This window comes from Muntiacus reevesi, chromosome 3 (genome assembly GCF_963930625.1).
Source record: "Muntiacus reevesi chromosome 3, mMunRee1.1, whole genome shotgun sequence".
In the NCBI taxonomy this organism is placed as follows: domain Eukaryota; kingdom Metazoa; phylum Chordata; class Mammalia; order Artiodactyla; family Cervidae; genus Muntiacus; species Muntiacus reevesi.
In genome coordinates, this window is record NC_089251.1 from 126010275 (window position 1) to 126298632 (window position 288358).

The 288358-nt window shown below is 41.8% G+C and overlaps 3 protein-coding genes across 4 annotated transcripts; 1 reads left to right on the top strand and 2 right to left on the bottom strand.

The window, feature by feature from the left end:
- The first annotated feature begins 3014 nt into the window (after positions 1–3014).
- FARSB (phenylalanyl-tRNA synthetase subunit beta) lies at positions 3015–72506 on the top strand. The gene is made up of 17 exons (XM_065930469.1): positions 3015–3112; positions 9311–9366; positions 12461–12615; positions 14987–15056; positions 15602–15717; positions 20404–20554; positions 21566–21674; positions 22733–22803; positions 24589–24650; positions 25574–25625; positions 28248–28309; positions 28586–28793; positions 29281–29361; positions 33448–33540; positions 37390–37507; positions 49844–49999; positions 72181–72506. The coding sequence occupies exons 1-17, from the start codon at positions 3055–3057 to the stop codon at positions 72330–72332; spliced, it is 1770 nt and encodes a 589-aa protein (XP_065786541.1). The 5' UTR covers positions 3015–3054; the 3' UTR covers positions 72333–72506.
- An 8488-nt stretch (positions 72507–80994) lies between these two features.
- Positions 80995–228329, bottom strand: SGPP2 (sphingosine-1-phosphate phosphatase 2). Of its 2 annotated transcripts, XM_065927633.1 has the most exons (5): positions 228060–228329; positions 170647–170805; positions 121259–121438; positions 118247–118336; positions 80998–83845 (listed from the first exon to the last, which is right to left on the bottom strand). In XM_065927633.1, exons 1-5 carry the CDS (start codon positions 228276–228278, stop codon positions 83294–83296), a joined length of 1200 nt encoding a protein of 399 aa, XP_065783705.1. In that variant the 5' UTR covers positions 228279–228329; the 3' UTR covers positions 80998–83293. The 2 variants fall into 2 exon arrangements, with proteins under 2 accessions (XP_065783706.1, XP_065783705.1); XM_065927634.1 differs by lacking the exon at positions 121259–121438 and having other exon boundaries at positions 80995–83845.
- A 50605-nt stretch (positions 228330–278934) lies between these two features.
- On the bottom strand, positions 278935–279423 carry LOC136163196 (small ribosomal subunit protein eS17-like). The gene has a single exon (XM_065927635.1). The coding sequence runs from the start codon at positions 279402–279404 to the stop codon at positions 278997–278999; it is 408 nt and encodes a 135-aa protein (XP_065783707.1). The 5' UTR covers positions 279405–279423; the 3' UTR covers positions 278935–278996.
- Between the last annotated feature and the right edge of the window lie 8935 nt (positions 279424–288358).

The following is a 288358-nucleotide window of genomic DNA, read 5'->3' on the forward strand; positions in this document are numbered from 1 at the left end:
AGAACAAAAAACAGGTTCCCTTGCTTACTCACTCCTTGAGTGGAGAGGGGAAGAAGGCAGAGGGAGAGAGCTTGTTCGTTACATGGGGTGAGGGTAGGAGTGTGTCCACAGGTGGGCAGACGGGTGGAGAGTACCTGTTAGGCGGTACTATGTGCAGGGGTGTATTCACAGGACCCTTACTTTGCTCCCAGCACTCCATTTTTGCTCTGGGCTCTTTAAAAGTGGCAATTGAGTTTTCTTTTTTTTGTTTGGTCTCTTTGTATCTTTTGTTCAGAATCTGTCCCACTGTGCCTGCACACAGCTATTTTTAGTCCCATACAATTCCTTTGTATTTTGTTGCATGAAGAGAGGTGTGTCCCAGTACAGACACTGCATCACAGCAACAAAAGGTCCCAGGTGGCAGGCCTGTCTCAATTCTAGCTAGTCATGGAGAAGGTGGTTGTTCAGTCGCTCAGTCGTGTCCGACTCTTTGCGACTCCGTGAACTGTAGCAGGGCCAGGCTTCCCTGTCCATCACCATCTCCCTGAGTTTGCTCAGATTCATGTCCACTGAGTTCGTGATGCCATCCAACCATCTCATCCTTTGAAGCCCCCTTCTCCTCTTGACCTCAGCCTTTCCCAGGAGAAGGTACAGGGTATCTATGCCTGTGCAAGGACAAAAAGCAGGATGGATGAGGTGTGGCATGTAGAAGCTGGGAACAGAACGCCTCTGAGAATAGTCTGAAACTGAGGATAATAATAATGACAATGCCCAAATTCCAGGACTCAGGACACAAGAATTATGCTACTTAATACTCTGAGTATTATTACTTTGTGACCCTATGGACCGCAACCCACTGCAGCGACTGAACTGAACTGGTAGATCTGAGGGGCAGAAGTCCAAAAGTCCAGAATTCCAGGTTCACTGGGCCCAAATTAAAGTGTCTAGAGACACTCCAGGGCTGCTCCTGAAGGCTACAGGTGAAGCCTTACTCATCTTTTCCATTTCTGGTGGTTCCTGGCATTCCCTGGATTGTGGCTATATCCCTCTGATCTCATCCCCCATGGTTATGATGCCTCCTCTCTTCTGCTTTTTATTAAATCTTCCTCTAACTTCTTCATGGAGTCCTGACTCAAGGCCACAGGTGCCAGGCCTTTCATCAAGGCCATTGAAGTGGAGCCCAGAATCAAGGTCACCTCCGGAACTGACTAAGTCCCTTTGTGGGGCTTCCCAGGTGGTGCTAGTGGTAAAGAACCCGCCTGCCAACTCAGGAAACATAGAAGACTTGGGTTCACTCCCTGGGTTAGAAAGATCCCCTGGAGGAGGGCATAGCAACCCACTGCAGTATTCTTGCCTGGAGAATCGGATGGACAGAGGAACCTGGAGGGCTACAGTCTATATGGTTGCACAGGGTTGGACATGACTGAAGTGACTTAGCACACAAGCCCCTTTGTAACCCTTACCTCCTCCCCCCGCCACCAATCACCACCATCAAGCTTCCTGATCCCATTTTAGGCAAAAATGCCCACCCCCAGTGCTCACCCTATAGCACCCTGACCAATCACCTAATGCCACCCTTCCAGCAGGAATTCTGTCTTGAGGCTATAAAAATAGGCCACTAACCCAGGAAAAGCATCCGCTCTCCCTCGAGCAGGGATGCTGTGGCTGTTCTAACAGCCCCCAGTCCACTGTGCCAGCAGCGCCCTCATCTCCGCTCCTATTCTCAAGAAACTCCCTTCTGAAATACTGTTTCTGGAAATTCTTTTCCAACCAGCACTCAGACTGCCTAGACATTCCTCTTATAACGATACATGTGATCGCATTTAGGGCCTATTCTGATAATCCAGGATAGGCTCTCCCTCTCGAAAATCTTAACTATCTAAAAGGACTGTTTCCATTTCGGTAACATTTACAGGTTCCAGACATTAAGGCCTGGAACATTCGATGGCTGTTATGCTGCCGATTACACTGAGTGTTGTTAGAAGATCTGCCAAGTCCAGCAAAGGATTGAGCACAGCATCTGCCAATAGAAACCGAGTACATGTCAAGTCTGTTTCCGCTTTTAAAAAATGGTTTCTAAGGAAGCCTCCCTAATACGGCTGAGATAAGGTCCAGAGCACAGCTGGAACACGTAGTAGGGTGTAACAGACTTAAGTTTTTTAGTTTTAGTTCCGTCGCTCAGTCGTGTCTGACTCTTTGCGACCCCATGGACCGCAGCACGCCAGGCCTCCCTGTCCATCACCAACTCCCGGAGTTTACTCAAACTCATGCCCATTGGGTCGGTGATGCCATCCAACCATCTCATCCTCTGTCATCCCCTTCTCCTCCCGCCTTCAATCTTTCCCAGCATCAGGGTCTAAAGAATGAGATAAAAGCAGAAGTGCTAACAGTTTGGCTCCCCCTACTTGGGTTTGCACATCATATAGTCCCGGCTGCCTGCTAATAAGCCTCAGTCGTGTCTGACTCTGCGACCCGACGGACTGTAGCCCGCCAGCCTCCTCTGTCCCGGGGATTCTCCAGACAAGAATACTGGAGTGGGCTTCCGCGCCCTCGTCCAGAGGATCTTCCCCACCCAGGGATGGAACCCAAGTCTCTTAGCCCTCCTGCACTGGCAGGATGGCCCTTTATCCCTAGCGCCACCTGGAACGGCCTCAGACCTCGCCTTCTCCTAGTCTCCCTCCCTCCCTGGAGGCGTCTCCATCTCTAGGTCCCGCCTCCTCTACGCACTCGCCCCTCCTTCGCCCCGCCCACCTAGCCGGCCGCCCGCCTTCCGTAAAGTGTCGGAGGCGTAAGGACCTTCGCGGGCTGTTCTTCTCAACTGCCTATCAAACCCTCGCCCATTCTCTCCAAATATGTCACCTTTTTCGGCCTCCAGTTTATTCTACCAACGAATTAGATTTAATGAGCTTCATGGTGGCAACTCAAATGCTTTCAAATGAAAATCGAGAGGCGGAACTGTGAGAATCAGGCTGGCAATATTCAAGACAGCCCGCACGGAAGGGTCGGGTCCTACACACAGCCCGGTCGCCGAGCCCGGGCCCGCGCTCCGCGCAGGCGCAGTGGGCCGGACTCGCCATGCCGACTGTCAGCGTGAAACGAGATCTGCTCTTCCGAGCCCTGGGCCGGACCTACAGTGAGTGCGCGCTCGGTAGCCTGTGCTCTGCGCCCCTCCTCGGAGGCTGGGACCCTCTTGCAAAAAGGCATCGTGGCCTCGTTTATGCTTCGCGCAGGTTTTGGCCTCGGGCGTTCGGGGTCCAGCTAGAGTAGGCCGACCGCGGCTGTAGTCTTTGGGAAGAGAGTTTGCCGCGGGTGTCAGGGTAGCACCCGTACGTGCTGGGCTCGCAGTGTCATTCATTCAGGGATCTCTTACGGAGCGCCTCCGGCGTACCTGATGCCAGGGGGTAGAACAGGAATGAAGCTCCGGATGGTATCCCAAGTGTAGCCAGTGGAGTGCAAGAAGAGCGCTCTGGGAACTCCATTTGTGAGCAGGAGCAGGGGGAGACAGCTTTTCTTCCTAGTTTTATTTTTATTCACGTTAATCTAACGCCGGTTATGTGCCAGGCACTGTTCTTGGCCTTTTGGGAATACAGCGGAGCACAGGGCGCCTAAGGTTTACCACGTTCACATTCTGACGAAAGGGGCAGATGATAAAACCAGCTAAGTAATTGATGTCGGTTCGGATAATGTTAAATGCTAGCAGGGAAACAAAAAAGATAATGTGTTTTGGAAAACGTTAATTAGGTAGTAACATGTGGGCTGAGCCCTGACTGACGAGGAGTTGACTCGGTGGCTGCCCTTCATCTCTTCAGTTTTAAAAAACACTGCCACTGAAAAAAATGGGGGGGGGGGGAAATATGAAGTACACTTACCAATTAACCTATGCATGTAGCAGTTGAAGTGACATCTGCCGTGTCCAGTGTTATCAGCTTGTGTATCGAGTGTGATGATTGGTTTGTGAGAGCTGCTTTTAGTTCAAGGGCTGAATATAGCAACCCCCTCAGGTACTGCTCCCTACAATAAGATACTACTGTGGAAATAAAGTTAACTTTTAAAAACGAAAAGCTCTTCAGGTGTACTTTTAGATACTGTGTGCAGGTAGCGGGTTCACTTGTAGAAGGTTTTATTTTCGGCGGTAAATACTGAGGTTCTCCATAATTTGTGGTTGTTGAATCCTCCCGTGCAGAACGCAGGCGGGCCAACTGTAAGTTATACAGAGATTTCAGACCTGGTGGAGGGATCCGAACCCCATCCCTGCTTCCTTCAAGAGTCACCTGTATTCTTAACGTGTTATTCTCCCTAGTCTTTTGTCCTGCTTGTTGTTTAGTCGCTAAGTCGTATCTTACTCTTCTGCCTCCCCATGGACTGTAGCCCTCCAGACTCCTCTGTCCATAGGATTTCCTCAGCAAGAATGCTGAAGTGGTTTGCGATTTCCTTCTCCAGGGGATCTTCCCCACCCAAAGATAAAACCTGAGTCTCCTGCATTGGCAGCTGGATTCTTTACCACTGAGCCACCTGCGAAGCCCAGTGTTTTGCCCCACATCCCTAAAAATAGATGTAATGCTCTTGTCCTCTAAAAGGGGCTCTTATTCTCTACACTTTACTTTTTACTTCATGCTGTGCTTTTTCATATTTCTTGCCCACCCATCTTTCTAAACCATATTCTCAGTTATTGTTTACCATATATCTGAATTACACAAGGTGGTATGTAGCAAGATTTGTTCAGGACAACTGTGGTAAATTCCCGCTTGGATATCCGTTTCTGGGAAAGTAAGAAATAATCTAGGTTTTAAAAAATGGTAAGATTTATAGCCTATTTACCATCATCTGATGTTTTATTCTCTAGCTGCTCTTTCCCTTTTTTTCATACTGAGAGACATCAGGTAAACTTGATTATTCATAAATATCTGTCAACTGCTGGCTTATTAAATTTTCACTAGGAAGATTAATGTTGGTGTACTTCAGACAGGTCAGAAATAATGCTCATCATTATTTTGTATTTCACGTGTTCTCAATCTTTTAAATGTTAATTAGGTGAAGGTCGGATTCTGTACTGCTGAGCCATCAGGGAAGCCCTCAAGCTGCTTTTATTCTGTTTGTTTTGCTCTTCTGTGGCAGTTTTGTCTCCTTAGTCCCATCTTTTTTTATCGCCTTTCTGTTCAGATGTTTTCCTCTTGCCACTCGTTTTCTTGTTAACTGATTTGTTTTCACTGCTCTTCAATTCTGGTCCTGTCCTGCCTTGGTGTAATTGCTGGCAATGCTGCTAGAGCCACTTCTGTATATCATATGAACCCCAAAGATGTAGCTACTTAGGGGTGTCATTTTGTTAGAGGGACTCATTAATCATGATTTTATTGTTGGTTCTTCCTTGCGTTTAAGCAGTGAAATACAGCTGAAAGGAATAAAACAAATTGTATGATAATTAGGACTCAATAAAGGATTCAATATATTTTAATGATTCCATACAATTTGGTCAGTAACCATTTAGTTTTCTATAGATAATCCTCAAATTTAGCACCTTAAAACAGTAGTCATTTGGTATATGTTTCTGAGGCTCAAGGATTGGGGAGTGACTTAGCTGACTGGCTCTGACTTTCACCTGGTTGTAGGAAAGGTGTCAGATCTATACTCATCTCAAGGTCTAGTGGGCTGGAGAGTCTTAATTGCAAGTTCACTCCAGTGCTTGTTGGCAGACAGCAGTTCCTTGCTGAGTTTTGGTCAGAGATTTCAGTGCTTCCCACCTTGACCTCTCCATAGGACTGCTTGCAACATGGTGACTCTGTCCCAGAGTGAGAGGTCCAGGAGAGCAGATAGTCAAGAGAGAGCTCACAATAGAAGCCAGAGTTTTCCTAACATATCAGAAGTGATATACCATCCCTGGCCATATACTCTGGGTCACAGAGACCAGTTCTGGCACTGTGCAGGTGGAGACTGCAAAGGATGTTGGTACCAGAAGACCAGAGGCAAGGGTTCTTAGAGGCCAACTTGAGAACGGACTAGAACCGTCTGTCTGTGGCCCCCAGTGATTCATGTTCCTCCCACATGCAACATACACTGCCTCCCAGAGCCCCAAGAAGTATCATCACTTTACAGCAGCAGCTCAGAATCCAGTCTCTTCATCTAAATCAGGTCCAGTTGCAGGCAAGGCTCTTCAGTGTAGTACCCTAAGTACAGCTCCTCGAGTATAATTACTTTTGATCCGAGAAACTAAAGAGACAGGTTATCTGCTCCACCTGAACCTAACATAAAGTGGTAAGACAGGCCTGGGACATTGTTCTTCAAAAGAGAAAGATGGGAGACATAAAGGAGTTACTGGTCCCTGGTAGTTCTGAAATTGAGCTGGTAAATCTTGGAGATTCTTAATTAGAACTTCAGGCCTAGGATCTTTGTCCTTGGTTCTGCCCTACCCTCTCGTCTCTTGGTTCTACCCTCTGAGTGATGCTCGTTACTTTATTTTTTTGGTGAAAAGAAAGCACTCTTTACAGCTGATTGGTTTTCTCAGTCTTCTTCCCACTAACAGATTTTTGGGTATTTATTTCTTCCCATCTCTTTCCCTTTTAGCTCCAGCTTGCAATGTTTGTGCATATGTATTTCTTTAAAAAAAAACAAAAACAAAAAAACCTGGATCTTCAGTCAATTTTGTTGGTTTCCACTTCCTTGGTCAAAAGCCACACCACCCACAGATCTTTGAAATAAGCTGTTTGGTACCTTGGGCTTCTGCTGACACAGTGCTCTTATTTAAACTCAGTTGGGCGACTGAATAAATTTGTGAGGCACATCCTTCATTTCTTGATCCATAGTGCCTTTTGTCTGAGTGAACAGTGTTTTTGATTTTGCTGAGTCTCAAGCGTTTACAGTCACACTCTTGATTTCATCTTTAGCCCATGTCTCCCTGGCAGTGCTCTGGATTTACTCTTTGCTCAGAAGTCATTTTTTAATCTTAGCATTTGTTACATCTGGGGAGAGTGAGCATTTCTAAAACCATCCAGTCCTGGCTCCTTTTTGTTTCCTAGTCTTCATTTCTTCTCCCACATTATAAACCACTGTGTCAGCACTGGATGGAAAACTTGGTTAACATCACCCTGTTGAGCCGGTACATTTTCTTCAGCAACAGTGTTGCTAAGCTTTGCCTCTACATAAAAAGGGTGCCAGTCTGTCAGTTTCTCCTAACACTCCCTCACTTTCCTTCTATCCTCACCTGCCTCCTTGTCAGAGACTGAGGCTTCAAATAACAGCTTTGCCAGGCACTTGAGGTTTTGTTTACGCTGTCAAAGCCCACCTCCTGACTCCAGAGCCTTTCCCGCATTTTGTCCACTTCCAAGGACCGAAGTCATTATTTCGCAGAGTTTCTGAGAGAGGAATCGAGGGAGGAGCAGAGAGAGCTGGCCGTGGGTCTCCCATCAGGTCGCAGGCATGCTGTCAGCTGGGTGTGCAGTCATCTCAAAGCTTGGCTGGGCTGGACAGTGTGCTTCCAGGTTCATTCATATGGTCCTCTGAGACCTCAGTTCACAGGGTGTGAGCACCAGGAAGAGGGCTTGTTGGTGGCTTCTGTTACCTCCTGCCCTAGTTAATGATACCCCCCACCTACACGTTCACCCCCAGCAGGGACCTGGGAGCCATCCTAGGCGCCTCCTGCTCACTCTCTCTTCCCACCTCCCAGTCAGCCTTTGAGCCTTACAGGTTCTACCTTCCACATTTCTCACATTCTTCCTTCTCCCTCACACTCACTGCTGCTGCTTTAATGAATTCCTCACTGTCTCACTTGTTTGCAGTAGATTCTCTGCTCTAGTTCGTCTGCTACCCTGCCACCATTTTTTTTATTTTTGGCTGCACCATGCAGCACATGGGGTCTTAGTTCCTTGACCAGGGATCGAACCTGCGTCCCCTGCATTGGGCTTGCAGTCTTAACCACTGGGGATGCCAAGGAAGTCCCCTGCCACCATTCTTTAAAGCAGGGGTCCCCAACCTCTGGGATCTAATGTCTGATTTTCTGAGGCGGCGCTGATGTAATAAAAAGAGAAATAAAGTGCACAATAAACGTCATGTGCTTGAATCTTCCCTCTAGGTCTGTGGAAAAATTGTCTTCTACAAAACCAGTCCCTGGTGCCAGAACGTTTGGGCACCGCTTCTCTAAAGTGCAGATGTGGTCATGCTGTTGCCCAGCTGGACGTCCTGGAGTGTAACTCCCCATCGCCTCAGGCAGGACGGAGGGCAAATCCCTTGGCCTCAGGAGCTGACTTCTCTCTACTTCTTCTATCATATCTCTTCCTGACATGAGCCTCAGGCAGCATTCATGTGGAACTTGCCAGATTTCTCATGCTGCTGTCTCACTCCCCACGGTCCCTGCCTAATGGACTCCTTTCTGTGAAGTCTTTACTGACCCTCAGTTGATGACTTCCCTTGTGCCAACTCTGTACCTTGCACTTAACATATCTGTATTTACATATCTGGCTTGTTTACTAGAGTAGGGAGTAGCTATGGCAGGAATTGTGTTTTATTTATCTTTATAGCCCTGGCACCTAGTATAGTGCCAACTCATAGGAGATGCTCAATAAATGTTAACTTGAATTGAAGTTCAATGTCAGGATCAGAAATCTTAAGACCAGCTTAACACCAGAATATACTGGTAATGATGGTTTGTGTTCCACTCTTCGTAACATGAAAACCCTGACAGTGCTGTGTATCAGGTAGCAAAACAAAGTAAAATATAATTTAAAAGTAAGGAAGAGAACTATGAATTATTGCAGACCTACTGTGTTTCAGGACACTAGGAGAAGCCCATTATCTGCATGAACTCATTTAAATCTTTCCAACAGTTGCATGCATGGCTGTAAAATACTACTTTATGAGGCATAGGAATCAGAAAGTTTCCATAAGGTGCAAAGCTCTCAGGACTAGTGGAACAGTCAGAAATTGAACTCGGATTGAGCTGGCTCCAAAGCCAGCTGTCAGGCCACCTCAGAGAATTTGAAATGATAGGGTTTATATGACATGATTCCGTTGTGTTGGATCTGTGATTTGGACCCACTTTATATTAGATCCCTGCTTGCAAGTTGTTTTTCTTCCAAGTAAATGTAAGCTCCCCAGTGCTTATAATCAGGTAATCTGATTCTATAGCTGATATTAATTAGGTGAATCAGCCCTTTATTTACTAGTTTTTTTTTTCTTTCTTTAAAAATTGTTTTTGGTCAAGCTTTTTTTGTTTTTAAATGGTGATATCTGATGCCTGATATCTAGTATGCTCGGTGTAAGACAGTCAAAAAGATGTAGTATTTATGTGCTATTTGCATTTGTACTGAATAGATTAAAATTTGTAATCTTTTTTTTTTCCTAGCTGACGAAGAATTTGATGAACTGTGTTTTGAATTTGGACTGGAACTTGATGAAATTGTATGTATTAGATATTTCTTTAATATTCTCTGTCTAAGTTCATTACATTTTATCTTTGTTTCCTTACAGTTAGACTAAGAGGAAACATTTCTGTGTTCTCTATGTTACGAGGCTAAGCTCTGATTCTAAGAGTGTTGCTTTAAGTAAAATCTCCAAAGGGGTTCATGCCTTTATTCGGATCCTGTCCCCTCAAGTCATCAGGAAGGGATCTGGGAGCAGTGGAAACTGAGGTTCAGCCAAAGTTGCTCTCTCCTTGGCCTCTGGCTCCTCCTCCTCCGTTTCCTCTGAGCCCCATCTGACCTTCCTCCTGTGCCTGTTCCAGTGTTAATTCATTCTTCATTTATTACTCTATACATTGATCTTGTAAAATGATCTCCTGCCTTTTGAAGAATTGCTTGTAAAAATGATTTTGAAACATTTTCCTGGTCTTTTCATTGTACAATGATTAAAACATTAAAAAAATAGCTTTATTTACCAAATAGATAACTAATATTGATTATGTATTAGAGACACTACACTTGTAACTAAAAAGACAGCTTAATATTTCTCTGGTAATTAGTGTTATTCCCCCCTCCCCAAGCCTTCTTAATCTGTTCAGTGTATAATAACACTATAAAGTTAAAAAAAGCCTTCAGACCAACAAAAACCTGTATTGTCTTGCCTTATTTTTCCTGCTGCTTCTTCACTAATGTTACAAAAAGAACTGTTTTGATGTTAATGAGCATCTGTGTGCTTGAGAAGTCAGCTGAGATTTCTATAGTATATATTAAATTATTATTAATTTTATTAGAACTCAAAATTATGTTTGAGACTTTATAAGATCTAAGCATTGGACTGAAGATCAGAATATTAGCTGTGGAATCATGGACATTACATTGCCTCTCTGGGCCTATTTTTCATCTGTGAAATAAGGAGTTTACATGTATGATCCTTTCAGGGATCCCTGTAGATCCCTCTGGGCTTCTCTGGTGGCCCAGATAGTAAAGAGTCTGCCTGCAATGCAGGAGACCCAGGTTCAATCCCTGGGTCAGGAAGATCCCCTGACCTGGAGAAGGAAATGGCAACCCACTCCTGTATCCTTGCCTGGAGAATCCTATGGACAGAGGAGACTGGCAGGCTACAGTCCACGGGGTCTCAAAGAGGTAGACATGTCTGAGGGACTAACACTTTAGCTTTTCATAGATCCCTCTGGCTCTGAAATTTCTGTGGTTATTGATTTCCATAACATTTTTGTAGCATTGATAAACCCAGTCATCACCTGTGATCTTTGTATGAACCGAGATACTGAAAATGGGAGAAGGCTTAGGCAGCTGTGTCTTTTTTGCAAAGGATCTCTAGTTACATTTTCTCTCCTTCTTTTTATGGGTCCTTCCTGAAATCCAGCACCATCTTTCTTCACTAAAACATTAGCAATTTTGTTGACCCCTTTGATGGAACTCAGTTTAAATTCTAATTTCTCCTGTCTCTTCTCATATCCTCCCCCGTCCCTCCTCCATTTCTTTTCTCCTCTTCCTCTCCTGCCCTCTCTTCTTCCCCTTCCTCTTTTTCCTCTTTTTTTAAATTTTGTTTTTTTTTTTTAATTTTTTACTTGAAGGATAATTATTTTACAATATTGTGTTGATTTCTGCCATACATCAACATTCTTTTTTTATTTTATGTTAAAATTTTGCCTAATTTTCACAGTATGCCTCCTGAGTTTGAGATGGCCAGTGAAGGTGTTCTTTGGAGCCCATAGTCAAAAAGTACTATGAGCCCTGGGTGGTTCCAACCTCCTGTGGACTCTGTGATTCCTCAGGTGTGACTCAGGTGTATCGTGCTCATGGAGGAAAGTGAATTCTTCAGCATGCTATCCAAGTGTAGATTATACTTCTTTGGGAAGTATTTTGAACTGCTTATCTTGTGGCAGTGGGAGAGCCCCATGTAAAACAAAATATATCACGTATTTTGATAGGAGTCCATCAGTTATTTTAGCAGCTGATTTGTGATAGAAATAGCAGGAGTTCCAGTTAAGTGGGGATGCCTCGTGGGTAACAGTCACAGTTGGAGTGTGACTTCTAAGGAATTTGATTGGAAATAAGTATATAGACCGTTTCCTGCCATGGCAAATGTAGCGAACAGAATTTAACTTCTTGGCAATGATTGTTTTTAGGAAAATCGCTGCAGTGTGGTGATTGAGATATTCGGAGCTTTTTACTTCTGCACTGAATTTACTCCAGTGGCGTTTCTTCTCCCTTCTCCCTCCTTTGTTTTTGCTCTTGCTGCTTTGTACCCTTCACTGTCCTTGGACCGCTTCCCATTGTACCTGTGAGTGAGGGTGAGTGAAAGTCACTCAGTCCTGTCCGACTCTTTGCGACCCCATGCACTATGCACCTATAATCCCTCTGATTTACACCGCAGCTTCTGACGATCTCGTCAAATGTTTTTCTTTGCTTTTATAGTATTCTCATTTTCATGATGCTTCTACTCTCGGGTGCCCATAGGATTTAGCTTTCAGAGTCATTATCTTATAAAAAGTTGCATATCTTTTAATTTTTTTTTCTTTTTTCTTTCTCTCTTTCCTTTTCTGGCCACGTTTCTTGGCTTGTGGGGTCTTAGTTCCCTGACCAGGGATTGAACCCAGGCCCTCAGCAGTGGAAGTATGGTGTTCTAACCTCTGGACCACCAGGGAATTCCCAACATAGCTTTCATTTGGTGAATTTCCTTTACTTTGTCCCATTGACACTTTTCGTTATTGCTGCTCTGTGTTCTCTTTGGTATTTTCATTTTCTTTTAGATCCAGGATGGGCAAACTTTTTCTGCCAAATAGCAAGCTTTTGAAAGCTATATAGAGTCTCTGTTGCAACTCAGCTGTTGCAGTATGGAAATAACAACAGTTGGAAATGTAAATGAATAGGCCTGACAATGTTGCAGTAGAACTTTATTTACAAAACCAAGTAGTAGGCAAAGTTTAGCCTACGCCTTGCTTTAGACAGCTTTCTGCTGCTCTGGAAAGAGCATGAATAATGTAGTTACTTCTTTATAGGATTGATAAAGACTTTTTCGAAAAAAAATTTAGATGTATTTAGTTTTATTTTAATTTTTGGGTTTGTTTTAGACATCTGAAAAGGAAATTATAAGTAAGGAACAAGGTAATGAAAAGGCCCATGGGGCCTCTGATGTTGTTCTCTACAAAATTGACGTCCCTGCCAATAGATATGACCTGCTGTGTCTGGAAGGATTGGTTCGAGGACTTCAAGTCTTCAAAGAAAGGTAAGGGAATATATACATTAAACCCGTGGCTAAGTGGGATTTCTTTTCTCTTTGCCTGTCATTATCAACAACCCTGTTTAAGTTTCTGGAAAAAAATTGGTTGGACAGATCCACTGCTTTGGGTCTGCATGGAGAGCTGACTGGAGCCTGTATATGTAGCCATTTGAAAATTGAAAAAAAGAGTCATAGTCTTTCATTTGGGGAGCATATTTTAAAACTGGAGTGGTTAATGATTTTATGACTTCTTTAACAACTCTTTAATGGGTTCATGTGAATTCCTTCAGTAATCCAGTTGGAATAGATAGTTCATGGGGTTGGATAAGGGTTGGGAGAAAAGCAAAAGGGTACAACTTTATATGCTGTTTTCTTAAGAATTCTGAGGATGCTCAGAAATGGAGCCTCCTGACTGGAAAACTGAAGATCTCATGACAGCTGTGGGCAAGTTAATTGACTTCTCTAGTTTCAGTCTTGTACTTTATAATGAATATTTTCAAGTCCCCGTCCAACTCTTAATGTAATACATATAGAAAAATGATGAATATGTAAAGTGAAAAAGAGGTGAAACAGTAAGGCTATCAAAAATAATTATATAGAACAGACTGTTGGATTCTATGGGAGAAGGTGAGGGCAGGATGATTTGAGAGAATAGCATTGAAACATGTATATTATCATATGTGAAATAGATCGCCACTCCAGGTTCGATGCATGAGGCAGGGTGCTCAGGGCTGGTGCAGTGGGATGACCGTGAGGGATGGGATGGGGAGGGAGGTGGGAGGGAGGGTCAGGATGGGGAACACATGTACACCCATGACTGATTTCATGTGAATGTATGTCAAAAACCACCACAATATTGTAAAGTAATTAGCCTCCAATTAAAATAAATAAATAACGGACATGGAAAAAAATAATTATTTTTTGATTACTTACCCATTATCTTGTCAGATGCAAAAGAATATGAGCCTCAGGCTGATAGGCTAGACTTTGAAACTGAGGCCGTCAGGCGAGAGACAGGTGTTGGTGAAAAGATGATAATAAGGCATTTGGTTAATAAGATGGTTAAAATTTGAGGGTTGACCTAGTTACTTCTCTGCATGACAATCAGATGTTTTATTTTTTATTCTTTGGTTGCTTTGGGTCTTCATTACTGTCCACAGGCTTTCCTCTAGATATGGAGAGTGGGGCCTACTCTCTAGTTGTGGTATGTGGGCTTCTCTTTGTGGTGGCTTTTCATGAGATGTGGGTTTGATCTTTGGGTTGGGAAGATATCCTGGAGAAGGAAATGGCAACCCATTCCAATATTCTTATCTGGGAAATCCCATGGACAGAGGAGCCCGGTGGGCTACAGTTCTTGGGTCACAAGAGTCAGGCAGGACTTAGCGACTCAACCACCGCCACCATCTCTTGTTGCCGAGCAGAAGCATATGGCTTCAGTAGTTGCAGCATGTATGCTCAGTAGCTGTGGCCCATGGCTGAATCGCACTGAGGCATGTGGAATCTTCCCAGATCAGGGATCGAACCCATGTCCCCTTGCATTGGCAGGAAGATTCTTATCCACTGTACCACCAGGGAAGTCCAGATGTTTCTATTTTAGGGTCAGGGATAGTCTCCTTACATTGTGTTTCCCAGACCTGCCTCCTAGGAATTTAACAGGCACCTCATATGATTTTTATGATGAGAGAAAATTAGGAAAATGACTTAAAACTTTTGCTACCCAAAGTGTGGACCAAGGACCAACATCTGTAACACCTGGGAGCCTGTTAGAACTGCAAAATCTGCTTCTACCCAAGACCTCTTGAGTAAGAATATATGCTTTAACAAATTCGCCAGTTGATTGTAGGCATCTTGAGGTTTGAAAAGCACTGACTTAAAACAATGGTTCCCACCCTCGCCTGATATAACAATTACCTGAACTATGCTTTCAGAATGTACCATTTACCAGGCCTTTCTCTTGAGTATCTGATTCATTAGATCCAGGTGGGGCCAGACCATCTGTATTTGTAAGAAACTCTGTTTTTCTGAGAAGTTCAAATTCTCATGGTTGGAATAAAACTTAAAGGTTGTTTAATCCAGCCCCTCAGCTGATGGTTAAATGCCTCCATACAGTTTGCTTAATTAAAGGTTTTCTAGTCTCTGCTGAGACTCCAGTGATGGTAATATGCATTACCATGAGTCATCATAGCCCATTTTTAAACAACTAGAAATGTTAGAATGTTTGTTAGGATTTTATTTTTAAATACTCAGCCCAAATTTGATTTGTTGTAACTTTAACCCATTGTCCTACTTCTGTGCATTTTGTATACTTTCTATACACAGAATAAATTAATTTCAAATGTTTCGATTAGTAATGAACACATTTATTTTAATATTTTAGGATAAAGACTCCAATGTATAAACGGGTAATGCCTAAAGGAGAAATCCAGAAGTTGATCATCACAGAAGAGGTAATAAGGATCAATTCTTATTTTTCGTTTAAAAACATCCCTTGTATGTATATATCTCTAAGCTGGGACAGAGCTGACCCTTCTGCCAAATGTAGTTTTCTTTGATCATTGTATATTTAGCCTCTAGCTCTGAAAAACTGTCATTTTGTTTTTACCAAAAAGTGAAAGGGAACAGCATCTGTTTTCTGTGAATAATTTTGGAAAATAACATCCAAATGTTTGCTTAAAATACTTTTGAGATAATTACTTAAATTGTGGTATGTTAATAACATTTAGAAAGAAAATCTCTTGGGGAAAGGCTGTTTTGGTAGAAATACTATGAGCAAACTACTTGAAAGCTTAATTTTTTAAATCAGTAATTCAGTAAATTTTCAGACATCTTGCTGAAATGTAAATTCCATAAGGACAGTGACTTCGTCTCCTGTCACCACTGTATTTTACTGTTGATTGAATGAAAATTTGTGATAGCTGACTTTCTATTACAAGATGTTATTACAAAGAAAAGCCTTCATATTTGCCATCTCTAATGATAAAATGAATTTCAGACAGCTAAAATACGCCCGTACGCTGTTGCAGCGGTTCTCCGAAACATAAAGTTTACAAAAGATAGATATGACAGCTTCATTGAACTTCAGGAGAAATTACATCAGAACATTTGCAGGTTTGTGAATATACCTCTCTCTTGCTTGCTTCCCCCTTTCTCCTCCTTCCCTTCCCTTCTCTCTGCCTCTTTTTTTCCCTCTTTCCTTTCTTCCCCCCACCCCCACAGACTTTTTTTCAAAAAATTTCTAAAATAAGAATATGTGAGAATAACAAGAAAGTTTAATGAAATTTAAATTTAAGTAAGTTTAAATTTTGGGGGCTTCTGTGTGGCTCAGATGGTAAAGACTCTACTTGCAATGTGAGAGACCTCAGTTTGATCTCTGAGTTGGAGGATTCCCTGGAGAAGGGAGTGGCAGCCCACACCATCTCCCAGAGTTTGCTCAAACTCATGTTCATTGAGTCGGTGATGCCATCCAACCATCTCATCCTCTATCCTCCCCTTCTCCTCCTGCCTTCAATCTTTCCCAGCATCAGGGTCTTTTCTAATGAGTCAGCTCTTCTCATCAGGTGGCCAAAGTATTGGAGTTTCAGCTTCAGCATCAGTCCTTCCAATGAATAATCAGGACTGATTTCCTTTAGGATGGACTGGTTGGATCTCCTTGCAGTCCAAGGGACTCTCAAGAGTCTTCTCCAACACCACAGTTCAAAAGCATCAATTCTTCAGCGTTCAGCTTCTTTATAGTCCACCTCTCATATCCGTGGGCTTCCTATGTGGCTCAGCTGCTATAGAATCCACCTGCAATATGGGATACCTGAATTCGATTCCTAGGTGGAGAAGGGAAAGACTACCCACTCTAGTATTCTGGCCTGAAGAATTCCACGGACTGTTTAGTCCATGGGGTCGCAAAGAGTTGAACCCTCCTGAGCAACTTTCACTTTCTCATATCCATACATGACTACTGGAAAAACCATAGCTTTGACTATGAGATTTTTAAATAACTGAATGTTCTTCTTCTGTCTTTGACATTGCTATACATCATTTCCCATTCAGCTCCCTTTAGTGTGATGATCTTCAGATCAATATTAATTCCTCAAGTCCTAAAGGTCAAGAAAAGTAACAGTGGGAGTCCTTGAACTAACATCAGTTTTTTGAAAATCCTAATAAAAGTTACTGATAGGAAACATCAGTCTTCAGCTAACATACCAAGTTTTTTTGTGTGGTCCTAAAACATAGCAACATTAGTTACCTCACGCTAATGAAAGGTATGATTAATAGTTATATATGTCTTGAGTATAAAAGGAAAAAATAATTCTTATTTTTTAGTAATTGCAGTGATTGCAGTTTGGTACACTGTGGAAACTAAAAGAGGCTTGTGTGTAAGGGATGGGCTGGAGACAGGGCTGGGAGGAGACCTGGGGTGTTTTCTGCTGGTGTGAAAAATATTAAAAAATAAAATACCTTTGGTTAAGTTCACACAGTTTCTTTTTCTTGAAACATTTTGAGTACATGGTAGAAGCTTTTTCTAAGATTCTGAATAGCATTTATTCCAGGTTGTTTTATAAAAACAATCTATTTGTTGTCTTGCAAATATGTCACTCTTAAGCAAAACAATAAGAATTTAGTTTCACCAAGATAGAGGATTTCTGATAAGCATTGATACAGCTAGTAAGTACTTGAGCCCTGTTATCTGTTCTGGTCATTTGAAGAATCTAATTTTTATCTAAATTGGAAGGCATTTCCTTACTTAATTCAGCTTTAAGTTATGTTTTATGCAGTATCTCTGGAAATCTTCTAAGGGGAGGTATAAATCATATCCTAATACTCTGATATGCCAGAGTCAGTAAATCCTAATTTGTGTTTTTCGAGAGATATAATCGTTTCACTTAAATTATAAGTGATTTATAGTAAACTTTTATTGGCATAAAAGTTGTTGATCTTCCCTTATTATCCTTTAATAGCTATGTAGTATCTGTATCAATAGCACCTCTTTTACCCCTGTGTCTTCTCTCTTTCCCCTTTTGAGCAATGTAGCTAGAAGTTTTATCAGTCACTTTAGTGGATATCTTTGTGTGTCAGTTTTCACAGAACTAGCTTTTGGTTTCATTGATTTTCCTCTGCTTTTGTGTGTGTGTGTGTTTGTTTTTGTTGATCATATAGTGTTCTCTCCAAGGCTAGTTAGTCCTTACTACTGAGGCAAAACCTTGTTCCTACTTTATCCATGGCCCCTGTGAAAAATGGGGTTTTCAGTCTGTGTGAGCACTGTTGCGTTGGATGGTTCTTTCCCCAGCCTTGGGTGGTTTCCTCCCATGCTTACACTGATCGATACTCAGCAAGTTCTTGAGGGGGTCCCTCTGCCGATCGCAGAGCTCTGTGTCTGCATAGCTCTGCCATCTCTAGTACTTTTTGTGGTGACCTCTGGCCGCCATCTTGGTCTCCCTAGGCTCTCAGCTGTGTCTCTTCAACTTCGGGAGTTCACTGGGCTCCTGCCTGACCCCTTTTCCTGCCCTGTGACTTGAAGTCCCTCCAGGCAGTCAGCTGGGCAGTCATAGGGCTTACCTTACCTGTTTCCCATCTCTCATCTCCCTTATCTCTATCCTATCCTTCATCGCCTGAGGTCGAGTGCCGGCCTTAGAAATCACTGTGTATGTTTCTTCCCTCTTTTGTGATTGTATCAGGCAAGAGAGTAAACCTAGTCTCTGTTACTCCTGGAAGTATCCAGCAAACTTTTTACTTCAGTTATTTCATTGTTTATCTCTCTAGAATCTCTTTGGTTCCTTTTTAACGAAGTTTCTCTTTTTTTGGCTTGGTTCTTTCAGTCGCTGCTTTTTCACAGCAAGACTACCAAAATTTTTGCCAGTATAATAAGTAGAATCTTCATTTCTATCTTTAGTTTTCATATCTTTTTATTTTGGGGATATTAATCCTTTTTCTTTACCTATGTCGTAGACCTTTTCTCTCAGTGTCTTTTGACTTTTGGGGTCTTTTGATTGTATAAAGTTTACAATTTGGATATAGTCAATATTTCTCAGTCTTCCTATATGACTTTTATGTTTTGTGTCTTAAGGGATGTCGTGCTCCGTAGTTTTAATTAAGCATTGTTCATCTGTGTTTTCTCTGAATAATGTTTATGGTTCCTTGTTTGTGTATATGTATGTGTGTATATGTACCTATGTTTGCTGTTTGTTTTTCAAAATGCATAGCTCACTGATCCATCCAGAATTTTTTTGTGATTGGCTTGAAGTTGAAATTTAGTGACATTTTTGGGATACTGTTTTCGGATTAAGAAACCAACATTAATGTCCAAGCAAACATGGATTTTCTTACCCATGGGTTTATCAGTTGTTGATTTATCTAAACTTACTGGACCATTGTAGTAGCTTTTTTTGTAGTGGTAGTATTTTAAAAGTCTGTGTGGTGATTTGAAAATCCAGGTCATCTTAGCACTGATTTTTATGGGTTGGTTTGTTGGGAGTATGTTGTGTTTCCCTGTTTTCATATGCACTGCTTTCTGATTGTGTACAGAATATTTTATTATGGTAGAGGCTTTTGATTTTGTTCTTTTTCTCTGAGGAGTGGTTTCTGTTGCAGGCCATGGGTATATTTCTACCTTTGCTAGTATATGACTTCTCAGGTGGTACAGTGGTAAAAGATCCACCTACCGATGCAGGAGACACAGGTTCAGTCCCTGGATTGGAAAGATCCCCTGGAGAAGGGAATGGCTATCCATTCCAGTATTCTTGACTGGGATGTCCCATGGACAGAGGAGCCTGGCAGGCTACAGTCCATGGGGTTGCAAAGAGTTGGACTCAACTGAGCATGCACACATCTGATGCTAGTATATAAACTTGTAATTCATTGAGTAAAGTAACACTCCCTAATGCTGTGTTAATTTGAGGTTGACCAAAATTTGTTTCAACAAATTTTCACAGCTATTTCGTAGTTCATGTAATGTGGACTCAACACATTCCTTGATAACTAATGATTTTATCCATTTGATATTTAGTTTAGACCTACATAATCTAAAACACATTTTAAGCCTTCTTAAGAATATCATAAATTCTGATTTGAGTTTCTCTTTTTGGATTGTCTCTTGGAAAGCTTAGAGCCAAATTTGTAATCTTCTGTGATAAGGCTGTAGGCCTTGAGATTCTAATTTAGTATTGGCATTTTAGTATTGGCATTGTTCCTGGCTCCATTTTATATCCCTACTTCTGTTTCTCTCTTGTCTACTTATATCTTTAAGTTCCTAAAATTACCTTAAACCCTTTGCAGATAATCTGTAGAACAAATGAAATTAATAGCTCTTGAAATTTCCTTATTCAGTTTTAAATGTAATTCTCAGTTCTTAAAATTAATTTCCATTAATAAAGCAATATAGCTATGTGACAGGAAATTTAGGAGAATATAGAAAAGCCAAAAAACAGAGGAGTTTTTGGGTGGTTTAATCTAACTTAATAAAAACATTGATGTTTACTTGAGGAAATAGGAAATTGATGTTTACTTAGAGGAAATAGGATAAAGGGAAATACAGTAAAAAAAAGAAGATAAAGGGTATGTTAATGTCCTATTAATAATAACATAGTACTTGGGAAAACTGGTAGAAGGAATTTCAGTTGCTAAAATAATGTGTTTTCAGTAGCTTTATAATTTCTTATATTTTTAATGGTTGTAAAGGTGTCATATAGTAACAGACTATTTTAAGGAATTGTCTACAAATAGTTTTTAAAAACCTGTAGTATTAAGTTTTGAGATCTTCAAATCTCTTTTCTCTTTCTCTCTCTCTCTCCCCCTCTCCACATTTAGGAAAAGAGCCTTGGTTGCTATTGGTACCCATGATTTGGACACTTTGTCAGGTCCATTTACTTACACTGCAAAGAAACCTTCTGATATCAAATTCAAGCCTCTAAATAAGAGCAAAGAGTATACAGCCTGTGAACTAATGAACATATACAAGGTAAATGTCCTTTTATATTGATGTAATAGCTCTGCATAAATCGTGAAATTCCTTCAAAATCAAGTTATAATTAGGGTGATGTCATGATTGCTTTTGAAAAAATAACAGTGTCTGGGCTCCAACCCAGAGATACTGGTTCATTTGATCTAGAGTGAGTTCTGGCTCTAGTTTTATTATTACTTTTGTTTATCCTCTCAGATGTTTGTAATGTATACCTAGGATTGAGAACCACTTACGTAGGTCTTACTGCACTGTAGTATTCATATTTAGTTATAATTAAAAATCATGCAAATATAAGGCACAATAAGATTTAGCTAGATTTTATGTGTGTATGCGGCATGCACTGTTGCAAAGTACCTGCCTCCCATGATTAGCACTTTAGAGTCCAGTAGTGAAAATGAATTCAGTTGTCACTTTAAATTGCATTTAACAAATAGTAGAAGAGGTAGGTATCATTTAGGAAAAGCTGCTGTTATTGTTGGCCTGATTTGCAAGTGATTTTTTTGCTGTTTATCTAAATAGTTTTGTATGGTTTGTGTTTTACTTAAGGTGATTCAGGCTTACTCTGCAAATCTGTTTTGAGTCTTGAGAAATAATTGTGGTCTCATCTTTCCTCAGTGGTAAAGAATCTGCCTGCTAGTGCAGGAGACATGGGTTTGATCCCTGGGTTGGAAAGATCTCCTGGAGAAGGGAATGGTGACCCATTCCAGTATGCTTGCCTGGGAAGTCCCATGGACAGAGGAGCCTGGTGGGCCCAGAGTCCATGAGGTCAACAAAAGAGTCGGATATGACTTAGCGACTAGACAACTCATCTCTCCTCAGTAGGAGATGAGGCTGTATGAAGATTCTGAGACATTACTTTATATTAGAAAATATCATACATTTAAAACTTTGGAAACTGTTTCGTTATTTTTATGATGTCCCCCCCTCTTTTTATGCTAGGCATGTATGTAAACTAATTACGCTGATAGAAATAAGAAGCTGATTTTGTTTGTCTTAATTTTTTTTCAGACTGACAACCAACTTAAACATTATTTACATATAATTGAAAATAAGCCTCTGTACCCAGTTATCTATGATAGCAATGGTGTTGTCCTTTCCATGCCTCCAATCATCAATGGTGAGTTATTTCTTAAGTACCACAGGCATTTTGCTATTTCCTTCTTACTCTTCAGCATTTCTGTGGAATTCTCAATTGTCTTGGCTGAATCAGTCAGAAGACTCAGTCTGAGAATCTCAGGTCTTTTGTGGATTTTATTGTAATAGTTCTTTTCATTTTTTTCAAAATTTTACTGGTGATTTTTATATAATTCATAAATGTATACCTACTTATAGGGCTTCCCTGATAGCTCAGTTGCTAAGAATCCTCCTTCAATGCAGGAGACCCAAGTTTGATTCCTGGGTGGGGAAGATCTGCTGGAGAAATGATAGGCTACCCACTTCAGTATTCTTGGGCTTCCTTGGTGACTCAACTGGTAAAGAATCCACCTGCAGTGCAAGAGACCCCGGTTTGATCCCGAGGTTGGGAAGATCCCCTGGAGAAGGGAAAAACTAAGTTTATAAATATGTTCTGGTGCTAGTTCTCTGGATTCTGTTCTTCCAAAAGGTGTTGATATTTTGATTTTAGCCCATGATTCATTTTGTTAAATTTAAAAGTCGAATTCTGCTTGGCCTGCTGTTTTATAAATTAAAATTTAAGGACTGAAATTTACCCTCTTAATTTCTTTCTGAAGCTTTTGTTGAGAAGCAACTTGAATGTATTTACAAAATTTACTGATGTCAAAGCCATAGATGTTTGGCTTTCTGGAGGTGAGAAGGGGCTTCAGTTGATTCACAATGGGAAGGGGAAACTTCCTCCTCCATATCTTGGACTCTAGTACTCATCGTGGACTTTGGAGTAAGCCAGATCGAGGCCCAAATCTTAGCCATGTTGCTTAATAGCTTGTGATCCTGGGCAGTGAGCTTAATTTTTGAATCTTACTTGTCCTGCCTGCAGCCCTTTTTTTTTTAACCTTGCTTTTTATTTTATCTTTATTCTCCAGCTTATAATGGGAGATTAGAATAAAAGTTGTGTATCTCTTTACCTCTGAGGTGTCAGCTTATATTTATAGAGTTCTTTAGTGCACATTTGTTTCTGAAACTGATTGCTTTGTTGTTACTGTTTTGTGTTTGTTGCAGGAAACCATTCCAAAATAACAGTAAATACAAAAAATGTATTTATTGAGTGCACAGGAACTGACTTTACTAAGGTAAATAAAACTTTTATTCTATTTTTGTTCTGTCCAGATAGATTTTTACCTCTGAGCCGAGACCATGTGACTAAACTTTTACATTTGTTTGTTTTTTAAATGAGACTATATTTTAGAAATTTAGAAAATCAGAAAGGTGTTTGTATTCTCTGCTTTGGTTGTAGTGTGTGCTAAGTCGCTTCAGTCATGTCCTACTCTTTGCAGCCCTGTGGACTGTAGCCCACCAGGCTCCTCTGTCCCTGGGCTTCTCCAGGCAAGAATACTGGAGTGGGTTGCGGTGCCCTCCTCCAGGGGATCTTCCCGACCCAGGGGTCGAACCAGCGTCTCTTACATCTCCTGCACTGGCAGGCGGGTTCTTCTCCCACCAGCGCCACTGGGGAAGCCCCTTGGCCATGGTGCTTTCAATCAGCTGACAGATGTCTCGTGAGCACCTCCTCTCTTTCTCCGATGCCATGAGTTTAACAATGAGTTACTTGTTCTTGATTTCAAGGAACTCATCGTCTTTGTGAGAGAATTAGCCACATACATTAAAACAGTAAAACTGAGAATGGGATCCACATTATAATGCCATCTTTATAAGGAGTTCATCTTAGGTGGCTTAATTTATACATTTTGTACTCATTTTGTACTTTTGTGTACTTGGTAAAAAAGAATTAGGACCAGCTGGCTATAAAGTCTTACTTAGCAAACTGATGAAGCGGCTACACACACACAAATCTATCTAGAACATACAGAACACTAGTTGTTCAGTCACTTTTCGTCACTGTGTTTTAGATTGGAACGTCATGATAGCTATTTTCTATAGCATAACATTTCTTTCCACATGTTAAATAAGGTGTAGAGTTAGGTGGTTGTGAAGCAGATTAAGAAAGGTAGACTTGAATGGTTATAACTTTTATATATCAAATGTCGCTGGAGGAGGGCATGGCAACCCACTCCAGTATTCTTGCCCAGAGAGTCCCATGGATAGAGGAGCCTGGAAGGCTGCAGTCTATAGGGTCACATAGAGACGGACACAACTTAAATGAATTAGCATGGTATGGCATTCAGAAATAGTGTCAGGTAATACATAATACCTTTTCCTGTTAAAAACTTTTAAATTTGTACATTAGCAGACCTTGGTTATCTTTCCTGAAGTTTGTATATGAGTGTGAAGTATATAAAAAAGCAAAACATATATCCCAATAAGATTACTGTGTTTTTTCCTAAGCATTTCTTTTAATTTAAAAATGAACAAATCAATAGGGCCATCACTATGTGCCAAGCATTGTTCTATGTATTTTAAGCACACACACACATACTCTTACACTCTTAATCCTTATATTAACCAAATGACACAGGAACTTTTATTATGTCTACTTAACAGACTAAGGTACAATGACAGTAAGTAACTTGCCCCAAATCAGACTGATGGTAAGTGATTGGGCCAGGAATCTGGTATCTGGCTGCAGAGGCTTATGGGACTGATAAGGTTTACTGCTGTTGTTAGCTATCTGTCTTTCTTGAAATTTGGTGAACCCAGGGGAGGGGAGTGGGGGAAGTAAATGATTTGTCTCGGTCATGGATTATAACTCTCAGAGAACTTCATAAATTCAGAACACCTGACAATAAGGTCGGGCCCATTCAAGCTCAGTTTTTATTCCACTTCTTTCTTTAAAATTTGTGCATGTAGGTCCATTTTTAGATGTTTGGAGACTAAATTATATTAAATATTAATTTGTTTTCATTTGAGGGAAGAAAGGATTTTCATGTGTTACCATAATATTTGATTTTTTTCCTTTGCAGGCAAAAATAGTTCTTGATGTCATTGTTACCATGTTCAGTGAATATTGTGAGAATCAGTTTACGTAAGTTCATTTGGTATTTTTATCAATGATGGCTTGTTGTTCTGAAGTCAAAGCACTAGGGTCTTGTGCTAAATGGAAAGATAAAAAATGCGGTTCCTGTAATTGGAATACATAATCTCTTTGGGGAGCTTAGACATGAATTAATAATGTAAAAGGTGATAAGTACTTTAAAAAGTTTCAGTGATGTTCTGGCTGTTTGTCAGGGCACATTACTGCTAGCTGAGCAGACCTCCTAGAGGCAGTGACAGGCTTTTTGTAAAATCATTGGATTTGAGAATATAAACCTGGAGAAGTAGCAAAAGGAACAGCTGAACAAAGAGAATCATATATAAAAGCAAAGTATTTTATCTTAGATATACTAATAAGACTACTGTATTTGTTCCAAGGCTAAGTTTCTATGTAAAAAATTACTTCCCAAACCTACATGGCCCTTACTGTATGCTAACATCTTAGTTTATTCTAGAGTATTGTAATCAGAATAAATGTACAACTGTAGAAAGCATGACTGAAATTGTATGAGCAGTATTAGTTGGTGTTTTTTTTTTTTTCAGTTGATTTGCATTTTAGTGGTTGTGTCAGTCAGCTTTCCTTGTATAACAACATGAATCTAGTAAAGCCTGGAACGTGTGTATCAGTATCAGCAAGGAGTTCATTGAGGATGTGTACTTGGCAGAAGTGGGAGATAAACTGATCAAGGAGAGCCGCAGGGGCCACAGGAAGTAGAGCAGTAATGTTGTGTATTGGGAGGATTAGTCTAGACAGCAGTGTGGGGAACACGAATAGACTGTGTTGATTCTGCAGTTGTAGACCAAGTGAACGTTGTGTTAACCACACACATTTCTACAGTGTATGGCTCTTTTTTCCCCCTTAGGTTTTTGTTTTTATTTTTTTAATTCTATTTCTGTCTTTATTTTTGTTTTTAGGGTTGAAACAGCTGAGGTAGTTTTTCCTAATGGAAAATTACATACCTTTCCAGTAAGTACAGAAGTGACTTGATGATGATGACTTTGACAACAGTAACAGCAATAATAATAGCTATAGAGTGCTTGTGGTCTTTCTATGAGTCCATCTACCCATCTACATGCCAGGCGTGACGCTATGTGCATCATGTGGACTTAATCTTCACATTAACCCTATAAGGTTGGGTGCCACTATTAGGCCCTTGACCTTGGGATGTTAAATAGCTTGCCTATTACTGTTGGTGGAGTTAGTGACTTGCTTGCCTTATTACTAGTGGCAGAGCTAAGATTTAAGCTTGACAGTCCCAACACTATTTTATGCCACACTTCCCTCCTAACACACTCCATTATACCACAGGGATTATATGCTGTAGTTCTTGTGGTTTATACCCTTATTAACTAGGTAACTGGGTAATTTATAGTTTCACCCCTTCTAAGCTTATACCGACTTGATAGACATGAGTTTGAACGAGCTCTGGGAGTTGGTGATGGACAGGGAAGCCTGGTGTGTTACAGTTCATGGGGCTGCAGAGAGTCGGACACAGCTGAGCGACTGAACTGAACTGAAGGTTACTCAGCCTTCCAGACTTGTCTTTTCACATTTGATTTACCAATTGCAAAAGGCTGTCTCTCTAACTAATAAACTACATCTGGATGTGTTAATAAAACTAATTTACTAGTAAGCACAATTACTGTGAAGACATGGGATCTTGATAAAAAATTCAAACTCGCATTCTTTAACAGCTGAACTTTTTTCCCCCAGGATGGCTTCCCATACAAACGTGGCCATTCTAACATACTCTTTCAGTGTCACTGTCGGTCTGGTTCTGATTCAGGCCATTCTTTGAGGAGCTCTTTATCTTTGGATTTTTCACAATTCCTCTGTTGAAGAGCCTAGAATAATTTCTGCTATTTAAATGGTTTTTAGAGTAGATAAAACCTGCCAAGATCAAAACCTTCCCCTTCCTGAAAACATTAGTATTTGGCATCGTGTATTATTCTAGAGTATTTATTATAATTCAAAATAAATGTATAACTGTAGGAAGAATTCGTCACTCAGTCATGTCTGTTGCTTTGCGACCGTATGGACTGTAGCCCACCAGGCTCCTCTGTCCACTTTCTTCTCCAGGCAATACTGGAGTGGGTTGCCATTCTCCAGGGGATCTTCCTGACCCAGGGATTGAACCTGGGTCTCCTGCATTGGCAGGCAGATTCTTTACTATCTGAGCCACTAGGGACGCGTAACTGAAATTTTGGGCTGTAGCCGTTTTTTGTTTATTTAATTGGTTTTAGTTACTGTTATCAGTTAGCCTTTTATGTAACTACCCCACGGATTTACTGACTTAGGACAACAGTCATTTGTTTGTATCATGGTTCTGTGGTCAGCTGGGTAGTTTCCTAGACTCATCCCTGCTGAGCTCCTTCAACTGGTTGGTAGGCATGGCGGCTGGATGACCTGGGTCGGCCTCTCTTTCATGTTGCTTCTTAGCAGTGGGGCGAACAGGTCAAATGTCTCGTCACCCAGCAGCCTCGCTTGGATTTCTTTACCTAGTGGTAGTTGCATTCGGGTGGTAATGATGCTTCTGTTCTGAGAACTGCATTATTTAGAACATTTTATATTGGGGTATAGCCAGTTAGCAAGCAGTGTTGTGGTAGTTTCAGGTGAGCAGCAAAGGGACTCAGCCACACATATACATGTATCCATTCTCCCCCAAACTCCCCTCCCATCCAGGCTGCCCCATAACACTGAGCAGAGTTCTGTGTGCTGTACTGTAGGTCCTTGTTGGCTATCCATTTGAAATACAGCAGTGTGTACACATCCATCCCCAACTCCCTAACTATCCCTTCCCTTCAGCCTTCCCCCTGGCAACCAGAATCTGAGAACGGCATTTTGATTAGCAGAACTCTGGTCCATTATCCTTATCTCAGTCCAAACAGGTGTTTAAATTTATGGCCCTTTTGCTAGTGGCAGTTACACTTCTGAGAATAATTCAGTGATAAGAAATCCTCATAGGTAAAGCCTGGATTTTATGTGTGTGTGTTCCTGTCTCAGAAGGTAGGGTTGTGTACTGTTTGAAGGGGAGTGAGGACTAGTTCATCAGATGCACCCAGCCCGGCTGGCTCCTGGAGCATGTTGATAGCTCGGACTGGAGCCTGGTTCCATTTCCCCCCCTTAAAAAAAAAAGATAGAAAAGGAATGACTCCATAACACTCTTGGATTTAGTATGCTGGATAGTACAGTGCGACACATGAATTATTGTTTTTTGGTGATAAACACCTACTTGCATTAGATGAAACTGAAAGTCTTCAGCAGGGTTTGTAAGCAGTGTAGAAATGATGTAAGGCACCAGTGTTTTGCTGAGGAAAAGGGTGATTGACCATGTAAAAGCAAAACATGTTTGGCATTTTGTAACATTTCCAAGCTTCCGGTTGTCTATGGAGTATCAATAGAATGTTCATTTAGGAATATAATGTAGCAAATCATGTTCTGAAATACCTAGTTTACTTTTGATATCTGGCTTTAATGACAGTTGCTTGGGAGGGTAATGAAACTGCAACAACAAATTGAATTAGAAAGAGGCTAAGACTGTATCTGACATGAGTGATTTAAGCTTCTCCAACTCTTTCTCCCTCTTAGGAACTGGCTTATCGAAAGGAGATGGTGAGAGCTGACCTAATTAACAAAAAAGTTGGGATCAGGTACACTCTGCATGCTTCATTTATTTATTTACTGTTGAATTCAAGAATGAAGTGCACACATGACTGCTTAATTTTTCCTGAATGAATGCTTAGAGAGGTTTTTCTGTCCCTTCAGAGAAAGTTAAGTGATGATAGAACCTCAGTTAGGATGTCGGGGGGTCTTCTGAAATTCACAAAGACAGGTTACTGTTTCAGGTAGTAGCATATTTTAAAACCAAATGTAAACACATTTTAAATAATCCAATGACATTTACGGTTTGTACATTCCTGTTTCAGAGAAACTCCAGAAAATCTTGCCAAGCTTCTGACCAGGATGTGTTTAAAGTCAGAAGTCATAGGCGATGGGAATCAGATCGAGGTTGAAATCCCTCCGACCAGAGCTGACATTATCCACGCCTGTGATATCATAGAAGACGCAGCTATTGCTTACGGATATAACAACATTCAGATGACTCTCCCGAAAACGTACACCATAGCTAATCAAGTAAGATTGCACCCTTAAATAAACACTCCTTATTGTTAGAAACTGATTATTGAATGCCAGGAAGGCTTGGAGAGAAACAGAGCCTCGGAATTAAGCAGTCTTGGACATGCTTCACTCAGGCATTTGCTGTAGCGAGGATACAAAACAGATGCCCCATTGATTAGAGTACGTTAAAAACCTGTGATGACTGGCTCTTTGAAGAAAGACAGGTTTGGAGTTTGGAGCCCTCCTTGCTTCTCTAAGTAGGAGGTTCATTTTCTGATCCTGGGCCTGAAGGCAGAATGGTGTGTGGGGGAGAGAGGGAGGGTTTGTACCTCTAAGGAGGGGTGTTCGGGCTGGTGGGGAGGGGATGGTGAGGTAGTGGGGTGATGGTGGGACTACAGCATATTAGGGTGGGAGGGCAGTTTCTTTTAAATGACAAGTTTCCTATACATTTTTTTTTTTAAGTGGGAAATTTTATTGAGGTGAAATAATTTCTTTCCCCCAGTTTCCCCTAAATAAACTCACAGAACTCCTGAGACAGGACATGGCAGCTGCCGGATTCACTGAAGCACTTACCTTTGCTCTGGTATGTTGTACATGCATTTTCTGTCCTGCTGATGGCTTTCTTTAAATCTCCAGATTCCTTGTTCTGTGATGCTTGACATGAATTTATTAAGATTTACAAAATTCCCAAGCTCTAGAATAACTTTTGTTACTTAGAGATTGTATAACTTCTCATACAGAAACAAAGATTTATTTAGTCACAGAAAAGCATGAAGGACTAAAACGGTATCTGAAATGACAGACGACAGTGTATTTTGGAGTTTCATGTCGCTGTTGAGGGCTCACAGTGAATTTCACAACCAGAGTTATTACGTTAGAATTTTTAGCCTTGATTCAGTTGTGGTGTGCCCGCTAGATGCCGCCCTGGTTTAAGGGCTTGTGGACTGTTCCACATTAAACTTGTTTCTTTGTCTTTGAACATGTTCACAAACATTTGCTTTGAGTTGAAAAGCTGACATAAAAGGCCTGAATCAGGAAATGAATTTTATTACAAAATCAGACGGAAATCTCCTTGCCCCAGCAGATTGACCATTTGAAGAGCGGGAAATGTGTGTGCAATTTGTAGTTTCTTTTTCCCTTTTGCTGAGCTTTTCTCTGGTGCCCACAGTGTAGTTCTTGAGGATTCGAGTCCGTTTCAGCTTAGCGAAGTAGGGTAAAAACAAAAACAACCAGAATGCTCCCCCCGACTCAATTCCAGCCCTAAAATTCTCAGACTTTGATTTGCAGAAGAAAAGTAGTGGGAGTCACGACCAGTACATGGAGGGTTGGTGGGGTGATGCGGCCTGTCTCATGTCATTTTACTGACCATTTGTAATTCGTAGGGTGTTCATGTTGTGGGGGACCTTCCAGACCTGGTCAGCTTAGTCATTTCTCTGGCTTAGCAAGTCGTTCATTTAACAGTATTTATGGAACATCTGTTATATGCAGGCACTGTACTGGTGAGGCAGCCTGGGGCTGAGGGAGGATAAGCATCCAGCAAAGCATACACAGAGAGCAGGAGAACTGTGACCAAAATCTGGCCTTTTCACTTCTGGAAGGGTGCTTTTTGCTTAGGTTGGACTGTGAAGCAACATTAGGTTTGAATACAGTGTTCATATATGGACCATATATACATATGCCGTCAGGAACAGCAATGATTTCATGTAAAATGATACACAAAAAAAATCGCATAAGGAAATATTTTTTTTTTTAGAAGTGTGTTCTATTATTTTAAATTACAGCAAGTGGCAAGGGAAGTGACTTTATAAGTGTGTAGCCCCACAATCTCACGGGGAGCCCGTGCTCTGCCTGCTGACCAGTACCTACACTGCAGAGAGAATGGGTCTGGGGTGAAGGGCTTTATGTCCGAGATTCCGTCTCTCGGGGCAGCCCTGTGAAGTAGGTATTTCTGTCTCTCATAGCAGTTGATTGAGGTAACTTGTTCCACTCCATGCAGCCAGTTGGCTGTGCACCAGGGATTCCAGACCAGGTCTGTCTGCACCCCAGGCCTGTGACTGATGGACTTCCACTAGGAGTCCATTCAGCTGTCCAAGGTCGTGTCAACACATTATCACAGTGCAGGGTGGGAGAAGTTAGGTGCTAGAGAGTTTCAGATTTGTAGTAACAGTTTTCCTATAGGAATGTCAACATTACAGATATTTATGGTTACATACTTTATGAGCAGACCTAAACATCACTGAGCCTTATATATATCTAGTTTTGCATAAGAGTAACTAACAGCCCTTCTTTTTATAAAACTCAGCCCTTGATTTCCCAAGCATAAAGACTTCACATAGCATCATGATTTTTGCTATATTTCCATACCAGTAGGAATATTTTCTTTTACGTTAGCTCACTTTTAAAACTAAAAACCTACTTTAACCTTATTGTAAGAATAGTATTCATAAAAATTATGGGCTTCATTTACTTGATACATTTTTTCCTAGCATTTTAAACACATAAATATTAACATTTATAAACATTTCATCCTGTATACCCACTACTACCCCTTCAGGATACCTGATTTAAATTTCTTCTTATCTCTGTCCTTTGTCATCCATCATCACAATAAAGTGGAAGTGACTCAGATACCTAGCTGGGTAGCTGTGTGTCTGTGAGGCCGTTTTCATTTATACAGATAGTACTGGTTCTGTTTGAGAATAGATTGCATTGTGTAAATTGCATTTCCTAGTTGATTGGCCACATTGTATCTAAATCTTGTTTTAAAAATTCTTCCATGTTATGGAGGAAAAAATGTTTATTCCCAGTGTGCCTGCCACCGTTCCACACAATTGAAGCTGTGGTGGTTCGGGAGCTCTTTTATGCTGTGCCTGGATGTGTCTTCAGAATCTTTTCCAAAAGAGCGAGGCAGAAGTCTTTAGAAGTGACAGTGGCGTAAAATACATCTAAACCCATTCATTTTTTCTAAATGAAATACAGACCACTAGTCCTTGAGGACAGTTTTGTAGAACAGTGCAATGAATATCACCCAATGTTGGAAAACAGAAAAGAGTAATCTGATGATACATCAGTTTTCATGTTAATTTTTAAATTCAGAAAGTTAGCATTAAAATATGTGATAATTGTTCTTTTTTTTTTCAATATTGTGATTTCTTTTTTTTGGGGGGGTATGAATTTATTTTTTTTTTTCCCATTTATTTTTATTAGTGGCAGGCTAATTACTTTACAATATTGTAGTGGTTTTTGCCATACATTGACATGAATCAGCCATGGATTTACATGTGTTCCCCATCCCGATCCCCCCTCCCGCCTCCCTCCCCATCCCATCCCTCTGGGTCTTCCCAGTGCACCAGCCCTGAGCACTTGTCTCATGCATCCAGCCTGGACTGGTGATCCGTTTCACCCTTGATAGTATACTTGTTTCAATGCTATTCTCTCAGAACATCCCACCCTCGCCTTCTCCCACAGAGTCTAAAAGTCTGTTCTGTACATCTGTGTCTCTTTTCCTGTTTTGCATATAGGGTTATCGTTACCATCTTTTTAAATTCCATATATATGCATTAATATACTGTATTGGTCTTTATCTTTCTGGCTTACTTCACTCTGTGTTAATTGTTTATTCTTAATAGTGACTTATTACCATCATCAATGGGCTTCCCTGGTAGTTCCAATGGTAAAGAATCTGCCTGCAGTGCGAGAGACCGGGTTTGATTACTGGGTCGGGAAGATCCCCTGCAGAAGGAAATGGCAGCCCACTCCAGTATTCTTGCCTAGAGAACCCCCTTGGACAGAGGAGCCTGGCGGGCTACAGTCCGTGGGGTCTCAAGACTTGGACACAACGTAGTGACTAAACCCCCACCACCAATCATCATTAATATCTTTTGACCACGTACTTTGTGCCAAGCAGTCTATTTCTTTATCTCATTACATTTATTTGACTTGCTGTATCTCCTAGTCATTGAGTTTTATTTTCATAATTCTGCCTACCATCCTGGTTTTTAAGAGTGGGTGGTGGGTGAGTGGGTTTTGGTAGGTGAGTGCTTAGGAGTTTGTTCATGACCCAGAGCTTCATCAAATACATATGCACAGAAGTTAAATGACATAACTCAGGCCACTTGAAGTCTTCTGTCAGTTCCACCCACTGTTCTGCCCCAAGTCAGTGTGGATTTTGCGGAGGTTACAATAGTAGTCAAAACAGAAAGCTGTGTGAACACCAAGGAGGGAGAGAGAATTTCTCCCTGGAGTCATTAGGGATATTTTTATGGGAGAGATGTCTTTTGAGTAGAATCTTGGTGGGAGGTGTGGCGACAAGTTGGGCAGGAAGGCATTTCAGGTAAAGGTATGGAAAAGTAAACAGTTCAGGGATTGAGAAGGGAGTTGTCGGAGATTGGACTGGTGAGGTCAATGTAGGAGGGCCCAGTACAGGCTATACCACCAACTCCACGTGAAAAATGTGCTTTAGCTCTGCACCATGGTTAGAACTCCGGTAAGAGAACTATTAATGTTGAATTGCATCTGCTGTGGGCCTGAATGTAATTGATATATGCTTATTCTTAGTTTACTGATTTATTTCATCTGCATCGCCATGAGACCATCGCAAGTTGTTACAGCATTAAATAAGATTTAGTCATTGTGTTTCCATATTGATCTATTTTCATGTATTCCTTAGTGCTCCCAAGAAGATATTGCTGACAAACTGGGTATGGATATCTCTGCAACCAAGGCCATCCACATAAGTAATCCTAAAACGGCCGAATTCCAGGTAAGGGTTTTAAGTAGATAAGAAAATGGGTAAAAACTGAGAGGCAGTACATGAGTTTTGAAGTCTTGTCAGTTGTTTTATCTCAGGGGGCAGAATTTTAGAGGTTCTTTAGAATCTCTTCTTGGGTTAGTTTATGTTGGGTTCTTATATACTTTGCTGACAAAACTTCTTAGGACATTTTATAATCTTTTCTTGATTAGCTGTATAGGTGGTTCTTACTTGCCTAGTGCTAACTAGCCCAGCCATTCTTATCTCAACTTTCCATTTCACAGTTGATTTTTTAAAAAAATATTTTCAGGTTTCACCTCTTTTCCACCCGTTTATGAGTGAATCATCACCTGTTCCCAGAGCCTCCATTAAGCCTTTCACTTTGAAATGAGTCGTCATGCCAGTTCTAGACTCTGCTGACAGTGCCTTTCGCTGTGATTGTCTAGTGTATTGGCAGTTTCATGTCAAGGTTATGATACATATTTAAATGAGAGTGTTAGAAGTAAATGTTAAGTGATATACACTATAGATTAGTGCACAAACTACAAAAAGAGAGCATTTCAAAGTTATAATGTCTTATTAGTAAGTTTGAGTTGTCTTATCTTTCATACTTTAATAAACTCACTCTTTTTTCTTATGTATGCATATCTGTGATTTGTTTGGGCTCCCCCCACGGCTCAGCAGTAAAGAAGCCACCTGCCAGTGCAGGAGACGCGAGTTCGACCCCTGGGTTGGGAAGATCCCCTGGAGGAGGGCACAGCAACCCTCTCCAGTTTTCTTGCCTGGAGAATCCCGTGGACAGAGGAGCCTTTAGAGAGGATTGTAGACACACTTAGATTGTAGAGCCTTTAGACACACTATTAGATTCATTCTAGCATCAAAGGGGATTTTAGAATTGGAAGGAAATGCTTTAAGAAAATTTCATCTGAATTCTATGATTTGTGAGTTTCTTTGGATCTTGATTTTCACTTTTAAAAGTAGTAGCTGAATTAGTTCTTGATGTTCTAAAAGTTCTAAAAATGTTAAAATTTAGATTTTTTTTTTTTTAAGTTAGATTTAACTAATAGAACTACCTACAAATAGAACAGGGAAGCCTGGTGCACGGTAGTCCATGGGGTCACAGAGAGTCTAACAGGACTGAGCACCTGAAGAACAACTAAATGTGGCAGATTAGAGCTAAACTAAATAACTAATTGGTAATGATATGCATCAAGAACTTGAGTGCTGTCTCTGTAGTCAGTGTTAGAACTTTGAAGAATCCTTATGCTAGTTTAGAAGGATTGTAGTAATGAGTTTTTATATTTTGTTTTCTGAGGCCTACTGGCTTTTCTAAGATGTTGTAGGTGTTCTTTTTAATAAGAGGTACTCAAATTCATTTGGATAAAATGGAACAGGTGTTGATTCACTCATTATAAATGGGTGGAAATTTTTCAGTAAATCTTAATGGGTTTTTGAGTTTTTTTCCAACTTTTTTTTTCCTTCTAGTTTCACTTATTAAGCTTGATAGATATCTTACAGTGTGATAATGTTACGTTCTTTAGGGTTTACATCCTGCCTATTTTATATAAGTGGAAAGAAATCAGAAGCACATTAAATGTCACTATAAATAGCTGTACTTCAGCATGCAAAGAATCAATATTTCTGCGTTAAATACAGGAGAGATGAGAATCTGTTTTAGATTTGGCAGATTCTGTATTTTACCCTCGCTTTACAAATAGCTATGTCCTACCATTACTAATATGGCTAACAAGTTTATATTTATTTATGGTTAAAATAAATGTATGTTGTTCATGGTCTTCTATCAGTTTATTGTCTAAGCTTATTCTTTCTTTTGCTTAATTCTTAACTTTGGGCTATTTTTTGGTAGTAGATATATTAGAAAATGGATGAAATAAGAGAAGTGTTATTTACTGAAGTATGTGAAATTTAACTATAATTGTAAAGACAATTACAGAATATTACCATATCCCCTTAAATTAACAATAGTATTCCTAATACCCTTAAATATCTAATGTTCAAATTTTCTCAAGATTTTTAACATTTTTTTATTTTTTAATTAAAAGATAAGATTTTTAAATAATTTAGTAAATTCATATTTTATTATAAATTATATATTAAAATAAATTTAATAAAATTTAATAATTTAATTAAAAGATACAGAATTTTGTTGTTTTCTGTCAAACCTCCACATGAGTCAGCCATAGATAGGCATATGTCCCCTCCCTCTCATTTTAATTGTTTGTTTGATTTGGGATTCAAATGAAGTTCATACTTCAGTGTGATGTTGATTGATGTGCTTCTTAGTCTCTCTTAATCCCCAGGTTGTCCCTCCATCCATTCATCTCTTCCTCTGTCTCTGTCCCCCTCTCACTTTGTGGAAGAAACCGGGTCACTTACCCTGTGGAGTTCTCACATTTAGGGTTTTGCTGACTATATTCTGGTGGTCCCCTGTAGTTTCAGTAAATTAGAATTATATCTAGGAGCTTGATCTGATTCCAGTTTAATTTTTTGTATTGCTGTGAGTTTTGAAGTAAATAAACCTTATCTATAGAATAAAGTGAATAAAAAAATTCTAAGAGAAGTTATCTGCAGAAGTAGCTTGTTTCGATTGCAATAAGTTAAACTTGTTTTTGACATTGTGGTTTTGTTCTGTGAACAGTTTGGGCACTTTTCTCTCTGGTTGGGAAAGTGCCACATATTCCAGGAAGCACAAAGTTGAGGTTGGTAGCAGCTTGCTGGTGGAATGACTGTGGTAGGAAGGGTGTTCTCTGCTCTGCACAATCTGGCAGGTCCTTTTAAGGGCTTACTGTTACTTGTGCGGATCTGGGAGGGGCTGCTTGTTTTAGCCAGAATGGGCAGGGCAAGCCATGTGGGACCATGTAGGCCTTTGAGCAGAGATCTGAAGGAAATAAGATAGCTACGTACGATCTATAGGAAGAACATGTGAGTCAGAGGAAAGAGCCAGTGTGGAGGTTGGGTTGGGGTGTGGAGCAAGTGTGCCTGGAGCAGGTGCAGTGAGCCGGGGGCAGCTGCGGGTACTGGGGCTGGAGAGGGAGCTGAGGCCAGATTCACATAAAGCCCCACGTAGGGCATGGATTTTATTCAAAATCTGATAGAAGCCTGTTGCAGGTTTTTGAGCAGGAGAGTTCCATGATCTGATTCAGGTCTTAAAGGATCACTTTGTGGGGAGAATAATAGATCATAATAAAGTGGTAAGTAGAAGCTCAGAAGCTTCAGAAGCTCAGGCAGAGCTTAGACACACGGTAGTGGTGTTGAGGGCTGACTGCAGATGTAATACCACCACTCATAAAACCCTTCTGGTAACATGATGTGTTGGAAACTAGCATCTCATACAGCTTAGAAGGAGAAATTTATTTCACAGCCAAAAGCAGGGATGTTTTTTCCTTTAAAAAAAAAAAAATCAGGATGTGTGTTTGTATTTCTACATTAAGAATGAAATAACTATGCACGTTTCCTATTTGTTTTGGCTACTAAGCTGAAAACTGTGGTCATATGCAGCTCATGGCAGCTTCATGGTTTTTTGTAGTGCCTACGTATTTGTGTCCTGTTTTCCTCATTGTCCAGGTATTTTTTATTGCATTTACGTTTTCCCTGGTCCTAGTTTTTAAAAATTTGGTTTAATTCATGTTTAATCTATACAAAATATTTGTATTTCTTGTAATCTCCTTCAATTACTTTGTGAAATGAAGCAGAACATGAAGTCCTGAAATTAAAAATTAAAAATGACTGGGATATTTAGGCATTGCATTTTCCAAAAGTGTCTTCCTGTGAGACCACAAAGTCTTAAACTAAACATTTGATTCCTATTTGGTCAGTGCAGTTTTCCATCTTCTCCTGCAGGTGGCACGCACGACCCTTCTTCCGGGCCTCCTCAAGACCATAGCTGCCAATCGGAAGATGCCACTTCCTCTGAAGCTGTTTGAAATCTCTGACATTGTAATAAAAGATTCTAGCAGAGGTAAGAATGAGTCACCTTAGATTTGTATATTTAAAGCATTTTTTTATTATGAAAATTTCAACTATATATAAAAGTAGAGAAAATAATGTGATTTTTTTTTTTTCCTGTGATTCCAGCACCCAGCTTCAACAGTTATCAACACACACGTGGCCAGGCTTCCTTCATGTCTATTCCAACCCACTGCTGCATATTAGAGTAGTGTAAATCCTAGACATCATATCATTTCAGCAACAAACACTTTAGTTTCTGTTTCTGAAAGATAAGGAGTATCACTGGTTTGGCTTTTTTTTTTTTTAATAACCTAACTCTGTTATTATATTTTATCATTAAATATCTAGCTAGTGTTTGAATTTTTCCAGTTGTTTCATAAATTTAATTTTCATGACTGATTTGTGTGAATCAGTCCAAACAAGGGCCAGATACTTGACTGTAGTATCTCTTATTTTTAATAGAAAACAAATTTTAACTGAGTTTAATAATATTTATGAAGAGCCCTATTAAAACCTCAACCTGAAAAGCACTACGAAGTACTTCTTTTTTCCTTATGTTGTGATTTATACGTGTATCATTTTGACATACTTTATATCTTACCATTCTGCAGTTATTGTTCCTATCACTATTGTTCAGTGATTATAAATCTGTTTTACCAGTTTTTGCTTCTTTTGAGTGTGGTCTGAATTTGTTAGTACAGCAGGTTGCTTCATCTAGTATTTGGAATATAGTGGTTATTTAATAAATATATTAAGTATGTAGTAAGTACTTAAACCTGATTGCCCAGAAAGCCAGTCTCATTCAGACTTCTCCATGTCTTCAACTTTGTATCAGTTTGACTTGACTGCTTGGAGCTGTGTGTATGGTATCTCTTGGTGAGCAGTGCCCTCAAAGGACTAAATTACTGCCAGTGTTTCTTTTGAATCCCTGGATTTAACCGTTGAAGTCCCAACAGTATTTATTCAGTCTACTGCATATTCTCCAAAATTCACAGTGTGTTCCTTTGAATCAGTTCACAAAAGAAGAGGCCTTTTCCTCAGTTTCTCCTGAAGAGGACAGTATGGCATCATTCTAACTAACAGAAAGTAGTCAAGAACCGCTGACTGTAAACCAGCCCGTGTTAGGAAATAGATAGTACAGAGGTACAACCACCTTGACTGTCTGTGGTGGACTGTCCATCGCAGACCTTCCAGCTAAAGGCTGGATTCCATCCGCTCCCCAGTATGTAGCCTGTTTTCTTTAACAGTGTCACCATGCATTTGTATGGTGCTTTTTGCTTTTCAAAAAAAAATTTTTTTAAGGTACTTTTTCTTTTTTGATTGTTAAAACATCTCTGAGGCAAATGAGACAAAATATTGTCCCCATTTAATATGCTGGAAAATTAAGACAAAAAACTGGTAATTTGTTCAGAGTCACTTAAAATGAGGAACTTAGGGCTCGGGCCAGGATTTTGGTCTCAGTGCTCATATTCTTAGAGAATAAAAGTTCATTTTCATATCCGTCCCTGTAGAATTTTCTTTGGGTAATGAATCTGCTGTAACAGAAAAGACATCTTCAGTGCCAGCTGCAAATAGTTTTGAGGGTTCTTATTGCCTCTAACCATCCCTTGGTACAGATAACTGAGAATTTGTTATCCCAATGTCAGTTTTTTCTGTTAACTTTGACTTGTTAGCTATCATACTAGTTCTTTGAGTTTTATGTTGTTTTCATCCTTGATGATCCATTCCTATTTCTAACTATTCGGGTTAGGTTAATTACTTGAGATTTCCTCAAAAGTTCTGTAATACTGCTTCAGCACCAGGCCTCTTCCCCAGTAGCAGAGGCTCCCTGCAGGGCTCCCTGCTCTCAGGTGGGCAGCTTGGAACCTGGAGGGTGTGAGCGAGAAGTTAGCTGCGGTCCCACAGTTGCCACGGGAAGGCTTTGCTGTAGGCGTAGAGCATTTCGCTCCACTGCAGTGCTGGGTAGGGTGCCTTTTGGGGTTTCTTTCTCTCTGTGTTTCTTGGGAAGGCCCCAAGGCCCATGCGTGGAGGTTGAAAGAGCTGTTCTTAAGTATGAGTCCCATAGGCCGTCATTGAACAAATCACCCTGGTGATGACTCAAAAACCCCATCCATATGCGTACTTTTTAACTTGAAGATTTGTATTTCTGCTGCACTTTTGTTTTTCCTCAGAAAGAGTAGTTCTTCTCTCTGCAGCAGACCTCTTTTATAACTGTGTTTAGTTGTGATCATTCTGCTTTGTTTTCCATATCAATCCATTTTTTAACTGATACACTTTGGTCTTCTGTCTTGCACCGTTATGGTTTATTCTTTTTCCTTAAAATTTTCTGTCATACCAATGGCATTCAAGGACTAAGAAGAGGTAAATGTGTTCAGTAAGTCTACCATCTTGAAAACATAGGTTTGCTTTAATTTATGTGGCGTGTGTTTCCTGTTTCCGTAGGCCTGGATTCTGTTTCATAGCAGAAGAAGCTTTTCTGGTGGATTATTCTCATTGAGGACCTGTGGCCTCCCTGTCTGTCATCTGTGCAGGGAGGACTCTGCAGGAGAGGCCGCCTGGCTCCGCAGGTCCAAGAACAACTCTGCAGCCCTGATTTGAGCCCTGGTTCTGCCATTTGTTGTTGTTCTGCTGCTAAGTCGTATCCAACTCCCTGTAACCCCATGGACTGCAGCAGGCTAGGCTTCCCTGCCCTTCACTATTTTCTGGAGCCTGCTCAAACTCATGTCCATTGAGTCAGTGATGCCATCCAACCAATCTCACTCTCTGTCATCTCTTACCAGCTGCTTAACTTTAGACAATTTAATTTTTCAGTGCCTCAGTTTCCTTATCTGTACAGTGAGGACAACAATAGCACTTTTTTCATGAGATTTGTTGTAAAAGTTAAATGTATTTTAGAAAGTTGCAGCCATGTAATAAGCACTGTTTAGTGTGTGCTCTGTCAGGGTATTAGCAGTCCCTAAGGCCAGATACCTAGCATCTTGAGGTCTCTGGAAATTTTGAGAATGAGTTAAAAATTGGCTGGTCATTAAAGGGTTAATACCACCTTGCTAAGACAAGTGGGACTCATTTTTATCCTAACTTTTGACTTGTTGGTTTTTCTTCTGTTGTGCTTTTTTTTTTTTTTTTTAAGGAAAAGAAAACCCAAACATACTGGGAATTTACTTAAAGTAAGAAACTTGTCTTTTGAGCAGTTTGTCACCCACTTCTTTTCAATGAATTAGGCATATGTTTTTACTGTCTCTCAAACCAGGAATCTTCTCTTTTGGATTTACATTAGCCATTTCCTCCTAAATAATGAAACAATTTTGAAGAAAAAAAATCCAGGTCATGAAAGGTAAAATGATAGAGCAGTCTTCCAGTTAACTATGAAAATGTCCCAGATTTTCACTGGTAAGGGCAGTACTCAGACTATTGGTTGAAAAAGGGTGAAGGTGTGTGGGAAGAGTGGTCAGGACATTCTCATTCGTTTTACTGCTAGAATGTATTTTTAAGTTCCTTTTCTTCGCCAGGGACCTGCTTGGAATGACAGAAAGGTTGCCAGCCTTGAGACAGACCAGTGAACAGTTTTTACAGGTGGTGCTGCAAGGGAGTGTGTAAGACACCCTGATCGCACAGAGAAGGGAGTGACAACTGCCACCAATTGGTTTTGTGACTTTAGGGGAAACCCAACACTCTCCGCATCCCTTCAGTTTTGTGTAGCCAAGCATATCTTTCAAGATATGCTTTCCAGATGGAAATGGAAAGGGAGTCTATACTGGATTCAATATGACTCCCACAAATTCTATCTGACCTGCGTTCCTGTAAGAGTGGATGAAAGTCCCTCAGCCCCTGTTTGACCTCATCAGACAGTTTCGTATGCCATTGTGGACTTTCTCACTGGCCATGACATGAGGCTGGCAGCCTGCCCAGTGAGAGACTTGGGCACCCTCCTCAAGTGTGAGGGTTTCCACTCTGAGTCAGACACACTCCTGATCTGAAGTTGCAGCAACATTTAAAAAAAAACTTAGTCCTGACTCAAGGGACTAAGCTGATTTATTCTTTTTACTGGGCAGAGTAATGTGTGTCTCTGAAAAGAGAAGTTAAATGCAGACTCTGCTGTGGGGTAAATTTTCAGCTTTATTATAACAACGAAGTCCAATAGAGACTGAACTGAAGCCATCAGGTCAGACTGCCATGTGACTAACTGGTCTTTTTCAGTTGTTACATTTGTCTTTTCAGTGTGGAGGAGAAACTGCAAACAAAATAGTAAAAGATTACTTCAGAGGAGCAGTTGTGGAGTGGGATTGCTAACCTTTGTGCCCACAAATGCAAATATATTTTGCCAAGTCCCACACTCTGGCTTTTTATTAAGTGCAGATTGAATTCTGCCTGTCATAGTTTATTCCACAGTGTTCCTTGAAGCTGCCAGGATGCCTCGAAGCTCACAATAATGGTAGGAGAACAAGCATTATAGGGTTGAGCCTGGGTTTAAAAGGAATGATAGAAGGAAGACATAGCTTGACTTTGTAGAGCAAGTATATAGGGTGATTTACATTTAGCATGGTATGGCCTTCCCTGGTGGTCCAATGGCTAAGACTTCATGCCCCCAATGCAGGGGGCACAGGTTTGATCCCTAGCCAGGGAACTAGATGCCATGTACTGCAACTAAAGAGTTCACATGCTGCACCTAAGACCTGGCACAGCCAAATCAATAAATACATTAAAATATTTTTTAAAGGAAACATTTATATTTAAATAAATACGTTCATAATGCAATCATCCAGTTGTCTGTTGACATCTATCAGTGATAATCATATTTTGCCTTAGTTTAAAGAATTTGTGCTGTGTGCTTAGTCATTCTGATGCTACTATGTCACTTTAGTCATGTCTGACTCTGTGCAGCCCCATAGACGGCGGCCCACCAGGCTCCCCCGTCCCTGGGATTCTCCAGGCAAGAACACTGGAGTGGGTTGCCATTTCCTTCTCCAATGCATGAAAGTGAAAAGTGAAAGTGAAGTCGCTCAGTCGCGTCCAAATCTTTGTGACCCCATGGACTGTAGCCCGCCAGGCTCCATGGGGATTTTCCAGGCAGGAGTACTGGAGTGGATAGCCTTGCCCTCCTCCAGGGGATCTTCCCAGCCCAGGTCTCCTGTACTGCAGACGGATTCTTTACTGTCTGAGCCACTAGGGAAGAATTTGGGGGTCTACTATTTATTCCAGTAGGAGAAATGGGTTAAAAGCCCTTGACCTGAGGAAGGGTCCAGTTACCTCACTGGCCTCAGCAAGGACACTTGCTCCAGACTTTCACTTCTTGCTCAGACCATTCCTCCCTCTGCAGAGCGTTGCTTTAGTCGTGGTAGGACTGCATTTCTCTGCCCTGCAAAAATGCTGCTTAAATAGTACCTAAACCTTCTCATTCTCCCTGCAGCTTTTCTAAGTCAGAGAATGCTCTACATCTTACCCTGCTTGGTTTGGATGTGGAAATCGAGAAGTTTTTTTTTGAACTTTGGAAGGTGATTTTTTTTTTTTTTTTTTAATCTTTAATATATTTAAGATTCTTGCCTGTTCTGCTCGCTGTGCCACTGTGGCTCCTGGAACGTAGCTGATTCACTGTTCTCCTATGATCTGGTTCGGTCCTTCTGTTTGCTGTTGGTTTGCATCCCTCATGTATCTGTTCTGTATTATAACCTACTGAAATAAAGGGGCCCAGTCTTTGTCATTTTTTCTATAATTCTTTGCTTGATAAAAAGCTCAATGAAAGCATTTTCATTATGAGCTTGTAAAATACTTCAGCTCTGAGAAATTGTCCATTAATTCTGCAGCCATTAAATATTAAGAGATTATCTAGTGTCCACATGTGGAATGTGGCTCTCTGAAGAGAGCTTATGTCATCAGTCTGGATTAATTTAATTTTACTACTTTATATTTTTGGTGTGTAGAATTTCCAATTAATAATTCAAAAAGTATGGGTGTAGGGTACATTGACCTTAACAATATTTGAAGTAGCATCATTCACATGTGTGATGGCATCTTAACTGTGTAAATAACATCATTTTTAATATAGAAAGTTATTTTAGTACATTTGGCTCAACACAGTTAAGATCGCCTAACGTGACTATAATGTGCTCTGTCATGCGTTGAATGTTGTATTTTTTTAATAGATAAAAATCCATTCCAGGTTCATGTTAATGAAATAAAGGCCAACCCACAAGGATGTAACTTTTTCCTTCATGCATTGAGGAGGTCATAGTTTTTTCCTCACATTTGTTTCTTGGCCTTCAGCATTATTTGAAGAAGATAAGTCTCTACTTCAGTTCTGTAATATAGAAGTGCTTTAAGGAAAATTGTTCTTAGGTTTTACTATGTTTGTTTTTAAAATTGAAAATGTATTTGTAATATCTTTAAGAACTTTCCCAAATACATACTTTTAAGAGTAATTCCATTTTCACATTAAAAAATGAAACCACGTATCCACCTTTTCCCAAATCCTACTCCTTTAATTAGTTGCCAGACATTCTATGCATATTTTACTTTACATTTTTGTGTGTAGCCACAGATCCAAGTACTTTTTAGTGTTCACACAAATAGAATTACGCTTTTTCTGTCTTGTTCTTTACTTTTGCCCTATGAACGCATTCTGTCTGCCTCATTGCTTGTTGTGTGTGTGTGTGCGTGTGTGTGTGTGTTTTCTTTAATTTTTGGCTTTGTCATGTGGGATCTTAATTCCCCGACCAGAGAGTGAACTCATACCCTGCTGCATTAGAAGGTGAAGTCTTAACCACTGGACCAACAGGGAAGTCCCCCTACCTCATTGTTTTTAATGGCTGCATAGCATTCCATTGTGTGGATATACTGTAATTTATTTACTCAGACTATTGTGATGACTTTAGATTGTTACCAGGTTTTTGCTAAATACATCTATTGTAATGAGCATCCTAGTACCCTTATACGTATTTTTTGAAGTTGGTCAGTCCATAGGTATGCACATTAAATGTTTGCTATTTGTCAAATTGTCAAATCTGACTATTGTCAAATTCTGTACTAAAAAGGATTTTTTTTTTAACACAAGTTTGCAGTCCTATCAAAAGTGCGTAAAAGTTCCTGTTTTCCCACATTGGATATAATTTTTAATGGTGTATGTCTTAATGAGATTCTTGTAGCTTCTGTGAATCATTAGGCCTACTCTGAGTTTCTTCTGAAGGTAAGTAAAATTTGCAATATAAGCTATCATCTCATGGGTACCACCAATATTAAAGAAATTTGTTGGATGGAATAAACTAAGATCAAGATGATTTGTTTTATGTTCTGAGCTTGGCCAGACAGTTACTCTCAAGCTCAGTATCAGCCACCAGTTGTCCTGGGAGCTTTGTTGGTTTCCCAGTAGGCTTTCTCCTAGTATCTTCATTTGGGCTTCTCTGTGAACGTGGAAAGAGAAATGGAAAGATTGACCTGGAGACTCTGTCCTTTTCCATTCTGTGCCATTTATGATAACTTAACCTCACACCCCTAGTTTGTTTTTAATCATTCGTCCTTGGGTGAAAGAGAGTCTACACTAAGCAGAAGCCTGTTCTAAAATTTGAATTGTATGCAGTAGTCACTTACTAAGGGACTTCGTGTATCACTTTTTCCCTTTTTTTCTTCCTTTGTAAAATCATTTGGCATGTTCTTGCAGCTTCCAGAGTTGTAGCAGTTCCCCCTCCTCTGGGTGGTTTAGATCAGCCTCTCCAGGCAGTACTTTGAAGTCTGGGAAAGACACTGGTAATTTAGGCTGACATACTTGGCAGGCCCCTTTAAAAAGCAGAATTGTTTGATGGCATGACACAAGAGGTCTGTTAACTGAGTTATAAAGAACTGAGCATTTCCAACAAACCCTAGTTTTGGCATGAAATTTAAATAGTTCTTATTTTATGGCAGGCAGGCAGTGAACTTCCTGTGATGTAATATTGTCCCTCAGTGCAAAATCCTAGGAAGTGGAAATTTTTACTAAACCTAGCAGTTTCTCCAAGACATTTCTGGGTGGAAGTGAGTATGTGGTTATTTTCTCTTTCAATTCAATCCAGCTAATTCAGAGGAAGTATTTTAGCAGGATGTGATGAAGCGGGTCTAGAGAGACTGGTAGCACTTGGAAGAGATGTGAAAAAACAGCCCATCAGTGGTGGGGGCTGCGAGAGCACACCTCGTCAGTGCGTCTAATCTAGTTCTTACAGTGGGTTTAGTATAAAGCCCTGAAATCAATGGCCTTTCCTAAAAATACTGTGACATTGAGTTAAAAAATAAACAGCTTATTACTGTATATGTATATGCTGCAAACATCCTGAAACCTTTCTTGAGTAGAGTATAATTTTTATTTTTAGGTCCTATATTTTTATCCTAATTTCATTATTCTCATCATCAAAATCAGTTTGGCTTTTTTTTTTTAATTCTAAGACTTTAAACCAGATGTTGTTCCTCTTATCAGAAAGGCAAGTTTTGCATAACGTGGAGATCAGGACAGAAGTATTCCAAGGCAAAGGTTACCAAAATAGAGCTTCCAGTTTGTGGTACTGAGCTCTCTGAATGGTGGCATTACCCTGGGGCTCTTCTCTACGGCTAGAATGGGGCTGAAATGTAGTTTCAGTACGTATCTGTGTGTTAAAGTGGAAGCATGTGACACCGACGGATGGGTACCACATGTCAGAGATACCCAGGAGCAAGTCCGTAATATGAAAGGGATAGATTAGTTCTGTCTCATTGCATTTTTTTCTCTTCAAGGGGAAGTGGGGGGTGGGGAGAGAGGGAAGGAGGAGAGGAGAGAGGAGTGTGTGTGTTTGTGTGTCTATGTGTCAGTGTTCTACAGAGCAATCAGTCCCCTCGTTTTAATGAATGCATGTGGTTGATTAGTGAGAGTTGATGCCTGCCTGGGTGTAATATTAATCTTTATTCTGACGCCTTCGATTATAGCTTTTAGATAGCAAATGTCTTTATCTGTGCACGTGGAAGTATTAGAGAATGATGCCGGCACAGTCCTGACTCTCCAACATCGGCTGGCTCTTGGGCAGACTTAGAATGTGGCCCCTGTCTGGTCCTGGCCTTGTTTAATTCTATATATGCTTTGCTTTCTTTCCAGGCCTTATTTATTTATTCAGAAAATAATCATTGAGCAGTTAGTCTGTGCAGGCCCTATGCTGGCTCTGACCTCTACCCTCTAGGGTTACCTAGAGTAGAGTGCTTTGAACATAGTGGGTGCTAAGAAATGTTACATGGCAGGGACAGTTATTTCTCTATGTATGTTCAGTCCAAAGTTTAACTTAGAATATAATTTCCATGAGTTACAACACTAGAAACTTTAGTTAACTCACTTCCAAAAATAAACTTATTTCAGTTGCTTAACTAAAAGTCTTAAACCTGAAAACTTTTGAAATCTGTTTAATATATCAAAAACATTTCAAGAATGCACATCTGTGACTACACTAAGTATATTCACACATAAGTTTGCGCTTATACTTTCTTTATCTTCATCTAAATCCTTTAGAGATTTCTTCTAAATCCTTCAGAGATTTAGAGATTTCTGCTGTATAGTGGAGAGGATATGGGTTTTAGAGTCAGGCAGTCCTGGTCCAGCCCTGGTTTTGTAACTTATTAGCTGTGTAATTAATTACAGTTAGCTCCAGGCAGTTAGCTTGACTTTGGGCAAAACCTTTCTGAGTTTTGTTTCTCCATTTTAGTTTTCCCTGTCCATTTTATGGTACAATAAAAACCTAGCTAACACGATTGTCTTGACAATTAAGATGACAAATGGGCTGATAGCTGCCAAGTCCTGGCACATAATAGATAATTCGTTCATGTTTTTCTTTCCTTTTACCATTTATGGACTCAATTTTTATATTACTTTTGTAGTAAAACACAATGTATTAAAGTATTCATTTGTTTACTTGGAAGGCAAAAGACATTGTGTATTTTGTGTGGATTATGGCTATGAGAATAAGTCTGTGGAAGAACTTTTGCTCAATACATGCTAATATGAAGCAGCTTTTTATTGTCAGTTTGTTCCCCCAGATAGACATTAATTTGTTCTTTTTCTAATTTAAAAGGTAAAATGAAGCCATCGTTCATTGTTTGTGTAGAGCAGCAGTCTCCTCCAGAATTTATTAAAGGGCCACAAGTGTGTTTATCTGTTAGAAAGTTAAATGATCTCCAGTGAATTTGAGTCTGTCTGTGTATGCTATGCATTTCTTTATTAATAAATTAGTTTTAAATTTTTCTAATCATCACTACAGATACAAAACAGCTCTGTCACGCCCCAAGACCCACAGGTTGTCCCACTGTAGTCACATTTTCCCCCGCATCTAACCCTGGTGACTACAGCCTTGTTCTCTGTAACCTTGTAACGTGCATGCTAAGTCACTTCACCCATGTTCAACTCTTTGCGACCCTATGGATTGTAGCCCTCCAGGTTCCTCTGTCCATGGGATTCTCCAGGCATGAATACTGGAGTGGGTTGCCATGCCCTCCTCTAGGGGGTTTTCCTGACGCAGGGATCAAACCTGCATCTCTTAAATCTTCTGCATTGGCAGGCAGGTTCTTTACCGCTCATGCCACCTGGGAAGCCCTTTCTGTCGCCTTAGTTTTCCCTTTTCCAGCTTGTCACATAAATGGACTTACATTGTCCACTTACATTGCCGTATAAAACTGGCTTCTTTTCATTCATCTTAGTACCCTTGAGATACGTCTAAGTTATCAAGACTACCTTATTGCTGAGTAGTATTCCATTGTAAGGATGAACCAGTTTGTTATCTAGTCATTTGCATTTTTGCAATTCTTTTAAAAATATTGCATTTGTGGGACTTCGCTTGTGGTCTGGTGGCTAAGACTCCACATTCCAGTGCAGGGGGCCCAGGTTCAATCCATCCCTGGTTAGTGAACTAGATCTCACATGCTGTAACTAAGACCTGGCAAAACCAAATAAATAACTTCAAAAAATATCACACTTCATAAGTTTGTTCTGATTTTCAAAATAGAAAAAAATATACTAATCAAGGAAGCTGGGAAAATAGATAAACTTAAAAAATTAATCCTACCCAAACATTACCTCTGTTAACATTCAGGTACATTTAGGTACATTTCTTTACAACTTTTTCCTGTGAATGGAATTTTTTGGCTTGTGGTTACATTCACATAGTTGTATCCTTCATAAATTGCTATTTTTTTTCATACTTTAATTGTGATGTGTGCATGTGGCATAATTTAAAAAGGCTATAAAGCAGACACTGGTTTAACCCTCCAAGTTAAGAAGTGAAATGTTGCCAGTGTCCTAAGCTGCTCGTAAGACCCGTCACTGTCGTTATCACCTTCCCTTTACCTGCAACAGTCACTGTCCTGACTTTGATGACAGTCACTTCCCTGGTAGCTCAGTCAGTAAAGAATCTGCCTGCAGCACAAGATTCCCAGGTTCCATCCCTGGGTCGGGCAGATCCCCTGGAGAAGGAAATGGCAACCCACTCCAGTATCCTTGCCTGGAAAATCCCATGAACAGAGGAGCCTGGTGGGCTGCAGTCCATGGGGTCACAAAGAGTAGGGCAGGACTGAGCAACTAACACTTTCACTCCCTTGTTTGTTTCATAGTTTTCCAACCTGCATATACTCTTTGAACAATGTGATTTGGCTTTGTTTCTTTTTGAACTTCGTGGCCTCCTTTTTTTGTTTCATTTACTATTTTAAGTATTTGCTCTAGCTCTACTATAATGAATCTTCATAAAGATGCTTTTTGGAGAAGGAGATGGCAACCCATTCCAGTATTCTTGTCTGGAAAATCCCATGGACAGAGAAACTTGGCGGGCTGCAGTCTATGGGGTCACAAAGAGTTGGACACAACTGAGTGACTAACACTTTCACTTTCAAAGATGCCTTTTAGCTGCATAGTATTCTGATGAGTGATTGTGTTGTAACTCTATGTAGCCATTTCCTAATTTGGGTTGTTTATAATTTTCACTGTTGGAACTAATGCTTTATGTAGAAGTAATAGCTTTCTGTATGAATCCTTTTTTTGTATTTAAGATTATTTCTTTTGGATAGTTTTCTGCCTTAAAGAGTATTAAGTTTTAAGGCTCTGAAAAATGTTGCTAAATCCTTTACCAGTTCATACCACAATGAAGCCTATTGTTCCTGGGCCAGCCTTGAGGGTTTTCCATACCTCCCCCGAGTAAAAACACTTCAGGAAACTTGATGGTTGAAAAACTATCTTGTCTTTCTGAGGTTGATTGGTTCTCCGTATGTTTACTAATCGGTGTCCTTTTTTGTTGATTTTGCCCAAGTTTGTGTTGGGGTAAATCAGCTTCTTAGGTGACCTCAGCGTATCCTTATGACCATTTCTTTTTTTTTTTTTTTTCAGATGTGGGTGCAAGAAACTACAGGCATCTCTGTGCTGTTTATTACAACAAGAATCCTGGGTTTGAGATAATCCATGGGCTTCTGGATAGAATCATGCAGCTACTTGACGTGCCTCCTGGTGAAAAGAAGGGAGGATATGCAATCAAAGCATCAGAAGGTGAGACAGATCCATTGAGTCTAGAGTCAGCGATGGCATAACGAGGAGCCCAAGCCCTATTTGTAATAAAACTTTTTGGCTTGATGGGGGAATGACAGGGAAGTAGGAGATAGAGCTTCGTATCAATTCAGTCCAGTTCAGTCGTTCAGTTGGGTCCAACTCTTTGCAACCCCATGGACTACAACATGCCAGGCTTCCCTATGCATCACCAAACCCTTGTCCATTGAATCGCTGATGCCATCCAACCATCTCATCCTCTTCTCCTCCTGCCCTCAATCTTTCCCAGCATCAGGGTCTTTGCTAATGAGTCAGCTCTTTGCATCAGGTAGCCGAAGTATTGGAGCTTCAGCATCAGTCCTTCCAATGAATATTCAGGACTGATTTCCTTTAGGATTCAATGGTTGGATTTCCTTGCAGTCCAAGGGACTTTTAGGAGTCTTCTCCAACTCCACAGTTCAAAAGCATCAGTGCTTTGGTGCTCAGCTTTCTTTATGTTCCAATTCTCACATTCATACATGATTACTGGAAAAACTGTAGCTTTGACTAGACAGACCTTTGTTCGCAAAGTAGTGTCTCAGCTTTTTAATATGCTTTCTAGGTTGGTCATAGCTTTTCTTCCAAGGAGCAAGCGTCTTTTCTTTTCATGGCTGCAGCTGCCATCTGCAGTGATTTTGGAGCCCAAGAAAATAAGTCTGTCACTGCTTCCACTGTTTCTCCATCTTCTTGCCATGAAGTAAGGGACCGGATGCCATGATCTTTGTTTTTTGAATGTTGAGTTTTAAGCCTACTTTTTCACTCTCCTCTTTCACTTTCATCAAGAGGCTCTTTAGTTCCTTAAATCAATTAATTGTCCATATTTTTTAGAAAAACCTTTTTTGCCTCCAGCATTTTGAGAAAATGCTTTTCAGAGCTCTTCCAGCACCACACAGAATACTTTTGTTCCAGCTGAGTGCCGGTAACCTCTGTTACTGGCACCGTCAAGCCATGGCCAGCCCACAGTCCTAACTGGAAACTGAGAGAACCTCAACTCATGACTTATGCTCACAGTCGCCTATGTGAAGCCTTTAAGGCAAGTGGAGAAAAGGAGAGAGAGTTGAAGTTAGGCTAGCTAAATGGTATATAGACTCCTAACATGCTAGTTTCTTGTCTGAGGAATTCTGAATTTTTTTACTTTTCATATCCCTGTATCTTGAATCGGTATATTTTGTTAGACAAGAGATTCAGAAAAGCTTGAAAGAAACGTTTTACCATTTTATTTCCACTGTTTACCTGACAATCTTATAACTCTGTTTGGCATTTTAAATTTCTGTTGGAAATTCACTTTTTCTTGAAGTGTTATTTAGCAGTAATTGGTAGTGGTCTGAGATTTGGGGGGACATATTTTTGTTTTCCCCTTAGATTTATTTTTCTTAGTCCTCAAAGATAGTTTTTCATTATTGTTTATTTATTTATGTTTAATTTGGAAACTTATTTGAAAATGCAATAGCTATTAATATCTGAGCCTTTTTCAGTTGAAGATTTGTGGAGTTACATAAATTTTTTTAACAAAATTGAAAGATTACATATTATAGGGAGTTAGGGCTTTCTGCCACACCTCTCATTAACAGTCATCCAGTGAAGATATGTATTACACTTATAGAATTTTAAAGTGTTGGAACTGGGTCTTGGAGTTCATCAGGTCCAGTTCCTTAGGTGGACAAGTGCAGGAGCCGAGGACAGGCAGGTTGAGTGAGTTGTGCTGGGTCACAAGTGTAGAACCAGGGCTCCTGCCTCCCACTGTTCTGTCCACATGGCCAGGATGCCTACCTTTATAGTGGCTTTCCTCACTCATTCACCAATTGACGCTTCTAGAATTCTGCTTGAAGGTCTGGTCATCCATGTTAACAGCAACCCGAGAGCTGATTAACACTTTTTTTTTTTAACCCTCTATACAATCTCTTCTCAGAAATTTTCTATTTCATATAGAGATGAACTGGATAAAAATCTGTTTTCTGAAACAGATTGTGCCATTACATGAGATTAATTTTTTTTCTTGCTTGAAAGGTTGCAAAGATCTACATGGAAAATTAGAGCTTAGTTTGTTGTGCCTATGACACTTTTATAGGTAACTTTTAGACGAATGACGTTTCTGTAAGCCATAAACCAGTGTCTTAATATAATGATTCTCCAGCATCAGTCAGTTCCTTAGACGTATTTCTCGGAAGAATCTGAGCTCCCAGTTGTGAGACGGGCTACATGAAGACCGAGTAAGTAGGATACGGGTCCTGCTGTCGAGGGACCTACAGGGGGAGTGACCATTGCCCAGCAGCTCTCACACCTTGCTGCTAAGGCCAGTGCCTTGACGTTTCCAGAGAGGGATATGATGTGGCTTCTTCAGGGTATCTGGGAAAACATTAGTGAGTTTCTGGGAGGTCACATGAGCCTTTGAAGAATAGGTGAGAGATGGGAAGCAAGGCAGACCATTAGAGCAAAGCCAGAAATGATGGGAAATAAGGCCTAGTGCATTTCTATTTGACTATAGGGTAAGGAAGAAGCTTGGGACCGCAGTGTCCTGAGTGCTAGGATAAGGAATGTCAGCTAATTAACTGGAAAATATTGAAGCTGCTGCTGCTTCCCCTCCCTGCCCTTAAGTGAGTGATATGATTAGATCTGTACTTTGAAGGGATTAATCTGGCAGCAGTATGTAAGTTGGAAGGCATAGAGAGTAGAGGGGAAGAGAGTGGTGGAAGGGTTAAGTTATAGTGTGTTTTAAAGCAGTGAAAATAAGACTTGAACTTGAATGTTGGCCAAGGCTATACCAAGGAGAAGTCTGATTTAAGAAGCTTTATGAAGGTAGAGGCTACAGCATTTGGACAAGTTCCACTGGGAACCTTTTGTGCCACTCAGAACTCTTATGATACAGCCTATGTATTGTTAATCTTTTTTTAAGTTCTATTTTTAATATTCTAAACCTGTGAAATTATAATTTTAATCCTTACATCTTTTAGTACCAAGACAATATAATACTTAATTTTTTTAACATATAGATATCTGTTTTGGTTTGGAGAGGGTATGTGTTAGAAGTTGCATTCATAAACTGTAACCACTTATGATGTGGTTGTAGATATTCATGTTCAGTTTTTTAGCCAAGTTGTTATTGCTGTTTGATTTTGTATGAGGACAGAGGCCATATGTGTTTTTCTTTTGAATTTACTTTGGCTCTCAGAATATTATATTTTATTACATTTTGATTATCTAATAATAAGCATGATTACCTTTTTTTGCTTTTTAAATCTTTTTTTCTGATTGCCTTTTTTTTTTTTTTAATAACGGTTAAAGAAACCGACCTAAAGAAGTGCCATTGTCAAAGTAAGTCAGCCGTAAAGTTGGTAGAAGTTCTTCTTCTAAAATTTCATATGTATTTATCTCCTGAGTAAATTTCTACATAGGAGTTTGGTTGCTGAGGCATGTTTAGCTGTATCGTTTCCTCAGGTTTATTGTTAATTGCATATAATTTTTTCTGCTTCAAGAAAAGGTCTTCCGAGTATCAAAGTGTCAAGTAGAAACAGATGAAGAGCTACCGTTTCCTGCCATTCTTGAGCACTGTGCTGTCTTCTGTTACTCTGGCATATGGTTTACCTTTTAATAATTAAAAGTCCCTGGTGGGCCTGCCATTATAATTGAGCAAAGTCTGGTCTCCAGAGAGCCATGCTAATGTCAGTTCATTGGCAGGTGTACCCAGGCTCTCTGTGTCCATTCTAGTGAGCATCACTGACTGCCTTTCGTGCCGCTTTGTTTGGTGGCAGGGGGGAACAGACTTGATTCCCCTCTGAGAAACTTGGCCCTGTCCATTGTGAGAGCAATCTGGAGACTCATTTCGTTGATCATCACATTGATCCCAGGGAGTTCCGGTGACATTGCATGTAACCTTGCTTGAGGCAGGCAGCAGACCTCTGCCTCCCCAGAGGCTCTGAGAAGCACTCTGAGGCCCGTGACTGCAGCCGCAGTTAGAAGCCACGGGCGCTTAGTCGCACATAGATTTTATTTGCTGAGCACCATGGCAGTTAACACCAAAGGAGCTAGGATGTCAAACTGCCAGTAAAATAAAGACAGCCATTGAGTGGGAGAAAAGAAAGCAAACCTTCAACCTTTTGAATCCGCCTGCCAATGCAAGAGACGTGGGTTCGATCCCTGGGTCGGGAAGATCCCCTGTAGAAGGAAATGGCAACCCACTCCCGTGTTCTTGGCTGAAAAAAATCCCATGGACAGAGGAGCGTGGTGGGCTACAGTCCATGGGGTCAGAAAGAGTCAAACACGACTGAACAGTAGAGCGTTGTGAGTGCTTCAGACATCTCATAGTGTTGCACTGGCATCAGATCAGGTCATTACAGCATATGTATATGCTTTTTCCCCCCAAACTTCTTCCCCTCTGTTTTTGTGGTTTGTTGCAAACTAAATTATGTATGTTAAAATGCATTTATCCTTTTCAAAAACCACTTCTGGGCAAGGAAAATTCCCAGCATTTTTGTGTTTACAACAGTTATGTGGTCCCTGGGCAAATTATGGTGAAAATCACTTCTTATAGAAGATAGTGGGCTTTGTGTGTGATTGGCTGCGTTGACTCGAGTGTGTGTGTGTATTTTTTCCCCTTTAATTTGTTACTTTTTTGGTTTTGTTTATTCACAAATCTGTGGAAAACATCAGTTTCACCTGAGAAAAGATGGAAAAACAGAAGTTTTAGTACTTTTAGTTTTGACAGTTCTAATTTTCATGCTGCTCAGAATCCATTTTGTGAAATGAAAAATAACCTTGCAAGTAATAGGCACATTTAATCCTGCGCCATATGTACTTATAGAGGATATTTAGATACCTTCTGTTAGTGTCACCTAATGATCCTTGACTTGACCTGTAGGTCATGACCTTTTCCCTCTTCCAGGACACCTGGGAAAGATTGCAGGTGCTAAAAGATATGGGTGAAGTCGTGACGTCTCTCGGGTCTTCACACTGGTTTTTAGTGTAACATGAGCTTGGAAATACATGAGAATCGTATCTATCGAACAGTTTGTTGGAGTAAAAGTGCTCCATTTATAGTCCAGTTTATACAAGATGTCTAGCCTGGAAGAAGGAGTGATCTTTATGGCATCTCCAAATTTTTAGTTACTGTCAGCAAAGACTGTTAAGGCACCAAGTTTAAATGAAAAACGGTTTGGAAGTTTGTAAGCTTCTGACCTTGTTACTCTGTGTAAAAACTTGTCCTTTGTCCTCTGATGCTCTACTTTTTTGCATCCTCTGATTCTCTTCTTTTTTGGTTTTGGAGTTAGGCTTTCAAATACTGCAGTTTTTGTTATCTTTGTGGGCTTTCTTAAGAGCAGTATTAAATGCTTCAGCAGGGCTCACCCCGCATCCAAGCAGCGGGGTGACACGGGGCCACGGTGCTCATAAAAGCCTCAGCTGTGATCACTGTTTACATAGTCCTGTGTTTTCTTGGTCTGTTTTTACTTTTTATTTATTTATGGACAGTGTTCTTTTCGGCTGCGCTGGGTTTTCATTGCTGTGATAGCTTTTCTCCAGTTGGGGCAAGCAGGGGCTACTCTCTAGTTGCAGTGTGTGGGCTTCTCATTGCGATGGCTTCTCTTCCTTTGGTCGGAGGTTCTAGAATGCAGGCTCAGGAGTTGCTGTACATGGGCTTGGTTGCTCTGAGGCATGTGGGATCCTTCTGGACCAGGGACCGAACCGCATGACCCTGCATCGGCAGGCAGATTCTTAGCCCCCGGGCCATGAGGGAGGTTGTGTTCTTGAGCGTGCTTGTTTGTTTCCTTGCCTGGTCACTCCCTCTTATGCGTATGGGGTGAAGTCTCTTCATGCATGCGCAGCGCCCCGTGCTGTTGGTGAGCCTGGTACCCACCTGACAACTCAGTGCTCCGTGCTGAGGTGGGTGCTGCACGCCACGGCCCACCTGAATATCGTCCGCTCACTTTCCCATCTGATAGAGCTTACTGAAACACCGTGTATCTCAAGTTCTTTTTGTTATCAATCCCTTAAGCAACTTTTTAGACTTTTTTCCTAATTGCCCCTCCATAAAATGTTAATGTATAACAGTTTATACAAGAGTATAACATTAAAAGGTATGCAGTAGGTACAAAGTTAACGTTTAGTAATTTTTTCATGCAAGCTGCTGGGCTTGAAGGATCTCAATTCTCCGACCAGGGATTGAACCTGGGTCGCCACAGTGAAAGCCTGGAGTCCTGACTACTAGGTCACCAGAATTTTCTAATTTAACTCTTGACTTCAAAGTACTTACTTATTCTTAACCCTGAACTGAATTTTAAAAATAAGGTTTATACTTTTTTATGTATGAAGCTCAGACATGTGGACTGGTATGCTGCAGTCCATGGGGTCACAGAGTTGGACACGACTGAGTGACTGAACTGAACTGAAAATGTTAATACTGCTGGTATACTGCATATTTATTATGTACTATATGAATATCTGGGCTTCATATATAAAAAAAGTATAAACCTTATTTTTAAAATTCAATTCAGGGTTAAGAATAAGTAAGTACTTTGAAGTCAAGCGTTAAATTAGGAAATTCTGGTGACCTAGTAGTTAGGACTTCGGGCTTTCACTGCTCCGACCCAGGTTCAGTCCCCGGTCGGGGAACTGAGATCCTTCAAGCCTAGCAGCTTGCGTGAAAAAACTACTAACCTTTAACTTTGTATCTGCTGCATAGCTTTTAATGTTATATTCTTGTATAAATTGTAGTGTATCAAATTACATATGCCAGTTGGCAGTTGATTTAAATACATAGCTGTAACCAAAATTTTTTTAAAAAAACATTCAAAACTCACTTTTCCAGTGAAAGTAAAACACTTGAAAAATTTCTTAAAAAGTATTTTCAGTGAATTTAGCTTTTCCTTGATAAGAGAAGATAACTTTTAATTAGCTGGTAGTCAGGTGAAAGTGTTAGTTGCTCAGTCATGATCAACTCTGTGGTCCCATGGACTGTAGCCCGCCAGGCTCCTCTGTCCATGGAATTCTCCAGGCCAGAATACTGGAGTGGGTAGCCATTCCCCCCGAGAAGATCTACGGGATCTTCTCAACCCAGGGATCGAACCCAGGTCTCCCACACTGCAGGCAGATTCTTCACCCTCTGAGCTATCAGGGAAGCCTCTGGTAGTCAGGTATGTTGATGTTTTTTCAGTCCAGCACTTGATGTACTTAATGATGTGTTGCATAATAACTCTTTAAATCAGAAACTGTTTCTATTTAATTCTCAAAGCCTGAGCTATGTGCAGAAGCTCTCAGGATCATACATAAACAACATACAAGGCAGCCGATGGTGACTCCTGGCACATGCAGGTCACCTCTTAACACGACCTCCAAGTTGAGCACTTGATACAGTCTTCCAGTGACAGGACCTGAGCCGTCTGTCACCATGGTTATGAGCACTGGTCTTGCACACGTTAGCTATGTTTTCCACGCCAGTGCTGCTCCCGTGAAGCCCAAGATAAGCCAGTGAGTCAAACTGAATACTAAGGAGAATAGTTTTGTTAAGTAGGGTTCAGCTTTGGGGTCTCTAAACCATTGTAATGTAAGATTGTTTTCATACCTGCCTCCCCCACCAAGAACCAGTTTTCATCCCCCATTGAAAGTGTGTGCTGTGACTTACAGTGTACTTTGGAGTTACTTCACTTTGACTGTATGTGCTGGGCAAAAAAGAGAGAAAGGTATTTTTGTTTAACACCATGTTCTCCTTTTTTTCCTGCTTCTTAGGCCTTGGCCTCCACTGTTCTGTAGAAAAGGCTATGGCCCAAATACAAAGAGCTGCAAAAGAAATTCATTCTGCAGTTTCAGGGACCCAAATCCCAAAAGTTGAGAGGGTTTTAGGGTGATTTGTACTACTCAGGTTTTTTTTTCTTTTTCTGATTCTTTTCCATTATAGCTTATTACGAGATACTGAATATAGTTCTTGGCGCTATACAGTAAATCCTTGTTGTTTATTTTATGCATGGTAGCTTGCATCTGTTAATCCCATACTCCCAATTTATCCCACCACCTTCCCCTTTGGTAGTCATAAGATTGTTTTCTTTCTCTCTGAGTTGGTTTTGTGAATCGGTTCATTTATACTTTTTTTAGATTACACATGGGATAAAATATTTGTCTTCTCTTAGTATGATATTCTCTAGGTCCATCCATGTTGCTGCAGGTGGCATTGTTTCATTCTTTTTTATGGCTGAGTAGTATTCCATCGACTTCATATGACACATGTTCTTTGTGCATTTACCTGCTGATGGGCACGTAGGTTGATTCCACGTCTTGGCTATTGTCAATAGTGCTGCTCTGAATATTGGGGTGCATGTATCTATTTTAGTTAGAGTTTTGTTCAGATACATGCCTAGGAGTGGGATTGCTGGATTATATGGAAATTCTACTTTTAGTTTTTTAAGGAACTTCCATGCTGTTCTCCATAGTGATGTACCTGTTCGTTTTTCTCCACACCTTCTCCAACATTTATTATTCATAGACTTTTTGATGGCCCTTCTGACCAGTGTGATGTGACACCTCATTGTAGTTTTGATTTGCATTTCTCTGCTAGTTAGCAGGGTTGAACATATTTTCATGTGCCTGTTGGCTATCTGTATGTTTTTGGAGAAATGTCTGTTTAGGTCTTCTGCCCAATTTTATTGGGTTATTCATTTTTTGTTGTTGTTACTGAGTTGCATGATCTTTTGTATATATTCAACATTAATTCCTTGTCAGTCACATTGTAAATATTTTCTCTCAGTGGGTAGGTTGCCTTTCCATTTTGTTCATGGTTTCCTTTGCTGTGCAAAAGCTTCTGTAAAAGTTTTGTAACAGTTACAAGCTTATTAAAAAAAAAAACCAGATGCAGGACAAAAACTTTTTTCTGAACTGTTTGAGAGTAAATTGCCAACCTATACCCCCTTAATACATTAGGGTGTATTTCTTACAAACAAGAACATTGTGTAACTCCATAACCAAAATATAATCACCAAAGCCAGAAAAATATCTTTTATGTTAACGTTAACTCCATTTAATCCTTACACCTTGTGCAAGTTTTATCAGTTATCCTTTATATCAAAGAATCACTTGTTGCCTTTAGCTGTAATGTCATGTCATTAACCTCCTTCTGGAGAGTTCTAGAATAGTCTATCCTTGACTTTCACGACCTTGACACTTATTTCATAGTATGTCCCTCAGTTTGGGGTTGTCAGATGTTTTCTTCCCAGTAGATTCAAGTTAGGCATCTTTGAAAGGATGTTTTAGAAGTAAGGCTGTCTTCTCAGTGCATCCTGTCAGTGGCACCCAGTGTCTGTCTATCTGACAGCTGAGGCAGTTAACTTTAATCACTTGATCAAGCTTGTGTCTACTGAGCTTATTTACTGTCAACTTATTCCTCTCTCCCTTATCATTAATAAGCATTTTGAGGAGAAGAGCATTGAAATTATGTAAATGTTGTTCCGAATCAGTCTTCCTATTTGTTTATCTTATCTCGGTACAGATTCGTTATTTCCTGTTTCATTCCATGTATTTTGTTCTTGTTGTTCAGTTGCTCAGTCCTGTCTGCCTCTTTGCAACCACTCGTACTGCAACATGCCAGGCTTCCCTGTCCTTCACTATATCCTGGAGTTTGCTTAAGCTCATTTCCGTTGAGTTGCATGCAACCATCTCATCCTCTGTCAACCTCTTCTCCTGCCTTCAGTCTTTCCCAGCACCAGGGTCTTTTCCATCGAGTCAGCTCTTTGCATCAGGTGGCCAAAGTATTGGAGCTTCAGCTTCAGCAGCAGTCCTTCTAATGAATATTCAGGATTTATTTCCTTTAGGATTGACTGGTTTGATCTCCTTGCTGTCCAAGGGACTCTCAAGAGTCTTCTCCAGCACTGTAGTTCAAAAGCATCAGTTAATCCAGCAGTCAGCCTTCTTTATGGTCCAACTCTCACATCCGTACATGACTACTGGAAAAACCATAGCTTTGACTAAGGCAGGAGCAATGGACCTTTGTCAGCAAAGTGATGTCTCTGTCTCTGCTTTTTAATATACTATATGGGTTTGTCATTACCATTTCTTCCAAGGAGCAGTGTCTTTTAATCTGTTACTTATTCTGATGCTCATGTTGTCCTCACTTTGGCCAGTGGGAATCCCTTCAAGCTGGCTTCTGTGTCCTTTTAACGTGTTCCTATTATTCATTATTATTATTAGCACTCTCTTACTTTGGGCATAAGAGGATATTCCAGGCTTATCTTGAACTTTCCATTGTCCCATTTCTCCATCCTGGTTCCCTTTGGTGGGGAGTGGTGTCTAAAAGCCAAGTTAGGCTTCTAGGTGCACACAGACATACCTGTATCTACTAATTTACTCCTATATCTATGTGTTTTGAAAACCATAAGCCCATATTTATACCTCACTTCTCCAACAGTGAAAAACCCGGTTCCCGTGGTTTGTAATTTTTTCACTTACTTGCTCATTGCCCCAGTTTGTGACTGAACCCTGGCTTGCACCCTGAGTGTCTGCCTGGCTCGTCACTCACTCCCAGACTCTAGCGGCCCCTTGCCTGCCCACTTGTGGCTGCCCCCTCTCATCTGTGGGCCCTCCCCGCCCCCTGAAGCTCTGACACCCAGTGCCCACCCCGAGTGTGGGGATCTCTGCCTGCCTTGGCCCCTTTAGGGCCAGATTATTCTGGAAGTGGGGAGAGGACATTGTAAGCCTTGAGAAACTGTTCTTGGCAGGGAGGCTCTTACTAAAGTGAAAGGAAGAAAGTAGTTACATATGGTGGTGCTTTTTTGAAAGTGGGTTATAATATAGGAGATATATTTCTGGGCTCATCTTATATAGTTTCTGCCTCAGACCTGGAATCCGCTATATTGCCAAGTGACCCTGGTTCCCTTTAGTGGGAAATCAAATTTAGATCGCAATCTAGGTGCTAAGGTTGCTCATTGCTACTGAGTGAGTCTTTGTTTCTAGGACTTTTTTAAATGCAGAGCTGAAGAAAATCTTTTTGTAAAAAAAAAAAATCTGTTTTTTAAAGAAAAGCATTGATTTCATATGGACAGTTTCAATTTATATTTAGGATTAGAGGATTTTTACTTAATATGTTGGGCTTTATCTTTATAAGTTTTTTTTTTTTTTTTTACGTTGAAAATCTTGGTTCCTGATGAATTTATATTATTACTCTATCCATCTTTATTCAGAATAATATCAGTTATTATTACTAATAATATAATTGTTAGAAACAGTTTAAAGCTTTATCTTCAGTTCTTTTTGTCCTTCGAACATAGCCTACAATAAAGTACATTTTGACCATTATTTTCCCAGTATTAACAGGCAAGACTGTAGAAGCCTTAAACAATGCTTGCACTAGTATTTTGTAAATCTCATATTAATTCAGAATCTGCTTCGTTTAAAAATGAGAAATACGTATTTTACTATGGACTTTGGGGCAGTGGGGAAGCAGAACCTTAATCAGACATCTGTTAATATCTGTCTTCTCTGGAGTTTCTTTCATCTGTCAGCACATTTCTTCTGCCCCCTGTTAGGCTACCTTTAGAGAGATAGCCTTCTGTATATTACGTCATTGCAGGAATCCCACAGATTGACATTCATTTAAAGCATCCCTGATGATTTTCTATGAATGACAGGCAGACGATCATCCAGGCAGGGCCCTGTTGTGGTTTTGATCTTGATGAATTAGTTAGCTTTACCGTAGTGTTCATTGGCTGTGGTCTAGTCTCCCGCTCTTGAGAAATAAATTGTAATAGTCACTTGGGTGACTTAGACAACCGGTTCCCCTCCTAGAAACATCTCCAAGCACCCACCAGCCCTGGTTGGTCGTGGGTCAGGGTCAGGAATGTCCTCGTCCTGCCGGGAGTTCCTTGAGGCCAGATAGGCCGCATGTGGAGTGGGCAGTTTGTCTTCAGACCCCAGCCCTCCAGCACTTACAGCCTTGGTGACCCTGCCTATGCCTTAGTTTTTCCTTCTTCCATTCTTTCCTGCCCCTCCAGGACTCTCAAATGTAAACATTCTGCCTTTTTTTTTTTAAAAAGAAAATTTCATTTCAAGAAAGGATCTGACTTAAGGTTCAGTTGATACATACTAGTGTGAACTTGCTTTAATTTTTAGCCCTTTCTCATTGTGAAAGGAGGAATTTTGGTCCCTCTATGGAAATGTCAGGTTATTAGCTTTAAATAGGGTGGGACAAATTTAGTGGAATAGAAAAACTCTCTCCACCTTCTGAAACTACACCTATTTGACAGCCACCCACACACTTCCTTATATTTAGGAACGAGGAAAGGAGAAACATGGGAAACAGCAACACAGCCCAGTATATCAGCAAATGTTGTTTAGCTGCCAAGTTGTGCAACCCCATGGACTGTAGCCCATCAGGCTCCTCTGTCCATGGGATTTTCTAGGCAAGAATAGTGGAGTGGGTTATCATTTCCTTCTCCAGCAGATCTTCCCGACCCAGGGATCGAACCCAGGTCTCCCTCATTGCAGGCAGATGCTTTACCATCTGAGCCTCTAGGGAAGCATCAGCAAATAGACAGACATTAATTAATTATTTGCCTTTCTTTAAACAGTCAACTGTGACTGTTACAGTAGTTACAGTATTTTTATTTTGAGTGATGTTGAAGCCAGCCATAAAGAGTAAACAGTTCAGCAAAAATAGTAGGTAAAATGCCTTGCTCTGAATGTCTCTAGAACTTCCTGTTTCCTGTTCTGTGAGACCAGTGTTGATGTGCCCAGTAGTCATCAGTAGCTGTTAGACAAGGGTTTCTGCTCATTCTGTTAATTCCCAAAGGCTCCTAGCTTGTTTATGAATTGTATTCTCTGAACAAAGATTTTCTCTTGGGATTATTTTCCTGGACTGCTTTGATGCCTTTTTTTTTTTCTTCCAGTTCCACCAGTGGAACTGAAAAAAGGAAGTAATTGGTACTATACATGGGACAGTTTTTTCTTTAAATCAATGTTGTACAAAACAAGATCAGTTCAGTTCAGTAGCTCAGTTGTATCCGACTCTTTGTGGCTGCATGGACTCCTGCATGCCAGGCTTCCCTGTCCATAGTAACAGTAACTCCTGTGTGTTGGGTCAGGTTCTTCTGTAGTGTTAGCCCATGTGATTTAGGACTTAATCCCTTTGTGCCAGTTTCTTCATCTGTAAAATGGGAATGATAGTATCTGTCCTGTCTGTACGGGGAGAGGCAGACTAAGAACTTGGGAAAGCATTTTGGAATGGCTGATCACTCCCCAGAGTTCCCTCAGGGTAGATGTTAGAGCTACGCTTCAGAGAGGCATCTTTGGCTAAAAGTCACAGACTCAAGAAGGAACTGGGTCCTCAGCTTGACTGTTACCTGGCTGGCTGGTTTTTTTAACCTCTTTGGTATCCATTTTCTCATATCTGAGATAAAGCATGGACAAAGTCACTGCCAGGGTCATTTCCAGTTTTAAGATTCTGCAGGAGTTTAAATGTTTCAGAAGCAGCCTCTGCCACAGGGTCTAGCGTAACAGTGCACTTTCTTCCCCTTTTGAGATGGTGTTACTATGGTGCTTCTTTATCCACTCAGATTATTCCAGCCTTGTTTCAGAAATCTGAAACTTATTCTTTAAGGATGCCTGTGTTATGTGGGATTTTTTTTAATGTAGTGCCTTTTTCCTTGGAAAAGCTCTAGGTTTGTCTGTATTATATTATGTTAATAATATTGCAGAGCTTATGTTATTATGTCCTAAGGCTAGTGGTTGTCGGTCTTTTATTTAAGTGTTATTTGTTTCTTTAATTTTAAACCAGAAGAAGTTTGCACACATGAAATGGACAGCTTGACCAAAGGTTTGAAAACTCTGTTCGTGGGCCTTCTGTGCCTCGAGCCACACAGAGGCGTCACTCTTGGGCCTATACCGTTGCCTGCCTCGGGCAGTCCACTAATCTTCTTGTGCTCTGCTTTTTCCATCTGTAACTTGCCTGTCCTTGGGGGCTTGGCCAGGGCTGACTGGGATCAAGTCGCTCCGTTTACTGGGGGGAAGATGAGTCGAAAGTAGGGTACTTTGTTTTCACAATCTCATTATTATTCTCTTCTAACACGCCCTACTTATCAGCTGAAATTTAATTCTGAAACTACAGCACATCTATCCTAATGGTATGCTTGAAGTTATGTTTTTTCCATGTTGACCGAAAGTCTCAGTTGAAAAGTTAACTAATTGTGAAGTTATAGATACCATCTCAAATACACAACATTTCCAGGCTTTCCTTAATTAGCCGTAGAATAGTCTCTTTATTGTTTTTATTATTTCACCATAACTGTGGGGAAAGTAATACATTCTGCACATTTTGATGTGCTTTAAAGGTTGTTATCAGATGAAAGAGTTGGAAAGACCCATTTTATTGACCCTGGAAAGCAGGATGATCTATACCTTTTATTTTTGAGGTTATGATTCTGTATCTGTCCTATGAACACTTAAGAAATGTGAAAATTTGGGGGGAAATGGTTTCAGTGCGAGACAGATGTAGGATGAGGGCGTTATTTTAGAATTGCTGTTCAGTTGCTCAGGTCATAAGTAAAAGACATGGGGATTTGCTACCAAGGATTCAGGGGCAGTTCGGGAACCCAGGCTAGGAGGACCTTCACAAGGACCGGAACAAGGTGCCCACATGGAGCTGTCTTTCCAGGTCAGTTGCCTGCATTGCCTGACGTCTCTGTTTCTGTCTGCTTTATTCCTCCCTTGTGAGTGCTCAGCAGTAAGGCTGTAACAGGGAAGAGTGAAGCCTGACTCCATGTTGGATCTGTTTCTTTGACTTTGTTGTCGTTGTTCAGTTGTGTCTGACTCTTTGCGACCCCATGGACTGCAGTGCGCCAGGCTTCCCTGTCCTTCACAATCTGCTGGAGGTTGCTCAAACTCATGTCCATTGAGTGGGTGATGTCATCCAACCATCTCATCCTCTGTCACCCCCTTCTCCTTCAGACCCCAGTCTTTCCTTGGTGTGTATGAGAGGAAACATAGTTAAGATTAGACTTTAACGGGTGGAGAGGGAGGTGGGAGGGGGGATCGGGATGGGGAATACGTGTAACTCTATGGCTGATTCATGTCAATGTATGACAAAACCCACTGAAATGTTGTGAAGTAATTGGCCTCCAACTAATAAAATAAAAAATAAATTAATTAATTAAAAAAAAAAAAAGATTAGACTTTAAAATAGATCCTAAGAGTGGTGATCATTTTGTGATGTATAGAAATATTGAGTCACCATGCTGTACCCCTGGAACTAACACGGTGTTGTAGGTCAGTTACACTGTAATAAAAAAAAATAATAAGTAAATAAAATGACAGATATCAAAAGGTGATAGCCATGGAAATAAACTATAAATATCCTTGTACTAAGTAAAACTCAGAAATTTTGCAGTCATGATTCCAAATGTTTAGTCATAAGGCGATTGTAGTGATCTCTTAAAAAAATGGTTCCTTGTTGAAGACATTTCTCCATTAGTTAGAAACTAGGTAGTCTAGACTTTGCTGATTTCCTTTTTAAGCGTAAAGCCCGACAGGACCCAGTCCTTATTTGCAGGACAGATTTTGCCCTGTCCTGTTGATAGAATTGCACTCATCTCACATGTTAGCAAAGTAATGCTCAAAATTCTCCAAGCCAGGCTTCAACAGTACGTGAACCATGAACTTCCAGATGTTCAAGCTGGATTTAGAAAAGGCAGAGGACCCAGAGATCAAATTGCCAACATCCGTTGGATCATCAAAAAAGCAAGAGTTCCAGAAAAACATCTACTTCTGCTTTATTGACTTCGCCAAAGTCTTTGCCTGTGTTGATCACAACAAACTGTTAAAGAAGTGGGAATACCAGACCACCTGACCTGCCTGCTGAGAAATCTGTATGCAGGTCAAGAAGCAACAGTTAGAACTGGACATGGAACAACAGACTGGTTCCAAATTAGGAAAGGAGTATGTCAAGGCTGTATATTGTCACCCTGCTTACTTAACTTGTATGCAGAGTACATCATGTGAAATACAGGGCTGAATGAAGCACAAGCTGGAATCAAGATTGCCAGGAGAAATATCAATAACCTCAGATACGCAGATGACGCCACCCTTATGGAAGAAAGTGAATAAGAACTAAAGAGTCTCTTGAGGAAAGTGAAAGTGAAAAGTTGGCTTAAAACTCAACATTCAGAAAACTAAGATCATGGCATCCAGTGCCTTCACTTCATGGCAAATAGATGGGGAAACAACGGAAACAGTGACAGACTTTATTTTGGGGGGCTCCAAAATCACTGCAGATGGTGACTACAGCCATGAAATTAAGAGATTCTTGCTCCTTGGAAGTAAAGCTATGACCAACCTAGACAGCATATTAAAAAGCAGAGACATTACTTTGCCAACAAAGGTCTATGTAGTCAAAGCTATGGTTTTTCCAGTAGTCATGTATGGATGTGAGAGTTGGACTATGAAGAAAGCTGAGCACCAAGACTCTTGAGAGTCCCTTGGACTGGAAGGAGACCCAGCCAGTCAATCCCTAAGGAAATCAGTCCTGAATAGTCATTGGAAGGACTGATGCTGAAGCTGCAACTCCAATACTTTGGCCACTTGATGCTAAGAACTGACCCATTGGAAAAAACCCTGATGCTGAGAAAGATTGAAGGCAGGAGGAGAAAGGGATGGCAGAGGATGAGATGGCTGGATGGCATCACCGACTCGATGGACATGGGTTTGGGTGGACTCCAGGAGTTGGTGATGGACAGGAAAGCCTGGCGTGCTGCAGTCCTTTGCGTTGCAAAGAGTCAGACATGACTGAGTGACTGAACTGAACTGATTAGTGTCACTGTGAGCACAGGCTCCCTCTCTGAGCCCGTTTGGTAGGGGTAAGTGGGCCCAGCACTCCTCTCCCATCCAGTTGCCTCCGATTTAAGGGTTAATGATGTCTGCAGGTGTGTTGGGATTAGCACTGTAAAGTTGTGTAAGGGGCTTTTCTTTCTTTTGATCTTCAGAAAGGGCTGAAAGATAGCCATTACACTCAAGGGATTAGGTCTCCTCTCTTTAAAGACTTTAGGTGCCATAAATATTTCACATCAGATGTAAGGTGAAGACTTCTGTATGTCTGGGGAAAGTGGGTGTTTTATATTACCAATTGGAAATTATTTAGTCTCCACTTACAAATTAAATGGTCTTTGCAGAGTGGAACTTTTATTCCAATCTGGAGTATACTAAGATATGAAAAAAACGTGTGTGTTTATATCATGGTAGTTATGGCAATTTTTCCTCCTGATGTTCCTAAACCTTTTTCTAAGTTAATGTCTTACCTATATTGTGCCTTTTCCCCCTTGGGTGCTCCCTCATTGCATTGAGACACTTCAAAAAACAATAAAAAAAAAACTCCTGGTTCTAAAACTTTTGAGAACCACCACCCTTAAGAATTGATACCTTGCTCACATAAGTGTGTGGTCAGTTTTCTTAAGCCCTATATTTTGTCTTCTTTTTTCCTTTAAATTATTTAGAAAAGGAAAGTGAGGTTGATGTGCTGGCAACATAGTCAGTCATAGTTACTACCTTATCAAAAAGGGAGGGGAGACCAGGAAAAAGTCCTTCATGCAAAATTATGATCAGAGCCCCATTCTGCTCTTGGCCTGTCACCTACTCTGTCAGTTTCACTCCAGAAATGGAACACTGGGTTTTCTTTTTTTTTCTTTAGTGTGATTTCCTTGGCCGGGTTATTGGACCATGGACTGGATAATTTTATATAGATCTAGTTGTATTAGAATTAGGGACTTGGTAGATGGAAAGGATTGGGTTTGGGTGGGTGCTGGCCAGAGAGTCAGCCTGTTAAGTGATTTTTTTTCCTTCCTCCCACCCCATATTATTTACATAGTCATTTAGAACAGATTTAAAACACTTTCTCTTGGCCCAGTGGCTTACTCTATCTATATAACTTTGCATTTTGTGTTTTGTCCCTGAATTCGGGGGCTTATGGGTGGTTATTTTTATTAAAGCTCATGATGATAGCTTCTGTTACTTGCTGTGATGTATATGATATGCTGACATTCCTTCTCCAGTGTTCTTCACCCTCCTTTTAATTTTGTTCTTTTTATTATGGGAAATCTGAATGATAAAGTACCAGATTGCTGGCAGTTACAGTATGTGGGTGTGAACCTCAAAGCATATACTAGTAATGTGAAGAAAGGGGAAAGAAACTGTACGAGTGAGTGATTTTTAGAGATGGATTAAATGAAGTACCAAATGAATTAGTTGAAAACAGTCGATGGGGGGGGTTGGGCAGGGGGTGTTAAAGATTAAGGAATTATGAGCCTCATGCTTGGTAACACCAAGGAGCTTTCAGATTAGGGGTCTGCTCAGTTACCACCTTAAGCTTCTGCTTCCGATGCTTCACGCAATTACAGGAATAAAGTCTATGCATCAAGCTTATCCAAACTTCTGGCCTATAATATTACTCCAAAAGAAAGACGAGGGCAAAAAGAAACTGTGAAAGGTGTTTGGCAACGGGCAAGAGAGGGAGCTCACAAACTCTTTGAAGGTCAATTAGCCAGAAAATGTGCTAAAGACTGGGTGCTGTGCGGGATTACTGGCCCAAGAATTCCCCCAAGGTCCTCCCAGCGGTCCTGCCGTTTCAGCACAGGGAGACAATTACAGACCTGTAGGAGATGCTACAAAAGCTTTAATTAAGGGACTTACTTACACCCCACTAAGTTCTGGAAATTAAATTCTTGTTTGTGCTTCACTGATGTTTCTTTTGTCTGGTTTTCCACATGTATTTCAACAGAGAACACTTATTTCCCCCAAATCTGTTTTTCCGTTGGAAGCCCTTTTGCTGTGATGGATACTGTCAAAGCCGAGGGTTTAATCAGTATGAAGAACTGGGTAGAAAACTGGGCTGAGAGGCTTTTTGGCTGGAGAGGTTTGGGGCACAGGTTGAAAATTGTAGTATTTATGTATGTTGGTACAACAAGAAACCAGGAACTCTGGGCTTAAATGAATGATTAAAAGAAGGCAGTTTGTAGAATTCATGTTTCAGAATTCCCATTCACAAGGCAGCGTGGTTTCCCTTGAATTAACAACTTTGTGATTCTAGACACTGTAGGCTTCTCTTTCTCCAGAAATAATTTTGTTTGCCAGTGAGATTAAAGGCGTCTTCGGCTATCATCCAGGTCTGACTTTTCATAAGCTTAGACCCGTGTTTAGGTTCCATTCAGATGTGGTTTCTTTTACTTCTGGAAAGACTGATTCAGGTTGCATGGGTCCTGGCTGGAGCGCTGGGAGCGCCCTGAAGAGCTGAGCTCCCCTCCTGCCGATGGAGGAGGCGCGCCCATCTTTGAACTCGGCCCTAATTGCTGCCTTAGCGGGGGTGTGTTCACTTTTTTGTTGTTGTTAGTGAAGCAGTTCTCTCTTTCATCCGCCCTTCTTTGAAGCCATTCACTTCTGCCTGCAAAGTTTGGTTTGAACCATAAAGATTTTTTTTTTAAAGCGCTAAGAAATGCTTGTGTTCTAGTAACTTGAAATCTTCTTTCAGTATGTCTAGTTCACATACAACATCAGTCAAGTGATACAGTGTCTCTCTGTACCCCTTACAAACTTGAAGGCACTTTTGTGTGCCTCTCAACTTACGTCTGAAGAAGAGAGACCTTCAGCCTTGCGCTAACTTAACAGAGGCATCAATCAAAAAACCGTAGGACTTTGTTAAACATGAGAAAGGGCAAGAAAAGTAAAAATTGCCATCGTGGGTTAAAGTGGTTTTCGGCCCAGTGAAGTTATATGGAAACCCCACCATTGGGTTTAGTTTTTGTGTGTGGATGGCAGGGGAGGGTCAGCGAGCACTGGATGAGCGGGCGGAGGACCCCCTTGGGAGCCCCCCACCCCGCACTGGCCAGCAGCTCCTCTGCAGGGAGCTGCTCTGACCCCGGGCAGCCGAGGAGGCCGAGACTTTTGGTATTGGTGTCATTGACAACGTTCCCACACTTGGATATGTTTGAAATAATGCATGACATGATTTTCAGTTCTTTTTGCCTTTTCTTTGGAAAGGAGGAACATTCTATCTGGTGATATGAACGTTTTTGTTTGATCAAGTTTCTAAGCAGTTGGTGAGCTCCCGCAGAGTTCGGTGCCAACTTCTGGAGAGAGGGCCAGCTGGCATTGTCATGCTTGCTAGCTAAAGAAGAACGTCACTGGATTTTGCTTTAAAAAGCGCTGATTCGAAAAGTTGTTTTATGAACTAAAAATCCAAAGTTCTTATCTCTTGGGCTTTATTTTGCTAACATTGTAGAACCAGCACATCTGGCTTAGATTCTAAAATAGTTTGGTTTTATGCTTCAGTTAAAATGAATCCAATCAAATTGGAATTGGAAGACAGATAAAAAGGAAGGATTTTGGTACAGTGAGGATTCTTAAACATAGCAGGGTTATCAGGAAAGTTCTTCAAAACTTCCTCTCCAAATGGTCTTTAAAAATAGGCTTTTTTAGATACTGTAGTTTATTCAGATAGAATTCTATGTAAGGGTTGTAACTCTACAATTCTTGGTTATACTGCTCACCACCACTACTTTTAAAAAACTTGTCATTTGAAGATTTATTTGGTGTGAGAGGGGGTGGTGTTGTCTTTTTTTTTTTTTTTTTGGTCTCATTGTATGGCATGTAGAATCTTAGTTCCCCAACCAGGAACTGAACCCATGTCCCCTGCATTGGGAGCACTGATTCTTAACCACTGGACTGCCAGCAAAGTCAAACTTAAGTTTGTTTGGCCTGGTTTTTTTGTCTTTTAAGTTAGGTTTTTATTTTGACAGAATTAAACATGGATCTTTGTCAGATTTAACAGTGTTCGTATCTCACTAAGACCATACATTATCAATGAGTATGCTTTCTGTATTATTTCATTTGACCCCTCTCTCCAAGTGTGGATTAATGCACACAGCCAAACCATTATGAACTTCAAATGCAGTTCATTGAAATTCTTGCTTTTAATAGTAAAGCAGAATTACTTAGTTTGGGGAGATATGAGACGCAGACCACCTTATATTTCAGCTGGGTTGCTTTGGGGTTCTTTAAGAATGATAGTTAAAAATGTTTTTCAGGAATGTAAACAAGCATCCTTCCTTCCTTCCTCTCTAGCTGACTCTGATTTGATGGTAACTACCCCCCCCCCCCCCCCACTCCAGTTCTGTGTTTCTTCATTGTCCTGATCTTGGAGCCATTAGCAGAGACTCTGCCGTCTACTCTTTCATAAATAATGCACTCGCTCAGAAATGGCAGGCTGGAGGCTTGTGGCCCGGTGTTTTTATAGTTCACACGAGTAGACGTTTTGGTTGAGTCAGTGGGGAGCTGCGGACCTGATCCATTTTCAAGCTGGTGGGGAGAGAAACGAGTCAGCGTTTGCTTTCCCTCAGCAGAGCGTGGAGCATTGCAGCAGGACTGTGCAGGGGCCTGGGTGTCTCTCTGCTCGTCTTTCAGCTGTTTAAACCTCAAGAACTGTCTCTGGGTTAGTCAGCCATATCCGTGTCATTGGCACCCGAATGAAGAGGGGACTTTGTGCCGGTCTCGAGTAAATCAGGGGTCAGGCCAGCCCCGTGTTGGAGCTGGCCTTTGCCGCGGTTTACAGTAGATGTGCCAGAACTGCTCAGCAGGTTCTCTTGCCCACAGGAGTGCGGGTCACATTCTCGTCCAAGGCCCGCGCCCGCCGAGGACAGCGCAGCGTGTGTCTCTCTGTGGAATGAGGTAGAAAAGAGTGCTGTCCTGAACAGGACGTGAATTCAGTGTAGACTCTGCATCCAGCGAGTGTTACTATGAAGAACCTGTTTCAGAACAGGTTCTTCGCAGGCACAGTGGGTTGGTTTTACATTTCCTTTTCCCTTTGTCCTCTTTCAGAGCAGTTCCACTTCTGCACATCCCCCCAAGTCTCCTCCCAGCTCCGCTCCTTCAGCCTCCTACTCTTCATCCTGTCTGGACCACTGCGATAAAAAACACAGGGTCCCCATTGTCATGTTTGCCCCTAACTTTTTCCTTATGAGGGTGTCTTGAAGAAAATGCTTTTTAAGACCAGAAAGAAAGTGCGAGGGAGCACGCTGGTTTCACAGCCTGGAGTTTAAAGAATAGTTATTTTTTAAAGGCAACTAGCAAGCTTTCCGTGTTAAATGTCTATTGACATTTTTGACTGGAGAAGCACTGATTCTTCTCTCTCTGTCTTTCAGGCTCTGCGTTCTTCCCTGGCCGATGTGCGGAGATCTTTGCCCGGGGTCAGAGCATCGGGAAGCTGGGGGTCCTTCATCCCGACGTTATCACCAAGTTCGAGCTGACCATGCCCTGCTCCTGTGTGGAAATCAACATTGAGCCGTTTTTGTGAAGCTGAGTCTCTGCTGTGGGGTTGTCTGCCCGAGGGTCTTTCTCTTCTCCTGGATGCCCTTTAGTCGTCCCCACAGAAGTCCACTTGTGCATTGATGTTGAATAAAGTAGAAAGCAGTGTCTGGCTCTGTGGGTGATACCACCACCCCCACGTCCAGCCAGCTTGTACCACACACATGGGGTGTCTGTGCGAAGCTGCCTTGTCCGTGAAGGCCAGGGGGAGAGCCAGTCCAGAGAAACAGAGATGCTCCTCACATGTCAGAGCTTCCACCATCGCCATCACTTCTGCAATCCAGGATCCCGTTCTTTGCCCTGATGAAACGAGAGAGCTGATTAGAGCACATGTTTGAGGTTAACTCGGGATTTCTACTTTTTGACATTTGATGTGTGTTCATCATTGGGAAACAATAATATAACAGCATTTTTAGAAAACCTTTAAGAATCGGTGGTGGTCAAGTAGTTATAGCCTTTGGAGTCATTTAAAGTAAAAGAAAAATGCACACATATTCAAAATATTTGAGAGTGGATACTTGGAGACAGCTAGAAGAGTTTAAAGGGAGACGCTGGTACCAGGGCCCTGAGACCATTAAACAATATGAAGCTTACTTTTGCCCTCGGCCCCACATTTTATTGTGGTCAGTGTTACATAGTCATGGTTTTACATACTCAGTAGAGCTACTAGTTTCTGTCGTATTTTATTGTTATTTATTTATTTATTTTTTTAGTTCTACCACTTTATTGCTACCAACCCATCTCCCTCCACCCTCGTGCACACATGCTCAGTCATGTAATCCCATGGACTGCATGCAGCCCGCCAAGGCTCCTCTGTCCATGGACTTTTCCAGGCAAGAATACTGGAGTGGGTTGCCATTTCCTTCTCCATATTTTATAGGGAGGTATTAAATCTCTCTTCTGAAGCTAAGCTTCTGCCAGCCTGCCTTGTCTTACCCCCAACTTACTTTAATCTTTTGATCTAGAATCCTCCAGTAGGTACCATGTATTTCAAAAGCTTGATGAAATGTTTGAGAAAAGTTCTTAATTACCACTGAGATGAGTATGGAACAAAATGTAAAACTCTAAAAGTCCCCGTAGAAATAGCTAACAAGGATAGACAGAAATTATGTTTATGGAGCTTTTGCTGCACCTAACACTAAGACCATATTCCTACCTTGAATCAGGGCAGCAGTGTCCAACTTAGAAAGATTTATGAACACACAGACTGTCATTGGTTCCTTCCCAATCCTGTTGTAAGCAGATCCTCACATTTCAGTAATGAAGTGAGGTACAACCATAAAGAATAATGCTCTTCAGAGAGTTTGTATCTAGCAAGAAATCTATATAGACAAGAGATCTGAACATACATTTTCCTAAAGAAGGTAAATAAGCACATGAGAAGATGGTTAACATCATTAGTCATCAGGGAAATGCAAATAAAAAACCAAGCTCGTAATTAAAATGGCTAAAATTTTTAAAAACTGACTGTAGCAAGTGTTGGTGTGACTGGAGCAACTGGAACTGTCACGTGTGGCTGGTGGGAATGTAGAGAGATACAGCCACTTTGGAAAATAGTTTGGCAATGTGTTACATCGTGAAACATACGTCTGCCATCCAGCCGTTCTCCTAGGCTTACTCATGGCCATACAGAAAGTTTTATGCAGCTGTTCACAGTGTTATTCAGATGACTGGATACAAACAGATGAATGGATAAATATAGTATATTTATACTATGGAATACATCACAGCCCAAAAATACATCACATTCCTTTTTAAAGGGATGAACTACTGATACTCAAAACATGAATGAATCTCTAAGCACTACATTGAGTGAAAGAAGCCAGACACAAGACTACATGTGATTGCATTTATATGAAGAGCTAGAAAAGTCAGAGGCAGATTGATTGGCTGGAGCCTGTGGAAGGGAATTGACTGCAAAGAATTAAGAGTTAACTCTTTGGGGTGATCGGAATATCTGTACCTTAAATAAGGTGGTATTAGTAGTTAAGAAGTAGGTTAACCCTCATTAAAGCTAGGAGACAAAAGTTAGTGCAACTTTTGTATTTTGATGTGAACACCAGCAGATGTACGCTTAGGGTAGAAGAGCATGAATTTCAGAGTCAGCATGTCAGCTCTTACTGCTCCACGACCATTAGTGAGACTTTCTTTCCCAGTTTCAAGTTCACTGATTGAAATCAGGGTTTGTGAGTCAGGAAAGCCATTGTTGAAGTGGGTGGAGCCATTAATTCTGTTGGCAGCCACTGATACCTAACGCTGTATCCCAGCAGGAAAGAGGAACAGTCAGCTGCATCCATCATGTGGCGTTCCTGCCCTCTGGAGCAGGAAGCAGTAGGAAGAAAAACAGTATTGGGTGCATTAGATGAAGGACCTTCACTTACAGGTCGAGGCTTCACAGCAAGATGGTATTACACTGGTGCCTGTGAGTGTTTCGAACTGGAGCCAGAGCAGTCTGCGGGCACTGCCTGCCAGAAAGCTTTCCCTGGAGAAGACACGCCTGCCTAGTAAAAACTGGGAGCCCTCATGTTAAAAGGAAAGTTAGATATAATTGATTCTTGTTCTAGCTGACAGATAAATTTCCTGCATTATTCTAGTTTATTGAGTATTTTCACGTGTGATATTTGTCTCAACGCATTAATTCTCTGGTTTAACAATTATAGGTGGGAGTTAGAATAGGGATTCTCCCTGACTTACAGGAAGAGAACAGCTGACATTCAGAGAGATTAACGATGTGCCCAGAATTCACAAGGCAATAAGTGGATTCGTGACACCTGGTAAGAGGGGCGTGGCGCCCACATCTGAGTGTTGTGTCATTTACCTGTTTACCCTGTTTAACCTGTTTTTTCTTTAAACAAGCTTTGTTTTTTATATATAAAATACTAAAAAAGACAAAAAGTTAATTAAAAAACTGTACCAAGTAAGGCCATCCAAGTAAGGGTAAGCTAATTTACCCTTCTTCCTGCAATCCTCTAACTAATCATTGTTAACAATTTATGTTGTTCCTGACGTTTTCCTTAGTTTGGACAGTCAGACCCACATACACGGTCACAGCTCTGGGCTCATGCTCTGTTTACCGGTTTGCAACAAGTTTTGGCTTCTACTTTCCATAGTGTTATCTCATGACATTTCACTTAATATGCCCCATTTTTCCAGGCCAGTACCTTCCTTTAGACCTACCTCATTCTTTTATATGATGCAAAAGTCTCTTGTGTGGATGTCCACAATCTGGTCAACTATTCTTGTTGAGGAATCTTCTGTTGTTTGCAACTCTGCCATGGTAAGCAGTGCTCCAGTCGACTTCCATATACTTGCCCCTAAAACAGCACTCTTGGGGACCACAAGAAACCAACCCTAAAGCACACAAAACTAAACATCCACATTTGGTATTATCTTAGGTAGCTGAATACCACATTGCAAGGCGGGACAGAGCTAGCAAACTTCAGAAATCATGATGGGGTGAGTACCCAGAAGGGCTTTGCCTTAAGAGTGGGGAGAACAACTCTAGACTAAATGTTACTCTGCTTCCACCTGAAAAGTCTTAAAAACAAGACCCAGAAGAATCAAAACTATTTTCAAGGGATGAACTGCATCCTGAAACAAAGCTTAAGAATATGTATAGTCAAGACAAGATACCCAGCACCCAAGAATCTCAACTTCACAGTATCTGGCATCCAATAAATATGAGGCAGATGAAGTTGCCAATACAACCAATAAGGAGGAAAGTGAATTTTAAGAGTTAAAAATGACATAGCTGATAAAATTAATAGACAAAGATAACTGTCTTCCATATGTTTAAGAAGGCAGAGGAAAGACTGAACAGGTAGAGACATGGAAGATGGGGATTTTAAATTAATATCAGTGGAAAAACTATGATGTCTGAGATAAAATAGAAATACCCTGATGAAAACACTAATACCGATTGAATGGCAGGAGAATTGATTGACTGGCTTTGTAAGAAATTTATATTAAGCTGTGGTTTTAATCCCCCCACAACAAAAAGTTTTCCAGCCAAATATTTTTATTGGTACCCAATTTAGATGATAAGATGATCTGGGTTTAGTATGGACTGGAAGCCCAGGAGGCTCTGCTCCTGTTTAGGCTCACAGATGCAGGTTGACGGCATGGCAGTAGTTCCAGCTGTCACCCTACCCCACCCCCAACACGTTAAGACTGGCTTTGTGTGTGCTGAGGAGGCACTGACATTCTTTGAAACTCTCCAATGGGAAAGAATCTGGCTTGAGCTCCAACCGAGGGGACCCTGATGTCATAGCAAGAGAGGAGGACCAGCAAGTGTGTTGAGTGGGTGCAGGAAGAAACGTCCCAGCTGAAACTCCAACTACATCCTCGCTTGTCTTGCTGGCTTTTGCAGGCCATGCAGACAGGCGTGGAAAAGGAAAAAGGGGTTTGGCTTTGTATGGCTTTCCCTTGTCTCACAAGGCTCCAGTTTTAAGAACTTAACCTTCTATTCATGGTCCACATTCAGCTCTCATTCTCCTTAACATGCATCCTGTAAATAGTCAGGTCTGCACTACAGGGGTGCCCCACTTGCAGAGAACAATGCATGCGTGCTATATCCTAAAGAATCCATCAAGGAGCCTTAATGTTTACAGAAATGAAGAGCTGCCATATGATTTTTAAGCAGCAAAGTTCTCAGTGCACTTAAAATTCAAGTTTAAACAAAACAGAGCAGCTTTTAGGAAAAGATCTATTCCCTAAAACAAGATATGTCTGCACCCTCATTCCACTTGGTTCTGGTTAACCTCTTACTAGAGAATCAAGGCTTTATTTGTAATCATTTATTTCCACTTGGTATGTGCTAAGTCGCTTCAGTCATGTCCAACTCTTTGTGACCTTATGGACTGTACATCACCAGACTCCTGTTCATGGGATTCTCCAGGCAAGAATACTGAAGTGGGCTGCTACGCCCTCCTCCAGGGCATCTTCCTAACCCTGGGATTGAACTCGTGTCTCTTAAATCCTCTTCATTGTCAGGTGGGTTCTTTACCACTAGTGCCACTTGGGAAGCCACTGGGTATGATTTGTAATCATTAAAGAACAACATGGATATTTACAGGTTCCTCAAAGAGACAAGACCCCACTCCAGTACTCTTGCCTGGAAAATCCCATGGACAGAGGACCCTGGTAGGCTGCAGTCCATGGGGTCGCTAAGAGTCCGACACGACTGAGTGACTTCGCTTTCACTTTTCACTTGCATGCATTGGAGAAGAAAATGGCAACCCACTCCATTGTTCTTGCCTGGAGAATCCCAGGAACAGGGGAGCCTGGCAGGCTGCCGTCTATGGGGTCGCACAGAGTCGGACACGACTGAAGCGATTTAGCAGGAGCAGCAGCAGCAGAGAGACAGGATCATTGCAAAATATTTAAAAAATTAAGTTTCATGGGACTTAGCTCAAGGAAAGAACTGAGCAGACAGGTGGGGGGAGGTGTGGACACCAAGGACACAGATTGAGTCCCTTGCTGCTGTCATATCTGCTGAGAGATGAACAAAGGATGTGGGGAGATTCATTGACAGCAGAGGGGAAGGCACCCAAGGGTGAATATTTGAGTGAAGAGACTGAAATCACCTGTAGATGTCACCTCCTCTGGATTATCCCATGTGGAGGCAAGGAAAAGGATTAAAGAGCTTCTTAGACTCCCTTCCTGTTCTCGTGACTGGGTTCTGCCCCATCAAAGCCTCTTGCTCCCTCTTTATCCCAGCCCTGCCATCACTGTTAACTCCCACACACATGCACACCACTATGGGTGTGGTCTGTCTCCTTCTTGTAAGAGCTTGAGGTGTTGGGGAAGTGTCTCTTGCAAGCTGTGCCCTCACCATAGAACATCATCTTGTACCTACTTTGCATCACGTCTCCATGCAAACGCCATCTGTTCTTTAAGCCTGGCTCACACATTACCTCTCCCATGAGCCTCTGTTGAGTCGCAGAACTCAATTCCCATTGGGTGCTTATCTTTACCCTACAGCCTTAACAACCTTGGGTCTTGGTTTGTAATTTTTTAAGCCCGAGTCCTATCTCTCTGGAGAGACCCCCACTTGGCAAACGAGGTCTCATCTAGCCTCACGTGCCCATGGGAGGCAGCAAATTAGGTATTATGAAATAACATAATTTTTAAGGTACAAAGAGGATCCTAACAGCCTTGCAAATAAGTGTCAGCTTTCAGTACCATTTCAAAAAGCAAGGGACGCTTAAGGGGATAGCATATCATTGCAATGATGTGATTGTAAAGTGGGGTCATGTCCATTTCGTTCAGCAGACCAGTGCAGTCACCTGTGGAAACCTTTTGCTTGGGCTTCCCTAGTGGTCCAGTGGTTAAGAGTCTGCCTGCCAAGCACTGTTTATAATAGCCAGGACATGGAAGCAACCTAGATGCCCATCAGCAGACGAATGGATAAGAAAGCTGTAGTACATATACACCATGGAATATTACTCAGCCATTAAAAAGAATACATTTGAATCAGTTCTAATGAGATGGATGAAACTGGAGCCCATTATACAGAGTGAAGTAAGCCAGAAAGATAAAGACCAATACAGTATACTAACGCATATATATGGAATTTAGAAAGATGGTAACGATAACCCTATATGCAAGACAGAAAAAGAGACACATGTATAGAACAGACTTTTGGACTCTATGGGAGAAGGCGAGGGTGGGATGATCTGAGAGAACAGCATCGAAACATATATATTATCAAGTGTGAAACAGATCGCCGGTCCAGGTAGGATGCATGAGACAAGTGCTCAGGGCTGGTGCACTGGGATGACCCAGAGGGATGGGATGGGGAGGGAGGTGGGAGGGGGCTTCAGGATGGGGAACACATGTAACTCCATGGCTGATTCATGTCAATGTATGGCAAAAACCACTACAATACTGTAAAGTAATTAGCCTCCAACTAATAAAAGTAAATGGGAAAAACAAAAAGAAAAGAGTCTGCCTGCCAAAACACGGGGGACATTGGTTTGACCTCCGGTCGGGGAGGATCTCACATTCCGAGAGGCAGCTAAGTACAGGCACCACAGCTACCGGCTTCTGCAACAGGAGAAGCCACAGTGAGAAGAAGTCCGCACACGACTGGAGAGGATCGCCCTCTCTGCAACTAGAGAAAGCCCACATGCAGCAACAAAGACCAGCGCAGCCATACATAAAGCTAAAAAAAGAGAACATTTTGCTTATCTTCAATATATAGTGACATTTATGTCTGAATATGGTAAGAGGATGCTCTTCAGTATCGAGGAGCTGCAGGAGGGTAATTAGATGTGCAGTTATACTACTTACTTTCTTTTCATCATACCTGTGGCTGCCGTGGTACTCACCAACATCTGCATGTGGCTGAATCATGACAGTGCTAGAGAACTGTATCGTCGTTGTTTAGTCACTTTGCAACTCCAAGGACTGTAGCCCACCAGGCTCCCCTGTCCATGGGATACTCCAGGCAAGAACACTGGAGTGGGTTGCCATTTCCTTCTCTAGGGGACCTTCCTGACCCAGGGATTGAACCCACATCTCCTGCGTTGGCAGGCAGATTCTGTACCACTGAACCACCTGGGAAGCCCCAGAGAACTGTATAGCCGCTGTTTATTTTTGTCACCTCTTTCCAACTCAGGTCCCATGAACCCTGAGGATCTAGGGGGGAAAAAAAAACCAAGGAAGCAGAACACTGGCTTTTAAAGCATTTAATAAATCATCATCAAAGAAAAATTATTTTTAAAAGAATAAATTTACATACAGTACATAAGTAAGACAGCTGAAGGTTTCCAAAATAGAAAACCAGAGCATATGGCCCTGAAATACCACATACTTTGGTTACACTCGGGAAGCATGAGTCGCCTATTTGGGCAAGAAAATCCTGTTATCGTGTGATCTGCAGGCACGTTGAGGGGTGATTTCAGTCGTTGAGGGTTTTTTGTTCATTGTCTCTTCTGCGTATTTTCTACTGCATGATCTGCTATGGTGGGAGTCTGAGCAAAATTGGCCTGGAATGGTGGCTGTTTAGAATGACACTCACAGGAGGAAATGCCCTGGTTCAGAGTGGTGGTGGGTTAGGGGCAGGAGGGCAGTCAGGAAAAGCCCATACTGTTCTACCTGGAGTGGCCGATGACGCCGGGCACTTTGCTGTCACCACGTCTAGATGGAGAGCTGGCCAGACCACAGCTTCTAAGCTTAGACTGGACACATCAAGATGAGCTGGATTTTGAAACTTCATCTTTTAAGACTTCTGCTCAACAAAGGCTCTGGACCAAGACAGGGGTTATGCCAGCAGGGGGCAGTCTATCCCCAGAGAGAAAATCCAGAGGTCAGCGATGGACAGTGTAGTCTTCGGGGTTGTGGCAGGGGGTGGTGGTGGTGTGTGTGTGTGTATAACGGTGATGGGCTGGGTAAAGTGAATGAGGAGGGCTCTGTGTGTGTGTGTGTGTGTGTGTGTGTAACAGGGTGAAGGGCTGGGTAAAGTGAGGAGGGCTGTGTGTGTGTGTGTGTGTGTGTGTGTGTGTGTGTGTGTATATAACAGGGTGAAGGGCTGGGTAAAGTGAGGAGGGGTGTGTGTGTGTGTGTGTGTGTGTGTGTGTGTGTGTGTGTATAACAGGGTGAAGGGCTGGGTAAAGTGAATGAGGAGGGCTGTGTGTGTGTGTGTGTGTGTGTATAACAGGGTGAAGGGCTGGGTAAAGTGAATGAGGAGGGCTGTGTGTGTGTGTGTGTGTGTGTATAACAGGGTGAAGGGCTGGGTAAAGTGAGGAGGGCTCTGTGTGTGTGTGTGTGTGTGTGTGTGTGTGTATAACAGGGTGAAGGGCTGGGTAAAGTGAATGAGGAGGGCTGTGTGTGTGTATAACAGGGTGAAGGGCTGGGTAAAGTGAATGAGGAGGGCTGACCAAGCTGCAGTTTGAAGCAGGTAAAAAAGTTTTTCCGAACAGTTTCTGCCTGATTCTAGGCCACAGAGCCGTTGTGCTAAAAAACTAAGCTTGGCCTCACCAATATGCACTTTTTATTCTTCGCCTGATGGAACAAGAGACTTTAAAATGTGACCAATCTGTGAGTCTTTCTTTACTGAGCTATGGCTACCATATTCATCCTCAATCCAAATTGTATAAATACAGCTTTGAATACATCAATACAGCTGACTGCAATTCTGTGGTTGGGGCTTAAAAGTAAAGAGATGGCAGTAAAATTTATATACACACACAAATGAATCACTCACACCCACCGCTATGACAACTACCACCCTTCTCAAAGGACACAAGTGGAAAAAGCTGATCCTTTTGCCCGTTGGCTTCAGAGAAATCAACTAAAATCATTTTGTGTAAATATTACCCAGGGCTGTGATCTCAGGTCTGGCAGCCCATGGGAACAGGGGTACAGAGAGTGCTGCGTGCACAGCAATGTGGGGTGGTCTCGGGTGGGGGTGCCCGTGACCGGGGACATTCCCCTGCCAGAGTGCCGCAGATGCTGGTCAGAGGATGATGTCAAAACAGGCAAATGGCAAGTTATTTTGACCCCTGCCTTCTAACTATGAAAAGTGTCAGAAGCATGAAGTCAAACATCAGAGGTGATTGCAACCAAAAGGCCAGGGTGCATCTTTGAAAGCAGGACAAATGGGTGTTCAGTTTTCACACTGGGTGCGGAGGTAAGAACCTAATCTAGACAGGCAGATTTGCCCTCAAAGTGTCTGAGTGGTGAAGACGCAGGGGGTTATAAAGCACTGGCTTCAGCAGCTCAGGAGCTCCATCCACCACAAGACACTTTGTTAACTGTCCATTGACGTGCGCTATTAAGAGCACTGTTCAGCTCTTCCTCTTCATTCTTGTTCCTCCTCCTCAAGGAGCCCCTGCAGGAGGGTGTTTGCATAATGATCGCCTTCCTAAGTCTAATAAGGACTTGCCTGGGGTCTAAAGGATGCTGGGTTGGGTTGGCTTGTTCCAAAGAGAGGCTGACATTGTTCTGACATTAATTACCCTTAAAATTGCCAAGAGATAAGAGGTGGGGGGGTGGGGGATGGAAAGGGAGCCCCTGATTCTATTTAGCAGAGAGAAAATGGATTTAGAAAAAGTAATGAAGAAACAGTGGCCAGGAGGGAGGTCTAGGGCCTTAAGAAGGATTACATTCATCTGTTCTACTGATTCACTGTAATAGGCCCATGACAGTGCCTTCCCAGTTTGTAAGGAAATGAAAAAAGCTGAAGAAGGGCAGAGGGCTTGTCCCAAGTCACTGTGATGCAGGAGAGAGCCGGACACCCAGAGTAAATCAGATGAAGTGAGTTGGGAGCAGCCGGCTGAATTCATGTTCAGAAGAGAATAGAAATAAGTGGTACCCGAATCCTGCGAAGTGTACGACAAGGAGGAGCAGATCCCTCCCTGTCCAGTGTGCACCGGGCAGGGACCAGGACACGTAAGGAAAGCAGGCTCTTGCCCGGGACCTCAGGGCCATGCCCCACCTTTCATGCTTCCCGGGGAGGTTTACAGCACTCTTTCCCTGTGAGCTGGCACGGTCTCATGTGATCGTAACGACAGAAAGTCACCCTGTCCCAGGAACGTCACCCTTTCTCTCGGACCAACACTGAGACTCGGTGATGGGCAGGGTCATAATTGAAAAGAAAACCCGACATCCAGCTTTCTGGGTCATGCTCTCCAGAACCCAGGGTGTTTGTGGCCACTCCTAAGCCAGGCAGCAATTCCTGCCAGCCCAGGGCTGGCCCAAAGTCCATGTAACAGACAGGGTGGGGGACCCTTAAAGAGGTCAACTGTGGGTTTAGCCCGGCTTCATCCGTGACATGACCCTTACAGGCAAGTGGTTCCTGCGAGACAACTTTTCCCGCCATAGAGCAGCAACATTTATCTCAGATAAAACAGACATGTGACTTAAGGAAATTTTTTTAAAGAAAAATGTGTCATCAATACTTCCACACTCAACTTTTTGATGTCTGGTCCAATGACTGTTTGAGGCTCAGAGTAGTCCCAGAAACCTGTGGAGCATCGGCACGAAGGTGGTAGCACAGATGCCAACAGACGTGTAGGTGACAAACTTGTAAGGCACTTCGATTTCCAGTCTCCGCCTGGCCTCCTTGTTTCTGGTGACCACCTTGAACCAGGAGTACAAGACTTGCAGGGAGAGCTTCTGCACAAGCTGACGGACCAGTAGGATCAGCACAATCCCCACGGTGAATTTGGCCAGACCCACAGCTAACAGCTCAGTGGTGAGCGGCGGGATGTTCTGAACAACAGGGAGAGATTCCGTGGGCTCAGACACGAGCTGGAAAAAATGGTTGATCCAGAAGCCTATGGTCACCCCAGCCCCAGCAGCCAGGATGGTGGTGGTGTCCGCTCTGGTCGGGCTGTAGTAATCAGACACGGGGTAGTTATAACAGAGCAAGAACGGCACCACCAGGACACACACCGGGAGCAGGGGGCTGGCCGAGTCCAGGCGATCGATAAGGGTCCAGGCAGGGTACGTGAGGACAATGAGGACGGCGGTGATCAGGATGCCGCCCAGCACATCCTGCGGGAAGGAGAGCAAAGAACCGTGAGAGCTCTTCCTGTACTGATTTCAAGTCAGGTAAAACGGATTTGATGTATAATGCACAATGTTTACATTGCTTTATTTTATAACACTATTTGCTTTTTAAGATTTCTTTTTTTTTTGATGCGGACCATTTTTTGTCTTTCCTAAATGTGCTACCATACTGTTTCTACTTTATGTTTTGGTTTTTTGGCCTCGAGGCATATGGGATCTTGCCTCTCTGACCAAGGGACCAAACCCACACCCCTGGCATTGGAAGGTGAAGTTTTAACCACTGAGCCACCAGGGAAGTCCCTTATAATACATATATTTTAAAAAATGTATGGCTGTAAACATTTGAAAAGTAGGAAAAACACAATCATGCTATTCATGATTATATTGCTATTCATATATGTCTTTCAGTTTTTCCATCTTTTGGAATAAATTTTATATTTATTTTCTTAATGTATGGCTATAACCACACTTTCTTCAATCTATTATTTTTTTTTTTCATTCTATACTTTTAAAACATTTGCTTTTTGGCCATATACCATGTGGTTTGCAGGATCTCAGTTCCCCTACCAGGGACTGAACCCAGGCCACTGCAGTGAAAGCGCTAAGTCCTAACCACTGGGCCACCAGGGAATTCCCTTCAATCTGTTATTTTTTATTTAATATTATGTCACAGGGCTTCCCTGGAGGTTCAGATGGTAGAGAATCTGCCTGCAGTGCAGGAGACGCGGCTTCAATCCCTGGGTTGGGAAGATTCCCTGAAGAAGTGAATGGCAACCCACTCCAGTATTCTTGCCTGGAGAATTCTATGGATAGAGGAGCCTGACCGGCTACAGTCCACAGGGGTCGCAAAGAGCTGGACACCCCTGAGCAACTAGCACACCCACACCTTAAGTCACAAGGATTGTCATGATCTTCACAAAGACGGTGTCGTCCTTTCTGGGCAGGCAGAGGGTGGAGGAGGAGTCACATTCCACGGGAGCCATGTTAAAAGCAAGCACACCATCATGACTTACGGAGTGTGTTTATTTGGGGTGATCTGGGAAGATATTTTAGATGTGGTGGTATCGAAGCTCCACCGTGCCCATCTGGGCACTACCACTGTCTTCAGAGACAGAACTTCAGATAGTGTACATATTTCACTGGGTGCATGCATGATGCTTAATCAATCCTTCTTCAGGACACTTTAGACTGTGGTTTTCTTTCTCTGTTCCTATGTCCCTCTCTCCTTCTTTCGGTATTTTCTCTCTTTCTCCCCTTCCCTCCTTTGCTTCCTTCCTTAAAGGCCTGTTTAAAATATTTTTAACTCCTTAATTCCTCCATTTTCTTCTTCCTTTAGTGTTTTCACAGCAAAATTCATTAGGTGAAGTCTCAACGTAACCAATAGATTAATACATTTAAGTCAGAGAATGAGGAGCTTGCTATGGTTTTGTTACAGAGTTTCGTGTGGGTTATTTTGAAAGTTTATAATTGAAAAAGTGAAACACTTCCTTCAATGCATTGGAAAATCTGCAAAACAACAAAAAGTAAAACATGTGCATTGTAGAAAATCTGGGAAGGACCAAAAAGTATAAGAAAAAACAGATTCTTATTTCTAATACCTAGTGTCAACTGTGTCTGTATTTTGGCATGCTGCCCTCCCACTCTTTTTTTCCCCATAAATATAAAATGGAATTCTAAAGAGTTGGTCTTCCCCATCTCCCCAATTCTTCATTATTGCTCTTATTTAGTTTCTAATAAAATGACATCTGATTCGGGTAAACAATGCGTGAGAATCAGACCTTAGAAGTAAACACTGAGGCTAGAGCATTTTTCAGATTAGAGGGTACCCATCCATCCTTCCAATGTCCACATGTGTGAGCCCCTGCTGTATGCCACATTGCTAGAGGATCCAGTCTGAGCTAAACCATCACAATCCATGACTATGGGGAACTTACAGTCCAGAGAAGAGACAGAGGATTGCCACTGTTGAAGAGGAAGAGTGGTCAGCTTGTGGATGGTGATGGTTTTAGGGCGCTGAAGAGGAAAGGGTAAACACAGACAGGAAGTCCACAGGATCCTAAAATCCAGTCCCCTTCCTAAAGCTTACATCGAGGGAACAACACGAAGCCACGGACGTAGCTCTCACTGGGCACCAACATGACAAGATTTTATGACTGCAGTGGGGAGAATGAATACAAAAAGGGCAAGAGAATGGGGACGGGGAGGCCACTTGCCTCCTCAGAGGAAGCCTTGTGCTCTCATGTCCTCCATGTGACCCCTGGCTTTCACCTGCTGTTACTTCTGCCATCCTTCTCCTCAATGACCCTTCGGGCTGTGTGGTCCTCATGATCACGGTCCCCATGACCGTCGCCTGGGCTATGATTATGCATGGATGTTGTCTTATTTGGGCAGGCAGCAGGGAGAAGCAGTCCTTCATTTAAGCTTCTTGGTTACCAAAACTTGAGGCAAACTCTTGAATTGAGTTTTTCTCCACCTGTTGCCTCAACTTCTTCGCCTTGAAACACAACTGCTGACTAAACTAAACTTTGCTGATACACAATTCTCAAAGCCCACTTACTAGTCATTTGCTGGCTGTTTCCTCCGCATCTGTCTTTGACCCAATAGCCTCATACCTCTCCTTGGGGATCCATGAGGTTCTGGAAAATATTGGAGTTGGAGCACCATGACCCAGGTAAGACAATCAGGGCGCTGTATCTCCTGGTTATCATGACTGGTGCAGGGATGGTCATGTCACCTGCACCAATCCAATCAGACAAAACGGGTTTTTGCTTGGGATTCTCGGAAAGAGATGCTTTTTTCTGAACACTGGGCCCTGTGGGTTTATACCCTTTACTTAGTAGACCTTCAATATTCAGCTTTTGTTGATGAGACCCTGCACCAAACATGGCTTTTCTCTGACCTCCAAGAAGTCTCTTGCTTAGTTTCCTCCTTCAGATCCTAAACAGGGCATTTCCACAGATTCTGTCTTCAGGCTGTCTTTTTTACCTCCATTGTAGAGCTTGCGTAGGTCCATGGCCCCATCTCTCTATTTCTCTATCAGCGTAACTCTAAAATCTTTTGTTTTCAAATTTTGTTTTTCTCTCAAACTTTGGTCCTACTTTTTTAAACTAATAGCTATTTTCATTCAGATGCCTGTCAACTCCCCTAAGCAACTTGTCTAAAAGTCATCAACACCCAAAAAGAAAAAAAAGTAAAGGAAATGAACACTTTATTGAAAAGGATCTATGAATGCCTTATAAACACATGAAAATATACCTAAACTTATAATAATAAGTGGAAATCAAACTAAGCTGAGAAGAAATTAAAATTTACATTCACACAAAAACCAGTATGCAAATGTTTACAGCCGTTCGATCAATAATGTCCCCAAACTGGGAACAACCTCCATGTCACTCAAGGGGTAAACAAACTGTGCTATGTTCATACAATGGACTATTTCTCGGCAATAAAAAGCGACAAAATACTAATGCAGACAACAGCTTGGATGAAATCTCCAGGAAATCACGCTGAATGGAAAAAGCAGTCTCCAAGGGTAACATACTGTATGGTTCTATTTTTATGACATTCTCTGAAAGACAGAGCTACAGGACCGGGGAACAGATCAGTGGTTGCCAGGGTCGGGGGACAGGGAGGGTACAACTGCAAAGGGGGAGCACGGGGGACTCTTTGGGGCGACAGAGCTGTCCCGTGTTGTGGTGGCGGTTACTCAAATCGATCCTGGTATTCAAATCCAGAGAACCGGGACTTCCTGGTGATCCTGTGGCTAAGACTCCACGCTCCCAGTGCGGGGGGAGCCTGGTCAGGGAGCTAGATCCCACTTGCTGCAACAAGGACCAGGCGTAGCCAAACAAATAAATATTTTTTAAAATATCCAGAGAACCATACACCCAAGGCAAAATCAACTTTACTGTGTGTTCATTTAACACATAAAATTAAAAATGACATTTTAGACAAAAATAAGAACGCTGGTGGGCTCTTTAGTTTTTACTCAATAACAGTGTTGCGTGAGCTATGTGTGAAGCAGAGCTCTGGCCATCCGGAGGTTCCCAGCCCAGCTCTCTCTCCCCTGGCTGACAAACTGCCGATAAGGCACCCCTCACCTATCACATTAACAAAATCCAGAAGTCTGACAGCATTCTGTTGATGAAACAGTAGGTGGGGGCAAAGGGGCTCTTGTCTCTTAATTGTATGAATGCAAAATGGTGCAACACGTACGAGGAGGAACCTAGCGATATGTTTTTAAAAATTACACATTCATTTAACCTGTCCTGCAATCTCACACTAGGACTTGACCACGGAGATATACACCTGCCTGTATCTGTAATAAACTCTTTACAAATTGTCCATTGTAGCATCATCTGTAACAGCAAAAGTCTGGGAAAATGCCAAGTTCTACCTGTAGGGAGCAGTTAAATACAACCCTACAGACAAATACTCCACAGCTGTAGAAAGAATGAGGAAGCTCTCATATGGAATTGTAAAAAGCATGGTATAGAACAGTGTGTTCAGCATGCTACCATTTTCCATTTTTAAAAAACTGGTAGACTATACGTTACATTTTTACTTGAAACACAAATAGGTTCACTTGAAGGGCAGGGGATGGAGGTGGGAAGACTTTTCACAGGATACGCTGTGTACCTTTTGAATTATATAAATGTACTGCCTCCGGGTTTCCCAGGTGATGCTAGCAGTAAAGAACCCGCCTGCCAATACAGGAGACAAGAGAGACGTGGGTTTGATCTCTGGGTGGGGAAGATCCCTGGAGAAGGGCATGGCAACCCACTCCAGATTCTTGCATGGAAAATCCCACGGACAGAGGAGCCTGGCGGACTGCTGTCCATAGGGTCACAAAGAGTTGGACGTGACTGACGCGACTTAGTGTAGATTGCCTCTGTTAAAAAATTAAGGGAAATAATTTTCATCTCTTTTCTTCCAAACACAATTTGCCTTTCAATCCCCATATGAAGTGCATCTCAGGTGATCTCATGGTATCCTCCACGGGGAACTGGTCAGATATGGTGATGGGGGGAGGGTGCAGCTGGCCTGCCAAAGCATCACCTGCTGGGAACTGAGGGTGTCTCGTCTGTTTTAGAGGAACACACATTTTGAGGGGAAGAGGAGGGCCAGGCACAGTGAACTCGATACCCCAACACAAGCCTCTACTCTCTCAGTGGGAAGAGGAGGTTCTGCCTTTCAGGGTGTGTCCTGGCAGCCCCACTGAACTGATGTCTGAGCCCTGAAGAAGTTAGAGTGGATGGAAGAGCATTTTGCCTCCATCAACAAAACACAGAGCTAAAGAAGGCTGCTTGGAGATCCTTCTGGCAGAGGGTTATCCAGAGAAAAGAATCCAGTCTTCCTCATCCCTCCAGGCCACAGTGCCCCATGTGGATACTTTACGATACCACCTGGCAGGACAAAACTGGGGCATCCATATCATCCACTCTATCTGTTTGGCCTGGTGAGGTGGGTGAAGAGATGCTGGTGACACGCAGATCAGCAGGGAAGGATGCTGATGGGGCAGGGACCACAGAACTCACAGCGACAATGGCATCTCCCAGACCAGCTGATGGGACAGTATCAGAAAGCTACTGGGCCTGGAGGGCAGTAAGCAAGACCAAGGTGCTCATGGATCACAGCCTGGGCAGAGAGCAAGGGACCCAGGAGATCAGTCTTCACATCATGACATCCAACAGGACAATAGTGGTGCTCGGGATTCAGATGGGTTCATGAGCACATGTGAGACGCCCTCGGAAAGTCCAGGCATTTTTTTTTTTTTTTGCATGAGCATTTCTGTTAGCAATGGGGGTTAAACACAGCTTTGCAGAGGGCTAGAGGTTCACAGTGACCCTGGAGGTGTTCAGGGAAATTCATTTATTATACATATTTCTGTTGGTGCACCTCCATGAGTCCTAATGACTGCTCCTCTCTATTACTACCTCTGGCCACCAGTCACTTCCACAGACTCCCCTCCTCCTTGATTCACAAGCTCCTTCACCTGCTGTCACTGCTGAATTTCCCTGCCTGCTGGCCATTCACCTGCCCACAGCACTCACTGACTGCCTTCCTGGTTGCCGTTTCAATGCAAATGTTCACCAGTTTTAGAGTTAGTGTGCACTGGAAAAGTGAAAGTGAAAGTCGCTCAGTCGTGTCCAACTCTTTGTGACCCCATGGACTATACAGTCCATGAAATTCTCCAGGCCAGAGTACTGGAGTGGGTAGTCATTTCCTTCTCCAGGGGATCTTCCCAACCCAGGGATCTTCCTTCTGATTCTGACTTGCAGCGTGGCCCAGGAGTTTGCATTTTTACATCCCAACATAATGCTCATGTAGTGAGTCAAAACAGAAACAACTTTGAGAAATACCAACCTCTCAATTGAGAGTCCGAGTCCTGCATGATATGGATTTAATTAACCTATCATATCAGGGTTTTCTCTCATTCCTTTTCCATTTGAACTTTCCACACCAGTCAGATAGGTCTACTTGCTTTTCCCAAAACACCGGGCACAATTTTATCAGAATTCTGCATCCTTTTCATGTATATTTTAACAATCTTTATCTCTCAAGATATTATCAGCTCATCTAAGGCTCAGTTCAAAAGCTACTTCCTTTGCAGAATATCTTCCTCTGCCTCCACAGTTGGAAATAGCCTATCCCTGAACTGAATGTAAAGGCACTTGCTTAACAGCACTCAAAAAGCCCCTCTTTTAAATTGCCTTCGCTGTGGTTCTCTGTTCACATGCCTTTCTCCTGAGTTGATTGTAACACTGATTGGCAAAGAGGAAGTTGTCCTGCAACTTAACCTTATTCCTCAAAGCTCCCAGCACAGTGCCTAACATGTCACAGACATTCAGCTACAGAGATCTGGAGAATGTAATGCCTTTCTCTCAATGGACTATCCATAATATTTAAAACCCATTGTTAGGACTTTCCTTGGTGGTTCAGTGGTTGAGAACCCACCTGCCATTGCAGGGGACATGGGTTTGATCCCTGGTCTGGGAAGATTCCACATGCTGCAGGGCAACTAAGCTCATAGGCCACAACGACTGAAGCCCAAGCCCTAGGGCTCTGCAACAAGAGAAGTGACCATGATGGAAAGCCTAGGCATCACAATAGAGAATAACCCCCACTCGTCACAACTAGAGAACACCCACATGAGTCAATGAAGACGCCAAAGAGAAATAACACATAATTTTTTTAAAAACACACAGTTACATAATGGGCTTCTCTGGTGACTCAGATGATAAAGAATCTGCCCCCAGTGGGGAGACCTGGATTTGATCCCTGGGTTGGGAAGAGCTCCTGGAGAAGGAAATGGCTATCCACTCCAGTATTCTTGCCTGGAGAATCCCATGGACAGAGGATCCTGGCAGGCTACAGTCCATGGGGTCACAAAGAGTCGGGCATGATTGAGTAACACCTGCACTGTTTTAACACATAGAAGACAATTTGCCTTCTTTCCCTCCCTTCCTTTGTACCTGCAGCTTCCAAATTCCTGGACATCTGGTTGGAATATTTTTCATAAACCATCTCTGTTCTTCTTCAGTGTATCAGGAAATGAGACTATTTTTGGTCCACAGCCCTAGCATTTGAGGTGAAAGTAATTTTGGCCAACATGCCTGCTACTGCAGAGCTTCTTTCCTCCTATCCACACAGTTCGGTATTAGGTCATAGAAAGTGGTGCTGTATAAAGGCAATTTAGATATTTTTCTACGAAAAATATTTGAACCATTTCTAATGAACTTTCTAATATTGGGGTCTCTACGTTTCTGATAATAAACTTCTTCTAAACAGCTTCTAAAAAATAATCCTTGAAAATTCAAGGACAACTTTTTTTTTACTAATTTTTTCAAGCTACTAAATTCAGAGAAAAAAGAAAACTCACAAAATCTTCATCTGAGGATAGTAGCTGATGTTTTGCTTTTGGCAGAATCTCAATGAGGAGGTGATCTTCATGTGTTTGGCATGGTATGTGAGGCCAGAGGGACAAGAGGTCAGTCTTCTCTGGGATGGCAAAGGGAGCGGTGAGGCAGAGGACAGTGTTCCTGTTCAGTCGCTAAGTCATGTCCGACTCTTTGTGAGCCCATGGACTGCAGCACACCAAGCTCCTCTGTCCTTCACTGTCTCCCGGAGTTTGCTCAAACTCATGCCCACTGAGTCAGCAGTGCTGTCTAACCATACATGTATATATATGGTTAACCCCTTTTCCTTTTGCCTTCAATCTTTCCCAGGACCAGGGTCTTTTCCAATGAGTCAGCGAACACAGAAGTGGGAGCCACAGGATAGCACTGGGATAATGCTGTCCAAAAAAATGTGGATTTAGGGGTGGGGGAAGAGAAAAAAGTGTGTGTGGTTTATAAGGAGATAGGAACTCTAAGGAAGATGGGAAAAGATAATGATGCAACGAAGCCTGATAAAGCAAAGACATGAGGGCAAAATGGCTGAATAAATGTGTTTTACTTTGTAGAAAACACATTTAAAACTCACTTTCAAGAAGAATGCAATTAGACTACAAAGAGTACAAAATACACAAAATATTCACCACTTAGACCCAATGATGGCACTCCTAGGAATTTATCCTAAGAAAATGATCCGAAAAAAAGCTGCTCACAAAGGCTCTTGGATAGGAATGCTTCTTGTTATTTCAATCTATACTGATGAAGTCCAAAAAGTTAAGAGTGCTCCACCATAGAACAATCAGAAAACACAAATAAGCAAAAAGATGATAAAGAATGGAGCCTATGTCATAGCAAGAAAGAATCTGGAAAAACATAAATCAAGCATGGTACAATGTTGTTTACACCAAAAAGGAGATAAAATTGCAGACTGCTTTCTTATTTAATAACATAGCAGGAATATTTCCATTTGAAAAGATACATTCTGCACCCTCTGCTTTTTTAAAAAAATAGTTTCAAAAAAAAAAAAATAGTTTCAAAGTATCTGTAAGTGAGAATACCAAGCAGAATACAAACTCTACATGAAGGATGATCCTAATTTTAGATAAATCTACATTTTCATGGAAGGATAAAAAATCAGGAAACAGATGAAGATATTAAGAGTAGTTTTCTTCTCTTTGGATATCACAGATGATGATTACCTTCTCCAGGCTTTGCAAATATTTTCTAAGTCATCTAGTCAACACTTTTATTATGATAAAAATATAATCAATGCAAAAAGTCAGGATGTTAAAATCAGACTTTCAAAATAGACAAAAATGGAAATAATTAACTGATGCTTATAAATTTTTACATCATCCAAAATAATGACATGCCCCCAAGAATCTATATGATAAAAAGATACCATCCTTCCATGATGTAGGTAACATTTAAAATTAAAGGCATAAAAAAATAAAGGCATATAAATTATGTGGCCAATGTTATCCTAAAGATCACACTGAAATTTAATAAATCTTTAATTCAATTTACCATCAAGGCTCAAATGAAGTCTTTTAAATTATTTGGGGAAAAAAGAAATGATTACATGAACCTAACATTTTTTTTTTTTTTTTTTTTTGGGAACCTAACATTTTTAAAGGTAAAGTGCAGGAAGATCTATCTTAAGCCTTTGATTTTTGTACCTATTCTCATTTTCAGTTATAAAAGTTAATATACAGATAAAAGCTTGGGTTTTATTATACCTCATTACAGAAAACAATAATAAAGACAGGCAATCTAAAGTCTTTAGGAAAGAATCCTAACAGAGCTGTCCCATGCATCAGAACAAATTTTAGTGAACACTCACACAAACACATAAAACAGTGTTTTTATTTTGAGCCAAACAGAAACACTCTTCCTTTTGGTAAACATCTCCAGATATTTCAACAGGCAGGCCTTGTGAACTCCCCGCAGTTGTGAATTCTAACCCTACATCACATTCCCATATGTGGTTTACTGGGGCACATTTATATTCTACCCCAACTATCTTCACTGAAGAATGCTCTTGAACAGACCAACACAACACAAGGTTAGCTCACCAGAAAGAAGGGGAGAACAAACCCATTCATTCAATTGTTAGCAAAGAATGCATTCAGATCTTGGAACTATTTATGCCGAGAACTCTATGATTCTGGCATCTTCCCCTCTGCCAGGTCCCCTGCTGAGAACGTGAAGGGCCCTCTCTGCCCTTGGCTGCCTTTGGAGAGCAAGCTGAAGTCAGGAGCAGCGTAAAAAGCCACGACCCTCTTCTTTGTAGATGCAGTGAATGCTCTGAATGCAAGCGGACCCTGACATTAAAACAAACTTTAAAAAAAAATAACAAAACCCACACACCCTACCCTATTTTCGAAAATAACTTTTAGTTATAGATCAATGTTTCCTAGTTAATACACTCAGAATACTTATCTTCTTCCCTGCTAGCTCACAATTAATTCAATTTCAGAGAATAATGCAGATGAGATTCAATGGAAGCCAAATGGCAAAAGGGAGGAAGCACTGTTCATGAATATGAATATAAATGATTACAGAGAGAAACCTACATGTTATGTAATTAGCATATGTACAGGGGAGAAGGAGTGAGTGCTTAATTTCAAAAATATTAATTTCCTACTGAAACACACCAGCGTCCATAGAGAACCAAAAACAGGAAGCAGATTTACCTTGCCACGTGGTGTGAGTGTAAACAGTAGACCCTCCTGATAGTCACACCTCTTTGAGTGGGCACTCTGTCATGACTGTTCTCTGAGCCACCTCAGATACCCAAGCACAAATTGAATAGTCAGAATCACTAAGTATGGAAATCTACAGTTATTCCGAAAACCTACTGGCATTCAGAAGTAACTATGGGATGTAGAAAAAATTATGCCAACCTTCACCTTCTGCTGTTTTAGAATAAATGCCCACTTGGAAAGTGAGCATATGCAATCCTTCATTAGAAGTGATGTTGACATTTTTAACAGAAAATGGTTTTCTATAAGTATAAGAAAAATTATATAAAATTTGGATGTAAGATAAGGCAGAAAACCTCATTTCAATGTCTTCTGGGGGCACAGGCCACTCAAGGATAACAGAAGGAATAATACTTTGTTCACTCCACTCTTTAATATTGATTAAAATTCTCAGAGTTTGTGAAAGAACAGGCTAAGCGATAGATTTGGCGGGGGTGGTGGGGGGGTTGGTTAGAGATACAAATAATTACTGTTAACCTCAAAGGTAACAGTTTGTTGCCCTGTAGAACAATAACCAGTTTTGTATATAACCCAGCAATCACAACGTAACATTTTTTAAGCTGTCTGTAAATATTTAGCCCCTCTTTATATTTGACTGGTTCCTTCATTAATTAATCAGTGGAATAAAATCTTTGACACATTCATTTTATATTTGGACAAGCGTTATGATTTTATCATTTAAAATTATATTCTAAGAAGTAGATAATTTTTCAATTGTTTATCCATATGCTAATTGTCTTGAATGATTGAATATGCATAATCCATGTAACAATGTAGCATTTTTTATTTTGTTTTCCTGTGTATACTCTCTTTAAATGGCACTGGTTTGCTCAAAAAGTAAATAAGGCAGGTGTTAACATGTCTTGACATGGTAATATAATAAAACATTATTGCATGTTTTTTATAATATCAACTAGAAAGGATTCAGGTAGACGATATATTTCTAAACTCCATATACAGTATGATTTAGGAAATAATCACTTCCTTGTCTCGGTTCCCCAGAATCTAACAAGTCCAAACAGTAGATCTTCATGAAACAAAGCTTCCCCACCCGTACATCACATTAATATGAACAGCTCTAACTATAACGAATCACAGGGCTTGGCAGGTCAACAGGATTATGACATCAGATCAAACAAGCTTCCCAGGCAGGTTATAACATTGTCTTTGACAACTGCTAAGCAGCTTGCAGGAATGACAAGTATAGGGAAGGGCAATCTGCTAGAAGACACAAAAGACACTGTCAAACATTTAAGCGACTTTCCTCAGAACTGGGTGGGCAGCGGGGCCTCTGAGCAACAAGAGAACAGACGAAACTCATGTTCAGATGTAATATGATTGTTGAACAGGCCCACGCAAGTTGAAATGTAATTGGCATTGTCACCATATAGGCTAGGACGCTGTGTAAAAAAACTGCTTCAGGGTTTTTCTAACTGCATCTTGCATTGGAGCCCACTGGGAACATGTTAAAATGCAGAATTTAATTCAGCAGGTCCAGGTGGGGCCACAGGGTCTGCATTTCTAAGAGGGTCCCAGAAGATGCTGGGGCTCCTGCCTAGGGGACCACACTGGGAATGGCGAAGACTATCTCACCTTGCTAAATTCCAGAGGCCAACACGGACTCCTCAAGGCGAATATGGTATAGTCGGAGCTCCCTGAGTGCTTTCTTGAAGTACACATTAAAAAATATAAAAAACCTTCTGAATTATAGGAGTACTGTATAATATATTCCATACAGTACTTCAGTGAGTACTGTAAAAAAGTGATAGTACAGTATTTCCCTGGTGGTCCAGTGGTTAAGAATCCGCCTTCCAATGCAAGGGACGTGGGTTCGATTCTTAGTTGGAGAAATAAGACCCACGTGTTGCACAACTAGAGAGCCCACGTGCTGCAACTACTGGGCCGGTGCTGTAGCCAGATCCTGCGCGCTGCAACTAAGACCCTAGGAAACCAAACAAATATATAAACACAGTATCTTCAAAAGGTGATAGTACAAATTTTGAAGGCCTTTGAGTGATTTGCCAATGAAGAAACATTTGAGTATAAAGCAGTCCCAGAGAAAGATCTTAAAATTGTTTGTAGGCTTGGTGACATGAGTGCTCACATCAGAGGAAAATTAACGCTGCCCCAGTCCTGCTCTGGACTGTTCTAGGTGTGCCCGATGTGGCCACACAATGTTTATGATGAGGCTGAGGGTGTGCGTGCTAAGTCACTTCAGTAGTGTCTGACTCTTTGAGGCCCTCCGGACTGTAGCCCACCAGTCTCCTCTGTCCATGGGGATTCTCCAGGCAAGAATACTGGAGCAGGTTACCGTGCCCTCCTCCAGGGGATCTTCCCAACCCAGGGATCGAACCCACATCTCTTATACCTCCTGCACTGGCAGGCGGGTTTTTACCACTAGCATCACCTGGGAGGCTCTTATGAGGAAGCTGGACAATCTCAATTACAGAGATGGTCAATTCCAAGTTATTGTGAGTGAAGTGAAGATGGTAATGCCAAGTAATTATTAAAGTGAAGAAATGAGATCCAAGACACAGTGAGGCACAGGACTGAGGTACATGCATGACCCTTTGTTTTCACATGTGGTGAGAGCTCAGGGATGTGGTGTGGAATCCAAACTGTGCCATAAACCTGTATACATGGAATAATTTTATGGAGGTTTCAGGGTCGGAAAACAAACAAACTACAGCACTTACAAGAAGCCCTGTGTGCATTTAAAAATATGATACATGAAGTGCTTATTTCCTTTCCCCAGTGAATATGTTTTAAGGAACATTCCCACAGGTATACACAAACACAGTCCTCAGTTGTGTTTTGCGATTAAAATTAAGTACTCGACTTTCGGCTGATTTTCAGAGTATAGGATGCAAGGCAGCTAATTCACTCCTCTACATCTGTCTGCTGTGTCCCAATTAGTGTTCATTCAATCACCAACCAGGCATACTTTGGTAATGAGACAAATTCTTAGGCAGTTTCATGGTTGTGATGGATGAACCATCCATCTGCCCTTTATGGCAAGCTAGATATTACTATTTCTCTCCACAGGTAACTTGGCCCACCTTCTCTCTCTAAACCCTTCAAGATGAATTTTTTATTTTGAAACAGCAACACAGAGAAGACGGTGGATGCTAATTCTGTGGAGAACTTGGTTCCTTTTCTCAATCAGATCTGGGATGCAGGGTTATAGCAACAAAGAGGAATTTTGAAAATCAATGGTTTGTGAACTTTAAAACTGATTCCCAAACAATAAAAGGACCACAGACAAAAGTACTTTGAAATCCATGTATTTGTTTTATTGCCAAAATCCACATTGAGTGTTGTTCTGTTTGGAAAAAAAAAAAAAAAAAAAAGGAAAAAAAGAAAAAAAAAGACAGTACCAGGGAAGATATAAGAAATACAAGTATCCAACCAATGAAGAGTTATTATTTATCACAGCAAAGTGTAGAATCTTCCTTCTCTTATAGGAAATCCTTATGTAAATAATAATGGAGCTCAAATATTTCTTTATTAATTCATTCAATAGTTATCACATGGTTTCATTTTAAATTGGTTATTATGCCCCAAGAAATATATTCAGATAGAAGAAGAAGATATAACCTCTGTTCATTAAATAAAAATAGCTTTACTGTTTTTGTCAAAAACTATTCAGGTTTACTATTAAAGACACACTTCTGAGCCTTCTGTCCATAATCAGCTTCCCTTCCCACACACATAATTTTACAACTAATGAACCCAAACTGTACAAGCTGTTCTGTAAGCTGTTTTTCATTGACTGGATGTCATACACATTATTTCATTACTACAGAACTACATTATAATGGCTATATCACATTCTACTCTATGGAAACACCTTATTTAACCACCTCTGATTGGTGGACATCTACTGTATTCTCATGTTTGCTACTAAATGCATTAATGAGCACCCCGGAGGGGCAGTACAGAATGGTAATTAAAAGCATGGATTCTCAAGTCAGATTGCTTAGTTCGAAGCCTTAGTTCATCTCTTACCAACTGTATAATCTTGGTCAGGTTTCTTAATCTCATCTGTAAGTCTTGGATAATAACAGTACCCTCATGGGGTTACTGTTAATTACGCTGATGAGGTCGCTAAAACAGGTAAAGCACTTAAATGGTGCCTAGCAGATAAGTACTTTATAAATGGTTGCTATTATTTTTACTTTTACACCTGTGTCATTATATCCATTGGGAAATGGGCTAAGTAGTTTAGAAGGCTATAAATGTACACTTTAGATCTTTATACAGTCTACAAAGTGCCCTCCCAAAAGCTTATCCTAATGGATTATCCATAATTTTGAAAATAATCATTCTTGCTTGGCAGGTATGAGACCCGGAAACTCACTGCCATATGCCCAAGATGGCTTCACTGATTTAAGTATACACTGTAGGCAAGTGGAAATGGTAAGATTCCAGTTCAGGGACACTAGAGGAAATGACTCAGAGAACTCTAAACCTAGCAAAATGGAAATGAAGACATTTCCAGAAAAAACAAAAACTGAGAGAACTCACTAGCAGAAGATATATGCTAAATAGAGTTATTTTAGGCAGAAGGAATGAGATGCCAGATGGAAGAATAAAACTGTAGGAAGGAATGAGGAACAACAGAAAGGATAAATATGTGGATAAACTTAAAATTATATTAAATATACAACAATAAAAAATAAATCCTTGAGGGCAAATATTTGTAGAACTAAATGTCATTTAATAACCCATTCTTCTCAGGAAGTAGTAAAGGTACTAATTGCATTTGATGCTTATAAATCAAGGATATGTATTATAATCTCTTGGGGGACCTCTAAAAGAATTATGCAGACTTCATAACAGGCTAATAGAGGAAGGGTAAAGGGAGAATTAAAATACTAGATTAATACACAAGAAAGCAAAAGAAGAGATGAAGAACAGGGGGAGAAAGTTAACAAAGAACAATGCAGTAGATTTAAATCCAAATATATCAGATTACGTTAAGTGACAATAGACAGAATATACCAACTAAAAAGGACGGATGTCAAGCTAAATTAAAATATAAAACCCAACTACATACTGTTCATAAGAATCACAATGCAAATATTAGGATACAGAAAAGGTAAAAAGTGAAAGGATGAAAAATGCTTTGCAAATGCTCATGAAAACAAAGCTGGTGTTGCTATATTAATATTAGACAAAGTAGGTTTTGGGACAGGAAACATTACTAGAGACAAAAAGGACATTTCATAATGGTGAAAGGTCCAACTATCAGAGAGACAACTATTTAAAAAAAACTGTATGTACCAAATAATATAGCTTCACAATATTTCAAAATATGTGAAGAAGGACAGACTAAAAGGAGAAAAAGACAAACTCACAGCCATAGTGAGTAATACACCTATGTAATCAACATAGTGAGTAATACATAGTGAGTTACACACTTCTCTCAGCAATTCAGAGAACAAGCAGGAAAAAATAATCAATGAGGATACAGGACTTTGAAAATAATTTTAAACATGACCTAACCTATAAAACACCCAATGCAGCAACTACACAAAATACAACAAATTGTGGGGAAATAAATCTCAACAAATTTTAAGAAATGGAAGTCTATATATAGAGTACCTTCTCTGACTAGAGGGAAATTAGGTGAGGAAAAAAATTTAAAACAACTATTAGAAAATTCCCAAATACTTGGAAATTTAAGTAATATACTTCTAAGTAGCCAATGGGGGAATTAGAAAATATTTCCAAATAAATGACAATGAAAAAATAATTTATATTTATACGTTGCAACTAACCATATTTTTAGAGGCAAATGTAGAGCCTTAAATGATATCCTGCAAAAGGAGGAGTAAAAATCAACTTCAAATATCCTAGAAATAACAGCAAAGTAATGCTGAAAGAAGGATGAAAATAATAAACAAAAATTGATACATATACAATGGAGAAAATTGAGAAAACAAAAAATTGTTTCTTTAAAAAGACTACTAAAATTGATAGATCCTTTAAAAAAATTGATCAAAAAAGAATACAGATTCAGAAATGAAAAAAGAATCATCTTGGAATATGAACATGTTAAGAGATGCAAAAAATCACTTAAGAAAATCCGATACTATTTAGGATTTAAAAAAAAAACAAACTCAAACTCATAGCAAATCAGGAATAAAAGAATACTTTCTAATGCTGATAAATGGTACCAACAAAAAAATCTGTAGCTAACATCATCCTTAAAGATGAAATATAAAATACTTTCTCTCTGAATTTAGAAACAAGAATAACCACATCATCATTTCTATTCAGCATCATACTGGAAACCTAAGCCCACATGATAAAGCAAACAAAAGAAGTAAATATTAAAGAAAAAGCAAACTTGGTATTGTTCACCAATCACATTGTGTTAAGCAGAAAATCCAAAAGAATATTCAAGCAGTTAATGGAATTAATTAAATTTACCAACATCACTAGATATGTCAATGTACAAGGATCAACTGTATTTATACAAAAGGGCTATAAATAATTAGAAAATGAAACAAATACAATTTTCATCAACAAACATATTAATACATAATAATAAATCTAATATATAATATGCAAGATTGCTACAGAGTAAACAAGCACATTATTGAGCTTATGATCATCTTTGGGTGGGGAAGATCCCCCAGAGGAGGAAATGGCAACCCACTCCAGTATTCTTGCCTAGAGAATTCCATGGAGAGAGGAGCCTGGCAGGCTTCAGTCCATGGGGTCACAAGAGTCAGACATGACTTAGCAACTAAACCACCACCACCACTACAAGGCCATGAATTTAAAAACTGACTACTACAAAAGAAGTCAATTCTCCCAGTTGATCTATTAGAATCAATACAATCCCAACTAAAAGTTTAGCATTGAAGAAAATGACAGATTGATTCCAAAAGCCACATGGAAATCCAAAGAGCCAAGAATAATAAAAAATAGTTTTCAAAAAGAACAAAGTTGAGGACTTTTACTAGCTGACATCAAGACTTATGAGAGTAGGAGACTTATAATAATAATATATAATAACTATACATGTTTAATTATAAATATATATATATTTATATATATAAATAATTATAAATTTATAATAATAAATAAGAGAGTAGGGGACTTCCCTGGTGGTCCAGTGGTTAAGAGTCTGCCTACCAATGCAGGGGACAGGGGTTTGATCCCTGATTCAGAGAAATCCCATGTGCCAAGGGGCAAGAAGGCCTGTGCGCCACATCTATAGATATGTGTGTGTGTATATATATATAGAGAGAGAGCCTGGGAGCTACAACTACTGAAGCCCTCATGATTAGATCCCACACTCAGAAACAAGAGAAGCCACTGCAATGAGAAACCCACACACTAGAGAGTGGCCCCCATTCACTGCAAACAAAGAAAGCCCATGCGCAGCAATGAAGATCCAGTGCAGCCATAAATGAATAAATAAATAAAATGTAAAAAAAAAAAAAAATAAGAGAGTGGTATTGGCATGAAGACAGACCATTAAACTAATGGAAAAGAGTAGTGAGTATATATACATATATAGTGAGTGTATAAAGTCATTTGATTTATGACAAAGTTGATACTTCAGTTAGTGGAAAAAAGACAATCTGAATTTTCAGTAAATAATGCTGAATATATACAGTAAATCTACAGAATAAAAATGGATCACAAAATTAATTCCAAGAAGATTGTAGATCTAAGAAGGAAAAGCAAACTAATAAAACTTTTCAAACTATGAGAATATTTTCATGACCTAGGGGCAGGCAAAAATATCTTAAAACAGGACACAAAAAGTTGTAAACACAGGTAAAGATTGATAACTGGAGTAGGTTAAAATCAATAACTTCTGTTCATTTAAAGATACCACCAAGGGACTTCCCTGGGGGCCCAGTGGTTAAGACTCCACACTCCCAATGTAGGGGGCCCGGGTTTGATTCCTGGTCAGGCAACTAGATCCTACATGCTGCAACTAAGACCCAGCACAACCCCATCAAAAAAAAAAAAAAAATCCACCAAGAGTAAAAAGTCAAGCCAGAGAACGGGAAAAGAAATTCGCAATACATTTATCTGACCAGTGACTTACCAATAAATCAATAAAGACAAACAATCCAATTAAAAAATGGTCAAAAATAAATAGGCATCCCACCAAAGAGGACATATAAATGACTGATAAAACATCAAAAGGGGCCGGATTCATCAGAAAAAAAACAAATGAAAGAACACAGCAGTACTGTTAACACCCCCGTTAGAATGGCTAAAATGAAAATGACCAATAGGAATTAGCCTCCAAAATTTACAAACAGCTTATGACACTTAACACCATCAAAACAAACAACCCACTCAAAACATAGGCAGAAGCCCTGAACAGACAATTTTCCAAGAAGGACATACAGATGGCCAATAGGCACATGAAAAGATATTCAACATAGTTATTAGAGAAATGCAGCTCAAAACTACAATGAAGTTATCATCTCACACCAGTCAGAATGGCTGCTATCAAAAAATCCACAAATGCTGGAGAGGGTGTGGAGAAAACGGAACCCTTCTACACAGTTGGTGGGAATGTAAATTGGTACAGTCACTATGGAGAACAGTATGGAGGTTCCTTAAAAAAACTAAAAGTAGAGCTACCATATGACCCTGAAGTTCCACTCCTGGGCATAGTTGGAGAAAAACATGATCCAAAAAGATCCATGCACTTCAGTGTTCATTGCAGCACTGTTTACAATAGCCAAGACATAGAAGCAACCTGAATGCCCATGGCTAAAGAATGGATGAGTATATGGTACATATATACAGTGGAATACTACCCAGCCATTATAAAGAATTAAACAATGCCATTTACAGCAACATGGATGGACCTAGAGTGTCATACTGAGCGAAGTCAGCCAGCCAGAGAAGTAGTGTATGACCTCCCTTATATATAGAATCTAAAAAGCAGTGATACAAATGAACTTACTTCCAGAACAGAAAGAAACTCAAAGACATAGAAACGGAACTTACAGTTGCCAGGGGAAGGGATAGTTATGGAGTTTGGGAGGGCCATGTACACACTGCTACATTTAAAACGGATAACCAACAAGGACCTACTGTATAGCACATGGAACTCTGCTCCATGTTATGTGCCAGCCTGGATGGGAGAATGGATACATGTATGTATCCGCTGAGTCCCTTCGCTGTTCATCTGAAACTATCACAACACTGTTAATCAGCGATACTCCAATACAAAATAAAAAGTTTAAAGTTTGGGGGGGGGTGGAATGGAAAATGACTGACATTAGCAAGGACTGGCAAGAATGTGGAGAACTGGAAAGCTTACACATGAACTGGTAGGGGCGTAAACTGGTACAATTCTTCAGAAAACACAACTGGACATCTGGAAGCTGAACTTATCTTAATGAGCCACTTCAGTTTTCATATTCAACACTAAAACATACATCTATGCTCTAAAAGGCACATCAGAGAAAGCTTTGCATCATTCACAATACCGTCAAACTGGAACAACCCAAACATCCATCAGTGATAAAAGAGATAAGTAAACTGGGATATACTTCTGTGATTTAATACAGTCTAAGAATAAAAATCAATGAACTGAAGTGACATACAATGTAGGTGGTGGTGATGGTTTTATTGCTAAGTTGTGTTCAACTCTTGGGATTCTATGGATTGTAGCCCTCCAGGCTTCTCTTTGGGGTTTCCCAGGCGAGAATACTGGAATGGGCAGCCCATTCCCTTCTCAGGGGATCTTCCTTACCCAGGGATAGAACTTGGGTGTCTTGCATTGCAGGCAGATTCTTTACTGACCAGGGATCACAAACAAAACAGCAAAAGCAGCCCAATGCTGAGGAAAGCATACTGTACAATTCCATTTACATGAAGTTCATAGGTTCATGGGGAGTGGGTACCTTGGAGGAGACGCAGAGTAAAGGGCACGGGGACTTCTGAGATACTGGTCATGCTATATCTACAGCAACCTGGGTGGTGATTCCTCAGGCGTGCTTACTTATCTTTTCTCATCCTCTATGTACTACTTACACACCGATACACAAGGTCGCAGATTTTCTCTCTGTAAAATTCTCAAGTCTACTAAGAATGGCAGAATTTTCTCTCCACCTCTGGCTACATCATCATCACATTTATTAGATGAAAGGTGTGAAGCACTGAAGGACCATGTCTTCAGATACTCTTCTCCTGAGAACTGATCTCTCAAAGAGCCTTAAAGCTTCATGCTATTGACCACTGTCCCAGGGTACCCTTTTTACATGTCAAGACTCCTGACACATTCAACTCTGGGAGTTCTAGAATCTTTGAAATGGAGCATCCATGCCTGCATAGTGTTTACTATTGCGTGCCACTCTCTATTGAACTTTGCACAAGTTTATTCTTAAAGGCAAAACAAATGATGTTGAAAAAGAATATTAAATATGGGAGACTTCCCTGCTGGGTCAGGGGTAAAGAATCCATCTGTCAATGCAGGGCACATGGGTTCGATCCCTGGTCCGGGAAGATCTCACATGCTGCTAGGGCACCTAAGCCTATCAGCCACAGCTACTAAGCCTGAGCTCTAGAGCCTTCAAGTCACAGCTACTAAAGCCCATGTGCCCTAGAGCCTGTGCTCTGCAATAAGAGATGTTCCTGCACTGTGAGACCTGGGCAATGCAATGAAGAGTATTTGTTTGCCACTAGAGAAAGCCTGTGCATAGCAATGAACACCCAATGCAGCCAGAAATAAATCTTTAAAAAGGAATGTGAGACATGCTCTCATCTGATCTCCTATAGTGAATGCAATATTCAGACTAATGGCTGAATCTTCTCAAATCTGAGTCAGTAAAGTACGAAGAAATAAGAGAGACTGATTCATGAACAGATCACAGTTGATATCTTCTACAATTCACTTGACATTTACTGTGCATTTATGGTCAGGCACTCTGTTGGGAATTGTGGGGCATACCAAGGGGAGAAAAATAAGATTCTTAGCTACAAGGGGCTCAAAATCTACTGGGACAGACAGGCATGAATATAACCAATCATATGCTTATATTATAGCTGCTGTTACTGCTATGAAAGTGATATTTATGCATTAAAATGCTAGACAACCTTAAGGAACTTTGAATGAAAATCTTTAATGTGTCCTTTTATCTACTAGAATAGAAATATTTGTATATAACATTAAAAGAAACATATGTCAGAATATTCACATTCTTGCCTTTTCATTTGGTAACGTGTCACAGTTTTCCCTAGGACACCTGCTCCTAGGAAATGATCCTAAGCAGAATTTCCCACAGGGATTCTCAGAGGAATGTACCAGACTACCAAAGCACAATGGAAATTGTCAACTAGCACCCCCTGTCCACTCCCACCTTCCCTTGAACTCAGGCCGTGGGAAAGATCAAAACATTTCTTTGGTTCCTTTGGAAATCAGGTTCCATCATTTAGATGCACTCTTATGGAATCTGGAAAGTGGCAAAGAGATGGAGCATCTCAGAACAGAAAGTGGAAAAGAGATGGCACGTCATAGGAAGATGAGTTGCAGCAATAGGTCTGAGGATTCCAGCTCCTGGCTTCTCAGAGGCAACAAAAGCCATCATAGAGGCTCGAGCCTAGCATCAGCTCATTTGGTTGCTCAGTGCCTGGAAATAAAGATTATGGATGGGGCTGGTGGTGACAAGTCACCAGCAGCACTTTGACTTCTGGGTGACAGAGAGAACAGTGGGTTCTCCCTGCTCATCATGCCCTTCTGACATTTTGTAAACACTCCATTCCCTGTATTAAATTCCCCTTTTCTAGGACTTTCCTGGAGGTCGGGTGGTTAAGAATTCTGCTTCTGGCAGGGTGCGTGGGTTCTATCCCTAGTCAAAGAAGTTCTGCATGCCACACAGCGCAGACAAAACAAATTTCACTTTACTAAAAACACCTAGAGTTGCTTCTATTTTGTGCCCTAATATAGCATCTTGGGCTTTTGTTACTGCTAAATAAAATTCGGTTGTTTAGTTAGCATTTATCAAGCACCCATCGATAGTTATTAGGGAGGAGTCCAGAAACGCAAAGCAGGAAAAAGAAAACAATCTGAGATTCAGAAATCTTCAAGGAAATTATAAAGGGTTGGCCAGAGATCTACAATGCATTTTAAAGTAAAAATTCAGAATTTCCTTGAATGGATTGAATGGGATACAGCCTTGGGTAAGTACTAGTTTCTTTGATTTCAAATGTTTAAGAATCTTTATATACTACTGTGTGTTGGGTTGAGGAGAGGCAGAACACTTGTCACAAACTGCTTGAAAGCGAAACTGATAGTCACTCAGTTGTGTCTAACTCTTTGTGACCCCAGGGACTATAGTCTGCCAGGCTCCTCTGTCCATGAGATTCTCCAGGCTAGAATACTGGAGTGGGTTGCCATTCCCTTCTCCAGGGGATCTTCCCAACCCAGGGATCGAACCTGGCTCTGCTGCATTGCAGGCAGATTCTTTACCATCTAAACAACGAGGAAAGCCCATCTTTATCTGCATCTATGTTGCCATTAAAAAAGAAGAAAATCCTGCCTTTTGCAATAGATTTGATAAACTTTACAGGCATTTATGCTAAGTAAAATACATCAGACAAATACTATATGATCTTACTTATACATGAAATCTAAAAAAACTGAATTCATAGAAACAGTAGAATCGTTGTTGCCTAAAGCTGGATGGTGAAGAAATGCGGAGATGTTAGTCAAAGGGTACAAACTTCCAACTATAAGATGAACAAGGTCTGGGGATCTAATGAAAAGCCTGGTGTTTATAATTAACAAATGGTATTATACTGTACTATATGCTTGGAAGTTGTAAAAGAGCAGATGGTAAATCTTATCACTACCAAAAAACAAAAACAGGTAATTATGTGAGGGGACAGGGGTATCAACTAACTTCTTTTGTGGTTGGTGGTTTAGTTGCTAAGTTGGGTCTGACTCTCGTGACCCCATGGACTGTAGCCTGCCATGCTCCTCTGTCCATGGGATTTCCATTTTGCAATACATATCTATATCTAATTACATTACACACCTTAAATTTACATGTGTTCAATATGATCAATAATATCTCAATAAACCTATAAGAAAAAAAAGAGGACCATCCAACATATTTCATGAAATAGCAGTTAGCTCCTCATTATTGTGGAATACGGGGTTTCCCTCATAGCTCAGTTGGTAAAGGATCCACCTGCAATGCAGGAGACCCCAGTTCAATTCCTGGGTCAGGAAGATCCACTGGAGAAGGGATAGGTCACCCACTCCAGTATTCTTGGGCTTCCCTTGTGGCTCAGTTGGTAAAGAATCCACCTGCAACGCGGGAGACCTGAGTTTGAAAGAACCCCTGGAGAAGGGAAAGGCTACCCACTCCAGTATTCTAGCCTGGAGAATTCCAAGGGGGTCGCAAAGAGTTGGACACGACTGAGTGACTTTCACTATCACTATCTTGGAGTACAATCCATTGTATGGATGCACCAAGGTCTGTTAATCAATTTACTAATTGAAGGGCATTTGCACTGTTTCCAGTTTTCAGAGATTATGAACAAAATTGCTATAAACCAATAAATATTTAATTACATGCTGTTAAATAGCTGAATATTGTTCCACATCTTGATATATAGTTAATTTAACCTGGCAGTTTCCTATTGTTACACATTGAATTGCTTTCCCTGTTTCCCTATTTTAAATAACATTCTAACCTTATTCAAATCTATGTATTTGTTCAATTGTCCTTTAGGGTAAATTCTCAATTTTGCTAAGCAGTAGAAGCTAACAGAACACTGTGAAGCAACTATACTGCAATAAATAATAGAAAAAAATTCTCAAGAGAATTCCTAAATCAAAAGGTATGAATCATATATTTTACTGCTTATGATACCTATCTCATGAAATGGTCCCTCATATGAGAATATCTCATTACTCAACCCCTCGTCAACATGAATTGCCATCTTTTAATGTTTTTACCAATCTCACAAGCAAAAATTTTTAAGTGACATCTCACTTTTATTAATATTTGTGCTTCTTTTATGACTTTTTAAAATATCTCTATAAATACAGGTGGAATTGGTTCTTTCTATTTTTTGGACATTTTTCTTTTGGGAATTGCCTGTTTTTATGTTGGGCTTTTACTCATTGATTCCTTATATTATATTAATTCTTTGTCCATCACTTAATACATTTATGTTTTTACCAATGACTCATTTTGTTACATAAGGAAGCTTCTAAAAAATGTATGTAAGCAGTTCATCTAATCTTTCATGAATTATTCCATTTAATATATGACAAGAAAGGTCTTTATTTTATGTTTATATAAATATTCACTTATATTTTCTAATTTTTCCAAATGCTTTTTGAGACAACATGAAGACTATGTGAGCCTTCCTAGGTGAGGTAGACAAAGTTACCTTGCTCCTAGCACATTGGATTTTCTTCTGCCTTCATGATTTTTAACTACTGATATTAAATACGTAGGATTCCTCTTTCCTTTTTCAAATTTGTTGTTTTTTGGCTGCCCCACGCAGCATGTGGGATCTTAGTTCCCTGACCAGAGATCGAACCTGCGCCCCATGCATTGGAAGCATGGAATCTTAACTGCTGGACTGTTATGGAAGTCCCGGATTCTTCTTTTCCAAGGGGTACATCTGCTTTGTGAAGGAGGTGAACAGTTTAGGAAACTAGATTAATTTTTTTTTCCCTATGACTGGATTTGCTTCATAAATAAAGCTTTGTTCTCTGGCTTCAATGAGTAGTTGAGGAATCACAGGAAACCATTTCATCTCCCTTTTCTTTGGTTGCAGGACAAAATAGTAATAACTTAAGAGAGATGCAATGAAAATAAAGTGCCAGTGCATACCAATATTTCCAGGAATGTCACAGTAATAGTGAATATAATGGCAGACATTTGTGTATATATTCCCCAGAGGGTCAAAGAATCTTTTTAAAAAATTGTATAAAAAAATGGGAAGGTCTGACTCATTTTACAAAAGTTAACTTCACAAACAAATATTGAAGACAGTGCTTTTTCCATTAAGAGAGGCATCTGATTACAAGGTGGGAAGAAGCCAGATCCTCAGGTGACCCACCAGTCTGGACCACTCTGGTTTCTGGTGTGAGAAATAAATTTAATTTTCTTAAAAAAAAAAAAAAAAAGTGGGGGGGGGGGCATACAATTAGAAGCTTACATAAAACTTTCTCTTTCAAGGAGACTGTAATACACTCTGATTCAAAAAGAAACAAATATGTAGACTGGCTTCTATGAAAGGGATTGGATTCCAATCCCTTACTCTTATTTTACTGGTTCCCTGGACTTGCGTGGATCATAAAATACAAGCCACAGTAGTGCCACGTCTGGAATCCATGCTCTGTCCCTGAATGTGCTTGTTTTTCATGTGTTGGAGAAAAATGAATGCATTCTCAATACAATAGACACCTTAAGCAGTGACCCGACTCCCTCTTCAGCAGCCTGGGATATATAGACACTCTGGTGTCTTTCTTACTGAGATAAATTACTGGCTTCCTCATCACCACCTCTCCTGTCCACCTAGCCTCAGGGGACCATCTCTGTAGCTGCAGGCCCAGTCCGTTTGGCTTGGCTGCCCCGTCATTAGCCTCAGAGAGTTCCCTGACCTCCTACCCCTTGTCAGGCTAATGGGCAATTGTCACACTCCAGCACGTCTGGGCTTCCTTTGTGGCTCAGCTGGTAAAGAATCTGCCTGCAATGAGGGAGACCTGGGTTCGATCCCTGCATTGGGAAGATCCCCTGGAGAAGGGAAAGGTTACCCACTCTAGTATTCCAGCCTGGAGAACTCCATGGGCTATATAGGCCATGGGGTCGCAAAGAGTCGGACTGAGTGACTGACTTTTCAGTGACTTTCTTTTCAGCACGTCTGACAACACAATCTACTGAAGCAGCTTTTGAGGCTCCAGCTCACAGAATGTAGAGGTCAACCAGTTTTCATTGCAGCGGGAAGAAAAGAGTGGCTTCTGGTCTGAGGCAAACTGGCCTAGGACCAGTCTGCGTCTGCATCTGACCTTCAGGGTTTGGCTCACTGCCCTGAGGAACCTCTGAACTCCATGTGATTCTGGTGCTTGGACCAGCTTCTGTCTCTGTATATCTGCTGTGGGCTTCACTCAAGGCTCAGTCCAGTTCTCCCTCCTAGTTTTAGGGCATCCCCAGTCATCTATGAGCCTCACACTTACAGAATACCTGAGAAAAGCTGACCCAACAGTGGCCTTTTAGATAGCACTGAGAAAGCAAGTAAAAAATTAATTTCCCTATGTTTCTTGTTAGGAATATGTATCAAGAGCAGTTCTTGCTGGAAATTGTGCAAAGTCCTGATTTTGTTTCATTTAATACAGAAACATAAAATACTTTCATTTCCTTTCGCATTATCCTAACATGGCTGCCTAAACTCTTCCTGCGGTGGATTGAATAATAACTATTTTGTCTTAAACATACACATATATACAACAACTTTAAAAACAAGAGGACATGAGGGTTTTACTGTGAGTACTTATTAATTCTGAAACCAGAAATAATCCTCTATTTTAATGAAAGCATACAAATATTCCTCTCCAAGGTAAAGAGAAAACAATGCACATAATAACATAGTAACTGATGCATAGAAACATAACCAAAGTCCCTTTTTATCTCAGTAACTAATTCATCCAACAAAACAGAGCTTTGTAGGGTATAATTTATATTACAATTAGCTTTTTTCTCTATATTAAGTAAGGCAGTTTAAAGTCATTTTTTTTTTTAAATTTCAAAGAACTTGAAAAAAACGCACCCCAAATGCTCTAGTCCAAAGCCAGAACATAGTTTTGTATGGTCTGCAGATAATTTAATATTTGAGAAACCATTTCAACATCCTCCAACTCCAACCAAAACTAAAGCAATATTTAGGGGAAAAATAAATGAGTAAGCAAACAAAACCTAATATCTATATAATTATTCACAGATCAAGCCGTTTAGAGACAATAAAATAGAGCAGACTTTCAGCTAATCCAAGTTCAAAATAATGGAACAATTATTCACTAAGCTAACAACAACAAAACTCTAATTTTACTGTCAATATATTGGGGGGTGATTGTTATCAATTAAAAGACCTAAAATCAATTCTGTGTAAGTTGATTAATTTCAGGCATTACAAACATAGTATAATCAATCGGCCTTCCTGAATTTCTCTCGTCCTCTTCCCACAAATACAACATCCCAGTTTTTGAGTCTAAAACAATAGGAAAATGCAATGATGTCAATGTATAAAGTACACCACTGGTGATTTGCCTGTTTTCATCTTCTGGCAACAGACTTTAGAGAAAGATTCCTCTAACATGCTAAGTCTACCCATCACTACCAGTCACAGCCCTTGCTCACACAGGCTGACTCCTGACCCACTAGTCCAATCACACTCCCTTGCGTCCCCTTGGACAGTGTTTGGTGCAGCAAAAGGCTAATAATCCAGTCTAGGCCAATTTTTCTGAAAGTCTTCCCACTGCAATCCTTTCAGTAGTAAAACAGAAAGAATTTAAGCCCTGAGTCTAGCCTTAGAGGGAAGGCAACCCAAAAGGATGGATCCACCATGTGGAAAGATGCAAGATGACTTTGGGGAAAAGGGAGGAACATTTCCAGCTAAAGATCTGGGCCCCACTCTCCTAGTGACCACCTGCACCTCTGTTCTTCCTATGGTATACGCTGTGGTTATAAAAACCATTTCCTGTCAAGCTTATACAAGTTTGAGTTGGTTTCTATTTGTATTCAAGGCATCCTGCCTCATGCACATGGTGACCACTTGAGTTTGGGCATTCTCAATTATGGTCAACTTACTGGGTTGTTTTTCCAGTTCTTGCTCTTTGGGCACTGTCTTTGCAGCCCACAGGGGTGGCTTCTGGGGCCCTCTTTCTGCTCTGTGACCCTGTCCCCCTGGCCAGGCTCCCATGTCCCAGAGTAATGCCCAGTTCAATCAGTTTCATCTCTTCAAGTAAAGACCTGGATCTGAGAGAGAAAGCTGTTGAGAGCTGGGTTCTGTGCACAGAGGCACTCTACAGGGAGAGGAAGACACATGTGAGGCTTGGTTGTTCAGTCCCATCTGTGTTGGATTCCACGGGCTACCCCATCTTTCCAAAATATTCTACCCTCTCCCCTGCCTCTTCAGCTGGCTGTAACTGATTTACTTTGTAAACCAACAGAGCACGAAATTATACACTAAAAAATTATTTCTGTAAACCATTGGTGAGGATGCTTCTTACTATGGGAAATGTAAGATTTTAATAAAAATCAGCTTGGGCAAAAAAGAATAGCCAGCTTAGAGGTAGGGTGGCCCCAGGTGTGGGACAAGAATGTCACCAGGGGCCCTGTGTTTTATTTCCATGTTTTGCCATCAATAGTTCTAGTAAGTAAGTAACTGTTAGTCGCTCAGTTGTGTCTGATTCTTTGTATATATCCTCTGTCTAGGGGATTCTCCAGGCAAGAATGCTGGAGTGGGTTGCCATTCCCTTCTCCGGGGACCTTTCTGATCCAAGGCTTGAATCCGGGTCTCCTGCATTGCAGAGGGATTCTCTACCATCTGAGCCACGAGGGAAGCCCATAGATACTGCTGCCTTCTCTCAAAGGCCAGTTGCCCAGAGCCCCCTGTTGGGACTACCCATGTCACCCTTCACAGTCAGTAGGAGCTTTAGAAATGTCTCCGTGCATGGAAGGGCATCATCAGATTTGGAAATAGTATCCAGGCAGTGGTGTAAGGACAGCTCTATGACATCTTTAAGAGTCAGAACTAATTTGACTTGGTGACTACCTGACTGATGGGTGTGAGGAGTGAGGGTGGTGCTCTGGTTTCTTACTCAGGCGTCCTGGCAGAAGGAAGCGATGCCAGGGCTGGTCTGGCCAGATGGCAACACCATGTGTGGGTTCAGTCTCTCTCCATGCTTCACTCGGGCCTGCCCAGGAGTCAGCTGATCCCGTCCAGAAGCCTTGACGTAACAGCAGACCACTCATCCCTGACGGGAAGGATGTCTTAATGGGCAAGAGAAGCAAATGACTGCTCTCCATGAACTGTTCCTCCTCTTGATGCATGGAGAACCAATTTTTTTAAGGTATATTAAATTATTTTTATCATCAACAGTTTCAATTATTGTACTTGACATATAGTTCAGTTCAGTCGCTCAGTCGTGTCTGACTCTTTATAAACCCCATGGACTGCAGCACGCCAGGCTTCCCTGTCCAACACCAACTCCTGAAGCTTGCTCAAACTCATGTCCATCGAGTCAGTGATGCTATCCAACCATCTCATCCTCTGTCATTCCCTTCTCCTCCTGCCTTCAATCTTTCCCAGCATCAGGGTCTTGTCCAATGAGTCTAACTCAATGAAACTATGAGCCATGCCATGTAGGGCCACCACCCAAAACGGATGAGTCATGGTGGAGGGTGCTGACGAAATGTGGCCCACTGGAAAAGGGAAACCACTTCAGTATTCTTGAGAATCCCATGAACAGTATGAAAAGGCAAAAAGATACGACACCGAAACACAACATACAGACATTTGACAAAACATCAAGAAACAAGGCTTAAACAGTAGTTTTAGTAGGAAAAAAATCAGTCTTTGGTCACCAAAAAGTAGTTTTATGGATTCCTTGCCATCGCTCAAAATACACTGTTCCGAGTCTACTCAGAAGTTACTATCTATAAAACACTATTACAAGTGGAAGGACAGAAAGTGTCCCATGTAATGTCACCGAATTTTCTGATATTAATTTTTATGGGAGTAGAGTTGCTTTACAAGGCTGTATTAGTTTCTGCTCTAGAGCAAAGTGATTCAGCTGTGTGAATACATATATCACCTTGTTTTTGGACTTCCTGCCCACTTAGGTCACTACAGAAGCACAGAGGAGAGCCATTCATACGAGGCTGGCGGCCTCCTGGAGGATCTGTGTGCTGTGAGCCTCCACGCTGGGTGTGATTAGAGCCATTCAGGCCTGGACACAGCCGGTGCCCATGCAGCGCTGTCCGCACCTTCCTCTTTTGTTCAGGCTTGTGCCCATGCCCAGTTCTAAAGGACAGTCTAGTCAATGGCTGTCAACCCTGGCTGTACATTAAGACCAACCAAGGAGCTTTGAAAAAACACCAATGCATAGGACTGTATCTTTTACTGTGGTTAAACACACACACACAAAAAACATAAAATTTGTCATCATAACCATTTCAAAGCATATACTTCAATGGTATTAAGAACATTTACATTGTTGCCCCACCATCACTGCTATCCACCTGCAGAACTTTTTCATCACCCTAAACTAAAACTCTGTACCCCATTAAACAATAACTCCCTGTTCTTCCTCACGTTTCGGCGACCACCTTCTACTTTTATGTTCTGTGGTAGCACTAGTGATAAAGAACCTGCCTGCCAATGCAGGAGATATAAGACAGCCAGGTTCGATCCCTGGGTCAGGAAGCTCCCGTGCAGGAGGGCACGGCAACCCACTTCAGTATTCTTGCCTGGAAAGTCCCAAGGACAGAGGAACCTGGCAGGCTATAGTCCATGGGTCGCAAAGAGTTGGACAAGACTTTACTTTCCGACTTTGTGAATTTGACTCTCTAAGGACATCATATATGCAGAATCATATTGCATTTGTCTTCGGTGATTGGTTTGTTTCACTTAGCATGATGTCTTCGTTTCTTCCATGCTGTAGCATACATCAGAATTTCCTTCCTTTTCAAGGCTGAATAACATTCCATTGTACGTGTGAATCACATGTTATTTATCCATTCATCCATCAGTGAACATGTGGCTGGCTTTTACCTTTTGGCTATTGTAAATAATGCTGCTGCTGTAAATCTGGGTGTCCAAATATTTTTGAGAAGTTTTCCATGGGATTTGAATGTGTAGCCAAGGTTGAGAACCACTAGTTTGTGGAGAACGTGAGGGATCCAAGGGGAGTCATGCCACCTAGTTGTCCTGGCCTGATTTAGCTGTTCTAAGCTAATTATAATACTCATTAGAGCCAGTAATCAGAAGCTCATATGTCTGACTCCATCAACAGACTTGGTAGGTTTTATTTACCCAACTATTTTCCAGATCTAGCTCCAAGCCTGTAGCCTGTAGAACTTACTAGTGTTAGTCGCTAAGTCATATCAGACTCTTTGCAACCCCGTGGACTACAGTCTGCCAGGCTCCTCTGTCCATGGGATTTTACAGGCAAGAATACTAGAATGGGTTGCCATTTCCTTCTCCAGGGGATCTTCTCAATTCAGGGATTGAACCTGGGTCTCCCGCATTGCAGGCAGACCTCTTACCATTGGAGCCAAGAAGCTTACTAAGTTGCTGCTAAATAGAGAAGACAGCAAATCCATAATTCAACTCCATCTTTCTATTAAAAACATTTGCTTTTGCTACGAGAAATTACGTATCATCCTACCCTGGGCCATGGGCTTTCCAGGGGGCTGAGTGGTAAAGAATCCACCTGCAAGGCAGTAGACTTGGGCTTTAACCACTGGACTGCCAGAGAAGCCCAGGGTCTCCGATCTTTATGAGACAAAACTCTGCAAGTAAAGGATGTCCCTGGACGCCAATGGTGGTGCAGGATGGGGGCGGGAGGAATAGTTGTGACTACACAAAGTGTTAGATATGGCTGAGCGACTGAGCGCACACACACACTCACATATACCCCTTGTTCTAGTTTCTCCTGGGACAGATTTTCTGAAATGGGTGGGGGGGATCCATTCCTCACATCTCAAAGAGAGGCCTTAACGATCTTCCCCACAGATTGTGCTTCTCCATCCCCTAACCTACTTTCAGAACTAAAGATAGACATGTAGCTAGATTCTTATTGAATCCAGGGTTTTCTGTGCCCTCTATTCATGTCTGCAGCCCCACAGTCTCATGTTTCCTTTGGTTTTAATTTTAACCTGAGTTCTTAAGATCGCTTTTTAACAAAACCTATGGAAATTAAAAAGTTGCCCCGGATAAAAGAAATACTCAAACACACAAGAGAGTTCTGCTTTGTTCCATATTCCAGCCTGTGGACGCACTTGGAGAGAACCCCTTTATGATGAGGTGCAGTGGTGTAGCAAATTGAGAATGCATTCCTCCCCTTTTCCCTGAAGTCTTAGAAGCCACGCCACACACAGTGCGGTGGGACGGGAACAGCAGGGACCTGTCTTGGTAGGTAGATAATAAGCCTGACCCCTAACTGTTATGTCATATTTTCACACCCCGTGCATCCTAGAGTGCACTCCAGGACCAGCATGGTGCAAAGTCAGCAAGGTCACACACAGGCAGGAGCTTATTTCAAACTGGGATGTTTTGCTCATCATGGAAAATTTCAGCGTTGATTTTGACTTTTTTTTTTCTTTTTTAAAGTATTGCCTGAAAATCATTTCTCTTGATTCCAGAGTTGTTTGGCACCTCTTCGATTTCCTGCCTTCCTGGCCTCACCCTGGGTTCGGTCCCGATTCCACTCAGGTCCCCACTCTCCTTGGAGTTAGAATTTGTTTTGTTTTGTTTGTTTGTCTTGAGAGGAAAGCATGGGGCTTCCCTGGCGGTCCAGTGCTTGTGAATCCACCTGCCGACACAGGAGACACGGGTTCGACCCCTGGTCCAGGAAGACCCCACCTGCCGTGGAGCAGCTAAGCCTGTGTGCCACAGCTACTGAGCCCATGTGCCCTGAAGCCTTGTGCTCCGCAACAAGAGAGTGGCCCCCCACCTGCTCATTGCCACTAGAGAAATCCCACGTGCAGCAACAAAGACCAAGCACTGTCAAAAATGAATCATTTTTTTTTTTTTAAAAGAGGAAAGCATCCCATGCAGCCATAGACTCTTGGACTCTGGGTTTATTTTCCTTCCCATTCTCTGCTTCTGCCCATTTTGACAAACTCTCTCCCCACATCTGTTCCCCTCTGTGGCTTCTGTCCTTCCACCCCCCACCCCTGGATGACCAAGGTCAGGCACAAGAGGAGAAACAAGAAGGCCAGTGAAGGCTGGTCTTTCCCTCTGAGGCCTTAGCCTAATCCAATTGCTGAGCTTCATATGGAGAGTAACACAATTAGCAAGGGCCTAGTCCTTTTTAAAGAAATCTATCACCAATTACCATGATAAATAGTGCCCATCGTAAGCCATGGCCAGCATTATGCTCTGGAACTCCTAGGCAGATGGCTGGCACACTAGGAAATAGAATTGAGTCATTTCAATTGTGCTAACTGTGGCAGCTCTGAAAAAAATTCCTAATATGGTGGGGAAAAAAAAAACGTAGACAGCTTTTTAAATGCAAACCCACTATGGAAGGAAGCAAGCCCATGATGCTGGGCTCTTTTGACCTGGTGGGACTCCTACCCTGCAAGCGCAGCTAAGACCCCTGAATTTCAGAACCATTTCTATGAGGACCTAAGTGAAGAACTTCATCCATCACTCAACATCCCTGACCCTGGGTGTGTTTCTGCACCGCCTGCTTCATCATCAGTAAACCAGCATGTAAACAAATTGCCTGAATCTTCATTGCTGTCCTAGCCAGTCTAGCCCAGACCAGCCTACTTGATAGTATCTTAATGATTCATTACGATTATTATACACATGCCTTAAGATAATCATTTCCTAATTCATTGGCCTGATGGGAAATAAAATTATAGCCTTCACTGGCCTTCTTATGAAATTCAAATAGCTTTATAATCATATAGTCTGAAGAACACACTGACTACACTCCTATTCAGATATCACCCCAAGACTCGCCCACAAAGCCTTACCAGGACCGTGTGCATCCCAGTATAAAGTCGGCTGAGACCCACCAGCGTGGAAAACACCACAGCCATCATCAGTCCCAAAACAAAGGGATACTGCAGGGAAGAAGAGAAAGCAAGGCATTAGATCAGGCTCAGACACACACAATTTGATGTTGTAGAAGGGAAGGGGTTTCTGATCCATTAACTCCTAGTTTCAATCTCATATTCCTTAGGCCAGCAGTTTGATGATCTAAAATCACTCCAAAAAAATGGGAAAACTAAGGAAAGAGAAGGAGAAAATGCCTAGAAATGTAATTCTGGAAGGAAGTTTCACAATATACTGACATGCAAATAAGACACACTGGAACTTGACCATAGCTATTGTGCTGAAAGTTTTAGTGAAGCAAATAATTTTTTATTTCTACCTATATTTAAAACTTGTGAAATACACAGTATTTCCAAGAGGCAAGGTATATGGATGGTGCTATAATTTTACAAAGTCCAACCAGCTACCTTCCCAAGATGTGCTGTGAAGATAAAGCTTGGCAACAACTGGCTTCATAGGGAAGTCTGGGAACAATGGCCAAGCTAAGACTGGCATATTTGTACAGATGTCAAGGCAAAAGTCCAGACTTCACTGAATCTTGACATTTGCGGATGAGTAATGAGAACAATTGAAGGAATCTGGCTAATGATAAGTCATAACGAACACACAGATATGCTTATGAACTAGATGTACAGAGATAATCCAGTTGCTTCAAGTACTAATGTCTGTGGTCTTCCACGGTGCTAAGGATAAAGATGATACAGAACTGTCTATAATACGTGACGTACTTTACAGTCACTCTCATTTAATCTTCACAGAACCCTATGAAGTACAGTCTATTGTTAGCCCCAGTCTACAAATGAGGAAACCCTTAACCTTGATAATAACTTGCATTAGTCCTGAACTTTTGCACAAAGATGCTTGCCTATCGATCATCCCATTTGATCCTCCCAACAGAAGCCAGGGCTCAGGAGGTGCAGTGACTTGACCTAGGTCACACAGCCAGCAGTGACAGTCTGAACAAGAAGCCACATCTTCTGAGTCCAAGTCAACATGTGCTTTCCAATGTAACATCTGAGTACAATGATATAGGGTTGTACCTCTTTTCTGAAGATTAATCGTTAACTGGGTCTCTGATTTTAATTGAAAAAGTGTTAAAAACAATTGAGCTAATGCAGTCACAATTTAGAGGTTGGGTATTAGCCTAAACACATATTTAAAGAAAGTAAAGAGCAAAGAACCAAACTAGCTAAATATATTTATCATTAAAAATTAAATAGGAAAAGAAGTCCATAACAACTTGGGTCTTAAGAAAACTGTTACATCAGTTACAACTGTTAAGAAAACTGTTACAACTGTTACTGTAAAGACGTAAGAAGATACAGGTGGCCTTAAAATAAGCATATAAATGACTGTTGTTGCTTTCCTGCAGTCAGCACCACTTGTTGCTTTTTTCCTAAGAGAAGCAAGTTCACAGGCTTCTCTGGATGCTGACAGCTTCCAGTGATGGGAGCACTATGTCCTTCTGGGACAGATGGCATGGGGACAGTACAACATAGATCAGAAGTCTGCATTCAATAACCTCCAACAGTACTGGGGGGTCTAAGACATTTTTTTTTTAAATCCTGGCATGACATTTAAGTTGGCTAAGATCAAGAGTGGTATGGGGGCTTCCCGGGTGGAACAGTGGTAAAGAATTCGCCTGCCAATGTAAGAGACTCAAGAGATGCAGCTTCAATCCCTGGGTCAGGAAGATCCCCTGGAGTAGAAAATGGCAACCCACTCCAGTATTCTTGCCTGGAGAATCCCATGGACAGAGAAGCCTGGTGGGGTCTATAGTCCATGGGGTCACAAGAGTCAGACATGACTGAGCACATAGTCAGATATAATCCTATACTTGTCCCTATCCCACTGAGGTCTAATCCCAAGTGACCAGAGAGAAAACCAGGTGGGGTCAGGACCTGACACTAATCTTGTTCTCTCCCAAACCCAAAACAAGCCTCCTGTTTTATCTACAACCTGAAACATGGAATGCCTCTGGGTTTTTGGTGTAAAGAGGGCAGGAGAAGCAATGCTGTCATTTACACATGAGACTGCTAGTGTTAACAAAATCTAAATTTTCCAACAGGTAAAAGATACAATTTCTGAAATTAAGCACCAAAATAGAGCAAGAGTTCTCAGATAAGAAAAATAAATCTTCATTAAAGTAATAATATAACTTTTATTTATTTTTCAGCCGTGCTGTGTGGCTTCTGAGATCTTAGTTCCCTGATCAGGCATTGCATCCAGGCACCAAGGTCTTAACCCCTGGACTACCGTGAAATTCCCAATAGTATACAACTTTGAAAAGGTCTTGCTACAATTGGCATTTAAGCAGATAATAAGTGAAATTCTATTTTCAACACTCGTTAATCTCCTGTCATTTAGAAAAGCTTTCTAGAAAATGTTGACTGATTATTTCTACTGGTTGAGCCCTGAGAAAGGGCAGATGCATCTTTGGCAGCTAATTTGAGCCCAGATTCTATTTCACCCTGGGCCCTGGGGTATCAAGCTTGAGGGTTTGGTGAAATCATCTCCACCCGGGAGAATCATTTACCAGGATCATCAGCCCCTCGCATCTCCTGCAAACAGAGGACGCAGGCAGTGACTTAAGAGCCATCTGGTCAAGTAGCTCAGGGTGGAAATGCTTCCAGAAGGGGGAGACCACACAGCCCAGTGATGCTTGTTTTAATCTTATTATAAATGGTGTCCAGCTTCACTCTTGGGCATAACCTGCTTTGGACACTAAATCATACGGTCACTTCATTTATAAAGAAATCATCACTGTTCAGTAAGTGTTCCCCCATCTTTACTTCATAAGTTTCATCGTCCTTCCAAAAAAAAAAAAAGCAAAACACCTCTTTGCCCTGAAGTCCTGAAGCAAAACCCCTCTTTGCTCCCTTACTGTGTGGATGGTGTTAAATGGTGGAGAAGAAGAGTCACTGTCTCACCTGGTACCTGTCCATGCTAGAGATAAGGAGGGTGAAGGAGATGGCCGTGGCTGCCATGGCGTGGGTGGACGGCATCCCATATTCAGCAATCACTCTCTTCTCGAGTTTCACGACAGGAGGGGAGAAGGGGCGGGGCCACTTCAAGATCTCTTTGGTTACCTGGCCAATATACATCACCAGCTGCAAAACCAAAGGATGGAAGTAAGTCTAACCAAACAAACAAAATAATAAATTCCTGGATTCTGTGAATTTATTTCGAGGTTTCCTGTTGTTTGGCTGAAATCACCTTTCTCTCTGAACCAGTTGCTCATTGGAAAAGTCTTGTAGGATGACGTTTTCATTGTTTGAATAGAGAAACAGGCCTTCTGGATTCCAGAGGGTCACTGGGCAACCAAGACGTGACACTAACACGTCCTACTTTGGTCATATAGTTAACAAACGTTTATATAGCCAAGCACTGGTCTAAGAACTTTACAAATATTAAGTCACTTAAAAAAGCAAAAGAGTTCCAGAAAAACATCTATTTCTGTTTTATTGACTACGCCAAAGCCTTCGACTGTGTGGATCAAAATAAACTGTGGAAAATTCTGAGAGATGGGAATACCAGACCACCTGACCTGTCTCTTGAGAAACCTGTAAGCAGGTCAGGAAGCGACAGTTAGAACTGGACATGGAACAACAGACTGGTTCCAAATAGGAAAAGGAGTATGTCAAGGCTGTATATTGTCACCCTGCTTATTTAACTTATATGCAGAGCACATCATGAGAAATGCTGGGCTGGAGGAAGCACAAACTGGAATCAAGATTGCCAGAAAAAATATCAACAACCTTAGATATGCAGATGACACCATCCTTATGGCAGAAAGTGAAGAAGAACTAAAAAGCCTCTTGATGAAAATGAAAGAGGAGTGTGAAAAAGCTGGCTTAAAGCTCAACATTCAGAAAACGGAGATCATGGCATCTGGTCCCATCACTTCATGGCAAACAGATGGGGAAACAGTGGCCTACTTTATTTTTCTGGGCTCCAAAATCACTGCAGATGGTGACTGCAGCCATGAAATTAAAAGATGCTTACTCCTTGGAAGGAAAGTGGTGACCAACCTAGACAGCATATTAAAAAGCAGAGACAAAACTTTGCCAACAAAGGTCTGGCTAGTCAAGGCTATGGTTTTTCCAGTAGTCATGTATGGATGTGAGAGTTGGACTAAAAAGAAAGCTGAGTGCCAAAGAATTGATGCTTTTGAACTGTGGTGTTGGAGAAGACTCCTGAGAGTCCCTTGGATTGCAAGGAGACCCAACCAGTCCATCCTAAAGGAGATCAGTCCTGGGTGTTCATTGGAAGGACTGATGTTGAAGCTGAAACTCTAATACTTTGGCTACCTGATGTAAAGAGCTGACTCATTTGAAAAGACCCTGATACTGAGAAAGATTGAGGGCAGGAGGAGAAGGGGATGACAGAGGATGAGATGGTTGGATGGTATCAGCGACTCAATGGACATGGGTTTGGGTGGACTCTGGGAGTTGGTGATGGACAGGGAAGCTTGGCGTGCTGCGGTTCATGGGGTCGCAAAGAGTCAGACACGACTGAGCGACTGAACTGAATTGAATACAAAAACAACTGTAGAATGCAGACCCATTTTACAGAGGGTAAGGTATAAATCATTGTATATAGTTAGTAAGTGGTAAAGACTTACTGGATTGAAATCCAGGGAGTTTGGCTCCAAAATACGTGCCTTAAAACTACCACAGTAATACTTCAGGGATGGTCCTGGACTAAGATAACCTAACATTCAAATCAGACAGTCTTTATTTTCAAGTTTTAACCAGAAAAATGACTCTTCTTATGGAACTTTTCGCTTAAAATTTTTTGAGAGCCACTGTTATTCCTGACATATGTAGGCAAGATACTGGATACAACTTAATGTTATCCAGTAATCAGCAGCATCATACAATAAATAGTGGGACTATTTTCAACCCTGAAACAAACACGATACAGTCTGGAAATTTTTCAATTGATATTTTTTTTCCCCACAATGCCCTTAATGTAAAAAATCCATTTCTCTTTCTCCCTTAAAGCACAACATAGAAATCAGAATTGATTTCCATACCCTCCCAAGACACATAGGACTGTTAAGAACAGGTTTAGCTACTTTGTCAGAGAGCTTCTCATCACAAGTTTCAAGATCTGTTACAAAAGAGGGAAGAGCAACTTGCTTACTTATGTCTCTGCATATGCAACTCCAAGTGCGGTCTGAGGACGGAGCATCCGCACCCCGAGGGCTGTTGGACAGGCTCCAACCTGTACCTGGGGGACTCAGTTCAGTTCAGTCGCTCAGTCGTGTCTGACTCTTTGCGACCCCATGAATCGCAGCACGCCAGGTCTCCCTGTCCATCACCAACTCCCAGAGCTTACTCAAACCCATGTCCATCGAGTCGGTGATGCCATCCAGCCATCCTATCCTCTGTCGTCCCCTTTTCCTCCTGCCCCCAATCCCTCCCAGCATCAGAGTCTTTTCCAATGAGTCAGCTCTTCGCATGAGGTGGCCAAAGTATTGGAGTTTCAGCTTCAGCTTCAATCCTTCCAATGCAACACCCAGGACTGATCTCCTTTAGGATGGACTGGTTGGATCTCCTTGCAGTTCAAGGGACTCTCAAGAGTCTTCTCCAACACCATAGTTAAAAAGCATCAATTTTTCAGCACTCAGCTTTCTTTATAGTCCAACTCTCACATCCATACAAGACCACTGGAAAAACCATAGCCTTGACCAGATGGACCTTTGTTAGCAAAGTAATGCCTCTGCTTTTTAAAATACTATCTAGGTTGGTCACCACTTTCCTTCCAAGGAGTAAGCATCTTTTAATTTCATGGCTGCAGTCATCATCTGCAGTGATTTTGGAGCCCAATAAAATAAAGCCTGACACTGTTTCCACTGTCTCCCCACCTGCGGGATTAGAACCCTCATTTTCACAAGGCTCCTGTACCTGCAGGATTAGAACCCTCGTTTTCACAAGGCTCCTGGGTGGTTGCTCTGCACATGAGAATTTGAGCAGGGCTTTTCACTGTCTTCTTGCACTTTGTCATGGGCTTTAATTATAAACCTCCTCATCTTACCGTGACTGTATTGATCTTACTAGAGCTTTATTTAGCTCGTGATGGCTGGAGTTACTTTGCTTTGGAACAAAACCCATGGAAAGAGTATTTCAAAATACTTTGGGTTAGTCAGTCAGAATGCTTTAGAGTTTCCCATACTCTAGTTCTTTCTTTTGACTCATCTTGCTGGTGAATTCTGAGCATTGCCCCGGTGCACTGAGGATCCTCCAGAAGGCTCTGCATATGCTTTTTTTTTTTTTTTTTTTTTTTTGCTTGACTGCCACTTTGTTCTGGGTTAAAAATCAAGAACCACCGCCTGTGCACAGCAGGCCAAATCCACAGGCTTTAAAGCCTCAGTGACAATCACTCCAAATTCCGTAGCTGCGATTTCTAATCAGACTTTGAAACTTAACCCCTTTACCAGCCCCTTCTTACCAGAAACTACTGTCTTGGAAACCAGCTTACTCTTCTATGTTTCTACCTCCCTCTTGTGAGCCCACAACACCCTCATTAGACCGCTTTCTGGGGAGCTGAAAAACTTGCAGATACTACTGACTACTAAGAATTTCCCCAAAGATGCTTGAATATATTTCTCAATCCTGTCCCTTTATTGCTTATCAATATCAATAAAATATTACAGGCATAATGACTAACTCTAGTTCACTCAAAAATACTTAGAATCCTCAGAGAGGAAACATTAAAATTCTAAGAGGGAAGACAGACTAGATGACCCTCATTCAGACAAAATTTAATTTCCTTGAAGTTCATGAGCTTCTTTGATTTCATTTATCTTTTGCCTTCTCTGTCTGAAGGTTGTTTTGAAGAATGAGGGCAATTGTTCATTTTATTTAAAAGTATTTTCATAGCAACACAATTGTTTCTGGTCAATAAATTACAAATAGCAATTACTGTAATGGCAGCCCTCTTTGAATAAGAGCAAGTGAGGCGATGTTTTTCAAGTTGTAGGGAAAGATCCCCACTCTCAGGATGACCAATCCTGTCTCTGCCATTGCATTCATTACAGCAAATCAACGAGGTGTCCAGGTCTATACCGGGGCCCCATCCTTGAAGGGGGAAAACCATCACACAGAGGATTTCACCATAATACAAATATGCTTTGAAAAAAAAAAATCATCCACAGAATTCTATAGGTATATATATATATATATATATATATATATATATATATATATATGTAGAGATAGACTTTTCCAATGAGTCAGCTCTTCAGATGAGGTGGCCAAAGTAGTGGAGCTTCAGCTTCAGCATCAGTCCTTCCAGTGAACACCCAGGATCTCCCTGCAGTCCAAGGGACTCTCAAGAGTCTTCTCCAACACCACAGTTCAAAAGCACCAATTCTTCAGCGCTCAGCTTTCTTCACAGTGCAACTCTCACATCCATACATGACCACTGGAAAAACCATAGCCTTGACCAGATGGACATTTGTTGGCAAAGTAATGTCTCTGCTTTTTAATATGCTAGCTAGGTTGGTCATCACCTCCCTTCTAAGGAGTAAGCGTCTTCTAATTTCATGGCTGCAATCACCATCTGCAGTGATTTTGGAGCCCAAAAAAATGAAGTCTGACACTGTTTCCACTATCTCCCCATCTATTTCCCATGAGGTGATGGGACCAGATGCCATGATCTTAGTTTTCTGAATGTTAAGCTTTAAGCCAACTTTTTCACTCTCTTCTTTCACTTTCATCAAGAGGCTTTTTAGTTCCTCTTCACTATCTAGCACAAGGGTGGTGTCATCTGCATATCTGAGGTTACTGATATTTCTCCCAGCAACCTTGATTCCAGCTGGTCTTTCAGCCCAGCGTTTCTCATGATGTACTCAGCATATAAGTTAAATAAGCAGGGTGACAATATACAGCGTTGACATACTCCTTTTCCTATTTGGAACCAGTCTGTTGCTCCATGTCTAGTTCTAACTGTTGCTTCCTGACCTGCATACAGGTTTCTCAAGAGGCAGATCAGTTGGTCTGGTATTCCCATCTCTCTCTGAATTTTCCACAGTTTATTGTGATCCACACAGTCGAAGGCTTTGGCGTAGTCAATAAAGCAAAAATAGATGTTTTTCTGGAACTCTCTTGCTTTTTTGATGATCCAGCGGGTATTGGCAATTTGATCTCTGGTTCCTTTGCCTTTTCTAAAACCAGCTTGAACATCTGGAAGTTCTCGGTTCACGTATTGCTGAAGCCTGGCTTGGAGAATTTTGAGCATTACTTTACTAGTGTGTGAGATGAGTGCAATTGTGTGGTAGTTTGAGCATTCTTTGGGATTGCCTTTCTTTGGGATTGGAATGAAAACTGACCTTTTCCAGTCCTGTGGCCACTGCTGAGTTTTCCAAATTTGCTGGCATATTGAGTGCAGCATTTTCACAGCATTGTGTTTCAGGATTTGAAATAGCTCAACTGGAATTCCATCACCTCCACTAGCTTTGTTCGTAGTGATGCTTTCTAAGGCCCACTTGACTTCACATTCGAGGGATTGGGGGCAGGAGGCGAAGGGGACAACAGAGGATGAGATGGCTGGATGTCATCACTGACTCCATGGGCGTGAGTTTGAGTAAACTCCGGGAGTTGGTGATAGACAGGGAGGCCTGGCGTGCTGCAATTCGTGGGGTCGCAAAGAGTCAGACACGACTGAGCGACTGAACTGAACTGAACTGAACTGAGAGATAGACTCTGGTGCAACCTGGGGGAAACAGGAGTCCTGGGGCTGAATGTTAAAAGGAAGACTGTTTAACTAAGGTGAGGGGTGGACAGAGAATCATCCAGGTTGTAAGAATAGCATGAGCAAAGACTTAAAGAAGTGATGTTGGGTGGAGCTCCTAGGTGGTTAGGACCAGTGGCATTTTTTTGCAATATTTATTTTTATTTATTTGGCTGCACCAGGGTCCTTAGTTGCAGCCTGCGGGATCCAGTTCCCTGAGATTGAACCCAGGCACCCTGCATTGGGAGCATGAAGTCTTAGCCACTGGAGCATCAGGGAAGTTGCCAGTGGAGTTTAAACTGTGAGACACACCGTGTATTACGAGGGCTGAGACTAAAGGAACTGACCATACGAGGTGTTGGGGAGGAGGGGGAGCATGGAACTTCCATACAGCACTGAAGAAGGTGCAAAATGATACCACCACTGTGGAAAAACAGTGGCAGTTTTTTAAAAAGCTAATACAAATGATTGCCATAGGACCCAGTCATGCCAATCCTAGGTATTTACCCACAAGGAGTGAAAGCATAAGTCATACAAAGATTTGTTCATGAAAGTTGATGGCAGCTTCTTTAACAGCTCTAAACTGCAAACAACCTGATTTCCATTGTGGAATAATCATGCCATTGAATTGTTGTTATTTAGTCACTAAGTTGTGTCTGACTCTTTTGAGATTCCCATGGACTGTAGCCCACCAGGCTCCTCTGTCCATAGGATTCTCCAAGCAAGAATACTGGAGTGGGTTGCCATTTCTTCCTCCAGGAGATCTTCCCAACCCAGGGATCAAACCCACATCTCCTACATTGGATCTTTACCACTGAGCCACCACAGAACCCCATACAATTGAATACTTCTCAGCAACAACAAAAAAATGAACGATAGAAGTCAAGCTACAGCACAGGTGAATCATAAGTAATTCTGCTGAATGAAGAAGTCAGGCCAAAAACAAAACAACAGTACACACTATATGATTTTGTTCATATAAAATTCTTCTCCCCTCCCGTTTTATTTTCTCGCATGGGGATGCTCAGTCTCCAGACCAGGGAATTGAACCCATGACCTCTGCAGTAGAAGCGCAGCATCTTAACCACTGGATCTCCAGGGAAGTCCCTATATATATAATTCTTAAAAATGGAAATGACTTTACAGGATAGAAAGGAGATCCAACAGTTGCCAGGAGGGAAATAAATTACAAATGGGCTTGACATTTCTCAGTGACAAGTATGTAAATTATGGTGATGATTTTAGGGATATGTACACATATCAAAATGTGCCACATGGTACATTTCAAATATGTGCAAACTTCATGGATAGGGGCTGCCCTGGCGGCTCAGACAGTAAAGAACCCGCCTGCCATGCAAGAGACCCATATTCAAACCCTGGGTTGGGAAGATCCCCTGGAGAAGGAAATGGCAACCCACTCCAATATTCTTGCCTCGAGAATCCTATAGACAGAGGAGCCTGGCGGGCTACAGTCCACGGGGTCGCAGAGACACACCTGGGAGACTAATACACACACACACACACACACACTTCGTGAATATGCTAAAAATTCCTGAATCATACACTTTTAAAAAATGAATTGAATAGTATGTGAATTACATCCAATAAAACTAAGTATGTACAGCTTATTGCACGTCAATCACATCATAAAAAGTTGTTGTTGTTTTAGCCAGCTTGGGCTGCTTGTAACGACCAACCATAGATGGGGTGGCTTACAAACAGGAATTCGTTTCTCTCAGTTCTGGAGGATGAAGTCCAAGACCGAGGCACTGGCAGAAGTAGTAACTGGCGAGGACCTGCTTCCTGGGTCACAGACAGTCATCGTCACAGCACTTGAAAGAAGTGAGCTTTCAAGCCATGAAAAGACATGGAAGGCTCTTAAACACGTTACCAAGGGAAAGGAAGCCAGTGTGAAAGGCTCCATACTGTATGATTTCATCTATGTGACATTTTGATAAAAGCGAACTACGGAGACAGTAAAAAGACTAGTGACTGCTGAGGGTTGGGGACATGGGTAAGTGGAGCACAGGGAATTTTTAGGACATTGAAACTATCCTGTATGATACTCTACGGGTGAATACACATCATTATACATTCGTCCAAACCCATAAAATGCACAACACCAAGAGTGAACCCTAATGTAAGCTAAGGACTTGAGATACCAGTGTGGGATCCCCGGTTGTAACAAGTGTCCCATTCTGGCAAAGGATATGCATGTGAGGGCGAAGGGCCTATTTATGAATACTCTATACTTCCTGCTCAGTTTTGCTGTGACCCTAAAAACCACTCCAGAAGTAAAGTCTATTAAAAAGAATGCTGTGGCAGAAGAGAGCTATTTCTCCCTTTAGTTCTCAGGGAAGGAGTACAATGATTAACTCATTATGGCGTTCCTTCCGTGAAGGACTTTGCTCTGCATTGTTGAAAGGCCCTTCTACCTAAAGGGACTAAATTAAGTTCCATCATCCATCACGCTCCTTTGGGCTGAGGCCTCCAAGGCCTAAGTGTAAAAGCAAAAATCCATGGGGAGGCGAGACAGGAAGCAATTACAGCTCATTAGCCTCAGCCACCTGGCTGGTCCCCTGCCTGGTGCTGACGGCTCTGGGGCCCTGTGGCTTTTCACAATGAGAAATTAGCATACTTGCTTGTTTCTCCCGTAATTACTATAGACTATGGAAAGAAAATTCATTTCTCTTGATCACCTACTGCTGTCCCCAAGCAAACAGAAGGCTTTTCTAAAGAAACGAATTCTGCCCTAATGCAGTGTTATCTTCAGAAGGTGGAAGAACTTCCAACCTGGGATCATCATTGATGTCTGGGGCTCTTTGCAGCGAGCAGAAAAAACAGCACTTTTTCTTAGTGTGGTGGCCCTTCCTGCTTATCACTGGGTTGGCCAGTAAGCTTGTTTGGGTTTTTTCACGAGGTGTAACAGAAAACCCAAACAAATTTTTGGCCAAGCCAATACAATCCAAAATGACAATATGTCCATGTCTAACACAGCTCTGATGAACAGAACTTTGGTCTTCAAGCCAGGAAAAATAAAAACCTAGATAGTTTAGGAAACAGAAGAGTTTTGAAATAACAAGACCAGTAAAGCCCCACAGGATTTTAAAGAACAGCCACACGTTGATTTTTTTATGCTCTGTGACTGCTCACTGCCCACCTCTCTGTGTCTTCCTCCTCCCAAAGCATCCCCCTTCCCAAGCATCCATCTCCCCCTCCCCATGGTGTGAGGGCTTCACTGTTATAATAATGCTGAATCCTCTGCAGGGTGGAAGGAGCCCGGAGAAGCTCTTTTCAAATTATACCTCCAATGCCCCTCAAAACCACACATTTTAAAAACTCTAACATCTTTCTTCCCTCTGGCTTCACCTATAGTCCACATCACCACTGGGGAATCATAGTGCAAGCAATTAACTAAGAGGCATGTAAGCTGTTCCAGGTGGTACAGTGGTTTAAAAAAAAAAAAAATTCGCCTACCAATGCAGAGATGCAAGAGACACGCGTTTTTGATCCCTGGGTCGGGAAGATCCCCTGGAGGAGGGCATGGCAACCCACTCCAGTGTTCTTGCCTGGAGGATCCCATGGACAGAGGAGCCTGGTGGGCTACAGTCCATAGGCTCTGAAAGAGTCGGACATCACTGAGCGCACACATACACACAACACACACGCAAGATATCACTCGGGTTTCACGGGGCAGAAACATTGTGAGTCACTAGGGTTTATGGTCTACCCATAGATTTATTTTTAAAAAGTCAGGAATTCATTTCCTCATTCTAGAGAACAATGAGATGTATCCCTAAGACCACAGCTTCTCTATTCATCCCGTTTCTTAATCTGTCCAGATTAAGCTCAATCCTCTTCTCCTCAGGTTACGAACACGATAATTTGGATAAAGAAAGACCAGACACCCAACCATCCCACTCCTAGGGATGAAGAGGACAAGTTAAAATGTTACATAACCTCCTCCTTCTGCCTCTGTAGCTCAGCTTGCCCCTTGCAAACTCTAGATCACGTAGGTCACGTCGTCTCAGAAAGTGGGGACTTGCAATACTAGGAACTGGAGTTTCTCTCACTCACCCTTGTTCTGCTCTTTGTAATTGCCCGGCCCCTGCAAACCTGCTTAATCATGCCAGTCCAGGTCAGGTATCCCCTCCCCATCTTGACTTCTGTTCCCGCACATGCAAAACTCCTTAGTTTAAACCAGCCTATTAACAGCTAGTGTTGCCCACTACAGCCTGTCTATAAAAACTCTGTAATCCCTTTGTTCGGGGCTCAGTGCAGGCATAATAAACCTGAATTCTCCAACTCTCTGAGTGTGATGCTTGAGTACTGGTTTCTGCAACAGGTACATATTCAAGAACCCTGAAAATGCATCTCCTCACCAAAATTTGTACATGAATATTCTTAGCATTATCCTTCACAATAGCCCCAAAGTTAAAAGTTTAAACCAAATGTCCATCAACTGATGAATGGATTAAAAAAAAACAGGGTACATCTGTACAATGAAGTGTTATTTGACCTTGAAAAACAATGAGGTACTGATACATGTTACAGCAAGGATGAACTTTGAAAACCGTGTGCTAAATGAAAGAAGTCAGAAGAAAAGGACAAATATGGTATGATTCCATTTACGTGAAATGTTCAGAATAGGCAAATCCATAGAGATTAGTGGTTATCTGATTAGTGGTTATCTGGGGGGTAGGGGCTGTTTGGTGAGTAGAATGGGGAGTGAGTATTAGTGAATATGGGTCTTGTTTTTAGGGAGATGAAAATACTGTGGAGGTTGATGGTGGTGATGGTTGCACAACTCTGTGAATATAATAAAGCCACTGAATTATTTTCTTTAGAAAGGTTAATATTATGGTATGTGAACTGTATCACAATGAAAAAAGAGAAACTAGACATCAAGATGGATTCTGAAATAACCTCTTCCATGTGTCCCTGAAGTCTTTTCTTATAAATGTTAATGACAATGCCTTCAAATATTGACTCAATAGAAGCATCTATTGCTGCTACTGGTATTTTCTTCAAAAGTCCTGCCCAACTCTGCCCCTAAACCCCAGTTCTACAGGGCACTGAGGTGGTGACAGCCCATGACCCAGAAAGCTGAAAGTCCTACCTACTCAAACCCATGAGGATGGGATTCATTTTAAGAGCAATGTTAAGCTCTGGAGGCTTTTTAGATCAACAGTTTTACCAAAAAAAAAAAAAGAGAGAGAGAGAGAGAGAAAGAGAGAGACTGCACTAGCCTGTGCAGCTTTTGTTTACTCATTGTTCTTTTTTTCTCCCAGGAATACACACTGCCCCGTGGTCTTCTATTTGGCTTCAGGGAGTGGATTAAAAGCAGATCTTTGTTATGGTTTTGGAGACTACTGCTTACCATTCAGTGTAAAAAGTTGTTTTCAACTGGTGAATGTCCTCTCGTGCTTGTGGCGCTATTTTTATTTACTTTTTAAAATTCAAAGCCCTTCTCTAGTGTACGTCATGTGTGTTTCTGTGTGTCTGTGGGGTGTTGGGTGGGGTAGGGTGGGGTGGATGGGGTGATGGTGAATCACTGGGACAAACAATTAGAACTTCAAACTAATAAAATTTCATTCCATGCCTGAAGCACCAAAACAAAGAAATTACAGAGCAAACACCATCAATCACAGAAGGTTATCAGCAAACTGGTCTTGACGTAGTCCACGTCCTATAAAAGTTAAGATATAATAAAGAAAGCACAAATGGCAGTTAAGAAAAATAAAACAATTAAGTGACAACACTTTCCTGTTTTTCTAACACTCCAAATTTTCAAGCTCAGATCTGCTTCTGAAATTTCTGAAGACAAGCACTAAAGACACAAAGATAAGCAATTAAGTAATGCATGTATGCATGTCTTTAGGAAAGTTACTTTAAAACAATCGAGGCTTCTTTTCCTTATTAAGAATGACTTGGGTTAAATAATAACTAGTATTAGTACAGTGATTTTAGTGTATTTTCACTGACATAATTTGTTTTAATATTCATATCACTCCTATTTTACAGATGAGGAAATTGTAAAACAGGAAATGCTTAGAGAAGGTGACTGATCCCCTAAAGATAATACAATGAGTAGAGAAGCTGAGTTTGGATTTTTTTTTTTTTTTTCAGTTTGGATTTTGCTGATTCAAAATCCTAAGGTGTTTTCACCCCACCCTCTCAAATCTGGCATGACAGTTTATTACTGAAACCAGATACCTATTTTTAAAGAACCCAAATTCTACGATTCTAACCCATTAAATCCATGGAACACTCACTAGAGGCTGCCTGACTGCCCTGGGGGCTAAGAGTCTTAGACATCACATCTGATGAGACAGTTGCCAAATACTCATCCACACCACTCCATCAATGACCAGTCCAGCCGAAGTCTGGGACCAGTGTCCTTTATTCACCACTGGACAGATGTCACATCCCAAATGGCACCCCTTGAGGGAATGGGTGTCTTCAGTCTTAGGAAATGTGGAGTGTGCAAAAGCTAAAACATGCATAAGCCCATCTTCCTTCAGAGAGCCAACTAACCACAAAACCTGGAAACAATTCAATGTTCACGACAGGACACTGGTTAAATTATGTAAATATTAAAAAAGCATTGTGAGATGTACTGTTAAATGAAAACAGTGGAAGGCAGCAAGAGTATATTTTGATCCCATTTGTAATTTTAAAAATGTATTTATAAGCAAATGCGTGTAGCTTACACAGCAAACTGTGGATGGTGGAGCCACTGGGGGTTAGAACTGCAGTCGGTGCCGTGTGTGTCATCTGAGTTTTCATGCAAAAACCAGTAAGCCTTGCTTCCAATAAAAATGTAATCACTGCGAAGAAAACTTCTCATTATTAGACTCTTCCTTCACATTTCTAAGTATAATCAATTGTCAGTCCTGCTGACCATAGGGGAAAAAAATAAACTGCAAAATAATACAGAAAGATCAAAACCTTTACTTTATAGACCACTGAAAGCAAAAATGCAACAGACGTTAGCCGCATGCCATGCTCAACTTTCTCATCTGATTAAAACCACAAACTAAAAAAAAAAGTAAAGAAAAAAACCCACAAACTATTCTCATCTCCAAGCACACTGCCACAGATCTCTGTGGGTAACCCAGCCAACCAGCCTAGGCAACAGCCACATACACACACAAAAAGGCATTTAAGTACAAGTTTCAATTAAATATAGTCTCAGTTTTTCCAAGCTGAAGAGAAGTCCATCTTCAGCCTTGACTGATGGACTACTCATCTGAGACTCTTTCTGCTCTTGAGTGAGTGAGTCAAAGTCGCTCAGTCATGTCCAACTCTTTGCAACCCCATGGACTACAAGAGTCTGTGAGATTCTCCGGGCCAGAAAACTGGAGTAGGTGGCCTTTCCCTTCTCCAGGGGATCTTCCCAACCCAGGGATCAAACCCAGGTCTCCCGCATTGCAGGTGGATTCTTTCCCAGCTGAGCCACAAGGGAAGCCCAAGAGTACTGCTCTTACTTGCATCAAAAACAGTAAAACCTGCTAACAGGATTTCTTGACAGATTAGAACCCCTCCCCCAAATTCAGGAAAATCGCCCCAAAGAAATTCCCCCAAGCAATTTGAGCCAACAGCTCTACCTCTAAACCCTCTGCCAATCTACTCCACCAACTAGCATCATCCTTGGTGTTTATGAGGTAAGAACAGCCTGAAATACCAGCTTTGTAACATTTTCAAGATCAAGTCAACATAGTTTTTTGGGGTTGGCTTTTGGGTGGCGGGGCCTACACTGCACCAGGCATGTGGGGTCTTAGTTCCCCAGCCAAGGATGTAAGTGGGGCTGCTGCATAGGGAGTGCAGAGTCTTACCCACTGGACCTACCCACTGGACTGCCAGGGAAGTCCCCAAGTCAGCACAGTATTAACCAGAACATAGCTAGACCGCCAGTGGAACACTTTTTCTGTCCCTCCTACCAAGCAGGGTTGGAGGTCTCCTCCATGCTCCCACTCACTCTGCCTGGCTCTCTAAGGGTTTTTTAAATGATAGTCACTCATAAACCATTTTCTAGATTCTGCTATATCCATGGACCACCCATTTTAGTATCACTTTAATGTTGGTCTTCAAACTGGCTCACTCCTTTTCAGTGAAACACTCAAGAAAACATGATCTGATTGTTATATTTTACAGATACACACTAAAACCAAGACGTATATATTCAAAGGAAAAATGAAAAAAACTCATTTCATGAACTAGGCTCTTGGGGTGACAGGCTTCTGGAAGATTTGATTTGTTCTGAATTTGACTTGCTATCTGGAGAGATATGGGCTTCCCTGGTGGCTCAGTAGGTAAAGAATCTGCCTGCAATGCAGGAGACCTGGGTTCGATCCCTGGATTGGGAAGATCCCCTGGAGTAGGAAATGGCAACCCAATGCCATATTCTTGCCTGGAGAATTCCATGGACAGAGGAGCCTGGTTGGCTACAACCCATGGGGTTGCAAAGAGTCAGACACAAGTAAGTGACTAACACTTTTCACTTTTTCACTGGAGATGTATTGCCAAGTACAATAACATCAAGAAGTCAGTGAAGGACTTCCCTTGTGGTGCAGTGGCTAAGAATTCTTCTGCCCATGCAGGAGACACAGGTTTTTTCCCTGGTCCAGGAAGATCCCACGTGCAACTAAGCCCATGCGCCACAACTACGGAGCCTGCATGCTGCACCTACTGCAGTCCAAGCACCCTAGAGCCCATGGGGCCCAACAAGAGAAGCCACTGCAGTGAGAAGCCCACTGCAGACTAGAGAAAATCCACTCACAGCAACACAGACCCAGTACATCCAAATAAATAAATAATAAATTTTTTAAAAAAGGAAAGCAATGAATCAAAAGTCCAGGGCCCCAGAAAAGCATCTTGGGCCCCATGCAGGGTCAACTGGTTGCCTTCGTGACAACTACTATCGCACTTTGGATGCTGGGGTGGGTATTGTCCTCAACAACCACATCATCAAACATTTTTTGTTATGACCATGAATCGGACCAGAGCAACTGTGTGTGGGGTTTTATTGTTCATGTGGACTCTAAGGAATCTGAAACCTGGTCTATCTTCCCTGGCAAAGAGAAGAGGCAGAGAGAGCCCCTCAGCCACTGCAGAATCCTTGCCCCAATTCTACCCCCAATATCCTCAGAATCTTCCATCCTTTCCATACAAGTATCATCCAGGACTGGTGAAAAGTAGGGGACTTAAGAGTCTTCCTTTGTTGTACATCACGGGTACTAACAATAAAATCTACACTGTGCACAATGGGGACACAGATGAGGAAATGAAACCCATGGGGACATAAAACAGACATCATAATCATTGACATTATAATACCATACATTATAATCACCAAAATCCCCCCAAAATTAAGCAAGAAAAAACATTAGTGGTCTGTAATTTACCCACTGATTTGAAACAACTAGAGAGTGAGCCCTCTGCCACCTTCCAGGGGAAAAGCCCCTCAAAAGTTGGCCCCACATCTCTTCTTGAAGGTGGACAGACTTGAATGTTGAAAGCAAGTGAACCAATATAAATCTACGCTCTTAACAATTACAATGAAACATCAATTCACAACCAGCCTTCTCCTGTTTATATCATTTCAGTCCTATTATTTATATTATTTCAGTATGCTTATAATACATTTGAAATATTTCATGTATATTTAATAAAATGTATGATTCAATATCATTTTACTACATAGCTTTTGCTGTAATAGAAGGACCTCCTGACCATCCCTCATGAATCAACCATGCTCTTGATTCTCATCCTTTCTCTTGTCTATTTTTTCACTTGCTTTTTTTTTTTTAAATGGGATATGTAGTCTAAAGAGAGATCTTCTTACCAGAATCATAAAATTTCAAAATTTCCATAAGTCTCCCCAAAGCAGAATGTTCCAGAGTAGGTGATTAGGGCAAAAGGATGCTATGAGTGCTATCCCTTGAATGAGTATATTTTCTTCAACTAGAAATAAATTAGTTATATATCATTTCACATCAAGCTTCAAAATAAGACAGGGCACTTCAACTCTTTACTCCCTTCTATCCATGTTTGTAAAACGCAATTCAACTCTGTAATCGAAGACATCTCAAAAGACAGAACTTACACAGAGTAAATCCTTTGTCAGTAATTGTACCATTTTTAATACTAACCATTTCTAATATTAGCCTCCACAATGAGCTATCATTCTCCCCAGCACTCCCATCTTTAGAAACAGCAAGTTAGAGCTTTCCCATACATGCATTAATAATGAGCTGCTGCTCCCTTTATCTAAATCCTCGCTTGCTTATACATACATCAGCTTGGGAGCCATTAAGATGTTAAAAACCAACATCGCTAACAGCAGCCTATGTATGATGCATGTTATAAAGCAAATATGAGCTATGCTTTGGCAGTAATTCAGGAAAGTACTATTCTCCACCTTCAAAGGACCCTTCCTGGGAAGTCGCTCTCTTATTTTTCTGCATAGATGTAATAAGATGATAATACTGGAAGCCGAAATTTAAGTAATAAATTTATAACCTGGAAATTGTACCAAGACATTTTCATGTGCATATCCTGATTCCTTGTGATTAAAAAAAAAAACCCAAAAAACCTAATTGGGCAATTCTAGACCAATAACCTTATTTCATCCATATTTTACAAATGTGCCCCCATTTTATCACCCATGTTCTATGAATGAACCTATTTGTGCCTCACCAAAGGGAAAACTTATGAGTGCGGCATAAAGAACAGCTGCCCAGACCTTGTCTAAAACTTGGGTCATTCTAATGTTACCCAAGTAAACTTGTGTTTCCCCACAAAGACTGAGACAGCATTTGTCGTAAAAATGCTGGTCATAAAAACAAAATTTTTTTTTTAACCTGTCCTTCCCACCTCCACCATCATTAAAAACCCAAACCCATGACAAAATAAAAACAGCTCTGTAGACTATACTATCTGGGTTTTTGTAATGCTTCTCATAATTTTCTGGAAAAAAAAAATTCTGTTGGAAAAAGCATGTTGTTGTTCAGTCACGAAGTTGTGTCCGACTCTTTACGATCCCATGGACTGCAGTATGCCAGGCTCCTCTGCCCTTTACTATCTCCTGGAGTTTACTCAGATTCACCTCCATTGAGTTGGTGATGCTGTCTAACCATCTCATCCTCTGCTGCCCCCTTCTCCTTCAATCTTCCCCAGCATAGGTAACACTAAAATGAGATTCTGGCTTATTATACCCTGAAACACACCTTGCCCTAGAGAATGTCTAGTCTTGAATTACCCTGAGACAACAGAAAATGTGACTGCGCTGCACTCGCTTTTCTTTCTATGGAAGCGTCTGTATATAATAGTCCCTGGATGTGGTGTGAGGTTGGAGCACCCATCATGATGACCTGATGAGCCATGAACCCAACATTAGGCTAATGGTCATTGACGTTCCGGGTTTCCCTGGTGGTTCAGCGGTACAGAACCCGCCTGCCAATGTAGGAGACATGGGTTCGATCCCTGGGTTGGGAAGATCCCCAGGAGAAGGGAATGACAACCCATTCCAATATTCCTGCCTGGAAATCCCACGGACAGAGGAGCCTGGCTTGCTACATACAGTCCATGGGATCTCAAAAGAGTCAGACAAAACTAAACAACAGCAGCATTGACATTCCACACCTCGCTTTTCAGGCTGTCACAGCTTCCCTTACATGTTCTGTCAGAGTTCATTTCACCTTTGCTTCCAGTTTACAATCTTGTAGAATTTAGAAAAGATGGGGAGGGGGCGGCTAACTCAGAAGAATTAAAAAGATTTATACCTGAAGGGGTTTAAAGCCTCTACAGAGTCGAGTCCCACAACTGTGTCCACCCGAGTTCTGAACGACCGTCAGCCACGTCTCTGTGGGCTGCCCTCTCCGTGACCAGCCAGCTGCACTGCGCAGAAAGGAATCTGAATTCCTGCTGCTGAGAACACAACGCCTGCTGTACCTAAGGGATTAAAATCACTTTCCATTGTGAAAGCAATGTCAGACCTACTGTTTGCCTGCATTTGGTCCCCTTCACATCCCAAATTCTCCAGCCGAGCTGTTCTTCGTCTCTAAAGGCTGGTATTGCTGGCTGCATTTCCTTGTGCTAGAAACACATGCACACATGTCGGGGGGTGAGGGGTGGCGGTGGTGGAGAAGCTCCATTTCAAGATGAGATGCTCTGTCCTACAGCAGTCCATGAGCAAACGAAATTACCAGCTGAGAGGCTGGGGAGGAAATGGAGAGCTAAGGAAGCGCATAAGAATAAAAACTCAATATGCAGGCTAACAAAATTACGGGAGCCATAATCACAGGATGTAGGAAAGAAAATTCACTTATGACCGCGCAGATGATGTCCGCTTTCGGTGAAGGCACCCTGGATATGCATCTACTCAACTCACCAGGGGAGCAGCCAAGCGGACTCTCGTATTTCTTTACACAACACCTATTTCCATTCTCAGGTTGCCGTCACGAGCTGGGCTATCAACACTGGGCAAAGCCAATTTCCTACTCATTTTGAATGACTGTCAACATGATCACTGTGAAGAGGGAGTGCTATCAACTCTGGGTGCCAAAGTCGGTTGAGCCAAAGTCAAGAGACCTGGGACGACCCTGGTGGTCCAGTGGCTACCCAACCCAGAGGTCCTGGGTTCAATCCCTGGTCAGAGAACTACATCCCATGTGCCGCAACTAGGAGTTTGCACTGTGCAGCTAGAAGACCTAGGTGCATCTAAATAAATATTTTTAAACAGAATTTATAAAAAAAAAAAAAAAGAAATGAAGTCTTGGGCTTCCCTGGTGGTCCAGTGGTTAAGACTCTGCCTTGCAATGCAGGGGACAAAGGTTCGATCCCTGGTCTGGGAAGATCCCACATGCCACAGACCAGCTGAGCCCGTGTGCCACAGCTCCTGAAGCTGGTGTGCCCGAGGGCCTGTGCACCACAAGAGAAGCCACCGCAATGAGAAGCCCATGCGCCACAAGCAGAGAGGAGCCCCTGCTTGCTGAAACTAGAGAAAACCCGAGCGTAGCAATGAAGACCCAGTGCAGTCAAAATAATAATAATTAATTAAAAATAATAAAGTCTAGAGACCTGAATATACTATCTCTACCACACCCTCAATCCATTAGATGTTCATTAGTGTCCCTAACAGTCCTCACCGTCCTGCCCCCAACTTCTCCTGGTTATCACCTCTCTTTTGTCCGAACGGAAATCAGGGGCATTCCGGCAAAAGTTAAGGATCCATACGCTGTGATGATGGCACTGCTCCCCTCCACACCCATCACTGCCATCAGGAGCCCCAGCTTCAGGTCTCACTTGGGAAAGTAACAGGCTCTAGTCTGAGATTTAACCTTCCTCCTGGGACATGTACAAATCCTGTGAATAGTCTTTTTTTAAGGCCCTAAAGTTCAGGTGAAGGCTCTCACATCTCACAACTGAAACTGCTCATTCAGAGTGCCTGAATGAACAGTTCTCTTGACCTTGAGGTTTAATTCCATTTGCTGGTCATACCTTTCCGACAAGCAAGGTTCGGACATACACCTAGTCAGGCCAAGGTGAGAGCTTACCACGCTCAGTTCTGGTCCAGGTCACCAGCAGCCTGGTTTCCTCGGCCTCTCTGCCAGGAGGTTGCTGATCTAATAAGTCCTACGACAGCTTGGAATAAACTTACTGACATTAACTTCTAGAGCTCAAAAATGTATTCCACCAGCTCCTGAAATGAAAACAGTCTAAGAACTAAGATTACAGTGCCTTTGACATGCAGACATTCTCTAGCCCATCATCTGCAAAAATCAAGCTTTTCATTTGGCTGCAATGATGTCTTTCCTCCAAAAGACTGTCTTCCCCTCCTCTGTCCCTTTAAACACAGCCCATCCATCCTCCATTCTCCCATCCCCTCCATACCTCCCCCTCCTTTTGCTGCTTCCTCCTCATCCTTGGCAGGATGCCTTCATCACAAGGTTTCTCCCAGGCAGAGAAGAATGGGTTCTCCTCCCCTGGAGTTAGATGACTGTCCTCCCTGTAGAGCCGGTCTTTGAGAAGGACTAGACAAGCATCCCAGAGAACTCCCTTCCTGACGCCTGTTCACCGCAGGGAGTGAAAGAAGGAGGCTGGATGGACATAGGAGAGGCGGAGGGGGAGAGAACAGGGCACCATTGATTTACCAGCCGGTCAGTGAGTGATTAACTCTAGCTAGTAAAAGGGGCTGTTGATCACACAGTCAGTACCTCCCCAACAGGACTGTAACTGGGGCTATAACCTCCCTGTGACCCTTTGTAATGAGAGAAGCTCAACTTGAGAAGGCCAGCCTCAGCCTTCCAGGCTGACAGGCACATCCATGCTCTCCCCTCGGAGTGCTTTTCCTCTGCAATTTCTACATTCCACCGTCAGGCTGGAGTCCCTGTGATGATGAGCAATGCCAGAATTTTTACAGAACTCTTTGATGAGGTACCAATGGTCAGTTTTCATTCCAATCCCAAAGAAAGGCAATGCCAAAGAATGTTCAAACTATTGTACAATTGCGCTCATTTCACATGTTAGTAAGGTAATACTCAAAAATCCTTAAAGCTAGTCTTCAATAGTACAAGAGCAAAGAATTTCCAGATATACATACTGAATAATAAGAGGGCAGAGGAACCAGAGATCAAATTGCCAAAATTTGTGCGATCATAGAAAAAGCAAGGGAATTCCAAAAAGAAAAAAAAATCTACTTCTGCTTCACTGACTATACCAAAGCCTTTGACTGTGTGGATCACAACAAACTGTGGGAAATTCTTCAAGAAATGAGAGTACCAGACCACTTTACCTGTCTCCTGAGAAACCTGTATACACGTCAAGAAGGAACTGAACTAAACATTGGAACAATGGACTGATTCAAAATTGGGAAAGGAGTACGTCAAGGCTATACATTGTCACCCTGCTTTTTTAACTTATATACAGAGTATATCATGTGAAATGCTGGGCTGGATGAAGCTCAAGCTGGAATCAAGATTGATGGGGGAAATAAACAACCTCAGATATTCAGATGATACCACTCTAATGGTAGGGAGTGAAGAGAATCTAAAGATCCTCTTAATGAGACTGAAAGAAGAGAGTGAAAAGTAAGCTTAAAACTCAACATTCAAAAAACAGAGATCATGGCATCCAGTCCCATCATTTCATGGCAAATAGATAGGGAGAAAGTGGAAACAGTGACAGATTTTATTTTCTTGAGCTCCAAAATCACTGCAGACAGTGATTGCAGCCATGAAATTAAAAGGCACTTGCAACTGCAAGTGGAGAAGTGGAAGGCACACTTGCAAGTGGAAGAAAACAATGACAAACCTAGATAGAGTATTAAAAAGTAGAGATATCACTTTGCCGACAAAGACCTGTATAGTCAAAGCTATGGTTTTTCCAGTAGTCATGTATGGATGTGACAATTGGACCATAAAGAATGAGCACCTAAGAATTGATGCTTTCAAACTGTGGTGCTGGAGGACTCTTGAGAGTCCCTTGGACACCAAGGAGATCAAACTAGTCAATCCTAAAGGAAATCAACCTTGAATATTCATTGGAAAGATTGATGTGAAGCTGAAGTTCTAACACTTTGGCCACCTGATGCAAAAAGTTGACTCATTGGAAAAGACCCTGATGCTGGGAAAGATTGAGGGCAAGAGAAGAGGGTGGCAGAGGATGAGATGGTTAGATATCATCATTGACTCAATGGACATGAGTGTGAGCAAACTCTGGGAGATACTAAAAAACAGGGAAGCCTGGTGTGCTGCAGCTCATGAGGTCACAAAGAGTAGGATGCGACTTAAGTGACTGAACAACAATAACCAGATTTGAATCACAGTTAAAGTTTGGTTTTAAAGTTAGAAAAGACCACCTCAAAGGTGTCTTTCCATTTAAAATCCAGCTGTCTTTTTAGAAGACTTGTTTACCATTTAGACTTCTTAGGATATTGGTTTCCAAATGAAAACAGAAATTAGTTACACGGCTGATATATTTTGAACATTCTAGATTTGCCATTAACAATTTCAATGTGAGTAAATTGTAAGTAAAATCAGCCCTGTGTCCAAAAGTCACCTCCACGGAAAGGTTTTTCCTGACCACCTGACCTCAGACAGCTGCCTGGCACACTCGTCTGCATATCCTGCTTTTATTTTTCTTCGCAGAACTCTACTCTGCCTGCACTTAGACTATACATTTTGATTTAGCAGCTCCATTCACACCCCCAAGGGGATGCTTGGCTCAGAGTCTGGGACAGTGCCTGGTTCTGACTCAGTTTTGGACCTTTGCCCTCTCCACCTCTCTCAGCATGGAGCCCTCTGCCCTGGGCCCTCACCTGGCTGGCTCCATCTCATACTTTAAGACTTAAGGGAAACTAGCACCAAATGCTCATTCTTGACCAGCATTTCTAAAGCAGGTCTCTGTTCTCACCCTGATCGTGCCCTAAACAATAATCTTTAATTTCTATATTGACTTGTTGTTACTCTGTTTTGCCTACAAGTAAACCCCAGGAGAGTAGGATGGAGTTTGTCTTGTTCACTGCTTAATCCTCAGGACTTAGCATAGTATTTTATAATCGATCTTGTTGGATATTTTTCAAGTGAATAAATGAACGACTAAATAAATTTAAAAGCTCTTGCTCGCCAATCACAAGGTGAGAAAGAAATCTGAGGCTCTTTTAAAAAGGCAAATAAAATCTGGCTTCTGGTTCAAAGATCCCTCCACATTTGAGAAACATAAAACATAGAATTACTACTTGCATACAGAAAAGGCCTTGATATCTTGACCAAATTTGGGTCCTGATTGTCCATCAGGGCCAGTCAGAGTCACTCAGGATGGGGAGCAATTACTTTTTAAAAATTAATTTTATTTCTGTTTTTGGCTGTGCTGGGTCTTCATTGCTGAGCAGAGGCTTCCTTTAGTTGCAGTGATCAGCGATCACCCATTGCGGTGGCTTCGCTTGTTGCAGAGCACAGGCTCTAGAGCAAGGGTTTAGTAGTTGTGGCATACAACCTTAGTTGCCCCAAAACATATGGGATCTTCCCAGATCAGAGATCGAACCCATGTTCCCTGCATTGGCAGGTGGATTTTTAATCACTGTACCACCAGGAAAGTCCAACAATTTCATTTTAAAAACATCTCTAGGATGCTCCCTTAGCACTCTATAGATTTTTCTAACGTATCTTTGGTACCCTGAACTGTAATTACTTCTTTATATCTGTCCCCTCAAGGGGGCCAGCTCTGAAATCCTCTTCATAGGATTATGAATCTTTATTTATTTTATTCAATAATTATGTATTGAGCTGCTACTACATGCCAAGTTCAAGGAGTAATAAAGAACCATCTAGCAGAGAATGACACAGTGGTGAAGACTCTGCCTGCTAACGCAGGAGACGCAAGTTCGATCCCTCAGTAGGGAAGAATCCCTGGAGGAGAGAATGCAACCCACCCCAGTATCCTTGCCTGGAGAATCCCAAGGACAGAGGAGTCTGGCGGGCTACAGTCCATGGGGTCGCAGGGTCAGACACAACTGGGCACGCAAGTGGACAATACAGGTTCAAGGTTTTCTAGAGTCAATGTGTGTGGTGAGATTTGAAGCTGGTGAGAGCATGTAGGGCAGGGGCAACAGTAGAAGGAGGGATAAAGTCAAGTGTGGGTGTGTCTGCAGGGCAGGAACTGGGGTGGATGTGGGGGTCATCAGCAGTTAGTTCTGTGATTCCAGAGAAGAGAACAGATCCGGGGAGGGTTAAAGGTAGAGATTTAGGCAGGAGTCCAAGTATTTTAAGGTGCTTGGACATTAATATGCTCTCAACAGTGGACCATGGTCACACTTGCAACTGAGATAGGTCTCTCTCTATAAGACCAGAGAGCTAAATGATGCACCACTGGGTTCCTGAGATAGGTCATTCTACATGCTAGCATCTGGTCCCATCACTTCATGCAAATTAGATGGGGAAACAAGGGAAAGAGTGATAGACTTCACTGCAGAGAGTGACTGCAGCCATGAAATTAAAAGATGCTTGCTCCTTGGAAGAGAAGCAATGACAAACCTAGACCATGTGTTAAAAAGTAGATGTTACTTTTCCGACAAAGGTCCATATAGTCAAAGCTATGGTTTTTCCAGTAGTCATGTACGGATGTGAGAGTTGGACCATAAAAAAGGCTGAGTGCCAAAGAATTGATGCTTTTGAACTGTGGTCTTGGAGAAGACTCTTGAGAGTCCCTCGGACATCAAACCAGTCAATCCTAAAGAAAATCAATCCTGAATATTCATCGGAAGGACTGATGCTAAAGCTCCAATACTTTGGCCACCTGATGTGAAGAACTGACTCATCTGAAAAAGACCCTGATGCTGGGAAAGATTGAAGGCAGGAGTAGAAGGGGGCAACAGAAGATGAGATAGTTAGATGGCATCACGAACTCGATGGACATGAGTTTCAGCAAGCGCTGGGAGGTGGTGAAGGACAGGGAAGCCTGGCAAGCTACAGTCCATGGGGTTGCAAAGAGTCAGACATGACTGAGTGACTGAACAGCATCAACGACATGCTGTGGGGTGGACGGGTTTGAAGTTCATAAAAACTGCTGTAAGGAGATTCATTAGATGGTTAACATGAGCAGGCAAACTAAAGATGATGCAGGCTCGAAGTGAGGGAATATTTCCAGAACTGTTGGAAATGTAAAATTACAAGAGCCCAGTAGAGTCCCAAAATCTTTACTAAATGCATAAAAGGACACGCTGGGGCTCCCTGGAGAATGAGATTCTGCTGTCTACCCCATTTGAGAAGTGAAGACCTCATGAGCAGGAACTGTATTAAGTTGACTGTCTTTACTTTGTAGCTTTTCTGTTTCATACCCTGTGAAGGAAGATCATTTAGATGTTTCAGCTTAAAAGTCCTGCTTTTGGGATCTACCAAGCTCAAGAAAAAAATAAGAGAAAAAATGCCACTTCTATTGATAAACAACTTAGGATTTTACAGCTTGTAGCCAGCACTCTAGAAGAAAATTAAGAATCTTAGATAAAATTTTATAGAATGGGACTTCTCTAGTGATCCAGTGGTTAAGACTCCAAGTTTCCACTGCAGGGAGCTAGAGTTTAATCCTCGGGCAGGGAACTAAGATCCTGCATGCCATGTGGTGTAGCCAAAAAACAAACAAACAAGCAAAAAATTATGTGACAACTTCTTTAATACTATGTAAATCCTTGTATATAATTTCTAAGCTATATACTAGAATATCTAGGGCTGAAAAACCATTGTACACCTCCTTACTACAGACCTAATCATACAACTGGCTAAATTAAGGTCCTTGAATTAGCTGGTACATAAAGTAGAACACATATTTGATAGTTATTCAATAGCCTAGATGTCCTAATAGAATTAAAACTGACTTTCCATACATTACTTTAAAATTATATAGCAATCCTTAAAACCTATATTTTTTGTGGAGTATTTATTCCTTAGAAATAGTAACAAAACAAGGTGACTGACTACCTGGACACAGCTGAGAAGGAGACATCATACACCAAATTCTCAATGTCTCTAGTTAATGCTGGGAAAGTTAATCCTGAAGTTTATATAAAGCGAATCCTCTGTCCATGGGATTCTCCAGGCAAGAATACTAGAGTTGGTAGCCACGCCCTTCTCCAAGGGATCTTCCCAGCCCAAGGATCAAAGCTGGGTCTCCCAAATTGTAGGCAGATTCTCTACCATTTGAGTCACCAAGGAAGCCCCTATATAAAACAAGAGACAACAGAAATAATTTAATACTGAGAGGTGGAACGTGTAGTCACATTTGAATGTAGTTATCTCTAGCGTTTGTGATTTGGAGCTATAATAATAAAGTTAGGAAATCACTTTGTGTTTGAACAGCAATCTAGTCTCAAGTGTATGTGAAATACTAGCCTAAGCAAAATAACTGCTTCTTCTCATTTTCTTTAATGTTTATATGCTGCTTCGGTTAGAGGAAGAATTCAAATGCTTTCCTGAAAGCTATTCAGCAATACAAAAGATTGTATGTTGCATAAGAGGGAGTAAACACTAAGTACATTTTGCCAAAATGATCTTGGAAAGTGAGAACTATAGGACAGCACATAGAGGGACTTCAGGGTTGAATTCTCTCCTTTCTATTGTCTTTATCAAATGAAAAACAAATCTGGATTTAGGCAAGGACAGCTTTTATTTGAAAGGACTGGAAGATCTCTCTGATTGTTAAGATCTGTGAGTGTTCAAAGACCAGGCAGAAAAGAGCTTTTCTTTTATACAGAGGGATGATCAACCCTGGAAAGGTGTTCTCTGGGTGTGGGGAGGTGGACAGGGCAGTAGATCAGAGCCTTGTTTATCCTGAGGTCACCTTATCCTCAGGAGCGGCTGTGTGCTGGCTGGTATGCGAATGATTCAAAATTCAGGGTCTAGCCATGGAGAAAAGCTTAACTCAAGTTTGATCAAGTCAAGGTAGCAGGAATTTTGACCAGATGGTCCAGTGGGGATGAGTTAAAACCATTTATAAATCAAAGAATGGGAACTGGAGGGATCATGACCGGCCTTGTCACAGGTAAACAAGATGGAAGGCGCGGGGGGGACTGTGAGCCTTGTCTAAGTCATCTGAAGAAGGATGGTTCCTTGTAGTAAACCATTCCTGGAACACAAAAGGGTGAGTGGATTATCTTCATGGTTTCTGTTTTCCAGGAGCATAGGGCTCAGGTAAAATTCAACAGCATCACCTTCTTTCTTTTATTTTTAAGCCAGCAGTGTATTTAGGGATTTATCTAATCAGGTTTTTACTTGCAGAAGAAAATGTAGATTAGTACTTTAAAATAAACTCTGGCAAACCCCTTTATGCTCTCAGACCACCTGCATCTCTTAGGTTGAAGGTGTCACCTGCAAATTGGCACTTGCCATAGACTTCTTCACTGCAGCTGCTGACCTTCAACATCCCTGAAAGGGGTCCACGGTGGAGATCAAGATGGAGGCCTCTGTGCTCTGGGAAAACTGACAGCACAGGTCTTCAGGGAGTTAGATATTTTTAGGAGAAGATTTTATGAGCCCAGTTCCTGCATCTCCTTGTATCTAGAAAAGCACTAAAATCCTCCATAGTGATATCTGCTCCTCATGCCTCAGTTCAGTCAGTTCAGTCGCTCAGTCATGTCAGACTCTCTGCGACCCTATGAATCGCAGCACCCCAGGCCTCCCTGTCTATCACCAATTCCCGGAGTTTACCCAAACTCATGTCCATTGAGTCGGTGATACCATCCAGCCATCTCATCCTCTGTTGTCCCCTTCTCCTCCTGCCCCTAATCCCTCCCACAGCATCAGGGTCTTTTCCAATGAGTCAACTCTTTGCATCAGGTGGCCAAAGTATTGGAGTTTCAGCTTCAGCATCACTCCTTCCAATGAACACCCAGGACTCATCTCCTTTAGGATGGACTGGTTGGATCTCCTTGCAGTCCAAGGGACTCTCAAGAGTCTTCTCCAACACCACAGGTCAAAAGCACCAATTTTTCGGTGCTCAGCTTTCTTTATAGTCCAACTCTCACATCCATACATGACTACTGGAAAAACCATAGCCTTGACTAGATGGACCTTTGTTGGCAAAATGTCTCTGCTTTTTAATATGCTGCCTAGGTTGGTCATAACTTTCCTTCCAAGGAGTAAGCATCTTTTAATTTCATGGCTGCAATCACCACCTGCAGTGATTTTGTTGCCCCCAAAAATAAAGGCCGACACTGTTTCCACTGTCTCCTCATCTATTTGCCATGAAGTGATGGGACTGGATGCCATGATCTTAGTTTTCCGAATGTTGAGCTTTAAGCCAACTTTTTCACTCTCCTCTTTCACTTGCATCAAGAGGCTTTTTAGTTCCTCTTCACTTTCTGCCATATGGGTAGTGTCATCTGCATATCTGAGGTTATTGATATTTCTCCCAGCAATCTTGATTCCAGCCTATGCTTCTTCCAGCCCAGCGTTTCTCATGATGTACTCTGCATATAAGTTAAATAAGCAGGGTGACAATATAAAGCCTTGACGTACTCCTTTTCCTATTTGGAACCAGTCTGTTGTTCCATGTCCAGTTCTAACTATTGCTTCCTGACCTGCATATAGGTTTCTCAAGAGGCAGGTCAGGTGGTCTGGTATTCCCATCTCTTTCAGAATTTTCCACAGTTTATTGTGATCCACACAGTCAAAGACTTCGGCATAGTCAGTAAAGCAAAAATAGATGTTGTTCTGGAACTCTCTTGCTTTTTCGATGATCCAGCAGATGTTGGCAATTTGATCTCTGGTTCCTCTGCCTTTTCTAAAACCAGCTTGAACATCTGGAAGTTCATGGTTCACATACTGTTGAAGCCTGGCTTGGAGAATTTTGAACATTACTAGCATGTGAGATGAGTGCAATTGTGCGGTAGTTTGAGCATTCTTTGGGATTGCGTTTCTTAGGGATTGGAAAGAAAACTGACCTTTTCCAGTCCTGTGGCCACTGCTGAGTTTTCCAAATTGACTGGCATATTGAGTGCAACACTTTCACAGCATCATCTTTCAGGATTTGAAATAGCTCAACTGGAATTCCATCACCTCCACTAGCTTTGTTCGTAGTGATGCTTTCTATGGCCCACTTAACTTCACATTCCAGAATGTCTGGCTCTACGTAATGATCACACCCTTGTGATTATCTGGGTCGTGAAGATCTTTTCTGTACAGTTCTTCTGTGTATTCTTGCCACCTATTCTTAATATCTTCTGCTTCTGTTAGGTCCATACCATTTCTGTCCTTTATTGTACCCATCTTTGCATGAGATGTTCCCTTGGTATTGCTAATTTTCTTGAAGAGATCTCTAGTCTTTCCTATTCTGTTGTTTTCCTCTATTTCTTTGCATTGATCGCTGAGGAAGGCTTTCTTATCTCTCCTTGCTATTCTTTGGAACTCTGTATTCAAATGGGAATATCTTTCCTTTTCTCCTTTGCTTTTTGCTTCTCTTCTTTTCACAGCTATTTGTAAGGCCTCCTCAGACAACCAGTTTGCCTTTTTGCATTTCTTTTCCATGGGGATGGTCTTGATCCCTGTCTCCTGTACAATGTCACGAACCTCCATCCATAATTCATCAGGCCCTCTGTCTATCAGATCTAGTCCCTTAAATCTATTTCTCACTTCCACTGTATAGTTATAAGGGATTTGATTTAGGTCATACCTGAATGGTCTAGTGGTTTTCCCTACTTTCTTCAATTTAAATCTGAATTTGGCAATATGGAGTTCCTCGTGCCTAGAGATTAGCAAAAACTTGCAAAAACTATGAGTTCGATTGCATGGATTCCCTCTTCACCAAAATCACATATAGACTGATTCCCCCCATGCTTTTTTGGAGCAGTTTCTCAGAGCTATCTGAAATGCCATCTCCTGGACTATGCTCCTTATTCTTCCCCAAATATAACTTAATTCACAACTCTCACATTGAGGGTTTTGTTTTGTTTTTTCTTCCAGTCAACAAGGGCCAGCTGAGTAGGGGCTTAAGGAGCTTTCTGAGGAGCTGACATAACTGCAGCCAAGACTGCTAGGACTGAGTGGAAAGGAGCAAACTTTCCTTTAAAATTAAAAGAACACCGCCACCCCCACCACACACACACACACACACACACACACACACACACACACACACACACACACACACACACACACACACACACACACACACACACAAGTTGGCCAGTCTTTACTGAATGTTTAAATGTCTTTAAATCCTTTAATCTCTAGCCTGTTGGGCTCTTTTCAAAGATTCTTCATTTGCTTCTTAAAGAACCTTTATATTAAGCTTGACACAGTCTGATGAAGGAAGAAGAGGGCTGGAGTGAGAATGAGATCTAGGTGATATTAATATCTCCTCCTCAGTTTCACTTTATGTAAATGTAGGCATTAATATCACAAAAATGCTGTTGCATTGAGATAAGAATATGCTTGGAAGAGCTCAGCCATCTGTGGAGTTGCATGCTTTTTTAAAACATTATTTTTAGAAACAATGACTGACTCTGGAACTTCTTTTTAACATGCTCCTGACATCACATTTTAGATACAGATATGCTACAGAACTTACTTCTACAGAGTTTATGTCCAGCTATTCTTAGAGTAGAAAGGAGAGCTGGCATCAGACCACATACACTCTCATAGCACTTCATCATTTTAAGAGGCAAGCACATGTTCACATCATTTAACTTTTTGCACACTTGGGCTATGGTGCACTTATGAAAACAGGCAGGACCCTATGGGGCTTCTGGGTGCAGGAACCTTTCTGTTTACCCTCCAAGACCTTCCCTGAGCTCCAAAGAGTAGGTTCAAACCATTGCTAACCAGGGAAGGGAGGGGACAGAGACAAGAGAGGCATGGCCAAGGAACAATAGTGTAGTCTTGGGGCAGGGTCCTTCAGTTCAGTTCAGTCGCTCAGTCATGTCTGACTCTTTGTGACCCTATGGACTGCAGCACACCAGAATTTCCTGTCCACCACCAACTCCTGGAGTTTACCCAAACTCATGTCCATTGGGTCGGTAATGCCATCCAACCATCTCATCCTCTGTCATCCCCGTCTCCTCCTACCCCCAATCCCTCCCAGCAAGAGGGTCTTTTCCAATGAGTCAGCCCTCTGCATCAGGTGCTCAAAGTATTGGAGTTTCAGCTTCAGCATCAGTCCTTCCAATGAACACCCAGGACTCATCTCCTTTAGGATAGACTGGTTGGATCTCCTTGCAATCAAAGGGACTCTCAAGAGTTTTCTCCAACACCACGGTTCAAAAGCATCAATTCTTCAGCACTCAGCTTTCTTTATAGTCGAACTCTCACATCCATACATGACCAATGCAAAAACCATAGCCTTGACTAGACGGACCTTTGCTGACAAAATAATGTCTCTGCTTTTTAATATGCTAGCTAGGTTGGTCATCACTTTCCTTCCAAGGAGTAAGCATCTTTTAATTTCATGGCTGCAATCACCATCTGCAGTGATTTTGGACCCCCAAAAAATAAAGTCAGCAACTGTTTCCACTGTTTCCCATCTATTGCCATGAAGTGATGGGACCAGATGCCATGATCTTCATTTTCTGAATGTTGAGCTTTAAGCCAACTTTTTCACTCTCCTCTTTCACTTGTATCAAGAGGCTCTTCAATTCTTCTTTACTTTCTGCCATAAGGATGGTGTCATCTGCATATCTTATTGATATTTCTCCTGGCAATCTTGATTTCACCTTGTGCTTCCTCCAGCTCAGCATTTCTCATGATGTATTCTGCATGTAAGTTAAATAAGCAGGGTGACAATATACAGCCTTGACGTACTCCTTTTCCTATTTGGAACCAGTGTGTTGCTCCATGTCCAGTTCTAACTGTTGCTTCCTGAACTGCATACAGGTTTCTCCAGAGACAGGTCAGGTGGTCTGGTATTCCCATCTCTTTCAGAATATTCCACAGTTTATTGTGATCCACACAGGCAAAGCCTTTGGCATAGTCAATAAAGCAGAAATAGATGATTTTGGGGACTCTCTTGCTTTTTCGATGACTGCCAATGGATGTTGGCAATTGGATCCCTGGTTCCTCTGCCTTTTCTAAAACCAGCTTGAACATTTGGAAGTTAACGATTCACGTACTGCTGAAGCTTGGCTTGGAGAATTTTGAACATTACTTTGCTACCGGGTGAGATGAATTCTATTGTGCAGTAGTTTAAGCATTCTTTGGCATTGGCTTTCTTTGGGATTGGGATGAAAACTGACCTTTTCCAGTCCTGTGGCCACTGCTGAGTTTTCCAAATTTGCTGGCATATTGAGTGCAGCACTTTCACAGCATCATCTTTTAGGATTTGGAAAAGCTCAACTGAAATTCCATCAACTCCACTAGCTTTGTTTGTAGTGATGCTTCTTAAGCCCCACTTGACTTCACATTCCAGAATGTCTGGCTCTAGGTCAGTGATCACACCATCGTGATTTTCTGGGTCATGAAGATCTTTTTCGTACAGTTCTTCTGTGCATTCTTGCCACCTCTTCTTAAAATCTTCTGCTTCTGTTATGTCCATACCATTTCTGTCCTTTATTGTACCCATCTTTGCATGAAATGTTCCCTTGGTATCTCTGATTTTCTTGAAGAGATCTCTAGTCTTTCCCATCCTATTGTTTTCCTCTATTTCTTTGCACTGATCACTGAGGAAGGCTTTCTTATCTCTCCTTGTTATTCTTTGGAACTCTGCATTCAAATGGGTATATCTTTCCTTTTCACCTTTGCTTTTCGCTTCTCTTCTTTTCACAGCTATTTGTAAGGCATCCTCAAACAGCCATTTTGCTTTTTTGCATTTCTTTTTCTTGGGGATGGTCTTATTCCCTGTCTCCTGTACAATGTCATGAACCTCCGTCCACAGTTCATCAGGCACTCTGTCTATCAGATCTTGTCGCTTAAGTCTATTTCTCACTTCCACTATATAATCATACAGTTCAACCAGGGGCAGGGTCCTGGTTCCCCCTAAAGGGATACATGTAATAATATATTTGAGTCTACAAAACTAAAAATGCCAGCAAATGAAGATATTATATTCTTCATTCTATGGTAAAGACACCAGAAAAGCTCTTGAAGAGACCACCTGAGGCCAGATTAAAGCAACCTCAAACTCATTAGACTACCTAAAACCAGATTAAAGACCCTGCATACACCCTAGTTTTTATCAGGGATCCCACCATCAAACCACTGCTATAAGAGGCCTCACCAAATCCTCCCAGGGTTAGGAAATAGTTTTGGGGGGGGGGCTGAGCTCTGCCTGGCAAGGTAGTTCTTTCCTACTTCACCCAAAAAGCTGTCCCCAAAAGTCCATTCAGCACCATGGCAGAGTCAGAGCTTTCAGCATCACCTACACATTTCAGGGATGAGATGTTACATTACTGGTGGTAATTAATGAACTAGGCTCATGGTTAGAAGACCATCAAAGAAAAAACTACAAAACTTGAGCTTAAATCTATAAAAATAAAGGATTCATAAGATGATATAAGAAACATCTTCAAGAGATTACTATACTTGTCTTCTTGCTTGGATCAAAGTTCAGTGTTTAAATACACATGTGAGAATTTCAGCCTGCAAAGGATGAATGTTGTCCAGGTGACCAAAAAGAGCATTTAACCTTGTCTGGGTTTGATTTTGGGGTTCCCAGGTGGCGCTAGAGGTAAAGAACTTGCCTGCTAATGCAGGAGATGAAAAGAGATTGGGTTTGATCCCTCGGTTGGGAAGATTCCTTGGAGAAGGAAATAGCAACCCACTCCAGTATTCTTGCCTGGAGAATCCCATGGACAGAGGAGCCTGCTGGCCTGCAGTTCATGGGGTCGCAAAGAGTCGGACACAACTGAAGTAACTAAGCACGCATGCACAGGTTTGATTTGGGTGTCCCTTCACCTTGGGTTTTCTCAGGGAGTTTCCTTCAGAAAAACTGTTCTACTTACCAAACATAATTTCTAAACCAGGGCTGATCCTATACATAGCTCTTTAAATATTTATCTTAATGGTAACACACCAAAAAGTCTCTAGGTGGTTTTATGCCTCTTTTATAAATTTTCCTAAAACATATACCTCATGAATACAAATAAGGTTGCACAAAATTAGTATCCATAAGGGAGCTAGATAACAGATTAGCACAGCCTTAAAACATCATTTTAGGCAGTTGAGATGTTTTAAATACAGACAGACACCCAGTTTTCTGAAACTCAGGCTCTCGACAGATTTATAGTGATTTTAATCCTTTTTATGTTAAAGACACACTCTTTTGATTGCCCTGTAGGGGAAAAAGTCCAGCATTCTTTGTAGATTAGCAGACTTTTTTTTTTTTTTTAAGCATAAAACCCAGAGGTATACACTTGAAAAGCTTTCCTACAGTACAAATTCAGGTTTAAATTTCTGAATCCGGTCCCCAAAGGGCAAAAGCCTCAAAGAACACTCAGCTTGTGTGGAATGCTTACCCAAGTGAATGAGCTCCTGATCCTTTTTTTAAAAAATGAATTCTCAGGAAACCACCACAGGGTCTTAGTTGGCTAAAGAAAAGTTTGGAGCCATTCAATCCATCCCCCTGTATCCATTCTTTCTAAATATTTTCCCCAATTATGAGACAAATGCAGATAATTGCTCAACCTTTATCTCAAATAGCCCAGGTTTAAGAAGTCCTGGTTTGGGGTGTGGTTGTGCTGGGAGGGGCTCCCACCGGGGCAGGGCAGCCCGCACACAGGAGTGCCACGAATCCTAGCCTTAGTATTCAATCCAGAGTTTCATTTGCTCCTTTGACTGAACCTTCTGTAAGGGCCTAATAAAGAAATCAGTTATTTTATTTCACTCATTTGGCCTTTGTTGATCAGTGTTTGGTTAAAAGGAAGTCAGCTTACTGCTTCTCACTTGCCAATTTCCAAGTTCATGTTTTTGGAAAAACCTTCAGAATGTCGTTTCCCATTCCCTAGAGTCGAAATGCTACGTATTTCAAAAACACTTTCAAATGGAACGAAACTTTTTTTCCCTTCTGATTTCAGTGCCTGTGAATGCCAGAAGAAATTTAATTTAAAGAGGAACAAAACCATAACATCTTTTTCTAGTTAAATCAGAGCATATGCAATGCAAACAATGGATTGTTATGTGTTCACACACACACACACACACACACACACACACACACACACACACACACACACACACACACACACACAAAGGGACAAGCTCAGAGCAAGACAGTGTGCTTGATGTTTGCCATCGTTTGTGCCTGGACAAGGGTCACTAAATATCCAGCAAACCCCAGTATCACTTGGTCTGCTTTCAGGGCCAAGTGATTCCTGATGACTCAGATCCAGTGGTTCCAACAAAGGGTCTCAGAACTGTTTTCAGAGAATCGCTAACTATTGCTCCTCAGAGGGACCCTAGGAGCAAACCCAGTCAAGGCACGTGTGGGAGTCACCTGGGGGAAACTGGATAGGACCAGATGCATTGTTGAAGTCTGAACGTATGATTTAAAAAACCAGAATATCATAACTAAGACACACATCACCATTATTATGTCTATAACTGTGACACTTTCAAAATGAGAAGGACTCTGTGGTCATTTTGCTCAACTTCACATTTCAGAGGTGGTCAAACGGAACCCAGAAATAAACATCACTAGGCTAATTATTAACAAATTCTGGATTAATTACTTGCCCATCTGGAACAGTCAGTAGTTACGAGCCCATTCTAGCTTGGCCTTGACTCCAACCAAGATATCTCCCTCTATTTTACTAAAACGTATGCTAAGTAAAATAAAGGTGGAGCAATTCTTACTTGGATTAAAATCCAAGTTTTCTAATTCTTAAAGGAATTAAGATTGAATGATTTCTTTTAGGTTAAAAGCTTAGTGAGTCATCCCATCTCATTCCTTTTTTTTTTTTAAGGTATGCACCATGAACCCCAAGACATGGTTAGTGTAAAATCAAACCATTTACCACAAAATAGCAGATCAACTGTATCCTGTGATCAAACAGTGGATAAACAAGATAGGCAAGCAGGCAGACAAAATAGAAAGAAAGGGGGACTCACCCTTAAATCAATCAATGAGGATCTAGGAAACTCTTCCTTCTTTGCTCAATTTTTTATTAGTATGGTTCATACTTGTAAAATGAAAAAATCAAATTAATTGAGCACGTTTAATAAACAGAAAAGCCTGACTAGTTTTAACACAATTAAGGGAAAAGGTTAGTGAGAGTAGTGGTTTACAGCCAGGATTCTGGAATCATGAGTTCAAATCTGAGTCTGCTCCCTACTGGCTATGTCAGCTTGTCAGGCCTTCCATGTTGTGTTCCCACTTTTGGACCAGAAAAGAGACCGAGCACCATACGACTGATGCTTTCCAACTGTGGGGCTGGAGCAGACTCTTGAGTGTCCCTTAGACAATGAGGAGATCAAACCCGTCAATCCTAGAAGAAATCAATCCTGAATATTCATTGCAAGGACTGATGCTGAAGCTCCAATACTTTGCCACCTGATGCAAAGAGCTGACTCACTGGAAAAGACCAAGGACAGGAAGAGGAGGAGGCAACAGAAGATGGGATGGTTGGATGCTATCATGACTCAATGGACGAGTTCAAGCAGACTCCGGGAGACGGTGAAGGACAGGGAAGCCTGGTGTGCTGCAGTCTATGGGGTCGCAAAGAGTCGGACATGACTGAGCGACCGAACAACAACAAAAAAAGTGCCTATGCGTGCATGCTCACTCAGTCGTGTCCAACTCTTTTCGATCCCACGCACTGCAGCTCACCAGGCTCTCTGTCCATGGCTGCCATTTCCTAGTCCAGGAGATCTTCCCAACCCAGGGATTTAACCTGCATCTCCAGTGTCTCCTGCCTTGGCAAGCAGACTCTTTACCACCGAGCCACCTACAATACCTCATTCCCCAACATTTACAGGGCCCACGGCCCTGTGTTCAGCACCCAGACAGGACACAGTTAGGTGACTTTAACTCACAGAGAGTTGTCATCATCTTGAAGGCCGGCGCAGAGGCTCTGCACACAGCCACGTGCAGTTTTCGTTCATGAATTCTACACTGCTATTCATTCATAAGCAGTTAGGCCGTGGCACCTTGAAAATGACACATTCATTCCGCCTCACAGAGGACCCAACAAGGACACAGGAGTTGGACTCAGTCCAGCGGGGAGAGAACTGGGGCGAGGCCTCGGGTGGCGGCCAGGACCCACTGCAGGAGACAAGAGGCCAGAGAGGGCACTCTGGGTCAGCGTCTTGCCAGGAAGCCTCAGTTTCCCAGATTAACCCTGTTAGCTGCGGCCCAACCCCCCCACCACGCAGACACGATGCCTCTTGGCCAACAAGCCCACTGGCACAACAGGGCCTGACAGGCGTCTGGTGGAGCTGGGCCTGGGAGGAAAGGAACAGATGTCAAGGCTGTTGGTCGCACTGGGGCGAAGCGGCTATGAAGGGTACACCCGGGGAAGCCCAGGGCCGCACTGGAGAAAGGGGACGGAAGACGAGAGGTGACTGCCATTATGTTTAACAAGACCGGGTTGGTCAGGTAACCCCAAGCTTCCAGAACATTCCGGAGGCCAAAATACAGTATGGCCTCTCTAGCTGTAGACTGGAATAGCACTTGGTTAATTAAAAAGAAAAAAAACTTTTCTTTGCCTTCTCAGCCTAGAAGACACTTCTAATCCTGTGGGAGAGTTGCTGAGGGGTGCAGGGCTCCTCCCCCCTCCACCGAAGGCTCCTAGGCAAAGAGGGGGCAAATCCCTACCTCCTTGTGGGGCAAAGGCCAGTCTTAGCCTCTTTCCTCCTTTTCCACTTGGCTGCAGTGCAAAATACAATCAGGAAGTAGAGTGTTTGACTCAGCACCACAAGCCTGAGGGGGCAGCAGGCCGTCTCCTCAGGCCTCCTCTATTCCCTGCCCCCAGCCAAGGCCCCAAAGTCCTTCTCCCCTCCCAGACCCCTGGGATTCCCCAGCCTCTTATGGAGAGGACAGAGTCTGGGACACACAGTCTGAAAAGAAGGGGGGCACTCAGGGATCACCGCACAGAGAACTGGGAGGCCAATGTCTGAGGAACCTGGGATGTGTATCTGCTGCGTGTGGAAGGCATTTGCTAACATGATGATATATGGAGCCTTCCCACCAGATAGGCCAAGCACCTTCTGAATAATAGATTGGGGTAGGGGAGGGGGGAGTAGAATTTAGCCATTTGAGGCAAGATGCTGCAGTGGAAAGGAATGGATGGGGTGGGGAGACAGACATATGTATTCCACTTACTGGATGTGTTCCCCTTGGCTGAATCCCTTAACTACTTTTTGGGTTTCAGTTTTCTCACCTGTGAACTGGGTAAAGTAACTGGCAGATAGAGGAGGCTCTCGATTAGTGGCTGTGAGAAGAATCCTATCCATTCCAGAAGGCAGCTTGGCAAATGGAATTGATTGGTTAAAAAAAAAAAAGAGAGTATTGTTAAGATTTTACTTGAAAATTTCCTCTGAAAGAAAGGCCCCTGTGGCCTATTGATTAGCTCATTTTTCTTTTGTTTTGTTTTACAAATAAATGGGAGAGGCTCTGGGATGAGGTCCAGCCGAAAGGGTGCTTTGTAAAGGCCCTTAGGGACCGACCCCTGCAGGAAGTGGGGAAGGGCAGCTTTGGGCCTGGTCCCAGAAGCCAGCTGAATTCAGAAGGTGACCTCTGAGGCCCTGTCCTACTAGAGGCTCCATGGTTCATTGTCTGGATATAACATGGCAAAGGCTGTTTTACTTGATAAGACACTTAAAGCTATGATAAAACCAAAAAGAGGAGAGAAGGATTAACTGCATATCCACACTCTGTATGAAATGTTTTAATTCTTTCTGCATTGTCTTAGTGGATCTAAACGAAGTTCATCCTTAAAGATATCCTGCTCTCCAGGCTCCTGGTGTTTCAAACAACTTCATACCTAGCTAAGCTGCAAAGTAATCACACATCCAGGAGACAAAATGAAGCATTTACAAGTGGTGCTTGGGGGTAAAGAGTAGGGGGTGCTGGTCTCTTTGTGGCAGGATTACAATTCTGCTCAGTCAAACCCGATCCAAAAACCAGCATTTCAAATCTTAGGGGGTTGAAAAGAGAGACAGCAGTGGAGGTGAAAAGTGAAACTCAGATAGGACTTGAACCTACAATCTTTTAATTGAGATCACACACCTGGTCTCAGGACTTAATGACTCTCAGGCTTTTGATGTCTGGTCACAGAACAGTATCAGTGAGAGACAAAGTGATAGGAAAGAAGTGGATTTATTTAGAGAGAAACACACTCCACAGACAGAGTGTGGACCATCTCAGAAGGAGAGAGGCCCTGAAATATGGGGCAGTTAGTTTTTATGGGCTAGGTAATTTCATAGACTAATGAGTGGGGAGCTGATAGTTGAAATATTCCAACCATTTCAGGGAAGGGGCTGGGATTTCCAGGAACTGGACCACTGCCCATTTTCTGGTCTTCTATGCTTAGCCTCAGAAATGTCTTGGTGCTGGTGGATGTGTTGTTTAGATGCTAATATATTTCACTGTTCAGTCGCTTAGTCATGTCCGACTCTTTGTGACCCTATGGACAGCAGCATGCCACACTAATGTATTACAATGATAGTATAATGAGGCTCAAGGTACACTGGAGGTCTAAGTTCCTGCCACCTTGTACCTAGTTGGCTCTATCCAGTTTTTGTCATGTCCTATGGCCATGTCAGGGCTTCCCAGGTCGCTCAGTGGTAAAGAATCTGCCTGCCACGCAGGAGACACAGATTCTATCCCTATATTGGGAAGATCCCCTACAGAAGGAAATGGCAGCCCACTCCGGTATCCTGCTGAAGAATTGATGCTTTTGAACTGCGGTGTTGGAGAAGACTCTTTTGTGAGTCCCTTGGACTGCAAGGAGATCCAGTCAAACCTAAAGGAAATCAACCCTGAATATTCATTGGAAAGACTGATGCTGAAGCTCCAATACTTTGGCCACCTGATGCTAGGGGTCAACTCATTGGAAAAGACCCTGATGCTAGGAAAGACTGAAGGCAGGAGAAAACGGGGATGACAGAGAATAAGATGGTTGGATGGCATCATTGACACAATGGGCATGAGTTTGAGCAAACTCTAGGAGATGGTAAAGGACAGGGAAGCCGGGCATGCTGCAGTCCAGGGGGTCACAAAGAGCCAGACACAACCTAGCAAGTGAACAACAACAACTAGTATTCTTGCCTGGGAAATCTCATGGCCAGAGGAGGCTGGAGGGCTATACTCCATAGGGAAGCAAGAGTCATGACAAGCTACTAAATCCACAACAAAATGCCTATGTCATTCTTTTAAAGCTTGTGCCCTCCCCTCTTCCCTCCTGTTTCAGGGGTGGGGTGGCAGATGAGTTCTGGAAGAATGTGATCACATTCTCCAGTCATCATCAAAAGGGGAGGGGAACAGATCATTTTTCAGATAATGACGGTGATAATTAGATCCAAATCTGTTAAGTCCGGGTTTTCAAGTTTTTTTTTTTTTTTAAACCTACACTAAAACCAAAACATTTCCTTATTGCGAAAACCGAACCAATACAGTTTGCATAACAAACCCTCTGGAGACATTTACTTAATATTTAACCAAGGCTGAATTACAAGATTCTACTTCAGAGGGACTGGTCAGAACCTCTGACGCCTAATTCCGTTTCATTCACTGCAAGTTGCAATCTGGCCTGTGTTGAATACTTTTCAAGACTCATTAATCTCAAGCAAGAACCAACTTAACAGGCAGGACAACCTTTTGAAGTGAATGGTGGTAGTGGTTTAAACAGAGGATTAGAAGATAATCACATTAAAAGTCATCTTTGGCACTAAAATTGACCCCAGTCTGGGGGCTGTGAATCAGTGCTGGGAGAGGCTGCTTTGCCCTCCTCTCTGACCATGTCTCCGGCTCCCCGTGACACAGCCAGATGGCAGTCTACCCGCATCCAAAGCGACACCACTGCATTTTGACATGTTATCACCCAACTGCCTCTTAACCAATTTATGGAACCCTTTATAATAAGACTCTACTACAGTTAGACACTAGGTTACAGGCACAATTTAAACATAAAATGTTAGGTCTGCTTTGTAATATAGATACCAGCCAGCTAGCTTTCAATAAGGGCTTCCCTTGTGGTTCAGCTGGTAAAGAATCCTCGTGCAATGCGGGAGACCTGGGTTTGATCCCTGGGTTGGGAACATCCCCTGGAAAAGGGAAAGGCTACCCACTCCAGTATTCTGGCCTGGAGAATTCCATGGACTGTATAGTCCCTGGAGTTTCAAAAGAGTTGGACACAACTGAGCGCCTTTCACTTCACTTTAGTTTTCAATAATCAAAATGTGAGATGTGAAACCCATCATTTTAAACCCGTCAAGCACTTCAGCATAAGTTAACTTGTCTTGGAAGAGGAGGAAAGGAAGGACCTGCCAAAAGGAAATCTGCTGTTATGACTTCCTTATCGCCAGGATTTTGAGAGTACCAAAAAAAAAAAAAAAAGATCCCTAGTCACTGAGCAACTCAGCATTTCCTTTTAAAGTATTTCTTTGATTGTGTTGAACACAAAACAGCAAACTATCTAACAAATATTTAGTAGTGGATTTGATATCCATTTCTAATGTATCATAGAGCAGAAGATGAAGCACGTAAAACCATATTGGCATTCAGTCTGCAAGAGATGACAGGTTTGTGTGTGTGTTTTTGTTTTTTTTTTTTTGTAATTCTGTCCAGCATTTAGTCTTTGCTTTCTTACTCCAAGCCATGGATGGCTCTCTTAAGTGTCACATAGTGAACATATAAAGAAGAGTCATGACCATGTAATGTACCTCCCAAGGTCCTCTAGCTGAGTCCTTTCATTTTGAAGCTAAGGATGCTGCAGGCCAGAATCAAGCAGTGAGTGCCCTGAGCAAAGTCTCACTGCTAGGATTATAGTCCAAGTCTCCTGATATTTTAACCTGGTCCATGGCTCTGTGCCCCAATTAATTGTCTATCCTCACCCCCAACACAGCTGCTTGGGTCAAATACAGTCAACATATGCATTAGTCAGAGATGGGTGGAGTTGTGCTACACAGGGAGCTGGGTTATATTGTCTTGGAACTCTGGACCAAAAGACAGGAAGTTACCAGCTGGCATCAGGAGGTAAAGAGGCAGATCTGTGGAGTCACTGCTTAATTGTAGCAGAAATCACGCTGTTCACTGACATCAGCCCCTGTGTGGTTCTGGCTCCTATGGAACTCCTTGCAATCTGACATCATCTCCACTTTCTGGAGCTAGTTTTGAATGGAAACCAAAACCAACACCCTATAAACACCGTCCTCGTGTTCCTTTCATGGTATTGGTATTTCAGGATCAGGAACCTCTGTGTGTATGTATGTGCACAGTCGTGTCTGACTCTTGGCAACCCCATGGACTGTAGCCCGGCAGGCTCCTCTGTCCATGGGATTCTCCGGGCAAGAATATTGGAGTGGGCTGCCATGCCCTCCTCCAGGGGATCTTCCCGACACTGGGATCAAACCCTGTCTCCTGCACTGGTGGAGTCTTTAACACTAGTGCCACCTGGGAAGCCAGGAGCCTCTGACCAAACCTCAGAGCTGCTGATAGAGATGGAAGCAGCCCCCCTCCCTCAACATCAATACTCCTTGATTTCATTCAAAGAGTTCATCAAAAGCCCTAAATTCAGATGGATTGAGGGGGGCTTCCCTGGTCATCCAGTGGTTAAGACTTCTCACTTCCACTACAGGGGGTGTGGGTTTGATCCCTGGCCAGGAGCTAAGATACTGCATGCTGTGTAGTGTGACCAAAAATTTAAAAAAAAAAAAAAAAAAAAAGATTGAGGGAATTAAAAAAAGAAAAACAAAAAAACAAAAAAAACATGAATTATTAGAAGAGAGATTACCCCTGCCTGGAAATGCAGAAGCAACCAGGGCCTTCAACTAGACCTTCAACAATCAGAAAAACTCTAAGAACAGTTTGGATAGGATGACAATTACTTAAAAATAACCACATATGGGTCAGAATGGTAAGGACTGTATCTTTTGATATTATGTAAAAGAAGTGTTTACAAATGGGGAAAAAAGAGGGAAGGAAAACTCCCAAGACAAATTTAAAACTTTCTGGAGTTTGGGCAGCGAGAATCAGGTTTTCTAAGGGCTGGCTGCCCCCAAGTAAACTATTTCACGGCCAGGGAAACTCCAATCAGAATGATTTGGTGCCTGAAGGTGGGAGTCCCAAATTCAAACGTTTTATAGGGGTCAAGGACTTCCCCGGTGGCTCAGTTGGTAAAGAACCTGCCAATGCAAGAGATGCAGGTACGATCCCGGGATCAGGAAGATGCTCTGAAGAAGGAAACAGCAACCCACTCTGGTACTCTTGCCTGGGAAATCCCCTGGACAGAGGAGCCTGGCCGGCTACAGTCCATGGGGTCGCAAAGAGTAAGACACATGCACACACATACGGGCCATGGAGGTCACAAAAGGTAAGACAACAGAGTAGTGAGGTCTCTGCCTAAACTAATGTGAACACCTTGCATCAAAGCATTGAAATTCAATTTTAAGGGATTTTCTTCTATTGATGATACCATCAACTTACATACCACTTCTCAAAATCTTAAATTTCTAAAAATCTTATTTAAAGACACATGGCCTCTGAGACATGGAAAATCAATAGTTCAATCTCACTTGATGCTAACTGATAAAAAGAGATTAGAAAAGCCCCTTTAAAATATACTCAAAAGACAGACTGAAAATTCACAAGAGTTAACACAAGTGGCATCTGAAAAAAAATTTTAGTGAAATTAAAAACATATGAAAATTAATGGAGGTACCATTATGTTACCTCATGTTACAGAGCTGAACACCATGCAGTTTCAATGAAATTGGAGCTAACCTTTTTAAGACACAAGCAATATTCTATTTTCTTTTTTGGTGGGGCTGTCACCACACCAAAATGGAAGACAGGAGATCAGATAATCACTCAGCTGAGCAGTGACTCCTAAAGTTCTACGGATAACATCTCTTATGAGGATCTAATGAATAATCCATTCATGGCCCTTTCTGTCCCAAAGTCAAAGATTCTACTGAATCGAAGGACAGGTTAAAACCCTTGATAAGTGACAGAGGAAAAAAATGCCTCACTGATGTTTCTCAGCTAACTTAAAAAAAAGCTTATCTAAGTTTCCTGGGATAAAATACCTTGGACTTGTCAAGAAAGGTCTATGAAAGACACTTAAGGAGTAGATAAAGTTAATAAATGCCATATGGGCAAAACTGAAATGCAATTATAGCAAATATGCAATGGCACAGACCTAGGGTAAGTTGTCTGAATGCTTAAAGCCACAACTTCAACATCTTGTAAAAAAAAAACAAAAACAAAAACAGTCAACAGTGAAGGCTGTTAGTGTAGTTCAGCAGAGTTTTTCTAAGAAACAATAGTGGCCCTCTCTAGCACAAGAGGCCTTAAGGCCTCTGAATCCAAAATGATTCTTTCTACATGTTAGTTTCCTGATTGCCAATAGTCGTGTTTCAGGTTCTGGCAGGATTAAATTAGGTAATATATGTAAAGCAGGATTACACTGAGTGTCCTCAACATATAATTATGGCTTGTTATTTGAAGTATTACTATCCCAATCTATAAAATGATAAAACTGATACCAACCCATTGTTACGAAGATCAAAAAAGATAATGAACATGGGGGTGCCAACAAATGCAATTAACAGAGGTAGAATAGACAGGAGGAACAATTATAACTGTGATAAGAAAGCTGTTCTTGTAACCATAAATTCTGTTAAGCTACTTCAGACAATATGAGTCACTCCTAATATAACAGATTATTTTTAAAAGCGATAAAACCTGCTGAGACTTCATCCAATGACAACTGTCAAATTAATATGCAATTTGTCAAGAGATCTGGCACTCTTGAACATAGCTACCTTCCAAAAGATTTTGAGTGAGATAAGATGTTTAAAGTTAGGGGACTTCAAATTCTGTCCCTTATATAATAAACATTTCTTCATCCTCACCCCTTAAAGAGGCAGCCACTACTTTAGTGATATCCCTTACAGGAGACAGGCTGCCACAGAAGGAAACTGACTGCCCGAAAGAATCTCACCCATCTCCATCCCAGGTGGCCCTAGTGGTAAAGAATTCGCCTGCCAGTGCAGGAGATGGAAGAGATGTTGGTTGGATCCCTGGATTGGGAAGATCCCCTGGAGAAGGGAATACCAACCCACTCCAGTATTCCTGCTTAGAGAATCCCATGGACAGAGAAGCCTGGAGGGCTACTGTCCATGGGGTCACATGGACTCAGACATGATTGAAGGGACTAAGCACTTAGCATGCATGTTCACCCCATGTCCAGCCCACCTCCCCTCCTAGCTCCCTGTAACACCATCAGGAATTTTCCTTCCCTCCACCCAGTTTCAACAGTGGAGCCAAACCAAGCCTCTCCCATTATTATCTCCACAACTGAGGACAGAGCAACCACCTTCCCACCTCTCAGTATCTGCCCCCTCCAAACCTCTACCTCCCTTTGCCCTTTTTTCCTTACTTCCCTCCAACCCTCCTTGGACCCACCACTGTCTCTCCACCATTCACTGCCAGGAATGCCTCACTGATATGAATTACACAACTCTCTACATGGGTGCCTTGTGGATCTGACCATTCACTCATCTCTAAAAGCAAATACAGGTTGCCAAAGCTCACGACGAATAGCACACTCAAAGGCTGTTCATTCCTCTCTTAGGTGAAGACTTGACTTACCCACTCTCTGACAAAAGACTCATAATTCTACCTCAAGTCGGAAATCCTGTGAGTGCTCTGAAATCAGGACTCCAAATTAAAAACAACCACCCACGATAACAATCAGAGTCCCATAACCACTGCCTCCTACAGGGTCTAAAGATTTTCAGTTCAGTTCAGTCACTCAGTCGTGTCCGACTCTTTGCGACCCCATGAACCACAGCACACCAGGCCTTCCTGTCCATCACCAACTCCCAGAGTCCACCCAAACCCAAGTCTGTTGAGTCGGTGATGTCATCCAACCATCTCATCCTCTGTCGTCCCCTTCTCCTCCTGCCCTCAATCTTTCCCAGCATCAGGGTCTTTTCAAATGAGTCAGCTCTTCAAGAAAATTAGAGATACCAAGGGAACATTTCAAGCAAAGATGGGCTTAATGAAGGACAGAAATGGTATGGACCTAACAGAGGCAGAAGATATTAAGAAGAGGTGACAAGAATACATAGAAGAACTGTATAAAAAAGATCTTCACGACCCAGATAATCACAAGGGTGTGATCACTCACACTCACCTAGAGCCAGATATCCTGGAATGGGAAGTCAAGTGGGTCTTAGGAAGCATCACTACAAACAAAGCTAGTGGAGGTGATGGAATTCCATTGAGCTATTTCAAATCCTGAACGATGGTGCTGTGAAAGTGCTGCATTCAATGTCAGTAAACTTGGAAAACTCAGCAGTGGCCACAGAACTGGAAAAGGTCAGTTTTCATTCCAATCCCAAAGAAAGCCAATGCCAAAGAATGCTCAAACTACTGCACAATTGCACTCATCTCACACACTAATAAAGTAATACTCAAAATTCTCCAAGCTAGGCTTCAGCAATACATGAACCATGAACTTCCAGATGTTCAAGCTGGTTTTAGAAAAGGCAGAGAGACCAGAGATCAAGTTGCCAACATCTGCTGGATCATCAAAAAAGCAACATAGTTCCAGAAAAACATCTATTTTTGCTTTATTGACTATGCCAAAGCCTTTGACTGTGTGGATCACAATAAACTGTGGAAAATTCTGAAAGAGATGGGAATACCAGACCACCTGACCTGCCTCTTGAGAAACCTATATGCAGGTCAGGAAGCAATAGTTAGAACTGGACATGGAACAACAGACTGGTTCCAAATAGGAAAAGGAGTAAGTCAAGGCTGTATATTGTCACCCTGCTTATTTACTTTATATGCAGAGTACATCATGAGAAATGCTGGGCTAGAATAAGCACAAGCTGGAATCAAAATTGCTGGGAGAAACATCAATAACCTCAGATATGCAGATGACACCACCCTTATGGCAGAAAGTGAAGAAGAACTAAAGAACCTCTTGATGAAAGTGAAAGAGGACAGTAAAAATTTGGCTTAAAACTCAACATTCAGAAAACTAAGATCATGGCATCCAGCCCCATCACTTCATGGCAAATAGATGGGGAAACAGTGGAAACAGTGCCTGACTTTACTTTTCTGGGCTCCAAAATCGCTGCAGATGGTGACTGCAGCCATGAAATTAAAAGATGCTTACTCCTTGCAAGGAAAGTTATGACCAATCTAGCTAGCATATTAAAAAGCAGAGACATTACTTTGCCAACAAAGGTCCATCTGGTCAAGGCTATGGTTTTTCCAGTGGTCATGTATGGATGTGAGAGTTGGACTGTGAAGAAAGCTGAGCACCGAAGAATTGATGCTTTTGAACTGTGGTGTTGGAGAAGACTCTTGAGAGTCCCTTGGACTGCAAGGAGATCAGGCCTGGGTGTTCACTGGAAGGACTGATGTTGAAGCTGAAACTCCAATACTTTGGCCACCTGATGCAAAGAGCTAAAGATTTTCCCGATCCCTCAAGAAGTTTTCCACCCTCAGAGGGCAAGATAACTGACCTCAAACTGACTGTACACAGTATAAATATTGCTGGATTATTAAAAATATTTTGCATCATTTACCACACTCAACTACCATAAAAGTTGGATTAAAAAAAAAAAAAATTTCAGAAAAAGGGCCTCCCTGGTGACTCAATGGTAAAGAATCTGCCTGCCAATGCAGGAGACATGAGTCAGGAAGATCGCCTGGAGAAGGAATTGGCAACCCACTCCAGTAGTCTTGCCTGGGAAATCCCATGGACAGAGGAGTCTGGCAGGCTACAGTCCGTGGGATTGCAGAGTCAGACACAATTTAGCAACTACATGAAAATCTCAGAAAATAAGTGATAAGAAAAGGAATGCAAGTACCATGGATCTTGGGTGCACATTCACATCCTAAGAACAGGAGTGCTCCCAGCTCCCCCTCTTCCCCCAGCCACTCTAGAGGACACCATCAGCTCTGTAGGAACGGAAGGCACTTCAGAAAGGAGGGGAACAACTGCACTAATGTTCATCTCTTCCAAGATTCTTATGCTTTTGCACATTCTCATTGGATCATATTTTTAGACATAAGCTAGATTTCAGAAGAGGGCTGGCTGGGAGACAGAGACGGAGAAAGGAAACAGTGAATTGTGGCGTGAGAGAGAAAAGGAGGCAATTATCAGGAAGAATTAGGGGCCAAATAATCCTGACCACAAGCCTGAGGGACCTTACTTGTCCTTTAGGCCGGAGACTTCAGGCCAAGCCTTGGAAGTCTGCATTTCAAGGATGCTTTTTTCAGCTGGCATATAAAGCTTTTAAAATGCAAGCCTAGGACTTCCCTGGTGGCCCAGTGGATAAGAATCTGCAGGCAAATGCAGGGGACACAGGTTTGATCCCTGGTCTGGGAAGATCCCACATGCTGTGGAATAACCAATAAGCCCATGCGCCACCACCGCTGACCCTGCGAGCCACAACAACTGAAGCCCAAGCACCCCAGGGCCCGCGCTCAGCAACAAGAGAGACCACCGAAACGAGAAGCCCAAGCACTGAAATGAAGAGTAGCCCCCACTCGCTGCAACTAGAGAAAGCCCACACAAAGCAACCAAGACCCAGTGCAGCCAAAAAGAAAGTAAATAAATAAAAATCATCTTTAAAGAACTGTAAGCCTTCATTTAAAGACTTCACAGGAAAAAGAGATCTGACAATTCCACCCTGTTTTTCCTCTCTTGGGCACAGGTGGAGGGGGAGGGCAGCCACTCCCAGTGCCCCAGCTGCCTCCCCTCCCACCAGCCTGCCCCACCCAGCACTTCTATTTCTACCCCTGCCTTTTGTGACATTTGCATTTATGGCTCCAAACAAGACCCATCTCTCACTTCTACAGATGAGAAAAATAAAGCCCCAGACGAGCAGCCACAGCTTCTCAGAACAGAGCCGCGTGGGAACCCTTTACTCACAACCAAGTGCTTCTGAAGCTCAGTTTTCAGGTGGAATTTTGAGTTAAGGAAACAGCCGTGCTGGCAGCCATGTCCCTGGAGCCACCCTTTCCTGGCTAAACAATCTTTGACCTAAGAATTGATCTTTCAGACTTTCGCCTTCGTGGACTCATCACTATGCATCACGTGCTTATAGCAACCTGCAGATCCCTTCCACATGCTAGGCCACGCCGAAAATGTCTTCAGGATTATTCTTAAGATGCACATTATTAACACTGATTTACAGGCTCAGGCGCACAGACAGGTGCATTGGCTGAGCTGCACTTGAACCCAGGCCAATCTGATCCCAGGGCCTTGATGCTCACAGCACACTTTGCTACTATCTCCCTCAATTAAAAAAAAAAAAAAAATCAGAACTTAGTCCTGAACTAAGTTCAATGATAGGGTCTGAAACAAACCATCAGAAGGGGCCCCACTGTTTCACCGGGAACTGTCAGTGGGTTGCCATGTACAGGCCAGCTGCCCCCCTAATACTAGAAACTCCATCAAATTAAAGCTGCCCTGCCTTATATGTCTTTGTGTCTAACAGGTACAGAGTAGTTTCACTTAAAACCACTTGGAATTAAGTCACACTTAACACCACATCATGTCTCTCCTCTCCTAGGAATTCCAAGTAGTATTAGTCAACAGCTCCTATTTTCAGTTTTTGATGAAATTTTACTAAAAGGGGCTTCTTGAGAGGAGGCATTTTATGCCCCATCTTGGGTTCTGGGCTACAGTCCATGTGGTCACAAAGTGTTGGTCATGACTAAGCATGCACACATGCACCACCACTACTTGGATTCTCAGAAAGGTCATTTCTCTGAACATCATCTCTCTCCTCTCCTAGTCTTACTCACACAAAGCTTTAAATTTTTTCATTTCATTTTCCCAAAGTAAACCAGGTAAAAATTCAGTTCTAAGTGACTTTTTAAAAAAGAGCAAATATGCAGAGTACTCAAATACCAAAGCAGATGGCTGTTGCAAAAACAATACTGGTCCATAAGTCATATTAATACTTACAACCCATATGATGGTCAGTCTTCTGGACAAATAAGGATCTATATTCCAGTGAGTGAATGGAAGGAATGTGATGTAGAACACTTCTTGTCCCAAAGCAGCTGAAAATCGGAACAGGTAATAGTAGAAATAATTCTTCACAATGTACTTCTGTACATAAGCCTAAAAGACAAAAGTTAGAAGGCTCTGTGAGTTCACTGAACAGGTCACTATAAAGACTGTTTTAAAAACCTCTGCCTGGGGACCTCTCTGGCAATCTACTGGTTAAGAGTCTGTGCTTCCACTGCTGAAGATGTAGGTTCCATCCCTGGTAGGAAGCTAAGATCCCTCATGCTTCATGCTGCAGCCAAAACAAGAAACAAACAAGAGAACAACAACAAAAAACACCTCTATCTACAACTCACAGGGTTTCAATTGCCAAGTTGCTGCCTCCTTTTCCATTATTAATTACTGGTTGGCCAAAAAGTTTTTTCATGTTTCCGTATATGTAATAGGAAAAGTTGAGTGAACTTTTTGGCCAACCCAATGCATTATCATTACTGTCCAAATACCGTGTTACTGAACATCTATCTATCCACCCTGATGTGTCCACACAAACACAGATAATGTTTTGCTGATATTGTTGCAGTTTAGTCACTAAGTCACATCTGACTCTTTTGCGACTTTATGAACTATGTAGCTCGTCAGGGATTTTCCAGGCAAGAATACTGGAGTGGATTGCCATTTCCTTCTCCAGGGCATCTTCCTGACCCATGTCTCCGACACTGGCAGGCGGATTCTTTACCACTTCATAAAATTAAAGTGGTAATATCCAAGACAGAAATATCAGGGGAAGACACACACACAAAACAATCAAAGCCTTTCTCCTGAGCACACAGAAAGCTAGAAACTCAAGGGAAGGGAACTCTATGAGAACACTGTGTGGGTCTATGACTGTGGTGGTTTCCCAGATGGTGCTAGTGGTAAAGAACCCGCTTGCCAATGAAGGAGACATAAGAGACCTGGGTTCGATCCCTGTGTCAGGAAGATCCCCTGGAGAAGCGCACAGCAACCCCCTCCAGTGTTCCTTCCTTGGAGAATCTCATGGACAGAGGAGCCTGTCGGGCTGCAGTCCATAGGATCACCAACGTCGGACACAGCTGATGTGACTTAGCATGTATGCACGCTTATGGTAGACAGGAGAATGGCCCCAAAGATGTCCACACCCTAATCCTTAGAACCTGCAAATATGTTACGTCACGTGACAAAAAGAGGTTTGCAGATGTAATTAATGATCTCGAGGTCAAGGGGTCACCCTAGATTATGTGGATGGATTCAAGGTAATCACAAAATCTTTAAAAAACAGGAGGCAGAAGAGTTAAGTCAGAAATCGGTCAGAATCTGAAGATGCTACATTGTTGACTCAGAAGATGTAGGAAAGAGCTATGATTCAGGGAATACAGGCAGCCTCTAGAAGCTGGAAAAAGTGAAGGAAAGGAGTGACCCTCTGCTTGAGGCGCCTGAAGGAAGGCACCTTTGCTGATGCCTTGATTTCAGCCAAATAAGAACCATTTGGACTTCTACCTTCCATGCATTCTGTAGCAGAATAACCCGTGTTGTTTTAAGCCACGACTTTTGTGCTAATTTGTTGCGGCAACAAGAGCCAGCTAATATGAAGACTTTAGAAAAATCACTTGATTAATGTTTGTAATTTACCTTCTAAATGGGATTTGCTAAGTCAACCCACTACAGTGACAACCGAAGAAACAGCAAGTACACCTGGGCCTGCTAAAATGCACTCCCATTTTCTATCATCCTGGTAGTAGGCAGGGAGAAGAGGAGGGGAAAAAAAAAACTTAAGGATATTAAAACAGGAGTAAACAATCTATTTTAAAATATGATATATGTCCTCAAATTATGGTATAATTGTAATGAACTTAAAAAAACAGTCACCCTGCTAAATGAATCTAAAAAATAGAGTTTTAATGTTAGTGAAGGTAGCCATGAACTTCATAAAAATAAAATCAAAGTAAAAAGCCAGTACTGAAAATGAGGAGGAAAAAAGGCAACCCTCCCACAGGATTGACTCTGTCAAGGGTCTTGCAGGTCTGGATTTTTGGTTTGTTTTTACACAATGTCTGAGGTTCTTGAATCCTGGGGGAATTCAGAGAATAGGTTATATGCATTTATTCTGCAAATATTCATTGTCTATGATGACTCAGAACTTGGGTTGGGTGCCAAGAATATTCAGATGAGCCAGGCATGAGGTCTGGCTTCAAGGAGCTCTTATCTGGTGGGGTGGGTGGGCATCAAAATCTATAATTTGAGGAAATTAATTTTTAAAGGACCAATATTTTATTTGAAGCCTTGAAAAAGGCCAAGAGTGCTTTTATACTTAAAAAAAAAAAAGATTACCTTGGAAATTGCCAGAATATTAACTGTGCTAGACACTGCTGGCTACCTACCAAGTATACATCACTTTCTCCTCTCTCTGAGGTTCCTGATTTTATTCCGGCATGTCTACCTCCCCTACAGAGCCCAGAGTCTCAGGTGGGAGTTGACATCGCCCTTGGCTCCAGAGGTATATCTAGATTAGTGTAAACCAATCACGGTTAAGTTCAAATCTTCAGCCTCAAAGCCCAGTGGTACATGGCACTATCTTCGAGAAAGTTATTAGTCAGAAGCAGACAACGTAGGCCTGAAGTTCATCTCTCTTTGGGGAGCAACTTTACTTCTAAGTGAATTCAAAGGAGAGAGAATGGATCCATCCTCAAAAGTAAGACAATAAAGCACAAAATGAACTAAATAAGGAAGTGTATAGTTCTACCTCTCTGCCAAGATAACCATGGCTAGATGTGCAGAAGAAGTCAAGGGACCGTGATGAATACTTAAGTGACAAACTCCTCCCTCCTCCTCCTGTCACTCATCATCTATAAGTGAGGACTAATCTCTACAGACTCTGTTTTATAAACATACATCCAGCGGGCTTGACCTTTGGCCAAATCCTGTGAAGAGACCCTTTGTATGGGAATATGAGTTATTTTAACGTACCAGCTGTCAGGTACACTTGGGACTCTCTCCTGCTTTGAAGCTTTAGGAGGAAAAACTTTTGCCAAACTTTGACAAGGGTCAAGCCCCTCGCTCATGTCATTTCAAGGTATCCAAGGGCTTCCCTGGTGGCTCAGACGGTAAAGAATTCACCCGCAATGCAGGAGATCGGGGTTCGATCCCTGGGTCAGAAGATGGCAACTCACTCCAGTATTCTTGCCTGTGTAATTCCATAGACAGAGGAGACTAGAGGGCTACAGTCCATGGGGTCACAGAGTCAGAAACAGCTGAGTGACTAACAAATAATGTACACTTAAGTGTTACATGACATCATAAACAATCAGCAAGATCCATACCCTACCCTAGAGACCTATCTGAGACCAAGTTCAGTACCTTAATCTTAGTAAATAATGGAAAAATTTGCCAAGGATGACAGCAAACTGCTTTAGTGTTACATGTAACTAATCAATATCTTTGAAGTGAAGTCTCTCAATCGTGTCCAACACTTTGCGACCCCATGGACTGTAGCCTACCAAGCTCCTCCAACCATCGGATTCTCCAGGCAAGAATACTGGAGTGGGTTGCCATTTCCTTCTCCAGGGGATCTTCCCAACCCAGGGATCAAACCCAGGTTTCCCGCATTGGAGGCAGACGCTTTAACCTCTGAGCCACCAGGAAGCCCCAATTAGGCATGCTTTTTACAATCTCTTAGAACTGTTTTTTTGGTGGAGAACTGAATCCTCTCTAAATCTTAGAAACAATAAGCAAAAGTGAAATTAAAAATATCAACATGTATATGAAGTGAAGTAAAAGTCGCTCAGTCATGTCCGACTCTTTGTGACCCCATGGACTATACAGTCCGTGGAGTTCCCTAGGCCAGAATACTGGAGCGGGTAGCCTATTCTTTCTCCAGTGGATCTTCCCAACCCAGGAATCAAACCAGGATCTCCTGCGTTGCAGGATTCTTCACCAACTAAGCCATCAGGGAAGCCCCCAACATGTATACAGGGCAGCTAAAGGAGTTTTTAGGTAACATCTCTATATGTAACTAAATAGCTTGAGAGCCAATATTTGCCTCCAAATTCTTAGGAATTATCCATCCTATAAATGATTATTTGTCTTTTCAGAACAAGAATCTAAGTTTCCCTTGTAGGAGATCTCAGCATGTTTCACTTTAATATATCTCTGTAAAGAAGAATTTTAGTTCCAGGGTATGTGTTGGTCCCACTGGGAACAGTTAGAGGAAGCAGAAATGGAAATTAGAAAAAGAAACAGTAGGTAAAGTGAATGGCGGAGAGAAGAGAGAAAAACCGAGAGACAGAAGATCAAGTCCCGGAATGAAACAACTACATTCTACATAACCGGCCATGCCCAAGGGGCTTACATCCCAGGCAGTGGGGCTGCATTTCTGGGGCCCAGACTCAGGAGGGAGGCAGTGATTAGCACCCAATTTTTTAAAGAAAAGATCAGGACAAGCACTGAATATACAGGTGGGTGGAGAGTTATTTTTAGAAATGAAACATCTCTTAGTATGCCAATCATCTGCCTCAAAGAAGTTTCTAGTAAACAACAGATGATCTGATGGAAATTACCCATATATTCGTCATTACTAACTGTAAACGGTCACTGAAATTCTCATTTGTCTGTTTCACCTATTGATTTATTTTCCTGAAAATGAAAGAAAAAAACGTTTTTGCAGGAGCGGGGAAAAACACATGATCTCAGTCTTTCAATGCCATCTTTCCCTTTTGGTCACAAATTCCCCAAATGCACATTCTCCTAAAATGGGGGGTTTGGTAACTTAATGTTTGGAGGGAAGAACAGCTGCTCTGTTTTGCAGGTACCAGAATATTCCGTGTTCTCTGCAAGACTGTCTTCAATGGATAACTAAATCAGGACAGTGAGAGAGCCATACAGCTTCCCACCAAGATGAAGACAAAGAATGCTGCCAATATATGCCTTCTTGACTTGGCTCTGCCCCCAAAACACCTGAATGGTGTTTGGTTTCCCAAACACACACAGAGGAGTCCTAAATGCAAAGGAAAAATGGCCAGGTCAGCGCCACTGGCTGTAAGAAGGGCTGACCCAGACAGCAAAGAAGTGAATGCCCAGCAGACTTGGCAGCAGGCCCAGCTTCTGAGCTTTCAAAGGAGGAATATAAGAAATAGCTGTTGGCCAAAACAATGCATGACCTTGGGGAAGTCAATTTGCCGTTTTGAACCTCAAGAGCCTCAGCCGCAGAGGATGGAGTAGGATTAGTTTAATTGGCTTTTAATATACAAAAAGAAAATTCTGTCCATGGAATTCTCCAGGCAAGAATACTGGAGTTGGTAGCCATTCCCTTTTCCAGGGAATCTTTCTGACCCAGGGATCGAACCTGATCCAGGGATCTTACCGTCTGAGCCACCAGGGAAGCCCCAAGTAGGGAAACACCCATTAAATAGAATGTTACCCCAGGACCTATTATACAAAATGATATAAAATTGAAACTAACTGGTTGAAAGTGAGGTGGGGCCCAGGGAACCTCTGTTTCAGCTCAGACACTACCTCACACCCCAGCCTCCAAGTTTTCTCTGGAATAGTCCTTCAAAGCAGTTCAATAATCAGTTTGAAAACCACTGACCTTAATCTCTGCCAGACCTCACATAACTAACCTCCTGTAACGAAACTCTGACCTTGAGTATACAGGCTATAAGCATTCTGATCTTAAGGTCTTTAAAGGACTTAAACTCTACACCAATGTCATTGAAGTTCATATGAATTATCTCCATTTTTTTATTTTTCTGATTAGAGCTATAAATGTAAGGATTCTTCCAAAGGTCAAGTTTAAGATACCACTCTATCTCAACACAGCCTGAAGTTCACATCCGGGGAGGGTAATATCTGAGGCTCCAAGTGGTCTGTATTAAATTGGAAGCGGTAGAAAGAGCTCCTTCTCTTTGGCTGAGAGATCAAATCTCTACAGAGTACAGCACAATCTTCCTTAAAAATAACTTTAGGACTCAAAGCTTTTCTAGAAGACACCAAACAGGAGCATTTCCTTCACCTTGGCTTTGCTTTAGAGAAGTTTTACAGACCAATGAGAAAGAGTCAAGAGAAACTAATAAAAAAAAAAAAAAAAAAAAAAGAAGAGTCAAGAGAGTCCAGAGTTAACAGACTTGGAGGAAGAGTCCAGAAAGGGGAGGGTGCAGAGCCAATAGTTAGGACGAACTCTGGCGGCAGTGTCTTGGATTAAACCCTGGCTGCTCCAACACTACCTGAATGATCTCACGCCTATGAGCATCTCCCAAAGATGCAGTTTCCCCTTCTGCAAATGGGAATAACGATAGTACATACCACATGGAGACGTTGGGAAGATTAAATCGGAGTGTGTTGCTGCTGTATGCCAAGCAGTCAGGTCAGAGCCAGGCAGAGAAACATCGCTCTAAGACCTACTTGTTGGCCGTGAATGGTGATGGCAGCAGTGAGGATTTCCCAGACAGCATTTCTCCACTCTAACACGCACACGACTCACCCAGATCTTGTTAAAAATGCTGACTTTGATGCAGCTCACCTGCGGCAGGGTTGCGAGTTCTAATGGGCTCTCAGGTGATGCAGATACTGCCAGGTTGCCCACCCATGGGCCACACTTCGAGTAGCAAGGGGCAAGGACATTCCCAATGAAGGGTTTCTAAACCCGGAAGGAAGGTTCTTGGGTTTAATTCTCAGTGTTAGAGGAAGCCTCAACTGGAGTTGAAGAGAGAAAGAGAGCATGATCAAAGTGACAGGTGAAAATGCTAGTGACAAAGCAGAGGGATTAGTGAATTCCACGGAGGACCCCACAGCAGTCTGAGTGCAGGAACTGAGCCCTGGACCCCCTCAACCACAGGAGGTCCTGACGGGAGGGGCACGAGGAAGAGGCGGCCCACGGAAATAGCAGCGGATCAACCGACCCACTGATGATGCAGCAAGAAAGAAGCCGTCCCGGGCTCCCTGCCTTCATCTGAGAAGGGTTTGCATAAATTCCTGGATGACAAATCCAAAATTAGTCAAAGAGCCATGAAGCGTGAAAAACATTCCTAACCTCTCAGACCATCACAGAAGAAGAAATCTCATTTCCCCAAAAAGAGCTCTTGCACCACCGTCAGAATCCTGGCTTGTAGACAAGGTTCTCTGGCTCTGCAGGCAGGAGTATCTGTCCTTATGTTCTCTGCTAAGATTGAGGCAGCACTTTTTTATTTTTTGAGGAACTAATAAGAGGGGTTGGGAGGGAGAGGGTGTAAGATGAGAGAGTACCGTGAACGCACATACAATACTATATGTAAAATTAAATAGCCAGTGGGAATTTGCTGTACCAGGGAGCTCAGACCAGTGCTCTGTGACCACCTAGAGGGGTAGGATGGGGTGGGAGGTGGGAGGGGAGGTTCAAGAGGGTGGGCACAGACCTATACCTGTGGCTGATTCATGTTGATGTATGGCAAAAAACAATATTGTAAGCCAATTATCTTCCAATTATTCCAAATAAATAAATCTTAAAAAAAAAAGAAAAAGAGAGAGAGGACTTCCCTGGTGGCTCAGTGCTAAAGAATCTGCCTGCCAATTCGGGGGACGCCAGTTCAATCCCTGATCCAGGAACATCCCACATGGTGCGCCCATGCTCCACAACTCCTGAAGCCTGTGTGTCCTGCAGCCCATGCTCCACAACAAGAGAAGCCACTGCGATGAGGAGGCCACGCACAGCAACTAGAGTGGCCCCCGCAACTAGGGAAAAGCCCACGCAGCAACGAAGAGCCAGCACAGCCAAGAATAAAAATTATCTTTTAAAAAAACTAAGAGGAGAGTATTTCATTAAAATCAGTGGTGTTTGGAATTCTAAATTGCTTTTTTAACCCAACTTGGGGAAGCCTTTGTCATTTCTAGTTACATTTGCTATACATTCAACCTATACACGGATTCCTTTCATCAGTCACCAGGGGTTGTCATCTTGGCATCATTTTCCAAGGTAGGAACCACTTCATGTGCTTGCAGTTTTGGGAGGAAAGGGACATTAGCCTAGTCTCCAATCTAACAGTCATTTATGGAGATTGGGGCCTCCAAAGAAACGTCTTCCATGGTGTGAGTGGTGTCCTGAAAGCTAGGCGATTTGGGACTAAAACTCTAGCCTTGCTCACGTTCTGCAGGTGTATCCTCAGTCATGTCCAACTCTTTGTGACCTCATGGACTGTAGCCCATGTGACCTCATGGACTGTAGCCCACCAGACTCCTCTGTCCATGGGATTCTCCAGGCAAGAATACTCTTGTGGGTTGCCATTTCCTTCTCCAGGGGATCTTCCCAACCCAGGAATTGAACCCTCATTTCCTGCGGCTCTTAGCATTGGTAGGCGGATTCTTTATCACTGAGCCAGAGCATGTTAACATGCCAAGTACAAACCAAGCAATGCCCCCCTTTTTGTTTTAATTGAAAATGGAAAATCTTTTGTAGAGAGAGGCCATATCTACATAGATCATGCATTCACTGCTTAGACTTCCTGCTCAGTCACTTCAGTCGTGTCCGACTCTTTGCGACCGCATGGACTGAACCTTCACCTCCTGCATCTCTTGCACTACAGGCAGATTCTTTACGGCTGAGCCATTTTACACTTTAAGGGTGGAAGACTGACAACGAGTGAGATTATTTCATTTAGCAACAAGCACTATGAGGAAATGAAAGCAGGATCAAGTGATACCAAATGATTTGTGTGTGTTGGGGGATGCTCTCCAAGGAGGAGACATTTCAGTTGAGCCCTGCATCGGGAGATGAGCTGGTTCCTTTGGGGTCCAGGCTTAGAGAGATCAGTTAGCAAAAGGCCCCGAAGGAGGAACCACGCCTGTGTGCCGGAACGTGGCAGGTGGAAAAGAGAGAGAGGAGATGAAATTAAGAGCAGAAGTTAGATCAAGCCAAGGTTTGGCATCTCAGCTGAGAATAACAGCAAGTCTGAAAGGTTCCAAATAAGAATTTCATTGTTTGAACTCTGGCAAAGCTAAAACAAGCTTTGGCTCTGAAGCTAAGGGAAAAAGCTACGCTTTGATTCTTTTGTTTTTAATTTCTTAAACTTAGTGGAGAAATACTAACTAGCAATGCTAAACTTAAAAGCCACTGGGGGTGGAGTCCCATTGTTTGCCCAGTGAGGTAGATGTGCATTTTCTTGAATTTCCATCTCTTTCCTAATATGCTTCCATCACTTTTAATTACTCTCTCTCTTTTTGTTTTTTTTAAGTTTAGGAAATCAAGACTTTGCAACTTACAAAGAAAATTAAATGATGATTACTCAGGAAGCCTAAGGAAGATTGACAGTGTCCCTTGAAGGGGAAAACAGAAGGGACAAGAATGCATGAGGGTGTCCCCTTTCATCTTGCAGTTCAGATAGAATTACGAGTTGGGTGATCTGAGATGTCGTCTCTGTGCTTGGGTGATTAAAATTTCACGATGGCGAGACTGAAAGTCAATAAAATGGAAGAACAACTTCTTCGAATAAAAGAGCTTGAAAGGGAACGGCACACTAATCACTTTCATCTGCTTCGTTGGCATTTGCTGGGATTACTCAGTCTGTGTTCCAGAACAAGAGGGAGGCTCAAGAGAACTGAACTGAACGTGGCTTTTATTTACAGTGACGTTTTAGTTGTAGCCTTTTTCACAATTTGAGCTTTGCTTTCCTCTGGACCATCCATCAGATTTCAGCTCCTCCTCTGAATGTTTGATAATTTCTTTCTCTTTCCCCCAGAGACCAGCTCTCATATCAGGCACCATCAGGAAGGGTGAAAGGGACAAGAATTATTAAATTCTGTGAACCAGGGTGACAACAATGCTCCACCTGAGCCTAGAACTGGATCTCACAGCTCGACAAAATGCTTCCTCATCGTCACTGTTAGAACTGAAACACAGAGTATCTGCTGAGGAACCAGATATAGGATTGAGAGAGAGAGAAGAGAGAGAATGAGAGGGGAGGACAGCACTTGGCAGAGACCAGAGACAGGGCCTCTGCGAGAAGTCCCTCCACGGTCAGTAAGAGCAACCAGAGTTGACACAAAGAACAGAAATCACAGCTCTCATTTTTAGAGCGGGTGGGAGAACCAGCTGCCTTTTAAATTCTCAGGATGTCTTAAGAACTTAACTTTTTTGCAAAACAGTTTGGATCAGCTAAAACCTGAACCACATTGTTCCAAACATTCTTCCATTTAATTGTTAAGCTCTTGTGTGTTCAGGGAGATTTTTGATGCAGATGTTTCTGATTCATTTATATTAACTTATCAAAAGGACATTTGGACGAGCTATAGGATGTTCAAGAAGGAGTCTTATAAGCTTGGATTCGTTAGTTTTAATGCAGGAATTCTACCCCCTACCCGGATGCACAGACTCCGAATTCAGAACTTGGAAGGACTGACTCAGTTCTGCTCTAACCTGGCAGCAAGGACTCACCCACTCCTAATTCCCTTCAAGAAACATTTGCTAAAGATTTATAAAGGCACCACCAAAATATGGGTAAAGGGGGTCAAAGATATAAACTTCTATTTATAAAATAAATAAGTCATGGGGAATTAATGTTCAGCCAGGGTGACTACAGTCAATAAGACCATAATTGCATGTTTGAAAGTCTGCTGAGAGTAAATCGTAAAGGTTTACACCACAAGGAAAAAAATTCTGTATCTATGGGTGGTGATGGACACTAACTAGTCTTATTGTGATGATCATTTTGCAATATATACAAGTATTAAATCACTGTTGTACACCTGAAATTAATATACTGTTATCTGTCAATTATACCTCAATTAAAAAAATTTTTTTTTCCTTTTTAAAAGGCACCACCAAAATGTAAGAAACTATTCAGACACACATCTTAAGTTTTCTCCTTGGTGACCTTTTATGTATGGAGATTTAAAAACAAGGGTTCCCCAGTGGCCCAGGGGTTAAGAACCTGCCTGCCAGTGCGGGGGACATGGGTTTGATCCCTGATTCGGGATTTTCCACATGCTGTGAAGCAACTAGGCCTGTGTGCCTCAACTACTGAGTTTCTGCTCTAGAGCCCAGGAGATGCAACTAGTGAGCCTTCGTGTTGCAGCTGCTGAAGCCCGCAGGCCCTAAAGCCAGTGCTCCACAACGAGAGAAGCCACTGCAGTGAGCTTTTCTTTCTTGATCCCTCCCTGCCCCTCTCTGGGGCACTGTTCTTACATGGTGATGAGCATCACAGGTGAAGCAGGGATGGGGCATTCCGCTGAGAGGCTCTCACTCCCTGCACGCTTCTAAGGGCCTTGTCTACACCAAAAGTTCTTGGGAGGCTCCATCAATTTCCGTCACATTTTCAAACCACAGTTCCCTCTGGAAGCCTCTCTCTGAGCAAGTTTAAAGCCACTGGTCACAAAAATAAACTTAGGAAAAGCTTTGAAATTGTGCGTACACACATAAAAGAACATTAAGAAGAAAGCCATGCTGGGTGAGAACAATGGTCCTCCCCGCCCAGCCTGTCTCTGGGCACACTGATTTCTAATGCCCCGTGAGGATTTTTTTTCGTTTTGTTTTCACTTTTAATTTTTTGGGTTAAACACTTAGGCTTTTTATATCATTTGTTTTTTCCTGATTATCTGATGATCACTTGTTATTCTTCCGATGAACACATTTCGCTCTAGAACATGTGGGATTTCAAAAACCATACAAAGTAAAAATTACCCAGTAAACATAACCCTCAGATTCAGCCCCTATGAATATTTCCATTGGTCTTTTTCCTTTCCGGTGCCCAAGCGTGTGGCCTGTGTTTACCAAAATTGAGATTCTACTGAATCTTAAAATTTTAAGTATTATATATTGTAAGCATTTCCCTATATTATTTTAGATCTTGATTTTGGTAAGGTTTAACTGTTTAAGTTTGTTTGTTCCATCTTTACTGTGACCCCCCCTCCCCCTTCTTACACACCCATTCTCATGGCAACTCCCAGGACAGACCAAGACTGCAAACACATCTGCAGGTTGGATGACCAAGAATCTTATCACCCAAGAACCTCTTTACTGGAGTTCCCCACCCACTTCCGTTAGAACCCGCAGAGGTACTGTTCCATGGATGCTGTCTCACCTTGCTCATTCCTCAACGTTGCCAAGGATAACCGTGCAATAACTGTGTACACCAACAACATTCCCTGAGACCACCTGTCTGCATTTTTTGGTCTTACTGCGGCTTGCTTGTTTCGTTTTCCAGTGACTTCAAGTCTCTTTACCAGATTTTGCAGAAGCATCAGGGATACAGTTTAAGGTGGCCTAATGGCCACAGCTATGAGGACTTCCTTCATAGTTCAGTCGGTAAGAATCACCAGCCTTGGGTAACTCTGGGGAAGTTTGAATTTTTCAACTGTGCAGTAGATATAATACCAGCTCCCTTGCAGAGGCCCTTAGAAGATAAAATGAAGTTATTTCTGTAAACCACACCACACCACACCAGACATAGTGTGATCTCAAGAGATGGTAGCTGTATTTGCACAGTTTTGATTATAAATAGTAAGGTGTTTCCCAGGTAGCTCAGTGGGTAAAAAAATCTGCCTGTGATCCAGGAGACTCAAGTTCAATCCCTGAGTCAGGAAGATCCCCTGGAGAAGAGAATAGCAACCCAGTCCCATATTCTTGCCTGGAGAATCCCATGGATCGAGGAACCTGGCGGGCTACAGTCCATGGGGTCACAAAGAGTCGGTCACGACTGAGCGACTAACACACAGACACACATATAAATACTAAGGATAGTGTCAGAAGTGTCTGGTTACAGGAGAAAGCCCAGAGGAGGGAAAGTAGATGAGAAGTTTAAAAACACAAAGATATTATAGAGAAGGAGGAAAGAGAGCTGTCCTGCCAGGAGGCTGGAACTGCGACAGAAAGAGAAAGGGAACAGGGACATTCCAGCTGAAGGGATCGGCCTGAGGAGAGGTGCGAATGCAGCAAGGCACAGTGCTCTGGAACGGAACCTGGTCCACACGCCTGGAGTGTCAGGCATTCATGGCAGGGATCGTAGGCAGCCAGGCTGGAAGGGGTGACCAGAACCAGACAGCGGAGTCCTGAAGGCGGTAACAAGGAGGATGGGTTTATCACGTGGGGCATGGGGGGCCACCGAGAGTGTTTGAGCAGGGAAGTGGCATGATCAGAGGTGTGCTCTGCACGGCCCGCTCTGTGCTCACATTCTCGTCCTTTCTCTGTGATTCCCCATCTTTGCGGATTGATGTGTGTCTCAGGAGAGGTCAGACACCCTCGCACCACAGCCGGGAAACCACTCCTCAAGCTCCGCTCTTAGAGGGTCTCACACACAGCCTGCCTCTGCCACCTGCACGCAGCCCGGGGTGAGCCTCCTGGGCTCCGGGTTCCCCACCGGTGCTCCCGGGGCCTCCGTGGACATCGTGGAAGACGAAGAAAGCTTGGTTTCTGTTCCTGGCCTTGGCTCTGCCGTAGTGGGATCTGAGGATACAGTTATTTAGCAAGAAACCGCAGGAACAAAAACAATTTGATGAAACCCAGAGAAAGTGAGTTCCTCCGTGGAAGGCGGCCGAGTGCCGCAGGCTGTGCCGAGACCCACCCCGAACGAAGCCTCAGGCTGTGGGCTGCAGCTCAGTTCTGTCACCGAGGGACACGGGCTTCAGAGGCCTCCCCCGCCAGCCGAGACCGCGGCTCCTGCACCCTAGGACACAGAGCTCACTGGAAGTACCACAGTGTGGAAAATGTGGTTCTCATTTCTTTTCCTAGAATACTATTTCCAGAAAGCGCTGTGTGACCAGAACCAATGACCCTGAGGCAGAGATGGTCAGAGAAGCGTGGGTTTGCAGCCCCGATGAGGAAGGGAACCAGACCGAAGTAAACAATCGAGTGTCTCTGCCTGCTTCCACAAGGGTGCTGACAGAGCAGCGTGATCACGGGTTGAAAGAAAAGACAGAAAGGAGGCCTGGGGTCCTCACAGGCCTCATTGCAGAATGGTAGACAGAGGTCCATGTATGCAAAGCTCTGCCGCATCACACACACACACACACACACACACACCCTCCATGTATGCAAAGCTCTGCCGCATCACACCACACACACACACACACACACACACACACACCCTCCATGTATGCAAAGCTCTGCCGCATCACACCCCACACACACACACACACCCCCTCCATGTATGCAAAGCTCTGCCGCATCACACCCCACACACACACACACACCCCCTCCATGTATGCAAAGCTCTGCCGCATCACACCACACACACACACACACACACACACACACACCCTCCCCCGCACCATTTTCTAAGCTGGGATGGAAACCTGCCATCCCAAGCCAGTCAAAATACACACACACACACACACACACACACACCCTCCCCCGCACCATTTTCTAAGTTGGGACGGAAACATACATACACACACACACACACACACACACACACACACCCTCCCCCGCACCATTTTCTAAGCTGGGACGGAAACACACACACACACACACACACCCTCCCCCGCACCATTTTCTAAGCTGGGACGGAAACCTGCCATCCCAAGCCAGTCAAAATCACACTGTCTGAAATGGAGGCTATTTTTGTGTGTTAGTCCATCAGTCATGTTCAACTCTTTGTGACCTCATGGACTTTAGCCCACCAGGTTTCTCCGTCCATGGGATTTTCTCATGGCAAAAATACTAGAGTGGGTTGCCATTTCCTTCTCCAGGGATCAAACCTGGGTCTCCCACATTGCAGGCAGTCTCTTTACCGTCTGAGCCACCAGGAAACCCCAGGAAACGGAACTTACTCCAGTTAAAATAATGACTTCAGCATCATCCATTATCCTTTGAAATGTGGTCCCCAGACCGAGAGCACGGGCATCACTTGATAGCAGTTCAGAATGTCAAGCTCACTCCAGACCTGGGGAATCCCTGGGAATTTTAACCTGATTCCCCAGGGGATTCACATACACACTGAAGTTGGAGAAGCACAAATCCACATCTGATGAGAAAAATAAGATTGGATGGATGTACTAAGATTTTACAGTGCTCTCTAGGCCTATGGATACATGAAAGGGGAGAACTACCTTAAGACAGAAAGTACATTGGTGGTTGCCCACGGCTGGAGCTGAGGTGGGGAGGAAAGGGGGAGGAGCGCTAATGCAGATGAGTTTCTTTTTAGGAGGATGAAAATGCTCTAAAAATGGATTCTGGTGACAGTTGTACAACTCTGCATATACTGAAAACCATTTAGATAGGCGCATTGCATGGTATGTGACTTGTATCTCAAGAAAACTTAAAAGTAGACATAAAAGCCCTCAAGAGCCTTGGAAACATCAAACTGAAAATTCATGATTCCCGCTGCAAAAGAGACCACTTGTAGAACCAGATGTTGAAGGGCACCTCCAGTAAGAGACTGCTCTATTATCCTAGGATGGTGAGATTTAAGGGGCGTGTTAGGAAACAGAGTTGCTTCCAACAGGGCAGCACTGAAGAGGTTATTGGCTCTTAAAATATGAAAACTTCCTTGCTGCCCTTAGACCCAGGCCACAGGGTCTGTGCCCTGGACTCTGTGATGTAGACGCCCTGCTCTGATCCTCCTCCAGCTGTGTCCTTCTTCCCAGAGCAAGGGAAGATGCTCAGGCTGCTAGATCCTTCTCCAGACACCTGGTGGCCCAGCATTCCCTGCCCAAATGCCAGAGCTTGCAGGCAGGCCTCTGCAGGTCTCTCCCCAGGGTCATCCTTCCTAGTGTAAATGAGACCACTGGTGTGTGTGCACGCTCAGTCACTTCAGTTGGGTCCAACTCTTGCAACCCCATGGACTGTAGCCCACCAGGCTCCTCTGTACAAGGGATTCTCCAGGCAAGAATATAGGAGTAGGTTGCCATGCCTTCCTCCAGGGGATCTTTCCGACCCAGGGATGGAACTCGAGTTTCCTGCGTCTCCTGCACTGCAGGTAGATTCTTTACCTATTGAGCCAGCTGGGAAGCCTGAGCGCTGGTGTGCAATCCCCCAGACCCAAGGGTCGGCTGGTGTGAGGAAGGAGACTGGGCGCACGGGAATCCATTGCACAGCCCCAGGCAGTGACGGGCTGGCTCCCTGATTCTACAGCATGCCAGCGAGGAACTCTGGGGTCTGAGAATTTTAACTATAAACCTAGCTTTCCAAGTCACATGAAGACACGTCAAGGTAGGAGGACAAAATCTATCAAATGTAATGTTTTGTGGGGCTTCCTGATGGCTCAGTGGTAAAGTATCTGCCTGCCAGTGCAGGACACACGTGTTCAATCCCTGATCCAGGAAGATTCTACATGCCACGGAGCAACTGAGACTGTGTGCCACAACTACTGAGAATGTGCTCTAGAGCCCAGGAGTTGTGACTACTGAGCCCAAGTGCTGCAGCTACTGAAGCTCACTCACCCTAAAGCCCGTGCTCTGCAACATGAGAAGCCACCACAATGAGAAGCCCACGCACTGCAACGAGAGAGGAGCCCCCGCTTGACACAGCGAGAGAAAAGCCCGAGCACAGCAACAAAGACCCAGTGCAGCCTAAAATTAATAAATAGGAAATGAAAGTACAAAAAAAATGTAATGCTTTTTTAGCTTGATAAATATCTTGAAAAACTACTTTGACCTATGGAATCTTTTTCTCCATTTGTGCACTTGTCCTAAAAACGAACCATTTTAGAGGTCAATTATTTTTTTTCTTCTAAGTTTGTCAAGCAGTCAGTGAATATTTGTGGTTTTCTCCTGAGCATGTCATATTTTATAGATAAATATTAATTATTCATTAAAGGCCAGCCCATCTTTTCATAGCTTCATACATAATTAATGCTAAGGATCTTTTTTGCTCCAAAAGTATAAGTTTTAGGATAAAAAGCATCTTCACTGTGCTTGCCTTCATGTATGCCTCATATTTACAAAACATGATAGTTGAATAAAAGGGAAAAACAGGGAAGTAAAGAACAATGAAAAAAAAAAACCACTGAATATTTTACAACATTCATAAAGCTTAAAGGTCCTCTTGGGCTACTTTTCTTTTTCTGTTATTGTTGTTCAGTTGTCTGGTTGTGTCTGACTCTGCATCCCCGTGGACTGCAGCACGCCAGGCTTCTCTCTCCTTCACCATCTCCTGGAGCTTGCTCAAACCCAAGTTCATTGAGTTGATGATGCCTTCCAACCATCTCATTCTCTGTTCTCTTCATGTCTTCAGTCTTTCCCAATGGAAAAGCAAATTCTCAAGAAAAAAAACACAAGCTGCTGAAGACTTTTTCTTTTTTTTAAATAACAGAAACAGCTTAAATGGAACTTTAGGGAAAGGAGGAATTTAATGAGTTGAACAGTAAGACTTTAAAGAATCTTTCATGGCTCTTTGATTCTTCTCAACTGATAGTTTGGTGACAGTTTATTAGAAGGGGTGATTTCGCTCTTGTGTCACACGGGACCCCAGTGTGAGCAGGAGAAGCAACCATATTCATCAGGCCCTCTCAAAATATTGGAATTATTTTTATTCTGTGTGAGCCGTGAAGCTGAGGCCAAGCTCACGAGTTTACTTTGCCCTCCTGTGAGCGCACAGATGTCATCCACGCCTGGTGCCAACCAAGTAGACTCCCGCTCAGATGTATTTCCAGAACAGGCTCCCCATCCTGTATGTCGAACCCCTGTCATCTGGATTCCCTGTGGGAATGCAGCAATTTTTCCTTTGTAGTGAGGACTAAGTTTAAATACAACAATTTGTATTGCACATGCTTCAAACTTTCCAACATTTTGGAAGCTGGGGTGGCAGGGGAGATGGGGAGAGTGATCTCAGATAAGACTGTGAATTTGTAAGTTGCCCTGTAGCTGTGCTGGCCAATATGGTAGCCATATGTGGCTATTTAAATGCAAATGTAATTAGATAAAAATCCCAGTTACTCAGTCGTACTAGTTGCATTTCAAGGGCTCAGCAGCCACATGTGAGTAATGGCTACCCATGTGGACAAGCACAGACACAGAACCTTCCCATCTCCATAGAAAGTTCTATTGGAAGTGCCGAATTAAGAGAGTTTCCGTGTTTTCCTTGTAGTCCCACCAAGACTCCCTATACTCACTGTGTTCTTGGGACAATGAATTCTTATATAGCCACGTGTTTGCAACTTGAAGCAACTTATCCTTAAATTCTAAAAGCAGATAGTAACTGATGCACAATCTACACAGCTTCACGGCTTTGTGAATAAACAAAAACCACATTTTAAAAAGGTGAAAAAAAGCCTAATTGATCAAATATCAAGCAATAACTTCATAAATCCACCTGTCGAGTATCACAGAACAGCCTAAATGACTTTATTCAAATATCAATCAAAGAGAAGCAATTCACATCTCAAAACAAGCAGACTGAAAAATCTCCATCCCCCGTGGCTTCTCACTGCACTCAGAATAAAGTCCAAATGTCTGACCATGGTCAAGGGCCTAAGAGCTGACCACTGCTCTTTTTTCCTGCGTCTCTGCCCACCTCGGTTCACGGACCAGCCACCCTGGCCTTCGTTCACTACTTGTTTCTTCAGCATGATGAGCAGTTCCCATCTTCTTTATTGAGCATGTCTCTGTGTGGCTGGCTCCTTCTCATCTCTGAGATGCCAGCCCCTCAGGGTTTGCCCTGCGAGATGCCTTCTCTGGCGACTTTCTCCTCAGCTGCACTGTGCAACTCTGTGATATCTTCTTTCTAATTTGTACCCCACTTAAGTACTTTTACTCTTGGATTGTTTCCTTGTCTACACTTGACTGCAAGCTCCTGGAAAGCAGGAAGCTTGGCCTCTGGCTTCCTGTGGGAACCCTAATATCCGGCAGAGTGACCATGTTCTGCCCACCACATAGCAAGCATCCAATAAACACTTGTTGAACGAACAGACCCAGAAACGAAGAGTGAGCTGCCATCACCACAGGCTCTGGATGGAAGGGGCCTTAGAACCATGCAGAAGTTCATAATGACCACCTAGGTAGGTGTGCAAAATATACATGTTTGGACTCCACTCTTACAATCTGATTTATTAGGTCTGGAGGGAGGCTCAATTGGTCTGTTTTTTTAAAGTTCCACTGCTTAGTCTGATCACTTCACTTTCAGAGGCAGTAACTCAGGCTCAGACTTGCCTGAGTTTCTAGTTAATCAAACAAAAACTCTCATTGTGAAAAACAAACATCGTATATCAAGGTATATATGTGGAAAATAGGAAAATATTATAGATGAACCTATTTGCAAAGCAGAAATAGAGACACAGACATTGAGAACAAATGTGGGATGGGGGTGGGATGGATTGGGACTGGGAGTGACATTATATACACTGCTACGTATAAAATAGGTAACTGATGATAACAAACTAGCACAGGGGATTCTACTCAATGCTCTGTGATGACCTGGTTGGAAAGGAAATCTAAAAAAAAAGGAGGGGATATATGTACATGTATAGATAATTCACTTTCTGTACCGCAGAAACTAACACAGCATGGTAAAGTAACTATATTCCAATAAAAATTTAAAAAATAAATGCATGCTACCACAGGGATCAAAGATCCTGTGTACTGCAACTAAGACCTGGTGCAGCTAGCTAAACCACAAATAAACAAAGAGAATTGCTGTACCCCATCAGGCACTAAACAACCATGCCTAGGCAGTAAGTTCCAAGAGAAAAGCAAGAGGGTTTCATAAAACATCTACTTCTGCTTTATTGACTACGCCAAAGCCTTTGAGTGTGTGGATCACAACTGTGGAAAATTCTGAAAGAGATGGGAATACCAGACCACCTTACTTGCCTCCTGAGAAATATGTATGCAGGTCAAGAAGCAACAGTTAGAACTGGACATGGAACAACAGACTGGTTCCAAATTAGGAAAGGAGTACATCAAGGCTGTATATTATCGCCCTGTTTACTTAACTTATTTGCAGAATACATCATGCAAAATGCCAGGCTGGATGAAGCACAAGCTGGAATCAAGATTGCTGGGAGAAATATCAACCTCAGATATGTAGATGACACCACCCTTACAGCAGAAAGCAAAGAAGAACTAAAGAGCCTCTTGATGAAGGTAAAAGAGGAGTGTAAAAAGTTGGCTTAAAACTCAACATTCAGATAACTAAGATCAAGGCATCACTTTATGGCAAATAGATGGGGAAACAAAGGAAACAGTGAGAGACTTTATTTTGGGGGGCTCCAAAATCACTGCAGATGGTGACTGCAGCCATGAAATTAAAAGACGATTGTTCTTGGAAGAAAAGCTATGACCAACCTAATAGCATATTAAAAAGCAAAGACATTACTTTGCCAACAAAGGTCTATCTAATAAAAGCTATGGTTTTTCCAGTAGTCATGTATGGATGTGAGAGTTGGACTATAAAGAAAGCTGAATGCCAAAGAATTGATGCTTTTGAACTGGTGTTGGAGAATACTCTTGAGAGTCTCTTGGACTGCAAGGAGATCCAACCAGTCCGAGAGAAATCAGTCCTAAAGGAAATCAGTTCTGAATATTTATTGGAAGGACTGATGCTGAAGCTGAAACCCCAATACTTTGGCCACCTGATGTGAAAAACTGACTCATTGGAAAAGATCCTGATGCTGGTAAAGATCGAAGGTGGGAGGAAAAGGGGACGAGAGAGGATGAGATGGTTGGATGGCATCACTGACTTGAAGGGCATGAGTTTGAGCAAGCTCTGAGATTTGGTAATAAATAGGGAAGCCTGGCGTGCTGCAGTCCATGGGGTTGCAAAGAGATGGACACAACTGAGCGACTAAACTAAACTGAGGCAGTAAGATTCCATGCATCCCTGCTCAGTGAACATGAGAACATATTTTTAAATCAGTGTATATTATCCTTTTACTTTTAGTGCCACTGCAGTGCTGTTGTTGTTCAATCGCTAATTCGTGTCCAACTATTTTCAATCTCATGAACTGCAGCTGCTCCTCTGTCCTCCACTGTCTCCTAGAGTTTGCACAAACTCATGTCCATTGAGTTGGTGATGCTGTCTAACCATCTCATCTTCTGCTGCCCCCTTCTCCTTTTGGCTTCAATCTTTACCAGCATCAGGGTCTTTTCCAACGAGTCGGCTCTTTGCATCAGGTGGCCAAAATATTGGAGCTTCAGTTCCGGCCTAAGTCCTTCCAGTGAGACCTTTGCGATACCATCAATCTAAAATCTGAGGCACAAAGCTGCTGAAGCAACAGTCTATGAAAAGCAAAGAAGCACTGGATTCTTTCTCTTCTGATAACAGAAGGAAGCACCCAGGGGTGGCTGTGCCCTGGGCTCAGCCCTCAGATGATTCTGCAGATTTTGAGTCAGTTACAGTCAGCGAAGAGGGTTTAGACTCCTTGGACACATCCAAATAAGTTTTTACATACTTATTAGACTAGATAAAGAGGCAGCTGGATAGTGCCGTGTGTAGTCACAGCTGTTTTTGAAATAGAATTATGACTTTCAAAATATTCACCATCAATATAATGAGGAATAGATTATACTTTTTTTTAAAGCCTCATGAAGAAAATATACAAGTTACTTTATAGGGCATTTCTCTTCCTTCAAAACAGCCCCCAGATGATTGATTTTGTAGGTATTCTGAAAGTTGTTTCTGGAATATTGCTTCAGTGAGTTTTATTAAGTCTCTGCTTTCAGCACCCCGGCCCCATCCCTTAAGTACGGTTTTTACTCATTTGTTACTTTTTACTAAAAGTGAAGAAATTGGGGCAGGGGTGGAATTAATTGTGAGTTCCAATCAATTAATTCCAATTAATCCCAATACTTATGAACTCCAATTAATTAACTTCAATTAACATTTTTGATGTTATAAAGAAAATATGCAAAAAAAATTTGCTAATTATAAATCAGTAGCAACTAAACTTTCCCTGGTGGCTCAGCTGGTAAAGAATCTGCCTGCAATGCAAGAGACCTTGGTTCGATTCTAGGGTTGGGAAGATCCCCTGGAGAAGGGTTAAGCTACCTGCCCACTCCAGTATTCTTGAGCTTCCCTGGTGGCTCAGACAGAAAGAATCAGCCCTCAATGTGGGAGACCTGGGTTCGATCCCGGGGTTGGGAAGATTCCCCTGGAGGGGGGCATGGCAACCCATTCCAGTATTCTTGACTGGAGAATCCCCATGGACAGAGGAGCCTGTGGGGCTACAGTCCATGGTGTCACGAAGAATCAAACACAACAGAGCGACTATGCACACAGACAGTACACTAAATGGTTAAAAAATTGTGTCACCCTGTTTATCCAGAGAGCTCTCAGAACTGACTGGAGAAATTCTTCCATCAGAGTTGGAGTTCTAGGACACACTGGGAGGCCAGAGAGGTATCAAGGTTCTTCTAATATCCGTCTCTCTCCTCTAACACGACCAACACTTGGCATCCCACACTCTTGCATCCCAGGGGTCAGGCTGAGGGGGGCAGGGAACATGGCATCCAAGGTGGAAGCTCCCCTTCTGGTTTTCTTATCCTCAGCTATGCCTAGATGATTTCAAACTAATGATATTTTTAGAAAGATATTCAGTAGCTAAATTGTGTCAGACTCTTTACAACCCCATGGACTGCAGCATGCCAGGCTTCCCTGTCCTTCACCATCTCCCAGAGTTTGGTCAAACTCATGTCTACTGAGTTGATGAAATTGGCAGCCTATAATGACATGGAAGATGGGAAAAGAGAAGGATGACCGAGAGGATGCAGCAGTTTTTGATGCTGCAGGAGAAAACATGGTTTACATTTAATATTATTTTTCTTGAGTAGTAAATGATCACTTTAGATTGAGGCAAATTAAATTAACAATATTTGATCATTCTTGATGTACAAAATAGCAAGTTCTTATGGTTCAACCCATGAATACAGTTTCTGATTTTATCTCAATTTTTTTTGAAAATTTTCGTCTTCAGTCTTACAGGTTCACAAACTAATTTTTTAAAAAAATATTTATTTATTTAATTGGCTGCACCAGGTCTTAGTTGCAGCACTCAGGATCTTTGCTCTTCACTGAAGCATGCGGGATCTTTAGTTATAGCATGCAAACGCTTATTTGCAGCATGTGGGGTCTAGTTCCCTGACTAAGGATTGAAACCAGGCTTCATGCATTGGGAGTGAAGAATCTAAGACACTGAACTACCAGGGAAGTGCCCAGAGGTTCTCATTTTAAGGAGGAATTCTGTGGCTTCAAGTGTGTGTTTGAACTTGGAGAAAGGCTTGGCCTTCTTCTTGATGACCAGACCAACAGAGCCAAGTGACAGAAGAGAGCCCTGCACTTTGAATTCTGATCTCCTTACTTTGGCTTGGCCCATATGTAACTAGCTTTTTAAAAGTTAGTTGTCAGAATCTTTTCCTAGGTGGTGTTAGTAGTAAAGAACCTGCCTGCCAATGTAGGATGTCAGAGATGCCAATTCAATCCCTGGGTCAGGAAGATCCCCTGGAGAAGGAAATGGCAACCCAGTATTCTTGCTGGGAGAATCCCAAGGATAGAGGAGGCTGGCAGGCTCTAGTCCATAGGGTCACACAGAGTCGGACATGACTGACGTGACCTAGCATGCATGCATGCCAGAATTGTTAAACTCCCTAGAATCCATACTCCTTTGGGGAATCAAAGTCTGGCAACAGTGTGATTTCCCACCAACCCTGCAATGAAAATCAGCTGATTCTCCTACGAGTCTGCCTTCTTCAGGGCCAGCCTGTCTCCTCCATGTCCATCCAAGTCTTAAACCTGACCATCTTTGCATCTCACCTGGCCCAGGTGGGCTTTCTAGCCCAAGACTGTTGATGCTCATGTGTCCTAACCCAGAATGGCAAAGACTGGTTAACCAGGCATCCTCTTCCCTTCTCTGCAGCCCAGCCTCCTCCTCTTTCATCCTTCAGATAAGTTCATTTGGTTCCAAGCACCACAGAGAGAGAGACAGGGAAGAGAGTGCTAGTAGAAGGCAGCATGTGTAGTAATCGCACAAACAAACATATGTTTGCAAAATCTCTGCAGACGGGAATTCTCCAACCTCTTTCTCTAATCCAGTCCTAATGTTCAGCAACATTCACTGTCAGGAAATTCTGGCATAAATAACCCAAATCCTTCACGCAGCTTAAACCCATTTCCTCTGACTCTCTGCTCACTGGAGATGGGGAACAGCTGGTTGCCGTTCTCTGTACCAAGTTCTTTGTCAACGAGAAGACTGGATTCTGGCTCTGGACCACTGTCATAATTAGGAGTCTGACCAGTTCCACACTGTGCCGTCTGCAAAATCATGTCAAACGAGGAAGATACACTTCTGAGGAGGCTGTGCTTTAGAAATGCGCCATCGGGAGAACATGATCCCTAGCCACACCACCAGGCTGCTCACGGTTGACAAACGTGTGAATGTGAGGTTTCAGCCTGGAAAAAAAATAATACATTTTTCTGAGGCTAGCTCTGCAATGTGAACACATCAAAGGAGACCAAGACTCCATAAAAGACACCAAGAGAACCAATACACAGAGTGAGCATTTATTATGGGCTTTCTGTGCTCCTATTACCTGTATTATCTCAGAGACACCACATCTAGGCACTAAGGCAGAAATTAGCATTGGTCCTGCTTTCCAGGGGAGGACACTTGGCCACACAGAGGCTAACTTGTCAAGTCACTGGTGTTATACACCAATGAGTGAGAGAATAAGCATTGAAACCCAAGCCACTGGAGTCTAGAGCCTACAACCCCTCAACCGTCTCTCCATCCTGCCCGTAAACCCATGCTGGCCCAGACAGCTCATAGAATGGAATATAGTCCCTGTGTTTCAATGACTATTGGCCAGTGAAGACCAAGAAGTCATAGCAAAACCCAGGTGGCTGGTCCCTGATATAGTGGACTGGCAAAATTCAAAGGAGCTTGACGCCATCGAGGTTGAATTCTTCTCACATGCAGAGTCTGACATGAGATGCTTGGTCTCCACTTAGAGGCAGACATTAAGTTGTTCACCAGGTCCCAGCTGGATGACTTCCCAACTATATGCTCTGGGGCTCGACCTCAATCAGAGGCCAGGTTCTGTCAATTACCGCCTGGCTGCTCTGGATCCCAGCCTGCCTGTCTCAGTGTCCCCGGCAGAAAAGTGGTGATGATGAAGCTGCTTCCTGGTGATGCTAGAGACACATCTCTCATCACTCTCCATCCCCTGGTTGAGCTGTATGTCTCCTCACTGCAGTTATTTGCAGCTGACATTATTTGTTTCTCTGGTTGTTATTTTGCCTCCTTCGCTAGCCTGTAAGTTCAATAGTGAAGGGGCTTGTCTGCTTTATTTACCATTGTATCCCAGTGCCTAGTTCAGCACATGGTGAAAGTGAAAGTGATAGGCAATCAGTCATGTCTGACTCTTTGTGACTCCATGGACTGTAGACGGCTAGGCTCCTCTGTTCACGGAATTTTCCAGGCAAGAATACTTGAGCGGGTTGCCATTTCCTTCTCCAGGGGATCTTCCTGACCCAGAGATCGAACCCAGGTCTCATACACTGCAGGCAGATTCTTTACCATCTGAGCCATCAGGGAAAGCCAGCACATGGAAAACTACTGGTTAATATTTGGAGAATCATGAAGTCACTAGGAGGATTAAGTGAAAACACCCATGGAAAATTTAATAAATATTAGTTTTTCTTACTTCTCACAGTTTTCTCCTTCAAACTGAATAATCTGTTGCTAAACATTGTCTTATGTGTCAGATTTATCATCTTTGGTTCCCTCTATGGCTATGTAATGACCATTCCAATCTTCTCTTGTACAGCTTTGACCTCAATGCCAGGGTTCTTTACTGCCCAGAGAATACCTCCTAAATGGCCCAGTAACTCAATTTTTCAGCATAGCATCTAAGACATCATGAATTTCTTACTAGAAACTACTCATCCCCCTTTGGCTTACTAGCAAAATCAAACTCAGATTGGACCTTGGGCAATGGGGCAAGTCAACCCGGACGATTCTACTTTTTCCTTTACCAGCCTCATTTCCTGAAGACTTGGATGCAACTAAGAGACTGAGCAACAAGAAATTTTCATCCTGGCATTGAAGAATAGATCGAAGGACTTCCCTGGTGGTTCAGTGGTTGAGAATCTGTCTGCCAATGCAGGGGACACAGGTTACATCCCTGATCAGAGAGGATTCCACATGCCACAGGGATGTGTGTAACTAAGCCTGTGTACCACAACTACTGAACTCATGTACCACACTCCTGAAGCCCACACTTCAGAGTCCATCCTCTGCAGCAAGAGGAGCCACCTGCAATAAGAAGCCCACGCATGGCAACTGGAGAGTAGTCTCTGCTCGCTGCAACTAGAGGAAGCCCTCACACAGCAATGAAGATCCTATGCAGCCTAAATAAATATTAACAAATAAATTTTAAAAAACACAAAAAACAGATTGAGGAGCCAACTAGCCAACTTTCACTCTTTTCCTCTCCTTTGGTCAGTTTGGTTTCCTAAGTGTCCCTTCCCATTGGCACACTCATTCCCACCACCTGTATTTCGCTCTGTGGTGCCCTCTTTCTGGAATGTCATCTCCATCTCCTCCAACATTACAAATCGTCTTCATTCTTCAAAACCCATCCTACACTTTCTCTCAAGCCTCGTACGGGGACAAAGCTCCTGAGCTAGTGTATGAATGAGGCAGGTGGTGGGTCCACCTAAGCCTAGTATTGGGAGGATTCAAAGGGGGCAAGGCTTCTGTTAATCAGCAGTCATTAGCCTTTTCCATGTACTCCCACCCACAGCAGGGTTTTTTTTTTGTTTTAATTTTTTTAATTTATTTATTTTAATTGGAAGCTAATTACTTTACAGTATTGTGGTGGTTTTTGCCATACAGTAGCATGAATCTGCCATGGGTGTACATGTGTTCCCCATCCTGAACCCCTCTCCCACCTCCCTCCCCATCCCATCCCTCAGGGTCATCCCAGCGCACCAGCCCTGAGTGCCCTGTCTCATGCATCGAACCTGGACTGGCGAGCTATTTCACATATGATAATATACATGTTTCAATGCTATTCTCTCAAATCATCCCACCCTCGCCTTCTCGCACAGAATCCAAAAGTCTGTTCTGTGTCTCTTTTACTGTGTCACATATAGGGTCATCATTACCATCTTTCTAAATTCCATATATATGCGTTAATATACTATATTGGCATTTTTCTTTCTGACTTACTTCACTCTGTATAATAGGCTCCAGTTTCATCCACCTCATTAGAACTGATTCAAATTCATTCTTTTTAATAGCTGAGTAATATTCCATTGTGTATATGTACCACAGCTTTCTTATCCATTTGTCTGCTGATGGGCGTCTGGGTTGCTTCCATGTCCTGGCTATTGTAAACAGTGCTGCGATGAACATTGGGGTACACGTGTCTCTTTCAATTTTGGTTTCCTCATTGTGTATGCCCAGCAGTGGGATTGCTACGTCTGTTTTAATTTTTAAAAAATATTTATATATTTGACTGCATAGGGTCTTAGTTGTGGCATGCAGATCTCTGTTGCATCATGCAGGATCACCAGACTCCCTAGCTGTGGCATACCGGCTTAGCTGCTCCTCAACATGTGGGATCATAGCTCCCCGACCAGGGATCGAACCCACATCCTCTGCACTGCAAGGTAGATACTTAATCACTGGTCATGAGGTAAGTCCCCTAAGAGCAGTGTCTCTGATGGCCTAACCAATCCAAAGTGATTCTGTGTCTCTCCCCTGGGGACCACTGCCTACATCCAAGAGTATCAGACAAAACATCCTGGTCCCCAGGGCAGCGCCCACCATTTCTGAGGGTGTCCTGAAGGTTTCTACCCTGGGAAACCCAGCCATTCTCCCTTACTTTGGAATTTTCTAGACCAGAAGCTGCAAATTCAAATGCCTACATGGATTATGCAAGTGATGTAAATCAGCAAAGCCAAGCAACGGCAGGTGTGGGATAAGATGCGGTGCAAACCTGTTCTGGTGGAGAAAGGCTTTTGCAACTGGGAACTAGCCTCTTCCAATCATGCAGGAAGGCAAGCAGGTGCTGCTCCAGATCTCATTTTCTTAGACAAACAGAAGCCAGAAAAATCTAGAAAGATGGTGCTAGTAAAACCATGTGTGAACAAAGCATATGCACAATCAACACTAGGTTTGCCTCGTTTGTGACCTCTACCTTGCAGTTAAAGAACAGCTACCCCACGCAAGGCCAGGACCCAGCAGTGGAGGTTAGTTACCATCTTCATCACACATTGTGCCCATAAGGGTGTGTGGCCTTATTTTCAAAACTCCACACATCATCAATGGAACAAAAGATCAGGGGAGACCCTCCTTTTCCCTGGTCACCGGATAGTTAACATTCTCCTAGGTTGGGTTTTGGCCAAGGATTGACAGAAGCCTTGACACCCATATGTTCGAAACTTGATCTTATTACTCATGGACACAATTTCTTTTCCCATTTCTAAGTTTTAAACTTACAAAGTCCTAGTCTTAAGCATGAAATCTCTTTGACACAAGCTGCAACAAAAAACTCTCCAAGCATTTTTTTCCCAGATGATATCCACATTTATTGTTTTCTAAAACCTGACAACATCAGCTGTCCTGTATTTGGCATGTTTCAAATCCTCTAATGACTCCATCAGGAATCTTAGAAGCATCTTCTTTTGAAATGTTCTCTTCGAGTTTTCTAATGGGGAATGAGGGAAGCTGAGAAAGGAAGACCTTGCTCAATTCCACATCAATGATTTTGGAGAATTTGTCCTTTCCCCTCAGGTCATGTTCATCTGTCTCCTTGTCTCCCCGACAGACTGACAGTTCTTTCAGAGCAGGAGTGGCAGGCCCATGCCTCTTGCTGAGAGCTCAGAGTGTGACCCCTGGTCTGGCACAGCATTAGATGCTTCATACAGATTGGCTGAACATGGATAGTGCTTTTTCAGAGCAAGAAACACTCTAAAATGCACTTCCCACACACATGAGGGGAAGTGGGACCTGGGAAAGCATTTTCATGGCAGATGATCAGGTGCTGTGAACTATCAGAAGGAAGGAATGCCAAATTTAATACATCTTAGTGCAACAAGTGAAAGCGTAAGATCAGCCCAAATTTTAAGTTAGAAGCCATTCTGAAGTGGCATAGAAAGATTTACACTGCTCATATCAATTCCCCCCCACCCCCACTCATGCCCTACCATCAGAGATTCATTCCAGAAAAGGTTCAGTGGATAAAAAAGAGCAGTAGGGATATTAGCAGTAGTAGGAGTCACAGCAAGTAGCATTGGTGGTGATGGACTGGCAGAAATTGTGGTGAAGGGGCTTCCCTGGCAGCCTAGTAGTTCAGACTCTGCATTTCCAACGCAAGGGACACAGGTTCCATCCTTGGTCAGGAATTGCGATCCCACATGCCACACAGCAAGGCCAAAAAATAAAATAATAATTTTTTAAAAAAAAATGATGGTGAAAATAGCATTTGAGGGCTAGATTGTGGCTACAACAATGTGTCTGACATTCCCACTGATGATCTTACTTGCATCTCAGGACTCTTGGAGGTGTTGTTCAGTCCCTAAGTTGTGTCCAACTCTCTGTGACCCCCTGGACTGCAGCATGCCAGGCTTCCCAGTGCTTCACCATCTCCCAGAGTTTGCCCCAATTCATGTCCATTGAGTTGGTGATGCTAACCATCTCACCTGTTGTTATTCTCCTGCTCCTCAATGTTTCAGAGATAAGGTAACCAAGGTGGTACAGCTTACGCGATCTGTCCAAGGTCACAGGGTTTGCAAGTGTAAGAAGCCAAGCACTGCTTTGGTCCATTCCTTATACTGCCTCCCCGCAAAGCACAGCACAGACATGGAACACAGGGCCTTCTGCTGGGGCATGGGCAGCCATGAAAGGTTGCCCAAAGCCCTGTAGCACATGACCCAAGCTAACACCACCAAAACCTATGCTTGAAAAGACAAAAACAGGAGAACAAACTATGGCAATGCCTGCTCCTGGCAGAACACAGATCATTTGAGGAACTAGCAGGAAGAAGATACGATTGGAGGCACATCAGAAAGGAACATGACTGCTTTTCCTTCTCTCCAGGCTGGTCCCTTCTAAATCCTTTCCTTCAGTAAGAAAAAAGGGCAAAATTAAAAAATAAAATTCACAGGGTAATACATGATACACTACTTCCTAAGACAATTTCTGATCTTATCTGGTGATATATTTTCAGTTTTAATATGTGATCATTTTTAGGGGATTAACTACTAAAAATGTCATTTTCCTTTTAAGTGTGGGTGTCTGATAAAGGTCAATACATGCAAATGTGCTGATTCCTTCCAAGGCATCCTTTGTGATTCAATTCTTGGTCACTCTGATTTCAGGTTTGTTCATGCAGCCCCTTGCTCACGGATCCACAGATTCTGGCTCTGCTTTTGGTCAGAATCTTCAGAATACTGAGCTAAAACAGTGTCTGCTCTGAAGAAGGAGGAAGTTAGAGAGTCCCTAAGTCAAACCTTTCCAATGTGACTCCATTATATTGTAGTAGATTCATAAATGTTAGACACGTCAGAATTAATACATGAGTACAGAATCACACTGCAAAAAGAAACCCACTTATTAAAAAATATTTGGGGTGTCTAGCCAAGAGATAATCATGCAGTTAACCCCTTAGGAACTGGGTATTTTATATGCCCATGAATATTTACATAACTAAGCAAATTTTATGATATGTATCTAATTATTCATAGAGACATGAAGACAAATTCTACAATTAAGTTGTTCAGTGTTTCTTCTGTGCTTATGAAAAATATCACCCAACAAAGCCAGAAGGGGTGGGGGAAAGGGCTGAAGGAAGACACTTTAAAAATATACAAGTACAGAGACTTCCCTGGCAGTCAAGTGGTTAAGACTGCAATTACAGCGCATGGGGTACATACGCCGGTGTACTTCCCTGGTGGAGAAGAAGACCCCATATGCTGAGTGGCATGGCCAAAAAATAAAATAAAATCACTTTCAAACTCATCTTAAAAAATGGTAAAAAAAACCTTTTTAAAAAAAGAAAACAAATGTTAAAAGTAAAAAAACACTAGTACAAAACATTTTTGATATTTCCATAATATCTGCTAGAAGCAGTGAATGTTGCTATTGATTACATCATGCCACAGATAGTATATCCCAGAAATGGAAAGTTGAGTCAACAAAGAAAATCTATTTAACTCACCCTTTCATAAGATTAAAGGAGATTAAGGAAGGAGAAAAAATAAACAACCCATGTCTGATCCTTTCATTATAGATACAGAAAAAGAATTCAACACAGTTTAACCAAAATTCATGAGAACATCTCTTGGCAAGCAAGCTCTAAAAGGCAGGGGAAAACTAAATCAAGTTTAATACTCTATGGTGAAATGTTAAAACCATTCCCTTAAAATTAAGAACAAGACAAGAATGTGTGGTATCACCACTTCTGCTCAACATAATACTTGAAGGTCCTTATCTGTGCAGTAAGGAAGAAAAAAATAGATAAATGAAAGGTATAGGAATCAAAAAGGAAGAAATAAAATCCATTTTTTATTATTTTCATAACAAACACAAAGAAATGAGAGACATTTTGTTGGACTTAATAAAAGTTTGGCACAGTTGCCAAATCAATAGACAAAATTCAATTGCATTTTAACACATTAGCAGAAAACCAATTTCAAAACACTCCTTTGATACTAACAAAAATATAAGACATCTAGGAATAAATCAAGCAAAAGGGTGCAATATTTTATGGGGAAAGTTGTACTACTCTACTGAAAGACATTAAAAAGAATTAAATAAATGGCAGGGCTTGCCAGGGGGTGCTAGTGGTAAAGAATCCACCTGCCGACTCAAGAGTCACAGGTTTGATCCCTGGATGGGGAAGATCCCCTGGAGTAGGCAATATTGGAGTGACAATACACTCCAATATTTTTGCCTGAAAAATTCCATGGACAGAAGAGCCTGGCAGGCAACAGTCTATGGGGTCACAAAGAGTTGGACACAACTGAACGACTAAGCACGTCTGACTAAGCACACACACAAATAAAGAGCTAGACATAATTTGTTTAGGGATGATTCTGTGTTATAAAGATATCAACTATCCTAAAATCAACTCATAGATTTAATACAGCTCCAAATAAAACTATGTTAAAACTGACTTCATCTACAAATTATTTTGGGCTTCTCAGGTGGCAAAGAATCCGCCTACCAATGCAGAAGATGTGGTTTCAATCTGGACTGGGAAGATACCCCAGATGAGGAAATGGCAACCCATTCCAGTATTCTTGTCTGGGAAATCCCATGGACAGAGAAGCATGGCAGGCTACAATCTACGGCGTCCCAAAGAGTCAGATATGACTGAGTAAGCACGCACACAAATTATTTTTTAGGAAAGTAAAGAATGTTACTTTTGAAAAGAAAACTGTCATTCATTTAATTTTTGAAATTAGTAATTAGGCCCTTCCCTAATGGCTCAGATGGTAAAGCATCTGCCTGCAATGCAGGAGACCTGAGTTCTATCTCTGGGTTGCAAAGATTCCCTGGAAAGGAGATGGCAACCCACTCCAGTATCCTTGCCTGGAAAATCCCATGGACGGAGGAGGCTGGCAGGCTACAGTCAATGGGGTCGCAAAGAGTTGGACATGACTGAGCACCTAAATTTTATTTCAAAATAAAAATGGATGAATTCTTAAGCTGAGCAGCCATGAAGAGATACCCCATGTCCAAGGTAAGAGAAACCCAAGTAAGATGGTAGGTGTTGCGAGAAGACATCAGAGGGCAGACCCACTAAAGCCATAACCACAGAAAACTAGCCAATCTGATCACAGGACCACAGTCTTGACTAACTCAATGAAACTAAGCTATGCGGTGTGGGGTCACCCAAGATGGTCGGGTCATGGTGGAGAGGTCGGACAGAATGTGGTTCACTGGAGAAGGGAATGGCAAACCACTTCAGTATTCTTGCCTTGAGAACCCCATGAACAGTATGAAAAGGCAAAATGGTAGGATACTGAAAGAGGAACTCCCCAGGTCGGTAGGTGCCCAATATGCTACTGGAGATCAGAGGAGAAATAACTCCAGAATGAATGAAGGGATGGAGTCAAAGCAAAAACAATACCCAGTTGTGGATGTGACTGGTGATAGAAGCAAGGTCCGATGCTGTAAAGAGCAATATTGCATAGGAACCTGGAATGTTAGGTCCATGAATCAAGGCAAATTGGAAGTAGTCAAACAGGAGATGGCAAGAATGAATGTTGACATTCTAGGAATCAGCAAACTAAAATGGACTGGAATGGGTGAATTTAACTCAGATGACCATTATATATATTACTGTGGGCAGGAATCCCTTAGAAGAAATGGAGTAGCCATCATAGTCAACAACAGAGTCCGAAATGCAGTACTTGGATGCAATCTCAAAAACAACAGAATGATCTCTGTTCGTTTCCAAGGCAAACCATTCAATATCATGGTAATCCAAGCCTATGCCCCAACCAGTAACGTTGAAGAAGCTGAAGTTGAACAGTTCTATGAAGACCTACAAGACCTTTTAGAACTCACACCCAAAAAAGATGTCCTTTTCATTATAGGAGACTGGAATGCAAAAGTAGGAAGTCAAGAAACACCTGGAGTAATAGGCAAACTTGGCCTTGGAGTATGGAATGAAGCAGGGCAAAGGCTAATAGAGTTTTGCCAAGAGAACACACTGGTCATAGCAAACACCCTCTTCCAACAACACAAGAGAAGACTCTACACATGGACATCATCAGATGGACAACACCGAAATCAGATTAATTATATTCTTTGCAGCCAAAGATGTAGAAGCTCTATACAGTCAGAAAAAACAAGACCGGGAGCTGACTGTGGCTCAGATCATGAACTCCTTATTGCCAAATTCAGACTTAAACTGAAGAAAGTAGGGATAACCACTAGACCATTCATGTATGACCTAAATCAAATCCCTTATGACTATACAGTGGAAGTAAGAAATAGATTTAAGGGACTAGATCTGATAGACAGAGAGCCTGATGAACTATGGACAGAGGTTCGTGACATTGTACAGGAGACAGGGATCAAGACCATTCCCACGGAAAAGAAATGCAAAATGGCAAAATGGTTGTCTGAGGAGGCCTTACAAATAGCTGTGAAATGAAGAGAAGCAAAAAACAAAGGAGAAAAGGAAAGATATTCCCATTTGAATGCAGAGTTCCAAAGAATAGTCAGGAGAGATAAGAAAGCCTTCCTCAGTGATCAATGCAAAGAAATAGAGGAAAACAACAGAATGGGAAAGACTAGAGATCTCTTCAAGAAAATTAGAGATACCAAGGGAACATTTCATGCACAAATGGGCTCAATAAAGGACAGAAACGGTATGGACTTAACAGAAGCAGAAGATTTTAAGAAGAGGTGGTAAGAATACACAGAAGAACTGTACAAAAAAGATCTTCATGACCCAGATAATCACAATGGTGTGATCACTCACCTAGAGCCAGACATACTGGAATGTGAAATCAAGTGGGCCTTACAAAGCATCACTATGAACAAAGCTAGTGGAAGTGATAGAATTCCATTGAGCTATTTTGAATCCTGAAAGATGATGCTGTGAAAGTGCTGCACTCAGTATGCCAGCAAATTTGGAAAACTCAGCATGGCAACAGGACTGGAAAGGGTCCGTTTTCATTCCAATCCCAAAGAAAGGCAATCCCAAAGAATGCTCAAACTACCACACAATTGCACTGATCTCACACACTAGTAAAGTAATGCTCAAAATTCTCCAAGCCAGGCTTCAGCAATACGTGAACCATGAACTTCCAGATGTTCAAGCTGGTTTTAGAAAAGGCAGAGGAACCAGAGATTAAATTGCCAATATCCACTGGATCATCAAAAAAGCAAGAGAGTTCCAGAAAAACATCTATTTCTGCTTTATTGACTACAACAAAGCCTTCGACTGTGTGGATCAGAATAAACTGTGGAAAATTCTGAAAGAGATGGGAATAACAGACCACCTGACCTGTCTCTTGAGAAACCTGTATGCAGGTCAGGAAGCAACAGTTAGAACTGGACATGGATCAACAGACTGGTTCCAAATAGGAAAAGGAGTACGTCAAGGCTGTATGTTGTCACCCTGCTTGTTTACCTTATATACAGAGTACATCATGAGAAATGCTGGGCTGGAAGAAGCACAAGCTGAAATCAAGATTGCTGGGAGAAATATCAATAACTTCAGATATGCAGATGACACCACCCTTATGGCAGAAAGTGAAGAACTAAAAAGCCTCTTGATGAAAGTGAAAGAGGAGACTGAAAAAACTGGCTTAAAGCTTAACATTCAGAAAACTAAGATCATGGCATCTGGTCCCATCACCTCATGGGAAATAGATGGGGAGACAGCGGAAACAGTGTCAGGCTTTATTTTGGGGGGCTCCAAAAATCACTGCAGATGGTGACTGCAGCCATGAAATTAAAAGACGCTTACTCCTTAGAAGGGAAGTGATGACCAACATAGATAGCATATTAAAAAGCAGAGACATTACTTGGCCAACAAAGTTCCATCTAGTCAAGGCTATGGTTTTTCCAGTGGTCATGTATGGATGTGAGAGTTGGACTCTGAAGAAAGCTGAGTGCCGAAAAATTGATGCTTTTGAACTATGGTGTTGGAGAACTCTTGAGAGTCCCTTGGACTGCAAGGAGATCCAACCAGTCCATCCTAAAGGAGATGAGTCCTGGGTGTTCATTGGAAGGACTGATGCTGAAGCTAAAACTCCAGTACTTTGGTCACCTCATGCAAAGAGTTGACTCATTGGAAAAGACCCTGATGCTGGGAGGGATTGGGGGCAGGTGGAGAAGGGGACGACAGAGGATGAGATGGCTGGATGGCATCACCGACTCATCGGACATGAGTTTGAGCAAACTCCAGGAGTTTGTGATGGACAGGGAGGCCTGGCGTGCTGCGATTCATGGGGTCGCAAAGAGTCGGATACAACTGAGCAACTGAACTGACTGAACTGAAGTCCAAACCTACTTTAAGATCCCTTTACTTTAATCACTGTCATGAGATTAAGAGGAGCCAAGATCCAACAAAAAACATGCCCAAGATATTGTGATCAGGTAACTAAGGAGCTAAACCACCTAAAAAGTAAAAGTGAAAATGAAAGTCCTATTCTTTGCAACCCCGTGGAATGTAGCCCACCAGGTTCCTCTGTCCATGGGATTTCCCAAGCAAAAATACTAGAGTGGGTTGCCATTTCCTTCTCCAGGGGATTTTCCTGATCCAGGGATCAAACCTGCATCTCCTGCATTACAGGCAGATTCTTTACCCTCTGAGACACCAGGGAAGCCCAAACAAGCTAAAAACCACTTACAATTGTTTGGATCTACAACAGTAATAAGAGATCTTCCAAAGATCTTATAAAGAAACAAAAAACTTGCCAAAAGTTGCCTGAAGGGTGGGGGTGATAACACACAACATCTGCTTTGCTTAAGACTTTCCTGAGCTATCTAATAATACATTTTGGGCCAAGAAAAGAAGAGATCTTCTGTGGGCCAAAATCTTTAATTGCATTACGATTCCCAATAGTACAGAAGAACATTATGTATTTAAAGCTCTTGGAATTTCACGTAGTTGTTTGGACAGACAAGGAAAAGTTGTCCTGTAATTTCAATCAGGGTTCTTATAAATACATGGAGGGAGCCATAATGTCTTTAAGAAGGTTTTGATGTACCTCACATGATTTAATAAATATTTCCTCAGGTATAGATCATGACCAATACAGCTGATATTTGGGACTCTCTTAAAAATGCCAATGGTAATTTTTTTAAAAGAATTCTTATATGGAGTAATGTTAGTAATCTTATTAACTAATCTTCCTCGAAAGTACAAAATGGTCTTTTTAGACTTTTTTCTATAAAACAACAATGCTTTAATCTTATCTAAACATAAAATCACTACTTTCTAGAGTAAACAAAACTAAGCAGAAAATACAGAAAAGCATGAATAAGAGAAAAGTTCCAAATTCCCAGAAATAACCACTGGTAAGATTTGCTTCATCCCTACAGATCCTTTTAAAAGTTGTTCAGGGCCAAAGAACTAAACAGACATTTCTCCAAAGAAGACATAGAGATGGCTAACAAACACATGAAAAGATGCTCAACATCACTCATTATCAGAGAAATGCAAATCAAAACCACAATGAGGTACCATTACACGCCAGCCAGGATGGCTGCTATCCAAAAGTCTACAAGCAATAAATGCTGAAGAGGGTGTGGAGAAAAGGGAACCCTCTTACACTGTTGGTGGGAATGCAAACTAGTACAGCCGCTATGGAGAACAGTGTGGAGATTTCTTAAAAAACTGGAAATAGAACTGCCATATGACCCAGCAATCCCACTTCTGGGCATACACACCGAGGAAACCAGATCTGAAAGAGACACATGCACCCCAATGTTCATCGCAGCACTGTTTATAATAGCCAGGACATGGAAGCAACCGAGATGCCCATCAGCAGACGAATGGATAAGGAAGCTGTGGTATATATACACCATGGAATATTACTCAGTCATTAAAAAGAATTCATTTGAATCAGTTCTAATGAGATGGATGAAACTGGAGCCCATTATACAGAGTGAAGTAAGCCAGAAAGATAAAGACCAATACAGTATACTAATGCATACATATGGAATTTAGAAAGATGGTAATGATAACCCTAGAAAAAGAGACACGGATGTACAGAACAGACTTTTGGACTCTGTGGGAGAAGGCGAGGGTGGGATGTTTCGAGAGAACAGCATCGAAACATGTATATTATCTATAGTGAAACAGATCACCAGCCCAGGTTGGATGCATGAGACAAGTGCTCGGGCCTGGTGCACTGGGAAGACCCAGAGGAATCGGGTGGAGAGGGAGGTGGGAGGGGGGATCGGGATGGGGAATACATGTAAATCCATGGCTGATTCGTGTTGGTGTATGACAGAACCCACTACAATATTGTGAAGTGGTTGGCCTCCAGCTGATGAAAATAAATGAAAAAAAAAAAAAAAAAAAAGTTGTTCAAACCTGAGCTTCTACAGTTTTTAAAATTGGGTCATAAATATTTTTATATTTGCGTTTTTTTGGGGGGGATGGGTTGAACCATATATCATGGATATTTCCATGTCTAGAAATATATGGAATTTTAATAAATTTGAGATACCCTTTCAATATTATGATTAAGTTTTTCCCTTTGTAGAAGACAGTTGAAAAAACCTTTTACAATTAAATACTTGATAAACACTTTCTGGTAAAAACTACTTGTGAAAGGGACTTCCCTGGTGGTCCAGTAGCTAAGACTCCATGCTCCCGATGCAAGGGCCCTGACTTTGATTCCTAGTAAGGGAACTATGGACTGCAAGGAGATCCAACCAGTCCATCCCAAAGGAGATCAGTCCTGGGTGTTCATTGGAAGGACTGATGCTGAAGCTGAAACTCCAATACTTTGGCCACCTCATGCGAAGAGTTGACTCATTGGAAAAGACCCTGATGCTGGGAGGGGTTGGGGGCAGGAGAAGGGGACAACAGAGGATGAGATGGCTGGATGGCATCACCGACTCGATGGGCATGAGTTTGGGTAAACTCCAGGAGTTGGTGATGGACAGGGAGGCCTGGTGTGCTGCGATTCATGGGGTTGCAAAGAGTCAGACACGACTGAGTGACTGAACTGAACTGAAGGGAACTATATCTCACATGGCACAACTAAGATCTGGAGAAGCCAAATAAACAAACAAACATTAAAAAAATAAAAATAAAAACTACCTGTGGAAGAAAAACATAAATCTAACAAACAGGGGTGAAGGGGGCCTACCACTTGCAGAGTATATTGTTAACCTTGAGAGCAGGAAAAGCAGCCATTAAAATATGAACCTGTGAGTTTCTATCCAGCTAATCCATCGCTGTGGCTTCAGTGGTGCTATGTATGCTCAGTTGTGTCCAACTCTCTGCAGCCCTATGGCCCGTAGCCCACCAGGCTCTCTTCCCAGGCTCTCTGTCCATAAGATTTCCCAGGCAAGAATATTAGAACAGGTTGCTATTTGCTATTTGCTATTCCAGGGGATCTTCTCAACCCAGGGATCAAACCTATGTCTCCTGTGCCTCCTGCAATGGCAGGCCGGTTCTTGAACCAGCTGAGCCATGGGAAGCCATAGCCTCGGTTCTTGACATTTGGAGTGCAGTTGAAATAAAGAGAAATCCCCATTGCCTTTTATGTATATCAGAGAGAATGCTCTCTTTTATAATTTTTTAAGAATATATTTAGTTATTTGGCTGCACTGGGTCTTAGTTGTGGCATATGGGATTGATTTCCCTAACTGGGGATGGAACCGGGCCCCCATCGAGAGCTTGCAGTCTTAGCCACTGGGCCACCAGGGAAGTCTCTCTCTTTTACAATTTTTAATTTAAAATTGGTCAACTACCCTCAATTAAATTACACACAGGCAAAGTAAACCTCTGGCAACCCACTCCAGTACTCTTGCCTGGAGACTCCCATGGGTGGAGGAGCCCGGTAGGCTGCAGTCCACGGGGTCTCGAAGAGTCGGACTGAAGCGACTTAACAGCAGCAGCAAAGTAAACCTCAAACATCATCTTATGGTAAATAATCTCTTCATTTTAGTGTATACTATGTCAGCTAGAGCTATGCCACAGCGGGGAAAAATAGGTGAAATAGAAATGGAGCATAGATCTCAGATGACTCTTTTAAGATGTCACGTGGTTCAAGAAAAACAAGGGTGTCAGACTCTAGGCAGACTGAATGCAGATGTTCTGTCCTGGGTAAAGAGGGGGTTGAAGATTTTCAGCCTGTTTGTAGACAGAAAAAATGACAACTGAGGGGAGACAAATGATGTGTGAATTTGACCTGCTTGTAACATCAATTTGAACTGATGTAAAAAACAGAAACCAACAACATTATTTTTTAACGCAAAAATCCTGCAGTTGTAAAACGAATCAGTCGAACAAAAGTTAAGGGCAAATGTGATTTTTTGTGACCCTCAAACATTTCCCTGTGTTCATCCCGAGAAGGTAGGTGAGGCCAATGAGGAGGTCTCCAACCACCCCAGGTCTGGGAACAGAGGCCCCTCAGAGGAAGATCTCCCCAAGGTTGCAGTCTGCACACTGGGTTTCCAGTTTCTAAGTCATGTCTGTCTCTTTGAGACCCCATGCACTGTAGCCTGCCAGGCTACTCTATCCATGAGACTTCCCAGGCAAGAATACTGGAATGGGCTGCCATTTCCTTCTCCAAGGGATCTTCCCCACCCAGGGATCGAACTCAGGTCTCCTGCATCTCCTGTCTGGCAGACGGATTCTTTACCACTGAGCCACCTGGGAAGTGTGTGTGTGCGGAGTGCCTGCTATTAGAGTTGTGATGGGTGTTCGGGACCCATTTTTACAAGGCAGTATTGATTTTTAAACTGTAGATTCACAAGCAATAGCAAAGGTAGTAAGCAAGGTCCTGTGTAGCCTTCATGCATTTCCTCCCAGAGGTTGCATTCCACATAGTTACATCTCACATGATTACATATCAAAACCAGGAATCTATTTGGAGAGGCTAGTTAATTATTAATATTTCTGTCTGGAGTCAAGAAAGTATGTGGATCTCACGAGTAAAATGTACTCTAGAAAATGCTCCTCTTTTAAAAAAAACAAAACCAGGAATCCAACATTGGTGCGGTGTGTAGAGTCATGACAATTTAGCACACATGTACACTCACTAACCACTACTATCATCAAGTTATAAGTTTTTCCATCACCACAAAGATATCCCTTGTTACAACCCTTTTATAGTCATGCCCCTCTGTTCTTAATCCCTGGCAATCATTAATCTGTTTTCCATCCTTATACTTATGTCATTTCAGAAGGATAAACGGGATCATGCAATATGTGACCTTCTGAGATCGGCACTTTTACTTAGCATAATGCCCTTGGGATCCATCCAAGTTGTTGGGTATATCAATCGCTCACTCTCTTTAACAGCTGAGTCGTGTTCCATGGTATGGACGTACCACAGTTTGCTGAGGGACATTTTGGTTGTTCCCAGTTTGGGGGTTGTTATAAATAAAGCTGCTATGAACAATCATGCGCAGATTCTTTTGTGTGTGTGTGTGTGTGTGTGTGTGTGCAGATTCTTGTATGCATAGGTTCTCCTACCTCTGGGAAAAATGTCTAGGAGTGCAATTATGGGTTGCATGGTAAATTTATGTTTGTTGGTGTTTAGTTGTTAAATCATGTCCGACTCTTTGCAACTCCGTAGACTGTAGGCTCATCTGTCCATGGGATTTCCCAGGCATGAACACTGGAGTGGGTTGCCATTTCCTCCTCCAGGGGATCTTCCCAATCCAGGGAAGGAACCCACATCTCCTATATTGGCAGGCAGATTCTTTACCGTTGAGCCACCAGGGAAGCCCTAAATGTATGTTTAGCACTAACTTTTAAACATTAAATGTTTCTCTTCAAAAGTAACATTTTCCCATCACAGATTATTTATCTGGTGAGTCACTTAGGCTGAGGGTCGAGGGTCAGGTGAGGCAGAGGGAGAAGAGGGGAGGTAAGAGAGGGTATCACGTTTATGGGCTTCATTTATGACATGTGGGCTCCATAATCTATGCAGGCATACCTGTTTCTATTGTAAAGTACTCAGAATGAGTGTGGGAAGTCCCTTTTCTATCCTCACAATGGTACTGGGTGGTAAGCATGAAGATATCAGGGTTAGACTATTTATAACCCAACATGTTGGGAAATATCTGGTAAGTCCTTCAGGATCGAGATTTTTAGACAATGAAATATGAAAGACCCTGATGCTGGGAAAGATTGAAGGCAGGAGGAGAAAGGGACGACAGAGAATGAGATGGTTGGATGGCATCACGGACTCAACGGATATGAGTTTGAGCAAGCTCCGGGAGTTGGACAGGGAAGCCTGGCATGCTGCAGTCCATGGGGTTGTAAAGAGTCAGACATGACTGAGCAACCGAACCGAACTGGTCAGAGGGTTGAGATGGAGGCAAAATTGAGTGATCAACAGATGTTAGTCCTGCTTCTCCAAAAGTAATCGTTATGCCAGAATAGACTACTAAATTAATATTGGGAATATTCATTCCATTCTTTCTGTTTGAGGATATGTGTGCTGTAAATGACCGCGGCAAGACTGCCCTCCTGAAGCCTCCCCAAGGAAGCATGCAGAAGAGGGAGACCCAAGGCAGGGAGGACTGTGGAATTGTCTGCCACCCTCTGCACAACAGAACAGATTCAGTTCCCCGCTTCGCGGTCATAATATCATAAAATGAGGGGAACATCCTCTATGCACACATTGCCTCTTGGCTCAGAGTAGCCAGAGGATATATGCTTTAACTCTTCCAGAATCTTCAGGCCCTGCCCAAGGCCACTGAAGTATCACAAACACGTCACAGGCTGTGAATGACGGACCTGACCGGGAAGGAGCAGGCAGAAGGACCAGGGTCCAGGCACAACTTATCTAAACCCTCGGGGGTCTGGAAGCGAGCTATCAGTCCCAACCCCCATCATCCTTCACTCTCTCAGGCTCCAAATATTTTCTTTTTACAAGGAAAAGTTAGAAATCCCATTAGTTGTGAGATTATGTTAGCTGATGTACAATGGAAGATCTTAATGCACAATGGATACACTGAGGAGACCATCAAAACTCAGTAAGGAAATCATTAAAATCACAGTGGAAAAGTAGATACAATATATGACCAGACCATTCAAGAAAATAATACAAGTATCTGCTAAACAAAAGAAAATTACTCAACCTCAGTAGAGACAAAAAGAAATACAAAACCAAAATAATGAGATGCTTTCACCTGCTATCAGTTTGGCAGATTACTTTTTTAAATGGATGACAAAATTAGATGAAAATATACAGAAAAACAAGATATTTATAATGTCTCAGAATAGGGCCCTATAAGATACTTATTAATTACAAAGAGAAAAACATTTATGGATGACATCTCTGAAGCACCTTAAAAGATGTGTGAAGTTAAAATTACTAAGAATAGAACAAATCCACATTATGTGCATCCAATAGTATCTTGCTTGTGGCATTCCAGCTAAAATTATAGAACCTGAATGGAATCATGAGAAAACATCAGACAAACCCAGGTTGAGGAATACTGTACAAAATATCTGGCTTGGACCCTTCAACAGTCAAGGTCAGAAAAGGCAGACTGAAGAACTTCCAGGTTGAACTAAACAGGCATACCAATTAAATGCAATTTTTGTCTTTGTGTTAGATCCTAGAATAGCAAAAGGAGATTAGTAGAGCAATTCATGAAAATTGAATAAGGTTCATAGATTACATACTATTTCCTCATTTTGATAATTGTATTGTGGTTATACATGATGTTAACATTAGGAGAATATTGGTCAAGAGTACATAGGAATGTTTTGTACTATTTTTACAAACTTTTAAAAGTTTTATTTCAAAATAAAACTTTAAAATGCTTTAAAGATAATACTTGATACTGTCCTTTATTCATAAGTGTCCATAGACAGTAGAACGTATAAACACACTGTTTTATGTTCCTGCAATGCGTGCCAATGGGCATGAAAAATGTACAGCTTATATGATTCATTTATATGAAGTTCAGGAGGAGGTGAAACAATATTTTGGTGATGGGGGAAATCAGCGGTTATCTGGGGGTGGTATTTTTTTAAAAAATATCTATCTACTTGGCCGTGCTGGATCTTAGTTGCGGCATGTAGGATCTAGTTCCCTGATCAGGAATCAAATCCAGGCCCCTTGCATTGGGAGCTCAGAGTCTCAGGCACTGGACCACCAGGGAATTCCAAGGGAGCTTTTTGAGGTTCTGGAGTTGCTCTGTATTTTCATCTGGCTAATAGTTACTGGAATCTAGACATATAGTCATATTTACATTTATTATACTTAAGTTATACTGCACTTATACTGAAGTTATATTTAATAAGGGCTTCCCAGGTGGTTCAGGGGTAAAGAATTTGCCTGCCAATGAAGGAGATGCAGGAGACCTAGGTTCAATCCCTGGATCTGGAAGTTCCCTTGGAGTAAGACATGGCAATTCACTCCAGTATTCTTGCCTGGGAAATCCCGTGGACATAGGAGCTTGGCAGGCTACACTCCATGGGGTCCCAAAGAGTCACACAACTGAGCATGCACACAGTATATTATAATAAAGAAAAAGAAAATGCAAAAGAAGATAATAAATGCTGACAATAGACTAGCAGTCTTGGATTGCTGTTCAGAACAATAACTGAGACACATTTTCCAAAAAGCAATTTGGCAGTTAGTGTGAAGAGCTCTGAAATAAGCTTTTCTTCCAATTCTCCAGAAACAATTAAATATTTAAACTCCAGTTGAAGTACAAAGATAAACAATAAAACAATCAATATGCATAGTTAAGAAAATGCTTTAAAAAAATCTAAGTTAACAATCATCTGATAAACTATAATACAACTATTAAATCATATAGAGTATCCAGTGATCTGGGGAAACACTCATGATATGAGTGACAGAAATTGACCTCAGTATTATACCTTCACAGGATGTTGATAACATAAATATTCTATGTTTTCCAGAGATAAAGGGAAGTACTACTTTAAAACGCTAATATTTTTCTCTGGGCTGCAGAATTATGACAGGATTTTGTTTTCTTTGTTATACTTTTTGGTGTCTTCCACTATTTCTAACACAAACATTCATTCCTTTAATAGTGGAAAAGCATAAACATTAATTTCAAAGTATCTAATAGTTTCCTGGTTGAAAAAAATCAGAAGATCAAGATTCAGAAAGGAAAAAACCAACTTCTAATAGAGCTTCCTTTCACCTATCAGCTTTTAACAAAATCTTTGAAGTTCTACTCCACAGCCACCTTTTAAGTCACCTATCAAGACAGGATTGTTTTTTTTTTTAACTGCAAAAAAAAAAAAGTTCACCTATGCCCTTTCCCCACCAATTAAGCCCTGGCCTCTCAGCTGCCCTGGTGACTCAGAGGGTAATGAATCTGCCTGCAATGCAGGAGACCCAGGTTTGATCCCTGGGTTAGGAAGATCCCCTGGAGAAGGGAATGGCCACCCACTCCAGTATTCTTTCCTAGAGAATTCCATGGATAGAGGAGCCTGGCAGGTCACAGTCCATGGGGTCTCAAGGAGTGGGACACAATTGAGAGACTGACACCCTTTTTCAGCTGCCAACACTTTACCCTCAGAAGCCCTCTTTGTGTGATCATCAACTCCTGCCCCTACTCAGTCCCTGCTTTGATGAGTTGTTTCCCATAAAATGCTGTGAGAACAAAGTTTTTGCCACCTGGAAAAATCAAAACATAGCCAGAGATCAAGTTTCTCCTGCAGCATGATTGCTAAATACACAGCATTAACAAAAAAGCAAGAATGAATCGGTGTTTTGTTTTGTTTCACTTTGTTCTATTAAACAAAGAGGTATAAAACTGCCAGTTAGCATTTGAAGGACTAGAGGCAGTATTTCTAAATGGTTCAAAGAAACCAGTACTCCCCATTCCCCAAATTCCTAGCCCAGCTCTCCAGATCTCAGGTGGCTCACCCCTTTCCTACTGGCAGCCACCGTGGTGCACGCCCAAGGATTCTTTCTTTGTTTTCAAACACTTTGCTAATTAGCCTGCACTGCTTCAAGCCAGAATCTAGGGGGAAAACATGTGAATCACAGTCTTGCCTGGATTTTTCAGGATCTCATTTTCTTAAGAGTGGTTCAGACAGTAAAGAATCTGCCTGCTGTGCAGGAGACCCAGGTTTGATCCCTGGATCGGGAAGATGTCCTGGAGGAGGGAATGGCTCCACACTCCAGTATTCTTACCTGGAGAATTCCATGGACAGAGGAGGAGTCTGGCGGGCTACAGTCCATGGGGTTGCAAACAGTCGGACACAACTGAGTGACTAACACTTTCACTTTTTCATTTCCTTAATATGCAGAAAATATCTCACCAGGCAAGCCAGATTATAACAACCAGTGAATGCCCCAATTTTAGTATTTCCATAGCTTTCCAACATATATAGGAGCCTTCCAGATATGTTGCCAGGAAACGGTGACAGTATTATTTTCGTCCAGGAAAACTGTGTACCAAATAAAATGCAAGAAGAACGCTGTTGCTCGAGACATAATTCTTATCAGGACAACAGAAGATTTAATCATTAACTGTACCCACTGAAGCAAAAGTACTTTTAAAATCGGGAAGTTTCAACATCTTAATTATAAGTCAAAAGTTAAAATTAGATTAGACTTGCTATCAACAGCCTTCCTAAAACAGTTACCTAATCACATTTTTAAAGCTGACAGGTGTTTCACCATCATCAACTTCTAGCGAAACCCGAACTCCCTTCACAGTGTCCAACAGAAGAAAGCAAACCAATTAAAAAAAAAAAAATTATTCATTAATCAAAATCCTTCATCAGTTTCCTGGATAAAAAGGAAGGTGCTAATACTTGAAAACACCATTAAGCTTAAAGGAGAACAGTCAGGTAGAGTGGTCAGGGACCAAATGACCCCAGTTCTGACAGTAGAATCACAATTCTGCCAAGAAAGAAAAGGTTGCGCTCAGCATATACATGCTTCGTTCAACAGGGAGTGCCAGGTACCTGTTGACAGATTAACAGGTTCCAGGCGCATGTTAGCCTGAGGATATATAGGTGAGGAAGAGAAACCTGGCCCCTTCTCCCCTCTCCTCCCTACCCCCAGTTCCAACTTCACAAAAAAATGCTGGAACTAATGATTTAATTGTGATTATGTGCAAGTCTTCAGAGCACTAGAGACCAGCATGTTCTGGCTGCAAGTGGAGACCCACTCAGGTCCCCTCCAGTGAGTTACAATAAATCCTCAGAAGTTCTTGGGCTCCAAAATCACTGCAGATAGTGACTGTAGCCATGAGATTAAAAGATGCTTGCTCCTTGGAAGAAAAGCTATGACAAGCCTAGACAGCGTATTAAAAAGCAGAGACATCACTTTACCAATAAAGGTCCATCTAGACAAAGCTATGGTTTTTTCCCATCATGTATGGATGTGAGAGTTGGACAATAAATAAGGTTGAGTGCCAAAGAATTGATGCTTTTGAACTGTGGTGTTGGAGAAGACTCTGGAGAGTCCTTTGGACTGCAAGGAGATCAAATCTGTCAATCCTAAAGGATATCAATCCTGAATATCCATTGGAGGATGCTAAGGCTGAAGCTCCAACACTATGGCCACCTAATGTGAAGAGCCGGACCACTGGAAAAGACCCTGATGCTGGGAAAGATTGAAGGCAAGAGGAGAAGGGGACAATAGAGGATGAGATGGTTGGATGGCATCACCGACTCAATGGACATGAGTTTGAGCAAGCTCCAGGAAATAGTGAAGGACAGGGAAGCCTGGCGTGTTACAATCCATGGGGTCGCAAAGAGCTGGACGCGACTGAACAACTGAACAACAATAAGGACACAGACCATGTCGGCCTCACCCTAAGCCCCTCTATCCTGAAAGTCAGCAGTCCTCTAGCACCTCCCCACTCAGAAGTGGGGTCTACCCCTCAAGACTCTTGCCGTTTCTCCACTTGGGAGTTTTTCCTGCTGCTTTTACCACCCATTGCTGCGGACTCTCTGCCTTCCTACTGCTTTCTCTGTCACGAGGCCTTTGCTTACGACCTCCTCTTTCTGAAGTCCATCACCACTCTACCATTCATGTCCCTACCTCTGGGTCTTCCATTCAGACTCCCTAAGGGAGCACTAAACTGGTTCCCTTAGTCACCCTCCATGATGCAGTATCCCAATTAGGAGAAGTTTCCATGTGCGGCTACATCATGAAATACTGACCAGCCTAAAGAGGCTGCCTTTGACTTAAGGGCTGATCGTTGATCCAATCAGCTTTCAGCCGTGATGATGGGGTCCCATGATTCAAAACATGGCAACCTGCATCTTAAACTATTTGTGGTCTTTCCTTCTAAGGCATTTTTAGGTGCAGGAGACACTCAAAATATCACCAAAGACCCAAAACAGATACTAAGGCTTGATTTTATGTTAGTCCCATGTTTGCTGCTGTTTGATTATAATATCACCATTTCTTTTTTTTAAAAATATGTATACAAAGCTAACAATGTTGTGATAATTTCAAGTATACAGCAAAGGGATTCAGTCATATGTATCCTTATATCCATTTTCCCCCCTGCTTAGGACTTCCCAGGTGGTGCAATGGTAAAGAATCTGCCTGCCAGTACAAGAGATGCAAGAGACGTGTATTGGATCCCTGGGTCTGGAAGATCCCGTAGAGAAGGAAATGGCAACTCACTCCAGTATTCCTGCCTGAAAAATCCCATGGAAAGAGGAGCCTGGTGAGCTACAGACATGGGGTCACAAAGAGTAGGACACGACTGAGCAAATGAGCAATCTCCCCTAAAATCCCCTCCCATCCACAGAATGCCCTGGGCTATACAGTGGGACATTGTTGGTGACTCATTTTAAATACACCACTATGTACAAGTCAATCCCAAGCTCCCTTAACTATCTCTTCTCCCATTCTTATCCCCTGGCAACCATAAGTTCATTCTGTAAGTTTGTGAGTCTTTTCCTGTTTCATAAATAAGTTCATTTGTATCCTTTCCTTTTAGAGTCTGCATATAAGGGATGACATCATATCTTAAACGCTTCAGCACTAGGTCCCTCAGTACCCCACACAGGCATCACCATTCAACCTCACACTCTTTCTCATGAAGCACAGTGATGCCCCAAGAACCTTTCTCAACACCAAGTCTGAGTTGAAAACTCTGATTTGGCACATAGGATGAAATTGATTTGCTATTCCCTGTCTGTAGGATGAAGCCCAAATTCTGCAGGAAACCACACTTCAACTCTGGCTCTAGCCTAACACTCCAGCCAATCTAACACCAACTTCTTTACACAACTGGATACTCTTCATTCATCCTTTCAGATCCACTCTCCATGTTTCTCCAGAGCAGGACTGAACTTCTTGAATTGCATCAGCCCAGGCTCCCTGGCTTCTGACTGTATTTGGAGGGAGAGAGGCAACTGGTGGAATAAGAGAAGGCATGCAGAGAAGTTGGAGATGAGTTTCCCTTTCAGCTCCTGCCTGGTTGTGGCTGTTTCTCCACGAAAGGGCTCATTCCGGTCAGGACCCTCTCTGATGCTAAGCTCTCCTTGGGTCTGGGGATATCAGAATGCCATCCTCTCCTCTCACATTTTTAGGCTAAAGTTGCCTGTTTCAGGACACTTCATCCTCCCATGCTCATTTTTCCCAACTCTTCCTACAGCTTTGTAAAGGATCCCATCTTTGAACTTCTTCAACTGCTCAGTCATTCCCCCTTTAAAAGTTCCCACATATTCTACATTCTTCCCATATACTCTGCAGCCTGTTTTTTCTTTTTAATATGTATTCATTTTGCTGGGCCACGTCTTAGTTGCAGCATGCAGGATCTTTAGTTGTTGTGTGTGAACTTCTTACTTGTGGTATGTGGCCTCTAGTTCCCTGACCAGGGATGGAACCCGGGCATTGGGAACGTGGAGTCTTAGCCCCTAAACCTTCAGGGAAGTCCCCACAGCCTGTTTCCCCATCTTTAAACATCTTACCAGTATGATACATTGGTTAAAATACTAATGTGCTATTTTTAACTAAGACGCATATTTTACTCAGACATCCTTAGTTTTTACTGAATGCTTTTTCCTTTTTTGTTGTTCTGTTCCAAGGTCCTGTGACTGTTTCTCAGACTTCCCTTATGATTGATGCCCTTGACAGTGTTGAAGAGGACAGGTGTTTTGTAGAATGTCCCTCAACTGGGATTCGTCTGATGTCTTTCTCATGATTAGAATGAGAGTTTGGGGGAAGAAGGTCACAGAGGTGAAGTGCCATTTTCTACATGGATCAAGAGATTATCATTTCAGTGCACACCAAGAGCACATGCTTCAACATGACTCATCACCGTTGACATCAGCCTGATCATCTGGCTGAGGTGGCATCGTCAGGCTTTTACACCGTAAAATAACTCTTATTCCCCCTCCCTCTTTCCATAGTGTACTCTTCAGAAGGAAGTCGCTATGTGCAGCCCACACTTAAGGAGAGGGAAGTTATGCTTTCTCCCCTGGAGGAGAGCCTAAGTTTCCTTTCTTTCTCCTTTCCTTCCTTCCTTTTCTTTTTTTTGTAACTTGCAGTAAAATATGGTGGCTCAGTTGGTAAAAAAAAAAAAAAAATCCGCTTGCAATGCAGAAGACCCAGGTTTGATCTGAGGGTCAGGAAGTTCCCCTACAGAAGGAAATGGCAACCCATTCCAGTATCCTTGCCTGGAAAATTCCATGGACAGGGGAGCCTGGCAGGCTACAGTCCAAGGTGGGGTAAAGAATTGGACCTACTGAGTGACTAAACCACCACTACCATACATAACATAAAAGTTGCCACGTAACCACTTTTAAGAGTTTCAGTGACTCCTTATCAGTAGACCATCTGTCTCCTGCTGGAACTCTTACTATGCCAAGTTGAACTTATCACTACTCACCAAAAATAATACTAACGTGTCTTTATGTTTTATTACATGAGATTTCCATGTAAGGAAAACAGACTCTCATATTTTCAACTATTTGCTACCTACTGCTCTTTAAGCCTGGATTCAAGACACCATGGGTCCTCCAATAGGGATCACCATGACTCCTGCTCTTGTCTCCCTGACCACTTATTTCTCCTTGTATTCTAGCATTTGCTGCATTGCATCATTTTCTTGGTGACTTTCCCAGGGCAGGAACTAAATCTCCTTTATGTTGTACCTTACCTTTAAGGCTGAGAACTGTCCTAGAAACACAGTAGCTGATCAATAAATGTTAGCTGGAAATCAAGGAAGCGAGGATGAGACAGAAGCAGAGATGGCCTATTTTCTCCAAAGAGTAAAGAGAATGTTAATATCTAAGACTGGGGAGGGTGTAGGAAAAGCTGCACTCATAGCTGTGTATCCCTCCACCCTTTCTGAAGGACAAGTTGGTAATACTTATTGAAAGTCATAATAAATACATATTTCTACCCAGCAATTACAAGACTAGAAATTTAAATTAAGAAAGCAATCAAAAAAAAAAAAAAAAAAGAAAGCAATCAAAGGCTGACATCAGTCTTGGCAATGGTTTTTTGGATTTGACACCCAAAGCGGAGGCAACAAAAGCAAAGAGAAACAAGTTGGACTACATTAAATTAAAAGGCTTCCGCATGGCAAAGGAAACCTGGGAAGCCTTGAGGGCATTATGCTAAGTGAAATAAGTCAGATAAATAATGAGATAAATAGATCTCACTTATATGTGGAATCTAAACAACAAAAACAACAACAAACAACTCACAAATACAGACAACAAGTAGATGGTTGCCAGAGTCGGGGTGGGGCTTCCCACGTGGCTCCGTGGTACAGAATCTGCCTGCCAGTGCAAGGAGATACAGGAGATGTGGGTTCGATCCCAGGGTTGGGAAGATCCCCTGGAAAGGAAATGGCTACCCATTCCAGTATTCTTGCCTGGAGAATCCCACGGACAGGGGTGCCTGGCAGGTTACTGTCCACAGGGTCACAGAGTCGGACACGACTGAGCATGCACACACATGCACGCAGAGGTGGGGGGTGGAGGACAGCAATGAGCAAAACAGATGAAGATAGGCAAAAGATACAAACATCCAGTTAAAAAATAAATAAGTCATGAAGATGTAGTGAACAACATGATAACGACAGTTAATACTGTATTGTATATTTGAAAGCTGCTCAAAAAGTCCTGATCACAAGAAAAAGAACTGTAACTCTGTACGGAGATGGATGTTACCTAGACCTACTGTGGTGATCATATCACAATATATATGAATATTGAATCATGTTGCATACTTGAAACCAATAAGTCATGTCAGTTATATCTCAATTTAAAACAAGACTATCGAGACTTCCCTGGTGGTCCACTGGTAAAGAATCTGCCTTGCAATGCAGGGAACGTGTGTGGGTTTGATTACTGGTTGGGGAACTAAGACCCCACATGCTTCAGAGCAACTGAACCCATATGCCACAGTGAAAGAGCCTGTGTGTAGCAACTAAGACTCGATTCAACCAAATAAATAATAAATATTTTTAAAAATAAATAAAAACAAGACTGTCAAGATATGTGGGGCTTCCCCGGTGGCACAGCAGTAAAGAATCTGCCTGTAATGCAGAAGCTGCAGGAGACGTGGTTCAATCCCTGGGTGGGGAAGATCCTCTGGAGAAGGGAATGGCAACCACACCAGTATTCTTGCCTGGAGAATCCTAGGGACAGAGGAGTCTACAGGCTACACACACAAAAATATTTTTTTTGTTGCTGTTGTGCTGTTCTTTTTATTTTTATTTTTTTCACTTATTTTTATTAATTGAAGGCTAATTACTTTACAACAAAAATAGTTTTAAAGCAAAACTAGAAAGAAACTAAAAGCTTATCAAGAGGTCGACTAAATTATAGTACATCCATGCTATGGAGCAATATATAGCCATTAAAATTCAGGTTGAACATTTACCAGGTGATTATCTTTGAGCAGTGGTAAAATGGACATGGCTTTAACTTTTTCTTTGTATTTTCCCCCATATTTTTGCATCTGAACCATATCTGCAACTAGGGAAAAAATGATCAAATGTACCTTTTCACAGAGGCTTATTTTGCCATTTCCAATCTGAGCATCCGGCTAAAGATAATTAAGGCTTGAAGGCTGATTGTTGGACAGTTTAGATATAATCAAGTCAAAATGTCAATAGACACCATGACTGCTGCTTCCAGATATCACTACCCTTGTCCTAAACACACTAAGGAAGGTGGGTCCCAGGAAAAGAGAATTTGGAGCTTCCTACTTCTGTTTGCCAGCTTCTCTGGGGCCCCGGGCTTCACAGGTGGCTCAGTGGTAAAGAATCTGCCTGCCGATGTACAAGACACAGGAGACACAGGTTCGATCCTTGGTCCAGGAAGATTCCCTGAAGTAGGAAATGGTAACCCACTCCAGTATTCCTGTCTGGGAAATCCCATGCACAGAGCCTGGTGGGCCACAGTCTATGGAGTCACAAAGAGTCGGACAGGACTTAGCAACTGAGCACGCATGCACTGGGGCCCTACTTCTGACCCGGATCCCAGACATTGGCTTTTTGCTTGTTTGTTTTTTTAATTTTTTATTTAACTGCACCAGGTCTTTGTTGAGGCATGTGGGATCTAGTTCCCTGATCAGAGATCAAACTTGGACACCCTGCATTGGCAATACGGAGTCTCAGCTGCTCAACCACCAGGGAAATCCCTGTTTGCTTGTAAAGCTTCTCTAACTGACTATAATGGTTAGCCATAATTGGAAATCCAAAGTTCTATTCCACTCGACTCATTTTGAGGATGGGACAACAGAGGCCTAGAGAAGTTCAAAATGACATCGGCACAGAGCTAGACCCTGGTGCTTTGCACTTTAACAAGCCAATAAAATTAAGGGTGGGGTTTTATAGATTGACAGTCTTGGAGGACCCTAAAAGTTTTAAGAGGAAAATGCGGAGTGTAAAGACTTCTAAAAATAACCCACTTATCAAATAGTATTTATTGAGCACAGTGCAATTTGGAAACATTAACTAAAGTCTAATGTAAATGGGAAAGGCACTACAAAATCTAACTTGATGCAACTGTATTGAGCAAGCAAAGAGAACAGAAATCAAAATACCATTGTATTCAAGGTTGGCTTTACTCCAGAATAAACAAACACGATTCTGTCCAGGCCTTTGTCCCCCACTTAGCTGGGTCCAAAGACCCCTGCCTTGTGCTCCTGGTGACTTCCAAGAATGTCCTCCTCTGGTTACCCTTGCAAACCAGTTACCTTTACAAACCAAGAGCAATAGCTCTTCTTTCCATTAAGTCTCTACCCTGCCCGAGAACAGTCCCAACACCTCACAGCTCCTCCATGAGGCAGACAGAATAAAGCCTCGAGCTGTTTTCCCTGGAAGGTGCACATGTAGAAAGAAGTTTAAACATAAGTCAGGGATCTGACTGTGTAATATCAGGAAAGTCCTCAACAAAGCATTTAACTCTTTAGGACTCAAACTTTTTCTGTCTGTGACATGTAGGCCTACTGGGAAATCTATGAGGTCCAGTCTAATTTACATCATGATAGCTTTGTGCAAGTTCAGCCCAGCCTGGTTTGTAAATGATGTAGTTAATCTTTAAGCTAGCAGTGTGTGGTGTTACAAGAATGTGTAAAGGAAGCCGTTCTTCAGTCATTTTCCTACTTCTTCCTGCTTTATAAGCACTACAAGAAATACAGAAAATACGGAAGGAAAGAAAAAATTAGACTAGTTACTATCTGAAGTCACTCTGGGGCTTCCTAGATGGCTCAGGGGTAAAGAATCAGCCAGCTGCAGGTTCGATCCCTAGATTGGGAAGATTCCCTGGAGGTGGGAATGGCAAGCCACTGCAGTATTCTTGCCTAGGAAATCCCATGGACAGAGGAACCTAGAAGGCTCCATATAGTCCATGGGGTCACAAAAGGTCAGATACAACATAGCAACTAAACAGCAACAAAGCCATTCAGGGAAGAAAACAACTTCTCTGTTGTCTGATATATCTTAAATCAATACCCTGGTGCGGCCTCACTTCTAAATATGTGGAAAATTCTGATTTTCAATATTTACACTTCGGTTTTTAAAAATCTTCAGTTTCTTATCTTGAATGTCAAACACTCTGTCATGATATAGGGCTTCCCTGGTGGCTCAGAGGTTAAAGCGTCTGCCTGCAATGCAGGAGCCCCAGGTTCAATCTCTGAGTTGGGAAGATCCCCTGGAGAAGGAAATGGCAACCTACTCCAGCATTCTTGCCTGGAGAATCCCATGGAGGGAGGAGTCTGGTAGGCTACAGTCCATGGGGTCACAAAGAGTCGCACACGACTGAGCAATTTCACTTCACTTCACTTGTCATGATATAGCGAGTGAAGAGTGTTGGATGGGAGGGGGAAACCCTACCATTTGGTTCACTGAATGCCCAAGCAGCAAGAAGATACTTCTCTGCAAAAAAAAAAAAAAAAAAAAAAAAACCTGCTTGATTAGCTTTTAAAGGGCAACTTTATATTGCAATCTGCACTCACTTATTTATAAAATTCACTGAGCTCCCAGGCACCAGGCCATGAGGAGCAAATAATGAGCACTGTAGACAAGTTTCCTGCATTCTTAGAGCTTATCATCCCCTGGAAGAGGTTAGCAAAAGTCAGATAGCCACAAAGTGGTACGCTTATACAACGTGATAAAGGCTGTGATGAAAACTGGCAAGAAGCAAAGAGAATATATAAAGAGAGGAGGGAGATCGGAGAGTGAGTGAAAGTGTCTCCTGAGGACTGACCTTTGAAACTGAAGGATGAGTGGGAGTTTACTCAAAGGATGGAGAGGCAATTGACAAGTCACAAGCCAGGCAGAGGCCAAGGGGAAGAGTAGCTAATTGGAGAGACGTTTTGTCCGCTGTCCCTTTAAGGTCCGATCAATTATCTGGGGCAAGTATGCAATCATCTTGCTTTGGGAACTCCACCTGTACTTGCAAACTATGAATCTTCCCAAGTCACTTGATACCAACCCACCTTTAAAAACATTATCCCATTATTTATCAAGTGCTCTCATTTTTTGCCCATTGCATGTGGGGATTGATCATGAATTTTTAACCCTCTTACATGATCTATAGTGAGTGGGGTCCTGTGTAGGATGAAAGGGGATTGGAGATCTAAGTATACATACAGCTGATTCACTTTGCAGTACAGCAGAAACGAACACAACATTGTAAAGCAATTTTACTCCAATAAAAAAATTGTTTTAAAAAAGGAAAGAAAGGGGATGATCCTTTCATATCCTTCACTGAAAGGAGCAAGATAACACCTTTCTACAAGGAAACCGGCTCCTCTTGCTTTTAAAGGGCAGGAGGCTCCCTTCCCAGATCTGGAAGTTATATGACTAAGGGTAATGTTTGAAAGAGTCTGAGAAATACTAGTGGAAAACTGTGCTCTTCTTCAGCTCCCTGGACTAAGGAAACAGTAGAAGCTAGAGCAGCGAGCAACAGGGAGCAGCCCATACATCTACCTGTGGATATAAACTGTGTCCCCAGAAAATGCCAGACAGCATTTCAGGAATGAGACAGGTTCTTAATTCCTCCTCTCTGTACCATTTTAAAGAGATAGCAAGAGGAAAGGGGCAGGGGCTCTCAAACGTCTCTAAAAGTTTCTGGGTGTCCTCTGGGATGGAGAAGGAAACACAAAAGGAGAAAAGAAAATATCATGGAGGATGATTTCTCTGGAGTGGAACCCACCGCTCACCCCCACCCTCTAACTAAATCCTACCATTTAATGCCCAGAGTATTCCATTCCCCCTGAAAGCCAGGTTCTTCATAATTCCTCAATTACTATTAGATCTAGAAATCTACACATAAATACAAGCCACCTTCCTATCATCAAAACTTCTAGGAAGAAAAAATACCTGGTTTCCTCCTCCGCCACCAAGACCACCACCCCCATCAAAGAGTCGTAATACATTGTTTCCCTTTTCCTCCGTCACACTTTCCACCTTCCCTGGGGGAAGGGCACAGACGCAATCCGGGCCCAAGGTGTCTCACTGCTGCTGGGAGTCCTCCCTCCCAGAGGGCAGCCCTGCGCCCTGGCACGTTGGCATCTGCAGCCTGTCTCGTCTCTCCCGCCTGGAGTCCTTGTGCACTGCGACGATGCGCTGGCTTCCCAAAGCCGCAGTGGATTGTATAACCACATGGTGCACGCCTGAAGGACAGCGCGGTGAGCCTCCCTCCTGGCAGCATCTGTTCAGAGTCACTGGTGTCAGCTAAAAAGAGACCCACCAGGCCGGCGGGACCCGAAGACTCTAGGGGAGGGAAGGGGCGAAGCGCGCTGTCTGGACAACAGCACTGTTGGCAGGCGGCGGGGTTGGTAAATCTCTCCAGCAGCAGTATTTAAACCCGAAATTCTCTCTGGAGAACCGGCGGTGAAGGACGGTGAGGAGCAAGCGGAGTCCTACTGCACCAGCTTAGTGTGGATCAAACAAAGGGGGATGGCGCGGAAACTCAGAATAAGGGAGGGGGGAGTTGGAATTTCTCCCCAGCGAGGCCTCTCGCGAAAATGACAATGACATATCCGCTCCTCTTTTCAATTATGTAACTCTCATACATTTGGAAGAATATACATGAACATATACTTAGGACGGCAGAAAAGCTCTAAATAGACTAAAAAAAAAAAAAAACTCTAAATAGCTTTAGCTCAGGGTGCATCTGAAGTCTTAACAGGCTCTGGTTGTCACCTGGCCGCGTTAGAGGGTGTCATCCTAGAGGTGGGACCCACCGCGCGGACAGCCGGGTCACCGCCGGGGACGCGGCCCTCTCGGCTCGGCAAGGATCGCCGCAAGCCCCTCGCCGCGTCGCGGGGTCGGCTGGACCTACCAGTCCGCAGGCTGCAGAGCGATCTGCCCCCTTCACCTCCCCCACCCCGCGAACACCTGGCCCGCGGTTACCTGCGGGGCCGCCAGTCTCCGCAGCCCATTGGCCGGCTCCCCGGCGCCCTTGCCTTTGGCGGCGGGGAGATGCCCGAGCGCCGGCGCCCGCGCCTCGCCGTCCGCGGGGCCCGCGCCGTTCTCGCTGGGGCCTTCATCCGGCGCGGGGAAGAGCCCGCAGCGGCGCTGGAAGCGGGCGACGAGCTGGGAATCCTGCAGGCTCCAGAGCAGCTCGGCCATGGTGCTCCGGGAGCGCCGCCGCCGCCCGCTGCCCTCTGCTCGCGCCTTCCCTCCCGCCCTCGCCCGCGCGGGGCCGGGCGCTCGGGGTGGCTGGCGGGCGGGCGGGGCCCGGGGCGCCAGCCAACAGGTGCGCCGCTCGGGTCCTAGCGCCCGCCCCCCGCGCGCGGACGCCCAGGTGTTCGCCTCCACCTTGCGCAGGGCACGTCCGCGCTCCTGTCCTTCCGGCGGGCCCGGGCGGACTCGGGTGATCTCTGGCGTCCGGCAGGCTCGGAACTGGGCGAAAAGGTACAGGTGTCCCCACCCCTGTCGGCTGGTGCGTAAGTGCCGCCTAATGGGGAGCGGCCGCGCACGTGTGGATCTGCCCGAGTCCACTTGGCGCGCACCGGCCGATCGCTTAGGGACCTTCCTGTTCACTGTTGAGCTCAAAGGGAGGTCAGATTTTCCATCCCCCCGACTCCCCGCATCCAGCCTGTGGTCTCTGCCTTTGCCCACTTCCGGCAGGGAGCGCGAGCCCCGCTAGAGAACATTTTTTGAGTTCTTGCCAAACTCTACGTGATGTCGCGTCTCCCCACAGCCCCAAACTTCTGCGACATTGCTCAAGAACCAACCGAGTGGGTTTCAAGCGGATTCGAGTCATCCTCCGCGTCCCCGCCCTTGCCCTTGTGATATGACAACTGGGGAACACCTAGATACTTGGAGAGGAACACCGATTCTTTCTTTCTTGGTGTTCCGTATTAAGAAAGATGGTGCTTGCCCCTCCCCCCGACTTTTTTTCCCCCCCACTCTGCCTTTAGACACTGGAGACCCAAAGAGAACAAGGTGTTGAAGGATCTGGAGGAGGAGTTGACTTCTTCCTGCACCAGCGCGGGCTTTAGATATCTCAGCAGAAGAGCAAAGAAAACATCCTGCCTGCCGACCTTGGTTTTGCCTCCTCCTTCCTGAATCGTCTAGGGACACTACACTTCCTCACAGAGAAAGGCAACAGTCAAATTAGGCCCAGCTGACCAGCCTGCAAGGAAAGTGCAATTCAATCCTTCTGTCTTCAGTCTGCAGCTGAAGGCTGGGGTTTCCTGGTAGCCCCCGTGTAGAGCTGCTAAGTATTTGGTTGCACATATGACTAGGGGGGCACACCTGCACATCACCGACCTTGTTTATCCAGTTGTCAGTTCAGGCCAGGAAGTCTTTCGGATGTAGCCTTCAAGGATGATGTGTTCTCCCTTGTGTCTGCGTTTCTGCTCTTCTTCCCAGTCCTGTCTGGCAAGCAAGATCAAGGTGGCTGAAAGAGCAATAAAATTCTTGGCAAATAGCCGTTTTCTACTTCATTTACAGAAGAGGCACGGAGCTGCTGGCCCAATCAGGCTGTGTCACACAAAGATGTTCAGTCCTAGAAGCAAAAGGCTCCTCTTTCCTCCGCTGCGGTCATTTACAGTCATTGGGACCAAATCCTGTGGGGTTTTCTCTTTATTTTTGGCTGTGCTGGGTCTTTGTTGCTGAGCATGGGCTTTCTCGAGTTGTGATGAATGAATGGGGCTACTCTCTAGTTGTGGTACCTGGGCTTCTCATTGCAGTGGATTCTCTTATTGCAGAGCATGGGCTGTAGACGTGAGGGCTCAGTAGTTGTGGCACATGGGATTTAGTTGCTCCCCAGCATGTGGAATCTTCTGGGACCAGAGATCGAACCCGTGTCCCCGGCATTGGCAGTGGGATTCTTAACCACTGGACCAGCGGGGAAATCCTGTGGTTCTGTTTTTAAAGTAGGAATTGTGGCTTAGGATATTTTCTTATTATATGATAAAGAAATATGCTTCCCCATGAAGACACTTAAGTGATGTAGCTCCCAAATTTGATGTTGCGATTTCCCTTTCTCCCAAATAGTAAAGAGTCAAAGCCAAACATGGCATATGGAGCACAAGGTTAAAAAAAATACATATTCAGACAAGTCATTTTTATCTCCTTGGGGACCAGGTACTAACCCCAGCTTCCAGTGGCTTGTGACATCACTGTGGGCCTCAGTTGTCTTCCCTGATGAAATGACATTCCTCGCTTCTTGTGTGTGGCAGTCCTTGTCTTGAGGCAGTATCACACCATCTCCTTCTTTGTCGTCATGGAGCTTTTTCCCTGTGTGACTCTCTGTGCCCACATTTCCCTCTTCTTATAGGGACACCAGTCCTAGTCTTTGGATTAGGGTCTATTCTAAACCAGTCTGGCCTCATCCTAACATGATTACATCTGCAAAAATTACATTTGCTCCACATTCACAGGTTCTGGGTGCACGTGAATGTGGAGCAAATGCTATTCAACCCAGTTAAGTATCGGGTTGGTCAAAAAAGTTCCTTTGGGTTTTTCCCATGAGATGTTATAGAAAAATATAAGTGTGTTACAAGTTATAAGCTTTTTGGCCAACTCAGTTCTTATTCTGTGCCAGGCATGTGCTGAGTACTTTCACACCATAACTAATATAATCACATTTTATCCTCCCAGTCCTCTGAAGTAGTCACTCATCCTTCATGTATTTGACAATTAAGCATGTACTAATTAATGTCAGACACTATTCTAGGACTGGAGATTCATCAGTTAAAAAAACCAGAGCTCCTAGATCATGAAACTTATATTTTAGTAGTGTTAGTTATTCAGTTGTGTCTGATTCTTTGTGACTCCATGGATTATAGCCCACCAGGCTCCTCTATCCATGGGGATTCTTCAGGCAAGAACACTGGAGTGGGTAGCCATGGCCTCCTCCAGTGGAAGCTTCCTGACCCAGGGATTGAACCTGGGTCTCCTGCATTGCGGGCAGATTCTTTACCATCTGAGCCACCAGGGACAGCTATTTAAAAAAAAAAAAAAAATTAAAAAATAAAAATTAAAATCAAATAAATCTGTACTTTTAGTGAGTGACAAATGCCATGGAGAAGAGTAAGGTGGTTGGGGCAGGAGGAAGACATGCAGGTAAGATGGTCACCTCCAAGAAGGGGATATTAGTGCAGAGACCTGGAAGAAGAGGAGCCAACTTGATCCAGATCAGGAAAAACAGCAGTCCAGATAGAGGACACTGCACTTGTAAAGGCCTTGAGGCCACCACAGCTTGGAGTATTGGGTGAACCACTGGGAAAGGAACCACCTGATAGTGTTGTAGGAAGGGGGAGGCTCCCCATTAGGGCCCCAGAAGTGGGCTAACACTTGTCTAACACTCGGAAAAGAATTGTCCGAGGAGACACGTGCAGACGAAGCAAGAGATTTTATTGGGAAAGGGCACCTGGGTGGAGAGCAGGAGGGTAAGGGAACCCAGGAGGACTGCTTTGCCACATGGCTCACAGTCTCGGTTTTTATGGTGATGGGATTAGTTTCCGGGTGGTCTTTGGCCAATCATTCTAATTCAGAGTCTTTCCTGGTGACGCACGCATCGCTCAGTCAAGATGGATGCTAGCGAGAGGGATTCTGGGAAGTGGACAGACACGCAGTGTCTCCTTTTGACCTTTCCCAAACTCTTCCGGTTGGTGATGGCTTATTAGTTCCGTATTCCTTACCAGGATCTCCTGTCATAAAACAGCTCATGCAAATGGTTACTAAAGGGCCTGGCCAGGGTGGGCGGTTTCAGTCAGTGTGCTTCCCCTAACAGTAGGAGAGGCTTGAGTACAAGGATTGTCTTAGGAGAGGTGGGGCCTTGTAGGACCAGTCCAGTTCAGTCACTCAGTCGTGTCCAACTCTTTGCGACCCCATGAATCGCAGCACGCCAGGCCTCCCTGTCCATCACAAACTCCTGGAGTTTACTCAAACTCATGTCCACCGAGTCGGTGATGCCATCCAGCCATCTCATCCTCCTGCCCCCAATCCCTCCCAGCATCAGGGCCTTTTCCAGTGAGTCAACTCTTCACATCAGGTGGCCAAAGTATTGGAGTTTCAGCTTCAGCATCAGTCCTTCCAATGAAGACCCAGGACTGATCTCCTCTAGGATGGACTGGTTGGATCTCCTTGCAGTCCAAGGGACTCTCAAGAGTCTTCTCCAACACCACAGTTCAAAAGCATCAATTCTTCAGCACTCAGCTTTCTTCACAGTCCAACTCTCACATCAATACATGACCACTGGAAAAACCATAGCCTTGACTAGACAGACCTTTGTTGGCAAAGTAATGCTTTTTAATATGCTATCTAGGTGGGTCATAACTTTCCTTCCAAGGAGTAAGCGTCTTTTAATTTCATAGCTGCAATCACCATCTGCAGTGATTTTGGAGCCCCAAAAAATAAAGTCTGACACTGTTTGCACTGTTTCCCCATCTATTTCCCATGAAGTAGGACCATTTAGACTATAATAAATAATAAAGAGTTAGGGACTTCCCTCATAATTGAGTCAGTAAAGAATCTGCCTGCAATGCAGGAGACCTGGGTTCAATTACTGGGTCAGGAAGACCCCCTGGAGAAGGAAATAGGAACTCACTCCGGTATTCTTGCCTAGAGAATCCAATGGAGAGAGGAGCCTGGCAGGCTACAGTCCATGGGGGTCACAAGAATTAGACATGACTTAGTGACTAAACCACCACCAAATTGTAAACTGAAAGTGTTAGTCACTTTCACTTTGTGTCCAACTCTTTGCAACCCCATGGATTGTAACCCACTGGGCTCCTCTTTCCATGGAATTCTCTAGGCAAGAATACTGGAGTGGATTGTCATATACTCCCACTTTACAGATGAGAAAAACTGAGGCTCAGAGATGGGAAACCTAACCAAACCACACAACTAAGTGCCAGAAGGAGGATTCCACTCAGGTTTTGCTGACTCTGTTACTAAACCACATTCTATTCCTGGAATTTATCTTCACTCTTTACTTTTGTATTGAAAAGTGTTCCCAGTGTGTAGTGAGTGCTCAATAAACACTTTGGGAATGTTTTTCTAGACTAAGAGTACACCTCACAGTTTTTTAGAGCTTTTGGACTCATTTGTAGATTTTTGCACGTTAATTCTACAACCCTCAGAGACCAGTTCCAGAAACTGGAAAGAAGTGGGGGGACGGGGTAGGGCACAACTTTCTAAAGAATGACATAGCCTGAGGACGCAACATAAACCGATTAGAATTAAATGGGTCCAAGAGGGCAGACAAGTCCACTTTGATTAGACCTTTATCCTCAATCGGCAAGCTAAATGACACACCCAGAGGTTCCAGGACAGTCCCAAGTCACCACCAAAAAACCAAAAAGTGGGCGGTAGCTGGATTCCTGGAAATCTCCACTCCTTGCCCCAAATAGTTGGAATGGTCCTCCAACCGGAGAAGGCAATGGAAAGTCACTCCAGTACTCTTGCCTAGAAAATCCCATGGATGGAGGAGCCTGGTAGGCTGCAGTCCATGGGGTCTCGAAGAGTCAGACACGACTGAGCGAATTCACTTTCACTTTTCACCTTCACACATTGGAGAAGGAAATGGCAACCCACTCCAGTGTTCTTGCCTGGAGAATCCCAGGGACGGGGGAGCCTGGTGGGCTGCCGTCTATGAGGTCGCACAGAGTCGGACACGACTGAAGCGACTTAGCAGCAGCAGCAGCAGTCCCCCCACTCATAAGCCTATGAAATTACCCAGCCCATAAAAAATAACAATGCCACATTTCAAGACATTGCACTTGTCCTCTGCGATGGCCGGCATTCTGTCTGTGGAGTGTGTTTCTCTCTGAATAAATCTACTTCTTACCTATCACTTTGTCTCTCATTGAATTCTTTCTGTGATGAGACATCAAGAACTTGAACTTTATTAGGTCCTGAAACCAGGTTTGTGATCTCAGTGGGAAAACCGTGGGGTTTGGCTGGGTTCGAGTCCTGGTCTTGTGGGCTTGAGTCCCAAACTGAGGTAAACAGTTTCAGTTTTATCTCTTTTTTTTTTTTTTTTTTTAAGAAAAGAAAACTGAGACTGAGATGTAAAATGATTTTTCCTAAAGTTAGAGAATTTATTACTCTTTGCAGCATCTGCCATTTCTCAATGAATTTCCTTCTTCATCTGTACCCAGGGGATGAGAAAGGAATGAGAGAGGAGATGGCAGTCATTTTTGAGCCACATGACCTGGCCCCCTGACCAGAGCCAAGTTGACCCTGGACTGTACACCACTTGATCACAGTTAAGATCATCAGATGCTTTCTCCTTGGGAATTTGGATTCACAGACCTCTGTCAGTATCTGTTGAACTAGGGAGAAGGAAATTTACAAAGTGCAGACCATGCCATGGGGCAGACAAGTGGTCTTGTTCCCGAATCCAAGCTCAGTCTGCTCACCACACAACTAAGCCAATAAGCGGGAGACTAGGTGTTGAGGCAAGAAACAGGGACTTAATTCATAAAACTGGCCATCCTAGAAGGCAGGGTAGTGTCTTGAGTACCATCTTATGGGGAGGGGAGGGAGGGTGTCTGCATGCCAGTTTCTTTTATAGAATAGAGGAGGTGAGAAAGTAAAGTAAAAAGGCCATTCATTTTGCAAAGTACCTCTTGATTGGGCCAGCATCAGGAAGGGGATGTGTTAATTTCTTCTTTTCTGCAACCATTCACAGGTGGGCAGGGTCAGAATGTCTCCCTTCCTACAGAACAAAGGCTCTTCAGTTTAACATTGGGCAGAGAGGCAGGTTCCCTGAGGCAGGCCATTATGTATGCGATAGCTAAAGACAGCATCCTTTTAGTGATTATAATAACAAACGCATGGAGAAGGAAATGGCAACCCACTCCAGTATTCCTGCCTGGGAAATCCCATGGACGGAGGAATCTAGCAGGCTATAGTTCATAGGGTCGCAAACAGTTAGACATGACTTAGTGACTAAACAACAACAAAGATATCTATTCATACATTTATACTTATATAAATTTCTAAGGCCTGTGTGTGTGTGTATATATATATATATATGTGTGTGTGTGTGTGTGTGTGTGTGTGTGTGTGTGTCCACAATCCCCCCCTTTTTTTTAATTTTACAATTTAAAAAATCTGAGGGCAAACATGTTTTCTTATGATCCATTTGGTTACCAAACCTGAGATGACCTGAATTTATTTGCTGGTGAAATAAAGACTGTTTATTACCCCCAACCCCCCCCAAAAAATAACAAGAGCAACAGTTAAAGTCAAAGATGCTGATGCTGGGAAAGACTGAAGGCAGAAGAAGAAGGGGACCGCAGAGGACAAGATGGTTGGATGACATCACCGACTCAATGGACATGAGTTTGAGCATGCTCCAGGAGATACTTAAGGACTGGGAAGCCTGTTGTGCTGCAGTCCATGGGGTTGCAAAGAGTCGGACACGACTGAGCGGCTGAACCACAACAAAGTCAAAGAAACAGATCCAACATGGAGTCAGGTTTCACTCTTCCCTGTTACCGTCTTACTGCTGAGCGCTCACAAGGGAGAAATAAAGCAGACAGACACAGAGAGGTCAGGCAATGCAGGCAACGAATCTGGAAAGACAGCTCCATGTGGGCACCTTGTTCCAGTCCTCGTGAAGGTCCTCCTAGCCTGGGTTCCTGAACTGCCCCTGAATCCTTGGTAGCAAATCCCCCATGTCTTTTACTCATGACCTGAAGAGTCCTAATTCAGACAGCCAGGAACTGGCAGAACAGGGAAACTGGAGCAACTCCTCACCTTCAAGTCACCATCAAGTGATTACCAAAGCCCTGCCCACGTCTTGCTGCTGGAGGTTTCATCTTGCTGCAATGGAAACTGCAGATTCTGACTCCACCTCAGTCCCTCAACATGTTGGAAAGGGCTTCCTAAGAGATTAGGGAACACAGTGAGTCTATTGCTATTATTTCACCTCATGGTGACTCAAACTGCTTCCTGGGCTTAGGGAAATCAAGTCACTTTCTTTGGGGAGGGCATTCTGAAATCCAAACAAACTTCTGGCATGGAATCCTTTCAAGATTTGCAAACTACTATATATGTGAATTTGTTTTCTGGCAGTCTTTTTAAAAATGATAATTTATATCTTTGCAGATACGTAAAATACTCAAGGATTAATAACTTTAGCAGATTAAAGATGTATCATTTGTTGACAAATTGATCAAAGCCCTGGGCTCCATGGACTGTTTAGATCACTGAGATTTTGAAATGCAAAGCATAGAACTCATCCTCTACTTTTCAGGGTGCTTTTCTTTAACTAATGAAAAACACTTTTTTCTATTAAGATAGTTTCAGTAAATCATCAAACAAATTATTTTCTTGAGGCGGGGGGACCTTTTAGCTGGGAGAAATTTCAGCTTAAAACCTTGCTTTAAAAGAAAACATTTACAGGTGATGTTCCTGTAGAGTGGGAGGTGGGGGAGGGGGCAGAAAGAGGGAAAGAAGTAAGAAGAAAGTCTAGGAGTCTTGAGTTTCCCCTGCAGCAAACAGTCAAGGAATGGTCCAGTTTGCACGCTCTTACAACCATGAATATTGATTAAGAGTTTGATTTCAGCCAGCACTTCTTGGTTTGAATCCAGTTGAATCAAACCATATGAGACTAAATAGTTTTCTCCGATGAGTTTTGATGGATTTTGACCACTTTATGAGGAATATTGTAGAGTTTAGCTGGCTCTACCCAACTAAAGAACTTGGGGAAATGGGGATATCTCATGCCAACCAGTTTTAAAGGTCAGTCCTTTTGTCTGACTTATGCTTTGATGAAACATCAAACATTTAATGGAAAAAAGCAAGCCATTTCTTCCACTTCCATCAGGCTTGCATTGGGGTTGGTCAAGCTCATATGCAGGGAACTCCAATTTAAGACAAAGAAAAGATATTTGACTGTTCACAAGTAGTCTATTAGGGTCATTTTTATTTCTAAAGAAATTCCCTGTAAGTATCACTCATTGTTGAGTCTTTTCCGATAATCAGTTTCCGGGACACTTTTATAATATGATTCAGTTTATAAATTCAGTCAACATAACACTTTCCGAGAGTAGGTTTAGTAAGTAGATCTAAGTAGAACCATCAGAGAAGGCAATGGCAACCCACTCCAGTGTTCTTGCCTGGAGAATCCCAGGGACGGCGGAGCCTGGTGGGCTGCGGTCTATGGGGTAACACAGGGTCGGACACAACTATAGTGACTTAGCAACAGCAGCAGCAGTAGAACCATACCACTTAGTTGTCAAAAATTTAAAACCTCATCTACTTTGAAATAAGCTTCCAAATCTAAATGAAGCATTTTGGGTTATACTTCACTCATATATTCAAATTCATGAATCATCTGTAACCTACAGGTGGGTTGAAAAACTTCACACTCATCTCCAATACACATTGTCTAATAAACAAAGCAAGTCCCAGAGTAATATGAAACACTAGGTATAACATGTTGCTATTATGTTTAAAATGTTAAAATACACATTTGTGTGCATGTATGTATTGAAGGCATATATGTGTGCACACATGCAAAAGAACTGAAAAAAGTCTGAGGGACTTGCTTGTCTATCCAGTGATTAAGACTCCAAGCTCCCAAAGCAGGGGGAAAGGGTTCAATCCCTGACTGGGGAACTGAGATCTAGCGGCCAAAAAAAAAAAAAAAAAGAAAGAAAGGAAAAGAATAAAAAAGAAAGAAAGAAAAAGGAGGCCTGGGGTAAAGGTACCCACTAACTAAGAGGAGCTACTTCCTATACTGGAATTTGTTTGAATTTTTCATAGATGTGTATTACTTTTGTAATTTAAAAAGATTTGTTGTTCTTTTGGACTTCCCCGGTGGCGCAGTGGACAAGAACCTGTCTTCCAAGGCAGGGGACAGGGATTCCATCCGTGGTCCAGGAAGATCACAGATGCCAAGGGGCAAGCAAGCCCGTTCACCAAAATTAGTGAGTCGCTGCTCTGGAGCTGGTGAGTTACAACTACTGAACCTGCGCTGCAACCACTGAAACCCATGCGCCTAGAGCTTGTGCTCCGCAAAAAAGACACCACCACGATGAGAAGCCCATGCACCTAAAAAAGAGTAGCCCCTGCTTACCACAGCTAGAGAAAAGCCCACGCAAAGCGATGAAGACCAAGCACAGCCAAAAATAAATAAATCAATCTAAGATTTGTTGTTCTTTTAAAATTCTTCTGACTGGTCAGGCTTGGTAAGTGAGAGAAGCCGGTTTTTAAGATGCTTATACAAATGAGATTACTGCGAGCAATTATACCAAGAGATTACAGTCATTGAAAGTGGGCTATGAGCCACCTGATATTACTAGAATGCCTTTCTCACAAAGCTAGCAACACCCCTGTCAAACTCATCTGATAGACTATAAAAAATCATTTTAAGCGTGTGGTCCAGGGACTTCTGTGGTTCCGATTTGGTGACTTAATAAGTCATTTTGTTGTGGTGAGTGATTGGTGGGCAGTGGGGGATACAGTGTGGAGGATGGTGATCAAGTACCCAGGGACCCTATGGGATCTCCGTGTTCTTCATTATTGAGGACAGGTTAATAAAGTTCCTTTCAATTGAAGCATCTGTAACTCTGACTGGTGTCTACAGTGGGCAGATGACCAAACTGGCCCAAGTGCACAGGACTCCCAGGCCCACTGTGTATGAAAGCCCTGCCCGTCAGGCCTGCCAATTTAGTTTCAGAATCAGTGCTACCCCATGGCTTCAGCGGAGCCATCAGCAGTAGAAAGGCCCCTTGACCACAGTTTCCAGACATAAGTCAGAGCTACAAATACATAGGAAGTGACACCTGGAGCAGAGGCTTGAGTCAAGCCCATGCCATAATTTTAAAAACGGAATTAACTGTGTCTGAAAAAGCTAGGAGGCACAGTGGTAAAGAATCTGCCTGCCAATGCAGGAGACGCAGGATACATGGGTTCAGTCCCTGGGCTGGGAAGATCCTCTGGAGAAGGGAATGGCAACCCACTCCCATATTCTTGCTTGGAAAATTCCACGGATAGAAGAGTCTGGCAGGCTACGGTCCATGGGGTAGCAAAGAGTCGAACATGACTGAACACACACGCAAACATAAAATAATTTTGTGTGAAATATAGATTTATCAGTTCAGTTCAGTCGCTCAGTTGTATCTAGGTTGTTTGCTATCTAGGTTGCTCATAGCCTTTCTTCCAAGGTGCAAGTGTCTTTTGATTTCATGGCTGCAGTCACCATCTGCAGTGATTTTGGAGCCCCCCAAAACAAAGTCTCTTACTGTTTCCATTGTTTCCCCATCTATTTGCCATGAAGTGATGGGACGGGATGCCATGATCTTAGTTTTCTGAATGTTGAGCTTTAAGCCAACTTTTTCACTGTCCTGTTTCACTTTCATCAAGAGGCTCTTTAGTTATTCACTTTCTGCCATAAGGGTGGTGCATCTGCATATCTGAGGTGATTGATATTTCTCCCGGCAATCTTGATTCCAGCTTATGCTCCATCCAGCCTGGCATTTCACATGACGTACTCTGCATGTAAGTTAAATAAGCAGGGTGACAATATACAGCCTTGACGTACTCCTTTTCCTATTTGGAACCAGTCTGTTGTTCCATGTCCAGTTCTAACTGTTGCTTCTTGACCTGCATACGTATTTCTCAGGAGGCAAGTCAGGTGGTCTGGTATTCCCATCTCTTGAAGAATTTTCCAGTTTGCTGTGATCCACACAGTCAAAGGCTTTGACATAGTCAATAAAGCAGAAGTAGATTTATGACTTCTTTTAAAAAATGAAAACTCTGATACCACTGGGTCAAGATTCATAGTAGCCACACTTGCCTAAGCTCAATGTCTTCTGCTTTCTCCAGACAGGGCATTATTCTAGGATTTTTCACAGTTCTCCCATTCTACCATTTTACTTTCTTCCTCCCTTGCTCATGTCATTGTCAGCTTGGTACTTGAAGCACGTAAGTTTACCCTCACTGCATTTAAAACAAGGAAGGCCAGTGCAATTCATCAGCAAAGCTGTCCACTGGGATCCCATCCCTCAATCTCGGGGACTTCCCTGCTGGTCTCCATGCTCCCAATATGGGGGAGGCCAGGCGATCCCTGATCAGGGAACTAGATCCTACATGCTGCAGCTAAGACCTGGCACAGCCAAATAAACAAATAAAAGTAAATACTTAAAAAAAAAAAAAAGAAAAGAAAAGAAAGAAGACACAAGAAATCACAACCTCACCTTAAATCTAGAAGGCAGTGGAGGAGACAGGATACAAATCTGTATTATTAAGTCTAGATGTAAATTTAGTCCCTGGATCTTCTTGCCTTCCTTAGCACAGTTAGTAACTGTTTCATAAATGATCCTATATTTCAATTTTTTTGGAATATGTTTAAATTTTCAACCATCCTCACATTTGCAGCACTTCTCTAAATGTATGTGTACCCATTGGTAATTTTAATAGGGGTATATTGTCTTGCTTAGAAAACAAACACTTATCTCCCCAGAAGAATAATGAACAAAATGTTAATTCATCATTCTGCTTCTGGTGCTTTCTCATGCTTGTTGCCTCCTTTGTACACATAATACCTTTTCCTTTCCTCAATAATGCTGGAGGGCAGAAGGATCTGGCAGTGTGGATTTCAGAGTCAGGAACACCCAAGTTCAAATCCAGGTCTCTTAGTCCTTAGGCAATTCTCTTTTCTTCTCTGAGCCCAAGTTTCACCATCTGTAAAAGTGGGATATCATTCCATACTCTATTTTTCTTGAAGGCTCATTTCATGAAGTTAATGCAATGCTTGTTTCTTCCTTAGTTTCACTGTAACAGAATTTTCTCCAAACCCCTTAAATTTTTTGTATCTGCATCATCATTGACATAGCTTGACTTACATCATTTGGCTTATCCAGTCTGTAAAGTGAGATAACAGGCTTTGTTGAAATACGATAATACCTTGCTTAATGAGAATTTCTGTGGTCAAGGTGCAGTAGAAAACAACTTTCTTGATGATCAGCTGAAGTGATAAAAGGAGGAAAATAGGATAATCAAACAATTTGATTTCTGAACTGCCTACATTAATTCTAAATCACAGAGTCTTAAATGTTATGGCCTTTACAATGTTTTTTTAATCATTGATTTTATGTCCCATTAAAATACCAGTGTATTACTTAGCTAGTAAATACTTGTGAAGGCTTATAAATCTACATTCTTGTCATGAACTGAGTTTATTAACCATGCTAAATACCATTTGTATAAATGAGGTGACTGGTATCTGTGGATTTGGTGAACATTAGAAACAAGGCTGAAAGCAAAAGTGTTGGTCACTCAGTCGTGTCCAGCTCTTTGGGATCCCATGGACTATAACCCCCCAGGCTGCTCTGTCCACTGAATTCTCCAGGCAAGAATACTAGAGTGGGTTGTCATCCCCTTCTCCAGGGGATCTTCCTGACCCAGGGGTCCAACCAGGGTCTCCCACATTGCAGGCAGATTCTTTATGGCCTGAGCCACCAGGGAAGTTTAAGAAAGGAGGCTAGAGAGTTCTTTCAGTTGTTTTGCAGATTGCTTCCACACAACCGAGGTTTTCATTCATAAGAGCCAGGAAATGGTTCCTTTTTTCAATGAATACAAAATCTAGCCTGCCTTAAAATGTCAACTTCTTTCTCTATTCTTGGTTAACCTTTCGCCTTGGTGGTTAGTATCAGGGAAGAGCATAGCTGAATCTGTTCCAATGTCCCTGACCTATGAACAAGGAACTTCACCTGCGTCTCATGGACTTCTGGAAGAAAGTGGCTTAGCCACTGAGTCAGAGTGTGGGGTTCCTAGAGTCAATGCCGCTTCCAAGAGTCAGCAGGCAGGAGTCCCTCTACCACCTGCCATCAGAGGTACAGCTGAGATTGCGGACCTTTGCTGTGTGGACAAAGGGGGACAATTTGGGAGGTTGTTATTCAAGTCAACAAAATTTTACCTTATAAATTCTTTCCTGTGTTTTGGTTTTGTTTTTTTGATATGTCTAAGTTTTCCCTTTATATACCTGCTGGAGGTCTAAAACCTACATTTGCCAAACTCACTCTTGTTAGTCGAGTTCCAATTTATATTCCTTCCGAGAGAGAGGTTGGTGTGATATTTGAAAGTGAGAGTCAAGCAGAAGACTTTTTTGCTCTGAAGCCTGATAAGTCTGTTGTGGAGGCTTCCAGACCATAGACATGGGGCTTGGCAGCAGCTTCTGGGGTGTCTTACTTTGAATCACCCACTTCTTGTGATTCACTGCAGTATCCTAACTACCTATATGCCGTTGATGAATTCCCTACATTCCCCATTCTTTTTCAGTGGATAAAGAGCTTCTCATTTCTGTTTCTTTCTATGTCACATAATACCAAGAGTAAAGTATTAGTCAGGGTTCTCCAAGGAAACGGAAGCAAGGCCATTTGGCCATTTACATTCTTTATAGACCTACATCTGTGTGCTCAGTTGCTAAGTCGGGTCCGACTCTGTGCGACCCCATGGACTGTAGCCCGCCAGATTCTTCTGTCCATGGGATTCTCCGGGCAAGAATGCTGGAGAGGGTTGCCACTTCCTTCTCCAGGTGGTTTTCCCAACTCAGGGATTGAACCTGCATCTACTGTGTCTCCTGCACTGGAGGTGGATTCTTTACCACTGTGCCACCTGGAAAGCTCAATTTATAAATATATGTATATATTTATAGTGTGTATGTTATATATATCACATGTTATATAATATGTTATATATATCACATGTTATATATATAACATGTTACATGTTATATGTAAAATACAAATACACAGATATATAAATGTATCTATATGATTTCTATATCTACATATATCACAAGGTTTATTACAAGGAATTGGCTCATGTGATTATGGAGGCTGGAAGTTTCCAGATCTGCAGGATGAGCCGGCAAGTTGGAGACCCAGGACAGCCAGTGGCATTGTTCCAGTCTGTGTCCAAGGGTCTAAGAATCAGAGGAGGAAATGTATGTGGCTGCTTTATAAACATCACCTTTAATCATCAGAGCAACCAAAAATATTGGGAAAGGTTACTATTACCCTATTGGACAGATGAGAAAACTGAGATTTAGAAAGGTTAAATCATTTGCTATAAAATATAGCTTTAAGCCATTATTAACTAGCATCATCAATTCACTAGTGTCCTGACCATTGAAGAGCAATCATGTATGTAGCTTAGGACACAAAACAGCTTTTCTTCCATTCAGCTGCTGCTGGGGAGAAGTTCCACTTGACCTCCTTACCTAGCAGTCCCTTATAAAATTACTGGGAAGGCCAACATTATCTGCTGGATAGTAAATAACATCTAGCACGGAGTGAGGATGGAACCAGTTCATTCTGAAGGGGTGTCTAGTTGGATGGTCTGCTCTCCTCCCAGCTTGTTTACAACTCCCTGCAGGATGTGGGGCTCTCTGCACATTTAGTGATTCTGCTCTGGGTCTGTTAACACATCCTTCCAGTGTTCTTCAAAAGCCTTCTAATGACAAAACCTACAAAAACTGTATGAAGGAATTCTGAATTCTCATGGGTGAGAGCAGATAAAGAAAACAACTACAAAACAGGATGAGATTCAGTGCCAAGTTGTCCAGCACCAGCTAAATGAAGAGTCTGTTTTAATGTTTTAAGGATAGGAAATCAACATAGGCCTTGTCCTCCTTGAAGAAATAGTGTGTGGGAGGATATTGGCAGATGTAGTAATGACTGTAATAGCCGAGCTGGGGGCTAAGATGAGGCAATGAGGAAATAAGGGAGACAGAAATTAATGACAACCGGAGGATCAAAGAAAGCACTAGGGAGGAGGTAGGATTTGAGAAGACCAGTCTGCAGTTGGAAAGACTGTGACAAGTAGAGATCATGAGAGGATGTATCAGACAGAAGACAGAAAACACAGCACAAAGAAAAGTAGAAACACGGAACAGTGCAGGTTGAAGTCCTTGAGTGAAGGGGAAGGGCTCTGTCAGAGACCGAGGGTGGAAATGATAACAATATGGCCAGACCAGGAACCTGTGATTATGGCCATAATCACACAATATGGCCAGACCTGCAAAGGGAACCATTGATGGGCTATATGTGGATGAAACTGAAATAACAAATTATTTTAATCTAGCCAATTGTCCAAATATTTTTCTGATTAGTAAATTTAATCAAAAAGTTAGACTCATAAGATTTGGCCAAGTATTAATTTACACAAGAATATATAGTTATTCAGCCCTAGCACAGTTACTAAACTCTGTGTATTGGGTTAAAAATCATGAAAGTAAGACCAGCTATTATCTTAAGAGCAACAGTAGATTTCCATGTACTGATTAAATATTTTAAAGAAGAAAAATTCCATTATGTTCAGAAGCCAGTACCATTGCATGTGGGTCACATAAATGGAGTATTTTTATTTTAATACAAATAATTATGTGCTTGGTTCAAATGACACCACTAAAATGGATTAGGATCCATTTTTTTCCTCAGATGATTTTGATCTATGTTCATTTTATTTATTTGCCTATGGCAGGTCTTAGCTGCAGCATGTGGGCTCTTCTGTCTTCACTGTGCTGTGATGGATTTTTAACTGCAACTCTAAAACTATTAGTTGCGGGATGTGGGATCTAACTCCCTGACCAAAGATGGAACCCAGGCCCCTGCATTGGAAGGATGGAATCTTAGCCATTGGACAACAAGGGAAGTTCCTGACTATGTTCATTTTAAAATACAAACAAAGGAAAAAGCTTCATTTTGCCAACTTTTAATTAGGTTCACAAAGATTATGTAACGAAATTATCTACCTCAAGTATATTGTTTGGTAAAACTTGTTTTGTTTCTGGCATCTCTAAAAATCATCATAAGGAAGAAAAACATGTGTGATGACAGCAAGCAGAGCTCTTATGGCAGCTGGTCAACAAATGGATCCTATAACTGGCAAAGAGATCAGCTTCTGCAGCTTAAGGAAGAAGCATAATCACATTGCTAAAAATACATATTGGTGTTCAGTTCTGGGCTGACACAGGACCAAGCACATGAAACTAAGAATGCTTTGCAAAATATCTGTAACAAGGTACCCTGGGCATAATAATAGACCACTTTATCTTGGGTGCCAGACCAATGTTTCCCCACTTGAAGAATATACACAAAATTATCAATGTGGCAGTGGAAGAAAAAGCGAAAAGGGGACTACACTAAAGCCTTTGACTGTGTGGATCACAACAAATTGTGGAAAACTCTGAAAGAGGTGGGAATACCAGATCACCTTATATGCCTCCTGAGAAAACTGTATGCAGGTCAAGAAGCAACAGTTAGAACCAAATATAGAACAGTGGACTGGTTCAAAATTGTGAAAGAAGTATGTCAAAGCTGTATATTGTCACCCTGCTTATTTAACTTATATGCAGAGTATACCATGTGAAATGTCAGCTGGATGAAGCTCAAGGTGGAATCAAGATTGCCAGGAGAAATATCATTAACCTCAAATATGCAGAAGACATTACCCTAATGGCAGAAAGTGAAGAAGAACTAAAGAGCCTCTTGATGAAGGTGAAAGGAGAGAATGAAAAAGTTGGCTTAAAACTCAACATTCAAAAAACTAAGATCATCACATCCGATCCCATCACTTCATGGCTAATAGATATGGAAAATCCTTAAAGAGATGGGAATACCAGACCACCTTACCTGCCTCCTGAGAAATTTCTATGCAGGTCAAGAAGCAACAGTTAGAACTGGACATGGAACAACAGACTGGTTCCAAATTGGGAAAGAAGTACCTCAAGGCTGTATATTGTCACCTTGCTTATTTAACTTATATGCAGAGTACATCATGAGAAATGCTGGGCTGAATGGAGCATAAGCTGGAATCAAGATTGCCAGGAGAAATATTAACCTCTGATATGCAGATGACACCACCTTTATGGCAGAAAGTGAAGAGGAACTAAAGAGCCTCTTGATGAAAGTGAAAGAGGAGAGTGAAAAAGTTGGCTTAAAGCTCAACATTCAGAAAACTAAGATCATGGCATCTGGTCCCATCACTTCATGGCAAATAGATGGGGAAACAATGGAAACAGTAAGAGACTTTGTTTTTGGGGGCTCCAAAATCACTGCAGATGGTGACTGCAGCCATGAAATTAAAAGATGTTTGTTTACTCCTTGGAAGGAAAGTTATGACCAACCTAGATAGCATATTAAAAAGCAGAGACAAAAAAAAAAAAAAAAAAGCAGAGACATTACTTTGCCAACAAAGTTCCGTCTAGTCAAGGCTATGGTTTTTCCGGTGGTCATATATGGATATGAGAGTTGGACTATGAAGAAAGCTGAGCGCCAAGGAATTGATGCTTTTTTTTTTTTTTTAATTGATGCTTTTGAACTATGGTGTTGGAGAAAACTCTTGAGAATCCCTTGGACTGCAAGGAGATCCAACCAGTCCATCCTAAAGGAGATCAGTCCTGGGTGTTCATTGGAAGGACTGATGCTGAAGCTGAAACTCCAATACTTTGGCCACCTCATGCAAACAGTTGACTCATTTGCAAAGACCCTGATGCTGGGAGGGATTGGGGACAGGAGGAGAAGGGGACGACAGAGGATGAGATGGTTGGATGGCATCACCGACTCGATGGACATGGGTTTGAGTAAACTCCGGGAGTTGGTTATGGACAGGGAGGCCTGGCATGCTCAGTTCATGGAGTTGCAAAGAGTCAGACACGACTGAGCAACTGAACTGAAATGAACTGAAAATCACTGCAGATGGTGACCGCAGCCATGAAATTAAAAGATGCTTACTCCTTGGAAGGAAAGCTATGACCAATCTAGACAGCATACTAAAAAGCAGAGACATTACTTTGCCAACAAAGGTTCAACTAGTCAAAGCTATGGTTTTTCCAGTGGTCATGTATGGATATGAGAGTTGGACTATAAAGAAAGCTGAGCACTGAAGAATCGATGCTTTTGAACTGTGGTGTTGGAGAAGACTCTTGAGAATCTCTTGGACTGCAAGGAGATCCAACCAGTCCATCCTAAAGGAAATCAGTCCTGAATATTCATCGGAAGGACTGATGCTGAGGCTGAAGCTCCAATACTTTGGCCACCTGGTAAGAAGAACTGACTCAGGGTCCAAAGACCCTGATGCTGGGAAAGATTGAAGGTGGGAGGGGAAGGGAACGACAGAGGATGAGATGTTTGGATGGCATCACCGACTCAATGGACATGAGTTTGGGTAAACTCCGGGAGTTGGTGATGGAGAGGGAAGCCTGGCGAGCTGTAGTCCATGGGGTCGCAAAGAGTCAGACACGACTGAGTAACTGAACTGAATAGTAAGGCATGCATTTGGCTGCAAATAGTGGAATACTAAACTACTAGTATTGCATATTCAGTAGCACAAGCAATTCATCTTTCAGAGCTCCTGCGATTACTCGGTGATGCTGGCATAATCCCTTTCTATCTTTCTGAATCCCTGACATTTTTATTTGTTGACTTTTAGACCTCGTGTGTCATGATGGTAAGATGCTGCTGCACCTCCAACCATTGCATAATTTCTAGTTAGGAAGAAAGGGATAGGCAAAGGGTTTTGCCAGCTGAGTCTGATATTTTGTCATGAGAAAGCAAAATATTTTCTGAAAGTTCTATTCAGAAGTTTCACTTACATTTCAATGACCAGCTTAGAGAAATACTGACCAAGGGGAATGAGATTAGTATCACCGATTTATTTTTTCATTAATTTTTAATGTATTTCTTTCTTTCTTTCTTGTCTGTGCTGAGTCTTCATTGCTGCACAGGGGCTTTCTCTAGTTGCAGAGAGCGGGGAGTAGTCTGTAGTTGTGGTGCACGAGCTTCTCATTGCGATGGCTTTTCTTGTTGTGAAGCACAGGCTCCGAGGTGCGCAGGCTTCAGTAGTTGCAGATTGCAGCAGGCTCAGTAGTTGGGGTGCTTGGGCTTAGTTGCTCCACAGCATGTGGGATCTTCCCAAACCAGGGATCTAACCAGTGTTCCCTGCATTGCAAGGTGGATTCTTCACCACTGGACCACAGGGAAGCCCTAGTTTCACTGGTATAGACCAATCACAACCCATCTAGTTTCCCAGGGGTGAAGAGCACCGTCATCACCTGAACACAGCAAGGCTTTCTTCATGGGAGAGGCAGAGGCAAGAGTGGATATTAGGAGGGGACAGATGGTGTCTCCCACAACTAGAGAGGATATTTCATCATTAACTCAAGAAACATTTATTGAGCATCTATTAGGACATGGCCCAGGGTTTACAAAAACAGTGTGTGTGTGTGTGTGTGTGTGTGTGTGTGCGCACGCACATGAACATGCACATGTTATTTGTGAGTGTGTGTTTGGTGGGGAGGAGGACACAGGCATGCAAACAGTAATGACAGTGAGAAGTGCTTTATTTACACGATGAGAATCTCTACTTTTTTTTTTTTTTAACATAATGTACTCTTTATCATAGATGCATTAGCTGAATCACTAAAAGCAATAACAGGCCCCAAGAAAGCATATATTGATTTGTGCTTTCAAAAAAGAAGAAAATGTTTGAATTAGTAGAAAATAGGTTTAAACTTCTAAGAACATTGAACTTAAGTATAGATCAATCAGTTCAGTTCAGTTCAGTCGCTCAGTCATGTGTATCTGACTCTTTGAGACCCCATGGATCGCAGCATGCCAGGCCTCCCTGTCCACCACCAACTCCAGGGATCTACCCAAACCCATGTCCATCGAGTCAGTGATGCCATCAAACCATATCATCCTCTGTCGTCCCCTTCTCCTGCCCCCAATCCTTCCCAGCATTAGGGTCTTTTCCAATGAGTCAACTCTTTGCATGAGGTGGCCAAAGTATTGGAGTTTCAGCATCAACATCAGTCCTTCCAATGAACACCCAGGACTAATCTCCTTTAGGATGGACTGGTTGGATCTTCTTGCAGTCTAACCTGTCTCTTGAGAAACAGGTCAGGAAGCAACAGTTAGAACTGGACATAGAACAACAGACTGGTTCCAAATAGGAAAAAGAGTACATCAAGGCTGTATATTGTCACCCTGCTTATTTAACTTATATGCATAGTACATCATGAGAAGTGCTGGGCTGGAAGAAGCACAAGCTGGAATCAAGATTGCCGGGAGAAATATCAATAACCTCAGATATGCAGACAACACCACCCTTATGGCAGAAAGTGAAGAGGAACTAAAAAGCCTCTTGATGAAAGTGAAAGAGGAGAGTGAAAAGGTTGGCTTAGCTCAACATTCAGAAAACTAAGATCATGGCATCTGGTCCCATCACTTCATGGCAAATAGATGGGGAAACAGTGGAAACGGTGGCTGACTTTATTTTTTTGGGCTCCAAAATCACTGCAGATGGTGATTGCAGCCACGAAATTAAAAGACACTTACTCCTTGGAAGGAAAGTTATGACCAACCTAGATAGCATATTAAAAAGCAGAGATATTACTTTGCCAACAAAGTTCCGTCTAGTCAAGGCTATGGTTTTTCCAGTGGTCATGTATGGATGTGAGAATTGGACTACAAAGAAAGCTGAGCACCAAAGAATTGATACTTTTGAACTGTGGTGTTGGAGAAGACTCTTGAGAGTCCCTTGGATCAATACTTTGAACTAAATCTGATTGAGAGCCATAGCTCTTGTTTAAAATGCGGAAGTGTGATGACCCCATAGATGGGAAACGTAATGGTGAGGTTTGATAGAGTTCACATGACAGTCTCATTTCCACCCATTTAAATAAGCCCCTCTTATTTTAAAAGATATGGGTTATGTATGTATTTTTTCAGATTATTTAGCTTTTGGCTCACCAGCTTCATTCTTGTGAAATAACTTTACAGAAATAATTTTATTTTCCAAGCTATACTTTTATGATATAGAATATGATACAAGTTTATTCATACTAGAGAAATTAATTCAGTAATTATTCTGATGCACACTTGACTTTAAGCATGATAACCAGTTTGGCACTTCATAATCAACCAGATGGACTTCGCTCTGACTTTCCAAGTCCTTGTACTTTCTAAAGATGTAATGTAAGAGTCCCGCTGAAGAGGAAAAATTAGAATTTTTACATAACCTCCCGCTCCTTCTGCCTCTGTAACTCAGCTTGCTCTTTGCCAAGTCTAGATCACGTAGGTCTCAGAAAGTGGGGACTCACAATACTAGGAACTGGAGCTTATCTCACTCACCCTTGTCCTGCTCTTTGCCATCGCCCTAGCCCCTGCAAACCCACAAATCTGCTTAATCATGACTGTCCATGTATAAAAACTCTGTCACCCCTTTGATCGGGGTTCAAAGCTTGGAGTGGTAACTCCTCTGGGCCAGCTGGCGTAATAAACCTGAGTTCTCCAACCCTCCGAGTGTGGTGCTTGGCTTCTCAAGTACTGATTTCTGCAACACTGCTACTGGACATCCCTACTCTATGGTGTTTTTTAAAAGGGTTTCAAAAAAAAAAAAAAAATAGAAGTCTTTTTTTTCTTTTGGGCCTCACTGCATGGTATGCAGGATCTTAGTTCTGCCACCAGGGATCAAATCTGTGCTCCCTGCAGTGGCAGTAATGGGTCTTAACCACTGGACCACCAGAGAAGTTTATTAAAATAAACAACTCTTTATTAAAATAACTGAACATAAGCATTGGGTCGTGCTGTGAATGTCTTACTGATTTTCCACCCCAACTCTTGCTAACTGCATAATTCTGCCCTCTCTCCAGGAAAACTTTAGACAAAATTCAACACCCATTTATGATAAAAAAAAAAAAAAAAAAACTTTTCAGAAAGTGGGCACAAAGGAAACGTATCTCTGCACAATAAAGGCCATATATGACAAACCCACAGCTAGCATCAGACTCAACAGCAAAAATCTGAAAGCACTTCCTCTAAGATCAGGAACAAAACCAGGATGCCCACTCTTCACATTTTTATTCAACATAGCACTGGAATTTCTAGCCCCAGCAATCAGACAGAAAAAAGAAAGAAAAGAAACCCAAACTGGAAAGGAAGAAATAAAATTATCACTGTTTTCAGGTAACATTATACTTTACATAGAAAACCCTAAAGAGGGCCCTAAAAAAACTACTAGAGCTCATCAATAAATTTGGTAAAGTTGTAGGACACAAAATTGATATACAGAAGTCAGCTGCATGTCTATTCATGAAAACAAAAGTTATCAAAAAAGGAAATAAGGAAACAATCTCATGTATCATTACATCAAAAAGGATAAAATACCTTGGAATAAACATACATAAGGAGGTTAAAGGCCCATACTCAGAAAACAATTAAGATACTGATGATATAAATTGAAGATGACACAAAGAGATGGAAAGCTAGACTGTGTTTTAGTTGTGGTGCGTGGACTTACTGCAGTGGGTTCTCTTGTTGCAGAGCACAGTCTCTAGGCTCACAGACTGCAACCCGCAGGCTCAGTAGTTGTGGCTTGTGGGCTCCGGCTCAGTAATTGTGGTACTGGGCTTAGTTGTTCCATGGCATGTGGAATTTTCCCAGACCAGGGATCGAACCCACCTCCCCTGCATTGGCAGGCGGATTCTCATTCACTGTCCCATCAGGGAAGTCCCTATTTTATTTTTAATTTAATAAAATATTTATTCACGCATTTAATTAAAAGAACACATACTTTTCAGGTTTCAATGCAGTACTGGTCTCTTGTTATCTTTAGTTTAACTGGGTAGACTATAAGCCTTGTCTTGTAGGAATGAATACTTCCTGAAACTATGAAGCTGACCCTAGGACCAAGAGAACTAAGAAGTCTTGTCCACCTTTGGTTATAATCTTAGGCTGAATGATTTTAAAGTAGCTTTAAAGCAACTCCAGAGAAAAGTTCTGCAGAAAAGGACATTCCAAGGTCTGTCAGAGAGAAGCAGGTAAGGAATCTCTAATTTTAAATATAATTTTTGGCAGCTGGATCTATATCAGTTGCTTTTCTTTTACTTATTAATATGGACCTCAAAAGCCCACCTAAATAACAGATGCTAAATTATTTTGAAGTGATTCATGTTTATAATACAAGTAGATATAAAGGAACCTGATTGTCCAAGACTGGTATAAACTATAAGGCTGCTTCTCAACCTAGAATAAATAAGACTGACATTCTCACAAAAAAACCTTTGGAATATGCTACTTAACTCCTCTATAACAGGAAAAAATTCCAATCATTTATAACCTTTGAAAAATCTGAAGCATGAAATACAAAGGATCATAAGAGACTACTACCAGCAGTAGCTCTATGCCAATAAAATGGACAACTTGGATGAAATGGACAAATTCTTAGAAAAGTATAACTTTCCAAAACTGAACCAGGAAGAAATAGAAGATCTTAACAGAACCATCACAAGCAAGGAAATAGAAACTGTAATCAAAAATCTTCCAGCAAACAAAAGCCCAGGACTAGATGGCTTCACAGCTGAATTCCACCAAAAATTTAGAGAAGAGCTAACACCTATCTTACTCAAACTCTTCCAGAAAATTGCAGAAGAAGGTAAACTTCCAAACTCATTCTATGAGGCCACCATCACCCTAATTCCAAAACCAGACAAAGATGCCACAAAAAAAGAAAACTACAGGCCAATATCACTGATGAACATAGATGCAAAAATCCTTAACAAAATTCTAGCAAACAGAATCCAACAACATCTTAAAAAAATCGTATACCATGACCAAGTGGGCTTTATCCCAGGAATGCAAGGATTCTTTAATATCCCCAAATCAATCAATGTAATACACCACATTAACAAATTGAAAGATAAAAACCATATGATTATCTCAATAGATGCAGAGAAAGCCTTTGACAAAATTCAACACTCATTTATGATTAAATCTCTTCAGAAAGCAGGAATAGAAGGAACATACTTCAACATAATAAAAGCTGTATATGACAAACCCACAGCAAGCATCACCCTCAATGGTGAAAAATTGAAAGCATTTCCCCTGAAATCAGAAACAAGACAAGGGTGCCCACTCTCACCACTACTATTCAACATAGTGTTGGAAGTTTTGGCCACAGCAATCAGAGCAGAAAAAGAAGTAAAAGGAATCCAGATAGGAAAAGAAGAAGTGAAGCTCTCGCTCTTTGCAGATGACATGATCCTTTACATAGAAAACCCTAAAGACTCTTCCAGAAAATTACTAGAGCTAATCAATGAATATAGTAAAGTTGCAGGATATAAAATTAACACACAGAAATCCCTTGCATTTCTATATACTAACAGTGAAAAAACAGAGAGAGAAATTAAGGAAACAATACCATTCACCATTGCAACAAAAAGAATAAAATACTTAGGAGTACATCTACCTAAAGAAACAAAAGACCTATACATAGAAAACTATAAAACACTGATGAAAGAAATCAAAGAGGACACAAACAGATGGAGAAACATACCGTGTTCATGGATTGGAAGAATCAATATTGTCAAAATGGCTATTCTACCCAAAGCAATCTATAGATTCAATGCAATCCCTATCAAGCTACCAACGGTATTTTTCACAGAACTAGAACAAATAATTTCACAATTTGTATGGAAATACAAAAAACCTCGAATAGCCAAAGTAATCTTGAGAAAGAAGAATGGAACTGGAGGAATCAACCTGCCTGACTTCAGACTCTACTACAAAGCCACAGTCATCAAGATAGTATGGTACTGGCACAAAGACAGAATTATAGATCAGTGGAACAGAATAGAAAGCCCAGAGATAAATCCACGAACCTATGGACAGTTTATCTTTGACAAAGGAGGCAAGGATATACAATGGAAAAAAGACAACCTCTTTAACAAGTGGTGCTGGGAAAACTGGTCAACCACTTGTAAAAGAATGAAACTAGAACACTTTCTAACACCATACACAAAAATGAACTCAAAATGGATTAAAGATCTGAATGTAAGACCAGAAACTATAAAACTCCTAGAGGAGAACATAGGCAAAACACTCTCCAACATAAATCACAGCAATATCCTCTATGACCCACCTCCCAGAATATTGGAAATAAAAGCAAAAATAAACAAATGGGACCTAATGAAACTTAAAAGCTTTTGCACAACAAAGAAGACTATAAGCAAGGTGAAAAGACAGCCCTCAGAATTGGGAGAAAATAATAGCAAACGAAGCAACAGACAAAGGATTAATCTCAAAAATATACAAGCAACTCCTGCAGCTCAATTCCAGAAAAATAAATGACCCAATCAAAAAATGGGCCAAAGAGCTAAACAGACATTTCTCCAAAGAAGACATACAGATGGCTAACAAACACATGAAAAGGTGCTCAACATCACTCATTATCAGAGAAATGCAAATCAAAACCACAATGAGGTACCATTACACGCCAGTCAGGATGGCTGCTATCCAAAAGTCTACAAGCTATAAATGCTGGAGAGGGTGTGGAGAAAAGGGAACCCTCTTACACTGTTGGTGGGAATGCAAACTAGTACAGCCACTATGAAAAACAGTGTGGAGATTTCTTAAAAAACTGGAAATAGAACTGCCATATGACCCAGCAGTCCCACTTCTGGGCATACACACCGAGGAAACTAGATCTGAAAGAGACACGTGCACCCCAATGTTCATCGCAGCACTGTTTATAATAGCCAGGACATGGAAGCAACCTAGATGCCCATCAGCAGACGAATGGATAAGGAAGCTGTGGTACATATACACCATGGAATATTACTCAGCTGTTAAAAAGAATTCATTTGAATCAGTTATAATGAGATGGATGAAACTGGAGCCCATTATTCAGAGTGAAGTAAGCCAGAAAGATAAAGAACATTACAGCATACTAACACATACATATGGAATTTAGAAAGATGGTATTGATAACCCTATATGCAAAACAGAAAAAGAGACACAGAAGTACAGAACAGACTTTTGAACTCTGTGGGAGAAGGTGAGAGTGGGATGTTTCAAAAGAACAGCATGTATATTATCTATGGTGAAACAGATCACCAGCCCAGGTGGGATGCATGAGACAGGTGCTCGGGCCTGGTGCACTGGGAAGACCCAGGGGAACTGGGTGGAGAGCAGGGTGGGAGGGGGGATCAGGATGGGGAATGCGTGTGACTCCATGGCTGATTCATGTCAATGTGTGACAAAACCCACTGAAATGTTGTGAAGTAATTAGCTTCCAACTAATAAAAAAAAAAAAGAAAGAAAAATCTGAAGCAGTGTGTGATTACAACTCACAACATTACCAGCTGAAGGGAAGATGCTTCAGCCTTACTGTATACAAAATATGTTAACAAGGAGAGAAGTACAATGAAAATAAAGAAATCCAAGTATACTTTCCAAGGACTAAAATAGAACCTCTCCAAAAGATGGAAAGGATTTCTCCATCTCATGGAAAGGCAGTGGTCCGTGGCATTGCCTACTTTGTGGGACTGAGGAAATAACTCTAGTTTATTTTAATGTACCGTGTAATCTGGCTCATTTCCCATATTGTTCTGTGATCTTAACTGTGCAAGTCAAAGGGAAAGTTGGGCCAGTGTTTCAAATGTCATCTTGATACAAGCTTTCCCATTTCCAAGCTCACTTCAGTAATTTGCTTTTCTACTTTTTCCCTTTCTTATTGCTTTTATAAAGTTGAGCCAATGATAATAAAATCAGTAGAAAGGAATGACAATGTAAGAGACGAGTTGCCACAGTACACAAAGCGTTCTTTAGAGTTGGAAGGCAGATTCCTGGTCTTTAAAAGCATGCTTTCCACTATGCTTACATGAGTGATGTTTTATTTGGATTATTTTTTGTTGGTAAATGCTTCATTTTCTATTCCTCCTGCTTTTATTCTGTTTCTTCCCAAATTGCCCAGACATTTTGCACCCTCCAGTATTTGGCTGGGTTTGTTTTGTCTCCCTCTCTCTCCCAGCCCCCATAGTGACTTCTATTGTAAAGTCTCTGGTATCAAGGTTAGAGTTGGCACAGTTCCGGCTTTAACAGAAGGTCATTTTCAACAAAGGAATTCTGGCTTGTTTGTGTGTAATAGAGCTCTGCTTAGCTCCATGCCAGGTTGTCGAGAGTCACATGGTGCTTCCTAACTGCATTATGCTCTGTTCGGGTAATGTAAAGCCTCAGCGAAGGACACCCGCAACCAAATCTCCAGCAACGTGTGGCTTTAGCCAGGAAGAACTAAAGTGATTTCTAAAATCCTCTACCGGGTGCTTCTATCTGGTCTAGACATAAAGAGATACCCTCCTAGGTAAATGCCCTTCCCCAGACATAAAATATGGTATGAAGATTATGTCTGTACCCAGGTCCCCTGAATCTTTTTCAAGAATACCTGATACAAATTAAGGCAAAGACTATTCAGCATCAATGATTTGTCTGTCCTTGATATCAGGTGATTTGACAGAATGTCCCACCTCACTTATAGTGGTCTAGAAAATAATTCACTTGGAAAGGCTAAACTAGAGAAGCACAGGAGATAATCTTTTAAACAATTATACAAAAATAGACCTTCCTATAAGTTTTAACTGGAAAAATGTATTGTTAAAAGACCATTATTTTTTTAATCATTGCATGGCCTTAAGAGTTGTTATACTAAGACTGAAACATTTTGTTATGTATTTGAATCAAATGCCAAAGAACTTGCATTTTAAAGAAAGAAACTGTATCACATATTGTTTCTTCATCAACATAAACTGCAGCTCCAAATCATTTTCCATATTCAATTATGAGAGTCAGGACTTGGTCCAGTTCTAATTGACTCCAGGAATATTTTCTTTTTTTTCATTTAAAAGATAATTTAATTCACTGCCATATGTTTGCTAGAGTGATTCTCTCTGATCTTGGCCCTGACAATTCCCTCTGTCCTCACTACCGGTGTGGTTTCCAAGAATCTCCAAGACTTCCTCTGCTCTCTTCTCCATCATTTGCACTGGCTTCATCTTCTTTTCTGGATGGCATTTATTCTTCTGTGCTTCCCCCCGCCCCATAGTGTCTTTCTCTTTTTTTAATCACAGAAGTATTCATGCTTGAATTGAAATGGTGAAGTCAGCTTCAAATGCTAGATCAAAACTATCAGAGAGGAGCTACCAATTTCACGGTTCACAAGCTAATGGTATCAATCTGTACCGTTTAAGAGATACCAGAATCTTCTGACCCAAATGCAAACTCCATTGGCCTTGAAATAATTTTACTCATATCTGGTGACTGAGGAGTCATATTAAGGTTTTGCTTAAAATTTTCCAGGTCAATGACTGTCATCTCTAACGTTCATCCTTAAAGTGGTAGAACTTGGGGTTTTAAAACTCACTGAATGTCAGAAGATTCTGAATTGTATTTTCTGGAAAAAGAAAATGCCCTCATCCGATTTATAAGTTCATGAAGCTCACTTTTGTGCAGAAATAGGATGACTATCTATTAAATTAGCTGTGAGGTTTATCTTCCCCAACTGCATAAGTCAACTATTGTTTGTGTAAATAGACAATCACAAAACTTAATGTCTTAAAACAACAACTATTTACTGCTTTTGAATCCGTCGGTCAGCTGGGTGGTTCTTCTGATCTTGGCTAGGCCTGCTTGTGCATCTGTGGTCAACTGGCTGGTTGTATTGTTACATCTATGTTCACGTTCATGAACCCGACATATGGTGAGGCCAAACAAACCAGAACATCAGAGTTTGGAGCAGAGAAAGGTTTATTGCAAGGGCCCAGCTAGGGAAACAGATGGCTCATGCTCAAGAGACCCAAACTCCCCAAAGGTTTTCAGGGGAGAGTTTTAAAGGCAAAGCTTGGGGTGAGGGCTGCAGGGTATGTGACTTCCCTGTATGCAGGGTGACATAACAGGGTGGTGTTCTAGGAATCTTTGGCTCAGGTTGAAGTTACCATCCTCCACCTGGGTGGGAGCCTTAGTTCCTGTAGAAAAACTCAAAGATACATTGTTTTGTATGACCCTTGAGGAGGAACTAGGACTCTGCTTTACTGATGCACTGTTGTATTGTTTTAATATCTCTACCGCTTTTCCTTTGTTTTTGCATCCCCTAACCTCCCTAGTGAGTAACCATTTGAATCTGCTATTTGGGACTCAGGGAAAATCCAGGAACTTGAAGACTCTGTCCTATAAATGAGAATCAGGGGACAGGCTTTTGTACCTGGGAGAGCCCTACAGGGTTCTGCTTGTTTTCAGTTGGCTAAGGGCTAGTTGGTCCAGAATGGCCTCAGCAGGGAAAACTGGTCAACCACTTGTAAAAGAATGAAACTAGAACACTTTCTAACGCCATACACAAAAATAAACTCAAAATGGATTAAAGGTCTGAATGTAAGACCAGAAACTACAAAACTCCTAGAGGAGAACATAGGCAAAACACTCTCCAACATAAATCACAGCAGGATCCTCTATGACCCACCTCCCAGAATATTGGAAATAAAAGCAAAAATAAACAAATGGGACCTAATGAAACTTAAAAGCTTTTGCACAACAAAGAAGACTATAAGCAAGGTGAAAAGACAGCCTTCGGATTGGGAGAAAATAATAGCAAATGAATCAACAGAAAAGGATTAATCTCAAAAATATACAAGCAACTCCTGCAGCTCAATTCCAGAAAAATAAATGACCCAATCAAAAAATGGGCCAAAGAGCTAAACAGACATTTCTCCAAAGAAGACATACAGATGGCTAACAAACACATGAAAAGGTGCTCAACATCACTCATTATCAGAGAAATGCAAATCAAAACCACAATGAGGTACCATTACATGACAGTCAGGATGGCTGCTACCCAAAAGTCTACAAGCTATAAATGCTGGAGAGGGTGTGGAGAAAAGGGAACCCTCTTACACTGTTGGTGGGAATGCAAACTAGTGCAACCGCTATGGAGAACAGTGTGGAGATTCCTTAAAAATCTGGAAATAGAACTGCCATATGACCCAGCAATCCCACTTCTGGGCATACACACCGAGGAAACTAGATCTGAAAGAGACACGTGCACCCCAATGTTCATCGCAGCACTGTTTATAATAGCCAGGATATGGAAGCAACCTAGATGCCCATCAGCAGACAAATGGATAAGGAAGCTATGGTGCATATAAACAATGGAATATTACTCAGCCATTAAAAAGAATTCATTTGAATCAGTTATAATGAGATGGGTGAAATTGGAGCCCATTATACAGAGTGAAGTAAGCCAGAAAGATAAAGACCAATACAATATACTAACGCATATATATGGAATTTTAAAAGATGGTAATGATAACCCTGTATGCAAAACAGAAAAAGAGACACAGATGTGCAGAACAGACTTTTGGACTCTGTGGGAGAAGGCGAGGGTGGGATGTTCTGAGAGAATAGCATTGAAACAAGTATACTATCAAGGGTGAAACAGATCACCAGCCCAGGCTGGATGCTTGAGACAAGTGCTCAGGGCTGGTGCACTGGGAAGACCCAGAGGGATGGGATGGAGAGGGAGGCGGGAGGGGGAATCAGAATGAGGATCACATGTAAATCCATGGCTGATTCATGTCAATGTATGGCAAAAACCACTACAATATTATAAAGTAATTAGCCTCCAACTAATAAAAAAAAAAAAAAAAAAAAAAAACCAGAATGGCCTCAGCAGATGACAGTTCTCTTCCACGTGTCTTACTCACCTTTCCAGAGCAGGCTAGCTCAGGCATGTTCTCAGGGTGGTGGCCCATGTGTGAGAAGGAGGGTCTGATTGTGCCAGGGAACAAGCTGAAGCAAAAATATGCAAACTTTTCAAGGCTCTGCTTTGTCAAGTTAGTGCTTATCCCTTAGAACAAAGGAAGTTACTTAACTAAGTCTAGAAGTAGACAAGGAGGGCATTACGGCAGGGCATGCCTAGAGGGAGGCCAACCTGTACCCAGATATAATCAGGGCATAACAGTTCAAAGAAAGTCAACAAAAGTCCAAAGAAAAAGGGTCACTTTCTTATGCTGCTGAATGTGTGGGGACACAGGGAGGGGGCAGTGGAAAGAGAACCCGAGATAGGGAATCTGAGTCCTCCTCAAACTGAGTTCCCCTTGGGACTTTCCTGGTGGTCCAGTGGTTAAGAGTCCATCTGCCAATGCAGGAGACACAGGTTTATCCCTGGTCTGGAAAGATTCCTCATGCTGCGGGGTAACTAAAATCCATGTGCCACAACTACTGAGCTCGCCCTCTAGAGCCCACAAGCTGCAACTACGGAGACCGTGTGCCCTGGAGCCTGGGCTCTGCAACAAGAGAAGTCACTGCCATGCAGAGCCAATGCACAACTAGAGATAGCGCCCCCTGCTCACTGCAACCAGAGAAAGCCTGTGCATTACAATGAAGACCCAGTGCAGCCAAAAAGAAAGAAAAAAACAGAAAACTGTGTTCCTCTTGGCATTGACCTCTCTATCCAAAATTTTATTCCCTTTGTGTTCCTTCAGGATTGAGAAATATCAAAGAAAAGGTGGGGGGGGGGGGGGGGACTGAAATTGAGCAGGACTCACTGGGCCCCTTCCGTATCCCCTGTTCCTTGTTTGTAGGAAAAGGCTGTTAGTCTTCCAGGCATTGCCTGAGTTCCAAAGAGCAAATTCAAGTAGATACTATTTGCAGAAGTAGAGGAAATGTACATTCCTACATTTGAGGAAACGTAGAAACAAAGGAAAGGCAGTCAAGAAACAATTGTTCAGAACTTCCCTGATGATACAGAGGATAAGAATTCGCCTGTCAATGCCAGAGACACAGGGTTAATTTCTGGTTGAACCTTCTGGTTGAAGCCAGAAGACTGATGATGAAAATTGCTGAAATACCCTGTTACCTTACCACCAACCAGTCAGAAGAAAGTCATGCACCCTGCAGCCATTGCCCCAAATGTTGCCTTTTAAAATCCTTCCCTGGAAAACCTTAAGGGAGTTCAAGTCTTTTCAGCATGTGTGTCTTGTACTTCTTGCTGGGCCTTTTCAGTAAACACTGTACTTACCTCCACTACATCCTGGGGTCAGTAAATTGGCTTTGCTTTTCAGTGGGTAAGTGGATGGGCCTTTCCAGGTGGTGCAGAGGTAAAGAATCCAACTGCCAATGCAGGAGCTATAGGAGATGTGGGTTCGCTCTCTGGATTGGGAAGATCCCCTGGAGAAGGAAATGGGAACCTAGTACAGTATTCTTGTCTGGAAAAATCCCATGGACAGAGAGCAGCCTGGTGGGCTACAATCCATGGGGTTGCAAAGAGTCAGACATGACTGAGCAACTGAGCATGCATGAATGGGTGAGTTGCCAACTTCAGTTTGGTAACAGCAGCCAAATTAAAAATCTGGAAGTCCAAGTCCAAATCAAGTGATCAAAAAAGAAATCAGAGACATAACTGACGTGTGTGTCTATAAAGAGGGGTTAAAGAAGAAGAAAGGTTTAGAATGGGAACTTGGAGTGTACACAAGCCTGAGACATTTCACCCTGGCCCAAGGAGAACATATTTGGAGGAATATGTTTGAAAGAAATCTTTGCATATTAAAGGGCATACAGGACATAAACTAGATAAAACTGTCACTACAAGATTCCAGCACCTACAGAGAGGAGAGGTTCTAAAATTTCTCCACAAGGAAGTTTTGTTTCTTATCTTGCTTTGAAGAAATAGTTGCATCTATGTAATTCTTATATATTCTTAAAATTTTTTTTAATTTATTTATTGTTGACTATGCTGGGTCTTCATTGCTGCGTGGGCTTTTTCTCCAGTTGCAGCGAGTAGGGGCTCCTCTCTAGTTGTGGTGCACAGGCTTCTCACTGCCGTGGCTTCTCTTGTTGCAGTGGGCTCTAGCTCTCAGGATCTAGAGCACGGGATCAGTAGTTGTGGTGCACAGGCTTAGTTGGTCCAAGGCATGTGGGATCCTCCTGCATCAGGGATCGAACCTGCGTCTCCCGCATTGGCGGGAGGGTTCTCTACCACTAAGCCACCAGGGGCACATCTTACATATTCTTAATATGCTTGATCTCCAGCACAAATTTTCTTCAGAACTAAGGCTGGGAAAACCATTTGCTTCTAAATGAATTGAGAAACTAATCATTGCTAACCTAGTCACAAAGTTTCTGTAACCCAGTGGCTTTCTTCCTTGTCTTGATTGCTAGAATGTTCAGAGTTAAGTTTTATCGTCCATTGATGGGAATTTTTAAGCCAGAATCTTTGGGCATAATTTTTCTACTCTTATTTTTTCCCTTGTCTCCTGTCTTATATTTCATAATATGTGCAGCCTTATTGTGGGGCTTCCCTCATAGCTCAGTTGGCAAAGAATCTTCCTATAGTGCAGGAGACCCCGGTTCAGTTGCAGCCTTACTGTATCTCTGACATGTACAGAAAAGGCTTTGAGGAGCTTGCCTGTGGATCCCAGCCCCCATTTTGATTCCAAAATCTTTTGTGATTCTGGCTTATGTGAGTGCTGTTTCTCAGAGAAACAAGAATATCATGCTGTCCTCTGCTTTGGCAGGCCCCGCACAAAATCTCAGCTGAGGGAGTTTATGTGCAGAAATAAGAAGCCAGGCTTCCCGAGCAAACATCTTGGCGGTACCAGAGACTTGTGGCTGTTCCCACATTTCAGAAGTGGGGTCAAGAGCCTGACAGTGTTCTCATGATACTCCTCTCCAGTATTAAAGTTCCTTCCTGGGTCATCCCCACCCCACTGTGGTAGAGAGTTTGTCCATAGGTTGTCAGATTTAGCAAATAAAAATACAGGATGCCCAGTTAAATATGAATTTTTGATAAGTAATAAATAATATTTAGTATAATTATGTCCCAAATATTGCATGAGATACACTTATGTTAAAAATCCTTCTTCTTTGTTTACCTGAGATTTAAGTTTAGCTGAGCACCCTGTATTTCTTTTCTGGCAATCCAAACATATCAAATAAATGGAAACAGTCATAACATCTATACTCTCTCATTCAAAGACTGTTTTGTTCCTTGCTGGCTTCTCTAGTGTCAGTTCAATTTATACAATGGTATTCATTTATAAGGCACACAGTAGAGGATATTTTTCTTAAGGCACCATTTCAAATGTTCTTTAAAAACCTAAATACTCTATAAATTTAATTTCTTTCTTATAACAAATGACACACTCACAAAGGGATTGAAATATATTATACCCATTTGGTGGTGTTGTTTTAGTTGCTGAGTCGTGTCCAGCTGTTTTGACCCCATGGACTGTAGCCCACCAGGCTCCTCTCTCCTTGGGATTTTCCAGTATTCCCAAGAATACTGGAGTGCGTTACCACTTCCTTCTCCTGGGGATCTTCCTGACCTAGGGATTGAACCTGTGTCTCCTGCATTGGCAGGCAGATTCTCTACCACTGAGCCACCTGAGGAGCCCATCCATTTAGTATGCTGTCAATCTTTTCCCCAAAGAATCTCACTATGGGTTGTTGTTCATCACTATCATTGAAAGGGGTTTCATGTTTTGGAGATGTTTAAGAAGGTTAATGTTACAGAAACACAACTGGAACGCCTTTTATTTTTAAAACATGTATTCAGCCAAATTCATAATGTGGGCCATTCCATAGGATATTTGACCAGATTTCTTCAAGAAGTCAATGGCCCAGAACAAACAGAACTGGGAAGAGACTGTTCTAGATTAAGAGTTAAGACAGGTATGCAATTATGAATAGCCTAATACAATGACTGGAACTTGTTTTGATCTTGATATGAACAAATCAAGTTTTAAGAAGATGTATTTTAGCAAATGGGGGAAATTTGGCTTGAGATGGTATTAGGAACTATTATTAGTTTTAGCATGTATGGCCATGATATTCAGTTACGTAAGAAGATGTGCCCTTCCTCTTTTGACATTCATACTACAGTATTAAGGGCTAAAATAACATGAAGTCTGGAAGTTGCTTTAAAAAGTTTAAATAGAGAGGGAGAGAGAGAGAACAGAAGAAATTAGTGTAGAAGATTAATGATGATTGGTGAACTCTTGTGGTAAATTTATGAAGTTTTCTTGTATTCTCTATTCTTGTGCACGTTTTGAAAGTTTATACAACATAAAATTCAATCTAATTTGGGAAGATTACAAAAAAAGACATAGAAAAAAGTTCTAAAGGATACAATACTTTTTTAGCTTCTAAAACTTCTTACTAACTTTATTTACTATTTTGCTTCTAATTAGAAAAGTAGTATATACTAAATATTATAAATAAATAAATGGCACAGCAAAGAGCAAAGAGAAGAAGAAAGTACATGAAATCATATATTGATGATCTGAGAAGGAACAAAAGAGATCCCTTGAAGAAATAATTATAAGTTTTTTTTCTGGTCTTTATTGTTACACATACTTGCTTAAATAAATAGTTTGGAGCTGGCTATTTGTCCAACAAATTTTCTTTTACTCCAGGATGGGTTCTATTCAATAACAAACAAATGGTTGGAGTGTGATAGAAATCCCAGATGTTGGATCATTTAAGCAGTGTTGCCTCCCCACTGTGAAAGTAAAAGTGTTAGTCACTCAGTTACATCTGACTCTGCAACAACATGGACTATAGCCCGCCAGGCTCCTCTGTCTATGGAATTCTTCAGGCAAGAATACTGAAGTGGGCTGCTATTTTCTTTCCCAGGGGATCTTCCCAACCCAGGAATCAAATCGGGTCTCCCACACTGCAGGCAGATTCTTTACCATCTGTGCCACCAGGGAAGCCTCCCCACTGTGGCAACTGGAAATGTCCAAGGAGCCCAGAGCATTGGAAATAACCAATAAAAATGCTATCTTTCTACTTTTTCCTCTCTTCTTTAACTTTTCTACTGAAGTTTAGCTTCTGAGAAAAGCAGTACCATAATTTAGCTGTTTTTTGCCTTTCCAGTAGAACTGAGTGGAAGCTCTCCTTTTATTCTTGTATTAGATAACTACTTACTTATTTTAAATATGCAAAAATGGCATAGTTACCCACTTGGTTATCTTAAAGAAAGTATTAGCATGATTCTAATAGAAGGGTATCTGTATAATTCCAATATTAGGTGGGGCAAAATCTTTAGATATATATCCATCAGCATTATGTTAGAACATATGGCCACATGTGGCTATAAACTAGGGGATAATGTCTTCCCTGAGCCAAATGCTGGTGGCTACTCTTGGTCATCGGTCAGTCTGAACAAAGGGGAGCAGCATCACTACTTGTCGCCATTAGTGTCCTACAATCCTGATGACAGAAGGGTGACCTGATCCTAAAATCCAGGGGAGGGAGAGGAGATGAAGATGGCGGAACAGAAGGGCATGGAGCTCACCTCCTCCCACAAATGCATCAAAAATATATCTACATGTAGAAAAATTCTTGCAGAATACCTATTGAAAGCTCACAGAAGTTCTCATACAACCAAAACTGCAAGAAAGATCATCATATAACTAGGTAGGATGAGGGGAAAAAAATGGAATGGGGATGGGACCTGTGCCCCTGGGAGAGAGTGGTGAAAGAGCAAAGGTCCTGTCTCTCCAGAAATGTCCTTCACCAGCTGGGAGATCAGCTGGGCCAGGAAGGGAACTTCAGAGGAGAGTGCAGCAGGCCCAGCAGACAGGGAGCCGCAGAGGGTCCTGGCCACTTGCCTGAACTCCCCAACCTGAGATGCATGTCTGCTGGTGCACACAGCTGTGAGTCCTGAAACTTGGGCTTCAGCAGATAGACGGGGAGAGAACTGGGGTAGGCTGAATGGAGACAGCCTGAAGGGGCTAGAGTGAGGTCCCAGCAACCTGGGGTGTACTTAGGACCTAGCCTGGGTCTGCCAGAAGGGCCTCACTGTTAAAATGCACGCAAAGGGCAGGGCGGGGCTTCCCATCGCAGCCTCATTCTCGGTTTGAGGGTCACAAAGAGTCAGGCACAACTGAAGTGACTTCAGTCCAGTTCAGTTCAGTCGCTCAGTCATGTCCAACTCTTTGCAACCCCATGAATCACAGCACGCCAGGTCTCCCTGTCCGTCACCAATTCCCGGAGTTTACTCAAACTCATGCTCATTGGGTTGGTGATGCCATCCAGTCATCTCATCCTCTGTCGTCCCCTTCTCCTCCTGCCCCCAATCTCTCCCAGCATCAGGGTCTTTTCCAATGAGTCAACTCTTAAGGCACCAATGAATCTGTGCTCTTTGAGCATAGCGCCTGAGGGACACCGGGACTGACTGCCTGCATTCCCATGGTTAAGGTGGGATTGGGGGCAATGCCATCAACAGTGTACCTTGTGAGTCCACACAACAGGCGACACCAGTGAGCACCTCCTGGTGGACTGGTCCGGCAGAGGAATACCCAGTGGCTTCTCTCCCAGTGGAAGTGCTCCTTTCCCACCTACCTTACACCCTAGCTGAGAAATGGATCTGGGCGCTTCTAGCCCCCAAACTGGGGAGAAAACCCTGCTGCAGACAGTGCTGTGATAACCACACAGCAAAGAGGAGGCCCTGCTGAACATCCAGCAGTCATCACAACACCAGTCACACCCCTATCAAGGGGATAATGGCCAGCACACACCAAGGAAAGACGTGGCAGATATCCATATTAAAAACAGCACTTGCACTAAAAATATTAGACTTCTGCAGGCTACAAAGGGATGATCCACATAAAAATAGCCCTTCATAAAGAAAGAAAAAAAAATAGCTCTTCATGACTGCAAAAAAGAAATGTTTCTCCTAAACTCACATGTGTGGGCTCACTCAGTCATGTCTGACTCTGCAACCCCATAGACTGTAGCTCACCAAGGCTCCTTTGTGCATGGAATTCTCCAGACAAGAATACTGGAGTGGGTAGCCATTTCCTTCTCTGGGGATCTTATCAACCTAGGATTGAACCTGCATCTCCTGCACTGGCAGGAGGATTCTTTACCACTGAGCCACCATAGAATCAGAGAAATATAAGTACAGTGAAGAAGCAGAGGAATAACTCCCAAACAGGTGATCAAGAGAATTCCCCTGAAAGAACAATGAAACAGGCCCCTCCCATCTATCAAATCCAGAGTTCAAAAAGGAGGTGATTAAAATACTGAAGGAATTAAGAAAAGCTATTGACAGAAATGTTCAGTTCAGTTCAGTCGCTCAGTCGTGTCTGACTCTTTGCGACCCCATGAATCGCAGCACGCCAGGCCTCCCTTTCCATCACCAACTCCCAGAGTTTACTCAAACCCATGCCCATCGAGTTGGTGATGCCATCCAGCCATCTCATACTCTGTCGTCCCCTTCTCCTCCTGCCCCCAATCCCTCCCAGCATCAGGGTCTTTTCCAATGAGCCAACTCTTCACATGAGGTGGCCAAAGTATTGGAGTTTCAGCTTCAGCATCAGTCCTTCCAATGAACACCCAGGACTTATCTCCTTCAGGATGGACTGGTTGGATCTCCTTGCAGTCCAAGGGACTCTCAAGAGTCTTCTCCAACACCACAGTTCAAAAGCATCAATTTTTCGGTGCTCAGCTTTCTTCACAGTCCAACTCTCACATCCATACATGACCACTGGAAAAATCATAGCCTTGATCAAAACCTTTGTTGGCAAAGATCACTGTAGAAAAGGAATTAGAATCTATGAAGAAGAACCAGTTAAAAACTAGAAAATTCAAAAAAAAAAAAAAAAAAAACTAGAAAACTCATTTGCTGAGCTAAAGGCAAATAAATAGGAAACTGGATAATGCAGAAGAATGAATAGGTGATCTGAAAGAATAATGGAAATCATCCAGTGAAAACAGCAGACAGAAAGACAAATTAAAAAAAAAATGAAAGTGATACATAAAACCTATGGGATAATATAACGCATGCCAATCTATACATGGGATCCTTGAAAGACGATAAAAGGAGATCAAGAATGTATTTAAAGAAATTATGGCTGAAAACTTCTGAAACCTAAAGAAGGAAACAGATATCCAGGTAAAGGAACCACAGAGGGTCTCAAACAAGATGAACCCAATCAGACCTACACCAAGACATATAATCAAAATGGCAAAAGTTAAAGGTAGCAAGAGAAAAGCAAAGAGTTAGTTACAAGGGAACCCTTATACAGCTATCAGCTAATTTCTGTACAGATATATTGCAGGCCAGAAGGGCATGAAAAGGTATATTCAAAGATATTAAAAACCCTGAAATGGAAAAATCAGCAACCTAGGATACTCTGAGCAAGTTATGTGTATATATACACACAACAGAAACTAACATAGCATTGTAAATCAAGTATACTTCAATAATATATTTTTTTTAATCCAGGGTAAATGCTAACTTGAGGAATGATATAAGCAGGTATCTTTCTTTCCTAATCCACTTTTAACGAGGTTCAAAAGTTGGCCTGGTACTGATTTTATGAACCTTCTGATGTGGTATAATAGAAGTACACAGCATCATCTATGAAATAGTCCTGACAAAACATTTAGCCTGAAATTTAATCAAGCCTCTACATCTGTATCATTTGCTTTTGCTGCAGGACATATCACCCCAAAATTTAATGGTTTAAACTAATAACCACTTATTATTTCATATTATTCTATGAATGAGATGATTCTTCTGGTCTGAATCAGATGGATGGTTGCGGGTGGCCTCACTCTTGACGTCAGCCAGGGGGATGGAGATGTAACCATACATTTCTCCTTAGCCAAAAGACTGGTTCAGTCATAGCCCCTCAGGAGCAGCAAAGATGGGTAAACCTTGGTACACAAGCACATTTCAAGCTTTGGCTTGTATCATATTTGCTAAAGCAAATGTCCCATTGGCCAAAGTATGTCTCATGGCTGAGCCCAGAGTCAAGGGAAGGAGAAATAAACTCCACCTCTTAATATGAAAAATATTGGCAGTTTTACAGTCTCACCACAACATGTACTTTCTTTTTGTTTTTAATTTAATTTTTTTTTCATTTTTTGGGGCTATACCATGCAGCATGTGGGATCTTAGCTCCCCAAGGATGGAATCCACACCCCCCACATTAAAAGGGTAGAGTTTTAACCACTGGACCACCAGGAAAGTCCCCACAACATCTAATTTCTAATTTCTGTAGACACAGTATGCAGAGGAGCAAGTTAAATGGTATCACAGGGAAATAACTGGTCACCTAAAATGTGAAACATTCAAAATATAACTTGTTTAAGTGTTCTTTAAAAAGTCAATGCTATTGAGAACATAAAGATGAAAAACATGATGGGTGGAGGAGGGGAGACTGTAAAAGACTAAAATGATGTAACAACCAAATTCAAATATGAACCTTATTGGATCATTATTCAGGAAAATAAAAACAATCATTAAAAAGTCTTTGGATAACTGGGGAAAATCAAATATGGATTGAATACACAGAATATTTTAAATTTCTTAACTGTGATAAAGGCATTAAAGTTGTGTAAGAAAGTATGCTTATTCTCAAGAGATGTAAGGTGACTTATTTAGGAGTAAGATGTCATAAAGCCTGTAATATAGTTTAAAGTGGATCATCAAATCAGTACATCTGTGTTTATATATGATAAAGAAAGACAGAAAACATAGTGTTAGAGGCTGAACTGTGCCTCCCTTATTCATATGTTGAAGTTCTTACCACAGTACCTTAGAATGTGACTGTACTTAGAAACAGGGCCTTAAAAGGTGATTCCCTGCTGCCTCAGATGGCAAAGAATCGGCCTGCATGTGGGAGACCTGGGTTCAATCCCTGGGTTGGGAAGATCTCTTGGAGAAGGGAATGGCTACCTACTCCAGTATTCTTGCCTGGAGAATTCCATGGACAGAGGAGCCAGGCGGGCTACTGAGCAGCTAACACTTTCACCTTCAAAAAGTGATTAAGTTAAAAGGAGGCTCTTAGGGTGGGCTCTAATCCAATCTGACGGGTATCCTTATAAGAAGAGATTAGGACATAGACTGTTGCAACACTGGACTGTAGCCTGTCAGGCTCCTCCGTCCATGAGATTCTCTAGGCAAGAATACCAGAGTGGGTTGCCATTTCCTTCTCCAGGGGTAAGCACAAAAGGGAAGATAATTATCTACAAGCCTAGAAAGGAGGCCTCAGGATAAACCATCCCTGCCGATCCCTTGATCTTGTTCTTCCAGCCTCCAGAACTGTGAGAATAGAAATTTCTGTTATTTGAGACATCCAGTCTATGCTGCTTTTTATGGCAACTCTAGCAAACTAACACACATGGCAAAATCCTTTAATTGTTAAATCTAAATGAGGGATATACAGGTGTTTGTTGCGCTATTTTTTTTTTCAACTTTTCTGCAGGTTTGAAAATTCACATAATAAAAAGTTGGAAGGACAAAACCTTTCAGGACTTCCTCTCTATTCAACTGGCTCTTAAGAAAATATTTTCAATCAATTATAATTGAGTTCTGCAATATAGAGATTTGGCTGCAACTTTGCTTAGAGAATAGATGAGTAGTTGGAAGTCTGACAAATTAAATGAGGAAGCCATTTCTCACTACACCAGCAGTTCCATTGTTTCAGATTTCAGGCCATTACATCTAGAGAGACACTCAGTGACATGATTGATTTGGAAAATCATTTTGTGCAACAGAATGAAAGGACAGAACAGCAAATGTCCTGAGTTTCAGTTCCAAGTTATCACAAAACAGCAGCGATGGCAGCTGGCAAACTTTGGGTCATGGTGGCATGGACAAGGGACATCAATGCTTGAATTATCCAAACTGTGCATTAACACTGTCTGTCTGCCAGTAGCTCAAACAAGTACTTCTGATAAGACTTTACTGCTTCTTTAGTAAACAATTTAGAAACCTTGGTCACTGGATTTAATCCAAGCAACAAAGCAAGTTCATTTTGTATATTTTGCTGTCTTTTCTTTTTTCTGCTGTTTTCAACAGTTGCTCAGACACTCAAGTGTCCTATCTATTTCTCTTCTCCCTGGCATCTATGAGATATCACTCATTTAGGTGTTACTATTCTCAGCAGGTGATTGCATTTCTAATAGCATCAAGTTCCAAAGAGAGTAGTTCTCAATCCCAGTAGTGCATTTGGAAGAGTTAAAACAAAATAACAAAGATAACAATGCTGGTACATATACCTAAATAGTTTGAATTAATATGATCTGAGGTAGGACCTCAGTATGGGTCCATTGTTGTTATTGTTTAGTTGCTAAGTCATGTCTGACTCTTTTGCAAACCCATGGACTGTAGCCCACCAGAATCCTCTGTCATGGGATTCCCCAGGCAAGAATACTGGAATGGGTTGCCATTTCATTCTGTAGGAATCTTCCCAACCCAGGGATTGAACCCACATCTTCTGAATTGGCAGGTGGATTCTTTACCACTGAACCACCAGGGAAGCCCAGTATGGGTCCATACCAAGGTATTTTTAAAAAGCTTCTCAGGTGATATCAATTTGCACCCGGTAAGAACAACTGCCCTCACCTAAAATCAGTTCCTAACCACAAGTCCAGGTACTTCTGGGGAGTCTTTGAAGAGCCTTTAAAGGATTCTTTAGACTATCTCCAGTATGATCCTTTTCTTTGATGTTAAAATTCATTTTGAAAAAAATTATTTCCAAATATACTATTAAAGAATCATTTCACTCTTCAAAAAAATGTTAAATGTGTCTATCAGCCGGGGTAAACATGACATAAGTTTGAGCAAGCTCCAGGAGATAGTGAAGGACAGGGAAGCCTGACATGCTGCAGGCCATGGGGTCCCAAAGAGTTGGACACAACTTAGTGAGTGAACAACAACCAGCCAGGGATGCTGTTGAGCAAAGAGGGTACGCAGCTGCCAGATTACAACATCTAAAATATTTTCCCCCATTGACAACTGCATAACATGAATTTCCACTAGAACACAGATCTTAATTTCCAAATAATATTTTCTATTAAAGGAAATCAAAACTTCAATGAGCAATTTCAGTTCTGAACATGGGAAGTACAAGGTAAGGCCAAGACATCTCTTTGTGTTAAAGCAAGAAAGTGCTCAAAATCTAGGACTTCTCTCGTGGTCCAGTGGTTAAAAATCCACCTTTCAATGCAGGGGATGTAGGTTCGAATCTTGGTCAAGGAACTAACATTCCACATGCTGAGGGGCAACTAGGCCATTTGCCTGCGTGCCACAACTACTGAACCCGTACATCGCAGTGAAAGGTCTTAAATGACACAGTGAAGATCCCACATGCCACAGCTAAGACCTAACACAGCCAAATTAAATAAATAAATAAACTTTAAAAAAGTGCTCAAAGGCTAATGGAGATGTTTCAAAAGCGCTCTGAATCCAAAATGAAGGAGCCCCTTTTGGCTAAATTTGGGACAATTTGAGCATCAGAAGAAATAATAACTATAAAGTGACTACAGAACAATAAATAAAAATTCCCAGTCCATAATGCAAGAGGAAAAGGTGATGACAGAGGATGAGATGGTTGGATGGCATCACCGACTCAATGGATGTGAATTTGAGTAAACTCTGGGAGATAGTAAAGGATAGGGAAGCCTGGCATGCTGCAGTTCATGGGGAAGCAAAGAGTCAGACACGACTTAGTCACTGAACAACAACAATACTCAAAAGAAAAAGATACTCAAATGATACCAAAAGAAAAAGAGCAGGGAAAAAATGGAGAAATTAATTTGCCACTATGGAGGTGACTATTAATAACCCTTTATTCTGAAAGAAAAGAACTAGATAGTAATTTTATCCTAATAGAAAGAACAGAGACTAATCTCCAGGTGATGGTGGAAATCTCTTCCCTTAATGGATGCTACTTAATTAAAAAAAGAAAAAGGAAGACTTTAAAAAAATCACCAAGATACAATGAAATAATTGATTAATACAGCAGTCATTAATAAACATGATAATACTGAATAAAATGTTAACAGGATTTCTGCTTTTGTTATGGATGAAGCAACAAAGATAAGGTCGTAAAACAACCAAAACACCAGACAAAAATATATGAAACAATGACCCAAAAGACACTGGACATCAGCTTGTTAAGGACAGTGATCCCCGAGAAACTGAAAGCAGAGAGAAATGAGTCCTCTGAATGTTGTGGCTTATCCCTGCAGTTTCTAGGCTGCAGTGTGAAGAAGGGGAATTTAGGCAGAGCCCAGTGATATCCTTGAGGTGCTTTGAGTTGATAGAGATGGCAATCCAGGGAAGTAAAGATGCCTAGAGTTTGCAGGGGAGGAAAAAAGTGAGCTGAAAAAAGAAACTTGAGATCTAAAGGGAATGTCCCTCATATATTCAACTGAATGTTGTTTAGCAGATGAATGTGAGAAAGTTATCTGACATCAGGGAAAGAAAAGGTCAGAGAGAACAGTGTCTGGAGATTACCCAGGGTCAGAAATAGCGCCTGTGTCCACCACACAGAGTGGAAAACCTCCCAATTCGCAGAGAACCAGATATAGTACTTTGAAGGATCTTGTTTCAATAGTGGGAAGAATTCACCCCAGAATTAATGTAGTTTTGGTCCCACCTAGCAATGCTTAAATGTAAGCTCCAAAAGAATTAAACTATAAGCAACTCTCGGGCTTTCCTGGTGGTTCAGATAGTTAAGAATCTGCCTGCAAGGCAGGAGACCCAGGTTCCATCCCTGAGTCAGGAAGATGCCTTGAGTAAGAAATGGCAACCCACGCCAGTATTCTTGCCTAGAGAATTCCATGACAGAGGAGCCTAGTGGGCTACAGTCCATGGATGGGGATGCAAACAGACACGACTGAGTAACTAACACTTTCACTTTCATGAGCAACTTAGTCATGTTCTAGAACAAAGCTGAAGGCATTCATTTATGAGGGGGAAGGGGGACCATATGGTATAATTCACAATATTTGACATCCAATCAAAGATAACTTCAATGAAGCAGAAAAATACAATCCACAATGAGAAGAAAAATTAGCAACTGAAAGTGACTCATATATGACACAGGTGGCAGAAAAAGAACATTAAAACCTTTATTATAACTGTATTGTATATGTTTAAGAAATTGGATCAAAGACTAAACATGTTAAGAAATTGAATTTGTATTAAAATTTTTAATAAAGAAAACTCTGGATTCAGATGGCTTCTTTGGTGAAATAATATCAAGTTTACAAAAAGTCTTCCTGAAAAATGAAGGAGGGAATACTTTCTAACATATTCTATGAGGCCAGCATTACTCTGATACCAAAATCAGACACAGACTTCTTAAAAGAGAAAAAAAAAAAAACCTTTAGACCAGTATCTTTTATGAACATAGATGTACAAATTCTAAACAAAAGCTCACAAATTCAACCTAACAGTAAATGAAAAGGATAATACATCACTTGCATTTCCAGGAATTCAAAGTTTGTTTAGCATTTAAAATTAATGTTTCTAAAAAGAAAACCTAGTAAATTAACAGCAGAAGAGAACCTTCTCAATCTGATAAAAAAAAAAAAATCTACAGACATTATATAGAATGGTAAAATACTGAACCCTTTCCCCCAGAAAAAATTTTCACTTCTATCCAATATTGTTTAGGAGGTTATAGCTGGCACAATAAGGCAAACCAAAAAAAAAAAAAAAGAGCAAGAGAGAGAGAAAAGGAAGAAAGGAAGAAGAAAAAGTCATAAAAATTAGTAAGAAATATATAAAACTATTCTCAGATAACATGATCATTTGCATAGAAAATCCTAGAGAATCTATATAAAAGCAATTAGAAATCAGAGAGTCTAGCAAGCTTGTAGGATGCCAATTCAATATAAAAACTCAACTTAATTTCTTATTTTTTATTTTCTTATATACTAGAAACAATTTGAAATTAAAATTTAAAACCATAAAGGGATACAACTACATACCAATTAAAATAGCAAAAATCTATAAAGGTTGACCACACCAAATGCTGTTAAGTATGTAGAAGAACTGACACTGTCATCACTGCTAGTGAGAATGTAAAATGGTACAACCACTTTGAACAACAGTTTGGTAGTGTCTTAAGAAGTTAATCTTTAGGTTATTTGCCATAGAGATGGCATCACCAACTCAATGGACATGAGTTTGAGCAAACACTGGGAGGTAGTGAAGGACAGGGAAGTCTGGCATGCTGCAGTTCATGGGGTTGCAAAGAGTCAGACACGACTGAGCAACTGAACGACTACAGAGAAACAAAGGCTTATGTCTGTACAAAAACCTATTTGTCAATATTCAAAAACAGCTTTATTTGTAACGGCCTGAACTGGAAAACATCCCAAAATATTCCTTAATATGTGAATGGATAAACAAATGGTGCAATATCCATACAATGGAGTCTATTCAATAAAAAGGAATGAACTATTAATACACACACAATAGGGATGCATCTCAGAATAATCATACTCAGTGAAAGAATTCAGACAAAAAGAGTACCTGCTGTGGGATTCTATCTATATATAAAATTCTAGAAAATGCAAATTAATCTACAGAGACAAAAGCAGATTTTTGGTTGCCATAATGATAGGGGAGAGGAAGAGAAGACAAGGGGAAACTTGCGGAGGAGGTAATGGGTATGTTCATTGCCTTTATTGTGTTATCATTTCATAACTGTATGCACATTGGAAAACTTACCAAATTGTACACTTTAAAACATGAGCAGTTTAATATAAGACAATTATATGTCAATAAGGATGTTTTTAAAAGTTGATACACTGTTTGCCTGCTACCAAATTATTAGCTTGGGTTTCTCAGGTGGCTCAGTGATAAAGAATGTGCCTGCAATGCAGGAGATGCGGGTTCAACCTCTACGTGAGGAAGATCCCTTGGAGAAGGAAACGGCAAACCACTCTGGTATTCTTGCCTGGGAAATCGCATGGACAGAGAAGACTGCTGGGCTATACTCCATGGGGTTGCAAAAGAGTTGGACACGGCCTAGCACTAAACAACAACAAAGTATTATCCCACAGCTTAATTGCTAATTAAAAAGCGGGAAACCAACCTATGAAACAGATACCTGGAACCTGTCATGGTAGCCAGTTAATAAAATTTAATGGTACTAATGGGACAAAGGGCAATAAGTGCCTCCTGTTATAACTTAGTACTTAAGTTCACAGCAGTCTATTTTGAAAATTTATTTATTTAATTTTTGACTGTGCTGGGTTTTCATGCCTGTGATCAGGTTTTCTCTAGATGCCTTGAGATGGGGCTACTCTCCAGTTGCTGTGTGGGAGTTTCTCATAGCAGTGGCCTCCCTTTGGACAGAGCACAGGCTCCAGGGCATGTGGGCTCAGTAGCAATGGCATGAACTCAATTGCTCCACGGTATATGGGATCTTCCTGAACCAGGGATTGAACCCGTGTCCCTTGCATTTGCCCATGGATTCTTAACCACTGGACCTGCAGGGAAGTCCCCACAGCAACCTATCTTTACACAAAAGATTTAACCTAAATCTCATCAAATCTTCAAGTTTAGAGAAAATGCCCAGGATAGATGAAGGAGCTAAAATCTCATGAAACAAGTCAATCAAGAATGTGAGATATTCTCTAAGACAATTTTCCTAGTCTCTTCAAAAAGCCCATACATTACACAGGAAAAAATTGATGAGGAATGACCAATGCCACACATGAACCTTTATTGAATTTTACTTAAAAAACTAAAAACATTTTGGAGACGATTGACAATAATTCAACAAGGATTAAAACTCTATCTTTGGCTGCCTCTGAGGGCAGAACACTAATCCGACCATGGTGGGCCTGCCACATTCACCCTAATAAAAGCAAATCCAATCTCAAAAAAAAAAAAAAACAAAAAACCAAACCTGTCAAAATGCATATTTGCTCTCACAAAACCTTCTCTCTTCAAGGTTATTCACCACATGCCTAAATGAAAAGAAAATTGCCCACATGTAATTATAGAGATCTTCTCGTTTCACATACTGTTGAAGCCTAGCTTGAAGGATTTTGAGCATTAACTTGCTAGCATGTGAAATGAGTGCAATTGTTCAGTAATCTGAACATTCTTTGGCATTGCCCTTCTTTGAGACTGGAATGAAAACTGACCTTTTCCAGTTCTGTAGCCAATTTTAAGTTTTCCAAATTTGTTGACATATTGCATGCAGCACTGTCACAGCATCATCTTTTAGGATTTGAAATAGCTCAGCTGGAATTCTATCACCTCCACTAGTTTTCTTCATAGAAATGCTTCCCAAGGTCCACTTGACTTCACAGTCCAGGTTGTCTGGCTATAGGTGAGTAAATATATCGTCATGGTTATCTGGGTCATTAAGACATTTTTTGTACAGTTCTGTGTATTCTTCCCACCTCTTCTTAATCTCTTCTGCTTCTGAAAGGTCCTTAAGCATAAACATGAAGCTTAAGCATAAAGATTGCTTATACATTTGTAAGTGTGAAAAAGGAATTTCCTTTGTTGGAAATGATGTAAAACATTGTGGGTCTATGTTTATATGCTTTTCTTCTGACATGTACATCATTGCTTCTTTTGGTTTCTCAAAGTAGGTTTCTCAAAGTAGTACCGTAACCTAAAAAGGTAAGACATGCTGCTAAAAGAATGAAACTCTAGGAATTTCAGGCACTTCTCGGTAGTTACAGTAAGATTCATAAAGCATTCAGCTTTTCCAGTGCCCTAAAACCTCACAACCGAGGAGATCTCCTCCATCATCTATGTCTAAGCTCCTTCTTGTAGAGTCTACTTCAAGAGGTGAAAAGTCAAATGTTGCCTTATTTATTTTTTTATTTTACAAATTTGTCTTTTTCAGCCAATTGTTTCACCACTTTTTTTCTCTTTTTTTGGTGAGCTGGGTCTTTATTACTGCGTGCAGGCTTTCTCTAGTTGTGACAAGTGGGGCTACTCTTCCTTGTGGTGGGAGGACTTTTCTTGTTGCAAAGCATGGGTTCTAGAGCATGCAGGTTTTAGTAGTTGCAGTACACAGGCTTAGTTGCCCTTGGGCATGTGGGATCCTCCCAGACCAGGGCTAGAACCTGTGTCCCCTGTACTGTCAGGCAGATTCTTTACCACTGGACCGCAGGGAAGTCCATTTCAGCACTTTTTCAATGTACCCTAGGCTTATTTAGCTGTCAGGCTTCTCTGAGTTTATTAACAGAGCTCTGGTCCTATGCATAAGAAGCAGTGACAGGGAAGTCAGTCTTTATCTTATTTTTATATTTGAGGCTAATAATACCTTAGATTGTATGCTGTATTTTGAACATAATTCCTGCATACTTTTCTCTGTCAGTATTGGAAAATAAGTCTGCTACTGAAAATATTTCTGCCATTACAGGGTTGATCCATTACTAGAAATAGAGACAGTTAAGTACAAACAGAGGGTATTAATGACATAATCAGAAATTATGTCATTGGTGTTGTATTATCACACACAGTGTCATGTCTGCCTTGGTTTTTTTTTTAACTTTTTATTTTTTATTGAGGTAGAGCCAATTAACCATGTTGTGATAGTTTCAGGTGATCAGTGAAGGGACTCAACCACACATATACATGTATCCATTCTCCCCCAAACTTCCTTCCCACCCAGGCTGCAATATAACATTAAGCGGAGTTACCTTGATATACAGTAATTCCTTCTTGGTTATCCATTTTAAATATAGCAGTTTGTACATGTCCATTCCAAACTTCCTAACTATCCCTTCTCCCAATCCTTCCCCCGTCAATGCATCTATCTTTCTTTGCTGTATGAACTAATGATATATGAACAAAGATTAATGTAGTGGAGAGGGGCAAATTTTTCAAATTATATTAAATATTTAATAGTTAACCAAGTAGCTCAAAAGCTATGATGAAATAAGAAAATCTAAAATTGACAGCAAATATAATTTTGTTTGTGTGCTTCAAATTATAGTATTCTCATTCAACCTCATTTATAAAGGTCATACTATCATGGTAACTACAATCTACTCCTCTCTACCATGTGTTTAATTAAAAAGCTCTTTCATGAACATACAATCTCTTTTCAATATAGACTTTAGGACAAATTAATAAATTCCATAGCACTAGACTAAGTACAATTGAAGCACTTCTCAAGTAGGAAATACAATATAAATTTTTCTGCTAGCTATAGAATTCAAATAGCAGAGATGTTTAAAATCTGTCCAAACAGTTTCTTTTTCTTTTTTTTTTTGTCCGAGGTTTATTGAAAATATTACAGCACAGCAGAAAGACTCAAACAGCTCCACGTGGTGTTTTGAAGTTCATCCCAACTGTAGGCTGAGTGACCTGCAGGTTGGACAGACTGCCAAAGTCCAAGAGCTTCAGCATTTCCTTAGTGTCAGGATCTACTTCAGTGATTTCCTGATCCAGGGCTGAGACCTCGGGCACGTAATTGTCTCTCCTCTCTCTCTCCTCCTCCTGCAGCTTGATGGAGATACCTCTCACCGGGCCTCTCTGAATCCGCTTCATCAGATGTGTGACGTAGCCTGCGATCTTATTGTGGAGCTTCTTGCTGGGAATAATGGAGATTTCCTCGCACACCCGCTTGTTGGCGTGGAAGTCATTGCCCAGGCGCGTGTAGTACTTCTCAATGATGACCCGGGCCGCCTTCTTTACGGTTTTGGTGCGAACGCGGCCCATGTTGGCGGGTCCTTGGTAAAAGAGCCAAACAGTTTATTTTTCAGTTGTGCTACTTTTTGAGCTCTCTCCTATACACAGCTTTCTATAAGATGGGATTTTAAGAGCTAGGAAGAATTTGTAAAATGTTACAAAGGTCCTTAAAGTTTTTTTCTCCAACAACTTATCTGACTCCTGGGAATTGATACTAAGAGAATAAACCTAAATATTTTAAAAGTTATATTAAAAATGTTTATTGCAATGAAAACTATGATTTAAAAAAAGTTTAAAGCTCCTATAATTGTTTAAAAGACTGAAAGTAATTTAACCATTTGAAATTAGAAACATGAAAAATAATAAAGACTAATGAAAATACAGCAGGAAATGGGACTTAATCTAAAATCTCTGAAATTAATGAAATAAAAGAAAGAATACAGAGATTTCCCTCATGGTCCAGTGGTGGAGAATCTGCTTTCCAGTGCAGGGGATGCAGGTTTTATCCCTGGTGAAATAAACTGCATAGAGAAAAACAAATAGTGTATGATGTCACTTATATGTGGAATCTAAAAAAATACAACAAACTAGTGAATATAAGAAAAAAGAAACAGATTCAAAATATAGAAAACAAACTAGTGGTTACCAGTAGGGCAAAGGAAGAAGGGAGGGACAAGATAGGATTAGGGGACTCAGAGGTACAAACTACTACATATAAAATACATAATCTACAAGGACATGTTGTATAACACAGGGAATATAACCAATATTTTATAATAATTATAACCTTTAAAAATTTTGAATCACTATGTTTTACACCTGAAACTTATATAATATTGTCCACCAACTATACTTCAGTAAAAAAGAAATATGCCTAACCTCATTAGTAGTATGGTAGTAGAGTAATATTAGTAGTAATATTAGTAGTATATTGCCAATTATTAAGAGCAACAGATTCTAGTGTTGTTGAGGGTGGTGCTGAAACTAGCACTTTCATATATAACTGATAAGAATGTCAATTACTACAAATTTTTATGAAATTAACTTGGAAAGATATACTGAAAACTACAGTCCATATACCTTAAGGATTCCACTTAGAAGAATGTAGCATAAAGAGGGAGAGTCAATAAAATTAGAAATAAAAAATGGAGAAATACAAAGGATCATAAAAGACTATTATGAGGAACTATTTGCCAAAAAATAATGACAACCTGGAAGGAATGGACAAGCTCTTAGAAAAATACAACCTTCCAAAACTGAACCAGGAAGAAATAGAAAGCATGAACAGATCAATCATAGCACTAAAATCAAAACTGTGATAAAAAATCTTCCAACAAACAAAAGCCCAAGGCCACATGGCCTCACAGGTGAATTCTACCAAAAGTTTAGAGAAGAGCCCAATCCTGCTCAAACTCTTCCAAAATATTGCAGAGGAAGGAAAACTCCCAAACTCATTCTATGAGGCCACCATGACCCTGATACAAGAACCAGACAAAGATACCATAAAAAAAAAAAAGAGAAAATTACAGGTCAATATCACTGATGAAGAGAGATGCAAAAATCCTCAACAAAATTCTAGCAAAGAGAATCCAACAACACATTAAAAGGACCATACGCAATGATCAAGTGGGGTTTATTCCAGGGATGCAAGGATTCTTCAATATAAGCAAATCAATCAATGTGATATACCATATCAACAAACTGAAAGATAAAAAGCCATATGATCATTTCAATAGATGTAAAGAAAGCTTTCAACAAAATTCAATATGATATTTTTGAATATCATACAAAATTCACTATTTATGATAAAACTCTCCAGAAAGTAGACATAGAAGGAACCTATCTCAACATAATAAAGGCCATATATGACAAACACACAGTAAACATTATTCTCATTGGTGAGAAACTGAAAGCATTTTTTTGAAGATCCAGAACAAGACATGGGTATTCACCCTCACCACTATTATTCAACATAGTTTTGGAAGTCCAAATCACAGCGATCAGAGAAAAAAAAGAAATAAAAGAATCCAGATCAGAAAAGAAGTAAAACTCTCACTGTTTGCAGATGACATGATACTATATATAGAAAACCCTAAAGATTTCACCAGAAAATTAGTAGACCTAATAAATGAGTATATCACAGGAAAGAAAATTAATACACAGAAATCCCTTGCATTCCTATACACTGACAATGAAAATCAGAAAGAGAAATTAAGGAAACAATCCCATTCACCACTGCAACAAAAAGAATAAAATACCTAGGAATACACCTACCTAAAGAGATAAATTCTCCAAGCCAGATTTCTGCAATACATGAACCATGAACTTCCAGATGTTTAAGCAGGTTTTAGAAAAGGCAGAGGAACCAGAGATCAAATTGCCAACATCCGCTGGATCATTGAAAAAGCATGAGAGTTCCAGAAAAACATCTATTTCTGCTTTATTGACTATGCCAAAGCCTTTGACTGTGTGGATCACAGTAAACAGTTGAAAATTCTGAAAGGGATGGGAATAGCAGACCACCTGACCTGCCTCTTGAGAAACCTATATGCAGGTCAGGAAACAACAGTTAGAACTGGACATGGAGCAACAGACTGGTTCCAAATAGGAAAAGGAGTATGTCAAGGCTGTATATTGTCACCCTGCTTATTTAACTTATATGCAGAGTACATCATGAGAAACGCTGGACTGGAGGAAGCACAAGCTGGAATTAAGATTGCTGGGAGAAATATCAATAACCTCAGATATGCAGATGACACCACCCTTATGGCAGAAAGTGAAGAAGAACTAAAGAGCTTCTTGATGAAAGTGAAAGAGGACAGTGAAAAAGTTGGCTTAAAGCTTAATATTTAGAAAACTAAGATCATGGCATCTGGTCCCATCACCTCATGGAAAATGCATGGGGAGACAGTGGAAACAGTGTCAGACTTTATTTTGGGGGGCTCCAAAATCACTGCGGAAGGTGATTGCAACCATGAAACTAAAAGACGCTTACTCCTTGGAAGGAAAGTTATGACCAACCTAGATAGCATATTAAAAAGCAGAGACATTACTTTGTCAACAAAAGTCCATCTAGTCAAGGCTATGGTTTTTCCAGTGGTCATGTATATATGTGAGAGTTGGACTATAAAGACAGCTGAGTGCCGAAGAATTGGTGCTTTTGAAGTGGTGTTGGAGAAGAATCTTGAGGGTCCTTTGGATTGCAAGGAGATCCATCCAGTCCATCCTAAAGGAGATCAGTCCTGGGTGTTCATTGGAGGGACTGATATTGAAGTTGAAACTCCAATACTTTGGCCACCTGATGCAGAGAGCTGACTCATTGGAAAAGACCCTGATGCTGGGAAAGATTGAGGGCAGGAGGAGAAGGTGACGACAGAGGATGAGATGGTTGGATGGCATCACCGACACAAGGGACATGGGTTTGGGTGGACTCTGGGAGTTGGTGATGGACAGGGAGGCCTGGTGTGCTGCGGTTCATGGGGTCACAGAGTTGGACACGACCGAGTGACTGAACTGAACTGAACTGAAAGAGATTAAAGACCTATAAGCAGAAAACTATAAGACACTGATGAAGGAACTCAAAGATGACACAATCAAGTGGAGAGATATACCATATTCTTGGATTGGAAGAATCAATATTCTTTCAATGAGAATGACTATACTACCCAAAGCAATCTATAGATTCAATGCAATCCTTATCAAACTACCAATGGTATTTTTCACAGAACTAGAACAAAAATTTTCATAATTTGTATGGAAATACAAAAGACCCCAAATAGCCAAAGCAATCTTGAGAAAGAAAAATGGAGCTGGAGGAATCAACCTTCCTGACTTCAGACTACACTACAAGCTACAATCATCAAGACAGTATGGTACTGGCACAAAAACAGAAATACAGACCAAGGGAACAAGGTAGAAAGTCCAAGGATAAACCCATGCAGTTATGGGCACATTATCTTTGACAAAGGCGGCAAGAATATACAGTGGAGAAAAGACAGACTCTTCGATGAGTGGGGCTGGGAAAACTGGACAGCTACATGTAAAAGAACGAAACTAGAACACTTCCTAACACCATACACAAAAATAAACTCAGGATGGATTAAAGGCAAATGTAAGGCCAGAAACTATAAAGCTCTTAGAGGAAAACAGAGGAGGTATACTCTGACATGCATCACAGCAAGATCTTCTTTGACCCACCTCCTAAAGTAATGGAAATAAAAGCAAAAACAGACAAATGGGACTTAATTAAACTTTAAAGGTTCTGCTTGGCAAAGGAAACAATAAACAAGATTAAAAGAGAAACTTCAGACTGGGAAAAAATAATTGCAAACAAAACAAGTGAGGAAGAATTAATTGCCAGAATATATAAGCAGCTCATACAGCTCAACATCAGGAGAACAAACAGCCCAATCAAAAAGTATGTAGAAGACCCAAACAGACATTACTCCAAAGAAGACATACAGATGGCTCATAAACACAAAGAAAGATGCTCAACATCACTCATTATCAGAGAAATGCAAATCAGAACTACAATGAGGTATCATCTCACACTGGTCAAAATACCCACCATCAAAAAAATCCACGAATGGTAAATGCAGGAGAGGGTGTGGAGAAAAGGGAACCCTCTTGCACTGTTGCTGGGAATGTAAATTGATACAGCTACTATGGAGAACAGTATGTGTGACCTAAGTCACTTCAGATGTGTCTAACTCTTTTCAACCCCTTGGACTATAGCCCGCCAGACTCCTCTGTCCATGGGATTCTCCAGGCAAGAACACCAGAATGGGTTGTCATGCCTGCCTCTAGGGAATCCTCCCAACCTAGGGATCCAACCCACATTTCTTATGCTTCTTGCATTGGCAGGTGTATTCTTTACCACTAGCATCACCTAGGAAGATGATGGAGAACAGTATGGTGATTCCTTAAAAAACTAGGAATAAAACTATCATACAATGCAACAATCCCACTATTGAGCATGTACCCTGAGGGCACCATAATTGAAAAAGACACATTCACACTAATGCTCATTGCAGCACTATTTACAACAGCTAGGACACAGAAGCAACCTAGATGTCCATTGACAGATGAATGGAAAAAGAAGTTGTGGTACATACCTACAATGGAATATTACTCAGCCAGAAAAAAGAACTCATCTGAGTCAGTTCTAATGAGGTGGATGAACCTGGAGCCTATTATACAGAGTGAAGTAAGTCAGAAAGAGAAAAACAAATATTGTATATTAATGTATATTGTAATTAACACATATATGGAGTCTAGAAAGATGGTACTGGTGAGCTTACATGCAGAGCAGCAATGGAAACACAGACAAACAGATCTGTGGACACAGTGTGAGAAGGAGAGGATGGAACAAATTGAGAGACAAGCATGGAACCATATATATTACCATATGTAAAACAGATAACCAGTGGGAATTTGGTGTATGACATGGGGAGCTCAAACCCGGTAGTCTAACAACCTAGAGGGGTGGGATGGGGTGTGAGATGGGAGGGAGTTTCAACAGGGAGAGGAGACAGATATACCTATGACGGATTCATATTGATGTATGCCAGAATCCAACACAACATTGTAAAGCAGTTATCCCCCAATTAAAAATGAATAAACAATTAAATTATTTAAAAATAAATACCTAAGAACATATGTTTAAGAATTTTCATCTTGGCATTATTTATAAAGTAAAAAAGAAAGAAAACTCCAAATAACCTGAATGTCCCTGGTAAGAAACAGTTGAATAAATTATGATATATTCATACTAGGTACTATTATACATCTTTTATAAAGGATGTTTCCTGTAACTTTTTGCTCTGGAGATATTCATAGTACATTACAAAGTGAAAGGAGACATTGTAGAACAATGTGTGTGGTGTAAAACAAAACAAAGCCTCCTTATATACAACTGAACTTATTTACAGAACACGAAGTGTCACAGATGTAAAGAACAAGCTTATGGTTATCAAGGGGGAAAGAGGGGAGAGAGATAAATTGGGAGATTGGGATTGACATATACACATTACCATATACAAAATAGATAACTGATAAGGACCTACTGTATACCACAGGGAACTCTCTATTCAGTAGTCTATAATGACCTTGATGGGGAAAGAATCTAAAAAAGAATGAACATATGTATATGTATAACTGATTCACTTTGCTGTACAACAGGAACTAACAAACATTGTAAATCAACTATATCATTGATTTAGCTAAAATTAAAATTCAAAAAATCTAAATTAAAAAATGCTTTCTTGAAAACAATTTTTCTGTATTTTCTGAAAATACAGAAATATTCTGAAATAATTGTTATTATATAGCACTGTGTTCTTACAAGTGTTTTAAAACTTTACGTATAGAGATATTATTACTAAAGGATGAATGCAGTGCTACATTATTTGACTTTATACATTACTACATGTAGCATATTTTATACCTAAATAACAGCAGTGATTATTTAGTCAATGATTACCAATTGCTAGTATTACTAGAACAAAATACTAGTATTATTAAATACTGGTGATTATATAAGAATAAAATGAAAAAAAAAGAATCAAATGTATATTATATATTGTAATACAGTGAATAGCAGACACATGAGATGTGGATGGTTAATATTTGAATTGTCATATAATAGTAATGGTTGTCTGAGGAGGCCGTACAAACAGCTGAGAAAAGAATAGAAGTGAAAGGTAAAGGAGAAAAGGAAAGATATACCCATTTGAATGCAGAGTTCCAAAGAATAGCAAAGAGAGATAAGAAAGCCTTCCTCAGTGATCAGTGCAAAGAAATAGAGGAAAGCAATAGAATAGGAAAGACTAGAGATCTCTTCAACAAAATTAGAGATACCAAGGGAACATTTCATGCACAAATGGGCTCAATAAAGGACAGAAATGGTATGGACCTAACAGAAGCAGAAGATATTAAGAAGAGATGGCAAGAATACACAGAAGAACTGTACAAAAAAGATCACCACGACTCAGACAATCACACTGGTGTGATCACTCACCTAGAGCCAGACATCCTGGAATGTGAAGTCAAGTGGGCCTTAGGAAGCATCACTATGAGCAAAGAAAGCTAGTGGATGTGATGGAATTCCAGTTGAGCTATTTCAAATCCTAAAAGATGATGCTGTGAATGTGCTACACTCAATATGTCAGCAAATTTGGAAAACTCAGCAGTGGCCACAGGACTGGAAAAGGTCAGTTTTCATCCCAATCCCAAAGAAAGGCAATGCCAAAGAATGCTCAAACTACAGCATAATTGCATTCATGTCACACACTAGCCAAGTGATGCTCAAAATTCTCCAAGCCAGGCTTCAACAGTACATGAACTGAGAACTTCCAGATATTCAAGCTGGATTTAGAAAAGGCAGAGGAACTAGAGATGAAATTGCCAGCATCCGTTGGCAATCACTGAAAAAGCAAGGGAGTTCCAGCAAAACATCTACTTCTGCTTTACTGACTATGCCAAAGCCTTTGACTGTGTGGATCATAGTAAACTGTGGAAAATTCTGAAAGAGATGGGAATATCAGACCACCTGACCTGCCTCCTGAGAAAGCTGTATTCAGGTAAAGAAGCAACAGTTAGAACTGGACATGAAAAAAAAAAAAAGAACTGGACATGGAACAACAGACTGGTTCCAAATAGGAAAAGGAGTATGTCAAAGCTGTATATATTGTCACCCTGCTTATTTAACTTATATGCAGAGTACATCATGAGAAATGCTGGGCTGGAAAAAGCACAAGCTGGAATCAAGATTGCTGGGAGAAATATCAAAAAGCTCAGATATGCAGATGACACCACCCTTATGGCAGAAAGTGAAGAGGAACTAAAAAGCCTCTTGATAAAAGTGAAAGAGGAGAGTGAAAAAGTTGGCTTAAAACTCAAAATTCAGAATACTAAGATCATGGCATCCAGTCTCATCTCTTCAAGGCAAATAAATGGGGAAACAGTGGAAATAGTGACAGACTTTATTTTGGGGGGCTCCAAAATCACTGCAGATGGTGACTGCAGCCGTGAAATTAAAACACACTTGCTCCTTGGAAGAAAAGCTATGACCAACCTAGACAGCATATTAAAAAGCAGAGACATTACTTTGTCAACAAAGGTCTGTCTAGTCAAAGCTACAGTTTTTCCAGTAGTCATGTATAGATGTGAGAGTTGGACTATAAAGAAAGCTGAGGGCTGAAGAATTGATGCTTTTAAACTGTGGTGTTGGAGAAGACTCTTGAGAGTCCCTTGGACTGCAAGGAGATCCAACCAGTCCATCCTAAAGGAAATCAGTCCTGAATATTCATTGGAAGGACTGATGCTGAAGGTGAAACTCTAATACTTTGACCATCTGATGTGAAGAACTGACTCATTGGAAAAGACCCTGATGCTGGGAAAGATTGAAGGCGGGAGGAGAAGGGGACAACAATAGACGAGATGGTTTGGTTGGATGACATTACCAACTCAACAGACATGAGTTTGAGTAAACCCCGGGAGCTGGTGATGGACAGGGAGGCCTGGCATGCTGCAGTCCATAGGGTCGCTAAGAGTCGGATACAACTGAGTGACTGAACTGAACTGAACTTATAATAATAAAGTTCTATATGATATATTTAAATAATGACTATTTATAATAGTTGTTTTTACATATAGTATTTACCCCTTAATAATAGTAATATTTATTTAGTAAATAATCATAATTACTGAGGATAAAGAACTGAATATTATAAGGCAATAAGTAATATTTGGGCAGTTACTCTTACCTTGAATTTTATAAAATATTTAGTTCCTAGAGCTCAATGTTGAAATCTTAAAATTTGCTTCAACTCTTAAATATCATGTTTCATTAGCAGTGTGGAATTTCAGCCTCTATTAGCTAACCCCTGTAGCTCTGTGCTGACATTCCTGTGCATTAGCTAAAACAGTTGTGTTTACCGGGTCTAGGGCTTTTGAAAATGTCATATTAATAGTCAGTAAATAAG

Bases quoted from the DNA above. Each gene is read 5' to 3' on its own strand.
- LOC136163196 (XM_065927635.1), bottom strand. From the start codon at position 279,404: ATGGGCCGCGTTCGCACCAAAACCGTAAAGAAGGCGGCCCGGGTCATC.
- SGPP2 (XM_065927633.1), bottom strand. From the start codon at position 228,278: ATGGCCGAGCTGCTCTGGAGCCTGCAGGATTCCCAGCTCGTCGCCCGC. The intron at 121,439-170,646 runs GTAAGTATTAAT...TTGGTTTTGCAG, and splicing joins GACTGACCATCATATGGGTT to CTGGTGATGTATATTGGCCA. The intron at 118,337-121,258 runs GTGAGACAGTGA...TCTTCCCTGCAG, and splicing joins CTAGCATGGACAGGTACCAG to TATCCCTTTGTTTTGGGACT.
- FARSB (XM_065930469.1), top strand. From the start codon at position 3,055: ATGCCGACTGTCAGCGTGAAACGAGATCTGCTCTTCCGAGCCCTGGGC. The intron at 24,651-25,573 runs GTAAGTTCATTT...TTTTGTTTTTAG, and splicing joins TATTGTGAGAATCAGTTTAC to GGTTGAAACAGCTGAGGTAG. The intron at 50,000-72,180 runs GTGAGACAGATC...TCTGTCTTTCAG, and splicing joins TGCAATCAAAGCATCAGAAG to GCTCTGCGTTCTTCCCTGGC.